Source organism: Acartia tonsa, chromosome 5 (genome assembly GCF_053477335.1).
Source record: "Acartia tonsa isolate MP-2025a chromosome 5, ASM5347733v1, whole genome shotgun sequence".
Classification (NCBI taxonomy): Eukaryota; Metazoa; Arthropoda; class Copepoda; order Calanoida; family Acartiidae; genus Acartia; species Acartia tonsa.
In genome coordinates this window covers 37,768,681-38,032,777 of record NC_137264.1, presented here as the reverse complement: position 1 = coordinate 38,032,777, position 264,097 = coordinate 37,768,681, and the positions used below count along the sequence as shown (strand labels likewise).

The following is a 264,097-nucleotide window of genomic DNA, read 5'->3' as shown; positions in this document are numbered from 1 at the left end:
AACATGCCTAAATTAATGATACAAGATATATCCGTTCTGGAAGGAAGGACCGAACTTCTTTTTTAAAAATGCAGCTAGATCGGCTAGGTCTGAAAAAAAACATAATGATGCAAATGTTTAAAAATTATTTCAATAATTGTTTAAAGAATATTTTTCCCTGCAAAATTTAACTATAAGTGCAAAGATGTCTAAAATATAATCTTAGTGTAGTAAACTGTCTTATTATGATTTACTGTACTTTTTTCTTACAATAGCTTACTTCGATTTTAACAGAGGAACTACTTTACTCCAGCGATTAACCCTTACAGCTCGGGCCCCAATTCCCACCTTAATAGATCAGGAAAGAGCCCCCCCCCCTCTATCTCGGCTCCTGTTACAGATAAAGACGTAAAATTTTTTTCTGGTGGTTCATGTGTATTTTTTGAGAAAATTACTTTTTCTAGTCATAGCGGCCAGGCCGCTCCTTAGCCGCTTTTTAGCGGCCAGCCGCTAAATTTTAAAACAGCTGTAGAGCGGTCAATTTTGCAGCTAGGATGACCAAATTTTAGGACGAACTGTTATTTTTCATAACAAAAAAATTACTTTTTCTGATCATCGCCGAAAAACGGCAAATAACGGAAACCGCCATTTTCGGCGGTAAAACGGCGGTTGGCGGCGCCAATTAATATTTTTATCTGTTTGATGTTGCTCAAGGATTTACCAAAAAAATTTATAGGTCTCTAGCTGTAATAGAAGCCACGATATTCATGATATATGTCTGTAGTAAAAGCCGGACAAAAATCGGTCATAAAGTCGGTCAGGGAGCGGTCAAACGGTCATAACACAACTTTTCTCAGAGGGTCATTGATATCTAAGTATTCACCAAAAAAAATTTAGGTTTCTCCTTATACACAAAAGTCATAATGTAGAAATTAAGATTTATTTAGAATTTTTTTCTAATTTTGGTGCTACCCAACCGACTTTGACCGGACACCACGGCCGACACAGACCAGATATCCTAATAAAATCAACTCTTGCCGACGTATGATTACTAAACTTAAAAAGTCATGAAGTCACAGCACTCCATCTTACCTACAAAAAAAATGAGATAGAAAAAACTAGAGGGGGGGGCTCTTTGAGCCCCCCCCCCCCCCGATCTGTAAGGGTTAATTATTTATTTTTATCTTAATTTATAAAGATCCTTTTCCAGTTAGGGAGTTGAATCCATTTTTATAGAAGCAGAAATATAATCTGATTCTATGATTACGGTTTTGATCCTATAAAAAACGTAATCAACCATTCCACTTTCCCCTCTACTGGTGATGATATCATCAATGCAGATATGATTTTTGTAATCTACCATCTCAAATTTGCCTCTCTTGGTGATGATATCATCAATGCCAATACGATTTTTGAAACATACCATTCTACTTTTAAGAAAGGCGAAACTGGAATGGTGGTTTACACTTTAAACAACAACATAATTGAAATCATACATACTATTTTTAAATTATGTTAATTGTAGGAATGTATAAAATACTAATTATAATTAATAAAAATAATAACTAGAATATACTATTACTATTATGTCGATTTAAATAAGGAAATCAATGTTTATAAATACGCGGATATGTAAATATAAATGTACAAGTCCAGTTTCGCCTCTATTGAAAGTGGAATGGTTCATTTCAAAAATTGTATCGGCGTTGATGATATCATTAACAAGAGAGGGAAAAGTGGAATGGTAGATTACGTTTTTTAGAGGGTCAAAACCGTAATCATAGATTATATTTCTGCTTCTATAAAAATTGATTTCACCCCCCAAATGTTTTCTATTCATGTTCGCCCGTTTGAAAGTTTTTCCAAAACACATGAAATGAATGCACTACTGCTTATGAATTATTAAAAGCATATTTTTTCAAGACGTTAGTCTCAAATAAAACCCACGTGACATGAATACACCTTATTCTTGTAGAATAGAATTTAAAGAACATAAAACTAATAATCTAATTATTCTTTCTAAAAATATTGGTTTATTGAAAAAATCTACTAAAAATTGTTGGTGGTAGTTTTTTATTGCATACTGTAGGACATGCTTGTCCTTTCTGTAAAAGATATAAATTACTTTTTTTAATTTAAAAAAACTTTAAATTTATATACTGTAGTTAAAATTAGCTAAAATGAAATTGATGCAACCTATTCGTGGGAATTTTTTTATACATTCGTCCTTTCTCCCTTCTATCTCATTTATCTATTATCTCTTCTTCTTTTTCTGTCCCTCTCTCTATTTCTAATACCCTATACCCTTCATCTCTCTCTCTCTCTCTCTCTCTCTCTCTCTCTCTCTCTCTCTCTCTCTCTCTCTCTCTCTCTCTCTCTCTCTCTCTCTCTCTCTTCTCTCTCTCTCTCTCTCACTCTCTCTCTCTTTCTCTCTCTTTCTTTGCTATGCCTCCTAAGTTGGTTATACAGGTGTTAATTCAAAACTGCAATAAAACTAATTTATTAAAACAAATTAAAGATCTTATTATCAATAAGAAGCAATGCAAATTTTACAAAGAAAACTAATAAATAAACAATTATAAAAGTAATAGGATATCCGTGACTCTGTAGGTGTTAATCGATAAGGTTCTTCATATTTTTTTAATGTCGGCTAATGCTAAAATTTGTTTACTTTAATGAAACATAAATGACTGAAACATGGTGGTCACAGGTGATCAATGATTGTCATTAAGTCATTTCTAAAGACATCAATAAATTGGTTTTACAGCAATCTCTAATCACTAAACCGAATTAGTTGGATGTATATGTATGTGTGTGTGTGTTGTACCAAAAGAATATTGTTAAAGCTAAATCGAAAGTTAAAAAATTATCAGGGAAGGTTTGTATGTTGGGAAGATAGATTGATCCTTAATTTTCAAAAGAATTAGCACTAATAGGCTAGTTGTAAATAATTATGAAAAGTTTTAGAGCCATGTTGATAATATAAAAGAATTCCATTTTAAATATGTTGATTAATAATATTTCTTTTTGATATTCCTTTAGCTAACTATTATCTTTTAATGTAAATAGAAAAATATTATTGTGTCATGATTTTGTGCGGACTCTAGAAATGTACCATCTTAATAGGATAGAACACAGGATGACAAAAGTTGTTTTACAAAATAATAAAGAATAGACAATTAGGTCCAGAAGTAGCGCAGCAATAACAAACGGTAAACTTTCTCACCTCAAAAGGGACAGAAAAGTAACAGAACATCTATTCTCCTTTACATTTAATCTTCTTATAAGTCCAGGGAAGGTTTATGACCCTGAGCTGGATCTTTAAATCGTTTAGTGGTGCGCTGAATCGGGGCGATCCAGTTCACCCACTGGGCGCGCTGATTCGCCCATTCCATTTTGATTTAAAGATTGAAATCTAAGAATATCTAGGTGCGCCGAACTGGATCGCCCCGATTCAGCGCACCAATAAACGATTTAAAGATCCAGCTCTGGAAAAAAAACTTCTGTTCTGAAAATTAAACTTTTAGAACCGTAGCCGCTAGTATCAGAATACAGCAAGGAGAGAGAGATAAAAGTAAATGAATACTTAAGACAGATACCTAGTGTTTGGAGGGTATTATAACAATATATTCATACAATAAATTAAATGTATAGTCAATACTATATTGTAAATGAGCAAAACTTTATAAAAACTATTCAATCTTGCCACTTTTAATTATGTGAGTTTGTAGCACCTCTATAAATAATTAATTGGCAAATTGTGGGAGGAGATAGATAGCTAGCAGGGATAAAGGAACTTTTTAATGATTATAATCATAAATTGTGTGTGGGAGGAGATAGATAGCTATCAGGGATAAAGGAACTTTTTAATAATTATAATTATAAATTGTGTGTGGGAGGAGATAGATAGCTACCAAGGATAAAGGAACTTTTTAAAAGCGAAGCTTTTCTATAATTAGGGTCGGTCCGTCCGTCCGAGATAGATAGCTTTTATTCGTTAATTTAGGAATGTTAGAATTGTCCTATCGATTTCAAACATTGCATGATGATTTCTGTAGTAGTTGGGTACGATTTAGAAAGCGTGGCAACTCTATAATCATTACCAGAATGTCCGTACATTTTAAACATGTTGATTTTTCTACTTTTTTAACAACAAATTTCAAGTGTTTAAATTATCCGTTTGATCTGATTTTTGGTATATTGATTCCTGGGACAATAAAGAACAATATTATAAGCGAAGCAACTCTTCAATCAAGTCCAAAAATGTAAGTATGTCCATAAACATTATCCTGTTTTTGAGCAGTTTTTCAACAAATTTAACCTACAATTTTGATTCGACATTTATACATTTATGTTCCGATTTTTCAGTTCAGATACTATACAAGTGTTAATGTCCGTTTGTCCTACCGTTTCAGTGCTTCGCTTTTATGGAAGTTGTCATCCTTGTTAATAATTATAATTATAAATTGTGGGAGGAGATAGATAGCTAGCAGGGATAAAGTAACTTTTTAATAATTATAATTATAAATTGTGGGAGGAGATAGATAGCTAGCAGGGATAAAGTAACTTTTTAATAAGCATAATTATAAATTGTGGGAGGAGATAGATAGCTAGCAGGGATAAAGGAACTTTTTAATAATTATAATTATAAATTGTGGGAGGAGATAGATAGCTAGCAGGGATAAAGTAACTTTTTAATAAGCATAATTATAAATTGTGGGAGGAGATAGATAGCTAGCAGGGATAAAGGAACTTTTTCATAATTACAATTATAAATTGTGGGAGGAGATAGTTAGCTAGCAGGGATAAAGGAACTTTTTAATAATTAAATCATAAGAAATTATAAAAGCAAATAAATGTATTTAAAAAATGACAACATCAAAGAGAAGTATAATAAATGAACAAATACCAAATACAAATTTTACAAGGTTTCTAGCTACATCGAATTTTAACAAGATAATTATATTGGATATATACATAAAACAAATAAATGGTTTAAACAGAACAAATAAATAAATGATAAGGTATTAGCATTGCTATTTACATACACTATAATACAATGGGATTAGATAATTGTTAAAATTTTACAACAAATTTAGGCAGATTTTAATTATTTTTACAGACAAAACAAGGGGCAAATTTATCTGTTATTAATCAAATAAGGGAGCCTAATAATTTTTTATGTATCCCCTTTATCCCTGTGTTTCTCTATAGTGTACAGAGCTTCATATATGTGGTCAAACATCAAATTTTGTCAGGCATAATGGAAAAATTATTTTTAGGGATCTTAGGGAACATAGTAAAAGTGTCGAACTATGACGTCAGAAAAAATTACTAATTAACCAATGAGAGGCCGCTATATATTTTACTTTTCTGAATACTGGCTTCTCATTGGTTAATTGTTAATTTTTTCTAACGTCATAGTTCGACACTTTTACTATGTTCGATCTTAGGTGATAAGACAAAGGACGATGAATTGATTCAAATCTCCAATGATTACAGAATTAAAACTTATATATATATATACATTATAATTATTGGTTGAAAAGCTTGAAACTTTCAGTTGGATCCAACCAACAAAAATTTAATGAAAAGTACCCAAAGTTTTTATAAGCAATTCTTCTTGAGAAGCCTATAAGAAGTTTGTAAAGAAGAGCAATATTACAGAAAAGTCGCCTCCCTTTATCCCATAATTTTACAGTTTCTTTGCCATCTTTAATCATGTTAATCTTGTAAATTTTGTATTTAAAAAAGTGTTTATTATGTACATTATTTATACTTTAAACGCGACTTTGATTAATTATTGCCTTTGACAAATTTTCTTTTAATATTTAAGTAAAAATAAATTAAGTTTACTTTGAAAGGTATATTGTGTATCTCGATTTCTATTTAAAATAGTTATAAAAAAGTGACCTTAATAGACAAACTAATTGCCAAAAAAAGTTATTATCTCAAATTAGCAAAAAAAAGATAAATTCACTGAGTGAAAAAGTCTTTGATACTTCTTATTATTGTTATTTATTGAAATATATTTCGGTGGACATTGCACCCTCTTCAGTCTAAATGACATAAATCATATTATTTTAATTTACATATTAAAAGATAAGTAAAAATAAATTTGAAGAACTATAAAGGCAGAAAATGTTGCTAAATAAAGAAAATAATATGATCAACCTAGTTTAACTGGATCAGCAAAAATCAGAAGGGGAGAGGGGGATATTTAAAAATACAATAATATACATGAATTTTAATATTTAACATTTTTATATGAAAAAAATATATTTTCTTTTTAATTAAATTGTCCTTCAAAATTGAAGTCTACTTTTGTTGATAAAGTATTTATAATTAAGTTATGCTGCATAGATACTGTAGAATAAAATTATTTTTTAAAAGTCATGCTGTTTATACATTATCATTGATAATCAAAAAAAAAAATTTATAGAAGGTTATTGTGAAATTTTTTTTTTAATATTAGAGTTAGCTATCATTTACTATATCTATTATAGTACCCAAAAGATTTTTTAAGAAGTAACTGTAACTATCATAATTATGATAATGAAGTTTTTATAAGTTTAGGTCTTGCAAAATAAAAAAATTTAATTGCCATTAGCTAATTCAATTTTGTAGGATAATATCATTATTGTAAAAAAAACATGTTCAAGACAGTAAAACTTCAGACAAAAGAACTAAAAAGTTTTTTTTTTTAATTATACCTTTTATATAGAGAAACGTCAATATTGCACTATTTGCTCATTGCAAGGTATAATATAACAAGGATGACAACATCCATAAGTAGCGAATCACAAAAAATCGTAGATGGGAAAACGTACTAGTAGATTTAAAGTGTATTTATTAAAATCAAGAATAGATTTATTGGAGAAATTAAACATGGAACCTTGTTTTATTTTGCACGATGACGACGGTCAAAGTAAATTATATAAAAGATGCTTATAACAAAAGGAAAAATTATATTGATACTTATATCCCCAAAAAGTTTGAAAATCGGACCATAAACACCAAAGATATGGAGAAAAATGTGAAAAATATAAAAATAGCCTAAAACCTGCTAAAAAGCGGCTTGACCGACATTAATGTTCTATAGTTAATTGTGCTCCTTAATGGTAGGAATGTTTTCACAAAGTTTCAGCATTCTATTTTTTATAGGAGCTGAGTAAATCCCATTTTCCCCATAGCGTTACGGACGGGCTGACAGACGGACAAAGTGAATTATGAAGTAGCTTCGCTACTAAAAACTAGGATTAAATAACAAGAAAGCTTTAAATCTCAATTTGTAAGATTCATTAAAAAACTCACTTTTTGTATGTCTCTTTACAAATATGAAATATGTGAATAAGGAAAGTAGACAGAAAAGTATTGTATAAGAAGAAAATGTTTTCAATCCAATACAAAAAATCTAACTGATAGACTTACGATCATGACATAACTACAGAATAGCAGTGCTACTAAACTAGTAACTTAGTGTAAGATTTAGAGTCTTTCTTACAAAAATTTGATGAGATAATATCAATTATAAAGAAAAGAAATCTGCACCTTTCAGCAAAATAATTTTTGTCCTATTGTTAATTTTACTTTTTTAGTAGCGAAGCTACTCTATATTTATCGTTGTCTGTCCGCCAGTCTGACAGTCTGTAACGCTGTTAGGAAAATGTTATTTAGCTGCTGTTGAAGATGGCAAGCTGATTTTTTTAGTAAGGATTCTCCTGATAGTCATTTAGCCTTGACAATGTTTTGTCTATGTATCTGTAGGTCATGTTCAAAAGACAAAAACATTATTATAAAAGGTTTTGTGATTTTCTTTGAATATTTGCAAGTTGTCTCTCTTTCTTTTTATTTGTTGTGACAACTTAAGATCTGCCTAATGAATCCCTTTGACCGTCTATTAATTCCATGGTTTTTTCTTGTGTCGCTACTCATGGAGATTGTTATCCTTGTCTTTTTTATGAAAGTTTAAATATTTGAAAAGGTGTAAATTAAATATAAATGCTCTTCTTTATTTTCTTAAACTTTTCTTTTATATAAAAGAATGACCTGCTGTTTTTTAAAGCTTAGAGGGCAGGAACAAATAATTAGACCCAGGCGCGTGCACAGATATCGTAGTAGGTTTTGTCGAATCCTTGTTAATTGTCCAATTTCAAAATAAGTTCGGGACAATTACGTTCAATACTAGCTGTGCTTTTTTAAATGATTAGCTTTATATTGAGTAAAAAAGTGATATGAAACGTATTTTTTTATATGATAGCAGCTGCGCCCCATCCATCTAGGATAACTATACACGAAGGGGAAGGGAGAGAAAGGCAGAAAAATAGCTTTAAATCATCCTATACTAAAATTTCAAAATGATGTAGCCCAAAACCACCCAAGGATTTGTGGCCCTTTTCTATGCCAAGTCGGCTGTGGCTTCAAGCATCTGCGGTTGTAGCCAACATTCGAACGCGGCTGCAGCTGCCAAACTGCGTTAATTATATGGAAATAAAGTCTGTAAATTGAAAAATTGCACACGGAAAAATAAAGTTTTCTGCTCAGTTTAATTTTAAACCACAACAAAGAGTTGAAACATAATTATTAAAACGTAATTGTGTTCTAGATGTTTAGATTTCCTTACTCGCTCTCTAGAAGTTTGAATCTGTCTGTAATTAACTTATAGCTAATGCTCACCTAACCGCCTTTGATTTAAAGCTCTAAAATAATGTTTTTAAGCAATTAATCTACACAATTCGTGTCTGTCTGTCTGTCTGTCATTCTATCTGTCTGTCTTAAATGCAGGGTTGTCAGATTATTATTACTAACTTAAATCACCACTCTGCTTGTGTATTACGCGGGGTACGACGAGCCAAATACTTTTACAAATAACAATCCCATGTATAAAATATATTTGGAAGTTATATTCTCTTATGTTAGCTGTATATTTTGCTTGTAATTTTTAAAATACTTAGATTACAATAGGATTTCTGAAATGGTCGATATATATTATAGTATTGTATTTCATAAAAGTAGTATAATTCATCTCCAATGTTATGCTTTTGCAAATTTGCATTTATGTATTTTTATTTACTTGTTTTACCTCTAATGAAATAAAAATGCTTCCGAGTTGGAAACAAAGAAAGAAAAATTAGTTAAATTTCAAAAAAATTTTATCATAGATATATCCATAACCAGCAGCTTCGCCCCTAGAGCAATATAAATGCACTAGAGGTGGGAAGTCGACCACCACTAATTTACAATTATAGTTTAAAAAAAGAAAAAGTAAAAAAAATTTTTAGAGAGTGTCATTTTTTCTAGGGATGATTTCTCTTGGGAGGTTAGTGGTACCCTACCACAAAATAGATATAAACAATCAAAGAAACTATGAGAAGCTACATTGTAAAGGAGAATAATATAGGAGCAGCAATTACCTAGATCCTGTGGAACAAACAGACACACAGACAGAAATACTCGCCGACATCCTGCTAACTTTTAGACTTGAAGCTCAGCAATTATATGTAACAAAACTTTCTAGTTATATATTGTGTTTTATTAACTTATATTGTTTTCATTTGACTTTTTTTTTAGTTTCATCTAACATATTCTTCAAAGTACCTTGTCGAACACAGAAACCTTATATCTAAATGAAATTGTAATTAAGGAGGGGGTTAGTTATTTTTAGTTGATTTTAAAAATATGAAGTGGAGGTTAAGTGCTCCATAGGCACTGCATGGGAAAGCACCAATATATTCTTTATAAATATTTCACTCTTATGTAACTACACTAATTATTTATATTTACGTAAAATTATGTATTTTTTGCAATGCTTAAGTATTATAAAATGACGTTCAAACACAATTGTATATATCTTCAAACATAGTATTTAAAATTTTCTACAATTATTTGTAAAACTCAAGAAATACCTATATGTACAGAATATGTACATAGGACCAAAATTAGCTTTTAATGTTTAACCAAATCAACGGCTCAATCCATTTTTTTTTAAATCTACCAGTCTTGAAATATACAAGTAGTTTTTTTTTGGGGGGGGGGGAGTGATGGTAATATTTTTCTAGGGGCGATTTCTCTTAGGAGGGACCTATGAGAAGCTACCCTGTTAAGGAGAACCAGATCGGTTCAGCGGTTAGCGAGATCCTTCGTTACAAACAAACAGACAAACAAACAGGCAGACAGACAGACATCGTTCTTCTTTGTATTAAATATAAACAAGCTTATAAGAAGGTTGTTAAACAATCACTTTATATGTTTACGAGATCTTATAGGACACACGCACATACACAATTAAATTCATGCATCCAGTTACTTGAATGTTAAGATTAGGAAAGTTAGTTTGTGATTACTCTAATATTCCTCAATATAGAAGAAATCTAATACTGTAAAGAAACCTAAAAGTTACAACAAATATATTTTATTTCACTTAGTATTTAGTCAACAGTGGCTAAATTCAACAGTATAACAGATGCATATTATATTTTAGTGTGAAATATATACAGAAGCGTGCTGAAGGTGGGTGTATCAACTCCCCTGGCAAAATTAATGAAGGTTTGATATATCTCCATAATTTTGTAAACCCCTCAAAACCCCAATAAAACAACTATGGAGGGTGTCATTTTTAAAAGGTGACAACCTACCCTCCTTGTTGAAGAACGTTTATTTTACTTATTAACCCTTCTGTATTTCAAAATTACAGGTTGAATAGTTTGAACACCACTTGTTAATCAGTAAAAGTACCCTATAAGTAAACGAATAAGATAACTTGGTTATAAAACTTTGGTTATTAGTGTAATTTACAGTCCAATGTCCCTTCCCTCCCTGGTTTTAATCCATTTTTTTAATTTTAGAATTGCAAATTTAGAAGCAAAAATGCAAAGACTAGAAGTGAGAGAAAGGAAGCGAAGGTCGTTTTTGAACAAACTAACCCTACTCATCACTTTTGTACACAATGCAATCAAGGTAAATTATAATGGCGCTTTAACCAATTAAAGTGCATTGTAGAGCAGAGAACCTCTCCTCCTCTATCATTTTTTAAACAAAAAATAGAGGATGAAGGGAGGAGGGTAATTTTCATTTGTTTGTTTTATTACCTTAGATCAGGTGAGGTTAGGTTAAATTTTGTACAGGTAGTCCCATAGTGTTTGAACACTTCATGTAGCGGCCCTGTAGGGTTACCTGCCCCATGATTTATGGTGCCTACTTAGCAAAGAACTCTCCCCCCCCCCTCCTCGCCTAATTTTTGAAACAAATTGCAGTATTAGGAAATCGCAGGTATAGGCCATGTAAACAAAGTGTTTAAACTTTTTAAAAATATTCTGTTAAAATTAAAGTTCCAACACTCTAAAAGTATTAATGTTCTTTTGTCTTGCCGTCTGATTACAGATTTGTTATGAATATCATCATCCATGTTTAATTTAGGAGACTTTCTGTTTTCTAATTCTGTGGCCGGGACCTGCTATTCTACTTGTTCTTGTTCTCATTAGTAATTACTATATCAATATTTCTATTTTGATTTACAGGTAGAACTATTCTTGAAAAATTTCTATAATACGATATAAACGGTACATGATTTTGTAGTTTTGGTTATAATCCAGTGGGGTAAATAAATCTGAATTTTTCTATTTTACTATCTGCAGAAAATTGTGCATATTACGATGTTTCGTATGACTTTCAGTGTGGCTCAGAACTGATTCTATTCCAACGGATATTAATTGGTTTCAAAGCCATACCGATAAAATTATTATATAGGTTTCGCGTTTTCATAAAATAATACAAACTAATATTTCATTATTAAACTGAAGCTATACATGATTTTTCAGTATGGCTCAGTTTTATTATTCGTAAAAATTGTTTTTAATACTATAAACGATACAAGATTTTTCAGTATAGCTTGGTTAGAACCGTTTATGCCAGCGGTTTAATCAATTTCAAAGTAATACTGAAAAAAAACTATAATATAGGTTTCGTGTTTTATGATAAAATTTTTAAAAAGTTAGGAAACGTCTACCATGATCCTGTTCGTTAACGTTATTTATGTTGTTCAGGTTGAAAGGAAGGCCTTTAAAGTCATCAATACATAAAATCAGGAATAAAGTCAATTTTAGATATAATATAAAACACAATTTATATACTAGCAGTTAGCAGATATTCCCTTAGGGGGAATTGAAGAATAAAGTTGGGGGAAGTAAACGATCTTAGTTTTAAAGATAAAAATGAGTAAAATTTTATGGGGGATAAATTTTTTTCTAGGGTCGATTTTTTTTGGGGTGGGGTATTTCCTCAAAATAGTTATAAATCTTTCCTAGACTTGACCTAAGAGAAGCTTCTTATCCTCTCCTCATCTCTCATTTTTATGACGTCACATTTTTTGGAGTCACTTTGTCCCCTTCCCTGTAAAGTAGAACCATGTCAGTTCAGCGGTTAGCAAGGTGAAAACAGACATAAAGAAAAACATCTAGACAAGACATCCTGTTAATTTTATATAAGAATTTGTGTAAAAGAAATGAGTGAGAGATTCTCTTGAGTTTTTCTGTAGTATCTTATAGAAGAAATAATGGCCAAAAATTATATTTTGGAAAATAACAACAAATTTTGAACTTTAAAGGAGTGATATTTCTGAAATGTTTCTTTGTGTAGCTTCATATCTACACAACTGGAGGGTTCAGGGCCTTGATAATATACCAGAGTCAGGTAGAAACATAGATATATAGATTCATATCTACACAACTGGAGAGTTCAGGGCCTTGATAATATACCAGAGTCAGGTAGAAACATAGATATATAGATTCATATCTACACAACTGGAGAGTTCAGGGCCTTGATAATATACCAGAGTCAGGTAGAAACATAGATATATAGATTCATATCTACACAACTGGAGAGTTCAGGGCCTTGATAATATACCAGAGTCAGGTAGAAACATAGATATATAGATTACCTCATACAGGCGAGGCTGCTCTCCATCACACTATTACGCCAGGTCCAATAACCCAGGATAAGTGAGAGAATCCAAATCTCTCCTTGTCTTTCCGAACACCCGTTGCATTAGAAGTAATACCCATCAGACAACCAACTCTTTGATTGCACAACCTTTATCCGGTAGTTCTAAGTTGGCATGGTTTTTGTCAAGGTATTCACAATACTAACAATTAATGTCGCGCACCTGACCCAGCAGCAGTAGGAACCAATTTTAATTTCTTTAGTTATGCCTTAGTGTTAATCCAAGATTCGAACCTATCACCTCTCCCCGATGACGAGCGGATGTTCTACGAGTTGAGCCACGGTCGCAGTTTTTTTTAGATAGATGGATAGATAAACATAACACAAAGACAGATAAAATGGCAATGTCTTAATAGAATTTTAAAAATTGAAAAAATTGATTAAGAAATGCAAAACTGATGTACATATAGATTTTATTAATTTTGTTTGCAGGTGGATGTCTGTTTATTTATCATCATGGAGCTATCCCTATTGATTATATGTACATGGTCGCTTTTGTTTATCTTAGAAAAGGTAAATTTTAGGTGCTTTCTCACAAGTGTCTGGTTGAGCACTGCTAAACCCCTTACCCCATTATTGTTTAAAAAGTTAAAAGTTAGGGGGAGTTTTTTGCTATACCAAACCACTGTGGGATGTCCTAACCCTTCCATGCCCTAACCCTGCGGAGCAACTCTGTACCTACTATACTTAGCTAATCTGATCTAAAGTAATAAACAAACACGGAAAACGGTACCTACGCACAACTGAATTCTGGAGCATAAATAACCCCCCCCCCCCCCCACCTTCCTATTTTGACCAAAACTGAATATTTTCCAAACCTTTCTATTTAAGATGTAATACAGTCACACCTTTTAAAGTAGTGCCAATGGATTACATATATGAAGCTTTTCTGAAAAAAAATTCTATTTACTAAACCTTTAAAGTTATTATACAATATACTTTCAAATAATTTTAGGTAAATTGATAGAAAGTGTAGTAGACAGACAATTGAAAGCAATCCCTGGCGTAAGATCTTTTTCTAAACTCCTTCAACTCTCGTCTCCTAATAGGTTAGTTTTTAGTATAGAAGCTGCTCTATAATTCAATTTGTTGATCCGACCGTCTGTAATGCTAAGGGGGAAATGTGATTTTCTGGGTTGCAATTTAAGATAGACAGCTGCATAAAAATAACTTTGGAAGTCAGTCTAGCGGTCATTTTACAAAAGACAAATCTACATATTAATCTTTCAAAATTTTTATTATTTTCTAATTTTGAAAAATCTTATATTTTCTCTTTTTTTATTTTTGTTATGATCACTGGACATCTTATCAATAACTCAATAATATTTTTTGCTTATTATCATATTAAATTTGAAAAGTCTAATGTTTTGTTTTTAGAGAAGAATGTATAGAAAGGCTCAGAGAGGGAAGGTAAACCCTTTTAAAAATATATTTTTTTGATTTTTTAAAATAAATGTTTTGTAAATAGATTATTAAAACATATATAGAATAAACAGATTATTAATAATAGATAATTTTTTGCAAAGACATAAAAGGATAGTTTCTATTACAATTAATTAGATGTTACCCCTCCCCCCCCCAAAAAAAAAAAAATCTTCCTACCATAAAAGCTTCGATTAAGGTTTATATATGGTTAGATAATTCGTGAGTTTAGATATATAACTCATTTCTCTTTAAAAAGCTATCTCCATGTAGTGAAAATTACTTAGTCTGTTATAATTTTATTTAGATATCTTGGAATAGCTCCTGGTGGAGGCAAAGAATCAATGTTTGGTATGGACTGGGGACAAAGAAAGGGTTACGCAGTAGTTGCCGCTACTGCACAGGTAATGTTTGGTATGGACTGGGGGCAAAGAAAGGGTTACGCTGTAGTTGCCGCTACTTCACAGGTATTGTTTGGAATGGACTGGGGGCCAAGAAAGGGGTATGCTGTTGTTGCCGCTACTGCACAGGTAATGTTGGGTATGAACTGGGGGCAAATAAAAGGCTACGCTGTAGTTGCCGCTACTGCACAGGTAATGTTTGGCATGGACTGGGGGCAAAGAAAAGGCTACGCTGTAGTTGCCGATACTGCACAGGTATTGTTTGGAATGGACTGGGGGCTATGAAAGGGGTATGTTGTTTTTGCCGATACTGTATAGGTAATGTTTAGTATTGATTAGGGACAAAGAAACAGTTACGTTGTGGTTGAATTAGTTTGAATCACAAATGGCCTTCTTAACATGAACTGTTTTTATTTTAAATAAGACAAGATTCTAAAAGATAGCTATACAGTGCAGTGAGGAAATTTTTGGTACCAGTATAATTTACATTCAATTATCCTCTCACTCCCTGGGATACCTGCTTTCCTAATTTTACATTTCTATAATCATAACACCTTAGGAACTTCTGTGCATAGGCTAGTTTAAAATGATTATGAATAAAGTGAAACTTTTAAGCATATTTGAAGAAAATAGAAAAATCATTCAAATAAAAAAATACTAAAAATACACGCTAAATTTTTTATTCTTAAATAGTCTAAGATCAGTTTTTAAACCATAGAAGCATATGTTCAGTGTGTTTGTTTACAATATATTTATTATTGCATTTCCAACCTTCCTCAATCTTTTCAACGTAGCTACTAACGTACAAACAGCATAAAGATGATATCTATATTTCCAAAAACTAGAGCTCAGATAGGTTCTAACGGTATACGTAATATTTTGCAATTTTAAAAAAGGATGTAATTTTTTTGCACACCCCTTATAATCATTTTATTAATTTAGGTTCCTGTATTGACAGTTTACACCGGCAACATAAACCATGCTTTCTCAATTGTTTCTTGGACTAAACCAATGTTTAAATTACTCTATGGGGCAACTAAGGTAATACATAATAGTCAGGCAATTCTACAAAAAATCACGAAACCTTTGGAAGTTAGCTGAGGATATATCTTGTTTTTTTTTTCATATAACTAAAGAGGGGTGGGTAAGAAGGTGAGGAAAAGGGGAAAAGGGTTGTGGGAAAATTTTCCTTTCGAATTGTTTGTCAGAATATCATTCCCTTTTCCCTGGGTAATAGTAAAAGTTTGTAGCATCTAATCAACTGAAAATATTTGTCCGTTCGTCAGTACATAAGTCTCTCCGTCTGAATGATTTACTAAAGTAAAATGGATTTAATGTTTAAATATATTGGTAGATTAAAGAGAAATACAGTCTATCTAGTCTATCATAGAGTCGATCCACCTACCCATTATTTGAAAAAATAAGGGGTAGGTGGATAGTTTTTCGTGTGTTATTGTTTTATCTTAGGTTAGGTAAGGTTAAGCATATAGAAAAAAAGGTACTTTTAAATTTTGATGGAAGCATTAAAAAATCTTCTCAAAATAAAGGACTCTTCTTCTACATCACGAATGCCAATAGCGAGTTATAAGTGTTCTTTAATTTGAATATAGTTGTCCTTTTTCACTATTTTTCAGATATTTATTTCAATTTTGATTTAGATGTCATTAGGACTAGCCTATGGAGGTCTGCCTGTAACTCTGAACACTGTTATTGATGCCCCATTCAAGCCTTTAAATCAAAACTACATGGTAAACATTATTATTATCATTAGTTAAAATACAGGTATTAGGTATAACCAACAAGCAAAATAAATCTAAAATAATATTTGGGGGTTAGTTGTAAAGGTCTTCAATTCTACCATGTGTTGACCCCCAACGACAGCTGAAATTACGTATTGGTTGCGTGATTTTTTTCGTATTGATTTCATTGTTCTTTTAAGCTGGTTAAAATAACAGTTTTTGATAAAATAACACAGCTCATCAAAATTACATCAAATTGCTATAAAAAAATATATCATATGCATTATTTTATCAAAATTTGCTAATGACTGAAAAAATTTGCTTTTTTAAAATCTTAATGAATTTTTGTTTAATTTGTTTTAAAATATTCAGGCTTTTAGTTTTCATTGCATTCTTTTTATAAATGTTCCAACTTCCGTATTTCAATGCATATATACATACATGATTTTTTTTACAAATCTGTAAAAAATTAAATATAGGTTTCGTGATTTTTTTCTAAAAAATAAAACAATTGTATTATAAATGATTTGTTTATTCAGAAACGTCTGGAGGGAAGTCACCCTAAAAATGCTCTGAATAATAAAATAGCTACTAACTGTAAAAGAGATACAGTTATACAAAGGAATTTCTTACGATAAAAAAATTAATTAATCAATAATAATGATTTGTATTCACTTTTAAAACTACATACCAATATTCCTGTTGATATCCGTTGCATTAAAATGAAAAATTTGCCAGAATTAAAAATCATGTAGCGCATTATTGGCAACTTTTCATAAATAATATTAAAAATCATAATGACAATACCACTGGATTTAATCTTTTAATTTTTCATTTCACTATTCGTGGAAAAATTCGTCTATAATACGATATGCGATAAATAACTATGGAAAGCTAAGAAATCTTTAAAACAGAAATAGAGTTAACAGTATAACTGAACAACTTGAATCAACTATACAAGAAAAAAATTTGGAGGTAATTATTTTCACAAGAAAAGAAAAGAAAAAAAAACACCCCCATATTTAGGAAATGAAAAAAAAGGTGGGTTAGTTTTTCTTGTGTTTGTCAGGTTGGGTAAGGTTATATGAGTACAGGGTAGCCCTGCATGGTTAGGGAACCAAAGGTATGGGCCTAACAAGGGTTAGGCATAGGGGAAAAACTAACCCCACAATTTAAAAAAAAATCATTTCACTACTAGGGAGGTTGGTGGATATGATATGTTCAACCGACAATATGAAGGAAAGAATCGAATTTTGTTAATTCTTTCTTCGCTATAATTGGCTGACATCATGCTTGTTTTATGTCTAGGAAAAATCAAATGGGCCTTGTCCTTCTTGTGGCCGCATAAGAACGGATTCAAGGCCGCAAAATTCTCCGACCACAGAAAATAAGAAAATCCACGAAAACGGTAGAAAAATGATTGAAATGGAACACGTTAAAATGATTGAAACTGACATAGACGCCGGAATTGACGCAGCTGAAAATATTGATAAATTTCTCATTGGCAGCAAAGTAGAAAGTTTAAAACAAGAAACTTTGAAACCAAAGGAGAAAATTGGGACACAAGAAACAAGAATGACCTTAAGAAATAGATATAAGACGTTAAATTTCGAGAAAAAAATGTCAAATTGTAATAGAATAATGGAAATATCATACAGTGCACAAAATAGCCAATTAATTGAGGATTTTTCAACAAATCAGGTAAAAATTTTTTTTTTGTAACGCAGTAACAATACAAGTTTAAAATCTTTGGATATGGGGCGATGAAAGGTGTATGAATGTACTCTACCTTAGCACATAACCTAATAGTAAAAAAATTGTCGTCCTTTTTTCATATCATCCAAAATGAGAGGAAAACGCCTATTTTCCTTCATGTGAAAATGTACTAAATATTGTAAAAAAAAAAATTTCATCCCATAATGTCCAACTACAGAAGGAGTAATTTTGTATAATGTCAATTTAACGTCCATTGTCCTATCCCATACTATCCCTGCCTTATTTTTTTTAAATATTTTAATGAGGATATTAATATGATTGAAATAGAATGATGAAGATGAGCAACAGATTGAAACAGTTAATTCTGAAGCAGTCAGATTGGAAAAGTTGTCGCATGATCTGAAAACCTTTACCAGACCTGCCAGGGTTTTCAAGGGGACAGAAGGTAGGAAGAATATATATGTATCTAGTGCAGTTCACGGTAAAATGTTCCTGGTAACGATTATATGAACGGCCAAACGGTGAAAAAGTAAAGCTTATGCTCGCACCAAATTTTCACCGACGAAAGAAAGTCTACATATAATGTGGAATTGTCATTACTAAATAATTCACAGTTATATTGTGGTAATACGACCCCCAGACGGACAGGCCGTTTACAGAGTTGCTTCGCTGTGACTTATGATAACAAACCCCCCGCACTAATCCTATTATATCATCATCCATCTCATGACCGCTGTTGACCCCGCACCCAGCGGTCAAACTAGCCTGCCTAAATGTGGGGAGGGGACTCAAACATGCAACTATCACGAGTCCCTCACGCGCTTATATAATCGGGAGGCGTTGCCTCCCCTTTTACCACCGCTGCCCCCACAGCCTGTCTACCGTCGGGCGCTAAGCCCTAGCGCCCCACACCCCCTTCAAACCTAACCATTGTCATATTTTGTTGTATATATATAGTAAACATAACTTGTAAATATTATTCAGTTTAAATATATAATTTCTGTATGATTGAATCCTGCTTGTTTGTTTGGTAGAATACTTAAAGGCTAGGGCTCGTTGAATCCGAACTCGTTACCCCGTGGGCCGAGAACGCTCGGCTTACCAGAACTTGGTGTCAGCGTGTTTCAATCGAGCCTTACAGAAACTAGCCTATTCTACCTCTGATTGGACCCTTTGGCAAGTAAGGGGACAATCAGCCGCCAACTGACCCGTGAGACGGCCTTTTTAGGTCGAATTTCCATCATTTTGAACGCAATATGTGGGCCTCTGGCCTACGGCAAGCAGATTTAGCCTGCTAAAAGCGCCAGTTAAGACGCTTTTTCCGTGTCGTGTAGGAGTAGCGCTAGGTGCGCAGCCACGGCAATCGGATAATTTAGCTCAGACGGCTACAGAACTGAGTCTAAATTGGCAAGTGTAGCTGGGACAAGCCCCAGGACACCCAGGCCAAACCTACGAGACAGACAGCTGGGTGCTGGTCTCCCTAATAAGGCAATGTGTGGCTGCGAAGCTTCAGCACACAAGTAAGCCCTACCACTGCGACGGATAGCAGATTTTGAGCCACAGGCACGGCAGGACGGGACATTCCCTGCCGCTGCCTCCCAGGATTCGAACCCGAGGCGCTGCAGGACGGGCCATTCCCTGCCGCCATTTTCGGGATTCGAACCAGCGGCGCTGTAGGACGGGTCATTCCCTACCGCCGTCACCCCTCTGAACCTTGCAGGACGGACATTCCCTGCTGCCAGTGCTTCCAGAATCACACCTAGAGCTCCTAGTGATAACAACACATAAGTGTGTATAAATGTCAACCAAGTGATAAAAATAAATATAAAATTGTTGACCAAGTGATAATTAATAAGCTCTAGTGATTCGAAGCTACAGTCTAAGCCACCATGGTAAGCGATACCACCATAGCTGCGGTGCGGCCACCACCAAAGTTTCTGCCAACCCCAGCCGAACGAGAGGCCCCCTTGTCTCAAGGGCAGGACCTCCACTTCCCCTGCCATGTCAGGGTGAGGTTTCCTACTCCTGACCCTGCCCAGCATGTACAGGTTGATGCCATGATTGATTCTGGCAACCGTGTACCAGGGTCTGCTGTAATTTCTGAGCACCTCATGCACGCAATGGGAGTGCAACGCATGTTGATTCCGGACAACACCCAGATCCTGACTGCTAATGAGGAAGGCCAGCCCCTCCAGGTAATCGGAAAATTAAAAGAGTTATATATGGCAGTCTCACACACTCTTATACTCCATCTATACCACGTGACTGTGGTCCGAAATCTCTCACACCCTCTGAACCTAGGAGGGTATTTTCTCAAGGAGTTCGGAACTAGGCTCTGTTTCGACATGCAACCACCTTGCTTGTGGGTGCGTGGGGAGTTTATCCCACTCCGTGGCGTCCCCATTGACCGGGAGACAGCCGAGAGAGAGCTAAGCTATGAGGGGCCTCTGCCAGGACCCCTGCCCGAGCAGCCGCGTGTGGTTGAGAAAGGCACACACTGGGTGGACGCTGAGCTCAACGCACACAAGGGAGCTAACCTGCTAGCCATGGGGTTGCCCCCAGTGCCCAAGGTGCCAAGGGAGAGCCTGCCAACTACGTTTCCTGAGATTGCCAGCCCTCCAGAACCAATCTTCTCCGCCGACACCTTTATCAACGGCCAGCCGTGTCCACCTGGCCCCCTCTACCTGGGACCTCCAGCCAGTCCACCAGCCAAGCCCGAGTCCAGACCCGTCAAGTCGCGGTCTGATGTACCCGGAGCCACACTCAACTCTCAGGCCCCAGCCTCTCCCGGCGCCGTGCCCGTCAAGTCGCGGCCGGACGCCCACGGAGCCAAAGCTGGACCCAGCACTTTGGCCTCTCCCAGCGCCGAGCCCGTCAAATCGTGGCCGGACGCCTCCGGAGCCACACCTGGCTCCGACACGTCAGCCCCTCCAGAAGCCGAGCCCGTCAAGTCGCGGCCGGTGGGTCCCGGAGCCAAAGCTGACCCCGCACCAGCCACGTATAGGCTAAGCGCTGTCACTCCAACTGATGGCCAGCCACCCCAGCTCCGCACAGCCAAGCGGGTGGTCCTGCCTGGCCGCGGGGTTATGGCGGTCCCTGTTGAGCTAGTAGGCCATCGCACCAAGGATGCCATTCAACTAGCTGCCCCAGAACAGAGGTTTGGGGAGGATCTTGTTATTCCAGAGGGCCTGTATGCCCACAGGCCTGGCTCTGCCACTGTGTTTAGAGTACTGGTGGTCAATGAGGGGGAGGTGCCCCTCTTGCTGGATGCTGGCCTCCCAGTGGCAGGGGAGCTGGTCAAACCTGACATTTTAGAGGTCTCTGATACGCCTCCCCCGCGTCTCCACTCGTTCCAAGAACCTGCTGAGCCTATAGACATGCAGGAGTTGTGGGAGGCCCTGGAGATGGAAGACAATGAGTTCCTACGCAAGGACCCCTTGCTCAAGAAGGAGGTCTGGACTATGTTGTCAGAGTACAGGGACGTCTTCTCCAATTCTACCCCCGGCTGCACAGATGTGGTTGAGTTGCAGCTGCGCCTCAAGCCAGGGACCCAGCCAATCCGCCAGAGATTTAGGGATCTGAACCCGCGGCAAGAGGCCGAACTGGAGAAACAACTGGACACCTGGCTACAGGAGGGAGTTATAGAGCCGTCAGACTCCGCCTGGAGCAGCCCCCTGGTGCCCATCAAGAAGAAGGACGGGAGCACCCGCTGGGCCGTTGACTACAGAGCCCTCAACAAGTGTCTGGAGCTGGACAGCTACCCCCTGCCTAGGATCCAGCAGTTGGTGGAACGAGCTGGCGGGCACCGTGTCTACAGTGCTCTAGACGCGGTGGCCGCATACTACACCATCCGTGTGTCCGAGGACAGCCGGCCCTGCACCGCCTTCACCACCCCCAGGGGCTTGTATCAATGGAAAAGGATGCCCTTTGGCCTGGCTACGGCACCGTCTGTCTATTCCAGGTTTATTGCAGGGGTCCTAAACCCACTAGGCACAGCCAACCTCCAGTCATACCTTGACGACGTCCTGACCTTCCACCAGGATACCTGGGCCCACCTGGCCAGGCTCCGAGAGGTCTTGGAAGCCCACCGTAGGGGAGGGATCCGCCTCAAGCCAGCCAAGACCAAGTTGTTCCGATCCAAGGTGGATTACCTGGGCCACACCCTCAGCCGGGAGGGGATAGCCATGCAAGAGGACTATATTGACCGTATCTTGGACTGGCCAGCCCCTAGCACCCCCAAGGATTTGCTGGCGTTGCTGGGGTTCTTTGGATACTACCGCCTGTTCATCCCAGAGTATGCAGACCTCACCTACGAGATGAATCGGCAGAAGACGGCCAAGGCCCTAACCTGGACGCCTGAGATGGAAGCCCAGCTGCTGCAACTCAAGGACAAGTTCCGCAAGGCCCCCATCCGAGCGCCGCCCAGGTTTGATTTGCCAGCGGTGTTCCAGCTCACCACAGATTTCAGCAGCCGCGCCATCTCTGCCATACTGAGTCAATGCCAGGAGGGCAAGGAGAGGCTGATTGCCGCCGTGGGGCGCAAGACAACCGACCCTGAGACGCGCTACCCGTCCTGGAAGGGAGAGATGGCCGCCATCATGTATGGGATCCGAAAATTCCACGGCATCTTGTCCTACCGCAGCTTCCAGATCAACACTGATTCCTCTGCCTTGCTACAGATGAAATCACTGAACACATCCACAGGGATGGTGGCCCGCTGGCAGGAGGAGCTAGCGGCCTTAGACTTTACCGTCTGCCACAGGCCTGGCACCCAGAATACCAACGCCGACGCCCTCAGCCGCCGGGAAGATGACAACATGCCAACGGCTAGCGCCGAAGAATTAGCAGAGCAGGCTGAGTATATCCACAACCTTTGCCAGCTAGGGGAGGCCGCAGCTAGCCGGCCCCCTGCCGCCCGACTGGATTCAGCTAGAGTATTGGAGGCCCAGACACAGGACCCCCTCCTGCTCCGTGTCTGCCAATGGGTGGCTGATGGCAAAGCCCCAACCAAGGCTGAGCTGCGTGGCAAGGAACGAGACGAGCAGCAGTACGCCAGCCGCTTCCCAGCCCTGGGGCTTGACGAGCACGGCTGCCTCACCACCACTGACCAGACTCTGACAGGAGAGAGGACAAGATACCTGCTGCCTTCGGCCCTCCAGCAGGACGCGTTCTTTCTAGCCCATGGGACCCCCATGGCTGGGCACTTTGGGATGGACGCAACTATCGCCCGCGTTGCCATGCACTTCTGGTGGCCCAACCTGGCCCGTGACGTCCGCCTGATGGTACAAACCTGCCCTGAGTGTGTCCAGAAAGTTACCAAGGAGAGGCTGAAGCAGGGGATCCACGTGCCCTCCCGCCAGGGGTATCCACAACAAGTCCTATTCATCGACCTGGTGGGGCCACTGCCAGAGACCCCAGCTGGGAACCGCTACATCCTCACCTGCCAAGATGGATTCAGCCGGTTTGTCAGCCTCTACGCCATCCCCAACAAGCGCACCCTCACGGTGGCTGAAGCCCTGTTGCACCGCCACCTGGCCACGTTCGGATGCCCCCTGAAGATCCATTCCGACAATGGAATGGAATTTACCGGCCAGGTATTCCAGGAACTGGCCTCCAGGCTTGAGATTGGCCTGACACATCCACCACCCTACAACCCGCAGTCCAACCGAGTGGAGAGGTTTCATAGGACGCTCAACACAGGCATGCGCCTGTTCCTAGACAGAGACGATAACAACTGGGAGCCACACCTGCCTGCCATCGCCTTTGCCTACAACACCAAGGCCTGCAGATCCACTGGCGTGACCCCGTTCCTGGCCTTCTTTGGGAGAGAGGCCAAACTTCCGGTGGACATGGTGCTACGGCTGCCAGAGACCGAATATGCTTCAGTTCCAGCCAACGTCCAAGCTCTCTTGCAGCGCTACTATGCAGTGTATGATGCCATCCAGCAGAAGGAGGAGGGAGCCATCAGGAGGAGCGCGGCAGCTTACGAAGGCACGGCCAAGTATGAGGTTGGAGACTTGGTCTGGTACCTGGCCCCCCGCCTGGTGCCAGGGAAGGCAGCCAAGATTACCAAGAGATGGACTGGCCCCTGGAAAGTAGTGAGGAAAGCTACAGAAGTCCATTATGTCATTAAACCTGCCTCTCCCGTCGCCAGGATCTCAGAAGTTACCGCGCATGTAGGCCGACTGCGCAAATACACTGGAGATGTGACTGCCCACCAGATCCCAGAAGACATCCAAGTTGACATGGACGGCGACGAGGATGCCACCGAGCTGCCAGTTGGAGCGGCGGCGCCCGCAGCTAGCAACCCAGGAGAGCTCCCAGTGCACCAGCCAGCCGCAGCCGCCCCACAGCCTAGCGGCCAAGATCGTGACCCAGTGGAGGAGAACCTGCAGGAGCAGCCCAACGAACCACCGCCGCCGCCGCCCGCTCCAGAGCCACTCAGAGATGCCATCTGGAACCCTGACGCGGACATGGAGAACCTGCCAGCCAGCAGCTAGCCTGTAGGAGAAGAGCCAGCCACTGCGATGGAAGAGGCCGCCCCAGAAGAAGAAGAAGAAGCCATGTGCCCCCTGCTGATGACAGCCATCCCCATCCGGGTAGGAGCTAGGAGACCAAGCAACCTGAATCAAGCAGGCGCCCCCATGGAGTTCTATGCACCCTTTGCCATCACCATTCCACCCCTAGGAACCACCAGAGTCTGCCTAGGCCTCCGTGTCCAGCTACCAGCCGCGACAGAACTGATCCTGCAGACTAGGCAAAATTTCCAGCGGCGAGGCTTGGCCGTCGCCAACCCACGCCTAGAAGCCAACCAGGAGCTGACAATGCTGATCACCAACCACAGTCAGACCGAGCAACGAGTGTCCCAGGGAGCCTGTGTGGCCCGAGCTGTCCTCCATCGAGCTGTGCCCCAAGAACTGCCTGTCCGGCGCAGGCATAGGCTGTCGTATCCCCAGGTTCAAGGCCTGGTGGCTCAGGAGCCACGCAACCCTTGAAGGGGAGGTTGTGGTAATACGACCCCCAGACGGACAGGCCGTTTACAGAGTTGCTTCGCTGTGACTTATGATAACAAACCCCCCGCACTAATCCTATTATATCATCATCCATCTCATGACCGCTGTTGACCCCGCACCCAGCGGTCAAACTAGCCTGCCTAAATGTGGGGAGGGGACTCAAACATGCAACTATCACGAGTCCCTCACGCGCTTATATAATCGGGAGGCGTTGCCTCCCCTTTTACCACCGCTGCCCCCACAGCCTGTCTACCGTCGGGCGCTAAGCCCTAGCGCCCCACACCCCCTTCAAACCTAACCATTGTCATATTTTGTTGTATATATATAGTAAACATAACTTGTAAATATTATTCAGTTTAAATATATAATTTCTGTATGATTGAATCCTGCTTGTTTGTTTGGTAGAATACTTAAAGGCTAGGGCTCGTTGAATCCGAACTCGTTACCCCGTGGGCCGAGAACGCTCGGCTTACCAGAATATCACAGTGTACATATATAAATGCGCGAAAAAGATGCTACGCATTTTTCTTTATTGAAACTTTCCCTGTGCATAATTGAATGTGTGGGCAATGTCCACTGGGCATGACACGTACGTTTAGCCGTTTGGCGCAGCTAACTGCCTGTAAAGTGCTTGGATTTGTTGAGATATTCGTTACCAGGAGTTTATTACCGTGAACTGCACTAGATCCAAAAATATATAGTAAATCTAGATCCATAATCAAAATTTTTTACCAATAACATCATTTTGTATGAAACAATTCGGCCACAATATTGGTTAGAACTTATACACATTATGGTACGAAAGTGCTCATATTTTTCCTTCCACATTTTATTTACATGGATTTTTGAAATGCTTCACTACAATTAGATGTAATCATCCTTGTTTTTGTACTGAATTTTCATTTTTTTAGTGAATCGAGTATTCAAGAATTGTGTTGATCTAGAGTTAACTAGGGACAGTAAAGGTAAACTAACTAACCATTTTGACAACATCCATGAATTAAAGCGAAAGTAAGAAAAATAAAAACAAGCCATATTACGAAAAATATCAGTGCCAGAACCTTTAAATTCTCATTAAACTAATCCACTCGTGAAACATGCATGACATTTTTTGCAGTTTAACTTTTAAAAATCGTATTTTTATGCTAATTTTAGGCTAGAATATGATAAAGTTTTAGGGTTAAAAAAGCCCCACATAGGGATAAGGCTAAGATAATTTGATTCCCGCTCATTATTTTTGTTTTTTTAAAAGAAATATTTCATTAACTCTGGTTTAATCCCAGGAATCAGCGATTCGGGCACGAGGCAGCGTAAATTGGCACCAAAAAATGACGTCAGACAATAAAGTTGCCCAATGAGAGGCCAGTATATACTGTAATTGACCAATGGTAAAATTTATACTGGCTTCTTATTGGTTAGTTTATCGTATGACGTCATTGTATCCTTCGGCACAGAACCATATGCCCATTAATTCTATCTAGCTTAGAGGAAGTTCTACTTCTAACTCTTTTTGCTGTGGGGCACTATTCTTTCAACCTCTACCTATTTAATTGACCCAACCAAAATAAAAACATTGCGGTTCACTTTCAGTCAAATGAAAATAAAAGATTTAAAAAAGCCAATTTGCCCTTTTCTGTATTTACCCTTAAAATTTTCTATAAAATTAGATTTATAAACCCGTATGGTCCAGTCCATTAGACTCATTATTCCACAAAACTTTTGTTTTGTCCAAAAACCAATAATATAGCCTGATTGTACCTCATATGTTTTCCTATTGGCCCAATGAAATAGAGTATGTATCTAGATGTTCTATATTTATTTATTTAGAAGTAGCGCATGCCTCCTATTGTTTTACAGATAAGATCCGCCTAGAGAAACTGCGCCGTGGCTCCTATGTTTCTCTCACAAGTGCACAGATAGAGGACGAGAGCAATATCATTGATACTCTGGTTAGGTAAGAAAATACCAGCAACTCCAACCTAACACGTCCGCTTGTCTATATTGTCTTGGTGATGGGTTCAAATCTTGGCCTAGATCGCATCATAACTAAAGACGTTAAAAGCTCTACCTACTGCTGCTACATTAGATGCAGTAGAGTAGGAGGCGTTGTCTGGATTTAAAACAGGCAAAACTCATTGTCATTCATAGTTAGGACTGCTGGACAAAATTAATGCAATTAAATGATTGGTTGTCTGCAATAGTTGGGATGGCCAGGCCAGACGTTATTATTAACCGTCTCTAGAGGTATTATTGAGGTATATGTTAAAATTATCCTTATTGTGTAGATTGTTTTTTGTTGTTGTTATAATGGATTTACATTTAATATTCTTCATATAAAAGACGTTTAAAAATTCCAACTTGTTTCTAATTATGTAGTCAAGATGTCATTAGAATTCCGTTTTAGTGAAGGTCAGCCATAACCATTTTTATTTTAACACCTATAAACCAATAAAATTATAAAAATTTTAGGTCTAGTATCAAACTTATGAGAAAAGAACTCGAGGTAAGTTTAGAAAAATATGTATATACATTATACATTTAATATTTTTGTAAATTTGTACGGGTTTTAATTGATGCGATCTCGACCCTAGCCGCATCATAAATAAAGGTATTAAAAATTGTGCCTACAGCTGCTATGTCAGATGGATAACATTCACAGTAGGAGTAGTAAAAATGCCATGGCCCCTGAAGAACAGGGCTTCCAGACAAAGGTCCTACAATAAAATATCTTTTGTCTGTAACATGGTGATTGGATACATTTGAAATACTTTATTTATCTATAGACTGTAAATTACACTGGCACCTGCAGTTTCATACCATGTTATATTATTTGTTAGCTCATAAAGATTGGGTACTTTTCAACTGTGTTGGTTGCTTCCTAACTTTTCAACCAACAACTTTTTAAACAGAAAATCGACCTTATAAATTTATATGTTCAAAACCGCACTAACAATTCTGATGCAATCAAATGTTTTGGTAAATTCAAAGCAACGCTAAATCTTGTTTAAACAAGGGTGACAACATCTATAAAAGCGAAGCTTAACTAATTAGTCAAGTCAAGCAAAGAAATATTAACAAATTTATAGTAAGAACACAAAATATTCGATAATATTAGAAGTCTGACCTAAAATTCATAAAAAATCTATCCCAAAAATACTTTCAAACAGGATAATTATTATAGATTTTATAGATAGTTTGCTTTGCTTTTGTAATATCAATGATTTTAATTTACAGTAGGGGTAATTTTATTTATTATCCTTGGAGATGTATATAAATTTATCGTCTATTGTCTTATCCCATAAATCCCTGACTATCCTAGACAAGGAAGAGATATTCCGACTGTTTAGAAGAATGGTTACATCAGCCACATACAGGTGAGGCAAATTTTGTGTCAATATTTTTTTATGCAGATTGATTTATAGGTGCTTCCCATCTTTTTTATATTTAGGCATAACTATTTCGGGGTGTGGGGGGGGGCGAACTTAACGAAACCTTTACCTGCAGTAACCTGCATAATATTTGGGGGTAAAAAAACATCCCCATGACCCACCCACCACCCATGGGCTTCCCTGTACCTTATGTAATGGCTGTAGCCTGTACCTATTAGATTGATCTTTCAGAAAGTTTTCTATTCATCAGGCTATATTGTACAGCCATTAAAAGTCAGTTAATCACCCCACCAAAAAATATGTAAAATTTTACATTTTAAATATGGTTTTGAAATTTTCTTTTTTTAGATTTCCATTGTGGCAGGAAAGAAATTATCAACTTTAAATATTAGAGAGGCTTTTCCAGGGAGAAAGGGAATATTGGGATTTAAATTAGTTCGGTACCAAAAACACATTGGTTTAAAAACTTGATTGGTTGGTTCAAAATATCAGTGTAAACACATTTAAACAATATTCCCGTATCCTGGGTATTCCTATTTTTATGCTAAAATCACCATACTAACTTCATGAAATAGATTTATTTTCACCTTTTTCAAACTTAACACTTCCCCCCCCCCCCTCAACTAGAGGCTTCTAAGGGCGTATTCGAAAGTAAATTATAAAGTAAAAACGATAATTTTTGTAATCCCACACAGAGGAAAGATGTTCTTTAAAACTCTTGCACCTTGTCTCGTGGCTTTTGTTCTACATACCCTTCTTTACAGGGCTCTTAAGTAAGTATTCAATTAGTATATATACTAGGCAGTAGGGCTAGTCCGTATTTGTCAATTACGAACAGGTCATGGCGATGTCCGGCCGTCTGTCTGTCTGAAGCTTAAGATCTCAGTAAGTGCTGGACCGATAAGGCTGTGCTTCTCAGGGAATATAGATACTGCTCCAGTGGTGGTTTTATGCCACAACTCCACGCCACTAAAAATTTAGCTAGTCTTTGATAAATGAATAAATAATGAATGAGGATAATAATTTTCTAATTTTTAAAAGACATATCAATCGCTCTAACATTTAGGTTATAAATTGTAATAAGCTTTCTACGGGTTAATGGGTGTACTTTGGCTACATCGGTAGGTGAGGTCCACTAATATAAAAAGAAGATCGAGAGAGGGGGGGGGGACCCTAAATCTCCTACCCACACTAGTTAACATAAAATGTAATATAATTTGCCATGATTATTTTGTGGTAGGTTTGTACTGTGGCATTTTTATACAGTTCTACTCTTCAGGCTTCTCACTGGAATACAGGTGACAAAAAGGATAATTATGTCCATAAAATCGCAACTTTAAAAACAAACAGTAGGACATTCTTTAGGAAATTTTAATGTAGTAGGGTGTCAAAACTTAATAAGAAGAATATTGAATTGTAAACAGAGCTGCATATGAAATTGATGAAAAATTTAATTAATATTTAACGGTACACTCACTTTTCAGACTTAATTATATAGATGCTTTGCTTATAATAGTTAATCTAACCATTACTATAAACTCATTTTCCAAAAACCAATTGAATTAGTTTATCATATCACTAGCGGCTACGCCCCTAGAGGCCTCTACGGTAACTTGAGAAGGGGGGAGTTGAATTCCAACGGCCAATTTTAAAAGAAAAAGTTTTAAAAAATTGTGCGATTTCTATGTTGCGTTTAAGTCTCGACGAATATGAAAAAAATTTGATTTTTTTGTGATTTCTCTTGGGAGGGTGGTGGTACCCTCCCCCGAAATAGTTATAAGCCTTCCCGGGACCTATGAGAAGCTATCATGTTAAGGAGAACCCGATCGGTTCAGCGGTTAGCAAGAGCTTTCGGTACAAACAACCAGACAAACATCCTTTTACTTTATTATAAGGAATTTATATTTTGCTTTTTAGAAAGTTATTATGTTTTAAATATGTTGAAAATCTTTAGGACAATTCTAACATGACAGAATTAACGAATGAACGGACTGAACTTTATTATTTAAAAACGTCGCTTTTTAAACTTGATATCTAACTTAACATCAGTACAAGAAGAACAAATAGCCTAATTTTATTTTAGGGCATGCAATAGTTGTTTCATTTTGGATTACGAAAAATTTAAAAGTTATCATAAAATTCTTTTTTTAGATGATTTTGTTCCTGGCTACAACTTTGTAATAATCAAGATAAAGGAAAAAAGAATATGTGCTTCGCTACTTATGGAGGTTGTCACCCATGTTTATTATGTAATAGTGCAAATTTAACTAACATTGCCATATATGATACAAGTGCTAGAATGTCTGTTTGTGCATCAGTATAAGGATATAAATAACCGCTAAAAATAAAATTTTATGCTTTTTAGAAATGGCTTATACTTTTCGAGGAAGTCGGTATGTGTACACTTTGTTTTCCTTAAGCCGGCTTAAAAAGCCAGGTGGCTGAAAAAAACAGGAAATAACAGTGTGCTATAGTAAGTCTATTAAGTAAAACTACACTAGGAATTCCTTACATTTTTCTCACTTTTTCACAGAAATTGGCTTAGAAAATTCAGCCAATATTGAAAAAAAATCTTCACTTTGAATCTCATGAAAGCGTTGTTATTGTCTATTGATTATACGTCTGATCCTTTAAATATAAAATACCTTTCAATATGAATGGTAATTATAGAACTCGGTCAAATTTTAATCTATTTTTCAAGAGGTTATAGAGTGATTGCCAGGAGAAAAAAAAAAGAGTCAAGAGGCGAAACCACTAGTTTAGTTAAATAAAAATTAATAGTTTATTTACAAATTAATATATAAATATGATTGTAATTAAAATCGCTTAAAATGGTAGATTTACTTTATACTTTATTTACAAAGATCAACCTATCAACGTTCTTAATAATGTGGTTTTAGTTGTAATCATATTCAAAGAATAGTTTCTCGCATCGTATAATAAACAGCTTTCCGCGGATATAGAATGTACAATTATAAGATTAAAACCAGTTTTTTTTAGCCCGGAGGTGCCGAAGGCACGGGCTAAAAAACTGGCTTTAATCTTCTAATTGTACATTTTTTATATTCGTAGAAAGCTGGATATAATACGATGCTAGACATAGTTTTTTTCGTATGGATGAGAACCGGTTGATATCCACCGGATTCGAATGAATACGAGAAAATACATTAAAAATTCTACTTTATCTACTTGGTGAGATAAATCTAGAGTTTGTATCTATAATTTATTCTATTTTTCGATAGTATTATGAAATAAAGATTTATTATGTAGCTATTGGTAATAAACAGCTTAAAATAAATTAGATTCATTCATTTTTGACAAAATTAACCTCACTGCTAAAAAAAATTTATAATACAAGGATGCCAACATATATAAAAGCGAAGCTCTTAAATGAAAGGATAAACGAACATTAACCTTGTGTCAGAACAGAATAAACAGAATATAAATTTATTAAAGTCGAAACAAAATTGTAAGTAAATTTGTTGAAAAGCTAATTAAATACAGGCTATTTTTTAGGGATAATTATAGGATATTTCGCTTATAACATTGTACTTAAGTATCAGTATTCCAAAAATCAGATCAATAGGATAATTTCATCACATAAAAATTTATTGTAAAAAAACAATATTTTTGAAATGGACTTACAGACATTCAAGTAAGGATTATAGATTTGCTACACTTTCTAAATCATACAAGAATGTTTAGAATCAATAGGACAATTCTAACCTGTTTAAATTAACGAAAAGAGCTAACTGTCTGGACGGAATCTATTTATAGAATAGCTTCGCTTTGAAAAATAACATATTATTTCAAATATATATCTATTCAACACTAATACTGGAATGCTACATAGAACAAATAAAATTAATAAGAACGAACATTTTAAATCTTAAATTAATAACATTAAGTGTTTTTACTTATATAAAGTGACAGTTGATAATACATAATAATTTAATTAATTTATGTTAAGCAGTCTTCATAAATTTGCATTTTAAGATTGCATATGGGGTTTTTAATGGACTTCTATTGGTTTGACAAAAAAGGAACTGCTTTATTTTTGTATAAAAAGAAATAAAATTATTCTATTTTATTCTTATAAAAGCAGCAACAATATATATAATATAAATTAAAGTAAACAGGTACTTAATAAAAAAAATTCTCAAAAATCTAAATCAAAGAAACAATTTAATCTTAACTACTTGTAAATGTACATATACAATTAGCAATAAATTAAATTTTAAATCTTCAGTGCAGATTATTTTGAGTTTAAAAAAAAGTAAATTTAATTTAATTTAAACTATTTCTTTCTTTTGATAATGGGTAAACAAATGAGTGTATAGATTGAGTGCCACCAATGCCGGAAACTGTGCACGTGTAGCGTCCCATCTCAGCGAAGGATATATCTCTGAAAAAGAAAAAGAGAATAAATAATTGGATTTGGAAGCAAATTGAAATATTAGTCTGTCCATATGTCTGTAAGAAACGGAAAGGGGGAACTTAAATGTGTCGACTCCTGTTTTAAGATAGACGTCGGATATTTTGGTATGTAGATTCCCTGTACTAAGAACATAAAATATATATATTTCTTGGTCCGTCGGTCTGCGAAAGTGCTCAAATTACAAAGTTATTAGGTACTTTGATAGGCATACCTAATATGGCTTATGCTAGGAGACTTTAGTTTTTAAACTACTATTTTTCAAAATTCTATACTGGATTTTTAAGGCAAAAAAGACGTACTTTTGTGTAACTAGGGCACATCGTAGTAAAAATATGGGATCATATCTTTTTACAAATATTATAATAGTACGCGTTACGTAATTTATTTTAAGATGATATCATGTGATGTCATCTTAAATGTTTCCTCTTTAATACGCACAGTTTTAAAAAATAAGTACGCCTTTTACTAGCTAAAGGGAAAAAGGATGCGTTAATTTTCTAAAAAAAAACAGAAATAAACGACTAGAACATAAAGTTAGCGAAAGTAAAATAATAAGTGGAGTCTAAGTTTAAAAACATTTTTCGTTTAAAGTCTTATCCTTTAAGATTTTTGATAATCGGTTGCAAACTTTATATCCTTTAAATTCGACTATAGGATATAAAATATATTTTGAAAGTTGCATAGAAAAATTTTTTATAAATTATTACAAATTCTTCTTAATTTTTTTCAAACAAGATATAACTACGCATAAATGAATAAAAATGTTATATTCAAGGAAATAGACTTTTTTAGCAAACAAGTTTTTTATAACATAAACATAGACAGTTACTTGGAATTATATTTTATCATTTATTTATTTTTTTGCTATCGAAAATTTATTTATTATTAATTATTTTCAAGGATTTTAGGGAATAATTGATAATTCATCCCCAATGATGAAATTCAAAATTACCCCTTAATTACGTAGTTAAAATTTTAGGTTAATAAGATTAAACATTGCTAGTTTCAAACCAACCAAGCAAAATTCTATAAGAATACCCAAAGCCAACGAATGAAATATCAAAGGGTATATAACTTTGGGTACCAGTACAATATACAGCCCATTGCCCCCTCCTTCCATGATTATTGCTAACCTATCATAATCTTAAAATTAATGACTTTTAATCAGAATTTCATTATCTTTCGATTTCCAAGAATTTGTCTCATCAAAATCTTATTACTAACTGATTAAACAAAAAATATCATTTGCCCCCGTACTTTTTCAACTTGCGTACATTCTCAGACTTCTAGGTATCTATCACCACGTTGATCAAGATTAATAACTGATGTACGTACGTACTTGAAAAAGGAGGTTTAAGCAGCTCATACCAATAACGAAATTAATTCGGAAGAAAATCACGAAACCTATACGTGTTTTTCAGCTGTCGTTGGGGGGCAACACATCGTAAAATTGACGACCTCTCCATTTGCCCCCCAAATATTATTTTAGATTTATTTTGCTTGTTGGTTATACCTTATTCCTGGGGTTTAAGGACAAACGCAGGAGTGACAACGTCGGAGTGAATAAACGCAAGGGTGTTTAAATATTAAGTATTTCTATACTGGTTAGGTTAAGATATGAATATACAAATAAACCCCCGTAGGGATTTGGCATAAAAAAAACCTATAAGATAGTTAAAAATGGTTTATGTTAAGTTTGCACTCACACGTTTCTCCACTCTGATGTTTGTAACTCCTGCGTTTGTTTGCAAAAAAAACTACTAAAATAAAACTTACTTGATAAGAAGATCCCCATTGTCGTTGACATGGAACTTGTGGCTGTCAGCAGCATCCTTCCCGTCCATATTAGTCCAGGTTATTCTGTAGTCCAGCGATGATTCCTGACAAATTAACATAATTATAGAGTTGCCGCGATTAGTAAATTAGTAAAATATAAGAGTATATTTTATTCTTTTCCACCAATAAAAGCATCCAAAGTAAATTATCTATAATAGTGATCAAAGAGACATACGTGGATGAATCTTTCACCTAAACAGTTTTAATTAGTTCTGCAATTGGTTTGCTAAAATCATTAGGAAGAAAACACATAATAATATAACAATACTTCATAGGATTTGAATTAAAAAGCCTAAAAGAAAATAGTGCGGGACAACTCAGTTAGGGTGGTGGGACATTGGGCTGTTTATTACACAAGTCTCCAAAGTTTAATTCGTTTCGTTATTAGTTGGCCTAACATCTTTGGGAACCTTCATTTTCATTGTTTTTTTTTAAGTTGAGTGTCAAAACGTTTCAATATGCAGCAGGGGAAATTTTATTCATCATCATGTACATAAATTTAACGGCCATTGTCTTATCCCTTTAGTTCCCTGGGGACAACTATACCTGAACAGTACAGGGGAGAACAGCTGTGTCACCCTCCTCCACCAGCAAGGTCTCTTTCCAGGTGGTGATCTCTGGTCTGCCAGTGAGTACGCACTGGGTGTGGGGCACCTCGTTGTTCACCACGGATACCTTCGTTAAGGAGGAGACCTCTTTTTCTCCGGCTCTTGCGCGGCATTCATATGCTCCAACGTCCCTAAAAAAAGATTCTAATTAACCACCAAATACTATTTTTTACTTAAGTAAAATATAATCCTAAGATTAGCAAAAGTAAAATACTTTAGTAAGTACTAAACAGACTATAAAGAACGCTTTTACTAATGTTGCTAGCAATTTCTGCTAAAGATTATTTGTTATTGCAAATCCCGAATACTAAAAAAAACTGTGCAATTGAGGTCTTAAATTTGGAAATAACCAAGTGAAATTTGAAAATTCTCAAATTATTGCAAAGTTAAAACTTTAATAAACTTTCAACTATCCATCTAGGATTTACTTACTTTTCTGTAATGCAGTTGATCCTAAGCCTGGCAACTGTGACCCCCATGCTAGATGTATCCTCCTCAATCTCCCAGTTCCGGTGGGAAACAAACATGTCGTCCTTGTACCAGGACACCTAAAATTAAAAATATGAATTCTACAGCCAAACTAACAGAAAGATTCAACAATGTTGTCAAACCTTTGTGCCGCCATTTAATCAACATAAGTCGGCATGTCGTATAGAGTAACGATGTAGCAATATAATGCCAGTCACTTTTATTCCATTATATGATAAAACAAAATAAGCCACAAAAAAACATGTCAATATTTGTCATCCATGGTGTGGCTCTACGTTGTTATAAACCGTCCTCGGAAAACAAGGACCTAAATGTACCTGGGGCGCTGGAGAGCCAGAGACGGCACACTCCAGGACCAGATGACCACCCAGCCTAGCGTCTATCCTTGCGGGGGGCAGGCTCTTCAATCTTATATGAGACCATGTTGACTGGATTACTAATCCTAAAAGCAGAAAGTTAAATTATTATTAGAGGTTTAATTAATTCAGGTAAAAAATGTAAAAAATATATTCTACACCCTCTAACGAACAAATTAATCTACATCCCTTTATACCACAATTAACACGAGAAAAAAAGATATAGTTGTACATAAAATTCAATGATTGAGGAGCTCAGGAGATTTTATCTTTTATTATCCTTAAACATTATTCCTAGATCCCAAATTAAAATAAAAATCATTTCTATTTTATAAAAAGTAGATGTTATATCCAATTTTAGTTTAAAATCGAGTAAAAAACGTTATATATAAATGTTACCTGATGAAATATCCGCCAAGAAGGCGAGGGTTACCAGCACCAACCCAAGCATCATTCCACCAACTTCCATGATGATATTCATAAATTTCTTTTTAAAACTGCTTTATTTTCACTTTATGCTCAACACTTTTAAATGTTACAATTTCTGACTTTTTTTATTATTGTTCGATATATTTGGAAAATTTGTCTTCTTTTAGTGTTCTGTAGAATAGTTCTTTGGTTAAAATATCTAAAATAAAAATAAAATAATAAAGGTTTTAAGCTATTAATCAAACAAATCGCGAAAAAGTTTCTTAAATTCAGGGAGGGAGGAAATTGATTACTTTTTAACCAATTATAAAGAAGGGGTAATTTTGTCTAACTTAAATTTATCGTCAATTATCTTAATATTTAGAAGTATATCATTGCCTAATTATAAATAAGATAAATTCAACAAGCTAACCTATGCAAAAAAAACAATTGCAAGAATCAAAAGAATGTTTGCATATCAAATAAAAATGCATAAAATCTAACCTTGAAAAATGAAGATCTTTGTAATGTTACACTTACTAAGATTTACTTTTTTATGAATAGATTAGATTTTATTATAATGTGATCACATGAGTAGTAAATAGTACACTGAACTATTAGATTTGCTTTTTAATAAAACATTAAGATCAATTTATATTTTTTCAAAGTATAGACTGACGCCTAATGTATGTGTGAACAAAACATGCTTTGACATATGTGTTAGGAATCAAGAGATAGGTCAATGAAACACAAATCTTACTTAGTTTAGATTTTAAATAAATTAACTTAAGAATTGTGAGATTTTTAGACCTAGAGGGCATTAGTATAGTTTGAAACAGATTGATATCTGCTGGATAAAAATCAGTTATGAGCCATACTGAAAAATTCGTAGATAATTTTCCAATAATAAAAAAACAGAATTCAGAGAATAGTGTTTTTTTATTATCAACGGAAAGCCGTTTATAATACGATGTGGTAAATAATTATATTTAACAATCCCTGTATCCCATCGTGTTTAACCATGTGCAAGAAATATATTCTAAGGAATTTTCATTAGGAAAAATTTTGGGGTATAGTCCCTTTCGTAACATCGCTCCTTATGGGGCGATTCTTCGTATTTTTCACAGTAGCTTTTCTCCTATTTCTAGCCCTTGCGGGGGGCTCTAACCCTGCGGGGCCAATTATCTAACCCTGTGGAGCAATCACCTAACCCAATATAACCTAACCTAAAATAACCTATAAAAAGCCATTTTATAAATACGACGAATCGCCCCTTATGGGGCGATGTTACGAAAGGGACTATTCCCAAATTTTGTAAATAATAAACATTTATAATTATGCAGAAATGCAATCTTTTATAACAACACACTTTTTAAAAGAGGAATTAAATTAAATTGACTGGAAGTTTTAAAGTTCTTAAAGGACAAATTATCACAGTAATTTCAAAGGGTTAACAGCTTAAATCTAATTTTACGTGCTTTACGTACAAAGTAATTCTAATATGAAATCCTATAATTAGAGTACTAGCGGCTACACCCCCTAGAGGCCTCTAGGGGCACTTGAGGAGGGGAGAGTCGAATTTGATAACCAAATTTCTTATTTTAGATTTTAAAAGAAAAAGTAAAAATAAATTTTTGGGGGGGGCGAAAAAAAAATTTTTGGGGGGGTGGGTGCTCCACCCCCCTAATTTTTAATTTTAGTTAAAAAAAATTAATTTTTTTCGGGGGGGGAATTTTCATTTTTTGGGGGGGTTGGGGGTGTCCCATCCCCCAAGAAAATAGTTATAAAACTTCCCGGGACCTATGAGAAGCTACCTTGTTAAGGAGAACCTGATCGGTTCAGCGGTTAGCGAGATCCTTCGGTACAAACAAACACACAAACATACAAACACACAAACACACAGACACATATCCTGTTACTTTAGTATAAGGATATAAGCTATATTAACTAAATATTAAAGAACCCAACAATTTGAGAATTACATGATTTTAAAGAAATTCTAGAAAATATAAAACAAATTAAACAAAAATATAAACATAAAAAAATATCTTCGGTTTAGTGTCACAGACCGTTTTACATTTTAATAAGATAAATCATAAAAATTAATAATGTTACATAAGATATAGGATAATCAAAGGAAAAATGATAAAAATAAAAAATTAAGAAAAAAATATATCTTTAAATTTTTCTTATTAATTGACCCATTCTATTTTATATACCTAACACTATGATAACGAAGTATATAGTACTATTTATTTTAAATGAATAAAAAAAAGTTAAAAATTTTACATGACTCTTCGATTTGGTTATTCCGTTCCTCCTCCCGAGTTGAAACGATTCTGTATGTTATCACTTGATACTTGCACTTGACCAGTAGCGGCTAGGGAAAGGCTGAAAACAGTATTAGCTTGATATGTTGTCTTCATTATGGCTGAAAGGGAATTGTGCATGTTAGATCAGGTCCATTAAAAAGAAAGCTCTCCCCTTCCTTTGCACACGGACATGCAAATGAGTACAAAAGTTACGAAAATATATTGTACATTGTATTGACAGATGGGAGAGAGGAAGGATGGGAGGGTAAAGGGGGGATTACCTAGAAGACAGGTGTGGACATTATTACGCTAAGGGAAAGTAAAAATTTGGGTGATCATATTTCAGGCTAAATATTAAAGCCTATTGTATAAAGTAGTAAGGTTTTTGTTTGAAGCAAAACATCCCAGAAAATTAGGGCACGAATTGGTTGTACTTTTTAAAGAAGCTTTGTTTGAGTGGTTTTAAACCTGTTATACAAAGACTATTATACCATGTACTATGATGATGCTTCCCTTGAAAATCAAAATTTTTAAAGAAATTTGTTTCAGACCTTACCACTATTAATATATTTTCATACGTCCGTCCGAGACAGATAGTTTTTTTTCGTTAATTTAAGCAATTAACATTATCATGTTGATTTTTCTAATTTTTATGTGATCTAATTATCCGTTTGATCTGCTTTTTGGTATATTGATTCCTGGGACAACAAAGTACAATATTATAAGCGAATCATCTCTATAATCAAGTCCTAAAAATGTAAGTATGTCCATAAACATATAACGTGCCAAGCAGTTTTTCAACAAATTTACTTACAATTTTGCTTTGACACTTTTTGATACATTTTTATTCTGATTATTCAGTTGACACTATACAAGTGTTTATGTCCGTTTGTGTTACCGTTTCAGTGCTTTGCTTTGTCATCCTTGTTTGTATAGATCTAATGAAATCAAAAGCAAGCATTACCCTGCTTTTTTCAAGCAACATCCTAAAAACCATGTAAAGCCCTGGATCGGACCATATTTACGCCATACCACTGTATTACGCCTCGGGCGATATAAACCGCATTTATACGCATTTTTCAAAGACTTTTATAAAAAAAAAAATATTTTTTTAAGGTTTTATTTTAATTGAATATAATTATTTAAAAATATTTAGAATTATTATATATAATGTAAAATATTTAGCCCTGAAATCCAACTAGCATGAAAATGATGAAATTTCAGCTTTAGTTTCATTATCAAGAATGAAAGTCAGAAAAAAAACTAAGAGGCCGACGCAGCAATTAAACATAAAAATCAGGAAGAAGGGAGAACTTGCATTATAGTTTACAAGCGGTTACGCCTCTTTAGATTCTAGGGGAGGAAAAGTTTATTTTTAAAAGCGAAGCTTTTCTAAATTAAGGTCGGTTCGTCCGTACGTCCGTCCGTCCGTAACGGATAGTTTTTTTCATTAATTTAGGCATGTTTGATTTCAAATTTTGCATGGTGATTCCTTTAGTAGTTAGGTACGATTTAGAAAGCGTAGCAACTCTATAATCATTACCAAAATGTCCGTACGTTCATTTTAAACATGTTGATTTTTTACTTTTTTAATAACAAATTTTTATGTGAACTAATCATCTGATTGATCTGATTTTTGGTATATTGATTCCTGGAACAACAAAGTATAATGTAATAAGCGAGGCAACTCTAAAATCAAGTCCTAAAAATGTAAGTATGTCCATGAACATTATCCTGAATCAAGCAGCAAATGTGTAAGTACCAGTCTGTGTATTTGCGTCAAGTGCGTGTTTGGCTCAAAAAGTTTGGGTACTTTTTACCAAACCTTGATTGGTTGGTTCAAACATGCAGTGGCAAAGCTTTTCTGTCAAAGCAAATTCATCCTATTATATAAAGTAGTAAGCGTTTTTTTTGTGTGTCCCGAAGGATCTCGCTAACCGCTGAACCGATATTGTTCTCCTTTACTGTGAATCTTCTTATAGGTTCTGGGAAAGTTTTAAACTATTTTGGGGAGGGTGTCTACTTTTTTATCTCTTTAACTGAAATTTAAAATGGGATGAGGTCGACTTTTCCCCATTCTACCTTAAGTGCCCCTAGAGGCTTCTAGGGGGCGTAACTGCTAGTATAGTTATAAACTATTCCTGCAGGCACATGTATTTAGCTTCACAAGAAAGGAGAAACACATCAGTTAGAAGTTCGAGAGATCTTAAGCTACAGACACACATCCTATTACTTTTATAAAAGTACTACAAGTCTGCATCCCCCAAGTTCTTGATGAAAAGTAGTCCAGACAAAAATTTTTTTTTTAGAGTCACATTTCTCGATCATGCAACATTTTTATGCTGGGACAACATTTTTACAAAACAAGGATGCACAGCATCCACAGATAGGAAATAGAATTGGCTGAAACAAGTACAATAATGCAAAGGTCAATTGATGTCAAAGTTAGATACATAAATAATGAAAAAAAATCAGTACTAATATAAAAAAAAACTAAGTATCAAGAACAGTAAATCACGTTTCTCCTAATGTGTCTCTTACTGACGGACGGACGGACATTGTGAATTATAGAGTAGCTTCGCTACTAAAAATACTAAGTATCAAGAACAATAAATTGTTTGACTGACAGACAGGGGAATTATCACAGTAAACTTGATAGTCTATCTTAATATTTGACGAAATAGCCAACAAAACCCCCCACTCCCCCTCCCCAACTTTCCATTTTTTTCAGGTCTCAGTTTTAAATTTACCATGAAAATCATGTTTTCCATGATTTATTAAACTAAAAAGGAAAAAAAATCATGTCTTTAGAAAAGCAAATTCAGGGTTTTTAAGGGATAAAGCGATAATTATGATTCGCCCACGAATGAGATAATAATTTTTAAACCTCGGGTTTAAGGAATATATACAGTTAATTTCCCTTACATCCCTGATAATGAAACTTTTTGACAAATGAACAGACATTTTGAATTATAGCGTAGCACTGCTATTTAAAAGGAAAATTGTAAATTTTCAAAGCATACTTCGAATGCAAGGATCGTGTTTTGATCATTTTTTGACCATATAATACATGTTTTAAGCGTCAAAAACAGCGATGTGGAGCTACATCAAAATAAAAAAAAATATATTATTTCAAAATATATCAAATTTAAAAGATTATTTATCTATAATACAAAGTAGAATGATGTTCGTCCGTCCGTCCTTCTGAAGCTTAGGATCTCGGTAACCTCTGAACCGATTGGATTCTACTCGGCTCCACACCGCTCGTCCAGAATATTTTAATTGCCAGACCGGAATGTTTGTAAAAGACACAATTATGTAGAAAATTTTAATGATTTGTTTTAATCAAAATTAGTATTTTTAGCCAAAAAAACAATCTAATTGAACCCTTAAAAAAAAAACATCTTTATGCTAAAGGAATCGTTTGTTTGTAAAATAAGATCTCTGAAATCGCTTTACCAAAAGGTCCATTTTTTTTGGAAAGCCTTATATTTTTTAAAGGAAGGTTTTTGGCTATGGAGAATAAATAGGAGGTTATCCCTCTTCAAACAAAAGCTATAACCCTCATAATCAATCTAATTTAGTTTTTTATATGTGTTTTTTTTTAAATAATGGCCTTAAATACTATCTAAGTATTTTTTTTTAAATGCTATAAATTATTTTTAGTAAGAAGGAAAAAACATTTTTGTATAGTTTGATATGTATTTTACAAGCATGTAATGTTAATGTTATTTTCATGATTTTAAATTTAATTGCAACAAATTTATTTTTAGGCCTTGCTTTTGATTTATTACTTGCCTAATGATAATTATCAATTTTAAAAAGCAAATCTTTTCTATTATCTTGTAGTTTGTTTATAGATGTAATTAGTATGAAGATTCCTTAAACAATAAGGAATGATAAAGGAAGCATACCAACTCTTTAGTCAAGAAATTCTTCTTTTGCGTACAATTTGCATATTCCCTTACCCCTTCTGTGTGTGCTGATGCCTTGGACGATTGGGCACAGAGTTTGAAGATTGGTATATGTAAAACCCTGGCTTTGTAGATGTATATTACACTTTGTGGTGGTGCATCTAAAAGTGCTTAGTCGAGCACAGAACCCCTCCCACCTTTTGGTTGCAAATAAGGGGTCGTTTTTGTATTATAGTTTTACCTTAGGCTAGGTTAGGTTAGATTATATTCAGGGTAGCCCCGCTGGGTTATGGCACTGCAGGTTTAGGCACAGAATGATTTGGGCCTAAATATAAAAATTACACACCCCTTTATTTAGTCAATTTTTAAAATTATGGGGTAGAGGGGGACTCTGTGCTCGCACCAGGAGAAAAAAGAACCCACTTTGTCTAATAATTACAATTTTTATAATTATTTTAGAAGTAGATGACCTTATACAAGAGTACAGACATACGCATGTGTAAAAAAAACTCTAAAAATTAATATAAATTATAAATAATATGAACACATGTATTAATGAGGACAATTCAATGACCTTTATGGGGGTCTAAGTATTGAACTTTTAAGAAAAATATAGATTTATTGAACCTATCATGCTGGATATACGGACAAACTCTTCGAATTGTAGAGTAGCTTCGCTACTAAAAGACTTTTTGTCAATAAAGTTAAATAGTTTGGACGGTCATTATTCATTTTCATTTGAGTAATTCCAAAAACTTTTAGAATTAGGAGGTTTCGTGATTTTATAAAACGATAATTTGCAAATAGAGATAAATTCATATATCAAATCCTAAATCCTACTTGTCAATTAATTAAAAGGCTACAAAATGCAGAAGTGCGCTAATAACAATAGTAAGGAAAGTATATTTTTTTTCCATGATTTACTTTTGAAAACAAATAATAGTTTTAGTAGCGAAGCTACTCTATAATTCCAAACGTCCGTTCGTCTGTCCATCTGTTAGCTAATTTAATTAAGAAATGATATTTTCACAGCAGCTAGACAGCTAAAAATTTTGTGAAACATGAGCAAAAAGTATTTCAAATATTTGTGTGTTTTTTTTATCTGCTATTATCAAAGAAAAAATATTTATATAATAGATTATTATAACCACTGAGCATCTATTCTAAGCAACCCATTGTGTCCGTTTGTCTGTATGCCAGATATGCTTAACTTTTTTATTTCAATTGTTTATCTGTTTTCACTTTTATCTTTAAGTGCCTCGCTTCTTGTGGATTTTGTCATTCTTGTTTAGTGCAATAAATGGAACTATTTGGTTAACACAAAGATTTACAATTAAATTTTTGAAAGCGAAGCTTTTCTTTAATTATAGTAGGTCCGTCCGTCCGGAACAATTAGCCCTTTTCGGTAATTTATACATATTAGAATTGTTTTATTATTCTTAAACTTTTCTTGGTGATTCCTATAACAGATGGTACGGTAGAGGAAGCTTGGCAACTCTATAGTCGTTACCAGAAATTTCGTACGTCCATTTAAAACATGTTGCTATTTTACCTTTTTGACAAGAATTTTGAATTATAGCGTAGCTTCGCTTCTAAATGAGGACGAGTTGAAATAGGAGGCTAAAGTTAATTTTAATTCGTGGAGAAAAATAAACATTTCTTTTGTTTTACCAGTTTCCCTTTACTGAAATGCATGAGAAAAGGGCATACGTAATTACTTTGCAACTCCCCACCCCCCATCCCCCTCCTTTAAAAAAACAAGTACATTTTTTTTCATAGGTTCCACACCGAAAAAAAAAGAAAAATCATAACAATATACTATTTGAGTATTTCAATTTAATAAAATAAAAAAAATGCAATATAACACACTTTATAATTAAGGGGCTTAAGGTTTAATAAAAAGTTGTATCCTGAAGGAGGAAATGTGCTTATAAAACTTTGGGTAGCAGTATAATTTACTGTCCAATGTCCCCTCCCTCTCACAAAATTTTCATCATTAATTAAAAAATGAAGAAGTAAGCTAAAACGACACTTGTAGAGATGGTACGCGCCAAAATATGATTAATTACCTAATTATCTCACTTCTCTCTCACCACTAAACCTTCTTTCTATCTTCTATGTAATTAGTATGCTTATATAAACAAAGCACTTGCTGCAAGAGTTAACCCCTTTCAGTTGGAGAGTCAGCTTATAACTAACAACAATTAGAAAAAGTGCCCTTACTCATAGACTACCCTGTTATAATTTAGAAAAGGGAAAGAGTAGCAACTGTGCATGGATGATAGTTAAATAGAAAAGCAAGACAGTGGGGGGAAAGGAGTTTGTGTTTGTATCATAGAATACATTAAATAGAATTCAACGCGTGCAGACTTTCTACGGGGGTGATTTTACAGAGAAGGCGTTTTGTTAGAACATGTTTAAATCATTTGCCGGCCGGTACATGGAAAAAGCTAGAATTCTAACCAAAAGAGAAAGGCTTTACAATTACATGTATTAAACATAGACTAGTGTTAGTTAGAAAAGCAGATTAGTACAGTAGATGGGGGAAGTGAGTGGAGGCAGGGGAGGGGTGTAGTCACTCCATAGATTAAATCATAGTAGAACAGCAGATGTGTACACGGTTCAAGGAACATGAAGGCTAGAAGGGGAAAAAGGTAGTCTTATTAACAAAGAGGAGGGTGAAGACCCATAGATTAGATGAACATAGAATAGCAGATGTGTACTCAATAACTAAATGTAAGCTTTGTGTTCTTATCATGTTTTTCTGTGATTTAAACGATTATAAATCATAAAATAAATAATTTTTAAACTTTTAACAATAACATTAAAATTTTCCATTAACAAATTAATATTTTATCAAATGCTTACTATTTCTGCTATTTTGCATAATTTTTTTCCCCCAATTACCCTGGCCGGGACGGCCGTTCAAAGTGGCCAGGGTCAAAATCGGCCAAAACCCGTCTAAAAACGCCGTTTTTGCCGTATTTTCAACAGCCGACCACGGCTGAAACGGTAGGACGGCAGACCTGACAGGCACATCCCTAACACAGACTGGCCATGCCGGTTTTGAGGATATAAAAAAATTTACCCCCCCTAATGTAATTTTTTTGGGCCACAGCCCCTCAAAGTGGGGTGGGGGATTCAAGAAATTATTATAACTTCTAATGATTATTACTTTGTAAATGTTTTAGGTGGGTTAACATATTGGGGACCCCTAAAAAATATTTACCCCCCCCCCCCAAGAATAAAAAGTTTGGATGAACTATTTTTTTTATTATTGTATTGCTGTAACTTTTTAATTTAGATTAATTGTTATTCCTAACCAAGGACCTCTAAGGTTGCTTAAAGCAAAACTCTCTGAAGAATTTTTAGCATTTAACCCTTCCCATGTCTCAAATTATTTTTGTGAGGTAAATGCTAACAACTACCCCAACCCCCAATTTTTGGTAACATTTTTTTGCATTCTTCATGCTTTATTATTAGGCTATTTTTTTGGTGGGGGAGGGGGGGGGGGCTTAAAGTTTATTACTAAGTTTCGCACCATTTGACCCCCCCCCCCCCATTTATATAATATTCAACAATTACTATGATACAGACCACAATACTTGTTTGCGTTTTGTTAAATTTAAAATTTATTTAATGTTTAGAAAGAAATTGTTTAAGCATAACAAAAACAGATCTTTATGCTGATTCGGATAATTTTCTATATGAATGAACCAATTTTGAACCATGCGGGAATAAAAATTACATAAGCCTTTGTCATACGATAAAGTTCACATTTTATAATCCCATATGAGAAAATTTAAATGATATAATCAAAAGTGATTTTTTTGAACCTTCAAGTTATGATATATTATTTAGAATTTATGTATATTTTTTACACAGAACAAATTTTAATTAGATTCTAGAAAAATACTTAAGAACTTGTCCTAACTTTTGTGATTTTGTTAACCCAATCGTGACGAGCTCCCAAAGTTCAAAGTTTTGATTCAACGGGGTTCAACAAAATAGATTTTGTCAATAATTATTAAACAGAATTAAAAAAGTAAGATGTCAAATTAAAGATCTTACTATTTTTGTTCACTAGCGGCTTCGCCCCTAGCCTCTAGGGGCTTTTCCTCAAGAGGTTTGATCAACCTAATTTTTCGTAGTTTAGATTTAAAAAGATAATGTAAAAAAAAAATTTTTTTTGGGGGGGTTATTTTTTATTTTTGGGGGTTGGGGGTGTCCCACCTCCCAAGAAAATAGCTTAAAACCATCACAAGACCAGTAAGTATATTCCCTGAAGAGTAGAGCCCAATCGTTTGAGTGGTTACTGAGATCTTAAGCTTCAGACGGACAGACAGACATCGTTCTACTTTGTATTATAGATAATTGCAAATTTCTTCTTTCTTTGTTGCGTTTAATGGATAATTTTACATCTACTACTTTCTAAAAGCACCGACTAACTATTTTTTTTTAAATCACAAAAGTTAGGACACGATCTTTCATGATAACTTAGAATTGGTTGTCAGCCATACTGAAAAATCATGTCTAGCCTCGTATTATATTTATATCACATGGCAAACATTGTAATTTTTACCTTCTTCGTCCCCAAGGAAATAGAGATATTTTTGCCATTTGATCAAAATTTGAATATCTTGAATACCCATTCCAGCATGAACAATATTACGAAAATACGATAAATGACTATTCTTGTAATTCGGCAACCAGTAAATAAAGCAAACAGGTATGAATGACAAACGGGCGAACAAAATCAAATGGAGAAAAGCTGCACAATCTAAAATTACTGTTGACTAAAAGCTATGACATCACTATAAAGCAATCATAGAAAGCAACTAAAAGTATAGATAAAAAAATGTAAAAAAAAACAAGAACTTTTTTATATACTCGGGAGATTCTACTTAATTGGAGAAAATTTATACTTGAGCATGATGATTCCTCTAACAATTAGTCATACTTTAGCAAGCGCAGGAATTCCCAATTCTCGGCTCTAATAGCGTTATAACATAAGATGTTGTAAATTTTACCTAATACTATTATATCACATGCTCGACATAAATAGTAAAATTAGATGATATGCCTTGGCCCTAACAGGTGCGACTCTTTTCCATAAACATTCAGAACTCCCAGAAAAAAATTTGTTCAATCAAAAGGTTGGTTGTCTGAAATAGTTAAATAAAGCTATTTTATTTGGTGTTACATCGTTTAAACATAAATCTTGGCAGACAATGTGGCTACAATTTTCAAAGAGTAATACATACACACAAGTATGACATCATCAATAAGTAGCGAAGCATAAGAATATAATGGATGGTCAAACGGAAAAAGTTTTGAAATTAGTTATAGAGCACAAATTCGTTGTGGTTATTAAATAATTGAAGGAGAAAATAAATGAGAAAAAACTTCATATCATAAAAATTGAAAGTGATTGTTGTTGCATATCCGGCAGACTAACGAATTAAGTTAATCATGAATAATACAATGGTAAAATCTTTATTCCTATAAATCGCATATCCACTAAAGCATTTCAGTCGGACAGACAGAAGGACATTTAAAGATATAATGCAGTTTCACCATGATAATAATCATTCATATTTATGACATCATATAGTGTAGTCATTGAAATTCACTCAATTACAGCTTCATAATTTGGTTACACTTTTTTACAATTCCAAAGATTTCATTTTTAATACTATTGTCAGTCTGTTTTTTAAAGCTTTATTTTCAATGTAGTTTTTTTAGCTTTCTGTTGATTTCTGATTTTATCATAATTTCAAAGATAATAGAATTAGATATAGAGCTGTTTAATATGTACAGGGTGCGGCACATAAATCCGGACTTATTTTAAACGGCCATAGCGCCAAGACTACTTGACCGATCAGGACGTTTGACCCCACTATGAAAAGCTTAGGTAATGACCTTTTTACCCATAAAAATCTTTGGACTATGTAGGACGTGTACTAAGAGCTGGCAGCGCATATGTTCAACTAGGCAAATTCGAAGTGCGCAGGTTGCTCATGAAACTTGCTGAAGGTACTGCTGATACATAAGTTAGGTACTAGAAATTACTAGAGTTCTTTTTTCAAGTTAGCTTGGCCGTAGTACTCTGGCAAATTGACACGTGGCAGATTGTAAGATGTTAAAAATGCCAAAAATCTTGAAAATTTCACGATTCTCGTCTATAGTGGCCCATATGGAACCTTGAATCTCATTTTAGACTATGGGTTGCGCTGACAACCCTTGCTAAATCTTCATGCCATTTCCAAAAAGGTATAAAACGTTGTTCTAGCTCAACTGTGGCCCAGATAAGAGCCGCCATGTCGAAGGGTAGTTTGAAAGATGGGAATTTAGATCCTGCGGTTACTCACGTCCCTAAGGAAATGTTGCCTCCTAGCAGCCCAGATTTTAATCCATTAGCCTATTTGACCCACAGCTACTTTGAAGCATGCACCAATAGACGTGCCTATACCACAAAGACCTTCCCATTGCCACTATCAAGGAGAACTTCGCCAGTTTGTATGGGGACATGGTGACCAGGGCCTGCAGGCGGTTCAGGGGGCGGCTAGGGGCGGTAATTGAGGCTGTCGGCGATTTTATTGAATAATCTAATAGTCATATACCTATTTTGCCTCTCAGTTTTTAAAATTCGATAAAATCTTTAAAATTGACGATTTTATGTTCATTTGTTTACAAATTAGAAAAAGTCCGGATTTATGTGCTGCACCCTGTACTTGGACAGCAATCATTTTAGGTCTACTCAGACTGAAGACGCTAAAAATTGAACCTACTACTGCTATGTCAGGCGGGTGACATTTATAGGGAATGCTTTTTTCGTAGTAGGCGCAACTCATTTCCACGCACATTTAGGACTTCTAGACAAAGGACATACTATCAAAGTGCTGGTTGTCTATCGGGCGTATGGACGCTTTACATCGCATTTATAAGACGCGGATTATGTTTCAAGGTGCGTGGAGATTTCTAAGACCCGCAGCGACACCAACCCCCTATAGGGGTCATCACCATTATGTCTATTCTTTACAAAATTATACGTGTGTTTCAAAAGATGACCTCATACAATCGCGCGATATTCTCATTTCATCATGCTTGTAGGAAAAAGTAATATATAAGTTATTTTAATTATTAAATGTTTGATTTTATTTTAAGGTTAACGTATTTGCTAAGTGTATTTTTATAAGTATTAATTTAGGGGAGCTTCACACAGGTCCTGGTATGGTTTAAATCTATTTCATCTTTAAAATTCAAGTCTCAAGAGATTATTTTATGCCCTTTTTCTACCAGGTGCTAGGAGAATGCAGCAGCTAGTTTAGATATAAAAGTATAGGTATATGCGGCGATAGCTTTGATTTTGTAAACACGATAAATATCTGCTGGATTAAAACCAGTTGTAAGCCTTACTGAAAAATCATGTATAGCATCGTATTGCAGACAATTTTACACGAATACGAATAGTAGCGTATAGTTATATGTTTAAAACCTTTTTTGTTAGTGAAAAGCCCAGGCTTTCAATTTTTATATTTGCGTAAAGCTGATATGATGCAAAAAATAACTATCACTTTTTGGTTCCAATACCCCTGATTTTTGAGTCATGCATGTACTTTGTTATTTTTGACAGATTTCATTAGTTTTGATCTAGTGTAAAAAATATTATATGGGCTAAAGCCATAGATTAACATAAAAAGAGCAGGGGCCATTCTTTTAATTTTCAAACATTATTTCCAGTATTAAAATTTTTTTCATTTTTCATGACTAAGATTAATCTAAATATAGTATTGTCATTTTTTGTAATATATGTCTCTTCTTAAAAAGTTTGTCTATGCTTAACAAAATTAAATTCAGTTCTAGGAACTCGCCGCTAAATATTAAAACAATTTTTCAAGAGCTTTAGGATTTCCCTTTTAATGCCAATTTTCCCTATGTTGTAAATTAGTTAACACATTGTATGCATATTTTAAGCTTTTATTTTGCAACCTTTGTCTGTATATCTTTTTCTTTTAGGCATAAAAAGGATAACAAATATTTTATTTTTAGTAGAAGGGATTTTTTATCTCGACAGTCTAACTAAAAAGGATAATGATACTTTAACTTTAGGGATTCCCAATTCATGTTTTAGCGGGGTTTTTAATCTTCTTAACTCTATAAAAGATCGGGTACTCAGTTGGATTGGTGGCGAAAACACCCACAAATACTATCCTGACTCTATTATAGCAAGAGGTTTAAAAATTGCTATGTGGTTTCCAAATATGAAGTGGTCAGTATTTTTTTGCTTCCTTAACTCATTTATTTAGCAACCGTTGTTCCTATGTACTTATTTGACTTAAATATTTAAAACATTATTATTGTTGCTTTCTCTCTCATACACACAATATTTTTCTGGTTATCTATTTACAGTCATTATAAAATAATTCTAGCGAATTAAAAACATGTATGAGGATTCCTAAAATAATATTGATATGGTTTAGTTGCGAAAGTGCTGCACTAAATCTAGAGTCTTTGAAATTTTTGCATGCTGATTAATCACTATATTCAAAACAAAGCATCTCCATGAGTAAGTATGAAAGTTTAAAACCATAAAAAATGCATTCAGTAATTCAAGCTTTTTTTATGAATATTAACATCAATTTATTGTTTAGATATCAAATTGCATTGAATAAAATTGACATCCTTTTTAGTAACATTTTTTAATACATTTTTTTATACTGAGTTTGTTTAAATAATGTTTTGTCGTTTCCATTTAATAGAGAAAAAAAAATTCAAAGAAGGTTATTGGTTAATAAACGAAGAGTAATTATTGAATTGCTATATATTTATTTCAAATATTTTGCATTTACTATAATAATAACATTGAATAAAAAGAGATAAAAACTTAACAAAATAAAAATGATAATTATAATCAAACTTCAATATATTTGAAGATTTGAGTCTTGAGGTTCCAAGGTTAAGAAGCTCTATATGGTTCCCTTTATTTGTTGCAGACCTGCAGTTGAGCACAGGGCCAAAGTTGTTTGCCAACATAAACTTGTTGCCTGACTTGACAGCTCTCCATTAATACATGTGGTAGCTTAAAAGAATTAGGATTTAATTAAAGGTACTATATTATAAAATAAACAGCATAATTATTGGCTTGATATTGTGTAGATTTTATTTAGAGACTAAAAATGTTATTATGGTGCATACAGCTGCTATGTCAGGCACGTAGCATATTAAGCATTTGGAGAATGTCTCATCTAATAAATGTACAACATTGTACAACCATTATCAAAGTTTAATATATGTATAAAAATGATAGAGCTATCCATTACGGAACATAAGGCCAGACCTTAAACGTAGAAAATCTTTACATCTAAATATTAAAATATACATTTTTGCAAATAGTAATTACGAGATCAAATATGTATTATATTTCTAAAAGCGAAGCTTTTCTATAATTAGGGTCGGTCCGTTACAGTGCGATAGCGTTTTTCGTTAATGCTAGAATTGTCCTATCGATTTCAAACTTTACATGATGATTCCTGTAGTAGTTAGGTACGACTTGGAAAGCGTAGCAACTCGATAATTGTTACAAGAATGTACGTACGTCCATTTTCATTATTTTGATTTTTAACTTTTTTTGACAACAAATTTTTTGTGTGATATAGGTAATAATCCGATTGATCAGATTTTTGTAGTACTAATTCATATTACAACAAGGTACAATATTACAAGCGAAACATCTTTATAATCCAGTCCTAAAAATGTAAGTATGTCGTCAAACAATTTTCTGTATTTGAGAAGTTTTGACAAGTTTAAAATGAAAAAAATTTCGATTAAAACCAGTTTCGTTAGCCCCGATTGGTCGAAGGCCAGGACTAACAACACTGGTTATAATTCTATGATTTTTTTATTGTTCGTGAAAATTTGTCTCTAATACAGAAGGTGTAAATATCACAGTTAATCCGACACTGGTGTCCTGGATAGGAAACAGGTTTTTTTTGAGTTACGTATGACAAGACCTATATTTCTATGACTGGGCGTGTATGACGGTTCAGCACATAACTTTCATTAAATCACAGCTGATCATTTTTGTGGGTTTTCTTGAAAATTACTTTTTTACTCATATTTTCATAGTTTTTCCCCAAAAAAATCACAATATTCTCACATTTCCAGCTTAGTTATTCTAAATTCATGCAAAAAAAGTATAATAGATGACAGCTATATCAAGATCAATAACTTTAATTGACTATTCTAAGATTTGTAGGTAAAACATAGATCATGGATGTGTTAAAAGGTTCCTCTGAGGTTCCACCAAAAAAATTTAAACAAATCAGAATCAGCAATGATTTTGTACAATGTTTTCATTGTAGTATTGACAAGTAAATCACTTCTAGACACCAAGCATATGGAGGACTGGTAAAATTATTTCATTACTGAAACCAGGGAAACTTGACAATTAGGGTTCCAGCTACTGCCCTGTCTCACTTCTTTATCCTGCCTGCATGATTCGTCCCTATCTGAATGATGCTGTTAAACTTGCAGACCAACATAATGGCCTTCACACAGGCAGGTTCACCTTACAGAGTATTAAAACCTTAATCAACAACAGCCTAAATAATAAGAAACCAGTTATCAGAACAGTGCCAGTTGCCATTTATCTTTCAAAGGCTTTTGACACTGTAAACTTTGAGGTTCTACTGCATAATATTAATGCACTAGACTTGAATGAGTACATGTAACATTTTTATGTGAATACCTTAGAGGTAGACGACAATTTGTTGTTATCAGAGGATCTAAATATGCATACAAATCTGCCAAACAGGCTGACCTACAAGGGTCCTATACCATATACTATTCGAACTGTATATTTCATAAATGCCAACAACTCACTCTAATTACATCTAGTTTCCTCTGCTGACAACTCCAACAGCATAGGTCCCCTTATTTATCCTTATGTCAAGGACATAAAAGCTTACTTAGCAGTTCTTGATGATTGTTTAAAAAGTCAGAACCCATTCATTTCTCCAGCCAAATCATCTACAATAGTCTTTACCACCTTTTTGAATGAAGCAGGCACTGTAGTAATTGTTGAAACAGTACTATAAATCAGACATCTTAAGTTCTTAGGTGTTAAATGTGACAATCTTTTCTATATTGACCATCTTGGTAAGCTCTCTCCACCAAAGGATAAAAAGTAAGTCATAGTAAATACATAAAAAGCAATTTGCCAGTCCCTGATATTCTACTGCAAATCCATATTTAGTAATGCCAGCTGGGACAGCCTATTGTTTGCTGGAAAAGCTGCTCTGAGAACAGCCATCTACTGTCACATCATGAACCAGGAAGCATTCGTTAACAGCAATATTTTACCATGAACTGCAGTAGATCCAAACTCATTATTCAGAACAGCTAAAACCACCCTGTCCCAATACTTTCAGGTTACAATGTTTACCTGAATACCTTAAATGCCAGAGTAAACAAGAATCTGGTGCAGTTTGTGTCTGACACTGGCAAGAATTTCACACAACTACCATCATTTCAACTGCAACCACAACCCATCAAAACCTTTAAAAGCAGTCACAGTACTGAACTGACTGTTTCTAATGATGATGAGCAGGAACAAACAGTAACACAGGAACTATTTAGACATCAAGTCAGCAAGGAACCAATATTGAGCCTGATAACTTGTCAATATTACAGGGAAAACTTTATACAGAATCATTGCTGATTCTGAAGTATGTTAGTTTAAACTTCATTGGTGAAGCCTCAGAGGGACATCTTATTACAGCTAGGAACTATGCTATAACAATTCATGAGGCATGCATGAGGGACTTAACAAGTGAGTATTTTTTTGTGTTAACTACCAAAACAAACATAAGTTTTGTTTAACTGATAAAACATTAATTCAAATAACAACTTCAAATAACTTTTACCCAACTTCTGGACTACAAATCTTAGATTAGTTAATTGATTCTGAAAGATCTTGTTATTGATAATAACATAATCTTTGGTTCAGCTGTCATCTATTATACTTTACTTTGTATAAATTTGGATTAACTAAACTGTAAATATGAGAACATTGTGATTTTTTGGGGAAAAACTATAAAAATCTGGGTAAAAAAGTAATTTTCAAAAAATCCACAAAAATGATCAGCTGTGATTTAATGAAAGTTATGTGCTGAACCGTCATACACGCCCGGTCATAGAAATATAGGTCTTGTCATACGTAACTCGAAAAAAACCTGTTTCCTATCCAGGACACCAGTGCCGAGTAGAATAACACTGTTATTTTAATAAAAATAAAAAAATTATGATTCTTTAAAAAATTGACAGGTTTAGTAGTGTTTTAATTTTTCAACCAATTATCTTCATATCAAAATGAAAAAAAATAAAATTAAAACCTTCGGCCTATCAGGTCTAACTATTCTTATTTTAATATTCGATTCGTGGAAAATAAGTCTGTAATACGATGCGGATATTAATCGGTTTCGAAGCCAAAAATATGTACAGTGTTTAACTTTCCTCATGGACATAAGGTTTTTTTTTTTTAATGCAACAATCTCGTAGTCCATGATTAAATGGCACTTAGAATTCGAATTTCGATCTGAAATTTTTCATGAGTAATCCTTGTTAGGTCTATTTTCCCTAAATGAACAAAAAGTTGGAAAAGTAACGGCTGGCGGCTCAGCCGTTCTTTGCCTAATTTCAGGGCAAATTCATCATTAATTACTTAGGAATCAACTTTTTAAAATACATTTTTTGTTTGATTCATCCTTATAGTAAAGTAACAGGATGTTTGTCTGTGTGTTTGTACCGAAGGATCTCACTAACCGCTGAACCGATCGGGTTCTCCTTAACAGGGTAGCTTCTCATAGGTCCCGGGAAGGTTTATAACTATTTTTGGGGGGTTGGGACACCCCTAACCCCCCCAAAAAATGAAAAATCCTCCTTCCCAAAAAAAACTAACTAACTAAACTTAAAAATGAGGGAGGGCCCCCCCCCCCTAAAAAAATCTCCTCCTCAAGTGCCCCTAGAGGCCTCTAGGGGGCGTAGCCGCTAGTGTTAAATGATAACAAAAACCATTTTTTTAATTTCTAGTACCAACATCTACCGGCTAGAACCGTTTGATAAGGTTTTTGAGCGACAAAAAGAATTATGTGGAGATAGGTTTCGTGACTAATTTACTCTTAAAATAGCCTAAAAATGGCTGAGCCGACAGCCGTTACTTTTCCAACTTTTTGTTCGATTTAGGGAAAATAGACCTACCAAGGATTATTCATGAAAAATTTCAGATCGAAATTCGAATTCTAAGTGCCATTTAATCATTGATTACGAGATGGTTGCAATAAACCCCCCTCCCCCCCCCCTTTAAAAAACAATTCATGTTATGTATATTTTATTTACCATTTTAGGATGAGCAAAAAAAGGCAAAAAGATTAAACTTTTATAAACTTTATTATAAAGTAAACACTGATAATTTTCGACTAGATCATTAATGTTGAAACAAAAAATTAGTTTAATATTTTTAACAATTACAATTTTTACTTTGGAAATATTACAGGGAGGGAGGGGATATTGGACTGTAAATTACACTAGTATCCAAAGTTTTATAACAAAGTTATATCATTCGTTGAATCAAAATCTGTTTGTGATTGGTTTGAATCAAACTAGTGGTTAAACTTTTTTTTATTATCATTGGAATTGAATTTCTCGTACAATGTACTATCCCTTTAAATATTATTGCCAGATTGTACAATAAGGAAAATAAATATTAATTATTTTTTACACTTGAAATAGTTTTTTATAAATACTGAAAAAAGAATGCAAATGTTAAAGAATTACATAAAATGCAGAAAAGAAAAATTATGAAATAGTTAGAGAATAGGTTAGATGTTATACTGGATATTTTTAAGTTTCACATTTTTAACTTAAATTAGGTAATATTTTAGCACTGAAACAAAATCTTGTTAAAATGCTACAGGGGTGTATATTCTGCACAAGATTAATTTTTTCCCCGGCTGCAAAATGTCAGCCCCCGATAGTTTTTCACCTGAGAAGTAACAAAAAATGGATAAAATTTTCAGAACTATTACCTAATTTCTTCATTTTTCCCCCCAATCTCACATTTTTTAAATTTCCCCCTACCACCCCTTTAACAGGGGATCCATGTAGAATATACACCCCTGAAATACTATGAAATACAAGAAACAAATTCCAAAAAAAATATTTTGACAAATATTCGACAGACTTAAGAAATGTTATTTTGGATGTTTATTTGACGTTAGAAGCTCGAAGGCATTTTTTAAGCTCAATTTTTGAACTATTAATTTGAATAAGTATAAACTTTATAAATATAGAAAATTAGTACCAAAATATGCGACACACTTAAAAGTTTTCTATTTTAATAATAAATAAAATACATTATAAGCTCAAAGGCACATATAAGCTCAATTTTTAGAAATATTAATTGGAATATTAACTTCCCATTTGTCCTTGGTAGAACTCGCTGTAATCCTACCATCACCGTTATTGATTACTGCAATTGCACTTTTATAATCCTGCCCATCATGGACTGAGTTATGCTGGTTGAGATTATTTTGATTGTTGGTGGATTTTTTTATTGTGATGTCCTTTCTTGATGGCTCATTCTCCCTTCTTTCTTTTGAGGCTTCTAAAAAAAAAGTTAAATTTTTAACCTAAATTTCAGTTTTCCCCAGGAAATTAGCTTTAAACAATCACAGGACCAAAATTCTGCATAAGAACCCCTGCTAAAGGGTGTAGGGGATCAAAATATCAATGATGAAGGGGGGAAAATGAAAAATAAAGAGTACCTACTGAAAAAAAATTTTAGGGATGTAAAAATGAATTATATGTATAATATAGAGCACTGAACATATTTTTCCATTTTTTCCTCCTCCTTTGGGGAAAAACTAGGGAATGGGGAAATGAAAAATTTTGCAGCCGGGGAATAAAATGAATCTTGTGCAGTATACACCCCTGTCCCTACAGCGGTTATAGTGATCTTAAGCCTCAGAAATACAGATAGACATCGTTCTACATCGAATTATATTTAACCTACCAAATATTACTCAAATTAAAACCTGCCATATCTACAGGAACGGTGTATGATCGTCCTGTTGGTGGAAGTGACCTCCTGCCAAGCATACCAGCAGCAGATGACCCAATAGTGGAACGTCGACCAGGAAGTGTGTTTGATCCACTTCCAGCAGTCATACCTAGATTGAATAAGAAATAATTTTTGCTATATCCTTACATAAAAGTAACAGGACGTCTGTCTGATCTGTTCTACCTTTGTTTGTCTTTCTTTGGCAAAATTTAGCATGGTTTTTGAAGAAAACTAAGCTGGTGATTTGTTTTACCTGGACTACCAGACTCAGGTATAACAGATTCCGCAGGTGTTCTGCTAGTTTTTCTGGATAGGCTGTTGAACCTGGCGTCTTGCAAACCTTTCAGTATAAATAACTATTAATAAAGTTAAAGGTATTAGGTAGCTTTTAAACATTTAAAAAAAAAAAATAGTGAATAGTAGCTTTCGGAATATTCCTTAAGATTGTGAGCAAGCTTCCAGTCAAATGCGCTTTTTAAGTCTAACTGTTCTTAATGTTGACCAACCGCATATTTAAAAACAGTTTAACCTAATAAGTGCATTTGACTGGAATCTTACTCACAACTTTACAGAATTATGCGAAAACTAGGTACCTAGGTACTATTCCCTTTATTTTATTGAAAAATGAAGAAGCTAAATTTAGAAAACTGGTTATGTTATCCGGGCCTACAGGCTCTCGGGTCTAACGAAACTTAACATTTTTCATTTTAATTTCCCCGGAAAGCTGTCTATAATACGATGCGATAACTAACTATTAAAGTCTTTTATACCTTTGTTATAATCTGCAGTATCGCCGAAACTGTTTGGAAGGAAACTTTTTATGGACGACTTGTGAAGATTTTCTCTCGAGTTTGTTAGGCTCCTGGATTTTTATATGTCAATATTTTCATTTCAAAATAATATCCCATCTCTACATTTTTAAGGACGTCAAATGCCATGTTAATAATTTCAATTGGGCATTATAAAACCTATTTGTATAAGCCTATTTATGTGTTTTTAGCTTTTAAGGATGTTTCTAAATGCTTAGATTTTTATTACTCTTTTTATCCTTATATAAAAGTAACAGGTTGTCCTATGAATATAGCGAAGGATCTAATCTAATTGACCGCTTTTAAGATTCCCTTTAAAAGGAAACTTCCTATGTAAAGTTCTAGGAAAGGATTATATTTTTTTATGGGGGGGGGGGGCAAGGGACATCAACCCTCCCGAGAAAAAAAACTTAAAAAAGCTTTTGTGGAGTAGAAACTGTTATTGAATAAATAAGAAACATTCTAGATCATTTAACAATGAAAATGAACACATTCCTTGGAATATCATAATCCGTGAGCTGTTCCGACACAGGTAGAGTTGTGGCTTTTACCAGCTTGGGGGGTGGAGTCGGCACTGCAGCTTTATTTATCTAAACAAAAAAATAATCTATTGCAGCTCACGGTTGAATGTTACTGGGATCGATTTTCTCCAAAAAAATCATTACAAGCGACAAAAGAAGTCCTACATGTAATCCAGCCCTTTTAACCGTTAATAGCAGGCCCTATATAATCCTTATAATGGAGACGTAAATCGGTTCAGTGGTTAGGGAGGTCTTTACACACAAAAAAAAGTCTTAATACTTTGTAAAATAGGATTGTTTTTTTTTATAGAGAATTTTTGGGTGTTTATGAGTGTACCTACTATATGTTATATATTATATATTATAAATCTTCTTATTTTAAATGAACAGAGGTTCTAACATGAGAAACAAAGTTAACCTTCATAAATTGTTTCATTCCTTGGCATACCCACACCTCCCCCTACCACCTCAAACTTTTCTCAATTACTGAAAGTCTATATACCTGTCTGCCAGGCGATGCAGTCCTGCGCCTAATATTCAAGCCGCCCTGTCCTATCGGCAGCTTGTTAATGCTCACTTTTGGCTCCAGTTGCGGCGTGTTCATCTCATCAAAGTGAACAGGAGTCAAGCTGGATTTTCCAACTTTAGGTTCTACTTTCGGAGTTTTCACTGGTTCTGGAGATGTGTTCTTCTTTACCATTACACTGTTATCTAAAAGGAAAAAGAATTTTAAAAATTTAAAAAAAAATATAAATATAATGAAAAACTAAAATGAACAATTCAGTCAACATAAGATTAACGGTGATAGATTATTACTAAAATCATAAAATTTGACCATCGAGCTGTAAAAACGAAAAACTCAAAATTATAGAATATTTATGTAATAAGTATACCTGAAGATTTACTGATGGATGTTGAATTTTCAATTGGCTGAAAACGGCTGTCAGGCGAATTCTCCAAATCCTGTGATTTCTTATGACGAGAACTTCTAGTTAAAAATTAATATTAAACAAGAATGAGAAAGCAGATATTCATTGGTCAAAAATAAAAGAGAGAATATGCGATTATTAAGGAGTTAAAAATCACGAAACCTTATTCATCTTTAGAATCTTAACCGACCTGTACAGGAAGGGAGACCAATTGTTTACTCAATTCTCTTATACGGTAAGTGCTATCTTTTTTAAAAAGCAGTCTAGCTTTATTAGAAGCGGGGAAAATCCAATGTCCCCCATAGCGACACAGACAGACTGACAAAGTGAATTATAAAAAACTATCTATACAAGACTTTAGCAGACAAACAATTTTAAATAAGCTTTAAAAAGATCAATGAAATCTTAATAAATAATATTCAGGTTTTCTTAATTTACTATTTTGTACATTTTAACTTTTATTTTATTTTAATTGGCCAATTGGAAAACCCCCTTTTCGTAAAAAAAATAACACTAAATTATCTATAAATATGTAAATACCTCAATATTTTATTTCATTTTTTAGGACTAAAAAATCTCTTAAGATACAATTTGAAATAAAAATATAATACCTTCTTGCAAAATTAGCCGGGCTCAGTCTACCAAGTAATCTCTTCATTTTTCCTAAAACAAGGAAGACAACATTAATTAAAGCGAAGCTCTGAAACGATATGACAGACGAACCTTAACTTTTGTTGAGTGTCAAAACTGAATATTCAAAATATGAAAATATAAGGTTTGACAAAATTATACGTAAAATATGTTACAAAACTTCTTAAATACAGAATTCTGTTTAAGGACATACTGACAGTTTTAATACTTGATTATAGAGATGCTTCGCTCATAATATTGTACCTTATTGTAATAGGAATCAGTAATAAAAAACCAGATCAATCGGATGATTTTATCATATAAAAAAATTGTTATTAAAAAAGTAAAAAAAATCAATATGTTTAAAATGGACGTACGGACATTCTGGTAACGATTATAGAGTTGCTACTACAGGAATCACCATGCAAAGTTTGAAATCGATAGGACAATTCTAACATGCCTCAATTAACGAATAAAAGCTAACTATCTCGGACGGACGTACGGACGGACGGACCCAAATGATAAAAAAGCTTCGCTTTTAATAATTTTGAGTAAATTAGACGTTAGCAAAACATTTAATATTTGATATTTTTCAATTTCTCCTTCCCAACCCAGTCCTTTCTAAATACATACGAATAAATGTTAGAATTTAGAAATAATAATAAGCTAAAACCATTCTGTGTGTGCAGTTGTTAGCGGGATCTTAATGTACAAACAAATTCCTTACTACTTTGAATTCCAATCTATCGGCTATGTCAATAAAGGTACTAAGAAAGAGAGGGAATGTCTGATTGAGCCAATAGGATGATCGCATCGGAACCTACATCAAATTTCATTGGTTGAAATTATGTACACATTTCATTACGAACGCATGTATTTTTTCATTTCATACATAGATAAAAGTCAGCTGTAAACAATATCATTTCTTAGTACAAAGCTTTACTGAATCAAACTTACTTGCTCAAAAATTTCGTCTGAGTGAGAAAGAGGTGGATTCTTAAAAAAAAGTTAGGCTGGCTACTCGCTGGTGAGGCAAAATTATTTTTGTGAAAAATCCTCCAAAATCGCATAAGTAAATTTACAAAAATTTAATAATTTCATAAAAGGGTTATTAACATATGATTTTGTTTAATTTTTGTAGATTTTTAATGTGCTTTTGGATGATTTTTCACAAAAATAATTTTGCCTCACTATCGAGTAACGAGTCTATAATTTTTTAAGAATCCACATCAGCTTGAGTCGAAAGTAAACAATACTTTTGTCTGCTAGAAATGTTCCTTCTTAGATTTGACGAAAAAAGGGTGCAGAATATGCTTCTATTCTTATATTTCTATTGCTATGTCCTTCATGGCTGTAAGGGCACTTGATAGAAGGGGAAAGAACAACCCTACACTTATACCTAATTTAAAAAGAAAAATTTGGCGCGTCATTTTTTCAAGGGGCGATTTCTCTAGGTAAGGTGTAGGCAAATCCCCCCCAAAACCTTCGTTGGACCTATAAGAAGCTTCATTGTAAAGGAAAACTATGTATATTAAGCGGTCATCGATATCCCTCTTTACAAACAGACAGACCTCCTGGTTACTTTCATTAAAGGATAATTTTGACCTTTCTCTTGATCTCCACTGTCCTGTCTTGTTCTGTTATCTGGAGGTTTTAACTGATCCAAAACAGGACCTGTGCCGCTGGTATTAGTATTTTCTTCGTCTGTGGAATCTAGACAACAATTGTAATTTGATACCTAATTGTTTGTTATTTATAGTAATACTCAATTATATATGTTTGATTGAATACTTGTAACTTAACCTTGAAATAATTTATCTGAAACTGCTGAAATGCACTTAATGCAACTATCCCCCTGATTGACCAACAAATAAGTAGAATTACCTATATAGCAAATATTTAGTGTTATGTTCCCCAAAGTATTATAGAATGATGGAAGAAAAGACAGATAAACAAAATGATTTAAAACTTGTGTCATAAAAGAACCGTTAGATAGAAACCTATTGCTGCTATGACAGGCTCCTGAAATATAAATAGTAAAAGGTTATAACTTTGCTAATAAACAGGCGACGCAAACTCTTTACCTTACAAAGATTAGGAATAGTCATGCAATCCAACCTGATGTATCATGGGCAGTAGCATTGCATGTACAAAATACAAAATAATAATTGGTTTGTATATTGTCTAACAAAAATGTTATAGACATTTATTGAACCTAAAAATGTATCAAGTTATCTGCAATTTGTTACCTTTATTTTCGATTATTCTACCATCATCCAAATGTTCAGTTAGGTCATTTATAGAAACCAGAAACAAATTGTTGCTCATTCCACCCTTAGAAAAAAAATTAATAAAAAAATAATGACAGGGGCATGGAGGAACAAGACCAAATAATTTAGACCAACCCCTTATGAAAATTAACAGTTTTAAAGGTGTTTATTTGACTTATGGCTTAGACAATGACTTGGAAACTAGATCCAAACAATCAAAATTCAATAAAAGTACCCAAAGTTTATAAATTAACAAATAAGATAATGCGGCTATAAAACTTTGGGTACCAGTGTAATCACAATTCAATGTCCCTTTCCTCCCTTGTCACCTCTAGATTTGCTCTTGAAGGAGTGAGATTCAAGTATCCACAAATCTCTTTATCATCATTGTTGCAGTCCTGATTCAACAATCCTTCACTGGGTATACTGGGGAGTGCTCCTAATAAAATAGTAGGATAGTTTCATTTGGAGCCTTCCAACTATACATAAATAACAAGAATTTGGTTTTCAATTTTGAATATCTTTAAAACTACTTGGTAGAAAAAAGATCTTTCAATCTACCCCCCCCCCCCTAACATCATTTTATATATATTTAGATGGTTGGCTATACCTTATTCCTGACTTCTTGATTTTTAACCAAGGGTATTTTTTTTTAATGCAACCATCTCGTAATCAGTGATTAAATGGCACTTAGAATTCGAATTTCGATCTGAAATTTGCATGAATAATCCTTGGTAGGTCTATTTTCCCTAAATCGAACAAAAGCTGGAAAAGTAACGGTTAACGGCTGGCGGCTCAGCCGTTATGCCAATTTTTGCCAATCTTAAGAGCATATTAGTCACGAAACCTATCTCCAACTAATACTTTTTGTCGCTCAAAAACCTTATTAAACGGTTCTAGCCGGTAGCTGTTGGTACTAGAAATTTAAAAAATGGTTATTGCTTTCATTTAACATGAATTAAACCAAAAATATGTTTTAAAAAGTTGATTCCAACGTAATTAATGATGAATTTGCTCTTAAAATAGGCAAAAAACGGCTAAACGGCTGAGCCGCCAGCCGTTACTTTTCCAACTATTTGTTCGATTTAGGGAAAACAGACCTATCAAGGATTACTCATGAAAAATTTCAGATCGAAATTCGAATTCCAAGTGCCATTTAATCATTGATTACGAGATGGTTGCATTAAAAAAAAAAACTTTTGCAACTAAAATGAAATAAAGTTAATTTAATACCTAATGTATTGGACTCATCCTGCTTTAATTTGGCAATTATATCCTTTCTTGATTCAGGCTTCTTTTTCATATCTTCTGCAACCTCTTTTTTTAATTCCTAAAGAAATTTTAGAGTCAGAAAAAATGTGTTAAAATATTAGCTTTATAATATCCTATTATATTAAGTGGCAGGCGGAATCTCGATAACCGCTGAACTGATATGGTTCTCCTTTACAGAGAGACTTCTTATAGGTCCCAGGATGGTTTAAGCTATTTTATTTCTATTAGTCTGGGTATGGTTTTAGGCTATTTTTATGCCCCTCTATTATAGGGCCCATTGATGCTTGAGGGACGCAGCCGCTTGTACTATTAAAATGTAGTGAAAAGGGACTTAAACGGGAAAGGCAAAAACGGCGTAATAACATAGCTGTCGATCCCTATTTTTGTCTGAGTAAAATTACATCGTTTTTTAATAAAATTGTTTAAAAAATTAATTTAAAAAATAAACATGGGAAAGCAAAAACCTTGATAAGATCAACATTCTGGTAGAAATCTCGACAGCTTTTTTCCTGGCTGCCAAAGCTGCCGGATTTTGGGATAGGAAAGGCTCCTAGTGGCGGCGGCGGAATTCTGGTTTGATGCGCACAGCTGGCTTTCCGTCCAGACATCTAAATAAATATCTAGAATAATAACATAGGAATTATGGGAGGCGAAAGTGTAACATTACAACCCCCCCCCCCCCTCCCCCTCTTATGTTAGTAAGACAATTTTTTTTTTATAAATTATCATGTAGTTGTTGACTACTAAACTTTACTTTAATTGAACAAATTGGACAATGATAAGTTTCTTGTTTGATAATATATTTAGGTAAATACAATACTGTGAAATTGTCAAAAATCACATGAAAATTATTTCTAAAAATATCTAAGGCTAAAAAATATACCCTGACCTTGATATAAGCAGCTTTTCTCTGCCTCTCATCTGTTGGTCCACTTGATTCAGACCTTACAAGTAGATATAAGTTTAATAATAAGTAGTACAAGGATGACATCATCCATAAAAGTGAAGCTTTGAAATGGTAGGACAAACAAACATTCACACTTAGTAAAGTGTCAAAACTAAAAAAGCAGAACATAAATGAAGAAGTTTAAACAAAATTGTAAGTAATTTTGTTGCAAAACAACTTAAATACAGGATACTGTTTAAAGATATACTTAAAGAGGACTATCCACGAACGAGAGCACATGATTCTAAGTACCTTCCAGCATTGATCCTAAGTATTTTCTTTCAGAATATAATAGGTCACCATATATTATTAATATATTGACGAGAAAATTTATGTTTCCCCATGTTTTTTTTAGGTATTTTAATTGATTTTGAAAACTTTTATGAAGCTAATTCTTTTAATAAAATAGATATTTGATGATACATATGCGAATACTCGTTTTATATAGATTGTAAATTAATCCATATTAGCATTAATTTAAACATACATATGAGATATAGTAAATGTGCTTTTGCCTTTTTTATATTTTTATCATTTGACAACATGGACAATTAAAGACACCCCAAACTCAACAAAACGTTTGATAGAATTTTAACGAAAAATGGTGGACATTTTCTTACTTTTCTTCAACTTGAAGTGGTGAAACATAATTTTTTTTGTCAATATATTAATTATTGATATTGACCTATTATATTCTGAAAGAAAATACTCAGGATCAATGCTGGAAGGTACTTAGAATCACGTGCTCTTGTTCGTGGATAGTCCACAATGCAGCAAATGTACGTTTTTTTGGACATTTTATCTAAGTTCACTAAAACCTCTATAAATCGATCAGTTTTTGATGTATATTGTAACATAATATCAATTTAGAATCGACATTGAAGTGAGAAAAGAATACAGACTTTCTTTTTAAGTTATTAAAAGTCTTAAGAAGATTTTTTACCGTCAACACTGAACCTTAAAATATTCGAAATTTTTCTCCAATGTCTTATTCTTAAAACATATTTTTTATTAAGTACTTCATTCAACAACTAGCGACTGTGCCCTTAGCATCTAGGGGCTCTATATTCAAAGGGATATGGAAGGGCAAAAAATAGCCTAAAACCACCTCAGGACCTTTAAGAAGCTTCACTGTAAACGAGAACCACATCAGTTCAGTGGTTAGCGAGATCCTTCGCTACAGACAGAAAAAAGCTTACTACTTTATATAATAGGATGTAGGTTTCTAGTTAGTAGAGCAACTTCTCTAAAAGTTTTGTTTGTCCTTACAAACTTTAAAGATTGTTACGAAATTCTTGTTTGTTGACGGACTTTAAAATTTTAGTTTATAAAGGTATATCTTAAATTCAGTGCTTCTCCTGCGATTTAGAAGATATTGGAACAAATTCTTTTTCGGTGGGTCAGTAAAAAATATTAACATATAAAATGGCGGGGTGACCGCTGTTCATCGCCGTTTCGCCCAGCCGCAATTTTTTTTTACATCTTTGCAGAATTAAACAATTTAGAATCATTTAAGACCATGCTGTTTTTTTCTTCAAAATTTTTACCCTTAAAAATAACCCTGTGGGGGGCTTGCCGCCGCCAAAATTTAAAGAAAAAAATAGGTCTCAAATGGTTCCAAATGGTCTATTCAGCAAGAAATGTAAAAAAAAAATTAGGCAGAGGAGGAAAACGGCGAGAATGGCGGTCACCACTCCGTATTTTTTAGGTTTTACTGACCCACCAAATATATTTTGTTTAAAAATGTTGAAAAGCACAGAAGAAGCACTAACTTAAGATTTCCTTGATAAACAAGAATATTTAAGTCCCCCTGCATGCAGGGTTTGTTAAAAGGGTAAAATTAAAAAAACTAAATACAACATAATTTCAAATGATTCTACTTCAGCAAGGAATTTTTGGCCTCGGCTGAAAACGGCGGAGCAGTTGTTCTGTCGCCGTTTTTTTTATGAAAGATACCAAACTTTGGGAAAATTTTGACCAAACCTTAAAGATTTTACTAATTTATCTCTAAAACTAAGCGAGTAGCACACAAAATAAAATTGCTTGTATGTCATGTTACGAGATTCCACCCCCCTTCCCCCCCACCCCCAAAGGTAAATGGTAGACAAAAGAACCTTAACGTATTTTGTTTTAAATTGAAATAAGAATTAAATATATATATAATTGGGCCATATATTTTCTTTTCTTTTACGAATAAATAATTATCTCCCATGAAACTTATTTAAAATGATATGAACAGTAAAAGTAGAAAACATTTGACTTAGCCGTTACTAAGATCTTAATTTCAAGATAGAAAGACAGAAAGATGTTCTAAAATATCTAATTGATTTACTTTGATTAAATATAACTTTCATTTTTATGTTCTTGTAAATATAATAGATAAAAGAAAGTATCAAGTGCTATGCAAAAGTCAAATAGTTAATACTTTTATAAGTAGTAGGGCCTCTAAAAGATTGTATATTTCTCATAAGAAGCCTTTAGGGCATCACTGGGACATAATTTTTTGTTATAACTATACTCAAATCAAGTTAGAAATGTATGTGTGAAGTGTGCCCTAGCGGCTTTTTCTGAAATATTAAGCAGTCAATAAGAAAATATCTAAATAATGACGAAAGAAAAATTTTAATTATTTTTTTTAAATGTCTGTAAAACAACTAAAATGATAGAAAATAATAGTTTTTAAATTTTATTTTTTCAATATATCTATTGCCATAAATGATTTTTATCATAAAAAGCAATATAAAGATAAACTTGCATCAAAATAAATTGCTTATATGATATGAGGTGGAAAACTTTAATTTCTTTGATTTTAGGATATTTTTTGTTTAGGTAGCCTACTTTGAAGGGCTGGTACTCAGTCAATTTTAATTTTCTACATGAAATTTCAATTCCTAGCTTCATCAATATACTCATATTATATAAATATTATGTTAAAAGCTAAATATTTAATAGTTCAAAAATTTGAAATGTCCAACTTTGCTGCATTGTGTAGTCCTCTTTAAAGGACTTAATTATAAAGATGCTTCGCATATGTCATTGTACCTTGTTGTAATAGGAATCAGTATTCCAAAAATAAGATGAATAGGACAAAAATTTCACATAAAATTTATTATAAAAAGGTTAAAAAGCAACATGTTTTAAATGGACGTACAGACTTTCTTGCAACGATTATATTAGTTGCTACGCTTCCAAAACCGTACCTATTTGTCAAGAAATCATAATCAAAGGTTTGAAATCGATAGAACAATTCTAACATGTCTAAATTAACTTAAAGAGCTAACCTTCCGGGACGAACGAACAAATCCTAATTAAAGAAAAGCTTCGCCTTTAAGAACTGTTAAGAAATCACATATGTTAATATGTTTGTTATGTAAACACAACCAAGCAAGGATCTAATCATCCGCGCTTTTTTTCATTATCAATCTATTGTGAAATAAACCTTTAGGTGCTTTTTACATTATTATGAATTTTAATTATATAGGACCTAAAAAAGGCTAACTTACCTGCTACTTCTGAGAACAGGAGTACTGGACCTTCTGAAGCTTTCTGGCACTATCTTTGGAGTGTTAGTCCTGTCCTGATTGGAGCTATGGCGATACCGCGGCGTAACCAGGGGCGACTTAAATGATGGTGAAATATGGAATAAGAGTGTAACGAATTATGAAATAATTTTACCAAGTTAGCCGCATGAAGATCAAGAAAAAAATTTTTTTTTGCAAGTGTCTCAAAAATGGGGGGGTGGCGGTTGAACCCCCCCCCGCAGGGGGGCGGCCGGAGGCCGATTTTAAAAAGAAAAACTGTTTCGGAATTGTGAATAGCGTCTGGAGGTGAGACAATTGGAATTTTGAAAAACGGAGCAAAAAAGCGCGCGCAGCGCGCGCGCAAAGTTGAAAATTACAGAAAAAAAGGTCAAAATGTCCATTTTACACAAAATATCCTCTCGTTTTTTGAACGTTAATAACGCGTAGGTTTTTAAAGTTACATACAAATCCTTGGAAACCCTGAAAATATGGCCGGATGGCCTCACAAAAAATCATGACCCAACATTTTCCCCCCAATGGCGGAAAAGTTAGAGCACTTCAAACAAATTTTTAGAAGGCCTGCCGTATTGGCCCCTGTGGGCCTCCCAGAGGGGCTAGGAAAAATCCAAAGGTACCTACAGAACCACAATGGCCGGTTCTAACTATCATTTAGTGTTGCCGGAGGCAATTGCCGGCCGCCTTCCGGCCCTAAATTGGCGGCAAAGTTGGCGCACCAAAAAAATGGTCATTTTTTGACGTGTTTTTCGCGCGTAGCGCGGCGTGTGTACGTGGCGCAGCCACGTGTATTCCAAGTTTTTTGTAGTCTATCCCAAGCCGGTTCAGCAGATGTGCGGCCGGGCGCGGTCGGCCTAGCCGTTTGGCCGGCAGCGGCCGACAAAGGTCGCGAAAATCGTCAAAAATCGCTGTTTTTGCGGATTTTTGGCGGGCCGGTGCGGCTAGGCCGGTCGGCCGACCGACTTGGGACACATATCCCTGGATTCTATGGGCAATGGGCCTTCATTGCTATTTTGCACAATTTTTTTCCCCCAATTACCCTGGCCGGGACGGCCGTTCAAAGTCACCTGGGTCAAAATCGGCCGAAAACCGTCAAAAAACGTCGTTTTTGCCGTACTTTCGGCGGCCGGCCACGGCCGAACCGGCAGGCCGACAGGCCTGACCGGCACATCCGTGAAACCGGCTGGCCATGCCGGTTTTGTAGATGTAAAAAAAATTGACCCCCCCTAATGTGAAAATTTTTGGCCACAGCCCCTCAAAGTGGGGTGGGGTTCCAAGAAATTATAAATTTTGATTAGACCCTGTTTTTGCACTGATACAGGCTGGCTTGGGTTTTTGACTAGGCCTATGCTGATGCCTATGCCTGTAACTGTTTTTTTCCATTCTGTGGCATTTTATCCTCTTTCTTTTCTGTGACGCTTGCCCCATTCGCTGACGCTTGCCCCACGCGGTACCATAGCATATTTCACCGTGGTGGTCCCAATCGAAAGGGACCGCGTCAGCCTGTTCTAGACACTGGAGATTCAAATCTTGCCGCCGCCGGGTTATCCAACAGCTTCAGGTTGCAGCTTTCTTTCTTGCAAGGCGTTTTTACCAATTGCTGGGCTTCGTGGAAAGACGAGGGAACTTTGATAATTTGACCTGTGCTTAGCTGAGGAGCAGTGTTTTGGGAAGAAAGTGGGGATAGATAATTGGATGGAGAACTTACACGAGATTTTAGGACAGGTAGAGGTGGATACCAATTAAGATTTTCTTCCAGATTCGGTTCAGTGGCATCTCCAAGCGGGCAAGGACTGGCTGGTCTGGTATCTGCTTCTAAAACAAAGTTCAATATAATTATCTTCTTAGTAGATTTTTTTTAAATAAGGGAAGAGGAAGATTTTTTCTAACTATCACTGCATATTTTGTTAATACTTTATTTTGTACTAGCGGCTTCGCCCTTAGCCTCTAGTGGTGGTGCAGCACCAATGTTTTAATTACGTGCATCAGCAAAATAGAAAAAAACGAAGGTGGATTTTTTGTTTTTTTCAGGGGGGGGGGGGGGGTGCCACACCCATCCCCCAAAGAGAATAGCCTAAAACTACCACAGGACCAGTAGGTATATTACCTGAAGAGTAGAATCCCATCGGTTCGATGGTTACCGAGATCATAAGGGACAGACAGACGGACAGACATTATTCTACTTTGTATTATAGATGATTGTTGGAAAAGATAGCAAAGATTTTATAAAGATGTTTGAGAAGGATGATGACACAGAAAGAATAGTACTACATAAATAATATAAACCATTTTAGTATGCCAGAGGCTAAACTAGCAAAACATAAATTATCAACATAAAAATTATTACAACTCTTACCCTGCAAATCCAGATCCTCAGTAGAAGCCATAAGCTTCAGCTCCAACTGTCTTTCAAACTCATCACCCTCAGAGCTTGTAAGAATATTATCATCCTTGTTATTAAAGTTAAAACCATCTCTAGTCTGTTTATCATCATCATCTGTAGTAGAGGTTGGTGTGTCAAGATCATGTGGGGTGGGTGGCGGGTTCGAGTATGGCCGTGGGGCTGGTGGGATCACGTAGAAAGGGTCAGATGTTGGCGTTGTTATGTCTTGATCCTGATTCATTTTACATTTTTTCAAAATTTTCAAATTGATTGGGTGGAATTGCTGATTGCAAAAAGAAATACGGAGGGGGAGGAGCAACTTTAAGATTAAAATATACTAGTATTGCAATTATGTGAGTTTGTGTGTAATTCTTGGTATGTCCACTAAGATATCTTAAACGGCTGGACAAAAACTTTTAATTGCCCAAAATTGATTTGTTACAATTTATCCCTGCCATCGAAATCCTCACCAAAATTACAGCAAATGGATCATGGAAAGAAAACGAAGTTGCGGGTTTCGTCGTATTTTCACAGTAGCTTTTCTCCTATTTCTAGCCCCTGTGGGGGGGCTCTAACCTTGCAAGGCAATCATTAACATTTATTGAACCTGAAATAACCCATAAAAAGCTACTGTGAAACTAAGACGAAACCCGCAACTTCGTTTTCTTTCCATGATCCCAACAACTATGGTTTTAATTTCAAGTTAGAATGTAAAATTCCTGTAGAGGGTTGATATTGTTGTAATACAATGGTCCGACACTGAATGATTTGACCGCCAGAGGTCGTGGTATGTCATACATGGAATCATTTTCTTGTCTAAATATAAAAATATTTCAAATGAAATCAAGTACTTTACAAATAGCAATAATTCTGGATTTTTGAACAAGATTAAATAGATTTTCGTTTGTTTACAATGTTAGATTAGAAGGTAATATGATTGTGACCCACAGAATTATGGCAACTAAAACCTTTTGACAAATCTGCCTCGTCTTATTTTCCATTTATTTTAAAAAGAAGAAGGAATTTCAGTGATTGATTAAACCTTATCGTTCAAATAATCTATAGATATATGATATTTGAAACGAAACACATTTTAATTTACTACAAATGGATTGGACACGAATGAAAATTTAGCTTTTAACATTAAAACTTTAAATGTGACTAACCTTACTAGATCCAGCCGAGAAATCCTGTTGTTATTACCAGGATGAGCTTCTTGCCATGCGATAATATCACTATTGCCTATACAAAAAAATAATATATCGTAATTATTTTTTTTTTAAAGCTGCCTAGAAGCACAAAAAAGCAAATTTTGTTTGAATTGTTGGAAGAAGTGAACGCTATATGACTTTTTTTTCAAAAAGGCATAAAAAAGATATTCTTATGAAAGGTTGGTGACACCAAAAACCTCAACTGGGAGTTTGAAAACATTCGCTTTAAAGGAGAACAATTTCTGTTCAGCAGTATCTTTCAAACCACTTTTAATTAGGACCGATTATTTATCATGCTGAATGATAATAATTTTCACTTTTTATAAGTGCTTTACTTAAGGACACTGATTACCTTGTTTTATGGTTATAATATTAAAATGTTATAGCTAAGAATTCTACGAATTATATGTATAAAATGACAAACATACCCATATATTCTTGTGAAGTTGCCGCTAGTTGTATATTTCCATTATTATCCACTCTCCTGGTCAGTATAAGTGACTGAAGACCGACCCCACCAAACGAGTGCTGACCAACGCCGCCGCCCAGCTTGCTCACTAAACTAGCGACATCTCGTGGCAGCAACTGCAACTCATTTTTATTATTTTTGTGACTTGCAACTTCGATGTTGTTGTTTTCTTGAGTTTTAGTTTCGGTCATCTTGTTTGGGATAAGATATCCATCAATTCCTTAAAAAATAAGAATGAAAAATTCATAAAAGCAAAGCTCTAAACTCCAGCGATAGGACGAACGAAAATAAATAAAGGATAACTACTTTTTGAGTTTATACTTACAATTTTATGACTTATTATAGAAATTATTCGCTTAAAATAGTGTACCTTTTGTCCTAGAAAAATATTGTTGAAAATATATGATTTAATTTTTTACTATTTTGATTTATGTAATTTCTCATTGATCCTTGTATTTGAAAAAATATATTTCACCTGTCTTGTCACTTGTATTTTCATTGGCAGGAAGATTATCATTAAAGATTTGTTCATTATCATTTTCTATGCTATTAAATCTTGATCTGTAGCACCTAGGTAGATAATTAGGGTTTATTGAAAACTACAAGGTAAAAATTGTATTGTTTACAAGAAAAGCCTAGCTTATGACAGTCTAGAATCAGTAAATGTAATAATCCATTAATAATACCATCAGAGAATGGCTGCACTAATCTTTAATGACTGGTCCATTATACAAATAATCTAAATGCCTTTTCTTCGCCATGCTAATATTTTTCATCGTGGTTTTTAAACTGATTATATCCGTTGGATTAGAACAGGTTCTGAGCCATACTGCAAAATTATGTATTTTATCGTGTTTTAGACAAATTTCCACAAACAGCAGTCTATAATACGATGAGTTAATATAAGGTCTAATCATTATAGCTAATCAATCAATCAACCAATCAACCGATGTAGCTAATCAATCAATCAATACTACCTCAATAATGTTGCTAGGCTGGTGTGTCCGGCCCTTTCAGCAATTTCATGTGGCAACATATGATCAGAGTCAAGCTTGTTCAGATGTTCACTCCAACCTTAACAAAATCAAGCATGTACATAGGGAGCACATCAAGCTCACATCTTTCGTATGGAATGGAACAGTTAGGGTTTTGCAAAAAAAAAAGAACAAATTTTCAGAAAAAGAGGTAGGTATGTTAAAGGGGGCCATGATTGTTAAGGCAATTTGCTAGAAGTTGCAAAATCAATTCAATATCAAATCCGTGGTTTACGAAAACGTTTATCTAGAATATCCTCCTTTTATTGTAGTTTATGTAAAATTAACAAATGGTTAGTGTGTATTGCAGCGATAGATCTCGCTAACCGATCAACCGATAGGTCCGACTCCGGATAAGGTTTTTAACTATTTCGGAGGAAGAAAGAATCGAACTTAACAACTGGTTAATTATAAAAGCAGAAGCCAATCCATGAAATATCAATAAATCACTGAAAATGACGCTTTAGAAAGATTAGCAAAAAAACACATTTTTGTTAAAATGCTCAGTCTTATTCATTTTAAAGATATTTAAAGACAATTAGACATAGGTATATGTATATTTTAAAATGTTATTACCTAAAGATAGCAGAGTGGAAGCTAACTCTCTGAAGCCATGGTGTGCAGCCCAATGAAGCAAGCTAGGTGAGGTTTCCAATAGGTTTCCTGAAATATAACAAGTTGTAAAACCAGTGTTTTAGAGCCGGAGCCGTATTTTTTTTTAAAACGGCTACGGACTAGATAAATAAAGAGATTTTTTTATAAATTATAATTTGGTAACTCTGTTTTGTCATGTGCAAATGCCCTTTTTGAGTTTTTCAAGTTTATTTTTATTAAAAATTGAACTTTTAAAACCTTTAAAAGTCAAAAATAAAAAATGGTTTTTTTTATGGGGAAAAAAATATGTCGAGTTTTTCTTGATTTTAGGTCGGATGCAAGACAAAAAATGGCCATATTTTAGAAATCCTTAAAAATGACGGGTTTTCAGGTATTTATTGGGAGCCAAATATTTCGAAACGGAATAAAGTTCATGGTCCTAATTTTCAAAACTTATTTTAAAAAGTTGCGATGATCTTTTTTACATTTAAAAAAAAGTCCTAAATTTTAAATTAAAATTATCGGACGAAATATTAATATATTAGTTTTAACTTTCACTAAAACCACCCCTCCCCATATTTCAATTTATTTAAATTTGTGGGGGCCGGTGGGGGGAGGGGTTTAGTGTTCAACCGAACTTTGTCTGAGAGCACAAGATAATAAAATGCGCTAAAAAATCCACACTTTTCAGTAAGAATCTTGTTTAAATATTAGTAACAGAAATAGTTTAAAACCTGCAGGTATTCCAGTCACAGTTTCTTGGCTGCCATTGGACGGTTTCAGTGTTTCGAGGCTGGAGTACTGTGCAGCCATCCTTGTGGCCACTGTCTTTGCCAGGTAGAAATCTACCTCTGCTGGTGACCGGAACTTCATCCCGTAGGATTCAGACATCATTTTGTGAGGCTGAGTCTAAACAATTAAAATCATGTTTTAGTTCAGAAGCGCCCTATGATTCATTTTGTCTGCCTTTCCGTCTGTAAACTATGGAGAAAATGTGATTTTAGTATAAAAAGAATTTTTTTTTGAGGATCCAGACACAATCTTATTGGGATGAGGAGGTACCCCAAATAGTTATCTATCTTCCCTGTACTTATAAAAGCTTCTTTGTAAAGTGTAACCATATCAGTCCAACGGTTATTGAGATTTTTCGTTACTAACAGACACACATAGACATCCTGTTACTTTTACAAAAGAATTGACATATCCAGTATCTAAGGTTGTTGTATAATATACCTGATTATTCCAAATGCTCTGAAACAAGGAAAAATTACTCTCCAACTTTAACTTTACTTCGCCCATTGATTTTCTGAATAAAATATTAAGTTACATTGTAAAAAAAAGGGACAATAATTTGCATAAATTTCCAAACAATATTAACAGTTAAATTATTTTCTCGGTTGTATTTCACATAAAGGAAAAGACATATATTTCAAAGACATTTAAAAGTAACTTAGAACTGTAAATTAAACTGGTACCCAAAGTTTTATAACCATCTTATTCGTTGGCTTAAAAACTTTGGGTACTTTTATATAACTTTCATAGGTTGGTCATTGTCTTACTCCTCAAGATTCCTGCAAAATTTTGTAGGAGGTGGAACCGCTGACTGGACGAAAAACGCCGTTTCCCGAATTTTTTTTCTTAAAAAATTAAAATTAGACAACATTAAATGATTTGAGACAATTATTTTTTAGTTGAGTTGAGTTTCTATTCGTTTGAAGTTTTGTTACAGAAAGTACCACCATCACTCCCCTCCACCCCCTTTCAATTTACCTGTCTAAAAACAGCTGAATACTTGCCATACACGAAGTGGTCATAGCAGATTCGGGGATTTCTATAATAATAATAATTAGGTACGTCATATCTTAAAACCAAAAAATTTCATTTGAAAACAGACAGATATAAGTAAATTATAACTCAGGGAGGGAGTGGACAATGGGCTGTTTATTACACTAATCCCCAAAGTTTTATATTATCGTTTTCTCAATCGCTGGCTATTTAACTTTGAGGACAGACATTGAATTTTGATTTGTCGGTTCTTTAAGTAGAGTGTCCAAATATTGCAATAATTCTACAGGAGAAGGGTTAATTTTGTGTATAATCATTGGTGAATTACATCAATTTATCAGCCATTGCCTTTTCCCTTTAGATCCCTGAGATAATAAAATGGACAATAACAAACATCAAAATAATAAAGTTCCTAAAATGGGAATTATAGAGTAGCTTCGCTACTACAAATACATACTAGACCCACCTATTTGTAAGCAGTCAGGTTTCAATATCTTGTAATCTTCAATAATCAAGTGTAACCCTTCATAAGTCATGTCAATTTCAAATTCCTAATAAAAGATCATGAGTATGAACGAACGAGTTCAAGTGATTCTAAGCATCTTCCAGCAGTGATTCTAAATATTTTTTTCTACGGAATATGTTTAATATCGTTATATCAATTTAAATAACTAAGTTATACCATTGTTTTCTATGAATAAAACTTTGAAATGTTAAGCATGTTTTAGTGAAATATCATAAAATGGTTTGTTGTTTTCTAAGGTTCAAATAAAATAACACGCCAAAACATAATTACATACTGTAAAAAATTAAGAAAATACACCTGTAGTGGGTCTTACTTGAGATACTTGTAAAATAAGCAGAATGGCATTTTCGTGATCCTAAACGAGTGGACAGATTTTTATGAAATTAGTACCATTTTAAAGCGTTAAATTTTCTCTATTGATTTTTCTTTTATTTGAATTTTTAAGCCCACAAATGACGGATCCCGAGTTTTAATTATGAAACATTTGTACTTATTATATTCTGTTAAAATCTTGTGATATCTCATATGAGGCCATATTTTTCCAAGAAATCAATATACATATAATGCTCCGCATTTATATGTATATTTGACCTTTCTATCATCTACGCGTGTAGGTTTTAGGCGATATTTAACTTATGTACTTTTGTAGAAGAGAGCTCCAGTTATCCAGGGATTTGGCATCCTCAATGCATCACGGAGATTTCCCCTGCACAACTGAACGTGACTAAACGGGAAACTCAACATACACTCCGGCCTGCTGATATATCCTACGCAGACCTACGTGTATCCCTTGCCATCCCTGTATGATCAGAAACGCCCCCTCAATACTCCAATACTCTCTGTAATTTTCCTATATGTATATTGATATAATATGTATTCATTAATTTTGTGTAAACTATACTTGTCTATTGAAAATACATCAGTTCCGCACAAACAGTTGTTAGTAGAGTATCAACTCCAATTTGTGGGCAGCTAATCCTAGCTGCAATTAATTATCCAGAAACATATAAAATCCCCTGTGGGTACTTGCGTGTAGTATTCGTTATTTAACTTAGCGGAGACGTACAAACGAAGGGAACGAGTTGCTTCGCTCTTGAATCGCTTCAGCCACAACGTTACCATTCCAACGTGAAGTGCCGCCACACCGCTCGAGGCGGGCTTTAATAGTTTTTAAAAAGCTATCTATTACGTCCGATCCGTTACAGTCAAACTGGTGACAGCTGTGCTTGGATAAACCGCAGTGCTCAACAGGAGATTTACGAGGAAATTACCCAGAGGAACTACGGTAATTTCGGACGATTGTGTACATCCAGACGAGTTTTATGAGAACTGAGATCAGAAAGGACGAAGACCCCTGTGTTTGGAGACCAGTGTGGGACCATTCTGACGTCTGGGACATCAACTTGGTAAAATTTTCTTTAAATTTTGAAGAAATTTCGTTAAGTTTCGAAGATGGCGCAAGCTCAGCAGGCCGCTGATCTAGAGCAGTTGAATTTGCAGCGTGCTATTCAAGAGGCACAGGCAGAAGGAGCGCCGAATGAGAACGCTCAGCTCATTGCGCTAGGCAATACCTGGTTGGAGAACCAGCGCCGGAAGCTTAACAAGCAGAATTTTCCCCGGTTTTGTAACCGAGCCGGAGAAGATTGGGATGGCCACAAGACAAAGATGGCCAATGCGTTTAGAATTGCCCGTCATCACCCATCGGATCAAGAGGGTAGGAAAGGCCAATACATCATGAGTCTCGACGGAGAAGCGTTCCAGATGGCCCGAGAAGTCGCCGACAACCAAGATGCGCTCACCCTTGAGCAGGTAATGGATAGGCTGGATGCCATATTCCTAGCACCATCAGATTCAGACATCAACAAGGACGCGTATAAGCAGTTGTCACAGGGCAAGAACGAGATTCCGCAGACGTACCTTGCCAAGAAAGAGCAGATGTGGTTGAAGGCCTACTCCCCAGACAACCGTGATCCAGGCCAATTCCGGAAAGAGGTAACCCTTGGTTTACGCCATCGAGAGGTACGAAAAAGAGTTTTCTGTCAGCTACCTAGTATTACCAGCATGGGTGTCCTACGGAATGTTATTATGAACGAGATTGCCACACAGCGCCAACTTATTCACCATGGAGATGCTGAGGATACCTCCATGGATGGCCTCGCCACGTCCAACCGTGTCATCTATCGCAACGACGGCACCGAGGATATGGAGGTCAACGCTGTCGGAGATGGAACCAGTAGCGTCAAGTGCTACAATTGTAACCAGACAGGCCATTATTCGCGTAATTGCCCTAAGAAGAAACAGCAAGCGAGTAAGGGTACGGGCGGTGCCACCAAGGACAAACCGAAAGGCAATTGTCGGAGGTGTGGCACGCCTGGCCATTGGCAGAAGACGTGTACTATTCCTGAGGACAAGCTGGCGAACGTGCGCAAGAGGAACCAGGAGAAGAACGCCAACAGCGGCGGACGCGGCCGACAATATCAAGATCGTGGCCGGCACGCCGTGCGAGAGATGCGTACCAACGAACCTGGGGACGCCGACAGTGGCGTAGGAGACGATGACCAGGCGCAGTTCTATGGAGATGTCAACTGTTTGGAAGCAGTTGGCCACAGAAGCAAGACTTCAAAAAATGTGAGAGAGGGCTCCCGTCGGTAGGTCGGAGTCCCTCAGCAGCTGTAGACCCTACCACCCTCAATCAGATGCAAGGACGGAGAGGCGCCCGGGCCATGGTTAAGATCAGCCTGCGTGCAAATGGACCGACTGTGCGGACCTATGGTCTCATCGATACCGGTAACAAGTTGCACGAAGGAGTCGCCGTAAATGAGGAGTTAGCCCGGAAACTACAGTTGCCGATCGTTCCTTGCGAGTTATCAGTGGGAACAGCGGCGAATGGCGGCGATATGGACGTCATCGGCCGTGTGTACAACATCAGCGTCATCTTGGGAGATGACTGTCCTAGCTACATTCGAGAGGCCTTGGTTATACCTGAGCTTCGCACCCCCATCAATCTTGGGTGCAAGTGGGTCGAGGAGATTCGTGGAGTTCTAGATTACTCATCACCGGTGCAGGCGGCGTTGGTCGTGAAGCAGACGAGAGTTCCGCTTGTGCAGTCCATCGACTACGAGGTTCCAAGTACCTCAGAAGACGAAGAGCGGTCTGGAAAACCGCCGGGGGAGCACTCGCCCCCCAACCCTCAGATAAGTGTTTCATTACGAGCCTTCGAGGAGTTGAATGCAGAAATAAGTAGCTACAGTAGTGCCTTAAATGTTTGTACACCCACTTTTAAAGATTTATGTAAAGCAGAAGATAATTTTGCGAATGGTAATGTGCACCATTCACGTGAGTTTTTAGCACTTAAACCGGATTCCGTCGAATCATATGTTGCGCAACTTTCTTTTAAGCACAAAGCAAAAGCAGATTTTGAGCGCAAAAATGTTTGGACACGTAATGTCAAGGGACCGCTTCGTAATTCCCAAGGGCCGGCCGTTCGTTTGAAAACCGTCGCAGTAGGTAAGCGGCCGCGTCCTGTCCGTTTGTCCGTCCAAGCGACTAGGATTCTCGCGCCAGAGTCAGTGTCTGTCGTTAATTTTCTTCCTAGCCGAGAACTCCGACCGCAAGCGATTGTCATGGTAGAAGAGACCGTTTTAGATGATAGTCCAGTGCGTGTGTTGGAAGGAGTATACAGAGCCCAGCAAAATGGGATAGTCCGCATCCCTGTCGTCAACTTGCAGGAGGCGCCGTGCATTGCATCGGCCGGGTGTGTGTTCACCGCCGAGATTTGTGAGGACAGCAGTATGGTGATCAACACCGAAAGCTTGGTGTTGAGAGAGCCCCATGAAGTTATTCAGTCAATGTCCGAGAACAAGACGAGCGACGCCACCAAGCCCATGACGAAGGAGCAGATGGAGAACCCCACGTTCAAGGAAGTTTGGGAGGACCTGGAGATGGAGGACAACGAGCTACTGAACGAGCACCCCGATGTCAAGAAGCAAGTCAAGGAGCTCATTTACGAATACAGAGACATATTCAGTCGAGAGGCCCCTGGGCACACAGACCTGGTAACAATGAAGTTGAAGCTCAAGCCAGGGACGGAGCCCATCAGGCAGAGATACAGGGAATTGAACCCTAAGATGTTGAAGGATCTGGAGGCACAGATGGCCGACTGGCTCAACCAAGGAGTGATCGAGCCGAGTTCATCGCCATGGGCGAGCCCCCTTGTTCCCGTGCGCAAGAAGGATGGAAAGATCAGATGGGCAGTGGATTTCCGCAGGTTAAACAGTTGCTTAGAACAAGACAGTTACCCGCTGCCGAGGATACAGACTCTATTGGACCGCGCAGGAGGACATCGTGTATATTCAACGTTAGATGCCACAGCCGCCTACTTCAACATCTCCATCGATCCAGCATCCAGGGAGCTGACGGCTTTTGCCACGCCAACGGGTTTGTGGCAATTCCGCCGCATGCCCTTCGGCATCAGCACAGCACCAGCGGTATACAGCAGATTCATCAGCACCGCAATGAACCCGCTGGGGAGCGAGGTAGCGCAATGCTACCTCGATGATGTAATATCATACAACCTGAGAGTTGCGGATCATGTACCACAGATGCGACAGGTTTTTGAGGCCCACCGCAAGGCTGGAATCAAGCTGAAGGCAAAGAAGAGCAAGCTGTTCCAGAAGAAGATCCAGTATCTTGGCCACATGCTGAGTCACGAGGGTATCGGTATGGTGCCAGAGTATGTGGAGCGTATCAAGAACTGGCCGCCGCCCTCAACCGTCGCCGAGTTGAATAGTGTCCTTGGTTTTTACGGGTACTACCGGACCTTCATACCGGAGTACGCCGACTTGACGTGTGAGATGAATGCACAGAAGAAAGCCACCAAGCTAGAGTGGACCCCAGGGATGGATGAGCAGTTCCAGCAGTTGAAGGACAAGTTCCAGAATGCCCCCATCCGCGCTGTGCCTGATTTTGAAGCGGACACCCCATTTCAACTGACCACCGACTACTCCGGAAGAGCAATCAGTGCGATCCTGAGTCAGGTTCAGAATGGCGCCGAAAGGTTGATCGCCGCCATGGGACGTAAGACGACTGGCGCGGAGCAGCGATATCCCTCATGGAAAGGAGAAGCCTCCGCAGTTATTTATGGCATCAGAAAGTTTCGGACAATCCTGAGCTTCAAGCCGTTCCAAATTAATACGGATAACAGCGCCCTCAAACAGTTGAAGTCACTGAAGAAGAACACTGGCATGATGGCCAGGTGGACTGAGGAGCTGGCTGGTTACGAATTCCGTGTGGTTCATCGGCCGGGGAGACTCAATACCAACGCCGACGCGTTGAGCCGGCGTACCGATGCTGACATGCCAGACCCCACAGCCGAGGAAGAGGCTGAGCAGGAGGAGTACGTCGGAGCTGTAGATGATCCTGCCGACGAGCTTCCTGACCGACGAGAACGGTACAGAGACAGAGTGTACCGGCATCAGTTAGACGACCCTATTTTAGAGAAGGTTCGTAGATGGATTGGCGTTGACCGGCGTGCACCGGACAAGGCAACCCTGCGTGGAGAGAGTAGGGACGTGCACCGGCTGGCTGAGATTTTTGACACTCTGCGCATTGCAGAAGATGGAGTTATTGAACAGGAGATCAACACCTTCACAGGGAAGCGACGCAGAATCATGGTCCCTTTGTCCCTGAGAGAAGAGGTGTTCACTCACTGCCACAGAACTACCACAGGAGCGCATTTTGGCATGCACTCCACCATATCGAAGTTTTTGAGGAATTTTTATTATGTGGGACATCAAGCAGACATCCGCCTGAGGATCGCCGTCTGTCATGACTGCGTTCAGAAGAACATCAAGGCCAACATCAAGATAGGAGCGCACGTACCCATCCAAAACGGGTACCCGCTCCAGACAATTTATATGGATGTGGTAGGCAAGTTCGACACAACCCCAGAAGGATACAATTTTATCCTGACGCTACAGGACGGATGGTCGCGCTTCGTTCAGGCGTACCCCTTGAAACAGAAGACTGCCGACGAGGTCGCCACAACAATTATGGACAAGTTCATTTGTACCTTTGGATGCCCGCAGGCATTCCACAGTGATCAGGGGAAAGAGTTCTGCAACACCATCATGAAGAAACTCTTGCAGAAGCTCGGTGTTAAGCACGAGCTAGGCCCCGTGGCGAACCCCCAGAGCAACCTTATAGAGAGGTGGCACCGGACTATGGAAGAGACGCTGAGAACCGTGATCCAAGGACGGGAGACTCTATGGCCAGAGTACTTACCTGGAGTTGTCCTGGCGTACAACACGAGGATCCACAGCAGCACCGGCGTGACCCCCTTTCTTGCCTTCCAGGGTAGAGAGGCTACTCTACCCGCGGATTTGATTTTGCGGTTACCAAACCCTGACGATGACAAGGATATTCCCACAGCCGTGAGAAATTTATTGGACAGATACACGACCATGTATGAAGCCATGGCGAAGAGTCAAGCAAGCACCATTCGAAGAAATGCTTTGCAGTATCACGGCAATCGCGAATTTAGAGTAGGCGATAAAGTTTTCTATTTGGCACCCAACCATGGTAAAGCAAAGAAGAAGATGACCAAACATTGGAGTGGACCATACTTAATTACCGAGAAGTGTGCCGACGTTTTATACAAGATTCAGACAATACCAGCGGGAGAAAAGGAGGACTTGGTTGTGCATGTTGGTCGGTTAAAACCATATTACCCCCCAGCAATGACAGATGGAGACCCAACTTCTCCCCCAGAACCATTTGAAGAAGACGGAGATGAGGCAGGGGAGCAAATTCCCTTGAATCCAGAAAGGCAGGCGAAGCCGCCCAATCCAAGAGTTGATTTCTCAAATGGGGATGACAGCGATGAAGAGGGAGGACCCCCCATTAGACCGGGAGGAGCACCACCACCGCCCAACATTGACCCCCTCAACCTTCCCCTACCGGATACACCACCGCCTAGATCACCAACGATGCAGCGCACACCGCGCAGAGAGCAGAGTGAGAAGAGAGGGAGGGAGAGAGATCAATCTTGCGAACCGTCCGGTTCGGGCACTCAACGGAGAGATGCCAAGCGAACCCCCGATAGAGAGAGAAGCCCGAGAAGAAGCTCGCCCCCGCAGACACCGCGCCGAGATAGAGAGCGCGAGCGAGCTACGTACACATACCCTTCCGCACCCCGGGTAGAGAAGCGCGCTCTGAGCGACAATGAAGAGCCGTCCACGGACTCACCCGAAAAAGGGGAGAGGGTTAAATCCGGAGGAAAGAAGCAGAGGAGTGGGACACTTTGGCAACAGCAAGTGGAGGAGAGCAAAGAGGTGCTAGACAGCTCGGACGAGGATATGGACCCGCCTGCAGTGGCTACACTTGCGCGGACAATCAGAATCCCCGTCAAACGCGGAGCAAAGCTGCCGTACAAGGGTACGAAAGAGAGTGCGGGCCATGACATATACTGCCCTGCCCACACAATCCTTCCCCCTGGGCAACAGACTTGCGTCCCTCTCAAGCTACACACCCGTGTACCCCCCGGATATTTTCTTAAACTCTTTGGCCGTTCAAGTATAGAACGGGAGGGAGTAATTTTACTGGCAGGATTAGTGGACAGCGACTACACCGGCGAGATACAAGCAGTCTTCTGGAACTTGAGTACCGAAGCAGTGGAGTTCAACAAGAATCAACGAGTGTGTCAAACGGTGATCCTAGAGACTCGCGAGGTGGAATTTTATCATGTCGATAATCTTCCTACCACTGATCGCGGTGCTAACGGCTTCGGTAGCACCAACCAGTGAGGCATACTCATTAGACATAGTAGATTGCACAAACCCTTCCACCATCAAGAAATTCAACAAGGAAACAATATGCAGAGCAGAGGAACCTACACAAGAAGTTCCAGTGAAGGAGCGCTACACAATTCTACAGAGGCCAACCCTGACGAAGGTACACGGATACTCCTGCGAAGTGAGGGTATCCTTGTACCATTTCAAGTGCGGAGTTTGGGGCCACCTCAAGTTACAACAGGTACCCCAAACTATGAGGCACGAAGAAATTACTGCAGAAAATTGCCGCCGCATGTCACTGGTGCAGGAATACCAAATTTCTGGCTATGGTGACCCTATCAAAGTGAAACTTAACCGCCCAACCTACGTTTCGGCAACCCTGGCCGGATCCCTGAAGATGGAAGACGACAAGATCACCTGCATTGGGCAGACCATCCGCATGGGCGACACCATCCACTACAACACCCTGAAGTTAGCTGAATACCAGATTCTACTTAAAGAAGAAACTTTTCTGGTTAGCAACAACAAGGTAGAGAGTGAAACTGATCATCTATCTCTACCATGTCCATATCATAAAGGGGAGTGCATCACTGGCGCTGCGACATTCGTCTGGAATATCAACGACAGCTCCTGCACTCTACAGATGGTCAACACCATCAACCCCCTCACCACCATGGACACCTACCTAGTGGACCACCAGCAGCAAGTTTTACTCAACACTACAGGCGCAATGAAATTAATGCATTGCCCCTTTAATGTCATCACCACGGACCACGACGGCATCTACCTAGGCAAGACCAGCGAACTCAGCAGACTCGCCACCATTGACCCTGGACAAATAGATGTAAACCTTCAAGCTGCAGTACATTTAAATTATTTAGCCTACAGTATGCGCCAGACCTTCAGCCAACTAGATGTAACACTACGGAAGACCATATGCGAAACCCATTACCATGGAAAGTCAGACCAACCAGTGCTGCTACATGAGCAGACTTACGGACTCTTGAAGGGAGACCTGTTGATGACCTTCCAGTGCACCAAGAGGACTCAGAAGATCAAGGACGACATCAATTGCTATCAAGATATACCTTTGGATCCTGATGGTTATGCAGATGCTGCAACTAAACATTATAAGTTGCATTCCACAAGGGTAACGTGTTCAGCAACTTTCCCCCTAACTGTCAAGTCTAAAGAAGGCTGGATTCAGTTGACTCCCGCCATCATCAAGACTCAGGCCCCCATGGAGATGACCATCGACACCCCTCTAGTTAACTGGACGGATTTCAGCCATGGAGGAATCTACACGGAAAGAGAGAGAGCTGAATGGTTACACACCCTCACCTTCCCCTCCTACACCGAGGCAAGCCTGAAGGAGATCACCTACGGACTATGCATTGGAGATGGAAATTGTAACCAACTTTCTACCAACAACCTACCCCTGTACACCCTTGAGAATCTAGTGCCGGACATGGAACGCAAACTTGACTTATGGAGCAGCGTCAAGAGCTGGCTCCATGAATATGGCGACCTAATGGCACTCGCATGCCTGGTCATCCTAGGGCTAAAATTTATAACTGATCTGATATGCATTATCCTCACATTTCTACGTGTAGGACCTGGAGCCGCCATCGCCTTAATTGCCCACCTTTATCTTTATAACAAGCATTCCTACCAGAAGCTTATGAGAAAGAAGAAGGCCGATACCAGAACTGAGAGGCGAGAACCTACGACAACAGCAGAGACAACGTCGCTATTACCAACGACATCGACCCCGAAGATCCAGATGACAGAGATACAGCCCATCATGTTAGATCCTGCATCCTTGCCATCATACAACACTGCGACTAAAACATCTAGGCTATCAACCTTAATACCATGACATCGCAATAGGTAATATTGGCCGACCAGTCTATTGTCTTTGCCAATTTGAGCGTTATGTTATCTGGCACGTCTGTTCGCCAGATAAAAAGGGGAGAAAATGTAGTGGGTCTTACTTGAGATACTTGTAAAATAAGCAGAATGGCATTTTCGTGATCCTAAACGAGTGGACAGATTTTTATGAAATTAGTACCATTTTAAAGCGTTAAATTTTCTCTATTGATTTTTCTTTTATTTGAATTTTTAAGCCCACAAATGACGGATCCCGAGTTTTAATTATGAAACATTTGTACTTATTATATTCTGTTAAAATCTTGTGATATCTCATATGAGGCCATATTTTTCCAAGAAATCAATATACATATAATGCTCCGCATTTATATGTATATTTGACCTTTCTATCATCTACGCGTGTAGGTTTTAGGCGATATTTAACTTATGTACTTTTGTAGAAGAGAGCTCCAGTTATCCAGGGATTTGGCATCCTCAATGCATCACGGAGATTTCCCCTGCACAACTGAACGTGACTAAACGGGAAACTCAACATACACTCCGGCCTGCTGATATATCCTACGCAGACCTACGTGTATCCCTTGCCATCCCTGTATGATCAGAAACGCCCCCTCAATACTCCAATACTCTCTGTAATTTTCCTATATGTATATTGATATAATATGTATTCATTAATTTTGTGTAAACTATACTTGTCTATTGAAAATACATCAGTTCCGCACAAACAGTTGTTAGTAGAGTATCAACTCCAATTTGTGGGCAGCTAATCCTAGCTGCAATTAATTATCCAGAAACATATAAAATCCCCTGTGGGTACTTGCGTGTAGTATTCGTTATTTAACTTAGCGGAGACGTACAAACGAAGGGAACGAGTTGCTTCGCTCTTGAATCGCTTCAGCCACAACGTTACCATTCCAACGTGAAGTGCCGCCACACCGCTCGAGGCGGGCTTTAATAGTTTTTAAAAAGCTATCTATTACGTCCGATCCGTTACAACACCAATAAAACTGTTTATGTACATTATTAGAAGTTACCAACCCTTTTTCTAAATAAACATTTTCATTGGAATAGTTTATTTTTGTATCCTAGTATATTTACACAAAAAAAAACATTTATAGTCACTGCTGGAAGGTGCTTAGAATCACTTGATCTCCTTCTTTATCTCATCTTTAAATTAATTAATTTTCTTATATTGTGAGCATTTAATAGGTATAACTCAGCCAGGGAGGGGAGAGTACAATGGACTTTAAATTACACTGGCATCAGCATGTTTTATAAAGACGTTATATTCCTTCCCTCAAAAACTATTGGTACTTTTGTTCTAAAATTTACTTTGATTAAGCTGAGCTACTTATTTATTTTGTCATCCTTGTTTTATAGAAATAATACTGGCAAAAATGTCTAAAATTAGTCATTTAATAGTTTACCTGTGAGCTAAGAATTGGATTTTCTAGAATAATGATCAGTTTGTTTTGCGTTGTGTTCAATTTCCGGGGAAAAATACGAAAACTAGATTCACAGCCGTGGGTTCGAGTCTTCTCTTTCTAAACAATTTCATTATTTTAGAAGTAAATAAAAAAGATTTAAGCATAGGGGAGAAATAGAACTCTTGAAACTTTCAACGTGCTCCGACGTGTAACTCTCACTGGCAAATGTAACAAATCACTGAATATGAAACCAGCGTAAGAGAAGGCAAAAAATGTACACTTACACACCCAAATGCTGTATATAATGTCTTAAAGGTCGGCCAAGCGAAACCTACCTACCAACTTTCACACTTTAGGTATAAACTTCTGGAGTATTTTTTTACCTGGAGTATTTCTGTAGCCAGCTTTGAGACCTGTAGCGTCACCTCCTCATTTTCTCCTTCGTTCTTTAAGTCTAGAACCTTCCACTCGACATAGTTGCTAAATCATTAGCACAAAGTTTGTAGATGGCCAATAAAATTCAGCATAACGTACTTTAATGTCTCAATATATATAAGACTAGCGGCTACGCCCCTAGAGGCCTCTAGGGGCATTTGAGGAGGAGTCGAATTTGATAACCCAATTTCTTATTTTAGATTTTAAAAGATAGTAAAAAAAAATTTTGGGGGGTTGGAATTTTTTTTTGGGGGGGGTTGTGGGTGTCCAACCCCTCAAGAAAATAGTTATAAACCTAGTTTCCAGGACCTATGAGAAGCTACCCTGATAAGGAGAACCCGATCGGTTCAGCGGTTAGCGAGATCCTTCGGTACAAATGCTAGAAATGCAATACCAAAATTTATCCGCCAATTTCCCCTCTCTACCTACCTGAATCTTACCTTATATATTGTAAATGTATTGGTTTGAGGTCAACATCTATGACCCCAAGCATAAGGCCAACAAGTTTTGCAGGACGACCTAACCGTCCTATATCAAGGTTCCATCGTTCAACCTGTAACATAGACAATTATGTTTAGTGGTTTTGAAAGTATTTTGAAGTATTGTCAGGGTGTATTATATTCTGCACAAGTTTAATTTTTTCCCCTGCTGCAAAAATTTTCAATTTTTCCCATCCTAGTTTTTTACAGTAAGGAAGAGGAAAAATATTTTCAGAACTCTTTATTTCATTCATATTCCCCCTCATCCCCCCCCCCTCAGAAATATTCTTTTATTTTTTTACCAAGGAGGGGAGAAAAACGGGAAAAAAATGTTTTCAGTTCTCTAAATTTTTACATTTTTCCCCCAAACCACATATTTTTTTATCCCCCCCCCCCCCTTTAGCACAGTTTATTATGTTTTTGAAAGTAGAAAAAAATTCTGTAAAAACTAAACCGATCGATATCTCCATTTAAATAAGGTTACATAGGTTCCAGGATGGTGTAAAGCTATTTTAGTTTATGACTAAGGTCCTATTGGTCCTGAGGTGGTTTAAAGCTATTTTCGGGAGGGGGGGGGGGGGGGGTCATCCCATCCCAGAAAAAATCTAAAATTTATGAATCACCTACAGGCTACGGGCGGTTTGTACAATATGGATGTGTCTGCTTTAATGTGTTTTACTTAAGATCATGAACAAACATTCGGTAAAAAGTTAAACACCCTTCCAAAAGAAAAATTCCCAAATTTAACCACCCTCTAAAAAAATTGAAGGTTTAATGTATACAAATCTTACCCAATCCAGAAAGGCCGGACTAATGATGAAAACTTGAAACTTAGCATGATAGATTCGTTCCTCACATAACCTAAAATTATACCTAATTAGCGGTATTAGTTTTTTTGTACTTTTCTAATATTAACCTACAGCTAAATAAATAATACCTATAAACTTAGTTCATTCTTACATTAATAAGAGTGTACTGGCATATATTAAATGCTCTTTTCTAGAGAATATTCACAAAAGTTTCAGTTGTCTACCCTGAATAGTAGCCGAGAAACAAACATTTCCCCCTAAACGTAGCTGACAGATGGACAGATAAGACGGACATTTCAAATTATAGAGGAGATTAGCTACTAATTTTTTTTCACCTGTTGTCTTTCCTATGGGCCATGCCAATACTTAAATCTTCGACGGGCTGCAGCTCAACTAAGCTATCTTTCTCACTAAATACAAAATGAGGATAAAAATGAAAAAAAATAAAACACGAAACCTCTAACATTCACTATTACAGTGTGTTTTTTTATGAGAACTTTTTTTAAAGCAATTTTACCCCACTTATAGTTATCAGAATTTAATGATTAATGGCTTATTTTCTTCGTTTTTTAATGCAATTAATAGAACACCAAAAAAATATTTCAGTTTTTATTTAAAAAGTACAATAAAATCTAAAATTCAAAACTTAGGTGTCAACGCATTTTTCTTATGCTCAAATATTCAACCTTTTGCAAGAATGGCTGCTAAACACTTCAAAGTTGAGATATAGAGCTAAAAATGTATACAGATACTATTAGGGACATGTACTAAAACATATCAAAGGTTGAAGGTCATATCACAACCAGGGAGGGAGTACTGGCCCCCCAAAGTCGACTACAGAAAATCCAATTTTTTTCTTGCAAAGGGTAAAAGATTTATGCATAAGAAAAATGCGCTAAAACCATTATTATATGTTGACACCTAAATTTTGAATTTTAGATTTTACTGTACTTTTTAAATAAAAACTCAAATATTCTTTTGTTGTTCTATTAATTGCATTAAAAAAACGAAGAAAATAAGCCATCAATCATTAAATTCTGATAACAATAAGTGGGGTAAAATTGCTTTCAAAAAAGTTCTCATAAAAAAAACACACTGTATATTAGGTATTTATATTTTTTAACAGGTCTGACAAACTTGACCAAGTAAATCATATACTGGATGCTCAATGGTATAGGGAATCTTGCCGTATATCTAGATTGGCTGCCGAGAAAATCAAATTTCCCATACCATAGCGTTACAGAAAATGGACGTGTTCCAACCCCCCCCCCCTCTCCAACCCCCCAAAAATATAAACTTATAACTTCGTATACCAGCTGGTATATCCTTGACGAGTGATCATTCCAGCAGGTAGTGAGACGGACGGACAGACAAACAGATATTGTTCTACATTGTCTCATTTAAAAATATACCTTCTAATACTTAATATTTTCTTGAGATATTGGCACCATTGTTCACTTGTCTCACAATGTCCACTAAATCAAATAAAATATCTATATTCAAAGCAGTATTGTGAATTGTATAATTTGCGAAAATTCAGAGGTTTTAATGGATAGGACATTGCACTTTCATTCCAAATTATGATAAACAAAATTACCCCTTCTGTAACAAAATATCTTTAAAAATCTTACCAATATTTAACCTCCCTTTATTTATCACCAGTTGTTTTACCATTAGCCTCCATTTGGAGGGCGAGGAAAGCCAGGAAATTACCCAAAAAGTATAATCAATTTGAATTAGCATTTCACGTGATATTTTGCATCCGAGACCAATAATACTTCTTTGTTTTATTGGATGAAGGAATTGAATGAAGTTAATATTTAATGATACTACCTGTAAACAATCACAATATCTGGAATGTCTGCTTTTCTAAATCCATTGCAAACCTATAAAAATAATTGTTAAAAATCATATTATTTTAATTGCTCTAAGAAAAGAATAACAAAGCGTGTTTCTGTAATTGTATATAAAGAATACACCATTTATTAAAAGCGAAGATTTTCTATAATTAGGGTCGGTCCATACGTCCGTCCATCCGGAACGGATCGTATTTTTCAATAATTCAATTATGATTGTCCTATCGATTTCAAACTTTGCATGGTGATTCCTGTAGTAGTTAGGTAAACTTAGAAAGCGTAGCAACTTTTTAAAAATCAAATTATTATTATCTGATAGATCTGATTTTTAGAATTCTGATTCCTAGGACAACAAAGTACAATAAGAGAGACATCTCTATAATCAAGTCCTAAAAAAAGCATGTCCTCAAACATTAACCTGTATTTCAGCAGTTTTTCGACAATTTTATTTGGAATTTTATACATTTATGTTCTGATTATTCAGTTCTGACACTCTACAAGTGTTAATGTTCGTTTGACCTATCGTTTCAGAACAACGCTTTTATGGATGTTGTCACCCTTGTTCCAGTTAAAATATATGCATAAACGATTTGAAAGTGATGTTTGGCACCTTCTAGCAGTGATATTAAACTTTTTTGGGTAAATAAAAAGTTAGAGTAGGGGTAAAGCCGTATCCAATAAACAGGCACAACGTTACATTTTTACCATGCACAGTATGGACTTGCAATCAATCCATGCAATCAAAGGGTTGGTTGGCTGAAAAAGAGTTTCGGAGATGCACCAAAATAAGATATCATGGTGTATGCAATTAGGAAGTTCGAGGCTAAGTTAAAAAAATAGATATATTAATGAAAAAGTACCTGATGCAATATCGGTCTGGGCGCTACCATTCCTTCAACCCCGCCAATCGGCGGAAAATCTATAAATTCCCTCCGCCGAGACGCGTTACTTAATTGATTATTTGTCTTATTATTGGTGTTTTGACTTTGATTTGGCATTTGACAGTTATCTCGCTCATCTACTCCTCCACTTTCCGATTTCTAAAAAGAAAAAGTAAAACATATTTAAGAATATTTAAATGGGGGGATGCGTAAGTGTCACTTTTTGTAACCAAACCTGAACCACAAGGGAACTCAACCAAATACAGGTGCTGTAATTCTTTTTTATTAGAGGTTTCAAAAAGTGTATCATCAGCCTTGCATCAGCCGTTTCTTACAATAAAAATAATGAGTAAATACGGATATAGTTAAAGGACATACTTATATTTTATTAAAGACTTGATTATAGATATCCTTCGCTTAAATTATTGTACCATGTTGTCCTAGGAAAAAAGAAAGTCTAGGTAGACACCTTATTTGTCAAAAAACGAAGCTATTATGTTAGAAAAATGTTTAGAGTTTGTTTATCTTCCAAATAAATGGTCTTTGTTTTAAAAATAAATAAGTTTTATAAGTAGGTAATATTTCACCCTATTATTTCTGTTCTGTAATGTTCTTTCTCGTCTCCCAGATTTTCTCCATTCCTCCCTGCTAATTTTTGCACAATTTCACAGTATTTATCAATTGGCTTTGCACCCCCTCCCCCTTGAAGTGGTTTCAGAGTTATCATTTCTTTCGATCACAACTAAATTTCTCTTAAAAAAGAAAACAAGCTAACAAGAAAATTATTGGGTGGAAAACAATGAGAAAACCGGGTGATTTATTAAAAATTCCTGAATAAAGGATATTTTGTAAAATGTATAAAATTCCTTGCTACAGCGTCGGATTGTTGTGGAGAAGCTGCGCTCTCTGATAAGCTTCGTCCAGGACTAATATGCGAACATAATAAGTTGATGCGACTCTTACAATAATTATAGTAAGAGGATGTACTTCTGTCTATCTTACTATACAATAATATGGTTCTTCTTCGCCGTGAAGCTTCCTTTAGGTCGAGGGAAGATGTATACCTAACTTTTTTATTGGAGGCTATCTGTACAGTCACTGCCAAAAATCGACCATAGGAAATAATAACCCCTTCCCACCCAAAAATCCATTTATCTTTTAATTCAAAATTAATTGAAAGAAGACAATTGAATAACCCCTCTACCTTAATTTATCTTTCGTATTGTAGAACAATTTTCAACTGGTGCTGTATTACTTTTGGACAAAATTGTCCTTGTTATCAATTAGGACAATTACATCAACTTATTTTCCTTATGTTATAATATAAATGTGAAGTTTTATGGTCCCTTTCAGTGTTATGTTTAAACGGTGAGGTTGTTGAGGGGGATGATCTGGTCGGTGGTAATCGGGAGATTCCTACAATTAAAAAATTGAGTAGTTTTTGTAAAACTTGAGTTCTGTCCCCCATAGAAGATCAACAAACCAAAAAAAAAATAAATCACCAAAAAGGTGAAAATACCAGAGAGAGGAGACAATGAACTGTTTAGTGTTTAATACACTGTACACAAAAATCTAAAGTTTTATAATGTTTTCTTTCGTTGGCTTAACAATTTTGGGGACTTTGGTGAATTTAGATTGCTTCATTAAGTTGAGTGTTCAAACGTTTCAACCACTAATGTTAAGAATTTTAAAAGCTGATTACTAACCTGGAGGGCAAGGTTTATCCCTGATGGATCTTGCTGTAATATCTGGAGTGTTCATTATTGTTGTCTCATCTAAATTAAAATTAAAGTTCCCATGAAAATGGTGACATTACTTAAACAAAATCTCATAAAGACAGCCAAAAATACACTATACTACTTGCAAATTATTCAGCCCGATATTAAAGATAAAGCAAAGACTTACCATTTGGGTTTTATGGGCATGTTTTACCCCCTAGTCCCTAGAAGAAAAGTGAAAATTTTTTTTTAAACCTTTAGGTACTGAGTTCAGTTTTGGAAATTATAATATGACTCTTAAAATTCAGTCCAATGTGTTAAAAAATGGTGCAGACTTAACATTTCAGAAAATGAACGTAAATTAAAACCATATGGGTCCAATGGTTAGGAAGACCTTACGCTATAGACATAAAGACACAATGAAACACACTTTTATATAAAGATATTCTTGTAAGCATGTCAAAATCACTACTAAAAGTACCCTAACTCAAATAAGTATGAGGAAACTAACCCCCCCCCCCCCTTTTAACCTGCGACCATGGCTTAACACGTAGCACATCCGCTCGTCGTCGGGGATGTGATAGGTTCGAATCTCGGTCCGAAACAGCGTCATAACTAAAGTAACTGTCAGCTGCGTGACATAAATAATTAGAGTAAGGGGAATGCCTTGACCCATAAACAGGCGCAACTCATTTCCATGCAGAGTTAGGACTTTTCAGACAAAGTCGTGCAATCAAAGGGTTGGTTGCCTGTTGGATCTTGCTTAACTTAGTATTTACCAGTAGGCGCTAGATAATTACATCCCATTACAAACGGATGACGCCCTTGGGTTCTCTAGATGATTACTTGAAATCAACGGAGAATCCCGCCCCAATAAGTAATAATATTCCCTCCCTTTACCTGTAATATTGCTGGCAGCCCCAATGCTGGTGCCGCATGGATCAAACATGTACTTGTTCTCTTTGGTCGGCGTCTTAGGGGTTTGCAATGTATTGTTTTCTGGTCCTGATCCACTTCGGGTCCTGACAGTTGAACCATTATAACAAGTTATAAATATGTATAAACAGAGTAACTTGAACGATTGTGGAATTCCAATCATAACTTGTTGGTCCATTAATTTGGTTTTGTATATAATACTGTAACACAAACTAATATCAAAATCCCTAACTACATGCAAAGGAGTTGTATAACCATCTTATTTTATGTCATTATGCTAAAAAAAAAGATCTAACACGCTTTTAGTCTTCCCAATCTCTCCCTGGATATTATAAAGCCTCGGTTTTAAAATCTTTTTTTAAACCTAATGATGTGAAAAATGTATTAATCTTTGCTTTCAGATAATATAAGCTTTCATATAAACACATATAACCTTTTACAACATGAATATTCGTTTCTAGTATCAGTTTACCTGAATGAAAACATTTTCTTGAGGAAAAGCTTCTTTTTGTTTTTGTTTCTAATTTCTTTTTCATAAAGATCATCAACAACTTTGAGTGCTTCAGCAACATTTGTCCCATCTTCAAAATCTGTGTCTAAACCTGTGATTATCATGGGGAAAAATGAATTTCACATAAAGTCTTTTATCAGAAGCAAGCAAAATTGATGGGTGAACACAATCCTCAGGGGGTCAACATCTCATCAAACTCCGTAAAAGCCAAGTTGTGTGTTAAATTCGGATTAAATAGTAACACTCCCTCTTAAAAATAAGGTGGGGAGTAAAGCATTTCAAAAAATTGGTTTTGCATGTGTATGTTGATTGTCAATAACCCTCTCCCCTCCCTCCTAACGCATCAACACCCTAAATGAAAAATAACCTTAAACTTTAAAAGAACCTTTCCCCAACTTAAATTTGTTTCAAAATAAGGGAGAGGGGGAGGTGTTATAAGATCGTAGGGCACTTTGAGGTAAAGAACTGATTCTTCGACTAACCTGGTATTTGTGAAAAGCTATTGTTTGCAGTAAATCTTGGGAGTGAAGGTACTCGTGTTGAGTTTCGTCCAATGCTTGAACTGTCCATTTCCAATAATTTCCTTTCTATTCTGTTATCCTAGACAATTAAAGAGGGTTTAGTTAAATAATTTTTAATTAATGTAGTATTTATAAATATCTATTAGTAGCGAAGCTACTCTATAATTCGAAATGTCCGTCCGTCCGTCTGAGACAAAGTGGGGGAAACGTTATTTTATCGGATCCTATAATAGAAAGATAAAATTTCTTGTCAACATTTCTATTAATATGGAGCATAAATAAGTATAACACATCTATGTCGGTCAGACCCCTTTTTAGCAGGTTTTTGGCTATTTTAATATTTTTCAGAGACAAACTGAGGAAATGAGATTTGACAACATTCTCATCACTAAGGAGCACAATTAAGTATTAAACATTAATGGCGGTAGGACCGCTTTTTATCAGGTTTTAGGCTATTTTTCTATTTTTCACATTTTTCTCCATATCTTTTGTGTTTATGGTCCGATTTTCAAAATCTTTTCAGTTATAGATATCAAAATAAAATTTCCCGTCGTTTAAAGAAAACAACCATGAAGGCCAGACTGCCTTTTTGCAGGTTTTTGGCTATTTTTAAATTTTTCAAGTATTTTCCTTATCTCTGATGTATATGGTCCGATTTTCCAAACTTTTAAAGCTAAGGATATAAAAATTAAATTTTCTGTCGTTTTAAGAAAACAACCATGGCGGTCAGACTAACTTTTATCAGGTTTTTGGCTGTTTTTATATGCAATATTTCACCATTTACTTGGTGTTTTTAGTCCAATTTTTAAACTTTTTTGGGATATCAGTATCAAAATAATTTTATGTAATCTACTTTGACCTATAAATGACCCAAAAAATAATCTTTTGTAAAAGAAACAGGATTTATGTCTGTCTATCTACCTGTATGAGGAGAGTTCTCCTTTGTGATAGTGAACCTTCTTCTAGGAAAAAAGAAGATTTATCAGAATTGTGGGGAGGGGTAGTTCTGCCCTCCCAAGAAAAATAACTTCTGAATTAAATACCCATTTTTTAAAGTTTTCTTTTTAAAACTTATTTAATGGTCGACTAAACCCAACAGACATACCCAAGAGTAGCTGCGCTGCTAATAAAAATGCTTACCAAGTGAATTTCAGTTTTCCAAACAATTAAATTTTGATTGATATGTACTCTTTATATCAATAATAATATACATTATACATTTTTAAGTGAAGTTTTCTATAATTAGATGTATTATACACATAGTTATGTTTTTTTTATAGCTTAGGGCTGGAAAGAATTGTTTGATCATTATGAAACTTATATAAATGTAATATGTATTGCCATCATTTTTTAAAAATATCATAAGTTGCCAATACAAATTTGTTTGGGGAGAGTTATACCACAATTCCAAGAAAAAATCACCCCTAATAAGATTGACCTCCCCGCTCGCTTTTTAGTTTTAAATAACTTTAACTTATTAAGAACCCTTTTATATGAAAACATTTTTAATTGTTGAGGCTATATAGAAACGAATCTTCCTGTTAATTTCAAACTTTAAACAAATAATCTTAATGTATATTTCTTAATTTTCGTTGACAATTAGTTGAGGTTTGCTTTATGGGAATGTTGTTATCCTTGTTTTATAATATTCATTATCTCTCTCTCAAATAAAATAAACATTGATTAATATTTTATAGGATACATTTTAAAATTTAACAGATTAATTAATATATTTTGCCTACTAATGCGTTATTCGAACTCATTTCGTATTGATTTTGAGGCAGTTATTTTAAAAAATTCATTCAAAGAAATTTACATTTCTAAACATGAAATCGACTTACGTATAATAAGAAATATAGTGCAGTCTCGCTTCTTTTAAATACTTAAGTTATCATATAAACTCTTATAAATAATTATAAATTAACATTTTACTGTTCAAATAATTATAATACACTAAATAACACTTTAATTAAATCACTTTCAACGTTTAAATATATTTCTAAACTGCTAACAGAGTAAAGTGACCGAATTAATACATCGTACGGACGGACGGAGTTAGTTTAACTCTTGGCCTTTTCTTAGAATTTAATGAATTAACTAGGCAGTTGCCAACCTATTAAAAATATTTTACCATTATAAAAAATAAATAGAATTCAATATTTTTTAGTTTTGAATTTCCCATTCAGCTTCCTAGAGGGAAGGATGGCGGCGCCCCTAAACAGACTAAGCCCCCCCCCAAAAAAAAAAAAAAAAAATATGATTCATAAAAGGAGGGATGTTTCCAACCCTTTCAAGACTATGGGAGTTGACACACTCCCCTGGGAGTCCAACCAACTGCACCCTTTTTTGACCTCCTTTTAGCAGGGGTCTAATAAGATATAGAATGGTATAAAAAAATATGTGTTGGCAGCTAAAAGCTGCATCCTTCATCAAATAAACAAACACGTTGCCATCTTTGTAAAAACAAAAATGACCAAAAAAATTTAAAATTGCTTTAAATATTTTTCTTATAATCACATGCTTAAATTTAAATTTTCATCATTTCAATACTTGTTTTTTTTTATTTTATATTTTTTAAAAGTCAGTCTGGTAACAAAACATGAAAGATAAACTAATCCCCTTTTATACGAATGACGAATCGGACAATTTAATGGGTGAATGAGTAACAAGATATTTTTAAGAATTAGGGAAACATGAAAATATGAATTTTTTTGGGCATGTGTGCATTGTTTGTAAAACATGGACGACTATATTTATACTAGTACAGTTAGGGAGTTGAATCCATTTTTATAGAAGCAGAAATATAATCTATGATTATGGTTTGGACCCTCTAAAACTGTAATCTACCCTTCCACTTTCCCCTCTCTTGTTGAAGATATCTTCACCAAGAGAGGGGAAAGTGGAATCTTACATTTTAAAAATCGTATCGGCGTTCAAGATATCTTCACCAAGAGAAGGGAAAGTAGAATCTTACATTTCAAAAATCGTATCGGTGTTGAAGATATCTTCACCAAGAGAGGGGAAAGTGGAAAGGTAGATTACAGTTTTAGAGGGTCCAAACCATAATCATAGATTATATTTCTGCTTCTATAAAAATAGATTCAACTCCCTAACTGTAGTAGCTCTGCAATTTAATATTAAAATTTAAAGAACAGATTGAGATCAATTTAAATTTGTAAACAAATTTCTCGTATTCATTCGAATCCGGTGGATAGGAACCGGTTCTCATCCATACGAAAAAAAACTATGTCTAGCATCGTATTATATCCAGTTTTCTACGAATATAGAAATGTACAATCATAAGATTAAAACCAGTTTTTTAGCTGGTGCCTTCGGCACCACGGGGCTAAAAAAACTAGTTTTAATCTTATAATTGTACATTCTATATCCGCGGAAAGCCGTTTATAATACGATCAAGAAATAACTATTCTTAGAATATTATTTATTTAAAAGCTGTTCCCTACAATCAATGTAGGAGCTCTGTATTCAAAGGATAAGAATGGGGCAATAAAATAGCCTAAGACCTAAAATAAAAAAGCTAAATCCATGGGGACGCGCTTCCCTAAAATAGATCTCGAATCAGTCCAAGTTTTTGAAATCTTTGCTTCAGACAAAACCTTACTATTTTACAGGGAAAAGGAAATGTGATTCTGACAAACAATTCTAAGTGAAAATTTCCCCTCAACCCTATCCCTTTTTTCTCCCCCTTCTTATCCACTTCCCTTTCAGTTACACCAAAAAACAAGTTTTACTCGAACTTCACTCCAACAAAATATTTAATTTTCGGCAATTTCAAATGGAATTAATTGGCTGAATAGCAGCCCCAGACTATTTTTTATTAAAGGTTAAGGAGTAATTTTACACCTAATTTCCAAGGCTTTCAGAATAGGCTATTTCATTTTCATACATATAAGCCTTGGAGTGGCTTTAGACTATTTTCTGCCCTATTTATGCTAGGGGCGCAACCAATAGTTCTAGTTATAAAGAGTAGTTTCGCTGCATAAATTCAAGTAAGGATACATTTTGAAATATTTCTGAGAATATTTTGGTTTGTGAATCATTGAGTTGTGACGAATTATGTAAAATAAATCAAGTTTTCACTTAATTACTACTCCCACACATTTATCATGGAGGGAGGGAACTTCTGATTCGTTACCTAATTTTGACCTATATATTGATATTGAATTGTGATTGCTGTTATGGTTCCAAACTAATGTTATATTGTCCAAACTTTTCCACCAATAATTTTAATCTTCAGGATATTTGTGTTGTGGATGTACATCAAATTATAGACGGTTGTAGGATTCCTTATATATCCATGCATTGCATATCTATATATGTAGTAGCAAAGCTGTTCTATGATTAAGGCTTGTCGGTAAGTGCGCCCACTTCTAGATAAAAGGGTATTTTATGATGCTTTTAAAAAGTATTGAATACTGCTAGAGAAAACGCGCGAAAAATGAAGTGTTTAGTTTATCGCATTTTTTAATCCACTCTGAATAATTTTCAAGTGGGCAAATTTGCTAGAATTATGTTGCTGCGCTGCTTATAGATTTGATTGTATATTTTTGATAACCCTTTCAAAAATACTTCAAAAACAGTTTAACTGGTTACTTAAACCCATGGGGGCACAGCTACTCGACTAGAAAGATTGATCTCAATAGCAAAAATTTTATGGGTAATACAGAAATATGATAATCCTTATAATAAAGTAACAAGATGTGTGTTTGTCTATGTGTCTGTTTGTTTGAACCGAAGGATCTTGCTAACCGCTGAACCGATCGGGTTAACAGGGTAGCTTCTCATAGGTCCAGGGAAGGTTTTTTAAATATTTTGGGGAAGGGTATATACCACCACCCTCCCAAGAGAAATCACAAAAAAAATCGATTTTTTTACGTTTCTCGATTTTAGAAAGAGAGTTCAACACAACATAGACATATTTGAAATATAGAAAAAGCCTTTAAAGTGCCACTAGAGGCCTCACATAAATTAGAATATCAATACTTTTCTAAAATGGACCAAGAAATTACATACTGGATGCTTGTATAGGGAATATTCACACACTAAATTAATATTAGGTCTAATAAAACATTTACAAGATTGATATTTAAAATACAGATCATATTTAAGGCATTGCTAAATTCATGGCTTCTATTACATCTTCTTCAAACATCTCTTCTCCAATATAAATCTAAAAAACAAGCAAAATTTCGTCTATAAGTTGTTAAGCAAAAACACAAAAAGATTAAAATTTCTAGAGACCTCTAAGGGCACTTGAGGAGAGGGTAGTTTTTAAAATTATTTTAGACTTAAAAAGAAAAACTATAAAATATTTTTATTAAATCTGTAAAGGAGAACCATATCGGTTCAGGGGTAAGCGAGAACCTTCGATACAGACAGACAGATACGCACACAAACATCCTGATACTTTGTTTAGATTTTTAGTGGTAGCGAACATAGACGTCCAAGGGGGGGGGGGTAATGGGGCGATTCCCCCCCCCCAAACGATTTTGGGGATGCCGAATATAAATATTTGAGCTTTCTGTTACGGACGGACTGGCCGACTAACCTGTAAACTTGATATTGCTGCGTTGAATTGGGTTTCATGCGGGACTTCATGAGTTGGTAGGTTTAAGTCCCTAAACATACATTACAAATACAAAACCAATAAGATGAACAAAATACAAAGGAATGATAAGAGTAACCTTAAATTTCTTCCAATTAAAACAGTTTCATCGGTCATCTCAGTTAGGTCTCCAAGCCCAGGATATTGGCTACAACAGTTGAATACATAGCGTATATGGCTCCGAATATGATTAGTTTCTGTTGGATATTTTAGATGGATGGACCAGGGGCGTCCAAGCTTTTTATTTTGGGGGGGGTAAATTTTTTTTAGGGGGGTGGGGTAATTCGTGTTTGGGGGGGGGGTAAAATTGCGCGCGAAGCGCGCCGCAAATTTTTTTTACCCCCCCCCAAAATTTTTACCCCGGGGGTAAAATTTGCTTGGGGGGGGTAATTACACCCCCTGAAATCTGTTGGCAGGGGTAAATTTACCCCCCCCCCCCCAAATTTACCCCCGGGGTAAAATTTTTTGGGGGGGGGGGTAATTTAAATTTTTATTTACCCCCCCAAAATTGTTTGGGGGGGTAAATACCCCTTCCTAAATGGTTGGGGGTGCCTACGGCACCCCCAGGGTAGGGGTTAATTTTGAATGGAGGGGGGTAATCGCCCCATTACCCCCCCCCCTTGGACGCCTATGGGATGGACAGTAATAAAATGTCGTTCCTTGAAGTCGCACACGGTCATACGCATGTTGGAAGGGTGAAGCAAATTTCAGATTTTAGTTTTCGCGATTTTATTTACTTATTTTCTGAAAGCGATGCTTGCAAGATTATCAAATTCGCTATGACATGAAGAAGAATTTTTCTCAAATTGCGAAAACTTAGATCTGAAATATGCGTCACCCTTCCAACATTGCGCATTACCGCGTACTACTTCGAGGAACGGAATTTTATTACAGCACATCTTATATTAACTCAGTATTCAGTTCTTAGACTAAAATATGGTATTATTCCTGTCTTGTGGACACTTATATATTTTTTAATTTTTATATTTTGTAGCATGACAGACAGACCTGACGGGCCAAGTAAATCACATACTGGATATTTATTAATACTATGAATCTTTATAAAAAAAAAAATCAGCTGTCTATTTTGAATAACAGCCGAAAAAATCAAATTTCATTGAACTACAACTGACGGATTGACAAAGTGATTATAGAGTAGCTTCGCTACTAATAAAATCATCTTCAAAATTTTGGCTTGAACTTTCTTACTTTTCACGGTTTAACCTTCTTCTATTTCCATACTCATAAAATCTAAAACACATAAAGCAAGGATAAAAATATCTATGAAAGCAAAACTTAGCAAATCAAATGTAAACTTTAACAACGCATACAATATTTAAAACTATAAGAATTTCGAAGTCTAATAAAATAATGTCAAAATCAGCATATCGAAAGGTTTAAATTTTTATGATATAACGCTACAATTCAGTTTTATAAAAGTTATTTCTTTCATCGTATTATAAACGGCTTTCAGCGGATATGGAATGTACAATTATAAGATTGAATCCAGTTTTTTAGTCCCGAGATGCCGAAGGCACGGGCTAAAAAAACTGGTTTTAATCTTATGATTGTACATTTTTTTTTTCGTAGAAAGCTGGATATAATACGATGCTAGACATAGTTTTTTCGTATGGATGAGAACCGGTTCCTATCCACCGGATTCGAATGAATACGAGAAAAAAACTTACTCTGCTTCATTCACGTCTATCTCTTTACCATCAAGATAAAATCTGATTTAAAAAAAAACACATTTTTACATTATTGAACATGGGGGGAAAATCGAAGCATATACATATAATGAATTACATTAATTTTTTTTATATTAAGGGTGATACGTGACTTTGACTTACTGACGGATGGAGAGTTGGACGGACAGTCTAGAGGTACAATAAAACTATACTAACTAATTAATACAAAACCCGCGATCATGGCTTAGCACGTAGTACATCCGCCTGTCGTCGGGAAGGTGATAGGTTCGAATCTCGGACCGACACCGCGTGATAACTAAAGACGTTGCTATGTCAGATGCGCGATATAAATAGTAAGAGTAGGGGGAATGTATTGGCCAATAAACAGGCGCAACTCACTAACATGCACAGTTAGGACTTCTCAGACAAAGGTCGTGCAATGTTGGTTGTCTGGTGGATGTTACTAAACCTAATATCCTTGGGTGTTAGAGTATCGCATCCCATTACACGTGGATGATGCACTGGATTCTCTAGATGATCACTTAAATATCGAAGGAGAATCGCGCCCTGTTAATGTAACTGATTAATACACGGGATACACTTATTTTGATACACTGCACTGTACTAAATTTCGCTTAATCATTGGTATGTGATTAATAATCACATAGTCAATCGACCGTTAGACATTAAATCCCTTGATTACAAGACCTTTGTCTGAAAGTCCGAGCTGTACATCGTAAAGAGATTATAAAAATCTCGCTATTGTTATAGCAGCCGTAGCAACCCTTTTACCGTCTTTATAGTTATGACGTAGTGTTAGACCGAGATTCTAACCTATTATCTGACATTCAAGGGTTCAAAAAAGATAATACTAACCTAACAACTCCTTTGGAGTTCTGTGTGAAACAAATAAACCTCCACCTATTCGTTCGCCTATGAAAGAAATTTTTATTGATAGTATATAGCTACACTATATTTTAGTTAGTGGGAATCTTGAATTTCTCGACTATTTAAGACTTTCTATACCAGTGAACATCCAGTATGATTTACTTGGTCCGTCGGTCTGTCAGTTATGTAATTCGAGACACAACCCAATCTTTCCCGATTTTGTATAATTTTTTGAGGAACACGACTCCAGTGACGTCATATTTTTCTTTCCCGAAAAAGGGAAGGGGGGAAGTAAATCTCTTCAAAAGAGATGGGGAAAACCCCCTTTTCTCCCATCTCTTTTTTTCTTCCCCCCTTCCCTTTTTCGGGAAAGAAAAATATGACATCACTGGAGTCGTGTTCCTCAAAAAATTATACAAAATCGGGAAAGATTGGGTTGTGTCGTAATTCGAGATTTTATAATCAGACATATCTGCTATGCAACTCAATTTGTCCGCTTAAGAGAAGCCATTAAAAACACAAAAATAAAAATAAAAAGATTTTAAAATCATATTTACCTTTTTCTTTTTGATATATGAACGATTTTTCTATTATTATCTGAAATATTTCTTATTTTTTGTTCGAGTGTAAATAATAGTTATTTCTCGCATCGTATTATAAACGGCTTTCCGCGGATATAGAAAGTACAATTATGAGATTAAAACTAGTTTTTTAGCCCCGAGGTGCCGAAGGCACCGGCTAAAAAAACTGGTTTTAATCTTATGATTGTACATTTCTATATTCGTAGAAAGCTGGATATAATACGATGCTAGACATAGTTTTTTCGTATGGATGAGAACCGGTTCCTATCCACCAGATTCGAATGAATACGAGAAAACATTATATACAATTTTTATATTAACCCGGGCCTTTGGCTTCCCATTTTCAACAAAACATTAATTAAACCTATATTTTTTAATTTTCAGCTTTGTCTTCTATACACAATATTAAAATCAAATAAAATGTTTAGAATGTTTTTGCATGGTGCTCTCTAAAACTCCTTCTACACTATCAAGGTGTTCAAAAAGTTTTTTTTGTACAAGTCCGAACCCGCAACCCTCCAGCTATCATTAAAAAAAACAAGAATGACAATATTTAAAAGTAGTGAAGCACAAAAAAATCATGGATGGAAATACGTTTAAGAGCAGCTGTTCGTTCACTATAAAAATTAACTGTTTATCTTGAAAAGCAGTCAATAAATTCACATTTCCTCCATAACGCTAAAACGGACGGACCTACCCTTGATTATAGATCAGCATCACTTTCAACAAAAAAAATTGCTTACCCAGATATGTAGTAAGGACAAATCTATCATCCTGAGAGAGATAAAACTGAATGCCATGAGAATGTACGTCAATAGAACATCTCTTCCGCCAAGTGTACGTATATTGACATTTAGACCTTAACAATTAATAGAGATGCTGTGAGTATTGGTGCAAAAAATGGGGACATGATTCCAGTGACGTCATATTTTCTTTCCCGAAAAAGGGAAAGGGGGAAGAAAATCTCTTCAAAAGAGATGGGGAAAACCCCCTTTTCTCCCATCTCTTTTTTCTTCCCCCTCCCTTTTTCAGGAAAGAAAAATATGACGTCACTGGAATCATGTCCCCATTTTTTGCACCAATACTCACATCATCATTATTAGAAATGTAAAGTTGCCCTAGGAAAATGGGGATAGATGACACCTATTTTGGCCTACCTATTCTATTGACGTCAGCTTAGAGGGAAAGAGAAAAGGAAGGGGGATAAAATCCCCCTAGAAAAGAGATGGCGTAAGGGTATTTCCTGAAGTCAATAGAAAAGGTAGGCCAAAAACAGTAATATAATTTTGCTAGGGCTCTATATACAGTTACAATTTCACACAACTATAGTAATGACGGATACCTAGATTTGAGTCAACATACGAACAATTGGTCCTTTATTGTTTAGGCAGTTTAAAATCAAATAAGTATTATTTCTACGGTCAATCATTACAAAAAGTTTGAAAAAGAAAGATTTAAATAAAATAAGATTACAAATAAAAGATTCGAGTTTTGCCCCCTATTCTTTTTCAAACTTTAGAAAATTTAAGAATCTACTATCCCCTTTCCATTAACAAAAAAATTTGTGAAGTCATTTACTGTACACTAATTGTTATGTCCGCACATTGATATTAACCTACATAAAGAAAATATAGAATAGCCAAGATCCAATAATGCACAAGAGACAAGAGGTGAATTGGATTCTTAAAAAAACTTTTTGGTTCATTGGCTTACTAAAATCAGTGAGACTTGCAAAAAAAAATTGTGAATAATCCTCCAAAATGGCATAAAAATCTACAAAAATGAAACAAAATGTTTAGATTTTATTTAATTTTGTACATTTTTTTATGATTTTGTTGGATTTTTCACAAAAAAATTTGCGAACCTCACTGATTTCAGTGAGCCAAAATGTTTTTTAAGAATCCACCTCTGGTCAAAGAAAACTTCGCGTAAAAGTCTTTTCGCATATTTATAATTGCTGCGAAATAATTGCGCATCATTGAGTGTTGTCAATTCCAAAATATTTAAAGGAACCCTGCAAGAAATACCCCGCTTTAACTGCTGAAATCCTGCCATGAGTAGACCCAATACCCAAAATTTGAAGCCTCCAGATTCAATAACAAAAAAGTTACAGACATTTCAAAATGATTATTTTAGTACAATGAAAGTTTTGAAAGATTTTCAATGTTAAAGCGGCATATTTCTTGCAGGCTTCCTTTAAAAGCCTTCTTTTGTGGTACGAACAAAATATTTTCGTTCGGCCGCTTATTCATGGGGTTTATATCCTGGTTTCAGCAACTCAAAAGTGGCGGTTAATGACAGTTTAATCTGCGAATGCGGTACCAAGCCCTGCATTTAAATCTGGAAATAAAGATTACTTGGCACTGTTGTTACAAAGAAATCCTCCACAAAGCTTCGTACAAACTATGAAGTAAAACAAATAAACCAAATAAGTGATTTTAATAAACATTGTTAGCGCATGTTTTAAATATATTTTACAGATTTACTTATAAAAAATGGATCATGGAAAGGAAACGAAGTTGAAGGTTTCGTCGTATTTTCACAGTAGCTGCTTTCCTATTTCTAGCCCCTGAGGGGCACTAATTAACATTTACTTAACCTAACCTAGCCTAAATTAACCTTTCAAAAGCTACTGTGAAAATACAATGAAACCCACAACTTCGTTTTCTTTTCATGACCCTGAAAAGTTTCATTACTGACTTTCTCTCTTTTAAACTTTTCAAACTTACAGTTTTTGTTTTAGTTAAACGTTTATTGCCACTGTCAAAATCTGAAGAAAAAAAATCGAATGGTCAGAAAATTATCATTAAAGCTTCTTTTTAATTACCACCAGATCAGATCAGCGATTTCTGAGGTCTTGAACTTCGAACAAACAAAAAAATTATATTATAGGATTGTGTGAATGCAAATTAGAAGGTTTATTTATCTGCCTGTACTACACCAAAAATTATAATCACATTGAGTTTGACTTTTCTCGCAGCTACCGTCTTCTGTAAATCTATAAAATTAAGTTATGTTGTAAGAGTATGTATTCTATAATTTAAATGTCTGACCGTATGTCGATGTAGAATGAATGTAGAATATACAGGGGAAAGCTTGTCGTCAATTTAGGTTGCTTCCATGGACATCATGATATCGGTCAGTTCGTTCATCCAGTAGGATGAGAGGGGACGGGGTAAAGGGGGGATCGTTATTTTAGCCGGCTATAAGTTTCTTTTCATTTAAGTACATAAAAATCTGGTTTAATATCCAAGTAATAGTAAATCCATTGTAAAAAACGGTATTGGGGAAGTGATTTCTCAACTTAAATTTTTTGAGGATTCTCTATAGTTATAAGCATATAGTAAAGGTGGGAGAAGAAAAAGGAACTAAGAATAATATTTTTTATGATGACAAATTTAATCCTAATTCAGCAATCCATTTATCCGTGTAATTAATTATATTACCTATAATTCCATCTCCATGACATTATTGTTGTATCCTCATATCCATAATCCTTAAGCAGAGACGATTATGTCCAATATAGCAAAGATTTCAATCAAAACTTTGAAAATTTAGAATATATTTTTATCCCTAAATTTAATTTTCATTTTGTTGACTATAAATTAAACAAGGATTGCAACATTCAATAGATTGATCGATAGATTTCCAAGATCACATTTACCCTATAAAAACCACATATTCTCTACAATATATTTAAGATAATCTTTAATTTATTTTTTTCCTAACTCTACGGGCAGCCAAGTTTGTTTTTTAAAAATAAGGCCTTCCCTCAAATATATTTCTTGAACATCGACCCCCCCTTCGTCAAGTCCAACCTTATTTTACATTTTAAATAAGACTTATTTCTATCCCTTCTAAACTCCATTTGGCCTAGTCAAAACAAATATTTTTCACCAAAAAAATATAAAAAACTAATTTTAATAATTTACCTTATACCACATGCAGACCATCAAATTTTCATCTTTTAGTGTCAAGCTATTGTCTTTTTGATGTATCTAAATTTTATCAGATATTTAACCAAATAAAATTGAAATAAAACTAATCTTAATAGTTCTATCGACCAACAATAGTAAAATAAGGGAAAAGCCTAAACATTTATTTTATAAAAAAATAAATATATATGTAATGATTTGAGATACAGGTAATTGTCAATAAATCACTGAAAATGACAAGTAGTGTGATAGTCATTAAAGTAAATAGCTGTTTTATTTTCAGATATGCAGGCATGACACAACTTCAATGAAGCCATTAAAATGATAAATTTCGAAAAGCTACGCATTTTTTATGAAAATGTAAATACATAAAACATTTATGTTCGATTTTGACATGGATCGGTGTAGATTAGAACCCATCAACTTCACAAAGACGAGCATATGCGTGGTTTAAATATACAAAGCTTACTATAGCATAATCATTTTCAAGACTTAGAGCAGGTTTAGTAAACAATTTGTCATTGAACGGCACAGCGTCAACTCCAATCAAACTGAAATAATATAATTTAATATAAAGCAATTTGATTGAAACAATTTTCGTCACACATTATTTTAAGGACAGTTTAAATTGTATCAGTACCTTGTTAAAAGGCCATTCTTATTTACCAATTATAGTGATCAAATTATAGAGTTTTTAGAGGCAAAGTGTTTCTATAATTCGCTTAGTCTGTACAGCTATGAGGGAAATGTGATTTTCCCCACTGCTATGTAAGATAGAATGTTAATTTCTTTTGTAAAAATACACCTTACCGTTTAGCATCCAGTATTCAACTTACTTTGTCTGTCAATCTATCGATAATGATACACAAGACATTTTATAACCATATAAATTTTTTGGGTTTTTCTATTATGTTTATCTCTTCTTTTTCTCTTCCTCTTTTTTATAACCGTTAAACATCTGCTCATAACTCAAAATGTCCGTTTGTCCATCCATGACTTTTCGTGCTTCGCTACTCATGAATGTTGTCAACCATGTTTCTCTTACAAAGTTTTGTAAATACCTTATTTCATTATCAAAACCAGATATATCTTCCAGTCCCTTATGAAAAATTACAACAAAATGCATTAAAAAGTATATATGATTGTTTTTATAAGTATCGCTACAATAACAAGAATATATGTTGAAATTGAGGATGAATATATCCAAAAGTGGCGATTCTATTTAAAATTCTATGCCAAGTGTACAGTCAATTAACTACTGAGAAAGTTAGAGAAAGAAAAAAGACAAAAATGATCTACATAAGCGAAAAAATATTCCACATATTAAAAAAGATATAAGTTAGCAATAACATATAATTTACTAGCAGCTACTCCCCTAGAGGCCTCTAGTGGCACTTTAAATGTTTTTTTTCTTCAAATTCTACGATACTTTTTTATGTTTCGCCCAAGTCTCTCAAATATTTTTTTAAAAATCGATTTTTTTTATTTCTCTTGGGAGGGTGGTGGTACTCTCCCCTTAAACCTTCCCGGGACCTGAGAAGCTACCCTGTTAAGGAGAACCCGATCGGTTCAGCGGTTAGCGAGATCCTTCGGTACAAACAAACACACAGACACACAAACAGATAGACATCCTGTTACTTTAGTATAAGGATAACTTTACAAAAATAATGGCAGACAGACTAAAACTTTTATACAAACATATCCTAGTTACAGAATAGCTTTACCACTGACAACTTAATTCAAATTATAAAATTTTAACCTTTGACCCTTCAAACGTAAAGAAGGCCCGAACATTAGCTTTAAGCTTCGACATCATCACTGAAAATAAGAAATATAAACTTTTCCTGATTACTCAATTGACACATGAATATGTACTATGTGTACGTACATTAATTTATCGTCCAGAAGATCCTTGGTTATAAGCGAAGCTATTATGTAATTCCAAATGTCAATACTCCATCTGTCTGTTCGCCTGTCTATCAGAAAGTTTTCGCCTGTAGGGTAACATGTTAGGTATTGAATTGGATAATATTTCCTCCTTGTGCTACTTATAGATGGTAATGATTAACACACAAAGTTTGTCCTATAAAGCTTAACCCCGCTATGCCCTTAACTTTGTAATTATTATATAATGCAAACATTTGTTTATGGTCGTAAATATATATAGATTTTTACAGTTTAGTTAAAACTTAAAAATTCATTAATCACAAAAATTTTAAACCTTTACAATCATTAAAGGCACGATTTTCAAAATATAAAGAACAATTTGCCCTTGATTTATAATTTATAAATGGATACCTTTGACAAGACTGACATCAAACATAACTCTTATTCCTGATCCAGAATCTACATCCTTTATTGGACTCGCTATAACTAAATAAAAAATACATAACCATAGGCAAACAGCTGGACGGTAAAAAACTGTTTTTAATAACAAGAGCTTTCATACAATGGATGTTTAATACTTTTAAAAATCTCCATAATAACAAAAATGTTGACAAGAAAAATCAGAGGTCTCAATTACTTTAATAGCAGCTGAATAAATCTAAATTCCAGAATTACGGACGGATACACAAAGTGAATTTTGGAGTTGCTTCGCTACGAAAAAAAACTGTACCTAATAAGTGGCATTCCAGAGTTTCTTTGTCAAATTGATAAGCATTGCAATAATCTTTCAAATTCAACTAAAACAAATATCAAGCTTTAATTAAAAAAAAATAAAATAGATATGAACTGATTACGCTATGACAAATCTATTTTAAGAATGTCTAAAATGGGTGGTAAAATACTTGCACCCCCCCCAAAAAAAAAAAAAAATGAGTCTTTACAAATTTACTGTGTTTTTTTTGCACTGAGACGCAAACAATAGCTGCTGACAAGGAAATTACAGACATGACAAAAGATATACTGGAGTTGTGACTTTTCAAAAGCGTTTGACACTATACTAACCAAGTTTTCAAACTATAACTCACCTGTTTACTCTTTGCTAAACATCTTGCTGCACAGTAAACCTGACACATTTTCTCATTTCTTTTCATTTATTAAATCCTTAAATTAAAGTAACAGCATATCTATGTGTTTGTTTGTACCAAACGATATCACTAACTGCTGTAACGATATGGTTCTCCTTAATAGTGTAGCTTCTCATAGGTTCTGGAATGTTTTTTTAAAACTATTTTGGGGTAGGGTACTATCATTCCCCCGAAGTAAAAACGCCCCTATAATAAAATGAAAAGTAAATTCTTTCATCTTTTTTAATTATAAATTTGAAATTGTCTAAAATACGATACTATCCATGATTTTCAGTGTGGCCCAGAACCTAAACCGGTTCTAATTCCAGAGCATATTAATAAAAAAGTAATTTATGAAATTATGGATAGCATTTATTGTTATTGCAAATGTCAGTATCCTACAGTTTTTATTGTTTTTTCTTTCTTATTTAATTAAAATTATGGGTTTAATGCTTCTAAATACTAAAGTAAAAATTGAACAAGTGGGTTATTTTCTTGATTCCCCTTTTCCATTATTTTTAGCAATCAGCAGCCAAGCCACCCGAGGATTAACAACTTTCGAGCCCTTCCTTCATGTAAGCTATACTTAATCTTATATAAAAGTAACATCATGGCTATCTATCTGTCCTTCTGTCTGTGTATAGCTTACGATCTCGCCATCCGCTTAAGCTTTATGATTCTCATTTACAGTGAAACGTCTCATGGGTCCAGGAAAGGTTTGTCACTAATTTGGTAACGCTACAACCACCATCCCAAGAGAAATGGAAACTAGAAAATAAATAAAGGCCCTTCCCCTTAATTAAAATCTATTTCCTTTTTTTTCAAATATTATAAAAGGCGAACCTAACCTTCCCTTAAATACCCAAAGAGGCCTCTAGGGGCGTATCCGCTAGTAATGAATATTAAAATGTGAAATTTCCTGGTTAATTGCTTGATTTGTATTGATTTTAGAATCAATATATCTATTTGACTAAAATAAAAATAAAATTCATATCATTATTTTATAAACACTCTTTTTTAAAGAACAAGGATGGCAACATTAATAAGTAGCGAAGCACCAAAAAAAACAAGAGGAAATCAGTTGTAAAAGATAAAAACCGCTAAAAACCTGCTTAAAATGAGACCGAACGCTAAGGATGTTTTTAACTTAATTTTGCTCCATATTGATAGGAATGCTGTCATGAAGTTTCAGCCGTCTTTATAGAAGCCGAGAAAATCCCGTTTCCCCCAAAACGTTACAGACGGACATTTCAAATTACAGAGTAGCTTAACTTCTAAACAATTTCCGCATCTCCACAAAAAATAAAGTATCTATTATTTTTTAGATTAGTTACTTTTTTTAAAAGCGAAGCTTTTCTATAATTAGGGTCGGTCCGTCCGTCCGTCCGTCCGTAACGGATAGCTTTTTTCGTTAATTTAGTCATGTTAGAATTGTCCTATCGATTTCAAATTTTGTATGGTGATTCCTTTAGTAATAAGGTACGATTTAGAAAGCGTAGCAACTCTATAATCATTACCAAATTGTCCGTACGTCCATTTTGAACATGTTGATTTTTTTACTTTTTAACAACAAATTTTTATGTGATCTAATCTTCCGATTAATCTGATTTTTGGTATATTGATTCCTGGGACAACAAAGAATAATGTTATTAGCGAAGCAACTCTATAATCAAGTCCTAAAAATGTAAGTATGTCCATAAACATAATCCTGTATAAAGCAGTTTTTCAACAAATTTACTTACAACTTTGCTTCGACTCTTAAACATTTATATTCTGATTATTCAGTTCTGACACTATATAAGTGTTAATGTCCGTTTGTCCTACTGTTTCAGTGCTTCGCTTTTATGGATGTTGTCATCCTTGTTTTCATAAAAGTCATTGCAACAATCCAATCAATTAATATCTTGAAGAGCAGAATTTTATACTCATAAAAATATAATTATAAATTACCTTTAAATAGCCAACTGCAAAATATGTGGAGTTTATCAGTTCAGAACCATTAACACTAAAAATATGTATTGTTTATGTAACTAGTGAAGCTACCAGGGACTTTGGGGACTTTTTAAAATTTGGATTAATCTATCACACAAAGTAGAATGATGTCTGTCCGTCCGTCTGTCTGTCTGTCCGTCTGTCCGTCCCTTAAGATCTCGGTAACCACTGAACCGATTGGATTCTACTTTTCAGGGAATATACCTACTGGTCCTGTGGTGGTTTTAGGCTATTTTCTTGGGGGTGGGACACCCCCACCCCCCCAAAAAAACAAAAAAATCCCCCCCCATTTTTTTTTTTTGTGAAGATTTCCTTGGTCCTTTTACGAATTTCGCCAAAAAAATTTTTTATCACCTCTTGGGTCAAAGCCCCTAGAGGCTAGGGGCGAATTCGCTAGTTTATATACAAACTAACAGTGTTAAAACTATCCATCTATAATTTTAATCCAGATAACTCAATCATAGTTGGGGGTATGCATCAATTTATCATCTATTGTCTTATCCTTAAGAGTCTTAACTACCTGATAATAATAACTGAAAGATTTAAAACAAAATCAATAATAGTTATTTATCGCATCGTATTTATAGATAGGTTTCCGCGGATATTAAACAAAATTAAAATTAATTCCAGTTTAGTTAGTATTGATCTAAGATTTTAAAATTATTATACGTGGAAAATTGTCTATAATACGATACACTTATACATGATTATCATTATGGCTCAGAACCAGTTCTAATCCAGCGGATAACAATCGGTTTCAAATTTGAAGCCTTACATTTATAAATACTAGAGTTGGCTCAATATAACTATATCGCTATCTATAAGTACAAATCTATTATCTATTTCTCAATAAATCTATTTTCCTCCCCCGCCATTACTAATTAAAAGAAAGAAGTAAATATTTATTAATTTAAATGATTTTAAAAAGATTTTTTCAATTATATTTTTTTTCACATTACCATCACCAAAGGGTTAATATGATTAAAATTTTAGTTTTAATATTTTAACACAAAGGAAGTGTCGCCACAATCGAATTCTTTTAAAATACAGTTTTCTTAGATTTACTCTATTATGAACGAATATTTTTTATTTATGAAATAAGGATTAAATACTTCAATGTAATTCAAATATCTACATGAAGTGAAAAACTTAATTCATTCCATAAACAAATAGAATAAAGGTCCTATCGCTTTGGTCAATGAGAGTTTAATGAGGATTATTGGAGCACTATGAGTTTTAAATATTTTACCATTGGAAGACTCGAGCTCATTTATAGACGTTTATTTCCTATATAGATCTGTCATGGATCTTGATGCAATAAAGCAGGCCGTTTTGTAAATGTTAAAAATTGGAAGATTTCATTAAATAAAAGTAATCGCAAATATACTTAGTAAAAGATGATATACATACACGCGTTATGAAACGTGAAAGAAACTAAATAATTTCTTAAATGTGCAATTAAAAATATATCTATAATACAAAGTAGAATCATGTCTGTCCGTCCTTCCGTCTGTCCGTCCCTTAAGATCTCGGTAACCACTGAACCGATTAGATTCTACTCTTCAGGGTATATACCTATTGGTCCTGTGGTGGTTTTATACTATTTTCCTGGGGGGTGGGACACCCCCCCCCCCAAAAAAATAAAATCCCTCCCCCCCCCCCAAATAAATGTTCTTTTTTCTAATTTTAATGTTTTTTATGTTTTATATATTTTTTAATATTTTTTTATACTTTTTTATATTTTCAAAATTTTTTTCTTTTTAAATTTATTTTCTTCTTTTATACTATGTTTTATCAAATTCAAAAAGATTGTGAAACCTTCCTTCTCCTGTAGGGGCGAAGCCCCAAAAAGGCTACTGGCAAAGAAATTTTTTTTTAAATTAAAAAAGAGAACAAATTCGAAGGTTTTTAAAAATATAAATCAATATCAATAAATATAAAAAGTTATAAAATACAGAAAATATTTTTAAAAATGTAAACAAAATTCTTAAAATTCTCCCCTTAATCTTTAGGAAAAAAGCCCCTAGAGGCTTGGGGCGAAACCGCTAGTAAATCTTATATTTTATTAATATTTTGCACAGTACCATCTACGTACATAACAAGAATGAAAATATATTAAATTTTCAAAAATTATATATTTTATAATTTTGCATAGATGATGTTATAAATGTATTTAATCCAGGGGTCGTGATTCGGCAATTTCATTTGAAATTGTAGATTTTCAAAAAAAAAATATTTTTCACGTATTTTTCCATATCTGTTGTTTTAGAAAACAACCATGGAGATCAGACTGCCTTTTATCAGGTTTTTGGCTATTTTTATATGTTTTACATATTTCCCCATCTTATGAGCATCTTTTATGTAATTTACTTTGACCGTCGTCATCATACAAAATAAAACAAGGTTTCTTGTTTATTTTCTCCAATAAATCTATTCTTGATTTTAATAAATACGATTGGCCCCTTGTCCCTTATTTCATTCAATTTAAAAGATGAAATAATTAATAAACAGAGGAAAATAAAAGGGCGGAAGGAGACGTCCAAGTTTTTTTTTGGAGGATTCAGGATGAATATTTAGTCTGTAAATATATGGTGGGCGAGGGGTAAATTTTAAATATTTTTTTTTTAAAAATTGTAATTGACGTAGGGGTGGACTGGCAATAATCTGTTTTAGCCCCCCCCCCCCCCCCACCCCTTGTACTTTCTTGGAAGGGGGTGAAAAAAAAACTTTAACGCCAAATTACTAATTTAGTAAGGGAGACTAAACCTTATACAAAAACTTTTACATTATAAAACTGCACAGACAAATTTTGTGCAAAATATAAGTTTGGGCAAAAAGAGAGTTTTAATAGTGATTAATTATTATATTTCCAATATAAATGAGGACAAACAAACGTCAATACTTTTATATGGTACAGCTACTATATAATTAAGATATGTCCATATATCTAACCGTTTAATTATAACTAGTGAAGATCGTATTTTAAAAAAATCTTTGAAAGCAAAATAATTATCAAATCATATTTAAAGTCATGATTCGTGCACCAATTTACCAATCCTATTCAGAAAATTTTGATATTTAATCCCCCCCCCCCCCCACATCTGTATAGACTGTCTGCATATATCATAAAATGAAATTGTTTCTTTGTTTTACTCAAGAAAAACTGCTCTATAATTGGCCCTATGTTCGTCACACATAAATTCATTTGTACCTGGTTGCAATCCATGCAAGCAGAACAGCCGTACGGGAGATTTCTAAGCACACATACATTTTCTTTCAAGGGCTATACACACATCTTAACGCGCGCATTTTCCGGGAGAAACAGAACAATCTAGAATTCTCTCAGAGTAAGCTCAACACATTTTGAATAATGCACTGAGGGAGGTGTCTCTAGAGGAAATGTCGCCATCTCTGATTCTTTTGGGATAAGGATTAATGGGTATGGGAATTTTCATTAAGTACACGACACAAAGACTTAAGGAATGCTCCCCTGCGCCGATACAACAACAAAACACCACCCTACACCCCACTGCACATAAGATTACATCCCTCTTGTTGTCTGTCTCTAATACACCCCCTAAATCTAACACCCACCTCGATCTTGGTTTAAAGGGCTGTAAATTTTCATGGCGCTTTGCGCACCCCTGGAAAAACCCTGTGCCCGACAATGGTACACCACCAAGAAGGGTTTGAAATAGGATTCATACACAAGAGTAGAACAATAATTAGTTTTACAGTTGGAATGACATACATACAGAAGAGAATAAAAAACAGGGGATAAGAAGGCCAAGAAGTAGTACAGATACAAATACTTATAGGGTAGTTCACTACCTAAAATTCTACGAAAATTCGCACAATCATTATACTAAATTATACAAATTTAGAGATAATACTACATGCAGTAAAAAGATAATAATTCACAAAGAAAAATGATTTCCAGACTTTTTACAGAAATTGCCAATTGGCATTTTAAAAAATTATTTTCTCTACGTTTTGCAAATCCATCTAAAAAAAATCAAAGCATCCTCCTCTCATAGTACCCCATAATATAAATTTGTCCCTTTATCCATAAAACGAATCTAGGACCTAGGTGGTATTAAACAATAATTTTGGGGTAAAAACAACACTAGGGGGTACAGAAATTAATAGGGGTAATCTTTTTTACGATTAGAGGTAAAAAATGCACTTGGTGGGGTACTAAAAATTGATATGTTGGGTAAAATTTGAGTTATGGGAAGTTAAAGAAAAGTTCCCCAATTTGAATAATGAATTTTCTTACTCCTTTACATATCTTTACATTTAAATGCTTTGTTTGGAAAGAAAAAGCTTAAACTAAAACTCAAGGATTTAAGAGCTTGTTGGCGGTTGCTGCTGGCAGAAAAAAATGTCTGATTTTTACAAAGTTAAAGGCAAGTAACTTCAAAATTTTCAAACTGGGACATGAAATTTTGACGCAGTTTTATGTATATTTTGTATTTCTTACAATCATAGGATATTTCTAGGGATCTAAAGTGATGAGACAATGTTACATGACAGTGTTACATCCTCAGTGATGTTACACTAATAATAACCCATTCTGAAGATTACAATTAGTAGTTGAAACATGTGGACAGTCAAAATTCTATAAAAGTCCCTAAAGTTGTTGACTCAACGTAAAAGAAAATACTATTTTAAAACTTTGGAGACTAGTGTAATAAATAGCTTAATGTCCCCTCTTTCCCTGGGATATTTCAGTGTTTTATAAACATCGTTAACGTCATAATATTTGTTGATCAACTGCAGTTCACGGTAAAATATTTTTGGTAACGAATATTTCAAAAAATCTATGAATTTTAAAGGCTGCTAGCTGCCAAACGGCTAATCATACAGATCATACCCGCACAACATTTTAAGCGGCATAAGAAAACCTACAAATAATAGCCAAAATCCAATGATGAATAGGGAAAGCTTCACTGAAAAAAAACGCGTAAAATAGGTCTATTTCGCGCATTTCTCTGCACTGAGAGATAATTATGCATTAATGATTTATGGCTATTCCAGATTATTTGTAGGCCTTCTTATGTCGCTTAAACCAGTGTGTGGGCATGATCTGTACGACTACGTTCAGCTGTTTGGCAGCTAGCAGCCTTTAAAATTAATAGATTTTTGGAAATATTCGTTACTAGGAATATTTTACCGTGAACTGCGGTTAATCACATTTTTTTGCTTTTTACCTGGATGACCCAGCAAGGTATGCTGATAATAAATAATCAAAAAGACTGACATAACATCATGTTACTTTTATATAAGAATAAATGATATATATCCAGTATATGTATTACAGACAACTTTTCACGAATTATACATGTTTATTTTATGATTTTTATTTTTGTTTTGTTAATGTTATACTTTTTCATCTTACTGTCCGCGAAAAGCTGTCTACGATCAATAACTAATGATCTAGGTGTGTTCAATTACAAGACATAAAATGTTACTGAACTACCTATAGAAAAAAAACTAGAAATTAGAACATAGTTTTGCTAGCTCCATCTGATCAGATTAGTTTACTTTTCATAGACAAGCGGCACTTGAAGGAAGGGGGAGTTCGACCATTCACTTTTAATAAAAGTAAAAGTTATAAACCTTCCTTGAATATATTAGAAGCTTCTCTGTTAAGGAGAACCAAATCAGTTCATCGGTAAGTGAGATCCTTTCGTACATACAGTCAGACTGACAATACTCATGTTACTTTTATATAATGCTATTCTCTTTACCTTAAAACTTTATTAAGGAATACAATATAAGAAAAGTATTTGATCATAGTTAACCTCAACATTTTGTACAGCAAACTAAACTAAAAATTAAACAAAATTAACGCAAATCAAAAGAATTTCTTTTGCTATTTGGTTTTCCCTCAAGGATAAAGGAATAAGAAAGCAAAATATAAAATTGTGAATATTTTTTTTGCGAAAATCCATTCGGATCCCGTATAGGCGGACTGATCGTTTCAAGGGATCTAATGGGATATGACAATGGCCGATAAATTGATGTACATCCCCAAGTATAATACATAAAATTACCCCTTCTGTAGATTAACATTGGTAATTATAACGTTTGAACACTCAACATAATGATTGAATAAATCAAAATTCACTTAAAGGGCGAATATAGGTTGAATATAATATGGGCTCAAAAAAAACGTGCAATTCCATAGATTATAAGTAACTTTAAGATATTGACATATCCAAATGTATAAGTCTGTTATAGCTTAAAACCTGAACATTCTCAGGATAAATTTATGTAATAAGTGTGGTTCCCTAAGAACTCCAAACACCCTAGCATCACACAAGGCTTCGGTTTAAGGTTGGATTAAAAAGCTTTCGTTAAATGATAGTCGTAATAAAAGTGGAAACCAGTTATCAATCTTTTTTTTTGTATTGTGGATTGTTTCTTCCTTGACAATATTCCCCAACAAAGTGTAAAGTATATGAATTTTATTTAAAAAAAAACCTTTACAGGAGAAATTTTATTTCATGTAAGTATGAAAATTATATGGTAATTGTTATAATTAATTTAAATAGGACAAAAATAATAGGTGAATAGTGTTTTTTTCTTATATTTTTTTCTGGAGAAAATCTGGCGATCGGTGCGTTTGTGTGTGTGTGTTGAAAAATGCGTACTAGGGTAATTATATCATCAAGAATTAATCATTGATCTTTATACAGAAAAAAAAACTTTAAAACGTATTATTTACCCTAGTAATTACTCCGGACGCAAATTAACGCAAATTATTTTATGCTTTTTAAAAAATCAATAAAATAGTATATAATATAAAAAAAATAAACACTTTAATTATCAATTAAGATGCATGCCAATGTAATAATCAATTAAACTTAAGAAAACTAGTCAAAAAAAGTCTTGTAAAGGGGTAAAATAAACGATTTTGTTGACTTTCTCATTTATCATATGTTGAAGTAAAAGCAAAAATTGCAAAATCTACTTAAGGATTTTTTTGATTTTTTAAATTTAACATAGATATTTTAAATGTATGTAATGGCACCTTTCATATAAGCTCATATCATATTGAAACAATATTCGCCCTTTAATTCCCAAAAGTTAGTTCGCCAACGAATAAGAAAACGTTAATATTATAAAACTTTGGGGACTAGGTAATGAACAACCCATTGTTCCCCTCTCTCTCACTCTGGATCATTTCTTAATGTTTCGGGAAGTTTGGTATTGGTCCAGGTAATGTTTAACCTTGTGGATAGGTCATTCACAAGTTTAAAATAATTTCATTTTTTGAGTTTATTTTAAATTCCTTTTTTTTCTTTTTGCGGAAAATCAAAGAATTGCAATAAATTAAATATTATTTTTAAACAGCTTATTTTTTGGTAATTTTATTTACATTTATGCAAAAATGTTAGCATAAATGCAATTAGAAATAGTTATTCACTAGTTTCCTAGTAATTTATGGCAAAATATGGAGATGTCAAGGTCATTACAAATGTTTAAATAAAAAATGTCAATTATTTATCAGAAAATTGGTGATTAAGAAAAAATAAATGCAACAAATCTTTAAAAAAAACCTTACAGTAAAACTCAGGTTTATTGAAGCTACGCAATTTATACACAGTTTGCACAATAAAATTTGAAACGTTTTAAATTGACGTAAATAAAGGACAATTAATAGAAAATAAATTGCAGTGATTTGTCAAGATTAAATAGAAGGATAGACAATGGTTCAAAGTCCTTTTTTTCAAATCAGGTGATTTTTTAGTATTTGCACAACATAATGCAGGTCCCCCCCCCCCCGGGCCTTAACAAATCATCCCTTTTAAATGTACATTTTACATCTGGGGTAAAAAGTTTTGAGGTTCTAGTAAAACATAAAAAAACTACCCCACCCCATACAATCTCATAGGGGGGAGGGGGCCGTTTTGTGCTCGATTAGATAGATATAGAAAAAAAACTAAACGGACCACTATGACGCCTTAAGTTTAAAAGTTTAATTTACTGTTTTAGAGATCTAAATTAACAAACAAACAAAACATCTAAACATAACTTTATTTACAAGTTTACCGTTATTTGGTGCTTATGTATGACAAAGTGGAGAAACGAAACCGAAAGTATAACAGTTATTTTTACGCAGATATAATATTTTCACTTTTCTTTCACTAACATGTCATAAAACTTGCTTGGTTTCATTTTTACTTTATCATAGTTAAGTACATTTTAATAGTGAATAGTGACAACATACATAAAAGTGAAGCTCCAAATTATTGCTCATATTATTGTACCTTGTTTTCATGGGAATCACTGTGCCAAAAATCAGATAAATTGGATGATTATTAGTTGTAAAAAATGTAAAAAAAATAACATGTTTTAAATGGACGTTTGGACTTTCTGTTAAAAGTTAATTATAAATAACTATTACATGAATCTAGTCATACACAGATTGAAATAAATAAGATAATTCTAACGTGTCTATATTAACGATAAGAGCTTTAACGGACAGAACTACCATAATTGTAGAAAAGTTTCGCTTTTAACAATCCTTATAATAAAGTAACAGGATGTGTGTTTGTCTGTCTGTCTGTTAATTTGTACCGAAGGATCTCGCTAACCGCTGAACCAATCGGGTTCTCCTTAACATGGTAGCTTCTCTTAGGTTCCGGGAAGGTTTATAACTATTTTGGGGGAGGGTACCACCACCCTCCCAAGAGAAATCACAAAAAATCGATTTTTTTAACGTGAACGCAACATAGAAATATTATGTATTATTTTTTTTTTAAATCAAACATTTAAAGTGCCATTAGAGGCATCTAGGGGCGTAGCCGCTAGTATACACATAACAGGGAAGCTAATACGTCAGACATCGAACTTAGCTAACTTAATATCGACATAACGATATTTTAATAATCATCTTCTAGAATGAAAAATTAAGAATGAGAAAATGTATAATTTTCCTCGCATTAATCTTACAAAATAAGATTATATCAGCAGATAAATACAAGTAAGTATAAATGGAGAACCCGCGACCTTAGCTCAACACGTAGCGTATCCTCTCGTCGTCGGGGAGGTGATAGGTTCAAATATCTGCCTAACATCGTAACTAAAGACGTTAAAAATGGCTCCCACTGCAGTTATGTAATGTGCGCGATGTAAATTACCATGCCAGTTAGGACGTTTAAGACAAAGATCATGCAATCAAAGATTGCGTTTGGAGGTCTAAAACCTGAAGCCCCCTTATGATCATAAAGTAAAGTTTTCGAAAAGGTGATCCAAAACCTCGGCAAAACTGAAGACGTTAAAAGTAAAACCTGCTTTGATGTGCAAATGAATAGTAATAATTAGGGGAGTGCCTTAGCTATATGTAAACAGTCGCAACTCATATACAATCTAACCAACGCTGTATTAATCGAGAAATAAAAATTGTCTATGAAAAAAATATATGCATTCATATAATAGTAATGATTATACGGTTTGATACTCTTATCCCTAATTATATGCTTATAATACCTTGTCATTACAGGAATCTTAATACATCTATTTTTTATATTTTAAGGAAACCAAAGCCAAAATACGAATATCGTCCATATGAGCATCGAACAGTAAGTTATTTTTATACAATTATCTAAATCCGTAGATTTACTTTCCAGAAGATAAAAATAAGCATAATTATATTTATAATTACATATATTGTATTGCATCTGTATTTACATTGGCAGGTAGGATGTCGCGTGAGCGGTGTTGTCTCGAACTGTTGAAACAAGAGAACTTCTTTGGTTTGTGAAGCAGAACAAAGTACATACATTTAAATTTTTGATGAAGATTCCCTGTATCAATGAGAATCAAGTTTACAATATACTTTATTCGTCAGTATATCAGTCATGCATGAAAAGTCATTTAAATATTTTTATTATTATTTCAGAAAGGTTTTTGTGATTTCTATTCTTCTCTATAATTTGTCTGCTTCTCCTTCCATGAATTTTTAGTGCTTCGCTATTTATGGATGTTGTCATCCTTGTTTTCTGTCTAAGTGGCCATTTACATGTAAATGTTTTTCTTTATCAAACTTTTTGCACGATTAAAAGCAATTTAAGCTAAAAAATAGTATCTACAGTTTAAATTTTTACTTTTTTTCATAGGAAAGTTAATTAAATTTAATGACATGTTATAAAATAACTTTTGGGGACTTTTTCAAGAGTGCAAAAACATATGAAAGTGCTATGTGTAAATATTGTTGTTGTTGTTGAAATGATTTATTCGTTTTACAGAAATAATCATACATCATATAATAAGTAAAATAAGAAAAAAATGATAAATTAGATACGTGTTAGTAAGTTAAGGGTTATGAAATATTTATAACTAACATAAAAAAACTAACTACACAATTAAAATGATAATGTTTGAATTGGTTTGGTGTTCGTGTTTCAGTTTGTTAAGAGTTGATTGGTTTCATTGATAGCAAGCATTTTGGGCAGGAGTAGACTGTGGAGTTGGAGGTTTCCAGTTTAAGCTTACTGGGCATTTTTCGGGACTTACAAAATTGAGGAAAGGTCAAAATTGTAAGGTAGCCTACAAAAAAGGCTACAAAAGTTCTTGCCATGGATTTCTAAATTTCACTTGACGTGTACCGCTCCAAAGCCAGGCGGGTGAAGTTTACCCCATAAAAATGGGGGAGGCTGCAACAGAATAAAAGGGAAACTTATTCCCTTTTCACACACACCAACTAGATATAATAATTAAGCACAATGATTTTAAGCGGGAATTCAAACCTCAGGCGTATATGTGGGAAGGTGAGGGATGGGGTTGAAGGCAGGCAGAAGTTTGTAGGGGAGAGAGGTGGTGAGACTGTCATATTGGTGATGAGGGTGGGGGGCATTTTGGCGGGCAGAATAGGTTGGAGTCAAATTTCCAAACAATATTTAGAATAAAGCAGACAAAGGAAATTAAATGACTCGAAAAAGCTTGAATTGATGAAGCAGGAAAAAAAAGCAGGCAGACAGAAAAATGTTTCTTCTTATCTTCTCCAGTGATGGCAGGAATCGTCTGTGCCCAATTACCAACATTTTCTTCATAGCACCTATCGGAAAACTGCGAAGATTTTATTATGCACTCATAACAAAGAATATTGACACAATTAGCGCGCGTAGGGGATAGAGCGCCACACATGCGTGTTGCTCTCTCCGCATCCTAAAGCAGACTGATGTGTAAATATAAAATAAAATTTACTTAGACTTTGGTATGTATTTGTGGTATTTCTTCAAACACTAGATATGTCAAACAGTAGATGCGACAAACGCTAGACAGACAAACAGTAGATGCGTCAAACGCTAGACAGACAAACAATAGATGCGTCAAACACTAGACTACGACAAACAGTAGAATTTTCAATTTCGCGACAAACAGTATAATTTTTAATTTCGCGACAAACAGTAGAATTTTTAAAGTGCGACAAACACTAGAAGCGACATATGCTAGAATTTAAACTTAAAGAATATTCATAGATTTTTTCGTTCATAGATACTTAATTTATTTCACTATCAATGCCGGGATCTAATGGGATAAGATAATGGCCTAAAAATCTATGTACATTCCCTAAAGCGCAAAGTTAGTGGTTGAAACGTTTGAAAACTCAACTTATTAAACCAACCAATCAAAATTCATTAAAGTACCAAAAGTTTCTTAGCATACGAATGAGAAAACTTTCTTATAAAACTTTTGAACCCCCCCCCCCCCAACCTCATTTTTGACCCCCTCCACCAAAATAGTTATAAACCTTCCCGGGACCTATGAGAAGCTACCCTGTTTAGGAGAATCCGATCAGTTCAGCGGTTAGCAAGATCCTTAGGTACAGACAAACAATCATCCTTTTACTTTATTAAAAGGATAAATTCTAGCGTTTGTCGCCTTTAGAAAAAATCTAGTGTTTGTCATATTCTAGCGTTTGTCGCATTCTAGCGTTTGTCGTATCTAGCGTATGTCATATCTAGGGTTTGTCTGTCTACTGTTTGTCTGTCTAGCGTTTGTCGCATCTACTGTTTGACATATCTAGGGTTTGATGCAGTACCGTATTTGTAAAGTAGGTTATAAATATACGTAGCAACCATCTAGTTAATATTAACAAGGATGTTATTATTCATAATATCTTAGCTCACTTGTAATTTAAACATTCGTGAAGTCTTGATAATAAGTTGTGCTGATAGTTTATGGAGAGTTGCTGAGTCAAATAGGTCTTTTTATTGTCACCGAACATTACTTTAATCAAGTTAGATCTGATGCTCTGAGCTTGGTATGAATGATAGCAGTGAAATATTTTGGTCTGGGTAGGTCATGATGGTGAATGGCTCGTTGGGTAGTTTTTTTTTATTAATACCTTATCTATTGCAGCAATTTCCCATCTTGTTGTCCTCCGTGTTGTTAGACTGGGTAAGGCAGGTACCCCCAGTGGCCTGACCGCCGGAATCTCCTTGCTTCAGAAGCTTCTGGGCGATGGCTAAGAAAATGTTGTTCACATTCAATTTGGTCTTAACACTGGTTTCCATGAACAAAAGTCCATTGTCTTCTGCATACGTAGAAGCCTTCTCATACTCAACCACCCTATTTGATGTTAGATCAGCCTTATTTCCAGCCAAAGCAATCACTATATTTGGACTTGCTTGTTTCTGGAGTTCTTTCACCCATGTCTTTGCCCTCTCAAATGTGTCTGTGTTGGAAATATCATAAACAACTATGGCAGCCTGAGCACCTCTGTAATACATGGGGGCGAGGCTGTGGTATCTCTCCTGTCCTGCAGTGTCCCAAATTTGAAATTTAACTGTGGTATCATCAAAAAATACTGTTTTACTTAAAAACGCAGCTCCAATTGTTGAATTAAATTCCTGAAATTCAAGTTTGTCGAACACTTCTTTGACAAATCCAAAAACTAAAGATGTTTTTCCTACGGCTGATTCACCTAACAAAACAAGCTTAATTTGACAAATATTGGTCAGTGCTCCGCCGGGTCTCTGTCCAGAAGCCATTTTGCCTCTTAGTGAAGTGAATCAATCAAACTTAGCTTGGTCAGTTTAAACATTTAACTTGGTGAGTCTAAACAAGCTAGGTCAGTTTTTAAACATAGCTTGGTCAGTTTTTAAACATAGCTTGGTCAGTTTTTAAACTTAGCTTGGTGAGTTTAAACATTTAACTTAGTGAGTTTAAACATTTAACTCTGTGAGTTTAACCAAGATTGGTCAGTTTTTTAACATAGCTTGGTCAGTCTTTAAACATAGCTTGGTCAGTTTAAACATTTAACAGCGAGTCTAAACAAGCTAGGTCAGTTTGTAAACATAGCTTGGTCAGTTTTTAAACTTAGCTTGGTGAGTTTAAACATTTTACTTGGTGAGTTATATCATTTAACTTGGTGAAATTAAACATTTAACTTGGTGAGTTTAAACATTTAACTTAGTGAGTTTAAACATTTAACTCTGTGAGTTTAAACAAGCTTGGTCAGATTTTAAACATAGCTTGGTTAGTTTTTAAACATAGCTTGGTCAGTTTCTAAACATTGTTTGGTCAGTTTTTAAACTTAGCTTCATGAGTTTAAACTTAGCTTGGTCAGTTTAAAAAATAATAATGATTAAACATAAAATAAATATAAAAAAACACAAAGCAATAAGTCTACTGCGAATTACAGACTGAATCAACTATTTGATAAAGTTGATAATAGATATTTATCACATTGTATTATAGACAGCACTCCACGGATAGTAGAAGTAAAAATCATAAGATTATTATTTGCAGTTTTGTTAGCTTCGAGGGGCTTAAGGCCTTATGCTAACAAAATTGAAATCAACAGTATGATTTGATTTGATTTTTTTTTGTAGAATAATTGTCTGTATTGCAACGATATACATGATTTTCAGTATGGCAGAGAACCAGTTCTAATCCAGCGGATATTAATCGGTTTTGAAGCCATAATGGAATATCATTACCAAAATTTTGTCTTATCATAGCTTTGCATTTCTAAAGACGTCAACAGTTATGATTAATTGTTACTATTTTTGATTATAGCAATTCTACTTAACAAACTATTCAACTGCAAGACCACCAATATCTGTTAGCTAACCGTCACTAATATTTATATAACGCCAGAACTAACACTCCATTTAAAACCGAAGCTTTTTTATAATTAGAGTCGACCCGTATTTACTTCCGTCCTTAACAGAAAGCTCGTATTGGTAATTTAGGCATGTTAGAGCTGTCCTATCAATTTTAAACTTTAAAATGTCCGTACATCCATTTAAAACATTTTTGACAACCATTTTTTATGAGTTTTAATTATCCTATTCATCTTGGAATACTGATTCCTGGGACAACAAAGTAAAATTTTATAAGCGAATCATCTCTATAATCAAGTTTAAAAATTGAAGTATGTCTTTAAACAATATACAGTGTTTTAGCAGTTTTGCAACAAATCTATTTACAATTTTGTCCAGTCTTATACAATTAATTTCTGCTAATTCAATTCTGACACTCTTCAGGTGTTTATGTACGTTAATGTACCATTTCAGAGCTTCGCTTCTATGGAAGTTTTCATCCTAGTTTTTTTTATGCAAGGCATTCGTAATTGTGTTTTTAATGTGTCATATATGACTTTAATACAAGGATAAGACAATGGCAATTTAAACAACATTCTTGATAAGGTACCATACAAGTTTATTAAATTTTTTAAATCAGGTGAATTTAAGACATCAAATAGAAGGCATAAGTTTTTATGAAAACTAATCTTGTTTGCTTTTTACTTTCAGAACACAGAAATCAACTTTTGTCCATCTCCTCCAAAGGCAATGGGTCTATCCTCCTATAAAAGTAACAGAATGTCTATGTGTCTGTTTTTTCTGTCTGTGGGTCTGCCCTATAAAAATTTTATTCTTTCTTAAATTAAAAGAGTATAAGAAGAGCCTTTGTTTAAATTTTTAATTTTATTTGGTCGATAAGATTTTAATTGAAGTTGTCGTTACTGACAAATAGTCTAAAATCATACAAGGAACTACAGTTTATATGAAGCTTCCATAAAATGAATAAGAAAAAAATCCTTACTACTTTATGCAATAGAATTATCATAGTTTTATGTTGGTATAAAAACAACACAAAAGTTCGATATTGATGAAATAGACTTCTAAAACTGACAGGCACCTGGAGGACTAACCTCTTCAGTGTGGGGGTATATGACCGCTGGGGTTGTGGCCTCTACTGTAGCTGCTAATCTAGGTCTGCAGTGTTCATACAAATTATTTAAATCTTGACTTAAATAAATAGCAATTTTTTATTATTTGTTAACATAAAAACTTTGGATATGTTTTAAAAATTATTAGGTCGTGCGTCCGAACGTTACAAACAATAATCTACAAAAGGGGTAATTTATTTATCATCATTTGGGTATACATAAGTTTATCCCTAATGGTCCCTGCTAACATTTCACCTATCTTTTCTTGTCCTTGCTGCGCTACTTAATTGAACATAATTGTATGAACACTTTTCTGTGGTCTAGTTGCCAATGCTAACTCAAACAATAACAATAATAACAACAATGAGAATAATGATAACAATAACAGCAATAATCAGGTCAGTAAGAATTCGGATTATCAGAGGAATACTTTTCCAGTATGGCTTTGAATCCGATTTATATTTGATGGATTAGAACTGGTTCTCACCCATACTAAAATCATGTACAGCATCGTATTATAGACAATTTATATATTACAGAATATTCAAATAAAAATCATAAAATTTAAAACCTTTGGGGCTAACAAAACTGGTCTTAATCTCGCAATTTTTCATTTTAATATCCGCGGAAAGCTGTCAATAATACGCTGTAACAAACAACAGAATTAATTTTTTTTAAATTTATTGTCAAAGGTTTCGTGATTTTTGTTCTTAGAAATTCCCTTTTTATCTGCCCTCCTAATATTATTTTAGATTTATTTCACCTTTTGGCTATACTTTATTCGTGGCTGTACTGAAAAATGATGTATAGTATTGGATTATAGAAAAATGAAATATTCAATAGCAATCACAATATCTCTACCTGTCGGGGCCAACATGCCTGTAGCTTACTTATTACATGGATAAAATATGAAGAAATTATGAACACAGTCTAACAAATAATATGGCCATATTGTTCATACACTGAATTCCTATTGGTCCATCTAGTGATTATTCATCTATATGTTATATATTTATTATGTAGAATGTTGCCAACAGTGCTAATAGTAACATGCAGATATATATTTATTATGTAGAATGTTGCCAACAGTGCTAAAAGTAACATGCAATATATATTTATTATGTAGAATGTTGGCAACAGTGCTAATAGTAACATGCAGATGAATTAAATTATATTTATTATGTAGAATGTTGCCAACAGTGCTAATAGTAACATGCAGATGAATTTGATTGTTCCTGGTAAAAGAAGTTTTCAAACTTTAACAGGTAAAAATTTATAACAGAATTGATCTCTGTATGCGTGTCTGAACCTAAGAATATCGCTAACCGCTGAACTGATATGGTTCTCCTTTACAATATAGCTTCTCTAAGGTCCTGGAAAGATGCATAACTATTTTGGGGGAGGGTATGACATTGACCACCCTCCGAAAGAAATCACCTCTAAAAAAAATAATCTCTTCCCTCTCAATTTTTTTTACTTTTTAAAGCAATATATTTCAAAGGGAAGCTTTTCTATTTGTAATGATGGTCCATATATCTTTAAAATTTCAACCTTTCGTTCATTTAGATTATGTTTTATTTGATAAATTATCTAGATAGTTTTTTGGATGATGATTCATACGTCCATAGATACAATGCTTTTTGCGATTTAATTTTATTATCAAGTATTTTGTTTGTTTTATTTTCAGATAACCTAAAGAAAATATTGGAACAAATACCGATCAGTGAATCAATTGTGAAAAAAATTATCAAAACCATTTATCTTAATACACAGTGTTATCAATCAGGAAAAGAATTGGAACATTTAAATAGTGATAGACCAGATGAGATTATTGATGACATAGCTGTCATTAATGAAACATTAGATAAAGTTAATGATGAGAATACAGTGGAAAAGATCCTGAACATCTACTTTGGACTAATTGTCGCGGATTTTACTCAAGATTCTGAGATAGAAAATTTTATTTTTGATTACAGGTTAATTGTTTACTTTTTGAGGCTTTACCTCAAAGTGCCTTGCGATCACTAATCAGTAGACCTTACCCCCCCAACCCCTCCCTGTTTATTTCAGAAGTTTAAGGCTGAAAATTAATTGCATGTAGTGATCACTTTTAACTATCTTCCCCCACACCGTTATTTTTAAAATAGATTGAATATAAAAGGGGTATGAGTTGGTTTATCGTATGTTTGTTTATTCTTTTAGGCCAGGTTAGGTTATTTTATATTTGGTATTGGGTAGTCCTGCAGTGTTATGGCACGGCAGGTATTTGCCTCGTAGGGTTTAGGCATATGAAAAAAATACTACCGATCTCTCTTTATTTTCATTTAAAAGATAGGGGGGGGGGGGGGTATCAGAGCTCACCATGGTATGCAGGCACCCCCTCGCGTTTATTATTTAGCTATTTTTTATGGTTTTATCATTTATTAGAATTGAAAAACTCATAATAAAGCTATTCTATTAAAAACTTAATATTATTTCACTTATTTTTTTCAGTGAAAATGGAAGTTCAGAGGTGTGCAAGGATTCTTCTTATACTTTTCTCAGTGATATGCTCAACCTTCCCAAAGAGACAAATAAGACTACCATCCAGCAATAAAGTCAAATATATGCCAATTGATTATAAGGTGATTGTTCAGAAGTTTTATATTCACGTTTTATTATTTGTTGGCTCATAAGCTTTGGCAACTTAAAAGGAATTTTGATTGATTGGTTCCAAACTAGTAGTGTCCAAACTTGCCAACCAATAATTTTAATCAAATTAAGGTGTAATTTTGTTTTCATCATTGTGGTTGTATATTAATTTATTATTGGTTGTTGTTTTGAAGATTCTATACAGTTGACTTTGTTGGTCTTTTATAAAGTATTTGTAGACTTAATTCCAATTAATAATGAGGTCAAGTATCTAACGTTGGGTACTCTTCTTAGTTTGTTAATCAGAACTTGCAATGTCAAAACTTTTCAACCAATAATTTCATAATAGTCTTTTTTTAAGGAGAATATTTCTGTGTGTCCACCCCCTTCTACATCTACTTCTGGTGGGGGTAAGTAATATTTTTTTGTAGCACAGGTTCTTCCGTTTGACCTTCCGTAGGTTAGGGATCATTTAATATACATACATTCTGGAGACAGCGCAAAATGGCACCAAAAAAATGACGTCATACGATAAAAATAACCAATGAGAGGCGAGAATTACCATTGGTCAATTACAATGTATACTGGCCTCTCATTGGAAAACTGTATTTTATGACGTTATTTTTTTGGTTCTATTTTGCGCTGTCTCTACATTCTGAATGCATTTAATCAACGATTGGTGCCAGAAAGAGCTATTTTATTTCAAAAAAATATTAACTAAGTCTTGTCTCATAATTCTTCTTTATTTGTATTTATTTTTCAAATTTTCTATGAATCTAATAATTAGTGAAAATATTCAGGCTTTAATGTATGGACCTTTATGACAGCAGCTGTGGTAGCAACAACAATTGCTGGCAACGTGGTGACTAATGTGAATAACAACAATAATAACAACAACAACAATAATAACCAGGTAACAAATCAGATTTGATAACAAGGACGACTTTGTCTTATATGAGGGAAGTAAAGTGCCTTATTAGTTGAAAATAGGGAAGGGTAGTTTTTTTTTACTTTAGGTGAGATTAGGTTATACTGGGTAGCCCTGCAGGGTTATGACATCGCATGTATAGGCTCCGCAAAGTTACAACACCCTACAGGGGTTAAGCATAGGGAAAAAAACTATCATGCCTCCTAATTTTCAATTTATTTTAAAAACGTGTTTAATTTTATTATATACTAGATTACAATAATTTTTAAAAGCGAAGCTTTTCTATAATTAGGGTCTGTCCGTACGTCCGTCCGAGATAGATAGCTTTTATTCGTTAATCTAGGCATGTTATAATTGTCCTATCGATTTCAAACTTTGCATGATGATTCCTGTAGTAGTTAGGTACGATTTAAAAAGCATAGCAACTCTATAATCATTACCAGAATGTCCGTACGTCCATTTTAAACATGTTGATTTTTCTAATTTTTTAATAGCAAATTTTTATGTGATCTAATTATCCGTTTGATCTGATTTTTGGTATATTGATTCCTGGGACAACAAAAAACAATATTTTAAGCGAAGCAAGTCTATAATCAAATCCTAAAAATGTAAGTATGTCCATAAACTCAATAAACATTATCCTGTATCAAGAAGTTTTTCAACAAATTTACTTACAATTTTGCTTCGACTCTTATACTTTTATATTCTGATAATTCAGTTTAGACACTATACAAGTGTTAATGTCCGTTTGTCCTACCGTTTCAGTGCTTCGCTTTTATGGATGTTGTCATCCTTGTTTGTTTGTTCTTTAAGATGCTATTCATTTTAACTCATTTTCCAAGACCTATCAATGATTTTGTAGATTCAATGTCATTATTAGAATAGCGTTTATTTAAAGATCTAAGGAAGAGATAAATTTTAGGACAGCCTGAACAGTAACAATCAGAATGTGTTCAACAACGCCAACTCAAATATGAATATGAACATGGTTATGATGGCAATGGGTAGATCCAGGTATAATTCTTGACCTCTTGGGGGCTCGCTCACACGGGGCTCGGGAGTAAAAGTCCTATCTAACCCATCTTGAACAAACGCGCTTAATCACCAAGGGTATTAAGTGAGGTAACACCCATTAGACAACCAACTCTTTGATTGCACACCTTTGTCTAGAAGTCCTAACTGTGCATGGTAATTAGTTGCGACATTAGAGTAAAACACTAGAGGGAAAAAGGTTTAAATAATAATCTCCCCATCGCAGTGTCATTGTGCCAACCCTCTATTGGGTCATTGAAAAGCATACAATGGTGTCGCTTATATTAACACAGCCAAGTAACAGAAAATAATTTGGAAGCAGGCGTAAAGGGTCATTGAAAAAGGAAGTGAGGTAGTTATCTGTATAATAGGTCTGTTGTTGCGACACATTCATGAATTATCACTAAGTATAAAAAGTTGGGAAATTTACCTTATTTTTAATCTATTTCAGAGAAAATGGTAGTTGGGGGGGGGGGGGGAGGGGGGGTTTACATATGATTAGGTACTTTGAGGGTTGAGGCAAACCACCGCGTTTTTCCTAAAATTGTTTTATGCTAATTGATTCTTTTTTAGTGAAAAATCAAGTTTACTGAATACAATAATGAAATGGAAAGAAACTAAATCGTGTATCCTGCAGGCAGCCTGTCTGGCAGCCAAACAGTCAATTCCAGATAAAATTATCAGGTAATTAATTGAAAACAAGGATAATAAAATTCATAAGTAGCGCAGCATGAGCATTTTTTTCTGCATTAAAATAAACGCTTGTAAATAATTGTTAATCTGTAAAATTACATTTTATTAGGATTTTACATTTATATTATAATAATTGAATTTTAAGTTATATCTTTTACAATTAAAATTATACAATATACAAGCTTATAAAATAATAATATTTATTTGGTGTGCTTTTACTCTCGCATTTGCGAAAGTGTATGCACACCATACCATTTCAATGGATATACATTACGTGGATATTGTAACAGGGATATCTTTATCGTCAATTTAGGTTGCTAATAAAGCAATCTGATATTGGTCAATACGTTACTCCATTGGTCAGGGATAGGATGGAGTAAAGTCTTTCGTGTGGGAGGATATCGTTATATTTGCCAACTAAAAGAATGATTTTATTGGAGTAGGAGAAAATCTGATGCAATATCCAAGTATATGTACACATCCATTATTATTTCAGTCTTGAGGCTCTGCTATTGTACGACGACATTTATGACAACCTTTCATTGGAGGAGGCTATACATGGTATTAATGAGAAAAATTGCTCCAATTTTGATTGTTTTTTACTTTAATAATTAAATCAAGGATACTGAGATAGGACAATGGCACATAAATTAATCTATCTACAACCTCTTAAGTATAAAAAGAGAAAACATAAATAATTAAAAGTGTCTCTTTGTAATTTTGCCATTTTAACTAAGCTAAGACATAAATATTTGCTATTTTGTACTAAATATTGTCCTATAGCTGTATTCCTCAAAAATTTTTATATAAAAAATGAAAATTTTACAATTATTTCACTTTAAAAAAAAACATTGTTTTAAATATATGATTAATAAAATATACATTAATTCTTATAAACTATACATTATCAGTAGCGCAGCCACTCTATAAGTAGGGTATGTCTGTCAAACTTCATCTAAATCTAATATTGTAAACTTTAATTGCACTATTTATATAAATAATTATCCATAATAATATTATTACATAGTAATTTGACTTAAAACTATCAATACAGAATATTTTAGCTAGTCCACGGAAACGCAAATTAAAATTACTGATCAAGTCATTTTTTGGCTTGGAAATCCGTTCTTTCAGAGTAAACCCGAAGGTAATGAGAGTATTTTGAGATTAATTTTAACTACTTGATGAAGCTGTGTCCATTCCATATGGCAATACTCTTCTGAAACATTCAAAAATAAAAAAATTGTTACAAAATTTTGATGTCTTACTGATATGTCCTCAAAGATTTTTAATTAAATTCGTCTTTTTATAAGTGAAGCTTTCTACATTCTAGGGTAGGTCCGTCCGTACGACCGTCCGTAACGGATAGCTCTTATCATTAATTTAGGCATGTTAGAATAAACAAAATAACCACAATCAGACAGATAAAATTATTTATGGGACTCAAAGCTTTTTATAGTGCCTATGAAAAATGACATCATACTGGCCTACCATTGGTCAATTTAAATGAATATAGGCCTACCATTGGTAATTAAGTCTGTGTATTGGCCTATTATTCATCATGGTACTGTATGACGTCATTTTTATAGGCACTATAAAGTACTTCATGGGGCATTACTAGTTTGGGACAATAAGGACGATTAGTGGGGCAAATATTTTTTAAGAATCCACCTCTGAAGTTTTGAGGCCCCACAAGATAACCTGGTTATAAGACTTTGGGCACAAATATATTTTGGAGTGCAATGTGCCCTACCTGCCTGCCTGTCTTATACTTACTTGACTGGTTCCTCCTCTCTGCTACAACATATTCTATGTGCCCTGTACCCTCCCCCCTGCCTGCCTCACTTATACTTACTTGACTGGTTCCTCCTCTCTGCTACAACATATTCTATGTGCCCTGTACCCTCCCTCCCTGCCTGACTTATACTTACTTGACTGGTTCCTCCTCTCTGCTACAACATATTCTATGTGCCCTGTACCCTCCCCCCTGCCTGCCTGACTTATACTTACTTGACTTGTTCCTCCTCTCTGCTACAACATATTCTATGTGCCCTGTACCCTCCCTCCCTCCCTGCCTGACTTATACTTACTTGACTGGTTCCTCCTCTCTGCTACAACATATTCTATGTGCCCTGTACCCTCCCCCCTGCCTGCCTGACTTATACTTACTTGACTGGTTCCTCCTCTCTGCTACAACATATTCTATGTGAGAGTCTCAGTGTAAACCAATAGATTATTTCAACACCTAGCAAAAATTATGTTTTTATAGCCAGTTGTCCGCAATTACATAAATAAGTTATTGATACCACCAAATTTTATTTTTTAATTACTGAAATTTAATTTAGATCATTAAGCTGTTATTTTTTTTAAATGCACGTGATAATTAGAATAATTTAGTAAAGAAAATAAACTAGAAAGCTAAAGACAGACTGAACTGACACTGCTACTTATAGAGTAGCTTCACAACTAAAATTAATTTTTAAAATGTTTGATAAAAATGATCTTTTGATATATTTGGTATCAAATAATTTAGCAGAGAGTACTAAATAGAAAGCTAACGATAGACAGACTTACAGACATGTAGAAAGGATACTAACACTTATAGAGTAGCTTTAATACTGTAATATAATTGGTGGAAAACAAGACCGACAACTTACATAACACACAAAGACTGCAACGAATAGTTATTATCTATTTATATAAAATACACTTTGCTGCAAGTCGTATATAAAACAATTTACAGAATTTTCATTATTATTTTAAAAACGCATGGCATTACAGGCAAACGGACCAAGAAGATCTAATAAGGACAGCAAATTTTTTCTCAAAAAAAAATCAGCCTTCTACCTCAAATATTTCCCAATAAGAATGGGTAAAGTAAATTATAGAGTGACTTCGCCACTAACAAATATATCTGGATTGAAGATGTACCTGACAACAAGCTGAAACCAATGCAGAGACCCAAAACTCCGCCAATTTGGCCAACAAAATCAACCCATGTCATCCTTAAAAATGTAATTTTTTTCCTCAAGAATCTTAAGAGATAAGACAATGAACGATGAATTGATAACACCTCCTATTATGATAAACATGAGAATCCCTACTTTAGATAAAAACTATTGGCTGAAAAGTTTCTACTTACCAATCAAGATTTGAAAAAATTCTGTGTGAAATATTGAAAAATGAATGAGAGAACGTGATAATAAATCTTTTGAAGGCCAGAAAATTTATAATTTATGGCGCTTTTTCTTCCTGACTTTTAGGCTTAAAAAATACTGATAAAAGCATTACCAATAATAGTTAAAATGCAGTTATAATGATTACTAGCAGCTACGCCCCTAGAAGCCTCTAGAGGCATTTAAGGAAAAGTCAACCCCCCACTTTTAATTTGAGATTTTAAAAAAAGCAATTTTGTAATGGGAGTGTGGAGATACCCTCCCCTAAAATAGTTAAATACCTTCCTAAAACCTATAAGAAGCTTTACTGTAAAGGAGAACCAAATCGGTTCAGCGGTTAGCGAGATCCTTCACGTCATACAAAAAAGCTTACTATACTTTATACAATAGGATTTACCTTAGTGATCTTCTGTATTGAAAAACTGTTGGTTCCTAGAATAAAAATTATTTTATTTATTGGCGTGCGAATGACAGCAGGGAGGGAGGGGACATTTAACTTTTTGATACACTAGTCCCCAAAGTTTATGATAACGTTATCTTATTTGTTAGACCATCAACTTTGGAGACTTTTGTTGAATTTTGATTAGCTGGTTCATTAAGTTGAGTGTCCAAACATTTCAACCACTAATTGAAATCTATGGAAGGGATGATTTTATTTATCATTATGAGGGATGTACATCAATTTATCGGCCATTGTCTTATCCCTTTAGTTCCTTGGAATGGAAGGCAATTGCTCATACCCACACTTGGCCAATGGGTTTTTAATCTTAAACGTTTTTATGCAGTTCAAATTGACCTCCCCCCCCCCTTCTGTGACATCACTCTCTTCCACCCCCTTTGAGGGATGTAATTATGATTGGTTTAAACTTTAATCAATACTCTGTTTTTTAGTAGCGAAGCTACTCTATAATTCACTTTGTCCGTCCGTCAGTCAGTCAGTCAGTCAGTCCGTCAGTCCGTCAGTCCGTAACGCTATGGGGGAAATGGGATTTACTCAGCTCCTATAAAAGATAGAATGCTGAAATTTTTTGACAACATTCCCATTATTAAGGAGCACAATTGACTATAAAACATCATTTGCGGTCGGACCGATTTTTAGCAGGTTTTAGGCTATTTTTATATTTTTCACATTTTTCTCCATATCTTCAGTGTTTATGGTCCGATTTTCAAAATTTTTTCAGTTACAGATATCAAAATTAAATTTCCTGTCGTTTAAAGAAACAATCATGAAGGCCAGACTGCCTTTTTAGCAGGTTTTAGGCTATTTTTATATTTTTCACATTTTTCTCCATATCTTCAGTGTATGGTCCGATTTTCAGAATTTTTTCAGTTATAGATATCAAAATTAAATTTCCCGTCTTTTAAAGAAGACAACCATGACGGCCAGACTGCCTTTTCAGCAGGTTTTAGGCTGTTTTTTTTATATTTTTAACATTTTTTTCCATATCTTCAGTGTTTATAGTCCGATTTTCAAAAATTTTTCAGTTATAGATATCAAAATTAAATTTCCCGTCTTTAAAGGAAATAACCATGACGGCCAGACTGCCTTTTTGGCAGGTTTCAGGCTATTTATAAAAATATTTAACACTTTTTTCCATATCTTCAGTGTAGGTATATGGTCCGATTTTCCAAATTTTTAAAGTTGTTAAGGATTTGAAAACAACCATGGCGGCCAGACTGCCTTTTATCAGGTTTTTGGCTATTTTTATATGTTTTACATATTTCCCAAGATCTTTGTTTATTTTGATCCAATTTTTAAACTTTTATGGGATATCAGTATCAAAATAATTTTTCCCATTGTTATGAGCATCTTTAATATAATTTACTTTGACCATCGTCATCATACAAAATAAAACAAGGTTTCATATTTATTTTATCCAATAAATCTATTCTTGATTTTAGTAAAAACCTTTTAAATCTACCTGTACGTATTCCCATCTACGATTTTTTGTGCTTCGCTACTTATGGATGTTGTCATCCTTGTTTTACTTCGATTGCTCTTCCTCCATCTATAATACAAAGTAGCTTGTCCGTCTGTCCGTCCCTTAAGATCTCGGTAACCACTGAACCGGTCGGATCCTAATCTTCAGGGAATATACCTACTTGTCCTGTTGTGGTTTTAGGCTATTTTCTTTGCAGGTGGTACACCCCCAACCCCCCAAAAATAAAAAATTACCTCCCCCCAATTTTTAAAAAAGTATTTTAAATTAGTGGTGCAAATCCAGTAGTATTTTTCTTAATTACCTCTTGGGGCAAAGCCCCTAGAGGCTAGGGACGAAACCGCTAGTGATTATGCATAATGCATAATAAATTGTTTATTAAATAACAAAATCGTTTAAATCTTACGCATTGACTTGAAATATTTTATAATTAAAAGATAAGCAATTTATGCATTTTTTCAAGTATTAAATTAAAATAAATTCTTAATCTTATTATTTTAAATTTACTTTCTAGGATATTCAAATATCAAAAAACAAAAGTTTCATTTAAACGATAAAAATTTTTTTTTTTATTTTGTTGATACTGTAATGTGTAACAATGCACACTTTTTGTATTTGTTAATGTTAGTTCAACCAAATCGCCGCTTGGTGTCTCACTATAAACTTTTAACAATTTCTTAGTTTTCTCTAAGTTTTATCTTTTACAGCCAAAAAAATTATTTTATTTTAACTGAAAAACAAGATTTAAATGTATTTTGATGCCATAGTTAATCTAAATTATTAGTTATTGCTATCATTTTGGTATAAAACTAGTTATAGTAAATGGTCAATGAGAGTTATTATGAAAAGTTTGAATGTATTCATGTTTAAGTTTGTGATTTAATGTCCAGATGACCTTCAGTGGTCTGGGGTGCAGGCTTCAAACCTGTAGGCGTCGAGAGGCGCAGTGGTTCGATTCCACCTCCTGGGCGAGAGTAAAATTAAGTTTTATACGAATTAATAAAGTAGTAAGAATTTTGTTGGCTTTAGCTTAATTTTTAAATAAATACGGATCCAATTGAGTTCTTCATTTTATAGAGGTTTCACATTGATCCCGGGCTATTTTATTATCAAATTTGAGTCTTTAAAATAGTTTCTTTACTACCCATTCGATACAGATCTTCTAAATGCTTGGGACACAAACGGTGTAGTACTTAAAAGCTTCTTTTTTGATAATACATAAGCAGTTTTCAAAACATAGTCTTCATCAACTTATCTTTATACTAAAGTAACAGGATGTCTGTACCGCTAACCGCTGAACGTAACGAATTTTTTTACGTAGAGTCTTGAACGCAACATGAAAGGTTACGTATTTTTTTTAAATAAAAACATTTAAAGGCCTTTAGTTATTATATGAAAGGGTTGGAGGAGGAGGCGGGCAGCTTAATGACCAAAAAAACAATCAAATGTTTTTATTATTTTGAAATAAATTAACAGCAAAGCTAGGGTAATTTTCAGTTGTTTCTTTCATACTTAGGTCAGGTTAGGGTAGGTTATATTTGATACTGGATAGCCCCACTGGGTTTGGCATCGATGTTATAGGCCACGTAGAGTTAGATACCACCTCAAGGTTTAGTCATAGAAAACAATCTTCTCCCACCCTCCCCCCCCCCCTTTACTTTCAATTTATTTTTAAAATGAGGGGAGAGGCGTTCTGTGCACGATATGTACTTTGAGGGAAAGCACAAATTGTTGCAACTCATTTACCTGGAAAAAGAAATGAACGACCGCAATATCTTTTTCAAATGCATTGTACGTAGCACTCTTCTCATCCTCATATAATTCTAAATAGAAAACAAGGATGAAAACATCCATAAAAGCGAAAGACAAACGAATATTAACACTTGCAGAATGTCAGGTCTTAATATGAACAAGATATAAACAAATTCTAAGCAAATTTGCATGTAATCAAAGTTGCAAAAATCGCTTAAATACACGATACCGTTTGAGGATCTACTTACATTTTTAGGACTTTATTTTTAACAATAAACAGGCTTTACTTCAAATATTGTACCTTGTTGTCCTAGGAATCGTTGAATAGAATAATTATGTCATATAAAATGTTGCTTCCAAAACAAGTTTAAATGTTGTTTCGGACAGAAAAAGTGAATCATAGAGTAGATTTGATAGTAAAAAGTATTAAAACTTATGTTAACCTTCAAAAACAGCTTCCTTGCGCAATTTTTCAGGATTGATAAACTGTCTTCGTGCACTTTTTACCGCATACTCCCTAAAAAAATATTTGTATTTAACACTGTGCAATCATTTTTTAATAATCCTAATTTATATTCAAACGTAGTCAACACAAAAAAAAAACATGGATTCGAGATAGAACAAGGAATGATTATTATCTATTATTATTAACACAGGATCGGAAGTCTGGATTTTGTGGCAACTGAAATTGACTGCATGGAAGCTACATCCTCATTACCTGACCGCTACTGCGGCCAGCGATATGCCTCTGTTTCTTTTCCTCTAATCAGTTAACATGCAAAAAAAAGTTAATAAAACACAGCCAAATTCAAAGGTCCGACAAATATATTTTAAAATGTGAATTTTCTGTTACTCGTCATTACTACAAAATTAATAAAAAAAAGAAGTTTCATTCTTAAAATTTAGTCTAAATGTGAAAGTTATTTAAATTTTTGTACAAATAATTTGTACCACAAAAATATTTACCTCATGAATTTGGACAGTAATTTTTTAGTCCATTTAAAAGTCAAATTATCTTTAGAATCTGAATGTAAAATTTTTTTCGCGTCATAGTTAAACATAGGACGCTCTTCTTTATATTTGACGCGCATCGAAATAAAATAGTGTCTCTATAGATACTGAGCTTTTCTAGTAATGAATAAGAACATACTTGATGAAATCTGGCAAAGGTTCCCCTGGGTAGGCACGCTTGTACTCATTTACAACCTAAAAAATAATAATACGTGACCTGCAGAATGATAGAAAAAAAGTCTTTATCAGAAAAAACAGTATCAAACGTTTAAGAAATATGTAACTTAATTTTATTTAGTTTCCAGAAATCTTCAGGAAAAAGTTAACGGACGATAACCATACACAAGGATATATATTTCCAATGATGATAAACAAAATTACCCTTTTCTATATATTAAAATTACTGGTTAAAAAGTTGGGACACTACTAGTATTGAACCACCTTTCAAATTTTAACGAATAAGATAACGTGGTTAAGCATCTTTTGGCGCCATTGCAATACACAGTCAAATATGCTCTCTTACTCCCGGTTATTCTATCTATCTATCTATCTATCTATCTATCTATCTATCTATCTATCTATCTATCTATCTATCTATCTATCTATCTATCTATCTATCTATCTATCTATCTATCTATATATCTATGTACCTGTTCAGACCATACTCTAGGATGGGGAAGATCATCTGTAAACTTACACAACGTGGACATTCCAATATTTTTTGTATCACATCTAAAAAAAAGTTGACTGAAATACAGTAAAAATATAAAATATACAACTGTAGAATTTGCAGATTTCTAACATTTTATTGGTTGTGGCTGAAACATAGCTAGAATAAATTGTGCTTACACAATCTGGTAAACCATATCACCTTCTAAGGGGTGTGGCTGAAACATAGCTAGAATAAATTTTGCATACACATTCTGGTAAACAATATTACTTTCTAAGGGGTGTGGCTGAAACATAGCTAGCATATATTGTGCTTACACAATCTGGTAAACAATATTACCTTCTAAGTGGTGTGGCTGAAACAGAGCTAAATTATATTATTCTTATACATTCTGGTAAACAATATTACCTTCTAAGAGATGTGGCTGAAACAGAGCTTGAATATATTGTGCTTACACAATCTGGTAAACAATATTACCTTCTAAGTGGTGTGGCTGAAACAGAGCTAAATTAAATTATTCTTATACATTCTGGTAAACAATATTACCTTCTAAGAGGTGTGGCTGAAACAGAGCTTGAATAAATTGTGCTTACACAATCAGGTAAACAATGGCCGCATTGTTCCCTAAAAAAATTAGGAATTAAAAATATTTTTTTTCAATTCTTTTAAATTTATTTGAATTGTGTTACAAATTCTCTGTTTAAACTGTCAACGATAATTATTTTTTCTCATTATTCCCAAGCGTTCTGGATTATATTTTCACGGTTGGGAATGGGATGGTTAACAATCATAAAGATAAGTTATGTTGTGCAAAATGTCTATAATTAAGAGCTTTTTATTAATTATGCAAGGCAAGAAAAGGTGAGGAAATTTAAAAAATTCACCTGTATGAAACTAAGGACTGTAAACTATGGCACGAAACGCCAATATATATTGTGTTGCTTATGACACTCCCAACAAAAGATAATAATTTGGTATGGGAGTGGATGGTATATTAACCCTAAATCCCTATATTGTTCTTACCCTCTAGAATCAACTGATTAGATTTAGGGAAGAGAGGACAGCAAAATATTAATTAAAACATGGATAACTACATCAAAAAAAAACTAAGCTACTATTATCTTACCCTGCATCTCCACCGAATATTTTCCTTATAAATTCGTTTGTCTGCCAGGGATCACACATGTTTGTATCTAGAAATAAAATAATTTATTTTTTGTCCCATATTCAACTTTCAAGCTGTTATTGTATTAACATAATTGTCACTATAAAATAGGTGCTACATTAATACTAGTATAAGCCAAATTAGTTTAAATAAACAGTTCTGGGAATATATGTATATGGCAGCTGACTCCAGAAATACTTACTTAGTGAAGGATAGAACCATGGTGTACATCCCTGAAGGCCAGGTATGGTCCTTCCAAATTTCAGCAGACATTCAAACACACATCCAGATTGGGAATATTTCCTAAACAGGCACAATTAATTTTGTCCTCCATATGATATGTAGCGAAGCAACATAATGCCATAAAGTCAAATAGCCTTACATATTTAAGTAAAGTAATGTATGTCTGTCTGTATCAAAAGATCTTGCCAACCGCTTAGCTGATATAGTTTACAGTTACAGTGAAGCTTCTCCTAGATCCTATGAAGGTTTCAAACAATTTTGGGGAAGGGTACCTCCAATCAACCCTCAAAAGAGAAGGTGCCCCTAGATAAGAAAAATGTCCTCCCCACTCAACTTTTTAAAAACTTTTTCGTTTCAAAATTAAAATATAATGCGAAAGTCGACTTTCTTCTTCACAGTAACTACTAACGAAGCACCAATTTTGTCAAGCAGCTAATAAAATTTAGGACACATAGGCACAGAGAGACATCTTGTTAAGGATAATGTAATAAAAAAATCTTACTTGTACATTTCAAGTTGGTATTCATCATTAAAATAACAGTTTCTTTTTGAAGAGTTCACATTTCTGTATTTTAAATATTTTAATTTGGTATTAATCATCATTAAAAGCAAAGCTGTTCTACATTAAGGTTCGGCACCTACATCTATAACAAATAACTTTTGTCGTTAATTTCGGCATATTACAATTGTCCAATATAATCAAAACGTGGCATGATGATTCCTGTAACAGTTAGATACATTTTAGAAAGCGTGGATTAATTTATTTTATGAAAATATTTTCCTGATAGCTTCATCTGCAATAGTGTCCACCGCCGTCATTCCAACCAGGTTCTCATGTCCTGGCCGAACTACAAATCCCTATGAAGAGATAAATATTTATCGATTTCCCTAAAAGTGCCCATTCGAACAAAAAAAAACCCTCCCCCACCTCTTTTGTGTTACACTTTAGGTCATGTTTTTCAGGGAGTAAGGGAGGGGACAGTGGGCAATTAATTAAATTTAAGAGTTTTCGCTGAAAGGCCATGAAATCCAGGATTATCCAGAAAATTTGAAGGAAAGTGTAAAGGGTGTGTTAATAAAATTTAGAAAACAATAAAATAAGAAAAAAGTTCCAAGAACAAAGTATTCATTTGAAAATTAGATTACCAGTATATCAGACTGACGTAACTATTCTGTAATTAATTACTAGAAAAATTTCCCTAAAACTTGTTTAACCCATATTCCTAGATTTTAAATGCCACTATATACAAGAATTAAATTTAGGTTGTTAGATTGTTTATTACACAAATATGACAATAAAGTTTTTATCTGCATATTTGTATATGGGGTACATTACAGCCGCACATTTTTACCCCCCCCCCCTCTCTCTCACTGGGTTTAGGAATGTAAAGAAAACAATGAGTGGCAATAGCAAAAACTAAATGCCTTTGTTTCAAAAGGTATTAAAAAATGGTCTAATCAACCTCTGTATTTAATATTTATTTGTGCTCCAAATTAATTAATTTTACTATAATTTTGTATTTGAAACTACTCATTATAACACTCATGCAATTCCAGTACATTTAATTGGGAGGTTGACAAATTTTCTTTTTCTTAAAATATAAACTAATATATACCTAGTATGATTTTATATACAGTTGTCTACGGATACTGAAATATCTTTTTTTATTTAAATCTATTTTTTTTTTGCCTCAATGGTATCTATTCCATACTTTCTATGTCTGTACATCCGTCCCTCAGTCCGTAACCATATAAGGTAAATGTGATTTTCTTGGCTGCTTTTTGAAATAGACTGCAGATTTTGTGTTTGAAAATACACATTTTCATCCAGTGTATAACTTTCTTAGTCATGTTAGATTTTCATATAAATTTCAAATGGTTTTTCATATTTCTTGTGCTTACCACTTATTAGATGTTGTCATCCTTGTTATTTATAGTTTCATGGAATTTATAAAATTAAGTTAAATTATTAGATTTCTTTTATCCTATTATATAAAGTAGTAAGAATTTTTTGTCTGTCTTAAAGGATCTCGCTAACTGCTGAACCGATATTGTTCTCCTTTACAGTGAAGCTTTTTATAGGTCCTAGGAAGGTTTGAACTATTTTTGGGGAGGGTGTCTTAACCCCCCTCTCCCCTAAAAAAATATTTTTTTTACCTACTCTTTTGAAACTCAAATTTAAAATTGGATGAGGTCGACTTTTCCTCCCCCTACCTTAAAAGCCCTAGAGGCTTCTAGGAGCGTAGCCGCTAGTTATTAAATAAAGTAAAATGATATAGGTAAGTCTGTTATCATATACAGAAGAACTTTACCAACCTTTGGATCTTATAATACATTGTAGATTCCGGAGAAGTTTTGAAAATATTAATACTCACCAAGAGAAACCATCTTATTTTATGTTTATCGTATATCTTTTTTTAAAGAAGTTGTATCAACTTTTTTTTTTATAGCTAGCCGGTTCTTTTAGTAAGTAGTAGATGTAAAATTTTTCATAGAATTCAAATATGCAATCGGTTTTTTTGTAGACCTCTTATTTTTTAAGTAATTTAAGTTTTTTAAAAAAATAATTAAGTCGGTTTTAAGGTACTAAAACACAACAAAATAAAAGAAGAAAATGGTCAGTAAGAACAAAAATAGTAAGATCTTTAATTTGACACCTTACTTTTAAAATTCTGTTGAGTAATTATTGAAAAAATCTATTTTTTTAACCTCGGTATAATAAAAACTTTAGACCTAAATATTTTCTCAAACAGACATAAAAAACATGGGTTCATATATACCATTAGAATCAGAAAAATATTACGAATCCATTGTAAGCAAAATTGAAAAAAATTAAAAAATTAAAAAATTACAGAAATGGCCAATTATTTTTTTTGTTCAGACAACACTATTGTTTTCCCTTTTTTACCCCCTCTTTACCCCCTCTTTACCCCCTTCCCATTTTTATACTCAATTGAAGAATTAAGACGTTGCCTGTACAACATAATATGATATTTTCATATAATTCCTTTTATTGTAGTTTATATACTATATTGTAAACTTTTTTTTTCAATTTTGCTTACAATGGATTCGTAATATTTTTCTGATTCTAATGGTATATATGAACCCATATTTTTTTATTTGTGAAATAATAAAATTAAGTTCAAAGTTTTTATTCTCGTGGGTTTAAAAAAATCGATTTTTTCAATAATTACCTGACAGAATTGAAAAAGTAAGGTGTCAAATTAAAGATCTTACTATTTTTGTTCATAATGACCATTTTCTTTCTTTTTTTTTGTTGCATTTTAGTACCTTAAAATCGACTTAATTTTTTTTTTTTTAAACTTAAATTACTTAAAAAATAAGAGGTCTACAAAAAAACCGATTGCATATCTGAATTCTATGAAAAATTTTACATCTACTACTTACTAAAAGAACCGGCTAGCTATAAAAAAAATAGTTGATACACCTTCTTTTAAGCAATTGGATATGGTTTCAACCACTCAAATAATATAATTAATCAATTTATATTATAAGGTTTGTACAAATGAAAACTATTGAAAATGGGGAGGAGTAATTATAATTAAGATGTCGTAAGTCAGTGTATAATAAGTTTAAAATATATAGGTATCCAAAGTTTTATAACCACGTTAGTCTATTTTCAGGCAAAAAAAAAAACTTTGGTACTTTTAATGGATTTTAACATATAACCAATACTTTAATCTATAAAAGAGATAGTTTTGATTATAGTTATTGGGAATGTGTATATATTAATCGTCCATTGTCTTCTCCCTTAATATCCGTGTATATTAATTCCTAGAAACGTTAATTAATTCTTAAAAACTTGACGTTTTAGACTTTTGAAAATGTTTTTATGTGTTATGAATACCTTGATCTTTTAAATAATCCTTACCCCCTCCCCCCACACACAGTAACAAGAACAATATCCATAAGAAGCACAGAAATATAAAACTAACAATTTTTTAAATAACAAATAATTCCTATTATAATATCTTACCAATGACTGAAACGATTGAGTTCTCCATTTAAGAAAAATTTTACATATGCCCCAGAATGTATAATTTAAAGTCCTATGTATCCTCTTTCTCTTTTACTCCCAATTTTAACGCTTCCTTTGTAAAAATCGAAAACTAAACGTTTTAATAACAAAAACTAAACTTTCAACCTTTCAAATAAAAAGCAAAATGAATGGAATTTTTATTTATTTATAGAAACAAAGAATTTCGTTAACTTATTTCTTCACTGAAAAAAAAATTTGAAATAAAAAGTTTTAAATTACAGAAATAAATTTGCTCTAAAACAATTTTAAAATGTTGGTGCTTCGCAACATAGATCAAACTCTTTACTTTTTACAAATCAAATTACTTTTTAATAAAAATAATACACCATAATTTGAGTATTTGAGATCATTTACATTTTATGATTTTAAGAAAAATAGTATATGCTTTATAATGGTTACTAGCAGCTTAGCCCCTAGCATCTAGAGGCTTAGCCCTATGAGGTGAGAGGAAGTCAACCCTCCTATATAGAATTTGTTTTTAAAAAATAGGCACTGCTACAGGCTGCTGCCTAGTGCTACAGCCTACCTAAAAAAAGGGGGGTTGGGGAAATTTTTGTTTTTTATGGATATGGGGGCATCCCGCCCCCCAAGAAAATAGCTTAAAACCACCACAGAACCAGTAGGTATATTCCCTAAAGAGTAGAATCCGATTGGTTCAGTGGTTACCGAGATCTTAAGGGACGGACTGACAAACGGACGGACAGACAGGCAGACATCATTCTACTTTGTATTATAGATATATTTTTGGAAGGTGTTATTCTTGTTATATTAATTTTATGGCAATATAATTGTGCAAACAAACAAAATTGATTGGAAAATTTTTACTTTGTTCAGACTTAATTCAATGGAATTCATAATATTAAAAAAAATTTGGGGGTTTCTACAATACGAAGAAAAAAACAAGCTGTTTTTATTTTATTTTATAGTGTCATTGTTGGAATAGCATTAATTGGTAGATATAGGATCCTTGTTGTAATGTTTAATAATTATTATAATGTCATTGAAAATATCTATAAATTGTTGGAACTGAGCAAAAAAAATTTTTAATTGGCTAACATAAACCCATGGACTAGGGAATGCTATTCTGACAAACAATTCTTAGTGAAAATTTCTCACAACCCTCTTACCTTATTTCTCCCCTTCTCATCCACTTCCCTTCAGTTACACCAAAAACAAGTTTTAACTCTTCCCCAACGAAATATCTAATTTTCGGTAATTTGAAATTGAATTAATGGGCTGAATCCAGGCCCCTGCATAAACCATAGATTGCATAAGCTTATAACGTCAATATATGTAAAAGTAAAAGATACGTAAATCCCCCCCCCCCCCTTCTTACTTTAATTTACTTCAAAATAAGGTTTAGGGGGAAATAATTTTCTAAGAGGATTCTTTGTTTTAAAAAAAAATTTCCTAACTGGTTTGCTATTTAATTTTTTTTTGGCTGTTTTGAAGTTTGATAAAATTTCATGCCAGATGTAATTATGAATATGTTTATTGGTATTTCTAATTGATTTATTACAAAATGTAAACTCATATTTGGTGATTATTTCATAATTATTCATGGTTTTATAACAATTTTTATTACATTTTTAACTACTTTGTCCTAATATGAGGTTGAAGGATATTTGTTTTAAAAAGAAAATACATTTTTGGCTTCAGCTATGTTGGAGTAACGTCCGTAAAATATCATGAAACCTGCCAAAGAACATATATAAAACTTCTCTGAAAAACTAACAGTCTTGAAATCTTAGTAAAACAAATGTATATATTATACTACGGATAAAATGTATAAAGTTTTTGTTTAATTTACATAACTACAAACTACATTTAATATAAAAAAAATTAGAAGCGCCGTTACTCTATAATTGTCCTATTATTAGGTTCATTTCAAATGCCCTCCCTTCTTTAATTGGATAAATTTTAACACTAAAGTTTGCTAAATGAATAGATTCTTTAGTTTTGTCTTTATTTTAGGTTGAACTTATAAGAATCGATTATATTAGGACACATGCCATACCAATGCAAGGATTAATATACAATAAGTAAACTCTGGTTATTTATATTCAATGGTGAATAAGTCATGAAATAAGAGAACGGGAGGCATTTTACTATGGCTCCAAATCCGATTCATTTCCGCTAGATTAAAACCTGAGATGAATTCTTAAAAAACTTTTGCCCCACTAAAATCAGTTTGCCCCATTAAAATCAGTGAGGCAAACTAAAAATTTAGTGGGGATAATTTTAGTGAGGCAAACTGATTTTAGTGGGGCAAAAGTTTTTTTAAGAATTCACCTCTGTTCTGATTCTTACTATGAATAGTGTTTTGTATCATATTTTCACAAAAAATGTAATAAAAATCATAACATTAATTTTGTTGGTGAGGACCTTAGCATAGGCGTCCAAGGGGGAGGGGTAATGGGCCATTTGGCACCCCCAAAATTTTTTGAACAATACCCCCCAAAAAAAAAATTACCCCTACCTTGGGGGTGCCGTAGGCACCCCCAACGATTTTGGGGGGGGTATTTACCCCCCCCCCGAACGATTTTGGGGGGGGTAATTACCCCCCCAAAATAAATGTTCTTTAAAAATTTTTTTTGGGGGGGTATTTACCCCCCCAAAATTGAATGTTCTTAAAAAAAATTACTGAAAATTTTTTTTTGGGGGGGGAGAGGGTAATCCCCGCCCCCCCCCCTTAAAAAAAGTCATAGTGTGACTCGAGCCTTGAGGTGTAATATATTTTATGTTCCTCGTTTGGTCTCCTAATAGTTAATGAAAAGTATATCCTAATGTTTCAATTAAATCAGATCTTGAACACCATGATAACAAAAAATTTAATAGTTTGATCATGTTTTATTTGCTTGGGCCTTTATAAGGGCTAAAACCATCCCGGGAATCTATGATGTAATTGTAAAGCACTGAAGATTCCATAAAATAGATACCTAACTAAATTAAATATTTCATTAAATAATGAAAAAGAATTTCTATAGGCAATTTCTTTTGGGAGGATGTCAGGGTGTCTCAAAACTAGTTATAAAACTTACCAGGACCTATAAGACGCTTCACTTTAAAGTATAATCATATTGGTTCATTGGTTAGTGAGTTAATTATTGTATTTTTATGTTCTAAAGAATGAGATACTACTATATATTTGAATAGTAGTGGCGCCCTTAGCATCTAAGAACTTGTATTTTCTAAAGGGTAAAAAGGGAGGAGAAAAATAGCCTAAAACCACTCAAAGGATTGATCTATAATAGTGTGGAACCATCATGGGATCTATGTGAAGCTTTCCTAAAAAGGAGAACTCAGTATTAAAAGTAATGAAATCTGAAGCTATAGTCAAATAAACCTTACTTACTACTTTATGTTATAGGATAGTACTTATTAACTTAATAGATTAGGTAGGTGCTTTTTTTACATAATTAAATTACCCCCCCCAAAAATGTTACCCCCGGGGTAAATTAGTTTGGGGGGGGTAATTACCCCCCCCCCCAACAGATTTGGGGGGAGTATTTACCCCCCCCAACAGACTTTAGGGGGGGTAATTACCCCCCCCAATCAAATTTTACCCCCTGGGTAAAAATTTTGGGGGGGGTAAAAAAAAATTTCGGCGCGCTTCGCGCGCCATTTTACCCCCCCCCAAACACGAATTACCCCCCCCCCTAAAATTTTTTACCCCCCCCAAAAAAAAAAGCTTGGACGCCCCTGGACCTTAGGCCCATTGGAGACAATAAAACTAGAATTAGTAATGAATGTTCTGTTTACAAAAATATCTAAAATATTTGTATTTCTCGTATTCATTCGATTCCGGTGGATAGGAACCAGTTCTCATCCATACGAAAAAACTATGTCTAGCATCGTATTACATCCAGCTTTCTACGACTATAAAAATGTACAATCATAAGATTAAACCAGTTTTTTTAGCCGGTGACTTCGGCACCTCGCGGCTAAAAAACTGGTCTTAATCTTATAATTGTACATTCTATATCCGCGGAAAGCTGTTTATAATACGATGCGAGAAATAACTATTCTTACCTTTTCTGTTAGTGAAGGAAACTTTTCTGATGAACTCACAAGTGACAGAAAACCTTAAAAATTTGTTTTGTCATTATTAGAATTGCGTTATTTGGCATATACAGGGTACGGCACATAAATCCGGACTTTTTTTAAGCGGCCATAGCATCAAAACTACTTGACCAATCAGGACGTTTGACCCCACTATAAAAAGCTTAAATAATGACAATTAAGCACAAAAAAATCTTTGGACGAAGATGGACGTGTATAACGAGCTGGCCGCGCATATGTTCAACAAGGCAGATTCGAAATGCGCAGGTGGTTAAATCTTGATTCTTGACTAGAACCCACTAAATCTGACCTCAGCCCATCTGTAGTTGAGAAAAGCATATGAAACTTGCTGGAGATACTGTTAGATACATAAGTAAGACACTAGAAAAGACTAGAGCTCGCTATCTGAAATGGCTTGGCCGTAGTACTCCAGCAAAGTGAAACGTGTCAGATTTTAAGATGTCAAAAACATCAAAAATCGTGAAAAATTGTTAATATTTCTCGGTTTTCGATTTCAGGGACCCATATGGAACTTTAAAACTCATTTTAGACAATGAATTGCGGTAACAACCCTAGCTGAATTGTCATGCCATTTCCAAAAAGGTAAAAAACGTCGTTATAGCTGAACTGTGGTCCAAATGAGAGCCTCAGTGTCTAAGGGTAGCTTGAAAGTTGTATTAATTTGGACCCTGCTGTTACTCACGTTTCTAAGGAAATGTGGCCTCCCAGCAGCCTGATATTAATTCAATGGACTTTTTGGCATACAGCTACTTTGAAGCATGGACCAATAGAGGTGCCCATATCACAAAGACCTCCCTCATTGCCACTATCAAGGAGAACTTCGCCAGCTTGGACAGGTACATTTTGACCTGGGCCTGCCGGCGGCTGAGGAGGCGGGTACAGGCAGCGAATGAGACTGGCGGCCATTTTTTTTTAATAATCTAATAGTCAAATATCTATCCTGCCTCTCAGTTTTTAAAATTCAATAAAATCTTTATAATTGACGATTTTATATTCATTTGTTTAAAAATTAGAAAAAGTCCGGATTTATGTGCCGCACCCTGTAATTTTCCTGCAAATAAAAGTAAAAAAGACAGATAATTATTAATTTTCGCATCGTATTATAGACAGCTTTCGGTGGATATTAAAATTAAATCTTTTAAGATTAAAACCAGTTTTGTTAGACACGAGCAACCGAAGGCCCAGGCTAACAAAACTAGTATTAATTTTATGATTTTCATTTTAATATTAGTGGAAAATGTCTGTAATACGATTCTATACACTATTTTATTTTTAAGTATGACTGAGAACCGGTTCTAATACAGCGGATATTAATAGGCTTCGAAGCTATAATAGAAACACATTTCTTTTTACTTTTTGACGTTATTGTCCGTGTTAAATTACCAGAGTACGATTTCAGGAAAATATAATTAAAAACCCAAGAAACTTATTGAAAAAACTTAAATGGCCTTGAAAAACAAACCACAAACAAAACCAAAATTAGAGATTTTTAAAAATGTTTCAATTATTAAATATCAGGAAATTTGAAAATAAGATTGTAAAACCCTAAAACTACAATTTGTTTGTTTGTTTGAAATTAATAATTTTTCTGCAGATAAGTTTCTTGTAAAATTTTTATTATTATTGCTTTGTTGCTTATGGTTATAACATTTCTTGTTCTGTAATATCCCTTTTCTAATTTCTAACACGCAAAACCTGTTCTATAATGTCTTCCTCTCTATGTATATTTGTAGACTATGTAACTATGTAATGTTGATGTCTCTGTTGATTATACATGCTGTACACACCCCTCCTTAACCGAACTTTAGATTAAAAAAATTTTCCAAAAATTCGGACAATTAGGCGTTCAAATAGGACCTAGTGGTAGTTAGAATCAGTTGAGAACAAAATCCTAGCTGTTCCTTCTTGCCAGATATCGCCATTTTAAGATTTTAAGTAAAATTACACTAAATATCCAAATACAAACTTAAATCTTCTTTCAATTTTTTAGTATAATTTTAGTGAGACAGCCCCAAAACAGAGTATCTTTGCTCCTGTGGCCAAACTAACTGCCTGGAGTTCCTAACAGAGAGTGCCTTTATGTGTTAACACAAATAGGGATTCGAACCCATTCCCAAAACTAACCAACGTGGAATAGCTGTGTATTACAGAATGAGGTCAGTATTTTTACCACTGACAGATAGACAGCAAGGCCTATCCTAACCAGAAACCTGATCATTCACCCACAGGCCCCAGTGGAGCACATTTGAGGTCTGCACCACATGTTTACAGGGTGTTGTTCACCTGCACCCTAGTATGTGGCAGGTTGAGACCTAATGGTGCCCTTAGACTCCCATTAACCCTGGCCAAGCTCAGAGTGATGTTACACACCTGGCCCATGCCCTGTTCATGAGATGCTCCCTTGCCAATCACAGATCAGCACAGCTGCCACAGAAGGATAGCTGTATGTGGTTGGCCGCATACCTTCACTGAAGATGCAAATTAGCACTACCCTGATCTTGATCCTCCAGGAGATTATAATGCTGTGCATCTTGAACTATGCCCTGAACCTGGGAGGGTTCTTTCTGAGGGAGTTACTGTTTGAAACTATCCAAGGTGGAATAGCTGCATATTACAGCATGACAGTGGTAATTTGTATATTGTGCCTGGGCAATGCATGCCCCTCTGGATACTCTCTAGCTGTTGTTTGTGATAAGCAGGGTCAGCTCCTTGTTGAACTTGTACCTGGGGTCCCCATAGTCAGGCCCCTGCACTGGAAGTTTGGCCTGGTCTTGACCACCATCTCTGTCCTGGTGGGCAGTTTGTTGCTGGAGGCACATTGAACACCATGGGGGTGTACAACTAAGAATAGCCCCTGTCCAGTTTCACGGTTTAATCGGTCAGCTCTAGTGCACCTTGACCTCAGGGAATTCGATAGGAACAAGGGCTATGGCTTGCAGTGGCCCCTTGATAGCAGCCCTGGCCAGACAGTTAATTGTACGGCTAGAGGGCTTCTTGCCTTGAGCCGCTGGTTGTGGGAAAGACCCAGGTCCCAGGATTGGCAGGGCTGGGGCCACTTGGTTAGTGTGAGTGGGGGCGACCAGTGCTACTCTCCCAACTGATCCATACCACCAGCTCAGGCATGTCAAACTGTAACTGTGTCCCCAACTACATCAAAAAGAACCCTCCCAGGCTCAGGGTATGGTTCAAAATGCACACTACCATGATCTCCTGGAGGATCAAGATCAGAATGGGGCTAACTTGCATCTTGAGAAATGTATGCAGCCCACCACCTGTAGCTATCCTTCTGTGGCGGCTGTGCTGATCTTGGCAGGGGAGCAACTCACGGCCCATTTCACAGGCCAGGTGTGTAACATCACTCTAAACTTGGCCCAAATGGCAGGGTTAATGAGCGTCTGAGAGCACCTTTGGGTCTAAACCTGCCCAATACTTGGGAGCAGGGGAACAACACCCCAGAAAACATATAGTGCAGACCTCAAAGGTGTTCCACTGGGGCCTGTGGGTGAATGATCAGGTTTTCTGGTTAGGATATGCCTTGCCTTCGCTGGCCATCCATCTATCAGTGTTGAAAATACTGACATCATGCTGTAATACACAGCTATTCCACATTTGTTAGTTTTGGGAATGGGTTCGAATCCCTACTTGTTTTAACACATAAAGACACTCTCTGTAAGGAACTCCAGACAGTCAGTATGGCCACAGGAGCAAAGATACTCTGTTTTGGGGCTGTCTTACTAAAATTATACTATAAAAATTGAACGAAGATTTAAGTTTGTATTTTGATTTTTAGTGTTATTTTACTTAAAATCTTAAAATGGCGATATCTGGCAAGAAGGAACGGCTAGGATTTTGTTCTCAACTGATTCTGACTACCACTACGTCCTATTTGAACGCCCAATTGTCCGAATGTTTGGAAAATTTTTTAAATCTAAAATTTGGTTAAGGAGGGGTGTGTGTAGTTTACTCAAATTTATACTTTATTTTTGTTTCACCTTCAATTTATCCCCGTTACTATTTCAATCATTTTATTTTATTTTAGGGGAGTTCTTGTGCTCGACTGGCACTTTAAGGGAAAGCACCCAGTAATTATAATATTTACCTTCGAAATCATCCGCTACTGTCCCGGGAGAAACTATGTTAGCATGTGAATCTATTATCAATGTAAGCCCTCGATTTTTTCCTAAAATAATACTTTTTATAGATGAAAGATCAAGTAGTATATTCTATTCTAGATGGACAGATCAAAAAAAAAAATAAAAAAAAGTTCAGTCAGTGAAATGATATGTGGTGTTTTTCCTCATATTCCATATGGACCACAGGTTTTTTTTTAAATCAGGTATTTTTTGCTTTATTTTAGATTATGTCCGAAAAAGGAAAGGTTAGAATACCTCCTTCTGAATAGTATGAAGTTTATTTTTCTCAAAATTTCAAATTAGGGGAGGTTCGGTGGTTATGAAAAAAATTGGGAATAGTCCCTTTCGTAACATCGACCGATATGGGGTGATTCGTCGTATTTTTAAAATGGCTTTTTATAGGTTAGGTTAGGTTAGGTTATGTTATATTGGGTTAGGTGATTGCCCCACAGGGTTAGGTAATTGGCCCCGCAGGGTTAGAGCCCCCTAGAAATAGGAAAAAAGCTACTGTGAAAAATACGAAGAATCGCCCCATAAGGTGCGATGTTACGAAAGGGACTATACCCAAAACTTTGAGTTAAAACTCAAGCTATAGACAAAAGGTCAGGAAGTAGATTCTGAGCTGGATATCCTGATAAAAAATGTCCATATTTTTTTGTTTAAATCTCAAAGCAGATTTATGTATACCTATCTCAGGCCTGGGTTCCTTGCCAGTTAGAAATCCATTGGGTAGATTTGCTTCTTCAAAAGAATTATTCACATTCATTCTTTGTAGGCGGGCCACTGATTGGGCAAAAATTGTTTCCCTAAAGAAAGAAAATATAATACAATTGTATATGGTATATTAACAAGGGTTACAACACCCAAAGGCAGCAATCATTGAACTGTAAAAAACACTTGTACCCAAATTTTTATAACCATGTTATTTTTTCTTTGCCTCAAAAAACTTAATGTACTTTTGTTAACTGGTTGATTGGTTGGTTTAATACTAGAAGTGTCCAAACTATACAACCTATAATTTAATCTATAAAAGAGGTGGTTATGTTTATCATCATTGGGGATATACAGCAATTTATCATGCATTTCCCTATCCCTTAAGAAATGCAAAGTATAGATTCAAAAAAATATTATCTGAATTCAAAAGAACATGACAAAATGAAATCTATCTGCTAAGTAAATCACTTTGTTCATATTTTCATCAATGATATTTTAAAGCTTAGCTACTTATTTCTTTTACAGGTCATCTAAACTACATCAAACGCTGTCATGACATCAAAATTGACATAGCACTTCACTTTCCATTAAAAACATTATGGTGTGACCTGACTTCCGCATATACAATATACATCCCATTATCAAATAACAAAAAACCGCATATTATTAAATCAGCACGAAATAATCACTTGTTTTCTCTTGTTATAAAACATTTAATTTTATAATTTCGGCTAATGTCTTTTTTTTGACACTGTGTGCATGTGGTAATATGCGGAATTGAATGCACAGATCAACTCTACAATTATCGTGTCGAGTTTTTGTTCAATATAAAAAGGGGTTAATTACATATTGAAATATAGGCAATTATGTCCATAGGTCGCGCAACAATATTCTATTAAAATGGGGGCTTTCCTGTAAGTTTCCTAATATTAATTGAAAAAAGGGTAATATCTTCTTAGAAATATTTTTTTCAATTTTGAAAATTTAAGCATCTCTATAAACAAGTCCCAAAAATTAAGTATGTGCTTAAACAGTATCATCTATTTAGGCAGTTTTGCAACAAATTTACTTACAATATTGTTTGTACTGATGCATTTGATATTCTGCTAATTCAGTTCTGACAATCTACAAGTGTTAATGTTCGTTTGTCCTTCCCTTTCAGAGCTTCGCTTTTGTGGATGTTGTCATCCTTGTTTAAAAAAAGAATGGGGCTTTAGGCATTTTTGATTAAACATTAGCTAATATAGATTTGAAAAAAAGATGATTACCTACAACTTTTACTTTTAGCGTTGCTGTGCTTTAAGTATTTTTGGAAAAAAATGTATTAATTATATGTTTTTAAGTAGAACAAATTTATTCATTTTGTTCATAAGTGCTTTATTCTAAAAAAATAACCTATTATTAACCTATATCATTAAATTGAACAGACATATTTTCTTTTATGTATTGTTTAGGTATATTGTAGAGAGCCCTGCGGGGATATTTTGTTGAAAAATTTACAAAACTTGGAAATCTAAAATATTTAGAATGTTTAATATTTATTTATGAATGCAATAAATTTATATTTACTGCATGGTTGTTTAGTGGTTATAAAGTTGGATTAATTATTCATAATAATGGAAAACAAGGATAATTATGCCCATATATAGGGTAAATAAAACTATATCAAACTAAAATAAATATATAAAAAAAGACAACAGTAAAGTATATTTCTAATAGAAACTTTTTCTATAAACTATATTTTTTTAAACACTAAAAATTTTATTTTGCTTTTTTTGAAATTTTACAATGCTTGATTATTTCTTTAATAAATCCATAAAAATCGGAAATTATTACAATTATAATAAACTTTCCATTTATTACTTGAATCCTATATTTATTACTTCTGACCTAAAAAAAGGTAAAGTACAAAGAAATTCGTGACTTGTGGCTTGTGACCTCGTTTATAGTAAGAGTTTATTAAGATTAGTAAAATGTATAAGTATTTATCTTTAATTAAGAAACCCCAAATAAAAAAAAATTATTAAGCACAAGAAGGATTTTGTATTGATCTGTTCCATTTTCTAGAAATGTTTCATGATGAAAAACTTTTTATTTTGTCTTAAAATCAATCATTCAACAATTTTACGCAATTTGATTGAGGGTGGGGGTGGGCTGGTGAATCAACCCCATAAGATTTATGGACTGAAAAAAACTTTAACAAAAAAAAATTGGTGTTAGCGGAAGGGGGGGGGGGTAACATCTTGGGGCGAAGCTACTTGCTTCACAAAATTAAAGAACTATCTTAAATATGGGTATTGCTTTTTTTAGTGAATAGGTAGACCTAATAGTAACGTCAAGTATTAAACATTTAATAAAGTTACAAATACTCATATATGCTACGACCTTGCATAATTGATTAAATAAATGATTAAAATACAACCACAATAACAAAAATAAACAATATAATGTTATTTTTGATTTCTCTAAATAAAAGTACAAATGCAAAGAAAGTGTAAACTTTTTTGACTTAAAAAATCTATAAAATAAGGATAAGAGATAACAAATCAATCGTGGGCTTATAATTTATTTGAGTTAAATTTAAAGTTGAAATAAATAAAACACATTTATATATCAATCTTACTTAGTCCAAGCATCTATTGACTGAGCAATAAAATATTCCAAAATAAAAATGCTGTCTTGAAGTTAAACTAAGGCACTGAAGTGTGGACACTTATTGTAGTAAATCTTCGCTTAAAAATGACAAGTCTTTGACCTATTCTAGTAAACGTTCTTCCTATATACTTAATCAATTTATACATTATCATTAAATTGCATTTAAGATTTTTAGACAAGAATGTCAACTTTCACCAAATCCAAGCTTTTTAAATCCAAATATCCTTTCTTTAATGTTAATTGTTTGTAGTTAAAAAATTGTTGAGTGGATAGAAAAAATCTATATTCACTTTAAAATGGCTAAAACCATCCAACACGTTTTTTTATATAAAACTAGCAACCTTTATGGCCCATTTTTTATATTTTCTCTAGTGGCTACGCCCCAAGAGGCATCTATGAGCACTTTATGGAAATGTGGAGGTGTCGATCAAAGATCTAAAGGAATAAGACAATGGCCGATAAATTGATGTATATCCTCAATGATTATACACAAAGTTACTACTTTAGTATATTACAATTAATGATTGAAACTTTGGACACTTACTAAATGAACCAAACAATCAAATTAAAATTCAGTAAAAGTCCCTAACATTGTTAGGCCAACGATTAAGAAAACGTTTTGTAAGACCTTGCGGACTAGTGTAACACACAGCTTTATACCCCCTCCCTTCCTGGGTGTCGACCCTATAATACTAGATGAGTATTATTTTTGCGTCTTTATATCTCGTTATCATTATTTTAAAAATCTATAAACTAGACTAAAACAAAACGTACAACCAGTAACTAATTATAGAAAATCCTAACACTGAATAAACCTATAGAGAATCATAAATAAGCATTTATTTAACCTCAATTTCTGTTAAAATTTGATTACCTATATGAGTTGTGGTTATAAGGAGTTAACATGCAAATAAATAACAGAGAAAAAATGATATTTAAGTTGTGGCCAAAATAATTACTACATAGCTGAGCCTTACTATGCATTGGAGAGAAGGGACATTTTTAAACTTAGTTTTAAAAAGAAAAAGTACATTTTTAAGATGGGGGGGGGGGGTTCCAGGGGTGATTGATTTCTCCTGGGAGAGTTAAGGTACACTCCCTCCAAAAAAAGTTGTAACCTTACCTGGACCTATAAGAATCTTAACTGTAAAGGAGAACCATATCGGTTCAGTGGTTAGTAACATTCTTCGCGACATACAGACATCCTGATGCTTTTATTTATGGATTGATTTCTGAATTCTAACTATTTTTCAACACATGTATCTCCGTGTTCATTGTATATAATCGTCTTTGTTTGAAAACAAAGTGGGAATCCCTTAAACTCTGGCTGACTTTAATTAAAGATTTATTAGACCCCAAACAACTTTCTAATTTTTGTGCATACGGCATTAATATTATAAAATATGTAGAATCAACATGCAAATAAAATAATTCATATGATTTATTAACAATTAAATAATTTTAACAGTATGTTATTACTTTAAATAAGGTAATAAATTATTGCTCATTGCGGGTTAATGCAGGGGTCTTAAGGGTTAAGACAATGGCCGATAAATTGATGTACATGCCCAATGATGAAACACAAAATTACCCCTTCTGTAGATTATTATTAGTAGTTGAAAATCGAAACGTTTGGAACACTCAACATAATGAAACAACTAATAGAAATTCACAAAAGTCCCCAAAATTATTAGGCCAGCGATTAACAAAACGTTATTATAAAACTTTGGGGACTAGTGTAAAAACTAGCCAATCTCCTCTCTCTCTCTATCTCTCAGGGGTTAATGTCAGTACCTGTACTAAATGAGAGGCAAAATCCTAAAGGGGTGGTGACCATGACCCCCCCCCCCCCCCCTTGTAATAGGGTTAAGATCCCTGAATAAGTTACTAACCTATAAACTTGGTCAGCTGCTTTAGCATTGAATGTACAACACATCCCCCTGTCTGTGGGGTTCGTCTTGAAGATTGCTGTGCAGTTTATCTAAAAGAAAACGTGCTGTTAAAATTTTTATCGCATCGATTTACAGACAGCTTTCCGCAGATAATAAAATAAAAGATAAAAGATTGAAACTAGTTTGGTAGAACGAAGGCCTGGGCTAACAAAATTGATATTAATTTAATGATTTTGATTTAATTGTTCGTGGAAAATTGTTTGTAATACGATGCATTAATTTTTATTTCTCAGTATTATCTGAGACCCGTTTCTAATACTGCGGATATTAATCGGTTTCAAAGCCATACTGGAATAAAAAATTATTTATTTGTCAATGATTCCTCAGAATGTTAAATTAAATTAGATTTACCTAGTTGCTATGAAAGATAGACGTCCAAGTTTTTGGTAGATTGAAAACATACATGGGTTATATTAGAGCAATAAACAGAATTAGCAACCAGATGCTAATTGGATGCTTTATTATGTAAAATTATTACTTGGATCTTACACAAGATTTTAATGTTCCCTTTTACTGAATGAACGAACTGACCAATAGATTACAATGGAGATAGCAACCTTAATGAAAGATAATTTTTCCCCTGTAATATTCTACATCCATTCTTTTTTAGTCACTTTTTCTATGTTATACTGATTTTCTACATTTCTACTTACAGTATAAAGTATAATTGTAATCGCTTTTATGCTATTTTTAGCAAAAAAGGGAAAAAATATTATACTTGATACCAAAAAATATAATTGTCCTCATAATTTATGATATTTTTAATTGAAAAAAAAAGAAAAATTATTAATTAAATCATAAAATGTAAATCATTTAAACACCTCGTTTAAACTGCATTTAAACAAACATATATATTATTAACAAAAGTAAATAGTTTAATATAAATTTTAAAAAAAGAAATTAATTTTTGCAGTTTCATTTTATTTAGTACTGAGACTTTATCTCCGCCCCCTAGTGATCTAAGAAAACTTTCAGGGAAATGGAGGGGAGGGGGAGTGGCGGCCCCTACTTTTGATTTGAGTTCTTTTTAAAAAGTAAATTCTTTAGTTCTTTACCCTCTCCCCAAATAGTTATAAACCTTCCCTGGACTAAAATACATTTTAAAGGAGAGCCATACTGGTTCAGAATCTTTGCTACAGACATAAAAAGACTTCCTGGTACTTTTATATAAGGGTTTACCGGAACTCCTTTCCACCAGCAGCGTTTGATTGTTGACTTCTCATCCCGATAATCTGATGTCCATTCCCTTGAAATAAGAAATTTTATTATGATGTCCATTCCCTTGAAATAAGAAATTATAATGTAGTTGCGCTACTTTAATTAGGCATACTGCCATTCTGTTTTTCATTGCGAAATTTTTAGTAGCTAAGCTACTTTATAATTGACTTTATCCGTCAGTCAGTCAGTCTGTCCGCAACGCTATGGGGGAAACGTGATTTTCTCGGCTCCTATTCAGTATAGAAGACAGCTGAAATTTTTAGTGAAGATTCCTAGGACATGTGCCAATCTAATCTATACATTGTTTTGTCCATCTGTCTGTTATTTGGGGTGCTCGATCGATTCCTAGATTTTTAAGTTTTCATGATTTTCTCAATTCCTTTTCAAGATAGAGTGCTGAAATTTAAGGGATTAATGAATTTTAGATTCTACTTATTTTGACTAAGTTTTGTTAAGATTTGTCTATTAATTGGGGGGCTAGATCGATTCCTAGATTTTTAGGTTTTCATGATTTTCCCGATTCTCCTATTCAGGATTGACGGCTAAAATTATCAGGAATTACATATGTCATCCGTGTTTTTTTTTCTCATAAACTAGAGACAGTTTTTCTAGCAGGAATCTTAAGCAAATAGACAACTATGATGAACAAAATTACCCCTTTTATCTCACTAAAGATTAAAATTATAAGTGAAAAGATTTAAAATTCCTTAGATTTTAAGCTAACCAATAAGAGAACTGGTTTATGAAACTTTGGTGAACGGTCTTTGCATTTTTATAAATTGATAACAAGTACAAATACATATAGAGAAGGTGAGTTGATAACAATAAATAATAAATATTCTTACTTGATATCAAAGCAAGGGTTAATGCTATGCCAAAGCATCTCAAAAATACTCGGAAAGCTGTGCGTCAAATTCATGGCTCCAAAAGTATCCCTGAAATTAATATTATTCACTTTTTAAAACCGAAGCTTTTACATAATTAGGGCTGGTCTATCCGTATACAACGCATAGCTCTTATCGCTGATTTAGGCAAGTTAGACTCATCCTATCGATCTAAAACTTTGCATAATGATTCCTTAGCAATTAGGTACGACTTAGAAATCATATCAACTGCCTTTTAACTTGCTGACAACAACCTTGGATATTCTTTTTTTTGTAGGGGGGTGAAGTGCCTAACGAGCAAAGAAACCCAATTGATATAAAATAAGGGGGTAGGAAAGGATTTCTTTTTGCCTAACCCCTGCGGGGCTACCCTATCCCAAACATAACCTAACCTGATCTACCCTGAAAAATAACACAATCACAAAAATATAACCTCAATTTATAAATTTTTTTCAAAACAGAGGACTTTAGTGAAACTGCCAAGGAAATTTTTAAAATTTTTAGGCATGTAATAGAATATAAAGTTTAATTTCGCCTAGGAGGTGGAATCGAACCACTGCGCCTCTCGACGCCTACAGGTTTGAAGCCTGCACCCCAGACCACTGAAGGTCACCTGGACATTGTCAATTGTTATTTTGCATTAACACTTTTAAATTTTCCACATTTATTCTCATTGACCACTTATTTGAACAAGTTTTATTCTAATTCCAAACTATTTTATACACTATTATTTTTACTATGCTACGTAAAAAGTATTAAATAACTTTTTTTAAAGCAAAAGAAATTTTCCAAAACTTCGTTTTACGGACAAAATATTAAGAAAACTAATATTTTAGTGTTTCTAACACTTGAGACATCAAGCGGAGATTTGGGAAACTAACGCTATCAAGTGTAGTTTTGTATTATTTACAATGCTAAATAATACTAAAAAGGTTAAAATGTACTTCAGAAATTATAAAATTATTATGTTTGTCTCAAATCGATGCGAAGAAATCTAATTCTGATTGAAGTTTAAATTATCAATTTTAGGGGAAAAGGAGAATATTTCATTGCATATACATACATTTAACACTTACACACAAAGGTTGTGCAATAAAAAGTTCTTCTCTACAAAAAAAGAACGTCCTACTCGGGCTTTAAGTGGTGATACCCAATAACCCCCTAAAAAAATCTTGCGCTTTGTAACAATGTCCGAAAATCCCCGTCTTACAAATCTTGTGAATTTCAGGCATTTTATACAACATAAATAAGCTTGGACGTCCCTGCTTAAAAATTTCTTACAAGTGCGTCCAACCTTTTTTTTGAAAGGGACGTGTCGACAATTGCAAGGAGAGGGTGGAGGTGAGATAAACAAACACCCCTTTACCCCACACCCCCCTATGGCATCCTTTATTTTATAGATTGAACACAAAAATGATAGTGGACAAAATAAAGCCACGGTCGTAGCGGTTATGCGTCTTGCGTCAAAGTTGGAAGGGTGACGCAAATTTCAGACCCCAGATTTGGCGATTTGAGAAAAATCTATCTTTATTTTATAGCGAATTAGATAATCTAGCAAGCATCGCTTTTATCTTATAGAGAAAAAAAATGAAATTGCGAAAACTGAGATTTGAAATTTGTGTCACCTTTCCAATATGACGCAAGATGCATGACCGCTACGACCGTGACATTATTTTGTCCACTATCCACAAAAATAGTCTTCCGCCCCCCCAAAAAAAGTGAACCTGTATTTTTTGGATAATTTAATTTCCAGTTCTCTTTGTTCAGCTTTCTTTGTTGGATTGAGAAATATGTCAAATTTTGGCGCCTTCACCTCACGTTTGCTTCTCTACAAACAATAATTATACAATGTATATATGAACAATCTCTTAATTAGACCAACAGTAGCGAAGTATAGTAACAATCCGTAATGTGCACGAAATAAATCATTGTAATTTTTTTCTCGTATGCATTAGAAACCGATTAATATCCGGTAGATTAGAACCGGTTCTCCATACGAAAAAATTATGTCTAGCATCGTATTATATCCAGATTTCTACGAATATAAAAATGTACAATCATAAGATTATAATTGTACATTCTATATCCGCGGAAAGCTGTTTATAATACGATGCGAGAAATAACTATTATAAAAAGTTACCTTCAGACTTTGTTCCATTAATTGTTCCCTAAAAACATTTATTTTCATTCTTCTGTTTTTAAAATCCAAGCTTTTCTATAATAACAGTCAGTCCGTTAGAATTGTTAGCTATTTCCTTTTCAATTTAAACATGTTAGAATTGTCTTATCGATTTTAAACTTAGAATGATGATTCCTATAACAATTAGCACAGTAAATGAAGCGTAGCAACTTTATAATCATTACCAGAAAGTCCGTACGTCCATTGAAAACAATCGTATTTTTTACTTTTTTGACATCAAATTTTTGTATGATATAATTATCCTCTGATTTTTGGAATTTATATTCTGCTTATTCAGTTCTAACACTCTACAAATGTCAATGTTGATCTTTTCTACCGATACAGAGCTTCGGTTTCAAAGATGTTGTCATCCTTGTTTTTTTGTGTTGAATTATTAAACTATGTAAATTTATCCGATTTTATTTTGCATGTATTCGGATTGATGAGTTTTTCTCGAGTTTTACTTATTGTACATACTAACTAAGAAGTACATGATAAAAAGAATATTCCTGTTGATTAAAATTAGTGGTTTAAAAGTTTAGACACTACAAGTTCCGATCTAATCATTTAAAGTACTCAATAATTCTGATATCGAATAAGATGATGTAGATATGAAACTTAGGGGTCCAGTTTAATTTTCAGTCTAATGTCCCCTCCCTCCCTGGGCAAGGATGTAGTAAAATTGTAACCTTGTAAAGTCTGAAGTTTTTGTACAAATAGCAATACCCTTTTCTTCACAATGTACTGGAACTAACTTGGAATCTTTTAAACTAAATAGGTAGATAGATGAATTGATGGTTTTATAAATAGATTAAAAAATAGATACATAAATAGATACATAAATGAATAACAGTTTTATTACTAATTACAAGTTACTTTTTCTTTACATTAAAATAAAATTAACGAAATCTTTAAAAATAAATAGTTTAGATAGATAGATGGGCAAAAAGGTAGACTACTGAATTATTAGATTTTTTATAGATAAATTAATAGATGAATAGATAGATAAATATAGAATATAGATGGATAATTAGAATTTAATAAAGTGGTAGACAGATAACTAGTTAAGTGGATAGGTGATTAAATAGATGAACAGATAATATACATACAGTATAATATATCCTTATATAAAAGTAACAGGATCTTTGTGTGTCTATCTGTCTTGTGTACCGATATGGTTTTACTTAGCAATGTAGCTTGTTATGGGTCCTTGGAAGGTTTATAGCTATTTTAGGATAGGAAACCACCTCCCTCCCAAGAGAAATCGCCCCTCGAAAAAAAATGATTTCGGCTCCAAATTTTTTTTTAAATTTAAACTAAAACTTAAGGTGTGGGAGGCTGAATCCCCCAACCCCTCACCTAACGCGCCCATGGACACCTCTAGGGGCGTGTCCGTTATAATATGTATAAAGATAGATAAATAAAACAAAAGTAGATTGATAGTTTTCACCAATAATAAGCACAAATCAAAAATAATAGATGGATAAAAAGATAGATAGATAATAAATTGAATACCTATATTGAGCACAATTCATAGATTTTTTTCTTTCTCCCTCCATAACCAGAACTTTCATGGGATCCATTAGATTAGAACTGAACCTTAAACATATGAAATAAGGATGACTACATTCATGAATAGAATAGATTATAACAAGGATAAAATAACCACTAGTAAAGAAAAACAAAAAAAGCATCAATGGACAAACAGACAAAGTAATTTACAGAGAAAATGTTCAGTTGTCAATAGAGAGAAAATTTGAAAAAGATAAGTTTTTATGTCCTGTGATGTATGAACGACAGACAGACTGTTTTAACCAACCCAAGGCGTATCTCCCCCCCCCCCCCATCCACGCAATTACCAGTGTAATTTATATTTCAATGTCCATATTAAAACATATCCTACCTGAAACCAAAACTTTCTGAATAATGAATTCCCAGCCAAACAGCCTTGATGTTCTTGTTCATTGGTAGGTGCTCGTCATACAAAAGCATTACAAAGTCTTCAACCTAGAGATTCAAAACAAGGATAACATACCTACATTAACACTGTAGAGTATGACAATTTAATGATCAGGAAAAAAATATAAAGTCTAAACAAAAATTGAATTTAAATATGTTGATAAATTGTTTAAGAACTTACTTATTTTTAATATTTGATTATGAAAATGATTTGCTTAAAAAATATAGCTTGTTATTTAAGGAATTAATACACCAAATTTTTTGGGGGGGAGGGGGTGCCCCCCTCTCTTTTTTAATTTTAGTTAAAAAAATAAAAAAAATAAAAATTTTTTGGGGGGGGATTTTTCATTTTTTGGGGGGGTTGGGGCTGTCCAAACCCCCCAAAAAATAGTTATAACCTTCCCGGGACCTATGAAAAGCTACCCTGTTAAGGAGAACCCGATTGGTTCAGCGGTTAGCAAGATCCTTCGGTACAGACACACAGATACACAGACAAACAAACATCCTGTTACTTTAGTCAATATTAGTCATTGTTATAAAGGTTTTGTTTCTTTTCATTCATTTATTATATATATTGTATTGATAATTATTTTTAAACCTTTCAAATGTAAATGTTTTTTTAGAAAAAAAGAAAAAAGTACCTCATTAATAGAATCAAATTCAAGAAGAACAGATTGTTTTGACTGACAATAAGCTTTGGCCTCTGCATTTGTAAATAAACCATCCACTACCTTAAAATATGGATAATTTGGCTACCTGTATCTCTTTTGGAGATCAGCAGAAAAAGGGCTTTATATCATGGTATGGGTCTGTCATGAGTATGTGTTGCAGATTTTTAAAAAAAGAATTTTTGATAAAATATTCTTTTAAGGTTATTCACTTTTACAAAATTTATAGAATTTAATTTGAACAAAAACTTTGTTTATTGTTTTGGAAACTAGTACTGAAAAGTTTTTTTAGTGTATAAATTACTTTTTGAGTACTACAATTTTGATAAAGATTTTATTTTCTTGCAGAACCTTTACCTTGTAGCAGAAAATAGTTGAACTATTTCCTGTCATAGTACTGGACACCCATCCAGGATCACATCCTCCAATCAATTTAGAAATTCCATTATCTACTAAAAAATAAAAATGTAAACTAAAAATAAAATTTAAATTGAGTGAATAAAAAGTTAAGAATACCTAATAAAATGCAATAACATTGAAATTTTACATTGCTTTCTGGTATTTACAAAATAAAAAACAAAACAATGATATTATAACTTGTCATTTCAAACAATTCTGTAAACAAAAATAGATAGAAAAAAGCTATATTCTTGCAAAAATTAGCACATTTACAAAAGCATAAAAATTTGATATATTCACAATTTTTAAAAATCATTATTTAAAAAGTAATGATATCATTCACCTGGTTTTTCTGTTGGTTTGATCTGAGGCAAACCTAAGAATTGAATTTGAAATAATTACCCTAATAATTTGAAACTCTTACCTATCTTTGCTTTGATTTTGTTCACATTTACAAATTTTCCCTCTCTGGCGCTTTTTCTCTTTGGAATGACAATTAATGGAATGGTTGAGAAGACAACCTTCTCCTCAGGAGTAACAGCTGCCTCAGCTGAAAGAAAGCTTGATTGGAGCATATGCTAGCGCCATCTTTACATCTACTTTCAAACTAAAACCTTGTCCCACTTGTTTTTAAAAGAGATCTGAAGATTTGAAATATATATGGAAATAAATTGTTTCAGATGTTAAGTATATGATTTTTTTCAGAAACAAAAACAGAACAAAAAGAGAGAGAGAATAGATAAATTTAGAGCACACACCATCCAAGGAGATCATTGAAATTATTTTTACTAAACTAGAATTTTCTGCTAATACCATAAAGCTTTTTTTATATTTCTGTACCTAATGTAATTTGCTGTCCTTTTTTCTCTACTGAAATGTGTTGTTGTTATGCTTCTTAACAACATTATTGCTTTTTTAATCTGTACTATTCAATTAAACAGACTTTAAACTGTAATTAAATTTAACTTTAATTAGATCTATGTATACTGTTAGACTAGTATGTTTGTTTAACTTTTAATTATCAGATTGTAATAAATAATTAATTTCTATTTTAAATGTTTCTTTTAACATACATTTTAAATTATGTAAGCCTTTATTTTGATTTTTTTAATATTCTTTTAATCAAATTTTGTTTTAAAAAAACTGCAAGTTTGTCAGCTTGTTATTTTCAGACATCTTGAACTAAAGAAATTAAGTTGTTATTTTAGGAAAAATATTGGTTTAGGTTGGTTTTAATTTTTTTATGGGGGGGGTGGGGGTGAAACAAGTAAATTGAGTTATGGAATAGTTTGAATTTATGTTTCCTTTTTGTGTTAATTATTTTTCTTTTTCTTAAATGTAGAGACAAATTTCTTGACACTGCTGTTATAGTAAAAAGTACAAAGATAATTAAGGAGGAGTTACATTTTTAAGACTTTTCACAAATTTTTTTTTAACATTACTGCTAAATATTTGCAATAAAAGCAATTAAAATGATGCAACATCACAATATTTTTAAATTTTTTTTGTTTCATTAAAACATTTAACAGTTGTAGAATGGTAAAATGTGTAATATTTTAATTATTTTCTATTTAATTAAAATTATTTCTATGTCTTGATTGAATGATAAGTTTATAGTAATCAATAATTTGAAGAGAGATAGTTAATCAAGATCTTTTGAAGGTTGAATTTTGATATTTAAATCAAATTTACCTTATGTATTTATGCATCTGTAAAAAAGTACCTGATAATGTTATAAATTAGTACAAATTCTTTATATTTTTAACTCAGACAAAATGAACATTTCAAAGTTGTGATTAACAACCTTCACATAAATAATTAACAAATGAAAAATGAAAATTAGTTATTTATATGCATGTGTGTTTATTTTATGTACACTAGAGTGCTTTAAAATCATGGACTTGTTGCAATTTTTAATATTTAAGATTCAAAAGTAATACAGTTGATTTTATAATTAACTGTTCTGATAAATTTTAAAGGGATTGTTGCACTAAAGGCATTTAATCCTAAAATTAGTTAACCAAATTTTGTTTCTCATTCAATGATCTTCATTACATTTACAGTACATATATTTTAAAGGATTTAAATTTTCTACCTTGTAGCTATCAAGACTTGAAATTTTTTTTCTTGTAATATATGCAACCTACATAGTCAACATAGAAAATTTATATTTGAGTCATCTGGCAAAGTTTTTACATCTGTCTTGAAATGAAAGATGGTGATTTTGCTGCCCCTAGCAACTAGCCTCCGCTGGGGATATGGTAATTCCCCCCCCCCCCCCCCCACCCTCCTAATGTTGTTCTCTGTGATGTAATCTGCATATTTTTTTATTTACTACCTATATTTGCAACAACTATAACATCAAAGAAACTTTTAATTTTTAACAATTACAAAATGTCCCAAAGCTATTTTTTGGGGTTGAAAACAAAATTGTTTTGGTGGGGGGAGTATTTTTTTATCATTGCTTCGTTCCAAGGTTAAGTTTGGGTTCCCCTCCTTTATTTATTTGTTTTTATTCATTCCATCCCCCAAGAAAATAAAAAAGCCCAATCGGTTCAGTGGTTACAGACCTCTTAAGCTTTAGTCGGACAGACACTGTTCAACTTTGTAATACAGAATAATTTTATTTTAGTGAAGGCAAATCCAGAATTTTATGGTATTCTAAACCCTCTAATATTTATATGTATATGTACAGGTTTATCAATATTCAATATTTTCAAGTATTTCAAACTAAAACAAAACTAAGAATGCAATTTTACAAAGCTTTTGTGCAATTTTTGTTAAAAAATAACTTATTTATAATTTACTGTAAGTGTAGGTATTTATGATAGAAGAAAAAATTACAAAACTGAGGTCAGTTTTATAAGACCTTAAGTTATTAGAGGAAAAACAAACTAGGAAAGAAGAAAATCCAAAAGTAGCAAAGCAAAATATTATGATATTTTGACATAAATTTGCTATTTTTAGTCGCCATATCTATGTCTAGTTTTAACGGTCCTTTTCCCTTAGACCTTCTTAATTGATTGTTTTTTTTATCTCACTCTCTCTTTCTCTCACTCACTCTCACTCTTTCTCATTCTCTCTATTTCTCCCTTACTCTATATATATATATATAGATATCTCTATGGTATTCTCTATCTCTTTTTATACTAAAGGTTTTAGGGTCAATTGAAGGAAGAAATGGGGATAAGTCAGTCATTTTTTTCAGTAGCGATATCTCTAGGGAGGGTGTAGGTGACCTACCACAAAATAGTTATTTTATAACAGGAAATGCATTTCCCCACACATCGACCTATTCTTAGACTTGGCGATCAACTTTGCTGCAAACAAAAGTAAATTCTTACCAGCAGCTACGACTGCTTTAGCTCCTAGAGCGGCTCCCGGGTCCGGAGCCGTCATCATGGAGGCTATCTCGGACAAATCTGTATCCAATCCTAGACAAAAACAAGAATGACAACAACCATATGTAGACCAAGCACAAATAAAAGTATAAAAAACGGTCAATGTCTGTTAGAAAGCAGATGTTTAGTATCATGACAAAATAATATGCATGTATACAAACATAGAAAGTAAAAATCACAAAATCTTTATACATAAAATATGGATTAATCTTTTATTACATGAACGACAGAAGGACCAATTAAATTATATTCTGGATTATTAGCCGTCTATTTTGAACAGCCGCAATATATCACCAAGCACAATTAGGAATTCAAGAAATGGAAGGTTGTCTGATGGGTGTTACTTAACTAATACCCTAACCTGTCCAGATTAGATACTAGACTTTTCAGAAAATTTTATTACGACAGTCTAGCCGTTTACGAGATCATACCAGACATACATACGTACAACTAAAGCATATATAATTTGTTAAGATCAATTATATTACAGAAATTACGAAATAAATGCCTACATGAAAAAATGATGTAGTAATAAAACTTACCCTAGACAAGGGTGATCAAGCTTTTTATTTTGTGGGGGGTAAAATGAAATGTTTTAAAAGGTTTAAGGGGGGTAATCTAATGTACTTTTAAAAAACTTATTGGGAAAAATGAGGATTTTCAAATTTTTGAGGGGGTTAACCTAATGTATTTATAAAAATTTTAGTGGGGTAAAATGATGGGTTTCATAGGTTTAAAGGGGGTAATCTAACGTTTTTTTTTAAATTGAGTGGGGTAAAATGAGGGTTTTAAAGTGTGAGGGGGTAAATAACACTTTACCCCCTACATTGGACGTTTATGACCTTAGTTATAGAGTGGCAGCGCATTTTTAGTAGCGAAGCTACTCTATAATTTGAAATGTCCGTCTGTCCGTCTGTCCGTATGTCCGTCTGTCCGTATGTCCGTCTTAGTTTGGGGGAAACGTGATTTTCTCGGCTCCTATAAAAGATAAAAGGCTGAAATTTTTTGACAACATTCCCATTATCAAGGAGCACAATTAACTATAAAACATCAATGTCGATAGGACTGCTTTTTAGCAGGTTTTAGGCTATTTTTGTATTTTTCACATTTTTCTCCATATCTTTGGTGTTTATGGTCCGATTTCCAAAATTTTTTCAGTTATAGAATCAAAATTAAATTTCCTGTCGTTTTAAGAAAACAACTATGACGGTCAGACTGCCTTTAAGCAGGTTTTAGGCTATTTTTTATTTTTCACATTTTTCTCCATACCTTTGGTGTTTATGGCCCAATTTCCAAAGTTTTTCAGTTATAGATATCAAGATTAAATTTCCTTTCGTTTCAAGAACACATCAATGGCGGTCAGACTGCCTTTTTGCAGGTTTTTGGCTATTTTTATATTTTTCACATTTTTCTTCATATCTTTGGTGTTTATGGTCCTTTTTTTTAAATTTTTGTAGTTATAAATATCAAAATTAAATTTCCCGTTGTTTTGAGCATCCAGTATGTAATTTACTTTGACCGTCAGTCTGTTAGTCATAGTACTGAAATATAAATAAATATTAAGAAATTAACAAATGTTGAAAAGGTTTCGTGATTTTTTCCTAATATGCATGCTTTTGTCAACTAATATCTAAATTCTTATTTAATTGTTTATGCTTCGCTACTTATGGATGTTGTCATCCTTGTTTAATAACTGTCTCAACCTGGATATGCTTCATCTTTGTAACTTTTTTTATACTTCTCTTTTTCTTCCTTTGTCATTTCTACACAAAATTTATATTTTAGACAGAGCAAAAAAATATAAAATAAAAAATCACTTTTAGGTGCTTTCACTATTATTTGCAAAGAAACGTCCAATCCTCTCGTCTCCATTTTCAAAAAATCACAACCTATTTGTAGCACCTGCGGGGAACCCTTTTCTTACGGGTATGTTTTCTGCAGAGCTCTCATACCCCTTACTTAACGTAACCTAACTTAAAATAAGTATTAAAAATAGTATTGACAAAAGGATTGTCTGTGGTCCATATGCGATATGAGGGAAAGCACCAACTTTTGTAAAAAAAAAAAAAAATATAGCACAATCACAAAAACAGATTCAATTTCCAAATAAAAAGTGATGTTTTTTCTGTTTATAGTAGGTTGTTATTTTTTCAAATAGTATTTTTGTTTCTTTGAATAAACACAAATAAATAACTCTAAAAATTCACAAAAATTATATGTCTTAAAATTTCAAACTGACCCAAACTATGTATCTTTAAAAATAATTGTCATATTTTTTGTTAAAATTCACAAATCATTAAAAATCACCACAATACGGCAACAGATTCAAAATTTGATTTTTAAAATCACTGTTTCAAAAATTTGTATCACACACAGAAAAATTAATATCATATCAAAAATAGATATTGTTTTTCATGATAGTTCCATTGTGTCATTTTTTCAAACATTTAATAAAGATCATTAGATTCATTATATTAACAAAAGGGCCGTCTAAGCTATTTTTTGTTGGTAAAGGGGGGGGGGGGCTCAAAGTGAGGGGGGGATTATTGAAGAATTAACAAACCAAATTATGATAACCCAAATTTACCTTATTTGCAAAAACTATATGCACTTAAGATCTCCCCAAAATTTGGGTTGGTTTTAAAAAGAAAGGATTTTGAAGGGGGAGGGGGTAGGGAGAAGTCCTTATTGCACTCTAAATTTGAGTGTTATATTGTCTTGAAAGGGGATAAAATTCGAACGTCTTTGAAATCAAATCCGATTTAAATACTATACCTGCTACAACTTAAATTTAATGGAAAAAAATAGATTATTAAAAAAAATAATAGTATTATCGCTGGTTGTGAAATGTAAGCAATTAAAAGCTAAAAGACTCACTCAAATGTCAACTTATACCTGCCCTTTCTTTATAAAAAGATATTATATGTATAAGTATAATACTTAACGAAAATAAAAATATAGCTAATGGATTTAAATTATTTTGTGATATTCTTATACAATTATAAAACAATTATTTGACAAGATTTTAAAATAAAACGACTATAATGTTCTTTTTAATTGTACCGCTAAAGTCATTAATATACGCCTATAACATCATGGTTACTCGACCTGGTAATCAATATCGCAAATAGGTCTAAAATTGAGTCAAGCTAAGTTAGTTGCTAGCCATATACTTCAACGTTACAGGAATCATTTTAATATGGATAGGATGATTCTAACAAATCTGCAAATGCTCAAAGCAATGAATTTTAAACATATCCTAATATTAGAAAAACTTTACATTTAAAAACAAAGTATTAAAAAAACTTACTGTCTGGGTCTAACCCCTTTTCTCTGAGATAATTATTGAACTGAGATTCTAAAACTCTTTCTAGTGTATCCGTAGCCATGCCCTATAGCAAAAAAAGATTTTTGAGAGAAACTAGCGGCTATGCCCCTAGAGACCTCTAGGGGCATTGTAGTAAATGAGTGGGCGGGGGTGACCTTCCATTTTCAGTTTAAATTCTTTTAAAAAGAAGATATTTTCTAGAGGCGATTTTTCTTGGGAGTGTGGTGGTACCCTTCCCCAAAATAGTCCTTCCCAGGATCTATGAGAATCTTTACTGTAAAGGAGAACCATATCAGTTAAGCGGACAGGGAGATCCTACAGTACACACAGACAGAAGTCCTGTCAATTTAACATAAGAAATAAGTGGAAGTCGACCCCCCTCCCCGACATTTTTAATTTAAGTTTTAGAGAGTAAAGGTAAAAAATAGGAGGTATTTTTTTTCTAGGGGCGATTGCTCTTGGGATAGTAAAGATACACTTCCCAAAAATAGTTATAAATCTTTCCTGGACCTATAAGAAGCATTACTTTAAAGGAAAAGCATATCGGTTTAATAACATTATAGTAATTATTGCTGCACTACGTTTGGACATCATTGTCCTTGTTATTTACTAGAAATAAAATGTTTATTACCTGGCCACAGATGGTAATGGCTGGATAATTGAGCTCACTAATTGGCAGAGCAGTTGTTGATACAGTAGTTATTATAGGATCATTCTATAGCGTTTCAGTTTAAGTTAGAATTCAGATTCAAAATTTTGGATCATGGAAAGAAAGCAAAGTAACGGCTTTGTTTGTATTTTCACAGTAGCTTTTGAAAGGTTATGTTAGATTAGGTAACTGGTAATGATTGCCCCGCAGGGTTAGAGCCCCCTGCAGGGGCTATAGTAATAGAAGAAAAGCTACTGTGAAAATACGACGAAACACCCTAATTCGTTTTCTTTCCATGATCCAAAATTTTGTATAGCTATAATCCCCTCTAATATGTTCGTATGACTGTATGTAAGGGGTTTTGGAGAATTGAAGCATATCAGACCTCTTTACGTGATAGACTATTTGCATTTCTAGTGAACATTTCTGGCTAAATTTCGGACGTGTGAAATGGATTTCTTAGAAAAAATGATTTACTCGGTTGCTATATAAGATGAGCCTCCAAAATCTTCATTCCACTTTTAGGCACATTGTTATCAGTTTCGCAATTTTGTTTTTAGTCAATTTGTATTATTTGCTAATATATCAACAACAAAAAAATTATTCCACACTATTAAACACTTTACTTAAGTCTAACATATTCAAATTAAGGAAGGTCAATGAATTGATGTACACCCCAAATGATGATACTCAAAATTGCCTCTCCTGTGGATTGTAATTAGCGATTGAAACGTTTGTACACACAATTTAATGCGCCAAACAATAAAAATTCAATAAAAGTTCCCAAAGTTGATATTATGAAACGTCATTATGAAACTTTGGGGATAAGTGAAACAAACAGCCTAATATCCCCTCCCTGCCTGTGTTATCTATAATACAAAGTAGAACGATGTCTGTCTGTTTGTTTGTCTGTTTGTTTGTCTGTTTGTTTGTAGCGAAGGATCTCGCTAACCGCTGAACCTATCGGGTTCTCCTTTACAGGGTAGCTTCTCTTGGGTCCCGGGAAGGTTTATAACTATTTTCTTGGGGGGTGGGACACCTCCAACCCTCCAAAAAATGAAAAGTACTCCCCCCCCCAAAAAAAAAAATTTCTTATTAAAATTAGAATTAAAACAGTTGGGTCTACTACCAACCCCCCCCAAAAAAAAAAATCCCCCCCCCCAATTTTTATTTTTTTTTATTTTTCTTTTAAATCTTAAATACGAAAAATTTGTTTCATCAAACCTCTTGGGGCAAAGCCCCTAGAGGCTAGGGGCGAAGCCGCTAGTAAGATTATAAAACATCTTAATTCTAACATTCCTGCCAATCTTGATATGCAGTTGCAGATAACCAAACAGCAAACGATATCTAGAATAAACAAGGATAGAATTACGGACAAGGACATTAAAAAAGCATTTGTTAAATCAAGGTTAGATTTAATGGAGAACGAAATCTTGACTGACAGACTAGAGGACAAAGTAGATTATATGCTGGATGCTCATTTGTATAGGGAATCTTCACAAAAAAGCTTCACCCCTATTGTCTTTTTTTCAATAGCGATTACGATAAAAAAAAATTATTTATAAGCCAACCATAATAACTTTATACAGATAAATATCAAATTTTCATAGAAATACTAATTCATTGGTTTGATATATAGTGAACAATAACATATTTATACAGCACATATAACCAATCATAAATAATTTGATTATATTGCGTCACTTTTCAATCCAAGTCTTGGGATTGTTTTAGGCTATTTTCTGACCACTCCATGCCTTTAATGCAAGGACCGTATTCAATATTTACTAAATATTTAACAGTCGCTATATATTTGACCTTTATATTATGACCATAACATCAATATTGCACTTGATTTCATATTAATAAGACATTATAATATAGAAAGAAGTTTGCAGAAGGGAGCTAATCAGCCCCATTAGTAAAAATAAGGGGATAGATACCCCCCTAATACAGCTATTGGGATTTCAAAAGTCACAACTCTCTTAAATTTAAGAAGAGTGTAAATAAATTTGCACGACTCTCGAGTCAATTTTTCAGGGACACTTGTTTCAACTTTCAGTTTTGCGGAGGTGTCAAAATTTTTTGGATATGACTTGCGTACCCCTCTGGAAAAAAAACCCAGTTCACAGCACTAAATTCTGTATCATAATAATGGGAGGGGGTAAAATATGCTATTACCACCCTTACAGGTCATTGTACTATGAAATTTGCCATCCATTTACCCGAAAAAGAGACTCAAATAAGCTACAATTTATACTGAATTTACACACTGATAATCTGTTAATTATTAATGTGATTAAATTATGATATATATTATTATTATACCAACACTCACAATTACACATAATAATCATAAAAAAAAACAAGAATAACAACATTCATAAAAGCTACATTAGACAAAAAAATCATTAAAAAATATAGATTAACTACGAATTTAATATTCAACATTAATAAGAAGTATAAAAATTACTTAAATTGTGCTTAATCGTCATATGAATCAAAACTCAAAAAAATCATTTATTAGGATTCGGATAATTGTATAATATGAAATTTATTTTCCAAAAATCTGGTAAATCATAATGTTTAAAATGGACATAGAAATTTTTCAGTAATGATTGTAAGGTTACTACTCTTCTTAATCATAACTTATTCTTGCTGGAATCATCATTTTTGAAATCAATAGGACAATTTTAACCCTAATTAAACCTATCTGTTACGAACAGACGAACGGATTGAACAACCCTTAATATAAATGGTAATAAAAAAACATATAAATTAAATTTTGGGGCAAGGATTTTAAAAAATGAGTTTGGACTGTTTAAAAGATAAATCATTTAAAGTAATTTTTTATATCAGGTATTGTAAGTAACCACTGAACTTTGGCGTATTTATTATTTAGCCTTTGAAAGTCAACATATATTTAACCTATATTATTATATACTAGCGGTTTTGATCCTAGCCTCTAGGGGCTCTGCCCCCCCCCAAAAAAAAAAAAAATCAAGTACCTCTGGTACTGCTATTACTACATTTTAAATCAATTGCATATAAAAAAAATTGGGGGGGGGAGATTTTTATTTTTGGGTGAGTTACTGAGATCTTAAGGGAAGGACAGACAGACGGACGGACGGACAGACAGACATCAAGCTACTTTGTATTATATATATATAAAACCAGTGGCGTGCGGTAGAGAGTTGTAGGGGTATGTCAACAACCCCCCTAAATTTAAATCGGAAACCTTCCTCTATTTTTCTCCCCCCCCCCCCCCCCTCCACCTGATGAATCGCTGTGCACGCAACAACTTCAATTACATGAAATGACTAGTAATGTTAATTAGTTTTCTATTGTATAATAATTAAGTGTGTTATCATTACCGCCAAATGTAACAGATTATCAAAACAGCAAAACAGCTAAATGCTACATCACAAACTGCCCATACCCCTATGCTTCACTTTACTAATCACCCAATTTATGAAATACTTTGCTAATATGATGGAATCGAGGTCACATGTCATAATTAACCATATTCTAATAATTGAACATATAAAATAGGAATGTTTAAGTCTTACAGTTAAGAATCTTTTTATTTAAAAAATGTTTTATTAACTAATGTCCCCTCACCCTTTAAGTATACCTGTCTGTATATCTGTAAGAATGTAACGAATTCAAAAATACCAATAAATACTTTTAAAACACAGCAAAACAAAATTCTGATAAAAAAAATACTAAATTCAATTATTGGGTTAAAACTCAAGAATTTATTTTTAAATATATTTAAATTTCTAATGTTCTTAGAATTTATGTAACTTTTAAAATAATTTAATTTATTAAATTATTATCAATTTAAACTTTAAAATTAACTTTATGTTAATTACAATTAATTCTGCTCTAGCCTATGCAAATTGTTCAGGGAGGGAAGGGATATTGAACTGTATAAAAACTGGTACCCAAAGTTTTATACTCCCTTTATCTTATTGGTTGCCACAAAAAAAAACTTCGACAAATTCATTGAATTTAAATTTTTTTATTTTAACTATTAGTGTCTCAACTTAAACCAATAAACTTAATCTATGTATAAAAGGGGTAATTATGTTCTTCAGCAAAAGGGATGTATATCAATTGTATTTCAAGTGTCTTATCCGTTAAGATCACTGATATTGTTCCAATGAAGGGGCGAAAATTGTATATTAGTCTTTTATTTGAGTTCTTTTTAGTAATACTTGGAATAAATAAGATAAATAGAAAAAGCGATTAATCATAATCATAATAAAGTTTTAATAAATTTTTCATGTAGAACACGCAAGTCTGACAATGGGTAAATGAATAATTATAAGCACAATTCTACAAAATATTAATTTATATTAATGATACGTGACAATATCCAACATTTTGCAATTGAACTCGGTACCCTCCTTCCCACTAATCTAATAAATTGAAAATCGAAGGTTTTTCGAGAAAAAATGACTTAATAAACATTGCGCTGTTATTTTCTAAACATAAGTAGAAATGTAAATACTTGAATGTTGCACCAGATTTCCTTGTTCTCTAATAAATTAATACTTCCAGCTGGCTACCCCCCTCCCATCAACCACCTTAACTCCATATCTACCCCTCCTACTAGGTGAACGAACTGGCGAATAAATGAGGACCATATTAGCAAATAAATTGACGAAAGTTTTAACGTGTCAATTTTTTAACGTTTTCTATATGCATTTAAATATAATAATGATTAATGTTGTTTATAATGCCGACATTGAATATCAGGCTTATTCAAAATATGTTTTCCATTAACACTATACTATGTTTAGTTTTATAATAGTGGTATCTTATTCGTTGGCTAAAAAAGCTTTAAGTTCTTTCATTGAATTTACATTGGATAGTTCCAAACCAACTTTAACTTTATTCTATAGAAGGGGTAATTTTGTCTATATTCATCGGGGGTGTATTTAATTCTTTAGTCTATTGTCTTGTCGATTAAGATCACTGTCTTCCTTAGACAATTAAAGTGGCTGTTGCCATAAGAAATATTAAAAGCAGCGCACAAAACCGCCATAATGTAAACATTCTGGGGGCGTTATGGGGGGGGGGGGTGGAAAGGGGTCCATTACCAAATTAATGATAAAATTGTGTGATAATTATGAATACATTTATCATAGTTGCGGCTCAATAGGATTCTCAAAAAAAACTTCTGATTGAAAATTAATTGTTCTTCGTCACACTGTGAAAATTAACTTTTATGAAATTTATAAATTTTTTTAAATACTCTGTTGGTTAAATGTCCTTGTCAGGCGCGTACCACTCAGATTGCCAGTATGGGTAACTTTGTTCATATAATACAACTTGTCATGTACGCTAATGCATGTACACTTTCAGGCCACTAAATCACCAGAGAAGAACAGACGGGTTGCCTGCGGCTCACTGCGGCAGACATTCTAATTTCGCGGTTGCAATTAGCAAATAAAGAGTTTCATTTTTCAGACCGCTTAATTATAATGTCTGCCGGATCTTTAGAGAACTAAGCTGTCCAGATTTAACAAGAAGGTAGCTTAATTCTCTTAAATACATTTATCCTAACATATTCTTCTTCCCACTAACTAATACAATTATTGGGGGGAGAATAGGACCTTTTCACTCCCATATAGTATAAGTTTTAAATAACCTAAATAATTATTAAGCGCTTTTATTGACGCCCCTAATTTAGAAGGGAATGGGGGGGGGGGGAATTAATTGACGATTTCTCGGTGGTACCCTACCAGGACCTATGAGAAGCTGCATTTTAAATGAGAACCATATCGATCCAGCGGTTAGCAAGATCATTCGGTGCAAATAGACAGACACATTCTGCAACTTTTACATAGGGAGATGCAAAATGCTAACATAGACACCCTGTAAAACCTGGTAGCATTCTATTAATGTACTAATTCGGGGGTTTAAAACTACGGCATTATTAAAAAGTAGTCGTGACTGACGTGCTATTATCAAAGCAAATAATATGTCTCATGTTTAGGACGACACTATGCAAGACTTTTATAAAACCAAATTAATTTGATATAATAACGACATAAAAGTTTGCCACGAGTTTTCAATTTTTCAGATGCACAGTATCTCTATAAGAATCCACTTCCCTCACTGACTTCACTCCTTCCAACAGAAATTTTGTATTCCGCTGTATATGATACAATAGTACCCAAACTCAAATATATTAGTGTATAATATACTAGCGGCTACGCCCCCTAGAGGCCTCTAGTAGCACTTTATGTTTTTTATATTCAAAATATGGCTATTTTGCGTTTGACGTTTATGTTTCGTTGAACTCTCTTTCTAAAATCGAGAAATTTAAAAAAAAATTAATTTCTCTAGGGAGGGTGGTGGTACCCTCCCTTAAAATAGTTATAAACCTTCCCGGGACATATAAGAATCTACCCTGTTAAGGAGAACCCGATCGGTTCAGCGGTATCCTTCGGTACAAACATACAGACACACAAACATCCTGTTACTTTAGTATAAGGATATGAGGTATCAACCCTTTTTTATTTGTTTTTTTATTTGCCCAACTTTTTCTATTCCCGTTTTATTGGGGTGAAAAGCTAAAATTACTATTTTGTATTTTTGAATAGATTGTGACTAAACCACTTTTTTTTATATTTTTGATCTATTTTTGTATTCACCAAAATGAAGGAGAGGACAACGAAAATCAAATAAATATCCCTCTCTCTCCAACATATACATAAACGCATCTATAAGGGTTGGGCCGGATATCCGGCAATATAATCTTTTACATTATACTACAAAAAATTTTACTTTTTAAATTTTAAATGGCTGTAATTTTCTCATTTTTGAAGGTAGAAGAAATCTTTATTCAGAAAATATTTTTTTTTTGAAAATCTTATATTAGAAATCTCAAAACATGATTTTTAGCGGCAGCAGCTTTACTTTGCAGAAGCCATCCCCCACAGCCGGCGGCTAAACGGCAGTACATTTTTATGAAGAATTTTTTTTGTTATCCGGCCCAACCCTAGCATCTATGACCGTTTTCGTTCTTATTTAATGACCATATTTGTGGTTTTAATACACCTATTTAAACCAATTTAGTCAAATGAACATAAAAAGAAACATTTCTAGTTCTATTTGTACTTTTAATTATACAGAAAATCCAACGCTTTTTCCTGATAGTTTTTGACGATGTATAGACTAATGGTTTTCCCCTTAGCCTTTAGAGGACATCTCAAAGTTTTTTTAAGGGGTAAAAATATTTTTTTCTCAAGGTAGGGGGAAGTTAGGCATTCTTGAATGGGGAAGAGAATGTCGATAAAAAACTATATATATACCAAGATAGTTAATAATTATAGAAACATTGACAAAAAAAATTAGCCATTTATCTTTACTAACAGCAATATAATTAACATTTTTCTGATAGACCGGACAGACAATATGAGTTATAGAGTAGCTTTGCTACTTAAAAATGTTACTTACTGCTGCTGTGACAAAGACCAGCCAAATAATCCTATGATAAAATATTTGATTGCGCTGTACTATATAGGATATTCCATGGGTTGAGGAACTCTCACCAAAATCCTTTACGGACCACAGATTACTATGATGATTACGGGTCAGGTAGCTTTTGAGGTGCTTTCTCCTAAAGTTCCTTTAGAGCACGGAAAAATACTATCTCCGTCCCATACTTTTTACATAAAGTTAAACTAATGGTTGATAGCTTATTTTTCTATGCCTAACCACTGCGGGGGTTACTAACCCTGAGGTGCCCTAACCCTGCAGGGCTAGCCAGGACCCAATATTACCTAACCTAACCTAAAGTAATGAAAAACTACCCTCCCTTCCCCCTTTATTTGAACAATACAATAATGGACCAATATGAACACACTACATTGCATGACCAATCCAACAACATTATTGTTTAAAAGTGTAAACATTTGGGTACTAATGAGCAGTTATATTATGATTGAGCTATAAACTGTTAAACCTAGGATAAGGCTTTGAAATTATATTGTGTCTGATTGTTCAGTCCATCTGGGAAAATAAATCTGAACACAGTAATAGTGTCTGACTGATTATGACGTAACAAAAAAAAATTAGCCAATGAGAGGCCGTTATTGACCAATGGTAAAATTTATAGTGGCCTCTCATTGGCTATTTTTTTTGTTACGTCATAATCAGTCAGACACTATTACTGTGTGTTCAATAAATACATAATGTGTAGTAATCTTTTCCTGAACGGTATCCTTCAATCGTCGTCTCATTACTTCAGCTTAATCTTACTAGGAACAGTGCCATGTTTTTAAAAGAAAACTTTCAGTTGTCTTCAAAGATATAACGAGATAGACAATCAACGATACATTTATAAATACATCCCCAATGATGTTTAACAAATTGTTCTTTGTGTAGTTTTTCTATTAATTGGTTGAAAAGTTTGAACATTAATAGTCGACAAATAATAAGAGATAAAAGAATCCAAAGTTTTTTAACCAAAGAATAAGATAACGTAATTTTAAAGCAATGTATAATAATGCCCCTCTCTCACTATTTCTATAAAGAAAAAAAGTATTAAAGAAGAATATAGGGCTGTCTGTTAAAAGACAGCCAGACTAGTATGACATGTAGAGTAGTTTCGCATATGTAACAGGAACTTATATTTAATTACATCCTCTGATTTGTCGAGAATTTATTTAAAGCAATGAACTTCTTCTCTTGGGAGGTATCCTCCCCCCAAGTTAGTTAAAAACCTTCCCTGGGCCTAAATGAAGCTTCACTGTTAAGGAGCTCCTTATCAGTCCAGCGGTTAGTGATATGTTCAGCTACAGACAGACATCCGTTTACTTTCATAAATTTTATAATATTTCTTAAAGCTCATAGAGTATTTGTGTTTTAAATAGGGGCGGATCGCTGCGCAAAGCTAAGCTTAATGTTAGGCAGTCGGATGTACCTTTATTATAGAGCATCGCGGCTCAAAGGACGTTTGTAAATTAAAACACAGCCCTTTCCTAGTTTTTATAAAGATATAAAAAAATATTCGTTGTTGGGAAAATCTTTTTACTAGGACTTCAACATTTTAAGGATTATTTTATCTAACAATCGTAAAAAAAACATTAATTAATGGACGTGTGGGAGGTCACCCCCCCCCCCCCCACAACTTCAATTTATTTTTTCCTATTTAATTAAGAAAACTCTGACAAACCTAATAAACGTTTTTTTAAAGTCAAACTGCCCAATTTTGTGTCTATTGTGCAATTTTTAGCAACATTTTTAGGTTTTCCTATAACGAGGAGCGGTCCGTCCGGAACGGTTAGCCCTTTTTTCCCTTTGGCCTTTCTGGGAGGTCAGAAAAATTGCTCAAGATCTAAGACATTTATAAAGCTTTTGTAAGAAGTAAAACCCATTCAGATCAGCAATTTCCGAGATAACTAGCTTCAGACAAAAAAAAACCAGCTACTTATGGCTATATCTGGATGAATATTTTTATTAGAATAATGTTTAATGAATCCACCAAACCCCCCTTCTTGGTTAAGGTTTAGAAAGCAACTAGTTAACCCAAACTTATTTTCATAAAATCTAAACTAAACTAAACAAAACATTCTTACAATTCAACGAAAATATTTTAACATGGAATATTATGTCCATAATTATCCATTGACTATATATTCTTACTAAAACATAAAAAACGACATATCTACATTTTCCCAATATTTTAGTGCAATATTTTTGTGGATTAATTTTGATTAACTTAAAATACCCATGGGTTCTGCTATTCAGCCGATTATTTCCATTTGAAATTGCCGAAAATTAAATGTTTTGTTGAAGTAAAATTTGTTATTTTGGTGTAACTGAATGGGAAGTGGGTAAGAAGGGGGAAGGGAAATTTTCAGTTAGAATTGTTTGTCAGATTCACATTCCCTTTTCCATAAAAATATCTGGTTTTGATCTTTTATTTCCTGTTTTGTTAAAACACCGTGAATATTTTAATTGAGTTCTCAGCGGAAAAAAGGCAATTTATTATTAATAGGTTAATAATTAAACGGCGGCGTAAATAGAAAATTTACGTGCGGACTTGAACGGTGGTTAGAGCGCTGGTTTACGGCCTAAATTTTTATAAGGGTGGTTAAATTGTATCAGACAAACGTTTGTACTAATGGATATGGAATACTCAGGGAAAAGGGAATGTGATTCTGACAAACAATTGAGTGACAATTTTCCCACCCAATTCCCTTCAGTTACATCAAAAAAAAGTTTTACGCTAACAGAATATTTAATTTTCGAAAATTTAAGATAGAAATAATTGGCTGAATAGCAGCCTCTGAGAATGCGTGAATGGATTTTCTCGTATTCATTCGAATCCGGTGGACAGGAACCGGTTCTCAGCAATACGAAAAAACTATGTCTAGCATCGAATTATATCCAGTTTTCTACGAATATAGAAATGTACAATCATAAGATTAAAACCAGTTTTTTTAGCCGGTGCCTCCGGCACCTCGGGGCTAAAAAAACTAGTTTTAATCTTATAATTGTACATTCTATATCCGCGGAAAGCCGTTTATAATACGATGCGAGAAATAACTATACTATTACTTGAATCTTACACCAGATAATCATGTACTCTAGTAAAGTAAAATATCTAGCTGGCTAAATAACGACTTGCCCCCCATATCCTTCTACTGAATGAGAAAATTGACTAATTACTGATGTCCATGTTAGCAATCTAAATTCTTCCACGTATTTTCTATTTCCATTCATACGTTGATTTTGTGAGAGATTCTTGCATGCCCTGTTAAATGTTTCTCCAAGCTGGTCAATTACCTCACTTGTGTCTTTGACCCATCCCCTACCCTGACCAAGAAGGAACAAGAATCATATTAGCAACCTAAATTGAAGATAAAAATTCCCCTGGTAATATACATTTTTGTTCTATTGCTCTATCAACAAAGACATTAAAACAAAACGTAATGTAAATCTCTTTTCATGAACTAAATATTTTTTATCAATTAGTATTTAAGGCACGTAGAAACGGACTTACTTAAATTATAGAGAACCTTTTAATAGTTTTTTATTGTCCGTCAAGACCTCGCTATTCACTGAAATGATCTTGTTCTTCATGAAATTTCATAGATGCAAGGATGGTTTATGGCTAAATACTGCCTTTAAGTGCTCGAGACGCAACCGTCAGTAAAAGAAACACAAAAAAGCAATATTAGAAAAATCTTTATTAAAAATACAACTTTTGCTATACAAAAATTATGTTTAACAATATACCTAATGTTATTTAAATCATAATACAATCATTAAAAACTAAATCATATAAGCGTATTAGTTACAAGTTTACAAATATTAAAAAATATAAAAGCGTATTCATTTCATTAAAAGTATATTAAAACAGGCACTTTTAAATGCTATTTTGTACTAAAGCATTTTAATACAATAAGGTATGATTTTGCGTATGGATTAATTGTTTATTTGTTAGCATTAACTGATACGTTTTCACTATTCTCTTTCTCTTCCATTTCTCTCTTCTTTTTCAAGTTGAACCTAAAAAATATAGATTTTAAATAAAAACAAGGATAAAAAAATCCAACATGTTTAAAAGGGATGGTTGCATTAATTGCATTTCCAAATTAAAGCAAACAAGAATACCATCAAACATAAATAATACAGTATTACAATAAATAACAAAAAATTTGACATCACTAAAATAGTCGTCATGTTGTTATCATGAAAATAGCCAGCTATAAAAATTGCATATACCACAAAAATACGATTTTTATGTCCTGATACTTTTAAAACTACATGGTAGAAAATTGAAATTCTTTCAAATACATGCCCTATAAATGTAGTTTAAATCAATAAACGAAAAAAAATTATGCAGTTCACTAAATAAAAGATTAAAGGTCTGATAAAAAAATTCCGTTTAATTTTTTTTTGGCTGCTAGCATGAGTTATAAGCCAAAAAAGTTATTCAAAATCAGCTGATGCAAATTTTTTTTTATAATATCTCTGGTTAGGAGCAAGCAAAATTCCCCTGCCCCTTCGGCCATCATGAACAAAATAACAAAAATCCTTGTCTCATTTTTTGGATAAGTTTATTCATATTTCGTTAAATTAAAACCAAACGGCATACCTTGAGACAATTTCATATTCATATTCATCATAGACACCATCCACGGGCGAGGTCTCATCTGTTTCAAACTTTAAACAGTTCTTGAAGAATAAAACCTGAAGTAATCATGAGATTTAGTTTCAGAATGATTTAGAACTTAAAGGAAGCCTGCAAGAAATACCACGCTTTAACTGCTGAATGACTGCCACAAGTAGACCAAATACCCCAAATTTTAAGCCTTCAGCTTCTATAACAAAAAAGTTCTAGGCATTTTAAAATGACATTTTATGTAAAATGGAAATTTTGAAAGAATTGCAATGCTTATGTTGAAAACTTTAAAATTAAACTACGTGGCCTAGAAACAAAATTATAAGCTTATTTTTGTCATAAATTTAGGTTTCCAGTAACTAATTATATTTTTACAATAAAAATACCCATTTTTATAGTCAAAATCATTAAAAAAAATTAAGTTTTACTTGCGTTGTACCGAATGTACTGTAGCCAATCAGAAGGCTGAATCAGCTTAACAACCAATCACAGCTAAGCTTGTATTAGTTTACCCCTTTGTTTCCGCTATGATTTTCGTTTAAAAATGCAATTTAAATCGATTTTTTTTCATAGATTTTGACTATGAAATGTGGTGTTTTTATTGTAAAAATGTAATCAGTTACAGGCAATCTAAGTTTCTGACAAAGATAAGGTTATAATTTTATGTCTAGGCAACGTAATTTAATATTGTTTTTTCTTTTATGAGCATTGGAAATCTTTCAAAAATTCCATTGTACATAAAATGCTATTTTGAAATGCCTAGAACTTTTTCGTTATTGAAGCTGAAGGCTTTAAATTTGGGGTATTGGGTCTTCTTGTGACAGTCTTTCAGCAGTTAAAGCGTGTTATTTCTTGCAGGCGTCCTTTAAATCGCCTATTCAATGAAAAGATAGAGAATGAAATATTATATAAGCCTTAAGCCAAACCAAACACTAAATGAAGCAATCCTAAAATGGATATGTCAATCAGTTCAGTGGTTACCTTGATGCCAAAGAAGAAACAAAAAAACCGTTACTACTCTAGGTATATAATAAAAAAAGTAAATTAAAGTCTTTTAAAAATTAGAACTTGACATTATAGAGTTACAGCACTGAAATTTTGCATGGCAGTTGCTTGAAAGATGTACAATCTGAAGCTGTGAAGAAACAGCGGCAGAACCGCCGCACATGCCGAAATGTTTATAACTTTTTGTCTCTCATTTTTTTTCATTTAAATTACTCTTACATTTGATTTTATTTGATGCTTGTGATTTTTCGATATTGAAACATGTTCAGTTCAACATATTCCCAAAAAATGATGATTAGTTATACCTCTGGTTCGTCGTTCTTGAATAGAGTTGCCATAATTTTCAACATGTTTGCCTTAATCATCAGTAGTTCCAACACCTTCAACATAAACCTAAATAACAATATATCTATTTATAGCGGCTGCGGCCCTAGATGTCTCTAGTGGCACTTACGAGAAGGGTTGGGGGCATGTTGACACTCCAAAATAATTATAATTTATAATATATTTCAGTTTTTAAAATAAAATTGGAGGGGATTTTTTCCAGGGGCGATTTTCTCAAGAGGTTAGATGTACCTTTCCTTGACCTATGAGAAGCGAGATAATAGAATAGAATAATAATATTGTCTCATTTTTAATTTTAATTTTCCAAATTAGCAAAAAACAGCCAAAAAATTACTTTGTTTTTCGAGAAAACTTTAGACCAATAAAAGCTTGATTCTTTAGACCCTAGTAAATAAGGGGGGGGGGGGGGTTAATGCAACCATCTCGTAATCAGTGAGCAAATGGCACTTAGAATTCGAATTTCCATCTGAAATTTTGCATGAGTAACCCTTGGTAGGTCTATTTTCCCCAAATCGAACAAAAAAATGTAAAAGTAACGGCTAACGGCTCAGCCGTGTTGCCATTTTTTGTATATCTATATTGCAAATTAGTCACGAAACCTCTCTCCACATAATACTTTTTTCCACTACAAAACGCTATCAAACGGCTCTAGACGGTAGCTGTTGGTACTAAAGTTTCAAAAGTGGTAATTGCTATTATTTAACAAGAATTAAATCAAAAATATGTTTTAAAAAGTTAATTCCTACGTAATTGATGATGAATTTACCCTGAAAATAGGCAAAAAACGGCTAAACGGCTAAGCCGCCAGCCGTTACATTTCCAACTTTTTGTTCGATTTAGGGAAAATAGACTTTCCAAGGATTACTCATGCAAAAGTTCAGATCGAAATTCGAATTCTAAGTGCCATTTGCTCACTGATTACGAGATGGTTGCATTAACCCCCCCCCCCTTCCATCATAATAAAGTAAACCTCTGCTCACTTAAACTAGGGCTCGGCATCCGCGCGTAAGCCTCAGTGAAATCGTCATCTCAACTTCTCGGATTTTTTGCGTTTGAGGCTTGTCCGCGGCTGAGGCGAGGCTGCCGAGCCCTGGTTTTCACCCCACTCCCTTTTCTATGGCTGAAAAATTGTACCTGTGCTAAAAAAATAATCTGCTTACCTGCCAAGACCCTTGCGTCTGTATCCCTTCTCCACCTGTATTTCATACACGTACAATACTTCATCGTCGTAATCCATGTCGTACCTAGAATAGTTACTTATGCAGCTTTCCACGGGTTAAAATAAAAAATTTTAAGATTAAAACCGAGGCGCCGAAGGTCTGGGCTAACGAAACTGGTATCAATTTTTTTTATTATAACTACAATATTTGTGGAAAATTGGTTAAACTACGATACTATACATGATTTTTCAGTATGGCTAAGGGAATTTTAGGGCAATGCAAGGAGGGAGAGAACATCACCTCATACAGGCAGAGATGCTGTCCATGACATGAAACGCCATGGTCCAGCAACCCAGGCTAACTAAGGGGAGCCAAATGTCTCCTTTTCTTTCCAAACACCCGGAGTATTAGGTAAAGTAACACCCATCACGACAACCAACCCTTTGATTGCACGACCTTTGTCTGAGAAGTCATGGTAATGAGCTGCGCTTGTTATGGGCCAAGGCATTCCCCCTACTCTAACTATTAATGTGCACCTGACATAGTAGCAGTAGGAACCATTTTTAACGTCTTCAGTTAACACGCGGTGTCAAGCCGAGATTCGAACCTCCCCTATGACGAGCGAGAGCGCTACGTGTTGAGCGAGCCACGGTCGCGTGTTGGGATGTAGATCAATTTATCGTCTTATGTCTTATCCCTGGCTTTAAGATCCATGATTTTGAGAGTAAATATTCTTGCCTCTCTGAATTAAATAAATAACTACCTATTGAACTAAATCACCTACCTAAAGTGAGAGAAGGCAACAGGGGTGCCCTCCTGCGTCCTGGCAATCAGATACCAGGCCCTGGCGTCCGTCATCTCGTCCCTCTTCCTACCTTCGTTCCAACGAAGTTCGGGGTCATTACCCTGAAATGTAATTTAAGGTGAAGTTACCAGAACTGGAGAGTGGAATTGATTATTTCTTAACTGGCAATTTTCTTCATTTCTGTACACATACCCATTATTGTTATCCTTTTATACAAGCAACAGGATATCTGTCTGTCTGTAGCTTGATATAATTACAGGGGTGTATATTCTGCACAAGATTTTTTTCCCCCGGCTACAAAATTTTTTATTCCCCCCCCCCCCTGGTTTTTTCTCACTAAGTAGGGGGGAAAATGGAAAAATATTTAAAGAACTCTATATTTTATTTATTTATTTTATCCCTCCTACCACACATTTTTTTAGTTTTCTTAATTTTTACATTTTTTTTCCCTCCAACCACTTATTTTTTATTCCCCCCCCCCCCCGCAGGGGATCCCATGTAGAATATACACCCCTTTATAATTACTAGTCAGATAGGGTTCTCAACATTAGCGCTTCTTGTAAGTCCAGACAAGGTTTTTAACTATTTTAGGGAAGAGTACCTGCACCCTGCCAAATAATATCAACCCTGGAAAAAAAACCTAACCCTTCCAAAATATTTTTAAAATGCGGGTTCGCCCATAGCCTATAGGGGCTTTGCCCCCAAGAGGTAATTAAAAAAAATTGGAGATACAACCCCTACCTAGGTAATTTCAAACTGATTTTTTTTAAATTGAGGTTTTTTTTTTGTTTTTTTTGGGGGGGGGGGGGGTGGGAGTGTCCCACCACCAAGAAAATAGCCTAAAACCACCACAGGACCAGTAGGTATATTCCCTGAAGAGTAGAATCCAATCGGTTCAGTGGTTACCGAGATCTTAAGGGACAGACGGACGTACAGATAGACATCAAGCTACTTTGTATTATAGATAGTTCTATTTATAACTCTATAGTGGAGGGTCAACAACCCACCCTGCTTTCTCCCTCAAGTGCAATATTCATTTTTGCATGATAAAATATAACTTACGGAATAGCACTTCTCATAGAGTGGCTTCATGCTTGACTCCAGAAGTCTAAAGGCCCATTCCATACTCTTCTCATCAACCTCAGGACCTAAGAAAGAATATTTCTTGTATTCATTCCAAACCGATTAATGATCGGTGGATTAAAACCGGTTATGACTAGCATCGTATTATATCCAGTTTCCTACGAATATAAAAATGTACGATCATAAATTAAAACCAGTTTTTTTTAGCCCCAGGGGGCCGAAGGCACCGGATAAAGTGTAGTTGATACATATAATACTATTTCGATACATATTCCTGCCCCCTATCTGAAGTATTACCTGATTCTGAAATTTAGTTTTACCTCTAATAGTTTCCAGCTTCAAGTCCAATCCATTCTTGTTGTATACGTTGAATGATGGCAATTCTGATAAAGGATCATCCTGAATTTTTATAAATGTTTTTTTTTCATTCATTAAAAAACCAAAGGTTTTCAACATCTAACGTTTAATGATTTTTTTTCTTTGTTTTTCATGGTCATATAGGGGGGTTAGCTGACAAAACTCTGTCGAAGTTACAAATGAAACTGAAGGCAATAAGCTACAACTTTGCTTTCTATAACTTGTTTCTCAAACGTTTAGACCATCGTTAGAAAACGGTTTTTAAAAAGTTAGTAGGCCTTTGACAACCTTATTTGAAATTTGAAAAGAAACTTCTTAAATAATAAATATTTAGAGCACTGTCAATCTGTGTTTTTAAATGATTTGTTTTTCATTTAAATTCTTGGTCTTTGATTTTATGGATGTAGTCATCCTCGTTTAAATCAAAATTGCGGCACTGTACTGTTTCGGCCAAATCAATCTCCCAAATTCAAATTGGCAAACTGCACGCCCCTATATTAAAAATGTTGAGATTGGAATATAACAAGAATGACAACATCCATTAGAAGCGGAGCACAAACAACATTGTTAATTGCAGTTAAGGCACTGATGTTCAGTTAATAAAAAAGGACATACCGGATGATCAGTGGTACAGGGAATCTTGAAAAAAATATCAAACCGTTTAAGTATATTAATAAGGTTCAGACAAACAGACAGACATTTCGAATTGAAAAGTAAAACTTGAATTGAAAAGTAAAATCAAACCTTTGAATTAGCAAGTTTAACATTGGCAAAACCTTCGTTCATTTTCTTTTCCATTGCCTTTCTCTCCGCCTTTTTTTGTTTAGCTTTTTCAGAACCGCCCATTTTAGAAGATTTTTCTTTTTCTGAAAATTTGTTTTTTCTTATCATTTTTAATTGAAAGTTACAGTTTAGATTAACAAAAAAACATTTTTTGAAAATTTGGAATGAAATAATACATTATACCTATTAAGTAGGTAGAGCGCTAACAAATTAAGCATTTTTAACTGCTGGAACATGACAAAAAGCAGTTTTTGAGAATTAACTAATATTGCGAGATTTTTTTAACACAAAAAAATGAGGTACTATAAATACAATATGCAAGAAAAAAATCCACAACTCAAAGGATATAAAATCCACATAAGGATCTTCGGGCTGTGGAGTTTAAATTCTGTCTTTGGCTTCGATCATAACGATAGAGTTACCACGGATTACGATCATTCCAATGTTGTTTCTGCCGCCCTAAAACAGAATTTTAATTCTGGAAATATAAAGATAGTTTAATGTAATATGTAGGTAAATCGACACTATGTGATGTAATATTGATTAGTGTCTAGGGAGTGGGTGGGTGGTAAAATAGAATAAAACCATCCCAAAACTTAAAAAGTATATAGGTATAATAATTTTTTAAAACTTGAATATTGAAGACCAAAATGGCCCTATAATCTGTACAGTGTATATATTGTATAGAGGTAGGGAACATCGAACATTGGGTACGTAAATCAATCTATTGTCCATTGTCTTATACCTGAATCCTGATAATAAATGTCGACCAACCTGTTTGGTGTACTCTATGGTGTTGTCCAGGACCAAGTTCATGAAGGGATCAAATCCACACAGGGTTCCCTCCACATTACGTCCTCCGTTAATCCTAAACAATAAGCCGCGGCATTAGCGCAATTTGGTATTAATTTCCGGATTAAAATGTGGTTTAATCCTCGAGAATTCTTTTATCAGTTTTGTCTTTTATTTTTTATTGGTTTACTTTATATTTATATATCAATTATGACAAGAGAAAAATTCAGGGGCGTCCAAGCTTTTTATTTTGGGGGGGGGGTAAAATTTTTTTAAGGGGGGGGTAAAATGAAAAAAAATTTTGGGGTGCCTTAGGCACCCCCAAATTCATTTTTTTTGGGGGGGGGGGGAATCGCCCCATTACCCCCCCCCCTTGGACGTCTATGGATAAATTAGTTATATTTAATCTTGTATCTTTAAATCATTTTAGTGGTGAGCCAGATCGGGGTGCGCCGAATTTCAGCCAATCACAGCGCGGCATTTCATAAATGCTGTGCTCTAATTTATGTTGGAATCATATTCCCTAGTTATAGGGCTTATCCCCAGCCGGAAAAAGGACACCCCCTTCCTCTAATTTAGGACGGGATCAAGGAACATAAAAGTGAACTGATGAACGAATCAAGGCAAAGCTGAAGAAGGATTCACGTATCGGCTTACTGTCGGGTAGTGGCCATCTGAGGCGTAATACTTGGGAGTGTGACAGTTGAGCATTTCAGATATGAAAAAAATAGCCTCCTAATAATTTTTTGGGTATCCCATGTTAAAGATAAGCTACACAACAGAAAAATAATGTTTTCCTTACCTAAGATTAACCCTCTTGTCCATAAACTTCTTTAACTCTGGTGGATGAGCTTTAGACATTTTATAGTCTGAAATATTTCAGTTCTATAATTTTTTTATCAATTTTAAGTTACAAAATTTTAGGTTTTAGTATAAACCAGAGGTGTATATTCTACATGCGATCCCCTGCTAAGGAGGGGGGGGGGGGGGATAATAAAAAAAATAAAGAGTACTGAAAACATCATCTGACATTTTATCCATAAGTTTTGAAAATCCGACGCAAAACACCACAGATATGTAGAAATATTTGAAAATTCAGCAAAAAGTTACTTGTCCTCTCATCTACAAAACTAACTAGAGAATAAATAAAATATTTTTTGCAGCAGGAGAAAAATGAATCTTGTGCAGAATATACACCTCTGGACTATAAAAGGCTTATTTAAATGACGTAAACAGGGACTAACGACCAAACGAATAACTTTACAGCCTTTGTTCTAAAATCAACGTTCATAAATTATGAAAACTTAATCTAGACCTAAACATTACCAAAAGAGCAAATTGTTGCAAATAATATCACGCGTATATAAGGGGGGGGGGGGAGTTTGTACACTTATAGGAAATGAAAATTGAGTATGCCCTGGCATTCTGGGCTTGTTTTTATAGTTATCAACCTAATTCTTTTAGTAAACTCTCATATATGGTTGGATCTACCTGTAAAACTTTGAAAATTGAATTTTGGGACTTTCCTTCTAGGGGCTAGTGGTGCAAAAGACCCCCCCAAACGCTATAATTTTAAATTATTAGCTTATTTTTTAAAATATCGAGCTGATTTTTTAAATGGACCCTTTATTTACATAAATCAGAGTTGATTAGCCACCTCATATTACATTTTTGCACTTTACTTCTAGGGGCTTGTAAGCTCAAAACTTATAAATTTTGAATTTGGGGGGGTTATTTTCCCCAAAAGCCCCTAGAAGGATAGTGCGTAAATAAAAATCTGTGGTTACTACTTATTTCAGTAATGTGAAAATAGTTTCCAATAAAAAAATCTGCTCGATATCTTTAAAAATAAGTTCAGTACTTAAAATTTTAGTGTTTGGAGGGGTCTTTTGCCCCACTAGCCCCTAGATGGAAAGTCCCAAAATTAATCAATCCAATCATATATGAGAGGCAACATTATTTGCAACAAAAGGGATAGTTTCACGAAGTGCATTTAAAAAAAATAGTGAACTGTAAGTTTTTTCTATATTAAATAACGTAGTAGTGCATAATATAAAGTTATTGATTAAAAATTAAAAGATTTGACCAGGGATTTTCCTTAAAAAATGAGTTTTCATTTTTATTTTCAACTTTATTGCATGTAATATATGGCAAAAACTTTTTTGTCATATATACAACTTTAGAAAGCATTTACTAGTTAATAGAACTTCAAACTTTTTGTACAACAAAATACACATAACAACAAAGAATGACCAATAAAATATTTAGTACAGTACTTAGAGTAGTGATCTTTTTATATGTCTTAGTAGAATATGTTAGGCATTGGATAGATATGATTGTGATAAAGAATTTTAACATTGACCTGACCGAACTTTTTTATTTGACAATATCTAAAAAAGTTAGTGATTTGCAACATAAATTACATGAGAATGGGGTTTATGTGTATATATATATATATATATGTTGTATGGTTAGTTGCATGGTATTTCCGCGTGAGATAATGTGTATATTGTAAGTAAACCGGACGGTTTTCTTTATTTTTTAAAAAGAATCTATAGAAAACCTGTCCTATAATGAACCGGACGTTATTTTTTATGTTTTTTAAGTAACTTGTCCCAAGGGGAACCCCTGTTCAATTTTTTTATAACTCTTGTGAAATATGTGGAAAAAGATTCTCTGATATTGGTGTTTTGGCTATACATATTTGGAAAAAAATAGACCATTCTCATGTAATTTATGTGGCAAATCACTCTAACTTTTTTAGATATTGTCAAATAAAAAAAGTTTGGTCTGGTCAATGTTAAAAATTCTTTAACATATAATCATATCTATCCAATGCCTAATATATTCTACTAAGACATATAAAAGTTCACTACTCTAAGTACCTTAACTCTTTAAATACACTTCATAGAACTATCCCTTTAGCAATGATACAATTTTTAGAAAGATAACTTTATTTTAAGAAATTAATTATTTATTACTAACTTATTATATGTTTTGTCATTATTATATGATGGAAGAAATATTTACTTCAATTAATTCACCCAAGGAGAGCTTTAACCTAAGATATTCAACAATTTATAGCTGACTCATAATGTTAACAAAATGCCCATGTGCTGTCTCTAGGTTATCTCTATAGTATAAATAGTCGAACAAAAGAGGAGCAAATAGAGAAGGAAATAGACAGAGAAGTGAGGGAGGGGGAGGGGGGAGAAATAGTTCAGTGTAAACCCTTAGATGATGTAAATTTTTTATATAGACTTTTTGATTTTAACAAAAAGATAAAGAATGAGAAAAAACCAAGTATCAAATTTAATTATTATTGCTTATACAAGAAAGGTCATTCAAAATTGTTTCACCAATATTAAGGTCAAGTAACAAAAATTTGAATCTTCCACCTACTTCGCCCCCAAGGGGGCAACAGTAGAGGGAAGATTCAAAATTTTAGTCAAAAATTCAAAAATTTGAATCTTCCACCTACTTCGCCCCCAAGGGGGCAACAGTAGAGGGAAGATTCAAATTTTTAGTCACATGACCAAAATTGTTGAAATATTTTAATATCCTTTCCTGCATTCATCAATATTACGAAAATATGATAAATAACTATTCTCGTATTCATTCGAATTCAGTGGATAAGAACCCGTTCTCATCAATACTAAAAAACTATGTCTTGAATTGTATTATTCTACAAATATAAAATGTATTATCATAAGATTATAACCAGTTTTTTCAGCCCCAAGGTGCCAAAGGCATGGGCCCAATTGACAAATTTTTTTTTATCCCTTCTCCCACCCCAATCTCATGCAGAATATACCCCTGTGTAGGCCTGGCTGTGACTTTTCTACTTGATTGCTTGCCTGTTTTGTGATTATGCAAATTTTTATTTAATGAGTGAATTAACAAAGAGAAATTTTGTTGATGAGAATGAATGACGAATAACATTACAGTAAGAATATGAAAAAATGGTTTATCAAAATATCCACAAATCAATCAATCAATTTCTTCTTCATTGGACTGATTGGTGAATGGGGGATATTCAATTTTGGTCTGGGGCAAAGCGGCTTGTAATTTGGATAACATTTCCTAAACAAAATAAGTTGTATGCTTGGTTTATTTATTGAAACTTTTATTATGTTTAAAAGTTCGAATGGACAGAAAATTAAAAGCTCTACAGGTGTAAAAATAAAAACTATTTTTAAACATTATGGATTGAAAGTTTAGGGAAAATTTAACTGGTAGCCGCGTACATTTCCCCTTCCTTTACAAACACTTTGAGCGTAAGCAACTAATATTTGTTTGAGTAAAACTATTCTTAATCTTATTACCTCTGGTTTCTGAACTCCATAAAGTGCTTCAAGTTTAAGATATTCCAGCTTCTTCAGAACTCTCAAATGATGCAATCCCTTGAAAGAAAACCTGTATTAATGTGTATTTTCTTGCATATATTTTAAAGTAATAATAGACATACTTGTAAAAATTCCTCTTTACTTAGCTTTGTAATAACTGATTCTTCTAGGAAACTAAATATTTAGATTTTTTAGATTTCTTAAGAAGCAAAACAGGGGAAAATAAATTAATAATTGAAAAGTTTAAAAGGTCCCAAAGTTTTTAAGTTTAAACTGAAACAAATTGCACGTATGACTTTCTGTTAAGACTGACGGACCAAGTAAGTTGCTAACTAATCTTTGGAAAGTTGCATCTCAACCAAAAAAATCAGCAGTCTATCTTAAATAACTGACGAGAAAATTACATTTACCCCATATCGCTAAGGAAGGACGGTTGGATAGACAAAAAAATTTATAGCGTTACTTTTTTAGTATAAAATAGAATACCTCATCCGTGACATTATTACACTTGCCCAACTTGAGATGCACCAGTTTATCCCGGGTGTAGGAACACATAAAACCAACACTATCATCAGTTATATATTTGGCATTATATATGGTTATGTTTCTCAATTCCTGTTCACATACAAGTTAGAGCTTATTTTATCAATCCTATTTATTAAAGCAACAGGATGTCACCTCACTCCCTGTTTGTAAGACAACCTTTACTTGGGATTTGGAAGTCCAAGACAAAAATAAAATAAAAATAATGTGTTGTGAAAAAAATTCCTCTAACTTTCCTGAAGATCTTTGAGAAATGCGAATGGTTCTTCCATAATGGCTGAGTCTGTCATATCAATGGCATGTATTTTCTGACCTCCAGAGGCAGGGAGAGCATTGTAGTCAGTGAGGAATCTTTTAGCTCCCTAGTTGTTATCGTTATTATTCAATGTCCATTAGGCAGTTTGCTCAAAAAAAATTCAGTTTGACGTAGGTAAATAACAAGAGGAGCGCATTTAGAAAAAAAAAGTAAATAAGTACAAGTACAGCTGATTGATACAGTAAAACTTTGGTATATAAATTAAGCCATATTTTAATTTGACTGTGTGTGTTTACAGGTTTATTGAAAACCTTTGTTTATACGTGGACAATACTAAATTATTAGCAAGGCCAATGATTGCATGACCTTTGCCTGAAATTCCTAACTGTGCATGGTAATGAGTAATAATCAATATATTAATGTCCCGTATCTGACCTAGCAGCAGTAGGTAGATTTTTAAAAAACATGCAGATACAATTAATGCCGACATCCGTACCCATTGCCTTCCCGCGACAACAAGCGAATGAACCTCATAATACACTACAGTGATCATAGGTTTAGGGTAAGTAAGGGTTAAGAGAATGAACATTATTCCTTCCACTGCACACCTCCACCACAGCGCAGAATCCATTCTGCACAGGCACGGTCCACACCAACCTCCTTCACACGTTCACTGTCAACCTGATAAACACAAGATTGACAATATTCAGGATTGACGCAACACAAAAAATTATGGATGGAAAATGGAGAGGATACTATAGGGAATTTATCACTCAAATTTTTAACATTCTATCCAAGGGTGTATATTCTGCACAAGATTCATTTTTTCCCCTGCTGCAAATTTTTAAATTTTTCCCCTCCTAGTTTTTTTTCCAGCAAGCAAGGGGATAAAATGGAAAAATATTTTCAGAACTCTTTATTTTATTCATATTATGCCCCCTTCCACATATTTTAGTTTTTTTCACCAAAGAGGGGGGGAAAAATAGAAAAAAATGCTTTCAGTCCTCTTATTTTTTACCTCCCCCCCCCCCCCAACCACATATTTTATATTTTTTTACCCCCCCCCTCAGCCGGGTAAAATTTGCAGAATATACACCCCTGATTCTACCCTGAATAAATAGTAGCCTATAAAATCACATTTCCCCCAGTGCGTTACGGACTCTTGGACAAAGTCCATTAAAGAGTAGATTCCCTACTTACAAAATACATCTTCTTCAATTCCTTATCAGCTGTATGTTTTGTTATATTCTATCATAATATGATTGTTTAGTTTACGGTTAAAACCGGTTTAATTTAGATTTAAAGAAAGACTGATACTGGGTATTAATGAAAAAATAACTTATTTTGAATTGCAAAAAAAGAAAGGTATCATTTATTTCATGGTACCTTTTAAAATTAGTTTATACCTTGTTGAAAGTGCGGTCAAACCATTGTTGAAACATGAGGCCAATAAATCTCTGTGGCTGGTTTCCAGGAAATCCTCCAAACTTGGCTGGTGCACTAAGCAGGTTAACATGTTGTCTACCAGCAGCAGTAATCAATTTTAACATTTTATTTCTGGAATGTTTAAGAGTCCAATACAACATAAGTTGTGTAAAACAAGGTTTAATAATTAGGCAAGGTACTTTTATAATGGAAATCTAGTATTAAATTCATAAAGTTGAGTCAACATCCCAAAGAAGGACTGTGGGTTGTGGCTGTCGGGATATTTCACAGTTCACTAACATGTCCCTGTAACAACATTGAAAGATCGATTAAGGTCGAGTGTTAAAACAGATGACCGTTTGAAAACGTCTTTATAAAGAAAATCTTACTAATTTTTAAACACAATTAATTAGAAAAAAAACATTTCTTTTCTTATATAGAACAAATCCTACCTAAATACTTTGCCGCTAGCGCACAGTACGAACTTGTTTGCATAAACCTTCTCTTGACCACAGAAAATTATTACCTACATCGTTCAGAACTGTTCGAAAATCCTGAAATATATATTTCACAGTAATTCTAAAAATCTAACTCAACAATCCTAGAATAAAATTGTTACAAGAAATATATCTTAATTAAAACCATCTACGATTTGTATATTGTCACTGCAGTTTTGTCGTTTCTATAGGTTAAAACTTATGGTGTGAAAAAATTATTTTTTTAGATATCTAGCTGTTTTTTTTAATGGAACCTTTTATTACAAAGATGAGTTGATTAGCCACCCCATATTTCATTTTTGCACTTTACTTCTAGGGGCTTTTGGGGTAAAACAGCCCCCCCAAAACAAAAGCTTCCATTTAAAAAAACAGCTCGATAACTTAAAAAATAAGCTTTAAAAAGTTTAGTGTTTTGGGGGGGGTCTTTTGCCCCACTAGCACCTAGAAGGAAAGTCCCAAAATTAAATTTTCAAAGTTTTACAGATAGATCCAATCATATACAGGGGTGTATATTCTGCACAAGATTTATTTTTTTTCCCCTGCTACAAAATTTTTATTTTTTCCCCCCCTAGATTTTTCTTAAAAAGTAGGGGGGAAAATAGAAAAATATTTAAAGAACTCTATATTTTATTTGTTTTATCCCTCCTACCACACATTTTTTTATTTTTTTTAACCAAGGAGGGGGGCGAAATGGAAAAAATGTTTTCAGTTTTCTTAATTTTTACATTTTTTTCCCCTCCAACCACATATTTTTTATTTCCCCCCCCCCCCCTTGAGCCGGGGATCCCATGCAGAATATACACCCCTGATCATATAGGTAAGAGAGTTTACAAAAAGAATTAGGTTGATAACTATACAGGGGTGTATATTCTACATGGGATCCCCGGCTAAGGGGGGGGGGGGGAAATGTAAAAATTAAGAAAACTGAAAACATTTTTTCCATTTACCCCCCCCCTTCTTGTGAAAAAAACTAAAAAAAATGTGTGGTAGGAGGGATAAAATAAATAAAATATAGAGTTCTTTAAATATTTTTCCATTTTCCCCCCTACTTGGTGAGAAAAAACTAGGGGGGAAAAAAAATAAAAAATTTTGTAGCCGGAGAAAAAAATAAATCTTGTGCAGAATATACACCCCTGTAACTATAAAAACAAGCCCAAACGGCCAAGCCAAAGTTTGATACTGAATTTTAATTTCCTTTAACTTTACAAACTCCCCCCCCTCTTACTAGTCCGATATAGTTCTCTTTTACATTGAAGCTTCTTGTAGGTCCAAACAAGGTTTAGAACTACTTTAGGGAGAGTACCTGCACCCTGTCATATAATATTGACCCTGGAAAAAAAGCTAACCCTTCCAAATATTTCTAATACATCTTTTTAAAACTCTACTGCTAATGGAGGGTCAACACTCTCCTTCCTCCTTCAAGAGTAATTAAATAACTTACGGAATAGCACTTCTCATAGAGTGGCTTCATGCTTGACTCCAGAAGTCGGAAGGCCCATTCCATACTCTTCCCATCAACCTCAGGACCTAAGAAAGAATATTTCTTGTATTCATTCGCAACAGATTAATACCCGGTGAATTAGAACCGGTTCTCTACCAAACGAAAAAATTAAGCCCGTGCCTTCAGCATCTGAAGGTTAAAAAAAGACTGGTTTTAATCTTATAATTTTACGTTTTATATGCGCGGAAAGCTGTTTATAATACGATGCAAGAAATAAATATTAACAGAATAACCTACTCTATTATATAAAGTATTTTTTTTGTCTTTTGCAAAGGATCTCGCTAATCACTGAACCAAAATGGGTCTCCTTTACAGGGATCTTGGACAAAGTAGCTTCGGACAAAGTAGCTTCAGACAAAGTAGCTTCAGGACAAAGTAGCTTCGGGACAAAGTAGCTTCAGGACAAAGTAGCTTCAGGACATTTACTTAAGAAAAGTAGCTTCTTAAGAAAAATAGTCTCCAATAGTAATAAAGGTCATGGCCGCAGCGCTCGGCCCCCTGGCCTCCCTAGCCGCGGGCGCTCGGCCCCCTAGCCTATAACCTAACCTATGTTAGCCTCAGAACATTTATTTAAGAAAAATATCATCAACTGATAATACATAAGTGGTTTAGAATTTCGTGGATTTTGCAATAAGTTGTTGATAGATTTTTACAATTTTTAATATTGTTTTTACAACTTTTTGGTTAGGTTAGGTTATAGGCTAGGGGGCCTAGCGCCCGCGGCTAGGCAGGCCAGGGGGCCGAGCGCTGTGGCCAAGTCCTTTATTAACAGTGGAGGCTACTTTGTCCGAAGCTACTTTGTCCAAGATCCCGTTACAGTAGTGCTGCTTATTGGTCCTGCATGGATTTAGGTTACTTTTCTACCCTTTGAATAGAGATCCTAGATGATAGGGGTGCAGCTGCTAGTATAGCATATACTATTTAATTATCTTAATTTTTATTCTCTAAAACTCACTTTATCCGTCTGTCTATGGTACCTACTGCTGATATGTCAGGCGCGTCACAGTTCTAGGGGATGACTTGGCCCATAAACAGACTCAACTTATTTCATTGCAGCTTGGAATTTCAGTTTATGGTCGTGCAATCAAAGGGTTGGTAGTCTGTCTCCACCTCATACCACGGATGTTAGGACAAAAAAGAAGACATAATTCCTCTAAGTTACCCTTTGTTGATGCTGTTGGACTTGACGTTTTAATGTCAAAATAATGTTAGTTTTGATTTAAACTTTAAAGTGCCATACTCATTTCTCAAGCCAGGTTTCAACGAGTATCGTATGGCTGTATCTCATTCCTATACATTAAAACTCTGTAGCCAATACAACATGGGTGATCATTTTAATTTAAAAAGAATATTTAAGTATTATTTAATACATACTACATAGTATAAAGTATCTAATTTTGTTACCCCGTGCCTTCGGCATCTTGGGGCTAACAAAACCGATTTTAATCTTATAATTGTACATTATTATATCCACGGAAAGGTGTCAATAAATAACTGTTCCTTACCTAAGATTAACCCTTTTGTCCATGAACTTCTTTGACTCTGGTGGATGAGCTTTAGACATTTTAAAGTCTGAAATATTTCAGTTCTATAAAATTTTTATCAATATTAAATAAAAAAATTTTGGTTTTAGTATAAACCAGGGGTGTATATTCTGCATGATATACCCTGCTTAGGGAAAGAGGAATGAAAAAATATAGCGTACTGAAAACATAAGCTGACACTATTTTTAAAAAAAGTTTTGAAAATTGGACACAAAACACTGAAGATATGGGGAATTTTTTGAAAATTCCCCAAAAAGTTACTTGTTTTCTCATCTACAGACACAAGATCCTCATAGAATGATGGAAAAATAATCTTTTTTTTTAGTATATCAAATATTTTGTTTTGGCTCTTTTGTAATTATGAAAATCTTTATTTAATGAGTGAGTTAACAAAAAAGATTATTATGTTGATAAGAATGAATGACGAATAACATTACAGTAAGAATCCGAAACAATGGTTTATCAAAATATCCACGAATCAATCAATCAATTTCTTCTTCATTGGGCTGATTGGTGAATGGGGGATATTCAATTTTGGTCTGGGGCAAAGCGGCTTGTAATTTGGATAACATTTCCTAAACAAAATAAGTTGTATGCTTGGTTTATTTATTGAAACTTTTATAATGTTTAAAAGTTCGTATGGACAGAAAAGTAAGAGCTCTACAAGTTTAAAAATAAAAACGATTTTACTAGGATTGCGGAGCCGGAGCCATTATTTTCGTAAAAAAAACGGCTCCTGCTCCGGGTTAGCTAAAATAATTTTTTATTAATTATAATTTATTAACTTTGTTCTGTTGTGTGCAAAATGCCATTTTAAGTATTTCAAGTCCACTTTTATAAACAGGGAGCATAGGCTTTGTCTTAGGAGTTAGAGGATAGGTTAAGAAAAAAGTTTACTTTTGGGGTGTATTTTTCTTATATTTAAAAAATTTTTGGATTTTGCCTCCAGGTTCAGGTGCTGCAGGCCTCCAGGTGTTCTCTGGACAGGTAAAAATTTAAAAAAAATTTTTTTTGAAGAGTTAGAAGTCAAATTATAAATCAAAATATGCACCCTTTTTAATGTTATTAACATATTTAAAGATAATAGATGCATATTTGTTTTTTAAGTTGAACTCTTAACTATTTAAAAAAATTTTTTTTTCACTTTTACCTGTCCAGAGACAACCTGGAGGCCTGCCGCACCTGAACCTGGAGGCCAAATACAAAATTGTTTTAAATATAAGAAAAACACACCCCAAAAGTAAACTTTTTCTTTAATGACCTATCCTCACTCCTAAGACAAAGCCTATGCTCCCTGTTTACGCAAAAGTGTCAGATCCGACCCCCGGACCCCCCCCCCCTTGAACTTTTATGACCTTCAATAGTCAAAAATATGTTGAGTTTTTCTTGATTTTAAGTCGGAGCCGAAGCCAAATCTGGAGCCGGAGCCGCACCATAATCAAACAGCTCCGTATCCCTGATTTTTACACATTCTCTGGATTGGAAGTTTAGGTAAAAATTTAACTGCCATGTACATTTCCACTTCCTCTCTGCCCCTGCCAATAGCAAAGAAAAAAATTAATTATTTAATTTGGCTCCGCAGAATTAGGTATAGTTGAAAAAAACTACACGTATTTTCAATCCATTACAAAAATAAGAAGGGGAGGGCGTCAGTGCTTTACAAACACTTTTAGGGAAAGCAACTAATATTTGTTTATTAGTAAAACTATTCTAGATCTTATTACCTCTGGTTTCTGAACTCCATAAAGTGCTTCAAGTTTAAGATATTCCAGCTTCTTCAGAACTCTCAAATGATGCAATCCCTTGAAAGAAAACCTGTATTAATGTGTATTTTCTTGCATATATTTTAAAGTAATAATAGACATACTTGTAAAAATTCCTTTGTACTTAACTCTGTAATAACTGTTTCTTCTAGGAAACTAGATATTTAGATTTCTTAAGAAGCAAGAGAAGCTAATTGGCATATCGGGCGGGAGGTTTTGGGTGGGAGTTATGGTCCGCACTTTATCGGTACTTTTGGGCAGAATTGGGCACCCCCCATTTTTTTTTTGGGGGGGGGGGGGGGGTGTGAACAAAGGGGAGGGGGTGAAAAAAAAGGGTGGGGGGGGGCGGGCCTATTTTTTGGGTGATATTAACTATTATATAAATTAATAAGCTTTTTTTGTATCTAGAGAAGGATTTCGCTAACCACTGAACCAATATGGTTCTCCTTTCCAGTGGAGAGTAACATCACCACCACAAAAATCAGTAGTCTATCTTAAATAAATGACGAGAAAATAACATTTACCCCATATCGTTAAGGACGGACTGATGTATATACAAATTATATATAGTGTTACTTTTTTAGTATAAAATAGAATACCTCATCCGTGACATTATTACACTTGCCCAACTTGAGCTGTACCAGTTTATCCCGGGTGTAGGAACACATGAAACCAATACTATCATCAGTTATACACTTGTCATTATATATGGTTATGTTTCTCAATTCCTGTGCACATACAAAGTTAGAGCTTATTTTATAAATCATTTTTACTAAAGTAACAGGATGTTTGTCTATATGAATCCTTTAAGATTTAGTTTACGACTGAACTGATCATTGGACAATTTTCAGGGAAGTTTTGCAAAGGTCAAAAAAGGTTTTAGGTTTTTTGAGCTAGGACAGGGGTGTATATTCTGCACAAGATTTATTTTTTTTCCCCTGCTACAAATTTTTTTATTTTTTTCCCCCTCTAGATTTTTCTTAAAAAGTAGGGGGGAAAATAGAAAAATATTTAAAGAACTCTATATTTTATTTATTTTATCCCTCCTACCACACATTTTTTAGTTTTTTAACCAAGGAGGGGGGCGAAATGGAAATTTTTTTTTCAGTTTTCTTAATTTTTACATTTTTTTCCCCTCCAACCACTTATTTTTTATTTCCCCCCCCCCCCCCCCCTGAGCCGGGGATCCCATGCAGAATATACACCCCTGAGCTAGGAATTGCAACAAAAACTACAAAAGACAAAAAATTGATAAAAAAGGAGATCATATACCCACGCCTTCTAGCTAACTCCCTAATATTTGGAAGTTCAAGACAAAAATAATTAAAATAATGTGTTATGAAAATAAATCCTTTCCTGAAGATCTTTGAGAAATGCGAATGATTCTTCCATAATGGCCGAGTCTGTCATATCAATGGCATATATTTTCTGACCTCCAGAGGCAGGGAGAGCATTGTAGTCAGTGAGGAAACTTTTAGCTCCCTAGTTGTAATCATTATTATTTAATGTCCATTAGGCAGTTTGCTCAAAAAAATCAGATTTACGTAAATAACAAGAGTAGCGCATTTAGAAAAAAAAAGATAAAAAAGTACAACAGGTACGGCTGATTGATACAGTAAAACTTTGGTATATAAATTAAGCCATATTTTAATTTGACTGTGTGTGTTTACAGGTTTGTTGATAACGTTCGTTTGTACGTGGACAATATATATTATTAGCAAGCCCATTGATTGCATGACCTTTGTCTGAAAGTCTACATGGTAATGAGTGATAATCCCTATTATTGTCCCATATCTGACCTAGGAGCAGTAGATAGATTTTTAAAAAGTTTAGATACAATCAATGCTGAGATTCGAAACCATGACCATCCCGCGACAAAAAGCAAGTGAACCTCATAATACACTACAGTGGTCGTAGGTTTAGGGTAAGTAAGGGTTAAGAGAATGAACATTATTCCTTCCACTGCACACCTCCACCACAGCGCAGAATCCATTCTGCACAGGCACGGTCCACACCAACCTCCTTCACACGTTCACTGTCAACCTGATTGACAATATTCATGATTGACGCAACACAAACAATAATGGATGGAAAATGGAGAGGATACTAAAGGGAATTTATCACTCAAATTTTTAACATTCTATCCAGGGGTGTATATTCTGCACAAGATTCATTTTTTTCCCTTACTGCAAATTCTTTTTTCCCCTCCTAGTTTTTTTCCAGCAAGCAAGGGGATAAAATGGAAAAATATTTTCAGAACTCTTTATTTTATTCATATTATGCCCCCTTCCACATATTTTAGTTTTTTTTTACCAAAGAGGGGGGAAAAACAGAAAAAAATGCTTTCAGTCCTCTTAATTTTTACATCCCCCCCCACCCCAACCACATATTTTACATTTTTTACCCCCCCTCAGCCGGGTCAAATTTGCAGAATATACACCCCTGATTCTACCCTAAATAAATAGTAGCCTATAAAATCACATTTCCCCCAGTGCGTTACGGACTCTCGGACAAAGTCCATTAAAGAGTAGATTCCCTACTTACAAAATACATCTTCCTAAATAAAATTCCTTAATCAGCTGTATGTTTTGTTATATTCTATCAAAATATGATTGTTAAGTTTACGGTCAAAACCTGTTTAATTTAGATTTAAAGAAAGGCTGATACTGGGTATTAATGTAAAAAATAACTTATTTTGAATTGCAAAAAAGAAAGGTGCAATTTATTTCATGGTACCTTTTAAAATTAGTTTATACCTTGTTGAAAGTGCGGTCAAACCATTGTTGAAACATGAGGCCAATAAATCTCTGTGGCTGATTTCCAGAAAATCCTCCAAACTTGGCTGGTGCATCAAGCAGGTTAACATGTTGTCTACCAGCAGCAGTAATCAATTTTAACATTTTATTTCTGGAATGTTTAAGAGTCGAATACAATATAAGTTGGATGAAACAAGGTTTAATAATTTGACAGGGTTGTTTTGTAAAGTTTTTTTCTCATAAATAAAATAAAATAATTTAAACACAGCAATTCTTTAAATAATGTCCGTACGTCCTTCTGTCTTATCAATAAATAAAGGAATAGTTCCACAAAGTGCATTTTTAAAAAAATAGTGAACTGTAAGTTTTTTCTATTCTAAATAACGTAGTAATGCATAATATAAAGTTATTGATAAAAATTAAAAGATTTGATTTTCCTCAAAATATATATGGCGAAAACTTTTTTGACCGAACATTAACATTAACTGAACATTTATTATTTGACAATATATAAAAAAGTTAGTGATTTGCCACATAAATTACACGAGAATGATCTATTTTTATATATATATATGTTTTATGGTTTTGGTTAGTTGGTATTTTCGCGTGAGATAATGTGTATATCATAAGTAAACCAGACGTTATTTTTTATGTTTTTTAAGTAACTTGCTCCAAGGGGAACCCCTGTTCAATTTTTTTTGTGAAATATGCGGCAATTCATTCTCTAATACTGGTGTTTTGGCTATACATATTAGGAAAAAAAAGACCATTCTCATGTAATTTATGTGGCAAATCACTTTAACTTTTTAAAATATTGTCAAATAAAAAAAGTTCGGTCAGGTCAATGTTAAAAATTCAATCATATCTATCCAATGACTAATATATGCTACTGAGACATATAAAAGTTAACTACTCAAAGTACCTTAACTCTTCATAGATTATCAACGCATACTTTTATCATTTTATTAGCACTTCCCGTGGATACATTTGTCTCTCAATAAAATTGTTTGGTTTTTAAATAAAATGAAATGTTTGTAGCTGCTATAAAATCTGACAATTGAATAAAGAATACGATAATGCAAATTTTACAAATTAACAAAACAAAAACAGACAACAAATTATTAGGAATAACAAAAAATAATATAAAACGGTAAAGATGGATTCATCTAGGACAACAATAAAATTATGAAAATACCTACATAGTTTTCTATATTAGAAAAAGAACCGCGTAACTTTTAAAGTGAGCAATTTATTTTCATTTAATTTTGATTTAATAACAAAAACTTATTCTCCCTTTTGTCCCCTATGATAAAGGGACATATGATTATACAGACTGCCTTTGGTTTTATAAGTTTTCAAGCATAGGTTGCATTTATAAAGCGGGTCCATGATAGAATTATTGAAATTGTCCATGGTAGTACCTCCTGTGTCTACCCGCAAGGGCTCCAGGTCTGGAACAGAACCCTGTTGTATCAGGTAAGAATCCTGCATAAAATAAATGAATAACAATTATCTGAAGATTTCGTTGACCACTAAACCGATTGGGCTCTGTATAGAAATAAAAACTATTAGTTACTGTTAGACAATGGATTAAGCTATTTAAACTAGAAATGAATAATATGTACTTTCCACTATAGAAGCTTAACAAAAATTTCCATGGGTGTAAATGGTTATATTTACCAGAAAACATATTTTCTTCAAATTTTCCCAGATATAGATTTAGGTTTCAACAAATTAAGCTGTTGTTATTATTTCTTTAGATTATAATTCTTGTTTTTTAAATACCTGATCATTATAATTTTGACTAAGTTGGTGTGTGAATATTTCCTGTTCACTTGTTTTAATAATCATTGTATCTTGGCTGTTTTGAAGAATATCTTCTAGGTCTATCACCTTAAGTATAAAAACATAATTTTTTTAAGTACACTGGACATTTATATCCATAAAAAAATGACAAAATTTCAATTCATAATGAAACAATATAACCGTAACGTCTATTTTAATTCTGTAGCAAATTGATTTATAGCAATGAGATTTTAAGGACCATAAAGAAATAAATACAAACAATCTACTCCTCTTACTATATTTACTGCGACCACAGTATGGACGGACATACCATATAAGAGAGTATCTGAGCTCCTAGTATAACTAGAAAACTCTGTTCTGAACCGTGTTAAAACACATGTATCGCAAGTTTAATACAAATTATCTACAAATATGAAATCAAAAGCACAGGATTAATCCCTATATACCTAATGTTATCCACTAATTTTCATTTTCATATCCACGGACAATTGTCTATTTTACATTAAGAAAAATATAATACCTCTTTTTCTTTGTAAACATCAGATGAATTTTCTAGTCTGTTGGGTAAAATAAAATCAACATACAAAAATATTTTAAGAGTAGTGAAAGCAAAAATAATATTAAATGAGGAAATGAAATATTCACTTTGCTGAAGAAAATGCTGGAATATGGGGATTAGACTATAGCTTGTATAATAATTTACAATTTGTGTTAGGTAATGAATGCTAGGGATAAGAAATGGATGTAGATTAGTAATATTTTCCTTATTGATTTAAAAGGCGTCGAAGACTGGTCTATCTCTTCTTCAGTTGCTAATTTCCTAGAGAAAAATAAACAGTTAGTTAAAATGTAAAACAATAAATTAATTAAAGCTTAGCAACTCTATAATCAATGACTTATAGTATGCCAAATCAAAATACATATGATCAGCGTATCCACTTCTACAATGTATTTATGTATGAATTTGTAAAGCATTTTACATTAACAGATGGTCTAAACTACCTTTGCCTTAGAAATTTATCTTACTATAAAGGGGGGGGGGGGGGGGGAGTTCTGACACTTTTGCGTAAACGGTGAGTATAGGCTCTATCTTTGGACTGAGAGGATAGGTTATTAGGGATAAAATCATTTTTATATGATGAATTTCCCCCAGATTTTAGATTTTTTGGATAGGCCTCCAGGTTCCGGAGCTCCAGGCCTCCTGGTGGTCTCTGTACAGGTAAAATTGAAAAAAAAAAATTTTTTTTTAAAGTTACAGGTCAACTTATAAAACAAAATATGCATCTTTTTTAATATTATTCACATATTTAGAGAAAAAATATGCATATTTTGTTTTATAAGTTGATTTTTAACTTGAAAAAAATTTCCTTTTTTTTCATTTTTACCTGTACAGAGACCACCTGGAGGCCTGGAGCTCCGGAACCTGGAGGCCTATCCAAAAAATCTTAAATCTGGGGAAAATTCATTATATAAGAATGATTTTATCCCTAATAACCTATCCTCTCAGTCCAAAGATAAAGCCTATACTCACCGTTTACGCAAATGTGTCAGAACTTCCCCCCCCCCCCTTGATAATTTATGTTTGTATTATTTATTGATATGTTTCTTTACAAATATAAATTCAAATACTCGAAAAATGTCAATTACACTTACTTTTTATTTATAGAACGTTTCTCATCTTTAATATTTGTGTCTATTTGCATGTTAAAAGGATTATTTTCTTTTGATTGAGATTTTTCTTTGGTAAAGTCTTGTTTCTCCTTTGGTTCCTCTGCAACAAGGCCTCGAACCCGCAACCGTTTGGCCAATCCGAGAAAATCATTCAAATCTCCTTCAGAAATCTAACAAAAGTATGTAAATATTTATAATTTTTTTGTTTCTCTGAAATTGCTATGCGATCTTTTTGTGCTTATATAGAATTACTAGAGTTGGCTCGATATAACTATCTCGCTATTGGCTAGTTTTCTATAAGTAACAATGCGTTCGAAGGTGCTTTGACTTTTGTGTCAGAATCTAAATTGGGACATAGTGCATTTCATTACCCTAGGTTAGGTAACTTCATTTCACTTTTCAATAAAATCTAAAATGCAGCCGTTTTTGAGAAAATTAGATTTGAAAATTTTTAGTTCAATTTTCATCAGCTAGGAGTTACCGCAGAATCATGACAAGAAAAGCAAATATTATTTATTTAAAATTTTGAACAAGTTTGTTTTTATAAAGTCTTTCATAAAACCTCTCTATATATGATTTATTTAATACTGAATTTCTGTGACCTTAGCAAAGCAACTGATAAAAATGGCCATGAATCAACTCACTTCAGGAGTGGTTTTATGAAGAACTTTATAAAAGTAAACTGCGAGAAATGCAATAAAATTTTTTTTGGGCGGCGGCGGAAATTGGCGGCGAACGGTGGTCCCGCCGCCGTTTTTTTTAAAGATACCAAAACTTGGGGTAATTAGTGACACAACCCAAAAGATTTTACCCAATTATCTTTAAAACTAAGGGAGTAGCGCCCAAAATAAAATTGCTGGTATGGCATGGCACAAGTCACCACATTTCCCCCCCCCCCCCTTAACTATATTATAAATTTAAATTTCTTTTTTAGGATTAGAAATTAAATACTTCAATATAATGTAAATAGCTGGGATGGGAGACCAGTTACGTGCACGCCGTCCATCCTGCACCGTGCATCAATGATCCTAGGAGCTACACCAGAAGAGTCCTACTGTGCTGGAAAGGTCCTAGGGTAGATGCCAGACTGAATTCTGGTCACTTCCCCCAGTTCAGGGGGTTTGGGTGGGGCTAACAATCCTTCCCTAGAAAAAACCTGCTCACGTTCAATCTGCACAAAGTAAAGACCAATTTAACTTTGGGCTCGGGAACGAAGTAGAGGTTGGAAACAACAATATGATGTTTGGCTGGGAAACCGCTAAAGGACCAGTCAGGCGGATGATTCTGAATTCCCGCAGACCAGCAAAAATTTGCACCTGGAATGTTCGGACAATGTTTCAGTCAGGCCAGACAGAAAACATTTGCCGAGAAATGCTTAAAGCCAGGGTTGATATCCTGGCTATCACCGAATCAAGGTGGACAAATAATGGAGAGTTTAAACATCATTCTGGCTTGAAAATACTTTACTCAGGCCATATGAATGAGGATCTAGGACATAACCAAGGGGTGGCTCTTATGCTGACCAAGCAAGCAGAGCAGGCCATGATCAGTTGGCAACCCCATGGTCCAAGAATCATGGAGGCTTACTTCAAATCCTCAGATAAAAACATCAATCTGAGAATAATAGTAGCATATGCTCCCACAGAACAAGCAGATACAGAGGTCAAAAACGAATTTTATGACCAGCTTGACTCTGTATTTAAGAATGGTCATAAAGAGAAGGACCTGACCATGCTCCTAGGAGATTTCAATGCTCAAGTAGGGAGTAATAATGATAATTTAGAAGAAGTCATGGGCAGATATGGCCTAGGCTTAAGTAAAGGCAAGGAAAATGACAATGGTGATAGACTTGTAAGTTTTTGTACTGAAAACAAACTTGTCATTGGTGGAACCATCTTTAAACACAAGAAGATTCATACTGCCACCTGGAGATCACCAGATCAAAGAACCTTTAATCAGATAGACCACATCTGTATATCTAGACGTTTTAAAGGGTCTCTCCTTGATGTCAGGGTTGAAAGAGGACCTGATGTTAATTCAGACCATTATCTTCTATCTTCTAAAGTTCGGCTTAGATTTAAAAAGCAGGACACAAAGCCTAACCCCAGGAAAAAATATAACTTAACAACCCTTCAAAACTCTGAAAAGCTACAAGAGTTTAAGCTCACTCTAAAGAACAGATTTGAGTTGTTGACTCTTCAAGAGGATGATGGAGTTGAAGATATTTGGCAAGGTATCAAAAAAGTTTATAATGATACTAGCCAAGAAAAATTAGGTTTCAAAAAGGCTAACCAAAAGCCGTGGATCACCCAAAGATCCATTGATCTCATGGATCAAAGAAGAGAGGTAAGACAAAAGACACTCTCTAGAAACTCTCCAGAAGATAAAGACCTGTATAAGATGCTTAGCAGGGAAATCCAAAGAAGTGTCAGAATTGACAAAAAAGAACACTTGGAAAACCTTGCTATGCAGGCAGAAAATGCTGCTAATCAAAATAGAATGAAAGATGTCTATGAGATTACTAAGAGCATTGCAGGTAAAGTACACAAATCAGGATCACACATCAGGGACAAGGATGGTTCACTCCTTAAAACTGATGAAGATATTCTAAATAGATGGGCAGAGCACTTCACTGAACTGCTGAATCTTCCAGTTCCAGAGGAAGAAACTGAGATTCCACCCTCAGATGCACTTGACATTGACTGTCGAGCGCCAAATCTATTGGAAATCAAGGAGGCCATTAAAAGTTTGAAAAATAACAAGGCCGCTGGACCTGATAACATCCCAGCTGAGGTCATAAAAGCAGACCTAGATACGTCTGCTGAGGCATTCCTACCTTTGATCACAAAGATATGGAATGATGAGTTATGCCCAGAGGACTGGAAGAATGGACATATCTCAATACTAGCCAAAAAAGGAGACTTGACCCAATGTGGAAACTACAGAGGGATAATGCTCCTTTCAGTACCTGGCCGTATCCTTAGTAAGATTCTTCTTAATAGAATAAAGAAGAAGGTTAATGAAAAGCTAAGACCTAATCAGGCTGGATTTAGACCAAACCGTTCCACTATTGATCAGATAACCTCTCTAAGAATCATCATAGAGCAATCCAAGGAATGGAACTCTGAGCTTTTTGTAAACTTCATTGACTACAAAAAAGCATTTGATTCTTTAGACAGAAGATCTCTCTGGAAAATCTGCCGACACTATGGCATTCCAGAAAAGATAATCAATATCATTAAAGCTATCTATCACAAAGGAGGTGGAAATGTAATGTATAAAGGTAAACTATCAACCTTTTTTGAGATTGTAACAGGCGTCAGACAAGGATGCCTTCTTTCTCCCTTCCTTTTCCTCCTTGCCATTGACTGGATCATGAAGAACTGTGAAAGTAATGATGGCATTCGCTGGGAGCTATTTGGCAATCCCAAATATTTAGGAGATCTGGACTTTGCTGATGATATTGCTTTGTTAACAAGCAATAGAAGTCAAATGCAAAGAAGGACTAACAGGATAGCTGAAACCTCCAAGAAAATTGGACTAGAAATAAATGTTCCTAAAACCAAAATACTCAGATTAAATGCAAATTCCCAAGAACCAATTACTATTGGAGACCAAATTCTTGAGGATGTAGATTGTTTTGAGTATCTTGGAAGTAAAATTGATGAAGCTGGAGGCACTTTAACAGATGTTAAAGCTAGAATTAACAAATCTAGGACAGCCTTTGCCAGCCTGAACAAAATTTGGAATTCCAACAACATCTCCATAAAGACTAAGTTAAGACTGTTCAAGTCAAATGTTCTCTCTGTTTTGCTGTATGGGGCTGAAACTTGGTTTCTAAACACAGCAGTGGTTTCCAAGCTACAGACATATGTCAATAAATGTCTCAGGAGAATCCACAAGATCTTTTGGCCAAATAAGATCACAAATGCTGAGCTTCTAGAGCGCAGTGATATGTCAGACATTAAACTGACAATAAAACAGAGAAAATGGAGATGGTTGGGGCACACTCTAAGGAAAGGGCATGATGATATAACCAATCAAGCCTTGACTTGGAACCCCCACATAGGAAAGAGGAAACCAGGTAGACCAAAAACAACCTGGAGGAGGGAACTCTTAAGTGAACTGAAAGATAAGAAAATTCCATCTTTCAGCACTGCCTCAAAACGTGCCCAAACAAAGGAAGATTGGAGAACCATTGTGCATGGCCTACGTTCTGCCGAGAACTAAAAGGCAATGATGATGATGAATGTAAATAGCAACATAAAATGAAAAAAAAATTTATTTATTTTTAATAATGTAAAATAATGGGTCTTATCGTTCTGGCCAATGAGAGTTTATTATGGATTATTGGAGCACTATGAGTTTTAAACATTTATTCCTTGGAAAACTTGAGCTCATTTATAGACATTTATTTCCTATATAGATCTGACATGGATCTTGAAGCAATAAAGCAGGCCGTTTTTGTAAATGTTAAAAATTGGAAAAATCTCTATTAAATAAAAGTTATCGCAAATATACTTAGTAAATAATCTAAATAAAACAAGCGATTTTTTGGAGACTTATTTTTTTTTAAAAGTATTAAAACGTTTTGGTACTTATACATTTCTTTACATAAGGATTTTATTAATGCAACCATCAACCGAGCCTCTAGCCATTACTTTTCTAACTTTTGTTCAATTTTGGGAATATAAACCTATCAAGGATTACTCATGCCAAGTTTCATAACGAAATTCGGATTTGAAGTGTCATTTGCGCATTAATTACGAGTTGGTTGCACCCCTTTAAAAAAAAAAGTTGATTAGGCATAAAAAGAATGATAACAAAAAAAAATTTTATATGATTATTAACAAAAATATTTCAAAGTGTTAAAGTAAAAAAGAAGACAATCTTAAGACAATAGGTATGACAATAAAACTAGGAAATGTTTTGGAATCTCAAAATAGCACATAACAATTTATGTATACCTTTACTTCTCCTATGTACATGAAATCTAGTATTAAATTCATAAGATTAATGTCAACATCCCAAAGAATAACTGCGGGCTGTGGCTGTCGGGATATTTCACAGTTCACCAACATGTCCCTGAAACAACATTGATTTAATGTCTTCATGTGAAATATTGATGTATGTCTAGTATGGATGTATTGGCTACTATCAAAGCTGTAGAAATATCTAGATTTTCAGGACGACAATCAAGGATTTTTATGCTAAATATAGCGATTCTTGGGAAGAAACAAGGAAAATAAGAGATAATATGCTTAACCCTGAATATAATCAAGAAATGTTACATTCGAATACCTGTATTAGGATATATAAGTTGGAAGGAATTTAAATGTTAGGGGGAGATTTGAAATTTTCATCAAATTTTAAGGATTTATTATAAATTCGTTTTTTGTATAATTCTTTAACTAAAAGCGGAAATACAATTGAAGTTAGGGGGGGGGGGGGGGGGGAGTTTGTACAGTTATAGGAAATGAAAATTCAGTATAAATTTTTGCCCTGGCCGTATGGGCTTGTTTTTATAGTTATCAACTTAATTCTTTTTGTAAGCTCTCTTATATCATCCCATATTTCATTTTTGCACTTTACTTCTAGGGGCTTGTAAGCTCAAAACTTATAAATTTGTATTTGAGGGGGTTGTTTTACCCCAAAAGACCCTAGAAGTAAAGTGCAAAAATGAAATATGGGGTGGCTAGTCAACTCATCTATGTAATAACAGGTTCTATTTAAAAAATCAGCTCGATATTTTTAAAAATAAGGTCATAACTTAAAACTTTAGTGTTTGGGGGTTCTTTTGCCCCACTAGCCCCTAGAGGGAAAGTCCCAAAAGTCAATTTTCAAAATTTTACAGGTAGATCCAATCATATAAGAGAGCTTACAAAAAGAATTAGGTTGATAACTATAAAAACAAGCCCAAACGGCCAGGGCAAAATTTGATACTGAATTTTCTTTTCCTATAACTGTACAAACTCCCCCCCCCCCCTTAATTTTGACATCTGTGATTTGTGGATTAAAAACTATCTGCGCTCTGACTGGAGAAGCTTAAGTGTCGTACATCATTCACCCAATTAGAGCGCAGGTAGTTTCTAATCCAACTATCCTAAATTAATTAACTTAAATTGTATTTCCGCTTTTAGATAAAGAATTATACAAAAAACGAATTTTATAAAAAATCCTTAAAATTGGATGCAGATTTCAAATCTCCCCCTAACATTAAAATTCCTTCCAACTTTTATATCCTAACCTATATAATAAAATGTTCTTAGTCAGATGTTTGGCTGATACATGGTAAAAGATTAAGGTCGAGTATTAAAATAGATGACTGTTTGAAAACGTCTTTATAAAGAAAATCTTACAAATTTCCAAACACAATTTATCAGAAGAAAAAAAACATTTCTTTTTCTTATATAGAATAAAACCTACCTAAATACTTCGCTACTGGCGCACAGTACGAACTTGTTTGCATAAACCTTCTCTTGACCACAGAAAATTATTACATCGTTCAGAACTGTTCGAAAATCCTAACAGATATTTTAAATTTATTCTAAAATTCAAACTCAACAATCCTAGAACAAATTTGCTGCAAAAATAGATCTGAATAAAAATTAGGGCTAAGAAACCATCCACGATTTATAAAATATATTTTACTATAAAGTCACTGCAGTTTTGTCGTCATTGTAGGTTAAAAATTAGGGGTCGGAAAATAAACATAATCACAATTCCTCCAAATTTTAAGATAAATAAATAATATTTGAATTATCTCATTCCCCATTAAAAGTAGTTTAAGGTAAACCTTTTTAAATTTTTCCTTAACTAAACAAAAAGTAGTAGAAAATACCTAAACTTTTAAACAATTTAGGCTTCAAAGAATTAATCTTTTTACAGGAGGGATCTCAAAATAAATTTATACAAGGCTTAGCAGCAACAAAATTAAACGCCTAAAAGATACGAAAATATTATTACTTCAAAGTCGTATCAGTTCTAGAAAACGTAATGTCACTACAAAACTAAAATGATGACATTTTTAATAATACTTTTTAATCAAAACGTTTGAGAAAAACAATGGACCCTCACATGAAAATGTCTGACATTTCAAACTTTAAATTAAAGGTTTGTAACATTGTTAACCTTCAAATTAATTAATTTTGATATTATTTAAAACAAACACAATATAATATTTTTTACCTTAAAAGATCTTATAAGATTGTCTTCAAAATCATTCCATTTTAAATTAACCCCCTCCAACATTTCCTAGCCCAGCCCTCTAAAAAAAGAAAACATTTTCATATGCTTAAACAGAATTTAAACATGTAATATACTAATAACATAATAAACATATTATAGCAAGAAAAGAACAAATAGTGGTGATAGGCTGATAGCGAATGAGCGAGGCGCGCTTTTCCTTTCATGTTTCTTTCCAATTAGCGGCATTAGCGCTTACTATAAAAAGACGACATTTTGTAGAAGGCAAAAAACAAAACGTTGGACTAAGCAACTGTACAAAAAAATTTGGTGACATAAAACTGAAATTAAACATTAATTTAGACAAAAATTTACTGAGAGACATGCAATATCTAGGCTCTATTAATGGGATTGACTTTCATAATATGACAATTGTTATGAGCAAAATTAAAAATGTTCAATTTTATTGTACAAAATTCCTTTCGCAATTATGTCTGTCTCATAGCCCTGTTTGAATACAAACTAGTCTCAACAATCGGCAAAATATAACCTTACAATTACAGTTTTAAACTCAACAAAAATATTGAATTCTGTTAGGAAAAAGTATATTTAATGTCCTTTCATATATAAGAATATTTTTAAAGATTTATTTTGTTTTATTTAAATCGTAAATATTTTATTTTGACTACCTGTCCTTTGCGGAGTAATATTTGTGACGTCACGCAGTGCGTCCCTACCAACCCTCCAAGATGCACAGGCCAATAGAAAACTTTGTTATTATCAGCTGACATCCTACATCCAATAAGAGAGTAGATCTCAAAGGGAAAGGGTAGATGAAAAGAGAAATGGAGCTAGGTATTTGGAAAATAAATTGGAGAAAGGCGAGGGCGGTAGTACTTCATAGCCTAAGAGTGGAAGGCAAAGTAAAATTATTGAGGGAGGTAAAAAAGGATGGGAGACTTGTTAGGAGAAACTTTTAAAAAGTGAACTATCTCGCCTTATAAGGGAGGAAGGAAGAAAATTGAAAATGAGGAAAGAATTATGGGAATGGAGAAATTGCTTTTTGGTGCTAATTTCTATAACTACAATTATTTGACCTTTAAAAACGAAAGAATCTTAGATGATTTATTTCCATATGGAACTAAAAAATAACATGAATATTTGTTAAACAAGCAACTTATTTAGGGTACATATGTGTAAAAGAGATATTGAATATGAAGTTAAAATTATTAACAATTTTTAGAACATGAATTAAAAATTTTAAATTATGTTGCAATATAAACACGGAACCTCTCACCATATACAATGTCCAGGGTTTTCTCCAGGAATGTAGCTATATGTCAGTGGCTATTATAGTCTTAGTCTGCACAATTTTCATTAGAAATCAATCTTACAACAGAAAAATTCTCATACATACTATGAAAACCACCCAACAAACTCTTTTCTTTTTTTAGGGGATCTGATTTTTTGTGTGAGGGGAGTTTTGGAACAGCTTTAATTGATGTATAATCTCAACAAAACGGGGGGAAAATATGTCAAATAGGCCAAAACTGTCTCCAAAAAATAGATGTTTTTTTTCTGTTTAACCTCTCTGTCAGCTGGATACTCAAAACTCCAATTTTGATCAGTCTAATCAACAATTAGGCTTTTTTTCTGTAAAAGGATAGTTTGTTTCTATCTATCTGCCTTACATACAATTGTAGAATTAGATACACAACAGTCCTTGTCTTTAATAAACTTTATTGCTCAACACTAAGAATTTTTGCCTCATTTTCTGGCAAGCACTGTAACTGTGACAGGCTGGCAGCTAATCTTCACCTTTTCAATATTAACTGAAGCCTGTGGAAAATACACCTTGCTAATTGGTAAAAGAATGAAAAAAGTTGACCAAATACCCCATATTTGAAGCCTACCACATCAAAACGAAAAAGTTGAAAATTTTTAAAATTATGATCTTATTTTTAGAACAAAGTTTGAATACCAGTAATTGATCTTTATAGAAAAACACTTGTTTTTTTATTATCAAAATCTTTTTAAAAAATTTAGCTTGTCTTATAAGAATAACTTTTTAATCATGGTAATAAAATAAAGAAATTGATAAAAACCAAATTTTTAAAGAGATTTTGACTTTGATGAGGGATGTTTTTATGGTAAAATGTAATTTATATTACATTCTAACTTATTACCCAAAATAAGCTCCAGATTTTGCTTCTAGATGATGAATTATAACTTTAAATTCCTGATAAAAGATTTTATACATTTTTCAACTATTCTTCAAATTTGGGGTACTGGGTCTTCTTGTAGCAGTCTTTCAGCATATAGAGTGTTTTTCCAGCATACTTCCTTTAAAAGCATTTTAGAAAAAGAATTTAGATATTTAATTACATCAGCTAGTATCAAAATAACTATAGACCAATAAGTCTTTTGCCAATATTCTCAAAATCTTAGAAAAAATAGTTGCAAATAGATTGTATAATTTTCTACTTGAAAATGAGATTTTGATCAAACACCAATATGGTTTCCAGGCTAAAAAGTCTACTTTACATCCCATAATGCGCCTTTTAAATGAACTTGCTTTAGCTAAAAATAATAATAAGGTTTCAATTAGAGTCTTCTGTTATATCTCCAAAGGTTTTGATACAATAAGCTATGACATTCTACTAAAAAAAAAAGAATGAAATTTTTCATTCTCAAACTATTTGGTATTGCTCAATTAAAGCAAAATTGAAACCTTTGGTGTGGTCTAAAAAATCTTATCTACTTTGCAAAGAGAAAATAATATACTTATAACTAAAAAATATGTTTTGCTACTTTTCTCTTATTTTTAGCTAAAAAATTAATATATACATCTAAAAAATAGTCTTTATAACTCATACTATGCTTGTACACACAATATTTTACATTTGGGTGGCTTAAAATGGATAAACAACACTCGTACCTGTTCTGAGAATTCACACAGCTACCTTTCCACTTCACAAGCTCTCACTCAGCACAAAAAACAATACATTTTGTATCAAGAATGAATCTTTATATCTATTCAAACAAAAAAACCCAAGCATTCCAAAGGAATGTGCTTGTCACACATTAGCAGACCAAAGCGCACAATGAAGAAAATGCCTTGTAAAACACTCAACCAAACAAAAGTCATCTTCATTACACTCATTCAAAACACAATTTTTCTCCACATAAAATTCCCTGGGTAAATTTCATTTTTTCTGAAACACACACACAATGACCATGACATGTGTGCTGGAAAACTTTTTAAAATTTAATCTACTTAAATGTCATATGAAAATGCCTGTAACTTTTTGTTATTGAAGCTGAATGCTACAAATTTGGGACATAGTGTCTACTTGTGGCAGTCTTTCAGCAGTTAAAGCAATGTATTTCTTGCAGGCTTCCTTTTTTGACACTATTATCCACAAAAAATTGAAATAGGACCAAAATCATCAAGGATATATGAAAGTATGTAAAAAATAGAGCTTCTTGTTCTTTCACCTTTTGTCATAGAACATAAACTTAATATTGAGACTTTTGCCCAGTCAACATTTTCATTTAAAATCATTGAATATTCATTTTTTTCTTACACCTATTCATTTAAAATCATTGCGTCAGAAACATGACCGTCAGGGATTTTTCAGATTCAACTCCCTTCTAAAATGGCACCAATTTAAATGATTATAGAAGTGACTTTTAAATGACAGTCATTTTTGTGGAGACCTGACTTTTAAATGACAGTCATGTTTGTGGAGAAATTAAATTTACATGCCAGTTCATCTTTTTACGGATATAATGTAAGATTTTAAAGTAGCATCCTAGGACTTGCCACATGTACCTAAGTTATGGCCAAAGATATTACTAAAATAAGTATTGTATTGTAGTAGATACTAAATTTGGTCGTTTATATTACTAATTCAAATAAGATTTTTTTATTTTAAATGAGTGTTAAAAGGTCATTACATGTTCAAAAATATTTCCGTTATATTTTCTTATAACATAATAATTACTTTATTTAAATTAAATTTATTTTTACTTAACTTTTTCCAATTTTAAAATTAAAATTTGAGACCTCTAGCAGGATTTTTTTGAACAATGTAATATAGAAAAGACAGAAAGGCATAAACATTAAATGTCAGGCATTTAGATGAAAACAGGTGCTCTGGCATTTTTGGGTTATTTACCATGAAAATTCAATGCTGTATCATTTATTTTTCATCTCTCAATGATATGAAGATTCTTGGCATAATTTGGAAAAAGTCAAACATGAAAATTTAATGCCAGGTCATTTTCTGAAAAATTATAAAAATTAAAATAAATGCTGGTCATTTACTTTTCATTTTTTCATGAAAAAAACATTCCTGTCATCTTTTTGGCATTTACTGAATTTGAAATTGTCATTTAATTTTTTTCAGTGAAATGACGCATGTTTGACTGGGTGTCCCAAAACAACAGATATTTGGAGAAATAAGTTGCTACAGATGCTTATACTTAATTATGCTTCATAACGAGGGAAATGTTGACAAGAAATTCAGCCTTTATTATGGGAGCCGAGAATATAACCTTTTTCTTATTTTGGTTCTTAAAGATGGACATCTCATATTGAAGATTAAATTTGCAAGTAAAAAGAAACAGTGTAAATTTTCAACCCACCAATTTGCAACATTTTCATCTTTTTTACGTCCTGCTTAAAAGCTAAAAACGTAAATATTTTTCATCCATTTCTATATTAATTTCCTGTCTTTCTAACATATCCTTTATCATAAAAGATTCTAAAAGTGTACGTTAGATCGAACGTTCTAGCACCAAATTCAAACCAAAGGGGGACGAATTTATAAGCTAGGGGAAGAACCACATTTCCCTTCTTATTTCGCCCAGTAGTGGAAAGCGTAGAGAAAAGTGGAAGCCGGGGCAAACATAAATAGAGCATGGGGGAATAAAAGGGGTACAATAATTGTGTACTCCCATTGTAATAGGGAAGGCGCTACAAGACTTTACTGCTTAAGGGGGATTGGAAAAGGGAGGTGAGGGTAGAGAAGGTCGCCCAGCTCGGCAGCGGACCTTTCTGCACTAACTATACTTACTGTGTAGGGCGGCCATGTTGCAAGCAACACAAAATATTGCCGAGATTTTCTTCAAAAATTTAGGTGGTTAAAAAGCAATATTAAGCCAAGTTTGCTTAATACAATCTGAAGATAAACCTCTACCCGTGATTTTGGGCCGAAAAAAGCGTGACTTTCGGTTATGAAAATGTGATAAAAAGTGGTTATAACTTGTGATTAAAATAACTTGACGGAAGGCAGGCTAGACCCTGCTAGAACAATCAAAATTACCCGAAATTTTTTTCCAATTTTCACCGGCCAAACTTAATTTGCCAGCCAAGTTAGCTAAACATAAATCAAAGATTGGACCTTTTTGCGCCGATTGGGCCGAAAAAACGGCATGTGATCACATATAATAAAGTGGAGAAAAATGCGATTTTTGACTTATGTTGTGGGTGGGCCGCCATCTCGCGGCGATGGGTGAAACTATAGTTCTGGTTTCTCCTATATATAAGTGATATATATATTTGTATATCTGCGCATGCTGAATATATATTATTTATTATTGTCATACATGGCGACTTTTAGTAATAAAAACAACAACAAAACTTAGTAAACATTAAAAAAAATTATTAAAAATAATTTTTCAAAATTCTAGTCGCAATCTAAATTTGTTTGTATCGACATATTTTTGGTCACCTAGCCAATGCTTTTTCTGGGAATCGAACACACAACTTTGGAGAAGAATAAATGATGGCATCGTCGGAATCTATGTCGGACGGGCCGCCGCACAAAAAGGCAAAAATCGGCGGCGACGCAGGTACGAACCCCTTTATTTTATTGATTATTGTTGAGTTTTAGCTTCAATTTATTATTTTTAAAAAAATATTTTTCATAATTTGCCGGTATTATATCATAATTGTGAATTGTTTTAATAGCCGGCCTGATTTTTAATTGAGCTAGTTTTATAAATTTCAAAAATTACTTATTTCAAAATCTCAATTTCTTTAAATAAGTAAAATTAAATTACTTTTTTATTTTAAGTTCTTAAAAAAAGAACAATACTTTTTTGTGCTTTTTTAGCAGTAAAGCTATTTTATAAGTTACTGCCAGTATATGGATAATATAAATCTTGATTTGTTTTTACTATTATTACTTTTAATCATCAACTCGTTATCTTACTAATCTATTTATCTATCTTTACTTTTGCTAAGTGTGGGAGGGGGAGTCTGTAGTACAATAATAGGAAATTAAATTTTAGTAGGTATAAAATTTTGCCCTGGACATTTGGGCTTTATAGTTATCAATCCAATTCTTTTTGTAGGATGTCTCATTTGATTGAATCTACATATAAAATTTTGAAAATTGATTTTAGGCAACTTCATTTATTGGCTAGTGGGGCAAAACACCCCCCAAAACACTAAAATTTAAAGTACTGTACTTCTTTTTAACGACATCGAGGTGATTTTTTTATTGGAAACTTTTTTCACACAACTGAAATAAGTAGTAGCTACATATTTCATTTACACACTATTCTCCTAGGGGATTTTGAGGTACACCCCTCCCCCCCCCCCCCAAATACAAAAGGGGGGAGGCGGATGTGCCACTTTTTGAAACCAAAAGTAAAACGTGCATGATCTCAGCCCATAAAAGAGTTACAGCTGTAAAATTCGGCACAGCGGTTGCTTTTGTGGAGAACAATATGGAACTGTGAAGAAATGGCCGCTCCCGCCGAAAACCGCCGTTTCCCGCCGAATTTTTTTTGCCTTTTTTCGCCAAATTAGACAGTTCTCAATCATCTGAGATAAACTTTTTTTTCTCATAAAAATTTTCCTATATTTTCACGTGACATAATATATACATATAAAAAATTGCAAGTGTAAAATCTTACAAGCGTCAAGTGAAAATATAAGCGAAATTTTTATGAAAAAAAAAGTTTATCTCAGATGATTGAAAATTGTCTATTAAGGCGGAAAAGGCATAAGAAATTCGGCGGGAAACGGCGGTTTTCAGCGGGAGCGGCGGTTTCACCGTCGTTTCTTCACAGTTCCATATAGTTCTCCACTAAAGCAACTGCTGTGCCGAATTTTACAGCTGTAACTCTTTTATGGGCTGAGATCACACACGTTTTATTTTTGGTTTCAAAAAGTGGCATATCCGCCTCCCCCTTTTTAATTTTTGAGTTTACAAGCACCTAGAAGTTAAGTGCAAAATGATATTGGCTAATTAACTAATTTTTGTGTTTTGGGGGTTGTTTTGCCCCACTAGCCCATAGAAGAAAAGTGCCAAAATTAAGTTTTTAAAGTTTTATAGGTAGATCCAATTATATGTGAGATTTTGCAAAAAGAATTAGGCTGATAACTATAACAATAAGCCCAAACGTCCAGGGCAAAATCTTTTACTAAAATTTCATTTCCTCAAAGTGTACAAACTCCCCCTCCTTATTTTCAAAATAATATTTGTATGAAGGGGTAAATAACATTTTCTTTAGTATTTTAGTTTTTTTGTTTAGACATCTTTGCTGAGTTAAACAATGACTTACCCGACGAATTACTGAGTGGCTTTGACTCCGGATCAGCGCCCAGCAATGGCTCTTCCATGCAGAACGGCAGTATGGACGGCGGCCCGGGACCAGGCGGTGTGCCTGTCTCACAAATGGGCGGCATGATGCCGATGGGCCGCGGTCCCATGGGCCAAATGGGCAACGGCCCGATGGGTGGGCAAAACATGAATTTATTGAACAAGCCTAACGGTGCAATGATGGGAGGTCCCGTTTCTTCTGGTGATATGAACATGACAAGCATGAACTCTTCCATGCCGATGTCGTCGATGCCGCAAGGCTCCATGGGCCATCCCAGTCAGATGACCATGGCACCGATGTCGTCGATGGGCGGAACCATGGTCTCGTCGGGCGGCGGCGGAATGATGCAAACGCCGGGCGGTATGCAGAATGTGCGGCCTATGATGGGACAGCAGACCATCATCAATACCGGGCAGATGAACGGACCGATGGTCCGTCACCTTGGGCAGATCCAGGGCGCTGTCATGAGACAAGGAGGACCAGGTGGGATGATGGGACCGGGTACCAGGATTATGGGACCAGTGAGAATACAAAACATTGTAAGTATACTTTTATTTTGTTATTAGGAGAAAGGAACATGAATATTTTATCTATTAAGCAGTTATAGAATTATGTTACAGTTTAGTTACCTTAAAAAGTGAAAATATCCTTGATTTTATAATTCAAAAAGATAAAACATTTTTTATATAAACTTAACCAAAGAGCTGAAATATTTAATTGATAAGAAACTAAGGTGTTTCATGTTTAGTCTTTTTAATTTAGAATGGGAGAAAATTAAACGTCCTTTAGTTTTAAATGGACAAAAAAAATATTCGTTGATTTTTACTTCTTGAACTACCTTGATCCGATTGCTTTTTTATATGTAAAAAATAACAGAAAATATTATTTTTGGTTTTGTTTTATACAAAGTGTTTTTGAACCCTGGGATAGATGAACGTAACAAAGAAGATAGTATGCAAATATTATATTCTTTTGATTCTTACAATAATTCGTTTTTAGAAAAAAAACTGGATATTAAAAATTAAGTAGCGTAGCACTAACAAGCATTAAATATATAAACAAAATCAAACGATTAATACCTATTTAAATATAAATTGGTATTGTTGAAAAAGTTATAGTATGACGATAACACTTAACGATGATTTGACATACTAACAAGATTTAAAAATATTTTGTAACTCACTATTTACAATATTATTTTACTTTCAGCCTGGTATGGTTGGCCCCCAGTTTGCCAATAACGGTGGCATGGGTATGGTGCCCAGTAGTGGACCCATCAACCTGCCCCCAAGATACCCCACAAATATGGACCCCTCCCAGGGCCCCAACAATCAAAGCATGGGCATGCAGGGGCACATGGGTGTGAACGGCCCCAACAAGGGCATGGTACCCAATATGAACTCAATCCAAATGCTTCCAAATACTAGTGTAAATCAAGGTATGAACCCTGGTGGTGTGGTCACGTCAATTTCTGGCGGCGGGCCCCAGGGTATGAATCCGCAGATGGGTGGACCCCAGCAGCTCGGCGGCCAGCAGCAACAACAAGGTCCTGGCGGTATCCAGCAGGTGGGCGTTCCCGGTGGTCCTCCAGGTGGTCCTGGGGGCGCGGCTGCCGGCACAGCTGATCCTGAAAAACGTAGGCTTATTCAGCAACAGTTGGTGCTACTGTTGCACGCCCACAAGTGTCAGCGTCGTGAACGCGAGCAGGCTGCCAATGGACAGGGAGGTGAGGTTACGCAGTGTGTACTGCCGCACTGTAGGACAATGAAAGATGTTCTCAACCACATGACGACATGTCAGGCTGGTAAAACTTGCGGCGTACCCCATTGTTCTAGTTCACGACAGATTATCGGTCATTGGAAGCTATGTCAACGCCAAGATTGTCCGGTTTGTCTGCCCTTAAAACAGGCCGAGCCACGGCGCAACACTGCTGAACTTTTACCAGGCAGCTTGCCGCCGTCAGTTGGCGGCATGCCGCAACAAAGACCCCAGCTGGGCCAGCAGCCGCAAATGGGCGGCCCTGTTGGTGTTCAATCCTCCGGTGTTGGCAATACAAACTTTTCTACTCAAAACCAGTCTCAGCCCAGCGAGGCCCAACTTCAAAAGGCCAAAAGTCTGCTGCTTGACCCCTCTGCTCAAGGCACCGGTGGTGCACCTGGGGGTCCCGGCGGCGGCCAAGTCCAAGGGTCGCAGGTACAAATGCCGGGTGGCATGCCCGGCGGCATCCGCCAACCGGGCCAGATCAATTCTCAGGTGCGACCGGGAAATCCGGGAGGTATGACAATGATGAATCAGGTGCCGCGGATGAGTCAGCCCCAGCAGCAGCCGGATAACAGCGGCATTCGCCAGCCCATGTCCTCCAGCGGCCAGTACGCTCAAATTGCTAATCAGTTGATGGAGCAAACGAGAAATATTCTTCCTGATGAGATACAAAACTCAGTTGTAGCGAATCCTGTAAATTCTACGAAAGATTGGCACAATATGGTGACTCCAGACCTTAGAAATCATCTTGTTCAAAAGTTAGTTCAGGTAAGAAATCTTAGTAATAATAAAGAGTTAAACAAAGAAATTATATAAAATTGTAAAAAATCACATGTTCATTTATTTCTTATTTAATTTTACAAATCAGTACTGTATACCTAAACAGACCATTCTAAATTCTGATTATTAAATACAGTTATTGGCCGCCATTTTACATTTGTAGATTTAAACATTTAGTTTGGTTTCAGTCGTATATAAGATTTTTTTTAAATTTGAAGAAATAGGTCGCTGATTTTTTTTAAATAGCGGCTACGCACCTTCGAACTTCAAGTTTATATTATAGTTTTCGTCAGTTTTTGAAAAGACAATAATCTTGAGGGTTATTTTCTTTTATGGGCTTCTTTTCGGACACATAATAGTAAACCTTTTGTTACTTTAAGAAGCCTCAAGTGAAATGAACCGTTTATTTTGATTCAGACAGACATTATTCATTATAAGTTTAACTTGAGTTTTTTTTGTACAACCTCATGCTATTCATAATTTAGGCAATCTTCCCAACCAATACAAATCAAGATATATTTGATGAGCGGCTAAACAGCCTGGTCACGTACGCCAGGAAGGTGGAGGGAGACATGTACGAGGCTGCGGACTCCAGGAACCAGTATTATCATCTCCTTGCTGAGAAGATATACAAGATTCAAAAGGTAGGATTAGTTTCCACGGATAATAAATTGAAAATTAAAACTAGTTTCGTTTATCCTAGGGCCGAAGCCTACAAAACTGGTATTTAAGAGTTTTGTTTTATTGTTAGTAAAAAAATTGTCTCTAATATACGATTCCATACTTTCTTTTTGAGTAAAATACATTAAAACTCAACATTTATCTTAAGGATCTTAATGGATTAGACAATAAATACAAATTAACGTAAACCTACTCAAATATGTTGCACAAAATTATTGGTAAAAAATATCAACCAGATTTTGTGGGTTCGTATTCTAATATTAAACCCTTGTTTGATCATACAAAAACCTTAGCTAAGAATCACTCAAGCGAACTTACTTTTTGATTTATTTCCCATAACTTTTCCCCTGGATAATATTTATTTGTCTTTTAAAGTTAATGAAAAAAAAACCTAGTTTTGTTCGAAACTAGCGGCTCTTATTAAATAGGTTTGATGGGAGCTTAAAAAATATTTTTAAAACTATCCCGGAATCTTTGTAAAGCTTTCCTGAAAAAGAAAACTCAATTGGTTCCGTGGTTAGCATAATCTTCACGGACCAAAAAAATCTTACAAATTCATCGAATGAAATAAGTTTGAGTCATTAAATGTATATTTTTATTTCCTTTAAAAGTTAAGTTTATGAGCCTGCTCATTTGATTTTTTTGGGAAGCTGTCATTCGGCCGAAAAATTCCATTTGAAATGGCCAAAAAATAAAATATATTGTTGACGTAAAGTTTGGCGCAAAACTTTTTTTTAATGTAACGGAAGGAATGGGTAAGAGGGGGGGGGGGGGATTAGAATAGTTTGTCAGAATCACTTTTCCTTTTTCCTGATATTACTAAATCCTGGCTTATTTATGGTATTGGTCCTACCTGGCTTTATTTTACCTAGTCTTTATTGAACCCTAATTGTCTTGTGTTATAGGAGCTCGAGGAGAAGCGAAAGAAGCGTATAACTGATACACAGCAACAGCAGCAACAACAACAGCAAAATCAACAGCAACAGCAGATGGGTCGCGGTGCTGGAGGTCAACTTATCCGTCCTCAAGGCCCACAGCAAGGTCAGTTACTTTTAGATAGAGATTTATTAGGTACACAAGATAAGCCGACACACACAAAAATCCGTCCAACTTAAAGAGAATTGCTAGGAGATGAACATATTTGTTTATATTTTGTTCAATTCCAATAAGACAAGCAACAAAATTTTAGGACGATATAATTTCACAAAATAAACCCTTAATGAGCGATATTTTTGATATACCTAAGCTTTTCAAGCAAAAATAATTAGCCATTTTTTTTAGTTAGGAAGTTCTTGCAGGGGTGTATATTCTGCACAAGATTTTTTTTTTTCCTGCTACAAAATTTTTTATTTTTCTTCCCCCCCTAGTTTTTTCTCACCAAGTAGGGGGAAAATGGAAAAATATTTAAAGAACTCTATATTTTATTTATTTTATCCCTCCTACCACACATTTTAAAAATTTTTTTTCACCAAGGAGGGGGGGGGGGGGAATGGAAAAAATGTTTTAGTTTTCTTAATTTTTACATTATTTTTACTCCAACCACTTATTTTGCATTCCCCCCCCCCCCCACTCCCCGAGCAGGGGATCCCATGTAGAATATACACCCCTGAGCTCTTGTCGAATGTTTTCTTTATTATTAAATACTTTTTGAAAAAATATATATATATTTCGAGATTTAATATTAAGTAGTCATTGTTTAGAACCCAGTCTAATTGTCTACAAATGTTTGTAGGTGTTCCCGGTCAGCAACAGGGTATGCAGTCCATGGGTATGCCCAACACCAGCCAAGACAACAGCATGCTGCGGAACACTCTGCAACAGCCGGTCAACCGTCCTCCCATGTCATCCTGCGGCCCCATGGGCAACAACCCCATGGGCCAGCAGCAGATGTCCCAACAGCAGTCTGGCCAGTCGCAGCTGGAAAGCTTGCTGAAGAAGAACACACACGACTTAGATCCTAATGAATTAGCGAGGGCCGCCGAGATACGGCATATGGTACCAACTGTCGACTCCCTGGCCTCGTCGAACCCCAACAGCATGGCCAACTCCGGGCACACGGTGATGACCCAGGCCCCAACTACCTCACAAAACCAGATGTCAACCGCCAACATGATGCAACAGCAGCAGCAACAACATCATTTGAGCATGGCAAACAACAACACCAACAATGGTATGGTACATATGAATGGGCCAACGGGGAACAACAGCATGCAGCAACAGCAGCACCACCAGAACAACATGATCAAGACAGAAGATAACAAAATGGAAGTGAAGACTGAAATCAAATCTGAGCCGATGGACAACAACCAGCAGCCGGTCAAGTCCGAGCCGATGGACATTCCCACGTCGATGTCGCAGCAGCAGCCCGACATCAAGAAGGAGGACATCAAGGCTGAGATCAAGGAGGAGCCGGACAACAACGGCCCGACCTCAGCAACAACGCCGGCGAAAACGGAACCAGTGAAAAGTGAAGCCGACACAAAACCCGCACCGCCCCCAATTAAGATTGAAAAGGTCACCTTCTCAATGGAACAATTGCGGGACGCCCTGCTGCCGCCCCTGGAGAAAATGTGGGCGTGCGAGCCGGAATCCGGTCCTTTTCGCACACCGGTCGATCCAAATGCGCTGGGAATACCTGATTACTTTGATATCATTAGAACTCCCATGGACATGTCCAGTATTAGAAGAAAACTTGAAACGGGAACATATAAGGTATATTTAAACTTTGTTAAAAAATTCATAAAAATGTTGACAACATAAATTAACATCTTTACCAATTAAGCTTTCTATTATCTCAACTATTTATATGAAGCTATATATGAATTGTTCGCTTTTAATGACGTTTTTAAATGTACTAAACACCTCAGGTTTTCAGATTATATGTTATTCAACTAAAAAAATATTTTACAAATTTCAGGACCCATGGGGTTATATCAACGACGTATACTTGATGTTTGAGAATGCTTGGGTCTACAATAGGAAAACTTCTAGAGTATACAGATATTGTACAAAGGTAAGTGTTTATAAATTCAGAATTATACTTTTCTTTATGCCTAACCCGTATTTTTGATTTAGTTGAAAAATGTGCAGGGGTGTACTGTATATTCTGCATGGTTAACCCACCCTGCTAAAGGGGGGGGGGGGAATGTGAAAAGAAATAGCATTGAAAATATTTTTTTTTTTATTTTCCATTACAAGCCTTGATAGTACAATGTAATCGTAATTTTAATTACAAAAAAATGACCCTTTTTAAAGGGACCAAATGAGTTATCACATATGAAACGAACTCACAGAGTTAGATGACTATTTTTTAACTGTGGATGTAAATATTTTATTGGAGGGTAAATGTTCTCCCCTCCCCCCCTCAAAAAATTAAATGTTGGGAAAAAGAATTGTGTCGCCTTGGAATTAACGGAGTTTTTTAATTGTTTAGTTGTGTGAGATATTTGAGGATCTTATAGATCCCGTGATGGTGAGCCTTGGTTTCTGCTGTGGACGCAAGCACACGTACTCACCCAACACCATGGTCTGCTACGGTCAGCAGCTCTGTACCATCGCCAGGGACTGCAAATACTTCTACTACGAGAACAAGTAAGTTGCTAGTATTGTTTTTTTTAGGAAGGGGATATTAGACTGTAAATTACACTGGTATCCGAAGTTTTAAAACCTAGTAATTTAATAAATGGCTCAAAAATTTGGGTACTTTTTATGACTTTTAAGGGGCGGGGGAAGTTCTGACACATTTGCGTAAACCTGGTATATAGGCTTTATCTTTGGATAGGATAGGTTATAAAAGATAAAATCCCTCTAATATGATGAATTTTCCCAAGTTTTAAGATTTTTTTGGATAGGCCTCCAGGTTCCGGAGCTCCAGGCCTTTAGGTGGTCTCTGTACAGGTAAAAATAAAAAAAAAAACATTTTAGAGTTAGAGGTCAACTTATAAAACAAAATATGCATCTTTTTGAATGTTATTCACATATTTGAACATGCATATTTTGTTTCATAGGCTGACCTCTAACTCTTTAAAAAAAAATTTCATTTTCACCTGTACAGAGACCACCTGGAGGCCTGGAGCTCCGGAACCTGGAGGCCTATCCAAAAAACCTTAAAACTTGGGAAAATTCATCATTTAAGAATGATTTTATCCTCAGTCCAAAGATAAAGCCTATATACCAGGTTTACGCAAATCAAAATGTGTCAGAACTCCCCCCCCCCCCCCCCCCACTTGATTTGTTTCAAACTAGCAATGTTGAATTTTTTTAACTAATAACATAAATTTACAGAAGGGGTAATTTTACATCATAACATCAATTCATCGTCCTTTGTCTTATCCCTGTAGATCCCTGCATAAACAGACGTGATCAGAAACAACCATAAAACCATACCTTCCCTCGTCCATGCTCCTCATTCATATGAGAGGGCCATTAATTAGGGTGGCATAATATGGAACACCTGCCAAAACTCTAGGCCAGGTTGATGTAATAATTGAGTAGCTTCCATGCGAATTGTGGGTCAGCTTGTAATGTAACATCGAATACACTCAGCTGTGCGCGAAACATACCAGTCTAAAAATGGGCAAAGGATTCTCATCTTTAATCTCCGTGTGCATCTGAATCCTAACTTTACAGAATCAGGGCTACATATATATTATATAAAAATACCACAAAATATGAAAAATTGTATTTCAAATGAATTCTACATTTGGATCAGAAGAATACGTTTTTTTGGTGATGAATGCTCAGAACAATAAGCAAGATTTCATTCCTTTTTGAACAAAACTTTACCTATAAGTAGATGATAAAGTCCTCCTTGTTTTTATTTCTAAAATATTCTAGTTAACGGAGATTTTTATAAAATAAACACACGACTGTGCAACTCTTTTCTATAAATCCATATTAGAAACCGATATTACAAATATTTGATATTCTTACTATCTACACAAAGAGAGAGAGAGTAAGTTATAGTTCAACAAGCATGACAACATCCAGAAGTATTGAATCACATGACCGACAGACAGTTGGATCATTTAAATAATATACTGAATGCTCATTGGTTCAGGGAATTACTTCCCAATATTTTATCCGTTTATTTTATACAGCAGTCGAGAAAATCACATTTCTCATACATCGTTACGGAAGACGAACAAAGTTAATTGTAGAAAAGCTTCGCTATTAAAATTAGCGTAGCATTAGCGAGCTAGTTATATTGTTTTTTGCATTGATGTAACTGAAATATGGATTTGCTGAGCTGCAAGCATATTTTGCGTAACAAAAATATAAATAAAAACAATATATTTTTCATAGTTGATAATGATTTAAAATAAATGAAACTAACAAATATTATTTCTTTTAGGAACCCAACTCCTAGCCTGTTCTCAGACAGATACACATTCTGCGACAAGTGTTTCAACGACATACCCGGCGATACCGTAGGCCTGGGGGATGATCCTAGTCAACCACAGACGTAAGTACCTTGGTTTTATATTAAGCTACGCTTCTTTTATGCGTTTATTTCCATTATAATTTCATATGACACTTTTTTTGGGTAGAGTTGGGACACGTTTTAGATATTAACATTTTAAATATCGCAAGTGTGAGTGTTAAGACGGATTTCGGCGGCAGCGGCGGTTTCGCCCTATTTCTTTCTGTTGTTTACCATATTAGAGCAACTGCCAAGCCAAAATTTATCGTCCTACTCCTGTTAAGTCGTAGAACACATACCTTCAAGGAAAATAACACCCTCTAAGAAATGGAATTGTGGGGCAATAATAAAAAAATTCGTTATCTATATAGTCTGGGCAATTTCCGTTAATTGAACAAGAAAATTAAAAGATCTATTTGAAATAAATAAGAAAGGTTTTTTTAATGCAACCATCTCGTAATCAGTACGCAAATTGCACTTAGAATTCGAATTTCGATCTGAACTTTTGCATGAGTAATCCTTGGTAGGTCTATTTTCCCTAAATCGAACAAAAAGTTGAAAAAAGTAACGGCTGGCGGCTCAGCCGTTTTTTTGCCTATTTTTAGGGTAAATCCATCATTAATTACGTAGGAATCAACTTTTTAAAACATATTTTTGGTTTAATTCATGTTAAATGAAAGCAATAACCATTTTCGAAACTTCTAGTACCAACAGCTACCGTCTAGAACCGTTTGATAGCGTTCTGGAGTGGAAAAGTGTATTATGTGGAGATAGGTTTCGTGACTAATTTGCAATATAGATATCCAAAAAATGGCAAAACGCCTGAGCCGCCAGCCGTTACTTTTCCAACTTTTTGTTCGATTTAGGGAAAATAGACCTACCAAGGATTACTCATGCAAAATTTCAGATGAAAATTCGAATTCAAGTGCTATTTGCTCACTGATTACGAGATGGTTGCATTAAAACCCCCTCCTTAATCTTTATTTGGATTAAAACCAAAGTTAATTTGCACTTATTTTCATCCATATGACATTAATATTGATAATAAATTTAGGATGGTGAAAAAGGAAGAGTTTAAGTCGGCCAAGAACGATGTGCTTGAGTTGGAACCGTTTGTTGAGTGTTCTGACTGTGGAAGGAAGCTTCACCAAGTCTGTGTTTTACACTTTGAGTCTATTTGGAAAGAGTAAGTGTGCATTATATTTCACAACGGTTTCCTTTAAAGTGCCAAGCCGTGCACATAACATACACATCAACCTCCCCCCCCCCCCCCCCTCCTTTTAAAAAAATAGATTGAAAATAAGGGTGAGGGCCCGGGGGATGGGTAATAAAATATTTATCATGATCTTGGTTAGGTAATGATATATTAAGTACATGGTAGCTCCTCAGAAAAGGTCCTGCAGGGTTTTAGTATAAAGAAGAAAATTAACTTCTCCACTCGTTTTCAATTTTTTCCAAATAAGGGAGGTTTTTGTGCACGCATTGCATTTTAAAGGAAAAGCACCTATTTTACTTCTTTCCGCATTTTTTAAGGATTCCTAATTTTTAGTATAATTCTTAAAATTCTTTGAGAGCAACAAAATTCATATTTAGTGTAATTGAATTATCAAAATCATATTTTATGTTATTTGTTAATGCTATAATTTTTACTTTTTATTGGTGAAAAATTATAGTTTTTAATGATGTTTTTAAATGTACTGAAGGAACAGGTCCCCTTTTCAAAAAAGATCCTTCGGTACAAACACACAGACAGACAAACAGTCATCTTTAGTATAAGGATTTAGCTCATTAAAAATGTATTACTCTAGATTTAAATGTGATGGTTGTCACAAGCAGGCGGGCACCACCCGCAAAGAGAACCGGTTTACGGCCAAACGGCTGCAAACCACGAAGCTGGGCACCTACATTGAGACGCGAGTCAACAACTATCTGCGGAAGAAAGAGGCTGACTCGGGTGATGTCCACATACGAGTGGTATTTTCTGGTGATAAACATGTCGAGGTGAAACCTGGCATGAAGAAAAGGTACCAAGTTTTGTGATTATTTTATTGTACCTAATTGGTTGATTTGCCGTATTTTTTTATGATTGATTTAACTTAAGTTTGCTCAGAAGTTTTAAAGAAAACTTTTGATTTGAGTGTCAAGTAATCGTTGGTAATTCTAATTTCTTGTAGTTTTCTGTTTGTTGTGTCCTGTATATCTTTTCTTAACCTGCCTTGTACTCGAATATGAACTGCGCCCTAAGAATCAAGGAGCCCTGATACAATAATAAGATAGGAAAACTACTATTATTAATAACTAAAAAATAATATAGCCTAATTCAACTCGTGACCTATGTGAAGTTTCCCCATAACAGTTCAGTAGATAATAAATATCCAAATCTTAGGCTACTGACAAAAAAAACCTTACTTCTATATACAATAGGATTAAGTTTGACTATGTGTTTTTAGTTTTTACCTAAGATCTTTTGTCCAGGTACGTTGACACGGGTGAGATGTCGGACAACTTCCCGTACCGCGCCAGGGCCATGTTTGCCTTCGAGGAGCAGGACGGCGTGGACGTCTGCTTCTTCGGCATGCACGTGCAGGAGTACGGGTCCGAGTGCCAGTCCCCAAACACCCGCAGGGTTTACGTGGCCTACCTGGATTCTGTGCACTTTTTCAAGCCCAGGCATTTTAGGACGCAAGTGTACCACGAAATTTTATTAGGTAACACATTTTTTCTTTTGATTTAATGACTTATTTTAAATATTTTTAGTGCCACTGCTCTATTGCAAATATGTGTCCGTTCGTTCAACCTAGGAAGTTAGTGTAAAGGACACTTAAGTCATTTGAAAAGGCATATAGTTCTTATCATTTCATTTAATTCATGAAAAATTCAATAATTTGCAACAATCTAATAGAATAAGATTATACCTAATATTTATGCGCTAATAACTTATATTTTTCTAGGATATTTGGATTATATGAAGAAGTTGGGGTATACCATGGCCCACATTTGGGCGTGTCCCCCCAGTGAAGGAGACGATTATATTTTCCATTCTCATCCAGCTGAACAAAAGATGCCGAAACCAAAGAGACTGCAGGTTAGTTTCATTTTTTAATGTGAAATCGCAGCTACACTTTTTAACGTTGGTATGTCAGTCCATTAAAACGAGACTTTTTCATGGGTCGTAGTTTTATTACTTTAGCTTTTTTAGTTAAAAATTAATTATTTCAAGTCGATTAATCTTGTTTTTTTTTTACTAGGACTGGTACAAAAAAATGTTGGACAAGGGTATTATTGAGCGCATTGTGCTCGACTACAAGGATATCTACAAGCAGGCCATCGAGGACAACATACAGAGCCCTGCGGAGCTACCATATTTTGAGGGAGATTTCTGGCCCAATGTGATGGAGGATAATATCCGAGAGTTGGAGGAAGAAGAAGAGGCTAGGAAGAAGGTACATTTTTTTTTATTCCCAGTGGCTGCGCCCCCTACAAGCCTATAGGGGCACTTTCAGGAAAGAGGGAGAGTCAACCCTTTCATTTTATATTTTTAACGGAATGGGTAAAAATATGAGCATGGGAAGTTGCGATTTTTCTTGCGTTTTGAAGGTACTCTCTTCCAAAAGAATTGCTAACCTTTTATGTCACCGATAAGAAGCTTCACTGTAAAGAACCATATCTGTTTTAAGTTTAGAGTTGTTTCTTCGCTACACAACACACACAAACAGATAGACAACCTTTATGTTTTATATGATAATAAATACTAATTCTTGTTATTTGCAGGAATTGGAAGAAGAGGAGCGCCGGGCAGCTGCAGCCGAAGCAGAAGACGATCCCGAGCCGGGTGATACTGCGGACGGCAGCAACAAGAAGGGCAACAAAAAGAACCAGAAGAAGCGCAAGAGCACGGCCCAGCGCAAGGTTGTGAAAAAGCCAAACCAGGGTCAGTCTGACCTGCACAGCAAGGTGATGGCCACCATGGAGAAGCACAAAGAGGTCTTTTTCACCATTAGGCTGCACAGCGCCCAGAGCGCCGCCAGCTTAAGCTCCATCACGGATCCAGATCCGCAGATGTCCTGCGATTTGATGGACGGCAGGGATGCCTTCCTCACAACCGCCCGAGAGAAGCATTACGAGTTTAGTTCGCTGCGCCGATGCAAATATTCTACCCTTGCCATGGTTTACGAGCTTCATACACAGGTATACAATTATCTTGAGTGTAGTATCTTTTCATATATTAACACTTCCTAGATGGACAAAACAACAAAATAGAGGGGGGGGGGGGGACTCCCCATTAAGAAATGTCAAAATTTATAATTGTAATACATTGTATCTGATTTAAAAACAAAGAGTGGGGCGGGTATCTAATATATTTTCTAAAAACATTGTGTGTCATTCCGTCCCTCTCCCTCTCTTCTTTGCATTTATTTAGTCTCTGTTTACGTTACTGTACATTTTTTCAACGTAGTAACAACAAATTTTCTCTTAAAATTATTCATGATTCTACTTATTCAAAAATCTTTTATGCTATTATCTTCTATAATTATGAGGGAGGGAAGGGGCAACAGGAATTTTTAATATACAGCCTTTTTTGACGCTGAAAAAAGCAGAAATTTGACCTAAGATATTTTTTATCGTCTTTTTTCCTATCCCTGTATTCTAATAATTGATGAACATTCATAGGTTCAATATTCTTTTGATGAAAACCTCTAGGTATCTATTCTTGCAACAAATGTTTTTTTTCTTAACGGATTGAAAAATATTTATTGATGTTATACTTTTGTTTCTAGGGCCAGGATAAGTTTGTGTATACCTGTAACAACTGCCAGAAATCTGTTGAGACCAGATACCACTGCACCGTCTGTGACGATTTCGACCTGTGCGTCACTTGCTACAACGACAAGGGCCATCTCCACAAAATGGAACGGCTGGGATTCAATCTTGACGACGGCAGCACGGCCGAGGGCACCAATGCTAATAATCCTATCGAGGCGCGCAAACAGTCCATTACCAGGTGTATCCAGTCTCTGGTGCACGCTTGCCAGTGCCGCGATGCCAACTGCCGACTGCCCTCGTGCCACAAGATGAAACGGGTTGTGAACCACACCAAGGGTTGCAAGCGCAAGCATAACGGCGGCTGTCCTATCTGCAAACAGCTGATTGCCCTTTGTTGCTGGCACGCAAAACTGTGTCCAGAGGCCAAGTGTCCTGTTCCTTTCTGCCTTAACATCAAGCAAAAGCTGCGACAGCAACAGCTGCAGCAGAGGATCAAGGAGGCCGCCATGATGAGGCGTAGAATGGCCCAGATGAATGCTAGATCAAATCCTGGTGGTATGAACGGAGCGGCTGGTGCTGGAAAGGTAAAAGATTAAAAAATATTCTGCCAATGAATTTCTTATTACATGAATCAGGTTTGGTATAAGGAACATTTATGGATAAAGAAGCATCAATTTTTTAATTAAATTTGAATTATATATATCAACACAGTTAGAACATAGACATCTTATTAAGAGAACTTTATCTTAAAGTTATAACCTCTCCCCCGCAAGGGGAGGGGTTATAATGCTTTTAAGATTATCACTTAATTTTAATAAGGTAATAGATAATCCAACTACTGATGTAAAGTTTAAACAACCCTTACTCAAATCATAGCGTATTGCAAGCTGTAAGAAAGATACTTTTTTATGTACTCTTGTCCTCCTGCGCAAATGGAAACTGTATATGTAGATAATGAGATTATTTAAGACTAGAAAAATTAGATCTAAAATTTTTATAGCCTCTGTAAAAACAGGTACAAAAAATTTTATTAACTGACACGGACTGACCATGGTTAAAGAGTAGCTTGCGCTACGTGATTCTAATATTCTATTAATTTATAGGGAATGCCAACAAGTATGCCAAGTCAGGTGCCAATGTCAGCAGCTCCAACATCCATGCCTCAGTCTATGCCAGGCAATCCAGGTCTGCAGACCACCGCTGGCAAGCCTGGACCTCAACCCAACCAGGGTGTCCTAGATGCAGTCAAGAAGGTACACACGGTTTGTCTATATACAACATTTTTACATAATTTAAATCGCCCAACTACTACCCAACGATTTCTGCTAGGAGGTTCCAACTTAAAAATATTAATTAAAGTACAAACAAAGGACTACAGGAGTTTAAATTGGATAATTTGTAGTTCCTCCCTAAATGAAATCAATTTGATTATCCTAAGTACCTACCATGCCATTAATAGTAATGTAAAACAAGCTAAAAGTTTACCATCTTATTAAAACCTTTTCCATTCTCAGGTACAAGAAGAGGCAATAAAGCAGCGTATGCCCGACCCCAACGGTCCCCGCCAAGTAAATCCCGGCGGAATGGTGGGTGGCGTGATGCCTGGTCAACAGCAACAGCGTCCGCCACAGCAGATGGGCGGCCAAGGCCCTGGTATGCCCGGTCAACAACAACAATGGCAACAGCAGACACAGCAGCCAAACATGATGAGCATGCAGGGCGGACAGATGCGCCCGGGCATGGGTCGTGGCGTGATGCCCGGTCAACAGGGTGGTCAACAGATGCCAGGCGGGCAGGTTGGCCAGCCTGGGCAACAGGGCGGTCAAGGTGGGCCGGCGGGCACGCAGGGAAATCAAGTCCCGGAGAGAAGAACTATGCAGAGCTTACAACAACTTATACAGGTATAGTTGACATTTTCTGCTCTGGTTAGTATAGTCAAAAATTAATAAAATGTTTAATAACTTACTGATTGCGAGTATAAAACGTTAGAAACTTCTATTTCATTATTATAATATTCAATGATATTGTCTACAATGCTTACGTAACGTAAATGATAAGTTGTTTCCGTGATCTTTCGTAACATATGCGAACATTATTTACCAACAAATGATAATATTTCTTTTATCAAACCTATTGAAATAATTGAAATATTTCTTTCAGGCCCTACGTTCCACGCCATCACCTGCCCAACAGCAGCAGGTACTCGCCATACTCAAGGGAAATCCAAGTCTAATGGCCGCTTTCATTAAGCAGCGCCAGAACCAAAACCACGGCGACGGCCAGGGATCGTCTAACACGTCCCAGATTTTAAACCAGCTGCAGCAATCCGGCGCGGGCCAGCTGATGAACAACCTGAATGCTGGTGGCCAAACAGGGGCTGGTCCCGGCGGGCCGCAAGGCTCTGTCGGTGTACCGAACGGGCCACCTGGTTCTATGACAAACCCAAGCATGGGCGGACCGATGGGTGGACCGCCGCAGGGGATGATGGGAGGGCCACAAGTCGGTGGTGGCGGCCCAATGAATAATCAGGGCATGATGAGCCAAGGCGTTCCTCCGCAGGGAATGATGCAAGGCCATCCAGGACCTCCAGGTATGATGCAACAGCAACGTTATGGCCGCCCAATCCACCTGCAACAACAAACCAACCAATTTCCAGGCGCTGGTGGCGGACCGCCCGGTCAGTTCCAGCAACCGGCGCCGCCGCAATACACCGGCGGTATGGGTCCCCGTGGCGTTGGCATGGGCCAATACGGCCAGGGCATGCGCCAGCCTATGATGAACCAGCAAATGTTTTCGCAGGTTCGCTCGCCGTCTCCCGGTATGCCCGTAAGGTCGCCGAACCCAAATGCTTCACCGCGGCCGCCGCACATGGTACAATCGCCGCACGCCAATTCGCCGCACCACATGCAGCAGATGGACGACGGGTCCAATTCTCACATGATGTTGGGTCAGAACAACTCCATGGGCGGGGGAATGGGTGGAATGCAGGGGGGTATGAGCATGGACACCTCCAACCAGGGGGGCCAGGAGGGCAACAGCATGACCCCTCAGGATCAGTTGAGCAAATTTGTGGAGACACTATAACATAGGGGGAATAGGGCACACAGCCTTCCAACACACTAGAAATATATCATTAATAATAATATGCCACACAGGATTCCTACAGGCTGAGACTGGGTAGATATAGTATCCATCTATCTCGCTCAACAAAAAACACAACTTTTGAAATCTCGTAATTGTTGTACTACATCAAGTACTCAAGAATAAAAACATAATTCCTAGTAATATTTAATCTTTGTATATTATAAGAAAATAAACAGAGATATTATTTATATAAAATATGTACAACTTCTATATAAAATAAACAATAACTCCAAAGATTGAAGTTGTATATTGGTCAGTGAAGAAACTTTTATATAAAAAAAATGTGACTCAGTGATATCTTTTAAATAATGAAAAATCCATAAAAATAGCTACTTTGGGGGAAAAGTGAACAGCTAAAAAGCACCAGAACAATTACTGTAACATTTTCCCCCCCAAACGCCGCCTATAGATATATAATTAAATATATATATTAAGTGAATTATTAATATAAATGGCTACCTAATTAACGCCATGAATTGTGATTAAATCATGCTAATAATATGATTGTAATTCAATTTAAAAATATTTCTTGCTGCGTGATGTTTGTTTGAGTCCAACTCTTGAAATATCAAATCTTGTTGCCTTCTGCAAATTGCATTCTTAAATATTAATACAAAAATATAACTATACAGAAAAAAAGCTGAAATTTTAGCTATTATAATTATATGAAGAAGAAAAAATTATATTTGTTTCTGGTTTTTAGGTCAGTTTTGGGTGAAGGGAGAGGGATTTTTGTTTCGAGTATGGGGCAACTTTTGTCGTCATTTATGTCCTCCAGTTTTATTTTACACTCATGTGTTTTAGTTTTTACTTAAAATATTGTTATCATTATTTTGTTATTATTTATATATAAATGTCTGTCTTTCCGATGGAAGGAGAATATATATTGACCTGATTTTAAAGATAATATAAAACTTTTTATGTTGTACCTAATTTCCAGAAACTGTTAAGAAACGGTCAAATAATATCTAGAAAAAGCACTTGTTTTTGTTTAGTACCATGGTTAATGTGCATTAACAGAAATATAAACAAAGATTATTTTTAGAGAATATTATAAAAATTCACAAATCTTTTTTAAATAACTAAGTATTTTTCATATTTTCTTAAAAATCTTTGTTTGTATATCGTAAGTGTATGAGTGACCCGAAATTTTAAATTGAATCAACGGGTGATAATTAAATATACAGATATAAATGATAAAACAATATTAATTTTATTATAAGATATTTGAATTGTTGATGGGTGTAATGAAATTTCGTTGGTTATTTTATGAGAATGTGTAGATTTTAAAGCCGTACATACACAGTTTAAAGAAGATGGATTTACTATGAATAAATAAGTTCTGAATAAAAAAATTATCTTGTTTTTTTTATTTCAAGAGCAAAGCTTCCTTATAATTAATATTGTCCGCTTGTCAGTGAAAACTTGGATTTTAAAGATTTTAGTGAGATTCTTTCTTCTGTGGATTAATAATTTGTAAAAAAAAAACCTCAAGGTAATAAAACCGATTTTAATATCCGCAGAAAGCCGTCAATAATTTGGTGCAATAAATATCAAGAACCATCCCATAAATCTTTATATGAATTTTCATATTAAACACGATCGTCTGCTAAAGTTTGAGCCTTTATCTGCATGTAGAATGAATTTTTAGCGGCATTCTATGCGCTAGTGCTCAAAATCTTCAAAATTATCCAAATTAAGAAAAGTTGTTTATTTCTAGTGCCCAAAGTACAAGACAGCAAAACATTGAATTTTAGATCCATTGTCACATCCCTACACCCCTGCTAGAGCACTGCTCGGTTCGAACCTTCTCACCGCCATGTTGGAAATGTCCTATTGACTTCAAACTTTGCACGATGATTTCTGTAGCAGTTGTTGCTTTTGATCCAAATATGGAATGTTCATTTAGATTTTCTTGTCTTTGGCTACAACTTTTGTCCTTTTTAAAAAGCGAAGCTTTGCTATAATTATAGAGTAAGTCCGTCCCTCCGAGCTCTTTTCGTTAATTTAAACAGGTCAGAATTGTCCTTTCGATTTCAAACTTTACATTATGATAATGTACAATTTAGAAAGCGTAGCAACTCCATAACTGTTAATAGAAAATCCCTAAGTCCATTTAAAACATGCAGATTTTTTTACTTTTTTGACAACAATTTTTCATTATAATAATTATATTCATCTGAGTTTTGAACACTGATTCGTAGGACAATATAGTACAATTTTATGAGCGAAATATGTCCTTAAACAATATTCTGTTTTGAGAATTTTTGTATATTACTTAAGTACATTTCAAAGCTTCGCTTTTATAGATATTTTCATCCTAGTTACAATAAAACCAAATAAATATAGCCACTACCCCAATAGATATTATCATCCTTGGTTTAAAAACATAATTCTGAAAAAAAATTTGTAACAAACAAGAAAATGTAAGAAACTTTATTGAAATAAATTAGCAAATAAATATAAAACTTAATATCAAGCCTCGGCTACGGTAAAATATCTACTGTCCTAACTGCCGAGCCCTTGGTTTGCTTTTGAAAGCGACGCTTTTCCATAATTAGGTCCATAATAGATAGTTCTTATAATTATTTTAGGCAATTGTCCAGTCGATTTCAAACTTTTAGAAGCGCTGCAACTCTTTATCGTTTCCTGTAAATCCGTTTGTCCCTTAAAACATGTTGATTTTCAACTTTTTTAACATTAACTTTTATTTTATAATTTAATTATCTTTTTCCTTTTATTTGGCATTTGTATCCTAGGACAACGAGGTACAATACTGTAAGCAAGGTATCAAAATAATCAAGTCCTAAAATGTAATTATGTCCTTAAACAGCATCCTGTATTTAAGCAATTTTGCAACAAAAAATACAATTTAGTTTAGACAAATAGTTAGTCTGCTTTTCTAATTCTGACATTGTACAAGTTTTAATGTTTGTTTGTCGTAACGTCTGATTTCGAAGCTTCACTTTTATGGATGTTATTGTCATCCTTGTTTTTCTGAAACCAAAATTATATTTTCTTATTATACTTTTCATCCTTTTTGTGGCTGAATCTTTTTTCTTCCGACGGATAAACTTTTTGACCATCAATACGGATTTGCTTCTTCAGATTTTCTTTTACTCTCTCCTTTATGTTATCATAGTGTTTATCATTTGAAGGATTTTTAGATTTGTCCGTTTGCTTTGGAATGTGTTTTTCTGTGGTAGGGGTTATTTCTGGCTTAGAGGTTTTTCCATTTGATTGTGACTTTGTATCTTAATAAAAAGAAATTATTTGTAAGTGGCTCCGTTAATTTAGTTTAGATAATATTTCCTATATAAAAGATATGGGATGTCTTTATGGAGATGGGATGTCTTTATGCGTGTTTGTCTGTAAAAAAGATCTCAATACCAGTTAAATTGATTATTTTCATAGTTGGTACATATATCCAGTAAAAATTTTGTACAGCACAGTAAAGTTGTCATAAGGTCTTGAGACTATCGTCATGTCGATATTAATCTTTGTGTTGTTTGCACTATAGCCTTCAATGGTAAAAAAGGGTTTAGTTTTAAAAACTTATTATATTTCTGTCTGAGAAATCGATGCGGTAATATACATTACCTTCTTTCTGAGAAAAAGTAGACATTTTATCCCTCAGGAGGCCCCAATAATGCTTTGTCATTTGGACGCCATTTTGAAATGACTCAGCTGCGCGTACAGAGAACTGGTTGTACCAATCAGCTGTTTGTACATTGTTGGTGAACCAATCAGATGCTTGCATTGAGTAGTGACTGTACATTTCTTTGCAGGTTGTTGTTGTCTAAAATAATATTAGGGATATATAATTTAAAACTCTTATTTTGCCTATCTTTACATCTCTAGTTAATAACAACGTAGAATCAGACATTTGTGGAGGGTCAGAGGCAGTTAATAACATCCCAGCTATTTAAGACAACCAACCGAATGTATCAATTTACTTTGCATGTCTGAATATCCTAGCTGTTGTATGGAAATAAGTTGAGCCTGTTTGGCTGCCAAGTAATTTCCTCTACTATCACCTAACAAAGTTGCAAATTTAAACGTCTTTAATTTTGACCCAGTTTAATTTAAGATTCGATCACTTTACATCTCCGAGGCATAACGTCTCTAAATTGAAAACGAGTAGTAGAGTGTTTAGTGCACTTTGAAAATGGGAATGGATGTCAAAGCTTTTTGGCCTATCTATTCTCTTGACGTCACAGTAGAAGGAAAGAGAAAGGGAGAAGGGGAAAGACCTCATAGAAAATAGATGGGGTAAAGGGTATTTCCTGACGTCAATAGAATAGGTAGGCCAGTGACATCTATCCCCATTTTGCTAAGGCTCTATAAACAGCTTGGTAAAACAAAATCAGCAATACAATACTTTTTCTTCTAAATAGTTTTTGTGTTAAAACTCTTTGAGGTTGATTATAATGTAAAGCAAACATATGGTAATATCCTGTTTATAGAGTAGTTGTGCCACAAAAGATACCTTTTCCCATAAATCTCCAGTTTTTGTCTTAAGATGACTCCAGTTTGGTTGGTAATTTTCTGTCAACTAGAAATATGAATTGTGTAACATACAAAGGATTTTAACAGAGGTGAAAAAAGGATAAATTTTTGTTTCAGGGGGGTGTAAACAAACTCACCCTCTTCACGCTTTTGATTACATGTTAAGGAGAAAATTGAAAACTCCTGGACTAATCAAGTTTTCAAATAAGTTTATTGGTCCAGGACATATTTTAAGATAAATTAAGAATAAGACCTAAACTAAAATCATATATTTTATATAAAAAAATATTATTTACCTTCTTAGCATAAAAGATTCCTTCTTTTGTTTTGTCTACAATGAAAATTGCAGCTTCCTCGCAAAATAAGTAAACTCCTACTAACCCTTCCATTGTATTCTAAATATTAAAAGTTGCAGCATCTCAAAAATCAATCAATGCACAAAAAATATTAATGAATGCTACTTTCTGAAAAATCATAAATTCTATAAAGTAGCTGGTAATTTGTCTGGCTAGTAAGATCTCGTGAACAGGAAGACTGTTCGGTGTACAGTTTTCAAAGAAGCTTTGTATTGGTTATGTTATGTATGATACAATTGTTTCAAGGAAAAGAAGAAAGACTATCTAAATATTTTCCATTGCCTTGATTTAGTAATGTTTCAAAATTAATATTACTGAAATCTTGTCTGGGCAAAATCGGGGTGTAACTGGTTTTGAATGTAACCAAAGGGAAGTGGGTAATGGTATGAATGACGTAATATTCAAGAATGTGACAGTGAATCATAATACGGACAAGGAGATTTAAATAGCTAAAAATAATTGCCTAACTGCAGTCAGACCGCTAGGATGTTTTATATTTAATTATGCTCAATATTGATGTTAATGTTAACAAGAAGTTTCAGCCTAAAAACGTTTCAGACAGACGAAGATTTCGAATTAAAGAGTAGCTTCTGTACTGCTAATGGCCCTGTTTCTTACCTTCTGTAAAGAGTCCTTGGTGATTAGTGCAAAAGCTTGTAAATGGTTGAGATCAGGATTTTGGGCAAACTTTTGAATTTCTCTACAAAAGAAACATTTCAGGCTGTGCTTCTCTTTATAAATGCTTTTTCCTTGTTGAGCAAATTTCTCACAATCCTTCTTTTTTTTTTTGAAAAATACACTGGTACCCAAAGTTTTTAAAGACTGTAATCTCTTATTCCTTGGCTTTAGACTTTTTGGTACTTTTATTATTGGTTAGTTCCAAACTATTAGTTTCTAAACTTTTCAACCATCTTGTTCTACAGAAGGGGTAATTTTGTTTGTCATCATTGTGGATGTACATTAATTTACCGTCCATAGTCTTATCCCTTAATATCCCAGGTAAATAATTCTTACTTTGCATAATTTCCTCTGGGATAATCAGAAGCTATGATTGTTGTCACCAATATAAGGCTTAGCAGTGATAACATAAAGAACAACTAAAATAAAACAGTGATGACAACATCCATAAGTAGCGAAGCTAAAAAATTAAGACTGGACATCCGAAATAAACTATAGAGCAGTATAATACAAAATAAAAATAAAGAACGAAACCTTTTAAGATTTATAATGTGGAAATCCCTGAAAATTTCAGCTGTCTATCAGGAATAGGAGTTGAAAAAGACCTTGAACGCTTAAAAAACAAGGAATCTAGCACCCCAACCATAGAGCAAATCTTAATGAAGTTTTATAGAAGTATACAGAATTAAAACTTTTCTTAAACTTAATCCCTGAAAATTTATCTTCTTATTTTATTTTATTTATTTATTTAACTTCTATCTTGAATAGGACTCGAGAAAATCATAAAAACTTAAAAGTCTAGGAATCGATCTAGCACCCCAATTAAAGGACATATCTTGATGACACTTAGTAAAAATATGAAGAATGGGAACTCATTTAATCCCAGAAAATTTCAGGCATCTATCTTGAAAAGGAGCCGAGAAAATCACGTTTCCCCCAAAACGTTTCAGCCGGACAGACGGACATTACAAATTATAGAGTAGCTTCGCTTCTAAAAAGGTTATTTTTCATTTTAGTTCGCTGGGAAGGGATACAGCATTGAAGTACTGAAATATTAAGGTTGCGCTATAATGACTATTAGTGGCTGCTCCCCTACGCTCTAAGGGCTAAGAAAGAAAATAATCTAAAAATAATCCAGCCATTTCCGAGATCTTAAGCTTCAGACAAAAAAATATACTTTATATAATAGGATACTAGTTGCTTCGCTCTTGGCATCTAGCCTCTAGGAGAGTCGAGCAAGGGAGGTCAGCAAAATAGCCTGAAACCACCCCTAGATATTTATAACGCTTCCAATATTAGAATAGAAAAGCAAAAATAATTATTTTATATATTTTGGTAAAATTTCCAACACTGTGTTTCCACCTACCACTTATATATTTTATGCAATGTTAGGTGAAATTTTTGCAACTTTAGGGTAAAAGCTGAGAGTTCTAAAACTCAGTAAAAATAATGGAAAGTTGTTAGGGGTACTACTCATTAACTATTATTATTATACCTTAGTACAGCAGTAAGCTCCAGTTGACTGTTTCATAGGTATTTGACTATATCTGGAGGACATTTTTGTATGTCGTCTTCTGCTCAATATTTCTAATTCCTTAACAAAAATCAGAATATATTAAGATACAATAATAAATCTAGGCAAGGACATGCACACTAATTTAACTGAGCGTGGGGGTAAGTTTCTATTTACCCTCACCGTATAAAAATGTTTTTAAAGAGGTTGGTATTATGGCAAAAAATGTTAACCCCTCTTAATTTTTCTCTCCTTAAAATAACGTACATACATATTTAACTTAGAGTAGCTGTGCTTAAGAAAACTAACTTACAGGATCGTCGACAACGCCCATAACCTCTCTGAGATATTTATCTGCGTCGTTCCCAGACAATTTAGTTTCTGCCATTTTTCATTATTTCTTAAAATAAAAATAAATCTTTTTTTGTATGGGTTAGAAACCTATTAATATCCAAATTATGGACAATTTTCAGCAAATGATAATATAAAGATCATAAAATAAAAACCAGTTTTGTTGGCCCGGGTCAACAAAACTAGGATTGATCTTATGACTTTTCATTATTCTATCTGGACTAACCAAACTGGAAAGCTGCGGATAGCTGTTCAGTTCAGTTTTCATAAATAAATATTTCAGCTTGGATCCTAATCCGGTTCAATTACGCTGGTTAAAAAGTAGTTCTGTTAAAGTAATAAAATTCATCTCTGTTTTGTTGGCCCTTGTCTTAGTTCCATTGTTTGTAATACAATGCGACAAATAACTTTTTAAAATAAACTATGAACATTTAAAAAAATTAATGTTGTTGGTCGAATAACCGTCACAAAGTCCTTTAGGGAGCGCAGCCGCTAATTATATTTAAAAACTGTAATATTAGATTTGACAGAGAAATATCACAATAATAAATAAAACTAGAATAACAACGTGAAATTAACTGTAGTATAGCAGAAAAGAAAGTTTTGTCATTTCTATAGTTTCTGGATCTATGCCAAGAAAAGGGGTACTATGTAGGGTTATAAGAATAGGAAAATAAATGTATAAGTATCACGATAAATACCTACATCCAGTGTTGGGGACCTTTTTCGTCTGCTAGCTCTTTTATAGCGACTTAACTGTGTTAATATTTATAATCAAATTACAAATTTTTTTAATGTGAAAGATTATGATATTCAGAATTTTCATATTTTAAACCTTTTCTAAATATAATTGAATCTAAGACGACGTTTTAAATAATGAAGTTTAAGATATTAAGTTATAAGGTTATTGTTTAAATTAAGATATCTAGAAAATAGAGAAATACATTGTTTTATTTCTTATTCAGACCTCGGCACCCCAAATTTTAGTCACCCTAGGCCCAACGGCTTATAGAATCCTTACAAATCAGAATCGTTCTCAGCCACTAAATTGCAACTCAGCCGCGCAGCTTCATAAGCTACCCAACAAGCCTCACTGTCACCCTAGTGGCTTACTAAGCCAAACAAAAGCCTCACTCTATGCTGCAGCCGCAGTTTTATAGAATCTACATGTGCAAGGTTAGACAAATTTAATAAGAAAACACAAGAATGAAATCAAATATAAAGGCGAAGCTCAGTAAATCAGATAATCAGTAACGAACATTATACCAAAGGTAAAGTGACATTACTTAAAACAGTTTTGCTGTAAATTGCTTCATTACAGAATGATTATCATGTTACCAAGCTTTAGAATTATATTTTATGTACAAATATGATCATTCAGAGTTTCAACTCAATAGGACAATGCTAACATGCCTAAACTAAGATCTAGGACGTAAAAACTTTGGGTTCTTTTATGAATTTTTATTGGTTAGTTTCAAACTAATGGCGTTCAAACTTTTCAACCAATAATTTTGTTAATATCATTGAGGTTGTATATATATGTAAATATATTTAGCGTCCATTGTCTTGTCCCCTAAGATCCCTGCTTAAAAGCAAGAGAAACTCTAAGAGAATGGATGGGGTGGAGATGGGGAAAAATTGTAAAGAAAGAGAGACCTGAAAATACGGAAAGTAAGAGAGAGTGAGAGAGAAAGAGAGAGAGAGAAAGAGAGAGAGAGAGAAAGAGAGAGAGAGAGAGAGAGAGAGAGAGAGAGAGAGAGAGAGAGAGAGAGAGAGAGAGAGAGATAGATAGAGAGAGAGAGAGAGGGTGAAAGAGAAGGAGAGAACATGAGGAGCATGAACGAATGATATATGATTTCCAGCCATTTCCAATACTATCAAATATTGATGTGTCACACTTTAAATAACCCCTAACATAGTCCTGTAAATGTTAAGTGATCTCACCCATACACAAAGTCTTTAGACCCCAATTTTGTTACTCTGCGCCGTAAGAGAAATATATTTATTTGTCCGCTCACCAGTAGTTTAACTTTGACGGTACTGCAAGCCATGCAAACAAGTGCTGAAACATATATGTAATAATGTAAATCGTGCAAAAAAATTGTTTTTAATAAGCTATTCAATATTTAGGGTCGGCCTGTGCGTCATTAACGGATAGCTCAAATCGGAATTTCGTCATTAGAATTGTCCTATGGCTTTCAAACTAGCAATGAAGATTACAGTTATAATTAGGTAATAAAAGTATACAGCTTAACAAGAATGTGATTGTTTATAGAAGGTCTGTATTAAAATCATTATGCTGACATTTTTAACTTTTTTGGCTATATTTTGTTTACATATTAAAATCATCATTCTATTAGCACATGGTCGAATGCGAATAATCGCTATAATCAAGTCTTTAAATGTAAATTACGTCCATGGTAGAGGGACAAAGTGTTTTAAAAATCAGCCATGTGACGTCACAAGAATGAGCGATTATCCAACTCTTTTTTATGGGTACTTTTTAACTTCTCCTCTCATCTCCCTCATTTATATGATATCAAATGGCTGATTTTTGAGTCAAATTGTACCTCTACATGTTAAGCCCTGCAATGCTGCAAGTAATTTTTTTTTCTACTAGTAGTTATATTTTTTCAATGCAAATTCGATATCCTCTTAATTTATCAAATTTCTACCTACTTTTTTATAATTTTAAAATTTTGGTGCAAAATGAATAAATTTTAACTAAATCCAAATTATAAGTCCAATAAAATTTAGTTTCTTGGAAGATTTTTGTGAAATGAACTTTAAAATATAAATATTTTATTACATTTCTGTACGATTTGCACAATTTTAGCTCTGTGCATACTTTTATATTATACATATAATCACAATATCTTTTAAATTATTATAATTTTCTTTTTAGAGACGTTTAAGCTTTTTTTAAAAGGGAGAAGTTGGGTGGGGTAAAATAGGATATATGTATATTTTAAAAGTTTATACTAATGTTTAAATATTTCCCCCCAACGTTAATGTTTTTAAAGAATTACTTTAATTTTAAAAAAATAATTAATTGCTTACAATATTTTTTTATTCAATGACTTAATTTCATCAAATAAATGGATGTGTTTTGAATGATAAAAAATTAGCTCTCAAATTTATTTATTATTATCAAAATCTTTGCTTAAGTCTAAAGTACATAAAATCATCCTAAATTGTTTCGAGAGTTTCGAAAACAATTTCAGTATATATATATACATATATCCTATATAAAACTATCGACTTTGCCCCTTGCCTCTAGGGGCTTTGTCCCAAGAGGTATTATAGATAGTAAGGCTTTATTATTTGAAACCAAGGATCTCAAATGGCTTGAATGGGATGTATTTTCCAGAGCAGCTATATAAATATCCTGTGGTTTGGTTTTAGGCTATATTACTGACCTCTAGGTCCTTCCCTAGAGGCTAAAAGTAAAAAAAAACTCTTATTAGATAATTATTGAGATGACAATGGTTAAATGGATTAAACTCGTTTTTTTTCAGAATATTTCTTAAATTTTCTAGTTTTTTTTCATATTTGTTCGCAGCTGTAGCTGCAATTGAACTTCAATCCAAAGCCGTAATTTTTTTCAACGCGATATACAGCAAATAGCTCTCTGCTACGAAGTGATAAAAAAAATGACAGTCGGCTTCGACGGACACGGTTGATTGTTGCTTCGGATACGGCTGCTGAGCCCTGATCAAAGCAAAACATAACTTACTGCTAAATTATGGAAATATGCAGGCTGTTTTTATGAGGTCATACACACAACTGTAAATTAGCAAACAATATTTATATTTGCTTACCAAAGATACTTTTGGCTATAACCCTAGCCTCTGGGGACTTCTCCCCTTTAGAGGCGGTTGGGAATACTTGCAATAATGATAATTTTAGAAAAATAATGAATAAAATCCATGTAAATCTTGCCTCGGACAAATAAAAAACATACATACATAAACATAGGCGTCCAAGGGGGGGGGGTAATGGGCCATTTGGCACCCCCAAAATTTTGTGAACAATACCCCCCCCAAAAAAAAATTACCCCTACATTGGGGGTGCCGTAGGCACCCCCAACGATTTTGGGGGGGTATTTACCCCCCCCAAACCATTTTGGGGGGGTAAATACTCCCCCCAAAATAGAAAATCTCTAACAAAAAAAATTTTTGCGCGCTTCGCGCGCATTTTTAATACTAAATTTTTTATAAAATTTAAATTACCCCCCCCAAAAATTTTACCCCGGGGGTAAATTTTGGGGGGGGTAAACAAATTTTACCCCTGCCAACAGATTTAAGGGGGGGTAATTACCCCCCCCAAGCAAATTTTACCCCCGGGGTAAAAATTTTGGGGTAAAAGCTTGGACGCCCCTGTACATAAATCAAACATACAAAATAATAATATTCTATTCTGAAACATAATGAAAATAAAAATTAAATTATTAAAAAATTAATAGATTGAAAACATTAATTCTATAGATAACTTTGAGATCTTTTTGTGATCCACAATTACATTTTTGCCTCTCTTGGCATTGATGTCATTTTTAAGGACAAAACCGTAATCATAGATTATATTTATAGTTTCACCTTGCCTACTGTTTTATACTGTAATAATTAGGTTAACTTATTTTAGGATTACCTATGTATTATATGAATATACTCTTAATATATTCATATACTTTAATTGGTTTACCTTTTTATAAGGTACAAAGATAATTGTTGTCTAGATTTATTCATAAAATATGTACAGCAAAAGCATTTTTTGATTTGAAACAAATTATTAGTAGAAGTTTATCTGAAATTTGAATTAAACAAATTAAATCTGCCAGACGTGTCCAAGAAAAAAATGTTCAGTTGTCATAAAAAAATGCAATAAATCATTGAAAATCACGTTTATAAGTATGACCGACACACTGACGGATCAGGTATTATTATTTACTGCATGCTCAGCTCATTGGTGACTGAAAAGTCTTCACCCTAAATTTCAGCTGTCTATCTCAAAGCATTACGGATGGACTGAGGGACGGACTGGACAAGATGAATTAGAGAGTAGATTCGCTAATAGAAATATGTTTAATCTTGATAGACAAAACACCCAATAAAAATCGTAAAAAGTTAAATTTTGACTGTATGAATTTTGAAAATAATTTTGTACGTCCAATGAATGGTATCTGAGATGATATTTCCAATAAGAGGGTATACAGGATATCTATTACAATAATTATCTTCAAATAAATAATCAAAGAAACTCAGGCAGCTTAAGGGATAAGACAGTTGACGTAAAATTGATGTAATTGTACACCTCCAATTATGTTTAACCAAAATATTGGTGGAAAAAGTTTGAATACTTTTAGTTTGTACAATCCAATTAAGATTTAATAAAAGTCCCCAAAGTTTTTGAGCTAACGTATGAAGGCACGTGTGGTTATGAAACTTTGGGGTCAAGTATGATTATAATCCAATGTACTCTTCCTCCCTGAAAATACTAGGTCAATTATATCCATGGGTAGCGAATCAATAACAGCTATTATTAGACAACAAAAATAGTTATCAATTTACAGATTTGCAAATATTAACAAATAATATTTTTGTATTGTTCAGTTGTATTAAAAATTAAGAAGAACATATTTTCAAGTATTTCCTTATCCTCACATTAAAGTAACAAGATGTTTGTCTGTGTGTCTGTCTGTACTAAAATACCTCGCTAACTACATAACTTTTGATCCCAAGACAAATCGCTCTTATAAAATATTTTATATGATGGCTCAATCTATCTTTAAAGAGGCCTCTAGGTGAAAGGATACTAGTTCTAAAAAAAGGCTTTGCTACTATTGGACACAATCGTACTTGGTCTGATATTATTATCAATACCATAAAACTTGTATTTGCCTAATGAATATATTCAATATTTATTCATTAATATTTGTAGTAAAGGTCAAGAAATACAATTGAAATGTCAAAAGGTATGTATAATAAATGTATAAAATAATTCTACAACGTGTGGTAAGTTGCATGGTTGGGAGGGTGTATATTTGCCAAGATCTCGTAAACGGCTGAACCGGTACTTAATATATGTTAGAAATAATTAATCCTAACCCCTGGGTTCCAAGAGGCTATATTTTGATCATGTTTTTAGAAGATGGTTAAAGTAAGTCCCTCCACATATTATGACATCATACGATAGAATAACCAATGAGAGGCCAGCATAAGTTTTACCATTGTTCAATTACAGTGTATACTGGCCTCTCATTGGCTTTTATATCGTATGACGTCATAATCTGTGGAGGGACTTTAATCATCTTCTGTTTTTAAATTTTTGATAAGGTAAAAAAAATTAACAAGGAAGATATTTACCCAGACAACATTATAAAGAATCTACATTGAAATATAATTAAAAGTAAATGAATATGATAAAAATAATAAAATATGAGGTTCTTCTTTAGTTGCGTGCAGGGAAAAGGGAATGATATTCTGACAAACAACTCTGAAGGAAAATTTCCCCACAACCCCCTTCCCCTTTTCCTCCCCTTCTAACTCACCTCTCTTCAGTTACATGAAAAAAACAAGATGTAACCCCACCTAACGTCCAAAGGTTTCGTGATTTTTTTTGTAGAATTGATTGTTAAAATAGCCAGGCATGGTTGTGTGTACAAGATTGTGTCAGGGGGTTGTGAACCTTGAGAGGATAAAAAGGGGGGAAGCTGGCCAACTCAATTTTAATTCAGAGGGGTGGGGTGTTAACACGCCTCTGCTTCTTTTTATTACAGTTTTGTTAAAATTGTGTCATCCCAAGAGATGTACAATTGTTGTATATATGTTTTCCCAATTCACCTATATAACAAGAACGATTATTTATGAAAATCATGAAGATTTCATCAAAGAAAAAATATGTATTATTATAGCCTTGTAACAATATCATTTAAAAATTTCTTAAAGTATTCTCAAAAAGTATTAAAGTAAAGGTCAAAAGTTTAACGAACAATTATAATCTTAAAGGCTTTTCGATAATAGATTTCTGTTTTAAGTAATTTCAAATCTATTACAGTAATTGAAAAAAACAATGATGTGTCTACTACATATTTAAAATATTAAGTATTCCAAACCCTAAACGTATCGTATTTCGAGAAAAATCAAAAGGGAATTTAGAGACATGATAATATTGAAATTGGGGAATATTAATTAACGTCGCCAAGAATTCTATTTCAAGAATATGATATATATTCCCTTCTCCGTTCGTTCACAAATAGCTCCCTATTTATATTTTTCTAAATATTCAAATTTCTTAATATTTATTTACGAAGTGCTTTGTAAATAAATACTAGATTTTGAAAAATAATAAATTTTTACGTTGTATATTTCTATTTCTGAAATAAATCACGCAATCTATATTTGACTTTCAAAAGTTAAGTTCGTTAAATATTAAAATTTAAAACAATTCCGATATAAAATTTACCAAATATTAGACTTTTAGGTTTTTTAACACTTCAAATTATGAAATTTGTTTTATTAAGATTATATATGATAGATGCCTATTGAGTATAGGACCTGTCAAAACATAAATACAAGGATATTTCAATTGGTTGGTTAAAACTAGCAGTGTCTTAACTTTTCAACCAAGTGATGATTTTAAATATTATCATTGGGTATATCTAACATTGTCTCAAATAAAGGTAAAAGTTAATTTTTGTTTCTATAAATGCTCATATTTAAACTTCCTATTGTAAAGGATTATAGGGGGTGCGGTGTTCACAGGGATTTTACCCCCCCCCCCCCCCATATTCGATTGAATATGATTTACTTTACAGTTTACTACCATTCTCTGACAAAATAATAAAAAAGGTGAAACAAGGCCAATAAAATCTAAAATATTACATTTATATAGTTCATAGAAGCGAAGCCCCTCTATAATTAGGTTTAGCCAGTTAATCATTAAACAGCTTCCTTAAAATTAAGTTATCCATCTTAGGTAAGCTTCATATAGGTCCCCGTATAGTTTAAGGGAAACCATAAGGGATAAGACAATGAGCGATAAATTTATTTACATCCCCAAAGATTGATGCTCAACTTAATGAACAAACCATTAAAGTCCCCAAAGTTGTTAAGCCAATGAATAAGTAAACGTTATCATAAAACTTTGAATTGACAAAATTGTCCTATAGGAAGAATTATTAGGGGGGGGGGGATGTATGAAGTGAGAGAGAGTGAGTGTTTATTTAACTCCTCCCCCCCCCCCCCCAAGAAATGCTAAGATTGCATTCCTAAGATACAGGGATAGAGCAATAATTCAGACCAGAAAATTGTAGACTGATCATTAATGATATTGTCTTCCTATTGAAAACTTCGGATCATGTAACTTGTAGATGCAGCGCTGCACTTACAAGTAACATGTTGTTAAGCCATCAAATAAGAAAATATTATAAAACTTTTGGGATTAGTGTAATAAACATCCCATTGTCCCCTATCTCTTTGAACTTTGAAAAGTATATTTGATGAAAATCTTCGTAAAAAAATCCGACATAAATCTTTAATAGTAACCTTTTTATAGACGAATGTTAGGAGTTATACATTATAGAATTGTAGAATAGCTTTGCTATTAAAAAGTTAAGTAGTATGTAGTTGAAATATTGAGAAGATAAATAATATTAATGGTCAGGTTTTAAGCTAGTTTCTCTATAAAATATAAGATATCCCTAGGAACATGGGACGAAGCTACTAGTAAGTTAGAAAGTTTCCCCTCCTTCCCCTAACAAATTTTAGTTACAAGAAACAAAATCCTTTTAAGTTTTGCTCACTAATTGTTTTCCCCTTTTTTAGTGGCACAGCTGCTCTATAACTAGGTTAGGTCAGTCTAAAAGTCAAAATATCTTGCAATCAATATTAAGAAAAATCAGGGTTCTTAAGAGATAAGACAATGGCCAATAAATTGATGTACATCCTCAACAATGATACACAAAATTACCTTCTATGAATATGTCACTCTCTAGATTAAATAACTTAAACTACAATACACAAATAATCTTGTTGTATGTATTTCTATCAATGATTTTGGATCTAGTCAACCTTGTTTTTATTATTGCATGAAAGGATGGGGGAGGGGAGGTCATGTTATAATTATCAAATTACAATATGACGTCTATTTGGGGGGGGGGGGGGGGGGGAATGACATGTATACACGGGTCATTTAATGTGATTTAGATGTACACTTGTACATTTAAATTATGCTTATTTTGATATTCCGACCATAAACACCAAAAATAGAAAGACAGAAGGACATTTCAAAATATAGAGTAGCTTCGAAAGTTTGGAAAGTCAACTCCTAAGTCTAACCCAGAAGAATGAAGGGATAATAAATAAAAGTAAAAGTTTTCCTCCCCCACAATCTACAATACAAAGTAGAATGATGTCTGTCTGTCTGTCCCTTAAGATCTTTGTAACTGCTGGATTCTACTCTTCAGGGAATATACCTACTGGTCCTGTGGTGGTTATAGGCTATTTGTATTGTGTGGGGGGGGGGGGGGACACCATCAACAACCCCCAAAACCTATGTGATATTTTGTTAGCAGAACTAATCAGGGCAAGTTCCAACCTTCTCCCAATCACACCTAACACATGTTTTTGTAGTTTTACAATATACATATACTAGCGGTTACGCCCCTAGAAGCCTCTAGGGGTACTTAAGGTAGAAGGGGAAAAAGTCGACCTCATCCCATTTTAATATTAAGTTTTGAAAGAGTAAAAAAATAATATTTTGGGGGGGAAGTTTAAAACCTTCCCAGGACCTGTAAGAAGCTTTACTGTAAAAGAGAACAATACCGGTTCAGCGGTTAGCGAGATCCTTCGGGACAGACAAAAACGCTTACTACTTTATATAATAGGATAATAATTAAAAATACTGCTCCCCCCCCTCCAATTATTTATCATTACTTTTTACACTATCTACTTTGAGAAAATTACAAGGATAACAACATCCATAAAAGCGAAGCTCTAAAATGGAATGACTGATATTAACTTTTGTAGAGTGTCAGAACAAATTAAGCATAATATGTTTGGATTATTTTTGACAAAATTATACGTTATTTTTTTTGTAAAACTGTTAAATACAGAATAATGTTAAAAGGACAGACCTACCGACCCTAAGTATAGAAAAGCCCTGCTTTATAAAAAGTAAGGTTGGACCCCTTGCTCATATCAAAACCTCAACTTCCTGTTGTTGTATTAGTAAAGAAATATGGGAGGGATATTAAATTAATCTAATGATTTTATAAGTTTAAATTTTTAAAAGCGAAGCTTTTCTATAATTAGGGTTGAACCGTACGTCCGTCCGTCCGTACGTCTGAGATGGATAGCTTTTTTCATTAATCAAAATCAGAAATCAAAATACCAAAAATCAGATCAATCAGATGATTAGATCACATAAAAATTTGTTGTTAAAAAAGTAAAAAAATCAACATGGTTAAAATGGACGTACGGACATTTTGGTAATGATTATAGAGTTGCTACGCTTTCTAAATCGTACCTAACTACTAAAGTTATCACCATGATTATTTTTCCATGCTTCTTAGTTAGTTTAATATAATTTCTTGTATTCATTCGAATCCGGTGGATAGGAACCGGTTCTCATCCATACGAAAAAACTATGTCTAGCATCGTATTATATCCAGTTTTCTACGAATATAGAAATGTACAATCATAAGATTAAAACTAGCCCCGAGTTTTAATCTTATAATTGTACATTCTATAACCGCGGAAAGCCGTTTATAATACGATACGAGAAATAACTATTATTGTTCATTTTCTTTAAAGACAAAATTATTTTCATATAATTTAATATAATGTTAAACATCAGTTGATTTTTAAAAGCGAAGCTTTTCTATAATTAGAATCGGTCCATTTGTCCGAGACAGATAGCTTTTTCCGTTAATTTAGGCATGTTAGAATTGTCCTATATATTTCTTGCATGGTGATTTCTGTAGTAGTTAGTTAAGATTGAGAAACTCTATAATCATTACCAGAATGTAAGTACGTCCATTTCAAACATGTTAATTCTTCTACTTTTTAACAACAAATGTGATTTAATTATACGATTGATCTGATTTTTGGTATAATGATTCCTGGGACAACAAAGTACAATATTATAAGAGAAACAACACTATAATGAGGTCCTCCTAAAAATCTGAGTATGTCTATAAACATTATCCTGTATCAAACAGTTTTTCAACAAATTTAATTACAATTTTGCTTTTACTCTTATACATTTATACTCTGATTATTCAGTTCTGACACTATATCAGTGTTAATGTCCGTTTGTCCTACACTTTCAGTGCTTCGCTTTTGTGGATGTTGTCATCCTTGTTTCTATATATAATTTTGTTTGTCCATAAAGCCCATAACAGATTAATTTTTAGGGTGATAGACACGTCCTTCTTGTTTCAAGCCTTTTATAATGACTCATATAACATTTCAGCTTTTTAATTTGAATTTAGGTTGCAATTACGCAGCAGTCTAAGTAATGATTTCTCCCTTCCCCTTCCCTTCCCTACCCCATCCCCTCCCCTCCTAATGAATTATCGAACTAACCACCAAGGGAGTTCACTGTTAGCAATCTAAATAGACCACTATTTCTCCCTTGTCATAATATCCACGTATATATCCTTTTCTACAATAGGCAAATGTATGTGTGATTGTCCAATAAGATCTCATAATTGTCTAGACCCTGCAATAAATTTGTCAGTACTATGTCAATATAAGTACCTATGTAGTTATATTATAAAAAAGTTAATATGTCAATATTATCTTTATATTCTTTTAAAACAGCCTAAATCAAAAGTGCGACCAACCGAAATCAGTTGGTTTAAGAGAACACCAACAAAGTTCAAGAAAAAGGATAAAAATCTAGAATCCAAATGGATAAGTCAATGGCCGAACAATTGATTTACATCCCCAATCATGATATACAAAATTTTCCCTTCTGTAGATTACAATTGGTGTTTAAAA

At 34.3% G+C, this 264,097-nt stretch overlaps 15 protein-coding genes, 2 long non-coding RNA genes, 2 other non-coding genes and 1 pseudogene across 28 annotated transcripts; 8 read left to right on the top strand and 12 right to left on the bottom strand.

The window, feature by feature from the left end:
- The first annotated feature begins 10,827 nt into the window (after positions 1-10,827).
- LOC145320136 (uncharacterized) lies at positions 10,828-12,678 on the top strand. The gene is made up of 4 exons (XM_080162576.1): positions 10,828-10,935; positions 11,395-11,495; positions 12,021-12,069; positions 12,613-12,678. The coding sequence occupies exons 1-4, from the start codon at positions 10,846-10,848 to the stop codon at positions 12,676-12,678; spliced, it is 306 nt and encodes a 101-aa protein (XP_080018702.1). The 5' UTR covers positions 10,828-10,845.
- On the top strand, positions 12,585-17,175 carry LOC145320135 (DGAT1/2-independent enzyme synthesizing storage lipids-like). The gene is made up of 8 exons (XM_080162575.1): positions 12,585-12,888; positions 13,408-13,488; positions 13,931-14,024; positions 14,353-14,385; positions 14,705-14,990; positions 15,741-15,839; positions 16,457-16,546; positions 17,077-17,175. The coding sequence occupies exons 2-8, from the start codon at positions 13,455-13,457 to the stop codon at positions 17,173-17,175; spliced, it is 735 nt and encodes a 244-aa protein (XP_080018701.1). The 5' UTR covers positions 12,585-12,888; positions 13,408-13,454.
- A 284-nt stretch (positions 17,176-17,459) lies between these two features.
- LOC145319432 (uncharacterized) lies at positions 17,460-29,061 on the top strand. Its single transcript, XM_080161571.1, has 8 exons — positions 17,460-17,512; positions 17,846-18,238; positions 18,581-18,698; positions 26,178-26,231; positions 27,094-27,220; positions 27,736-27,769; positions 28,586-28,640; positions 29,004-29,061. The coding sequence occupies exons 2-8, from the start codon at positions 17,954-17,956 to the stop codon at positions 29,045-29,047; spliced, it is 717 nt and encodes a 238-aa protein (XP_080017697.1). The 5' UTR covers positions 17,460-17,512; positions 17,846-17,953; the 3' UTR covers positions 29,048-29,061.
- Positions 29,062-29,346: 285 nt separating this feature from the next.
- LOC145319431 (uncharacterized) lies at positions 29,347-30,934 on the top strand. The gene is made up of 3 exons (XR_013879842.1): positions 29,347-29,428; positions 29,896-29,953; positions 30,807-30,934. It is a non-coding gene; the product is annotated as an uncharacterized LOC145319431 (long non-coding RNA).
- A 1,528-nt stretch (positions 30,935-32,462) lies between these two features.
- LOC145319430 (neural/ectodermal development factor IMP-L2-like) lies at positions 32,463-45,262 on the bottom strand. 4 transcript variants are annotated; one of them, XM_080161567.1, is made up of 8 exons: positions 45,086-45,262; positions 43,258-43,341; positions 36,782-37,010; positions 36,344-36,468; positions 35,970-36,085; positions 35,476-35,668; positions 34,870-34,973; positions 32,463-33,060 (listed from the first exon to the last, which is right to left on the bottom strand). In XM_080161567.1, exons 3-8 carry the CDS (start codon positions 36,861-36,863, stop codon positions 32,943-32,945), a joined length of 738 nt encoding a protein of 245 aa, XP_080017693.1. In that variant the 5' UTR covers positions 36,864-37,010; positions 43,258-43,341; positions 45,086-45,262; the 3' UTR covers positions 32,463-32,942. The 4 variants fall into 4 exon arrangements, with proteins under 4 accessions (XP_080017693.1, XP_080017692.1, XP_080017694.1 ...); XM_080161566.1 differs by lacking the exon at positions 43,258-43,341 and having other exon boundaries at positions 45,086-45,212; XM_080161568.1 differs by lacking the exons at positions 43,258-43,341; positions 45,086-45,262 and adding an exon at positions 39,080-39,355.
- An 11,127-nt stretch (positions 45,263-56,389) lies between these two features.
- Positions 56,390-97,551, bottom strand: LOC145320025 (uncharacterized). 4 transcript variants are annotated; one of them, XM_080162465.1, is made up of 43 exons: positions 97,446-97,551; positions 96,267-96,384; positions 95,746-95,875; positions 95,238-95,359; positions 94,326-94,394; positions 93,932-94,035; positions 93,488-93,547; positions 93,207-93,269; positions 92,599-92,778; positions 91,716-91,768; positions 91,295-91,357; positions 90,218-90,292; positions 89,865-89,934; positions 89,035-89,147; positions 88,543-88,639; positions 88,160-88,276; positions 76,993-77,077; positions 76,512-76,572; positions 75,975-76,047; positions 75,476-75,650; positions 74,724-74,810; positions 74,091-74,187; positions 73,589-73,683; positions 73,073-73,333; positions 72,600-72,675; positions 72,156-72,249; positions 71,407-71,668; positions 70,564-70,865; positions 69,018-69,139; positions 65,458-65,512; positions 65,033-65,176; positions 64,530-64,626; positions 63,626-63,735; positions 63,276-63,360; positions 62,632-62,739; positions 61,008-61,059; positions 60,361-60,455; positions 59,970-60,178; positions 59,444-59,536; positions 58,908-59,001; positions 58,391-58,477; positions 58,112-58,246; positions 56,390-57,681 (listed from the first exon to the last, which is right to left on the bottom strand). In XM_080162465.1, the coding sequence occupies exons 2-43, from the start codon at positions 96,352-96,354 to the stop codon at positions 57,458-57,460; spliced, it is 4,782 nt and encodes a 1,593-aa protein (XP_080018591.1). In that variant the 5' UTR covers positions 96,355-96,384; positions 97,446-97,551; the 3' UTR covers positions 56,390-57,457. The 4 variants fall into 4 exon arrangements, with proteins under 4 accessions (XP_080018591.1, XP_080018594.1, XP_080018592.1 ...); XM_080162468.1 differs by having other exon boundaries at positions 69,018-69,133; positions 70,759-70,865; XM_080162466.1 differs by having other exon boundaries at positions 93,207-93,266.
- A 3,780-nt stretch (positions 97,552-101,331) lies between these two features.
- On the bottom strand, positions 101,332-119,840 carry LOC145320339 (uncharacterized). Of its 2 annotated transcripts, none has more exons than XM_080162747.1 (21): positions 119,780-119,840; positions 113,985-114,039; positions 112,957-113,004; positions 111,996-112,037; positions 111,641-111,707; positions 111,322-111,396; positions 110,783-110,841; positions 110,085-110,122; positions 109,493-109,574; positions 109,021-109,086; positions 108,535-108,584; positions 108,019-108,086; positions 107,446-107,491; positions 105,832-105,947; positions 105,065-105,104; positions 104,496-104,552; positions 103,620-103,661; positions 103,141-103,182; positions 102,011-102,079; positions 101,875-101,944; positions 101,332-101,496 (listed from the first exon to the last, which is right to left on the bottom strand). In XM_080162747.1, exons 1-21 carry the CDS (start codon positions 119,824-119,826, stop codon positions 101,431-101,433), a joined length of 1,245 nt encoding a protein of 414 aa, XP_080018873.1. In that variant the 5' UTR covers positions 119,827-119,840; the 3' UTR covers positions 101,332-101,430. The 2 variants fall into 2 exon arrangements, with proteins under 2 accessions (XP_080018873.1, XP_080018872.1); XM_080162746.1 differs by lacking the exon at positions 119,780-119,840 and adding an exon at positions 117,238-117,495.
- Positions 119,841-122,942: 3,102 nt separating this feature from the next.
- Positions 122,943-135,134, top strand: LOC145320023 (uncharacterized). The gene is made up of 13 exons (XM_080162464.1): positions 122,943-123,021; positions 123,574-123,619; positions 128,801-128,836; positions 129,185-129,263; positions 129,544-129,617; positions 130,406-130,484; positions 130,907-131,195; positions 131,713-131,843; positions 132,212-132,260; positions 132,651-132,763; positions 133,701-133,792; positions 134,384-134,494; positions 135,000-135,134. Exons 1-8 carry the CDS (start codon positions 122,954-122,956, stop codon positions 131,813-131,815), a joined length of 774 nt encoding a protein of 257 aa, XP_080018590.1. The 5' UTR covers positions 122,943-122,953; the 3' UTR covers positions 131,816-131,843; positions 132,212-132,260; positions 132,651-132,763; positions 133,701-133,792; positions 134,384-134,494; positions 135,000-135,134.
- LOC145320024 (ras-related protein Rab5 pseudogene) lies at positions 124,255-127,624 on the bottom strand (annotated as a pseudogene). The gene has a single exon (XR_013880105.1). The product of XR_013880105.1 is annotated as a ras-related protein Rab5 pseudogene (transcript).
- LOC145320022 (uncharacterized) lies at positions 134,586-176,804 on the bottom strand. The gene is made up of 31 exons (XM_080162462.1): positions 176,725-176,804; positions 176,076-176,157; positions 174,469-174,528; positions 172,709-172,798; positions 169,708-169,740; positions 169,323-169,414; positions 168,939-169,028; positions 168,242-168,345; positions 167,854-167,937; positions 167,028-167,108; positions 166,300-166,327; positions 165,884-165,987; positions 164,121-164,210; positions 163,237-163,303; positions 161,998-162,086; positions 157,424-157,542; positions 156,703-156,783; positions 152,553-152,605; positions 145,245-145,318; positions 144,963-145,028; positions 144,420-144,520; positions 144,179-144,245; positions 143,599-143,676; positions 143,033-143,114; positions 142,522-142,577; positions 141,815-141,888; positions 141,366-141,442; positions 138,077-138,111; positions 137,435-137,508; positions 136,673-136,748; positions 134,586-135,722 (listed from the first exon to the last, which is right to left on the bottom strand). Exons 2-31 carry the CDS (start codon positions 176,152-176,154, stop codon positions 135,677-135,679), a joined length of 2,250 nt encoding a protein of 749 aa, XP_080018588.1. The 5' UTR covers positions 176,155-176,157; positions 176,725-176,804; the 3' UTR covers positions 134,586-135,676.
- On the top strand, positions 140,504-140,590 carry TRNASTOP-UCA (transfer RNA opal suppressor (anticodon UCA)). Its single transcript has one exon. It is a non-coding gene; the product is annotated as a tRNA-Sec (tRNA).
- Positions 164,692-164,778, bottom strand: TRNASTOP-UCA (transfer RNA opal suppressor (anticodon UCA)). Its single transcript has one exon. It is a non-coding gene; the product is annotated as a tRNA-Sec (tRNA).
- Positions 176,805-187,940: 11,136 nt separating the features above from the next.
- LOC145320017 (N-alpha-acetyltransferase 40-like) lies at positions 187,941-194,539 on the bottom strand. Its single transcript, XM_080162458.1, has 8 exons — positions 194,393-194,539; positions 193,612-193,690; positions 193,271-193,356; positions 192,188-192,309; positions 191,404-191,487; positions 190,204-190,291; positions 188,867-188,961; positions 187,941-188,277 (listed from the first exon to the last, which is right to left on the bottom strand). The coding sequence occupies exons 1-8, from the start codon at positions 194,537-194,539 to the stop codon at positions 188,202-188,204; spliced, it is 777 nt and encodes a 258-aa protein (XP_080018584.1). The 3' UTR covers positions 187,941-188,201.
- On the bottom strand, positions 194,504-196,151 carry LOC145320021 (small nuclear ribonucleoprotein G-like). The gene is made up of 3 exons (XM_080162461.1): positions 196,026-196,151; positions 195,206-195,299; positions 194,504-194,890 (listed from the first exon to the last, which is right to left on the bottom strand). The coding sequence occupies exons 1-3, from the start codon at positions 196,082-196,084 to the stop codon at positions 194,813-194,815; spliced, it is 231 nt and encodes a 76-aa protein (XP_080018587.1). The 5' UTR covers positions 196,085-196,151; the 3' UTR covers positions 194,504-194,812.
- LOC145320018 (ATP synthase subunit s, mitochondrial-like) lies at positions 196,092-201,954 on the bottom strand. Its single transcript, XM_080162459.1, has 7 exons — positions 201,775-201,954; positions 200,965-201,049; positions 200,352-200,476; positions 200,056-200,187; positions 199,549-199,626; positions 198,158-199,306; positions 196,092-196,538 (listed from the first exon to the last, which is right to left on the bottom strand). Exons 1-6 carry the CDS (start codon positions 201,952-201,954, stop codon positions 199,214-199,216), a joined length of 693 nt encoding a protein of 230 aa, XP_080018585.1. The 3' UTR covers positions 196,092-196,538; positions 198,158-199,213.
- Positions 201,918-209,998, bottom strand: LOC145320020 (ATP synthase subunit s, mitochondrial-like). Its single transcript, XM_080162460.1, has 9 exons — positions 209,855-209,998; positions 209,057-209,141; positions 208,458-208,582; positions 207,698-207,829; positions 207,060-207,137; positions 205,297-205,910; positions 203,732-203,817; positions 202,246-202,347; positions 201,918-202,099 (listed from the first exon to the last, which is right to left on the bottom strand). The coding sequence occupies exons 1-6, from the start codon at positions 209,996-209,998 to the stop codon at positions 205,818-205,820; spliced, it is 657 nt and encodes a 218-aa protein (XP_080018586.1). The 3' UTR covers positions 201,918-202,099; positions 202,246-202,347; positions 203,732-203,817; positions 205,297-205,817.
- On the bottom strand, positions 209,998-220,663 carry LOC145320016 (uncharacterized). Its single transcript, XM_080162457.1, has 8 exons — positions 220,520-220,663; positions 219,758-219,855; positions 218,299-218,416; positions 213,314-213,501; positions 212,426-212,480; positions 212,181-212,219; positions 211,640-211,747; positions 209,998-211,339 (listed from the first exon to the last, which is right to left on the bottom strand). The coding sequence occupies exons 1-8, from the start codon at positions 220,580-220,582 to the stop codon at positions 211,139-211,141; spliced, it is 870 nt and encodes a 289-aa protein (XP_080018583.1). The 5' UTR covers positions 220,583-220,663; the 3' UTR covers positions 209,998-211,138.
- A 4,884-nt stretch (positions 220,664-225,547) lies between these two features.
- nej (CREB binding protein nejire) lies at positions 225,548-244,957 on the top strand. Of its 2 annotated transcripts, none has more exons than XM_080162454.1 (19): positions 225,548-226,375; positions 228,068-228,675; positions 229,346-230,665; positions 231,163-231,321; positions 232,264-232,399; positions 233,091-234,070; positions 234,276-234,371; positions 234,792-234,949; positions 236,712-236,822; positions 237,835-237,966; positions 238,589-238,804; positions 239,256-239,488; positions 239,732-239,865; positions 240,029-240,223; positions 240,552-240,968; positions 241,559-242,128; positions 242,648-242,806; positions 243,059-243,445; positions 243,705-244,957. In XM_080162454.1, the coding sequence occupies exons 1-19, from the start codon at positions 226,306-226,308 to the stop codon at positions 244,626-244,628; spliced, it is 7,005 nt and encodes a 2,334-aa protein (XP_080018580.1). In that variant the 5' UTR covers positions 225,548-226,305; the 3' UTR covers positions 244,629-244,957. The 2 variants fall into 2 exon arrangements, with proteins under 2 accessions (XP_080018580.1, XP_080018581.1); XM_080162455.1 differs by having other exon boundaries at positions 225,603-226,375; positions 242,648-242,797.
- Positions 244,958-245,146: 189 nt separating this feature from the next.
- On the top strand, positions 245,147-246,043 carry LOC145320015 (uncharacterized). Its single transcript, XR_013880104.1, has 3 exons — positions 245,147-245,383; positions 245,629-245,696; positions 245,820-246,043. It is a non-coding gene; the product is annotated as an uncharacterized LOC145320015 (long non-coding RNA).
- Positions 246,044-247,109: 1,066 nt separating this feature from the next.
- On the bottom strand, positions 247,110-252,147 carry LOC145320014 (uncharacterized). The gene is made up of 8 exons (XM_080162456.1): positions 252,058-252,147; positions 251,727-251,825; positions 250,568-250,650; positions 250,172-250,253; positions 249,494-249,592; positions 249,178-249,243; positions 248,289-248,487; positions 247,110-247,942 (listed from the first exon to the last, which is right to left on the bottom strand). The coding sequence occupies exons 1-8, from the start codon at positions 252,130-252,132 to the stop codon at positions 247,698-247,700; spliced, it is 948 nt and encodes a 315-aa protein (XP_080018582.1). The 5' UTR covers positions 252,133-252,147; the 3' UTR covers positions 247,110-247,697.
- Between the last annotated feature and the right edge of the window lie 11,950 nt (positions 252,148-264,097).

What these genes read in the sequence shown, in the direction of transcription:
- LOC145320016 (XM_080162457.1), bottom strand. Translation starts at nt 220,582, where the DNA reads ATGTTGGAGGGGGTTAATTTAAAATGGAATGATTTTGAAGACAATCTT. An exon ending in CGACGCCTTTTAAATCAATA is followed by an intron (nt 212,220 to 212,425) that starts AGGAAAATATTA and finishes ATTTTACCCAAC; the next exon opens with AGACTAGAAAATTCATCTGA. An exon ending in GTCAAAATTATAATGATCAG is followed by an intron (nt 211,340 to 211,639) that starts GTATTTAAAAAA and finishes TATTTTATGCAG; the next exon opens with GATTCTTACCTGATACAACA.
- LOC145320023 (XM_080162464.1), top strand. Translation starts at nt 122,954, where the DNA reads ATGAGAAAATGTATAATTTTCCTCGCATTAATCTTACAAAATAAGATT. An exon ending in ACAATAACAGCAATAATCAG is followed by an intron (nt 129,618 to 130,405) that starts GTCAGTAAGAAT and finishes TTTATTATGTAG; the next exon opens with AATGTTGCCAACAGTGCTAA. An exon ending in AATTTTATTTTTGATTACAG is followed by an intron (nt 131,196 to 131,712) that starts GTTAATTGTTTA and finishes TATTTTTTTCAG; the next exon opens with TGAAAATGGAAGTTCAGAGG.
- LOC145320025 (XM_080162465.1), bottom strand. Translation starts at nt 96,354, where the DNA reads ATGGACAGTTCAAGCATTGGACGAAACTCAACACGAGTACCTTCACTC. An exon ending in ATCCAATTCTTAGCTCACAG is followed by an intron (nt 77,078 to 88,159) that starts GTAAACTATTAA and finishes ATCTTTTATTAG; the next exon opens with GAATTTGAAATTGACATGAC. An exon ending in AAATACAAGTGACAAGACAG is followed by an intron (nt 73,334 to 73,588) that starts GTGAAATATATT and finishes TTATTTTTTAAG; the next exon opens with GAATTGATGGATATCTTATC.
- LOC145320021 (XM_080162461.1), bottom strand. Translation starts at nt 196,084, where the DNA reads ATGTCTAAAGCTCATCCACCAGAGTTAAAGAAGTTTATGGACAAGAGG. An exon ending in GACAAGAGGGTTAATCTTAG is followed by an intron (nt 195,300 to 196,025) that starts GTAAGGAAAACA and finishes CTTATTGTTTAG; the next exon opens with GATTAACGGAGGACGTAATG. An exon ending in CCATAGAGTACACCAAACAG is followed by an intron (nt 194,891 to 195,205) that starts GTTGGTCGACAT and finishes ATTCTGTTTTAG; the next exon opens with GGCGGCAGAAACAACATTGG.
- LOC145319430 (XM_080161567.1), bottom strand. Translation starts at nt 36,863, where the DNA reads ATGAATATCATCATGGAAGTTGGTGGAATGATGCTTGGGTTGGTGCTG. An exon ending in CTGGCTCTCCAGCGCCCCAG is followed by an intron (nt 36,086 to 36,343) that starts GTACATTTAGGT and finishes TTTTAATTTTAG; the next exon opens with GTGTCCTGGTACAAGGACGA. An exon ending in AATGGGGATCTTCTTATCAA is followed by an intron (nt 33,061 to 34,869) that starts GTAAGTTTTATT and finishes TTTCTTTTTCAG; the next exon opens with AGATATATCCTTCGCTGAGA.
- nej (XM_080162454.1), top strand. Translation starts at nt 226,306, where the DNA reads ATGATGGCATCGTCGGAATCTATGTCGGACGGGCCGCCGCACAAAAAG. An exon ending in AGATATACAAGATTCAAAAG is followed by an intron (nt 231,322 to 232,263) that starts GTAGGATTAGTT and finishes CTTGTGTTATAG; the next exon opens with GAGCTCGAGGAGAAGCGAAA. An exon ending in GATCCTAGTCAACCACAGAC is followed by an intron (nt 236,823 to 237,834) that starts GTAAGTACCTTG and finishes TAATAAATTTAG; the next exon opens with GATGGTGAAAAAGGAAGAGT.
- LOC145320339 (XM_080162746.1), bottom strand. Translation starts at nt 117,296, where the DNA reads ATGTATGTGTGCTTAGAAATCTCCCGTACGGCTGTTCTGCTTGCATGG. An exon ending in ATACAAATCAAGCAATTAAC is followed by an intron (nt 112,038 to 112,956) that starts CAGGAAATTTCA and finishes GAGAAAATGTGT; the next exon opens with CAGGTTTACTGTGCAGCAAG. An exon ending in CTTTGTAACAACAGTGCCAA is followed by an intron (nt 105,948 to 107,445) that starts GTAATCTTTATT and finishes TTAATTGTTAAG; the next exon opens with GTCTAAATGTCAATATACGT.
- LOC145320135 (XM_080162575.1), top strand. Translation starts at nt 13,455, where the DNA reads ATGTACATGGTCGCTTTTGTTTATCTTAGAAAAG. An exon ending in TAGTTGCCGCTACTGCACAG is followed by an intron (nt 14,991 to 15,740) that starts GTAATGTTTGGC and finishes TTATTAATTTAG; the next exon opens with GTTCCTGTATTGACAGTTTA. An exon ending in TACTCTATGGGGCAACTAAG is followed by an intron (nt 15,840 to 16,456) that starts GTAATACATAAT and finishes ATTTTGATTTAG; the next exon opens with ATGTCATTAGGACTAGCCTA.
- LOC145320018 (XM_080162459.1), bottom strand. Translation starts at nt 201,954, where the DNA reads ATGTTGTATTGGACTCTTAAACATTCCAGAAATAAAATGTTAAAATTG. An exon ending in GTAATAATGTCACGGATGAG is followed by an intron (nt 199,627 to 200,055) that starts GTATTCTATTTT and finishes TTTTCTTTCAAG; the next exon opens with GGATTGCATCATTTGAGAGT. An exon ending in ATGGAGTTCAGAAACCAGAG is followed by an intron (nt 199,307 to 199,548) that starts GTAATAAGATTA and finishes TATTTTGTTTAG; the next exon opens with GAAATGTTATCCAAATTACA.
- LOC145320017 (XM_080162458.1), bottom strand. Translation starts at nt 194,539, where the DNA reads ATGATAAGAAAAAACAAATTTTCAGAAAAAGAAAAATCTTCTAAAATG. An exon ending in GAAGCTGGAAACTATTAGAG is followed by an intron (nt 193,357 to 193,611) that starts GTAAAACTAAAT and finishes ATTCTTTCTTAG; the next exon opens with GTCCTGAGGTTGATGAGAAG. An exon ending in TCAAGAACGACGAACCAGAG is followed by an intron (nt 188,962 to 190,203) that starts GTATAACTAATC and finishes TGATTACTTCAG; the next exon opens with GTTTTATTCTTCAAGAACTG.
- LOC145319432 (XM_080161571.1), top strand. Translation starts at nt 17,954, where the DNA reads ATGATTGAAATGGAACACGTTAAAATGATTGAAACTGACATAGACGCC. An exon ending in AGGATTTTTCAACAAATCAG is followed by an intron (nt 18,239 to 18,580) that starts GTAAAAATTTTT and finishes TGATTGAAATAG; the next exon opens with AATGATGAAGATGAGCAACA. An exon ending in GTTACATCAGCCACATACAG is followed by an intron (nt 28,641 to 29,003) that starts GTGAGGCAAATT and finishes TTCTTTTTTTAG; the next exon opens with ATTTCCATTGTGGCAGGAAA.
- LOC145320020 (XM_080162460.1), bottom strand. Translation starts at nt 209,998, where the DNA reads ATGTTAAAATTGATTACTGCTGCTGGTAGACAACATGTTAACCTGCTT. An exon ending in TGGTGGAGGTGTGCAGTGGA is followed by an intron (nt 208,583 to 209,056) that starts AGGAATAATGTT and finishes ATGATTACAACT; the next exon opens with AGGGAGCTAAAAGTTTCCTC. An exon ending in ATGGAGTTCAGAAACCAGAG is followed by an intron (nt 205,911 to 207,059) that starts GTAATAAGATCT and finishes TATTTTGTTTAG; the next exon opens with GAAATGTTATCCAAATTACA.
- LOC145320022 (XM_080162462.1), bottom strand. Translation starts at nt 176,154, where the DNA reads ATGGCTACGGATACACTAGAAAGAGTTTTAGAATCTCAGTTCAATAAT. An exon ending in ATGAATTGTGCTCAATATAG is followed by an intron (nt 167,109 to 167,853) that starts GTATTCAATTTA and finishes CTACCTATTTAG; the next exon opens with TTTAAAAGATTCCAAGTTAG. An exon ending in ATATTCGGTGGAGATGCAGG is followed by an intron (nt 143,677 to 144,178) that starts GTAAGATAATAG and finishes TAATTTTTTTAG; the next exon opens with GGAACAATGCGGCCATTGTT.
- LOC145320136 (XM_080162576.1), top strand. Translation starts at nt 10,846, where the DNA reads ATGCAAAGACTAGAAGTGAGAGAAAGGAAGCGAAGGTCGTTTTTGAAC. An exon ending in ATTTCTATTTTGATTTACAG is followed by an intron (nt 11,496 to 12,020) that starts GTAGAACTATTC and finishes TATGTTGTTCAG; the next exon opens with GTTGAAAGGAAGGCCTTTAA. An exon ending in TACATAAAATCAGGAATAAA is followed by an intron (nt 12,070 to 12,612) that starts GTCAATTTTAGA and finishes TTCTTTGTGTAG; the next exon opens with CTTCATATCTACACAACTGG.
- LOC145320014 (XM_080162456.1), bottom strand. Translation starts at nt 252,132, where the DNA reads ATGGCAGAAACTAAATTGTCTGGGAACGACGCAGATAAATATCTCAGA. An exon ending in TGGGCGTTGTCGACGATCCT is followed by an intron (nt 251,826 to 252,057) that starts GTAAGTTAGTTT and finishes ATTTTTGTTAAG; the next exon opens with GAATTAGAAATATTGAGCAG. An exon ending in GAGCTTACTGCTGTACTAAG is followed by an intron (nt 250,651 to 251,726) that starts GTATAATAATAA and finishes GTTTTATTTTAG; the next exon opens with TTGTTCTTTATGTTATCACT.